The sequence below is a fragment of the Echeneis naucrates genome, chromosome 21, assembly GCF_900963305.1.
Source record: "Echeneis naucrates chromosome 21, fEcheNa1.1, whole genome shotgun sequence".
Taxonomy (NCBI): Eukaryota; Metazoa; Chordata; class Actinopteri; order Carangiformes; family Echeneidae; genus Echeneis; species Echeneis naucrates.
In genome coordinates this window covers 5,417,661-5,706,018 of record NC_042531.1, presented here as the reverse complement: position 1 = coordinate 5,706,018, position 288,358 = coordinate 5,417,661, and the positions used below count along the sequence as shown (strand labels likewise).

General features: G+C 41.1%; 5 protein-coding genes across 11 annotated transcripts; 2 read left to right on the top strand and 3 right to left on the bottom strand.

Annotated features, from left to right (window-relative positions):
• The first annotated feature begins 91,035 nt into the window (after positions 1 to 91,035).
• On the top strand, positions 91,036 to 210,705 carry il1rapl1a (interleukin 1 receptor accessory protein-like 1a). The gene is made up of 11 exons (XM_029530297.1): positions 91,036 to 91,126; positions 131,720 to 132,005; positions 136,976 to 137,162; positions 138,373 to 138,526; positions 165,827 to 165,901; positions 199,827 to 199,959; positions 203,742 to 203,887; positions 206,625 to 206,771; positions 208,443 to 208,613; positions 209,412 to 209,456; positions 209,984 to 210,705. The coding sequence occupies exons 1-11, from the start codon at positions 91,045 to 91,047 to the stop codon at positions 210,703 to 210,705; spliced, it is 2,148 nt and encodes a 715-aa protein (XP_029386157.1). The 5' UTR covers positions 91,036 to 91,044.
• Positions 210,706 to 216,743: 6,038 nt separating this feature from the next.
• Positions 216,744 to 218,381, bottom strand: nr0b1 (nuclear receptor subfamily 0, group B, member 1). The gene is made up of 2 exons (XM_029530298.1): positions 217,608 to 218,381; positions 216,744 to 217,224 (listed from the first exon to the last, which is right to left on the bottom strand). The coding sequence occupies exons 1-2, from the start codon at positions 218,287 to 218,289 to the stop codon at positions 216,983 to 216,985; spliced, it is 924 nt and encodes a 307-aa protein (XP_029386158.1). The 5' UTR covers positions 218,290 to 218,381; the 3' UTR covers positions 216,744 to 216,982.
• A 13,666-nt stretch (positions 218,382 to 232,047) lies between these two features.
• Positions 232,048 to 234,581, bottom strand: LOC115062142 (uncharacterized protein CXorf21 homolog). Of its 6 annotated transcripts, XM_029530765.1 has the most exons (4): positions 234,491 to 234,513; positions 234,218 to 234,285; positions 233,607 to 233,692; positions 232,048 to 233,177 (listed from the first exon to the last, which is right to left on the bottom strand). In XM_029530765.1, the coding sequence occupies exon 4, from the start codon at positions 233,174 to 233,176 to the stop codon at positions 232,235 to 232,237; it is 942 nt and encodes a 313-aa protein (XP_029386625.1). In that variant the 5' UTR covers position 233,177; positions 233,607 to 233,692; positions 234,218 to 234,285; positions 234,491 to 234,513; the 3' UTR covers positions 232,048 to 232,234. The 6 variants fall into 6 exon arrangements, with proteins under 6 accessions (XP_029386625.1, XP_029386621.1, XP_029386622.1 ...); XM_029530761.1 differs by lacking the exon at positions 233,607 to 233,692 and having other exon boundaries at positions 234,218 to 234,321; positions 234,465 to 234,562; XM_029530762.1 differs by having other exon boundaries at positions 232,048 to 233,692.
• Positions 234,582 to 235,533: 952 nt separating this feature from the next.
• On the top strand, positions 235,534 to 238,684 carry c9h13orf42 (chromosome 9 C13orf42 homolog). Its single transcript, XM_029492881.1, has 4 exons — positions 235,534 to 235,629; positions 235,724 to 236,188; positions 236,279 to 236,423; positions 238,099 to 238,684. Exons 2-4 carry the CDS (start codon positions 235,805 to 235,807, stop codon positions 238,341 to 238,343), a joined length of 774 nt encoding a protein of 257 aa, XP_029348741.1. The 5' UTR covers positions 235,534 to 235,629; positions 235,724 to 235,804; the 3' UTR covers positions 238,344 to 238,684.
• A 607-nt stretch (positions 238,685 to 239,291) lies between these two features.
• Positions 239,292 to 243,061, bottom strand: rnaseh2b (ribonuclease H2, subunit B). 2 transcript variants are annotated; one of them, XM_029530648.1, is made up of 11 exons: positions 242,859 to 243,061; positions 242,572 to 242,640; positions 241,958 to 242,065; positions 241,579 to 241,655; positions 241,190 to 241,304; positions 241,044 to 241,108; positions 240,844 to 240,949; positions 240,470 to 240,551; positions 240,338 to 240,383; positions 240,027 to 240,104; positions 239,292 to 239,688 (listed from the first exon to the last, which is right to left on the bottom strand). In XM_029530648.1, the coding sequence occupies exons 1-11, from the start codon at positions 242,920 to 242,922 to the stop codon at positions 239,578 to 239,580; spliced, it is 921 nt and encodes a 306-aa protein (XP_029386508.1). In that variant the 5' UTR covers positions 242,923 to 243,061; the 3' UTR covers positions 239,292 to 239,577. The 2 variants fall into 2 exon arrangements, with proteins under 2 accessions (XP_029386508.1, XP_029386509.1); XM_029530649.1 differs by lacking the exon at positions 240,027 to 240,104.
• Between the last annotated feature and the right edge of the window lie 45,297 nt (positions 243,062 to 288,358).

Here is a 288,358-nt window from a genome sequence, read left to right as displayed (position 1 = left end):
TCATCGACAATCTCTCGCTGCGCCGACAGCTCATTTTCTAACTGTGCTAGAAAGTAGGTTATATTCATGCCGCCTCTATTACAGGACATCATACCAGCAAGATTAAGACAGATCATGTCTGAGATGGGCAAAATCAAATCTGGGGGGCGGCGTCTCAATTCCTTCTTCCCTGCTAAATTGAGAGAATCTACCACATTGTCGTGTTTACAATACTTAACATTCATTGCCGATCATTAACATATGATATTGGGGGGGGTTTGGATTATTGGATGGGTTGTAACCCCCCCTCATCACAAAAGCCAGCTCTGTGATTGGCATTTACCCGACTCACTGAAGCTGAACTAAAAACAGGTATACAAAGTTTGGACACACTTTCCTATTCATTTGAATGAAAAGGTGCGTGCTGTGTTGAACAACCTAAAAAGCTCTGACAGTGAACGCCTTGTGGTGCGGCTCATTTGCTCCAGCAGCAGTACAGATATTTTCATTTACATTTAGTTGTTGCTTCAATCCTTTGCTATAGATCATGATTCCAATGCTTTTCATTTATCCATTCATTTTATTCTACTCTCTGTATTGTTTTACACGAGTTTGGTGGCAGAAATTTTGCCCTTTTAGGGGATTAATAGTTATTTTCTCTCTCCAATTGAGTCTATATCTGTTTCAATATAAATTAGTTTCTTTAATTATTAGAACACAAACAAACAAAACTAATGCTACTATTAATAATAAAAAACTTAAACACTGGTTTTGCAGGTGTCGGTGATGATGATGTCGTTAAGGTCAGGGCAGGTTACTCCGATGGTAACCATGGCAGCAGTAGCAGTAGGCGTTGGCTCTGTACTCCAGGTCCCTGACGGGTGGTGTTTACATGAGAGGAAGCTGACATTGGTTGGAAAACATGGAGCTTCTGTGTCATTGTGTCTCTCCGGCAGGTGTGCGATGAGCTTCTGATGGTACAGGTGCGTGTGATTAATGGAAGAATATGAATGTGCCATTTACCTGCGACACGCTGTGGCAGATACTTTTTTAATATTGGCACAGGAAATGATTGTTGCCATCATGTGGCAGAAATCCAGTGTGGTTGATTATATCTACAGGTGTTGTTGTCAGCCTTCAGGTTTTGATCATAAGATGTTGCCTCTCCATGTAAATCATGTATGAGCTGCAGGTGTTTGTAGGGAGTACAATTCAAAACCTGGATCTTGTTAGTATGAGCCTGGCGGTTTTCATCAGATGCAATTTGAAGTGTGTAAAGTTGACGATTGTATTTTATTTATTTTTTTTTCATTGACCATCTTTCTATGGCAAGTGTTTGATCAGCTTGATGATGATGATGATGGATATGTCTTCCTCATCAGCGCGTCAGATAATCCCAGTTATGAGTCCCTCATTGCCAGCTGTTCACAAAGTTTTTACCATGAACCTCGCTTTCTTCAAAGGTCTCCTTTTCAAGTGGAGCAGGTGATCGAAACCAGTAAAATCATAGAAAAGGGGGTTGCTGGCTGAGGCACCACTGTTTGCAGCAGCTTATTTCTCTGACAATCAGGAAGTTTAAACTTAGAATGAAATTATCCTGAAGTCTCCTTCTCTCCAGACCAAACAGACCCAGTGATAACATTTAGGAAACACACTGAACGAAAACAGTTTAATTTAAAAAAAATGTTCTTTTGACACTGTTAGTCATACACATATGAACTGGTTGGACTGCGATCTCAACTTGCATTAGCATTTGCTTGATGTAGTTGAAACTGGTTAAAATCTAAAAAGAGAAATGTAAAAATGACACTTAGGAGTGGATTAAGCCAGTTTGATTTTGACCTCCTCGAGCAGGCATCCACAACACTTATCCTAAATTCGAGTGAAATTTTGTTGTAAGTTAGTGTTTGAATTCTTGAACTACAGAGAGTGATAGTGACTTTTAGCAATTGACCACCAAACTCTAGTCAGCTTGTCCTTGTGTCCAAATGAATGTCTGTACTAAATTTGAAGAAAATCCATCAAGGCATTCCTGAGGTCACAATTAAAGCCCAAACACATAAAGCCCACAGCCATGACGGCTGCTGAGACTGACGCACAAAAACTCATCTATCTAAATGAAGTCTTGCTGCAACTCATGGCCAAACATAATGCCTCCTGCGCTGATGTCTTCTCTTTCTCCTCAAAGATTCTTTTTTTCCGTCTCTTCCACTGTTGAACTCAGAAGTAGACTTCTACATGGTTTAATTAGTGGCATTCACTTCTATAGTCTATGATTTCTTGTGCTGAGGTCGTGCAAAATGCCAACAGATGATATTCTTTCCACATCCCCTACATAAACACACACTGTCTGTCTCATCGTCTCCTCGTTTCTCTTTCTCTCAACTTGTCTTTTTGTCTTGAGTGGTGTGAGGGATCAGATACTGCTCCGGGGGTCCACCCACACATTACCCCCCCCCCCCCAGGCAGCGATCAGTAAAGTAGTAATAGACAGTTTGCTGTTTGTGTATAAATGTGAGTGTGTTTATGTGTGAGTCTGTCTGAGTGACCCTTTGCATGGGACTGGATGAAAATAACTGTGCTAGACGTTGCACACACTGTGTACAGCAGATGAATTTTGCACATAGTTTTCTCTCTCTGCCATTTCCCAAGATATTTCATGGTGAAAAGTTAGAAGTTATAGAATAATAATTATTTTTTTTTTAGGCTTACGCGATTTACATTATTCATGTATTAATTTTTAAATATACATTTTGGGGCTTTTTTTTTATGTCTTTATTTCAACATGGAGGAGGTTGGGGGTGGTCCCAGGCAGGAACCAAACCCAGGACACAGTGACATGCGCACTAACCACTCAACCAGCCGTGCTGCCTAGGCTTACATTTTAAAACATGCAGTGAGAGCGAACAGGAGGATGAGATGAAGAGCAGACAGACGGTATTAGTGGATATTCAGTGATTCAAGAAATAATACGGATGCTCTCTCCTTCCTTTTGAATTACACAGCTGCGTTGTGGTTGTGACTGTGACAGCACTCATAAACCTCAGGCATCTTTGTACTTTTCAATTTGGACAATGTTGTTTGGAAGAAGGCGCTGTGCAGCTGTAGTGTCAGATGGTGAGAGCGTAGCGCATGAGCATCAAGAACGCACGGATAATAATAATTTGTATGCACAAGCATTGTGTTATTGAGCTGTGTCGCTTTCAGAGGTTAAATGTAACTTGCAATAAACAGATGAGGGAGATGATGACTGGAGGCCATTATACAGAAAGTGATCCCTGGAAGAGATCCTGATCAAGACTTCAGTGTGTCAGTAATTCCTTCCAAATAGGGCAGCGCTTTTTGTGTTGAGGAGTGTGTTGTAGATAGAGTATAGCAAGGCATTTACTCTGGCAGAAACGACTGATTAGTTTATGAAATCTTTGCATTATGTCCACACATACACACATGCAAATGCAAGTTTGTGAATGTCAGAATGTCTGAAACTGAAGTAAATATTCTATTCCACTGCGTTCTCCATCTACAGTATGGATCACCTCTAACATTTTGTGTGGGTGGTGAAAAAGCACCCACACTCTGCTGCGCAACTCGTCTGGAGGCTTGAGAGTATCAGGAAACTGAATCCACATGTTGTAAATATAACACAAGTATCTAAAATAAAACTAAGCCCGAAGATTTAAACAACATGCAACTCTGCTGCCTCGAGATAAAGATTTCCAAACTGTTGTTTTAAGAGAAACTTTAGTTGTTGTTGACTCATTGAAATGAATTTGTGTTTACCTTGGGGTGTCTGTCAGATCACAGAGGATGCATTTCTTAACAACTGTTAACAACCACGACACAGTAACGTTTGTAAGAAGAACAAAATGTAAAAATCTGTGCGATGATAAAATGTTGAGCTGATATTATTTATAAGTTGAACTTTAGCATTTGTGAGCTTATGTATAATTAAAAACAAACAAAGACTGGGTAGGTGACATTTAAAATATGGGTCCTAAAGCACAAATTGCAATGTAACAAAAGTTCACCTGAATTCCATTTGATCCTAATTGTTTGAACAAGGTTGTAATATACCTGCAAACACCATAGCTTCCTCATTTTAAGACTGAGTTGTTCCTAATGCAATGTGACTCCATATGGTGAGGGAATACCTGAAGTATGAAACCAGATTGTAAGACTTTATTAAGAAAAAGAGGCTGCAAAAGGCATCAGCAGGACACTAAACATAAGGTGAAACAGAGCTGCAGTGGTAGTTAGGAGGTATAGTAGCAGCCATGCACCGAAGAAGGAGACAACAGAAGGCACAGTGGCCGCTCTGGAAAAATGACTCCACACAGAAAGGTAAGGTAAGGTAAGGTAAGGCACACAGATTATCTGTTGAATTTGATGTTTCAGTGATCAGAGAATGTAAAGGACAAATCATGAACTCAGCCTCCACGGAGATGCAAAACATCACTTACAAAACTGCAATATTATCAATAATGAGCAGAGTACAGTAGAAAGAAGCCCGATGAGTTCAGAACTACATTTGTTTGGATCAGAAACAGTGTTCTAGCATCATAATGATAAACATACTGAAAACGTCACGCACCGTTTTAGGAAAAAAATGGTAAACTGGCCTCTGACTTGAATCCAGTAGAAAACCTTTGGATCGTTTTAACAAATAACGGCAGAATCTCCCTCCAAGAAGATCCCTGTTGCTCAAATTAAGCAGTTTTATATCTTTTAGGATTAAAACCAAACAGGGTTTACTTGCTATTATTTATAGCAAACTGATTTCAAAAATTTCAAAACATCATTGAAACATTTTGTTACTGTTGTGATAATAATAACTGCGATACTTTTTTTTTTGTCATTATTTCATTTGGTACAAATTAATATTACTTGGATAGGGTTAAACATGGACTGTACACAGTCCTCCATATTCAATGTAGCACGTAGAGCTGCATTGCAGTGTAGATGCCTGCCTCCTTATTCTATTGCAATTAATTATTAGTGGATCTGGGTCCTTTGGGCGAACAACACTATCAATACTGCATCTACTTGCTGCGATCAATGAACAAGTTATTTAGGGAATTGGCCACCCCCTCCTCATACACTAACTCTTTCATGCTCACACAAGGTTTAAGTTTCCCTTCATCACAGTCTCCTCATTTATAAAGCGCATGCACTGCTGTACCACTTTCTATTCTTAACTCTTCATGGCTTATTGTCTAAGTAGTGTGTACTGATGCCCCCCCCCCTCTTCCCATCACCATTGCAATGAGCAGTCCATTAGCAAATGCCAATAAGCCCTTTGTAGCGTGACAGCATGTTCTCAAACAAATTAGAGCCCTAAAGACAACAGGAATATTATTATTTTCAATTCTCCATCATGTGTTCATTAATCTTCATTTAGGCTTGATGAGTGTGGCAATCAAATGAAATTATATCCCTGTTTTGGCCTCTTGTGGATACCCCCTCACATGTACTCCTATCTAACGCATTCCCGCAAGCTATTGGTATGCAACAAAATTTCCAAACGACTTTAGATTAATTTTGTCTGATTAGCAGCTAAATATATCACCAACCTCTTTCAAAGTCATTACCAGCGACAACAGCGGCAGCAGAAGCAAACACATCGCTGAGCAAATGCACTATCACGCACAAGCAGAATAGAGACCTTTAAATATTGAAAGATAAACATCATACAGCAGCCTTTGTTTGACTATGCAAACATGCCAAATCCGTCGTTCCCACTCTGAGATCTGAGATTGTGCCTGGTAATTAGAAGGTGTATGCTCAGGGCCTGGCTCCAATGCTTTAAATCACTGTAATTGGCCCTGATCTCCTCTTAAAACATCACTATTCATTCCCCCATAATTACCGGCACATCTGCAGGAGCACACGTGCCCCAGTGCTCTCTGACATCACTTCACTATCTGCTTGGCCAGCGTGCTACTGTCTGTTGGTGGGCTGACTGGTGCAGGGCAGCGTTATGTGTAATTGTGAAGTCTGAATCTTTTTATGACATTTATATACATTTTCAAGGCTCCTGAATTTCACTTTACACCAGACTCCCTGCGTATTTCCACTTTACAGATCAGCAGTGGTGGTTTCTTTTCAGGGCAGCTCAGGGCCCTTTTGCTTTGTGTCTGCAGGGAAATATCATAGCACTATTTTACTGTATAAAATGTGATCAAACATATAGCAAGAGCATAGACGGTGTTTCTCTTTGTCAGTGTGGTCCTTGAATTACAGCAACAAGGTAAGTGTTAAGTGCTTCGTAATTACATCTTTTGAAGGTATTGAGTCATTAAATGATTGGAGCCTGATGGTCATGCTAAATGAGAAGTGAAGGGATCCTCAAAGTGAGTACAGTTCATCCTGATAGTGACACAAATGGCTGCCAAATTGCATAGGAATCCATCTAATAAACCATCCATTGTTCACGCTATAGAAGCTCAAACTTTAGGGTCATTGATTCAGATGAAGCTGGGGAGAGCCTGGGAGACCCTTCATATAGATACAGCCATCGGCTCTCACATAGGCATTTCAGTCACAAATTCACCTAACTTGCATGTCTTTGGGCTGTGTGATGAAACCTGATTCTCTGTGCAAACTCCAAACAAAAAAGCCCCTGGCCAGCAGGTTCAAACCCAGTGTCGTGTCGGTGTGAGGTGACGGAACTTCCCACTGTGCCACTGTGCCAAATTTCATATTCCAGAAGCTACGATATTACAGCCTCTTCCAAAGCTCTACACAAACAGACTAACATTGCCATCCCTGCAGCTGCGCAGCAAGCATGCCTAAAAATGTCAAAAAAAGAATCAAACATTGAATATACAGTGGAAAGTTATGGTTTTATATCGTATACACCAGATGCAGACGGCAGTAAATTGACTGTTACTTTAAATAACTGTAATCACCTTTGAGGCTGGCCTACTGCCAGGCTATTGATTAAAATAGTGAGAAAGCAGAGCGCATTATGCAGGGCAGCTGTCTTTTATGATGGTCTCACCTTGACACTTGGCTGGACATTTGCATCCATTCTGCTGACTCATTGTTGACAAACTCAGGTACTTCAGAGAGAGACAGTCATGAGGAAACTTAGAGGTACCGCCCATGTGGTCCTAGGGCAGCAGAAATCACGTGTGACCCAATTCTTAGCTGTCCTAGATATAAACACTTGGCTTCCAGTAGATTACTGTCCTCCTCAGCTCGTGATCAAAGCGCTAGAAACAAACGACAGCAGTGCGAGAGATGGAGAGACGCTGAGGGAGGAATGTCAGATGAGGAAGAGGATGTGTTAATAAGCAAGGATTTAGATGTGAGCACAGGATGATGCAGATGTACATGTGCAAAGGGGAGATAATCACATTTGTGCATTTGCAGGATCTGTTAAAGGACATTCCAAAGTGTATCCTCCCTTCTAGTCCCCGTTTCTTATCTCGTTGATATCAATAGTTGCCCATTGAAATCAATGGGAAAGGTATTGCTTGCGGTGATAAACTACAGAGATTAGTCCTCATAATTGAGTGTTGAAGACCGAAAGAGCTACATGTTCACCTCAGCTGTTGGTGGAGAACGAAAACAGATAAAATGAGAGTTAACGTTGGGCTTATATTTGCCAGTTTGTGGTTACTTAAATGCATTATTTGAAATTAAAATTAAACTATTTTGACAGAACCAAACAGTTAATCATCCACACCCTGATCCTCTGCCCCTGACAATTTTTGTCTCATCTGACTAAAGAATCTTTTTCCCTCGTGTTTTCAGATGTCTTTAAAAATGGGTGTACAGAAACCTCTGTCTAGCCTCTTCACCATAAAGGCCTGATTGATGCGGTGTTGTTAAACTGGTTGCCCTTCTGGCAGGTTTTCTCATCTCTGCAGAGGACTTCTGAGGCTCTGTTAAGAGTGACCAATGGGTTCTTATTCACCTCCCCGAGCAACGGCCCCTTTTGCACAGTTATTCAGTTCAGCTGGACAGCCAACTGTAAGAGGAGACTTGGCGGTTCCAAACTTCTTCAATTTCACAATTGCTGAGGCCACTGTGTGTCTTGTGTTCCCACGCAAAGCTTCAGCAAAGATTTTCTACCCTTGCCTCTGATCTGTTTCAGCACAGTTTATCGCAGATATCTACAGAGAATCCTTTGGACTTCTTGACTTGGTTTTTGTTGTGGCATATAGTGTGAGTTTGTGGGACCTTATATGATACCCTTATAACTATTTCCAATGAGTCCAATTTGCCACAGGTGCACTGTGGTGCTGTCAGCGTGGGCGGCAGCAAAAAGCTTATGGAGGAGGAGGCACAGAACTCGTTCCAGCAGCCACATTCTCTTCTTACTGCGTTAAGACATCAGTACTTAAATTTAAGCTGTTGCATTTCGTTTTTGATGTGGCATAAAAGCCATGGAGAGTATTCTGTGTAGTATAAAAATGATCCATAGACACCCCTCCACTATGAGCACTTGGCATTTAGTCCTGATCCGAGGAGGGGGGGGCTGGACAACACAGGTGCTATTTCCCCATTTATTGTATATTCACTCTCTGCTGCAACCTATGGCTGCAGGGTTTACTAGTTCCAGTCCTGTCCTGTTCCTGTCTCTCTGTTTCACTCAGGATCATGCAGAGGCAATATTAAACATCTTTAACTCCCTCTGTGCACAAAATGCTGTAATGACAATAAAACACACTCTGATGCTCATTCACTAAAGCTAAATTTATCAATAACTGTAGCTGATTTATTTAAGCAATAATCAGCACAGAGCCTGCAGAGCTTTGCAGTCAAATCTGAATTGTCTCTGTTATGCTTTTATATTACTGAGAAGGCAAACTATGCATTTACATTTGTGTTTATAGTTTATTGTTAACTGGGAGGCTCCATCTTTTCTTCAGCAAAGCTTAATGTTGTTTGAAGTTATTTGTACATTTCAGGTACAGATTAAATGTACAATTAGAACATCTATGAGAGAAAAGTAAAAAAAAAAAACTTCAGTTCTAATCAAGTAGTGGATCTTGAGGAAATAAATTAGTCACTCTGTACAGTTCCTACTTCTCAGTTGCATAGATGATCTCAGGGGGCATTAATAGGTTCAGTCTTGGGGTATTTTCTTTTTCCTTTAGACATCAGTCAGTATCAGGCCAACATTAACATTTTCAATTAGTTTATTTCTTTTAGTTCAAGAGAAAAATGTATTAATGAAACTTTTCTGTATGATAGTATCAGAGGACAGTCAGGGCAGATGTCATTTTAGCTTTAGTAATGTTGGGGTTTACAGAGCTAGAGCAGCAGCTGTTATAATTTTTTTTTTTTTTTTATGGGGACCAAAAACTGCTCATACGAGAACACAGTTCCTAAGTTGCACTATGAGTAGTCTGTTGGGAAATACATGGGCTTTGTATTTACATTTCTATCAACAGCATATTAGAAAAAAGGATTTTGATAGCATCTGGGGACTAAATATATTTGCATGAGGGCCCATTGGAAGATGTTTTTGTTCCACAGTGCTATTGGGTTTATGCTTTCGAAGAGGGGTAATTCTCCAAATCATCGATTTGATTACATTTTTGATTTTAAGGTTGGAATTTGATTTGATTCACTTTCTTTTTGGTAGTGGTGGTGAGGTCGGGGGATTTTAGCGTAGATGGCTATAGCATTTTAGACTTCTCTAGTGTAATCTGGTCTATTGTTATTGATTTCTTTCCTGCAAAGATAACTCTCAATAACACTCATTACAATTTTGTAATTCTTGTTTCATAAAATAGTCTGCATGGTGTTATGATTGATAATAATCTCCATTAGTTGTTGATTTAGATGTTTGCAATTTCCCATACTAAGCCTTTATTGTGAAATTTGAATACTTACTACTAACCATTTAATGTAACAATAACTTGTTTCATCAGTAAACTGGAACAATCTTGTAGCAACGCTGAGGGGCAGACTGTAATGGTAAGATGCGCCCTGCTTGACATTTCAAAGTACGGTTCCAGTACACGCCTGATGCTACAAATCCCCCGATAGTCATTTCTTTTAGTGGGAGTTTAGCTCTCATTGAAGACAGAAGAGGTGACTGTGTTAGTGGTGTTGTTTTCATGGTTAAATCTTCTTCTTAATAATGCCTGTGGAGATGTCCTGCCATGTTTGTTTGCTGCCTGTGGAGTACGAAAGCTTATAAACTGCAGATTTGTTGTCAGAAGTGTAAACGTTGTTGACATAACTCTGGGAAATTAAAAAATATTTCCACGTTGGTGATTTCAGTGAAAGAGGAGGCGGTTTGAGTTTGGTTAATGTATTTCTATATCAGCAGTTGCCATGGTGTCTTTTAACTGGCTGTAGATCCAATTTAGAGGTCATTTGGACTCGCTGCTCTTAAACACGTGTTGTTTTTTGTTGTTTTGTGGAATTTGGGGGCATGGCTACATCCTTTCCATGTCGGATTTCCAAGGTTCCATTGATTGATGTCCGACTTACAATTGAAATTGTGATAGCTCTACTTTCTGGCAATTAACACAGCAATTAAATAGAAAATTAAAAGATTCATTAGCAAATTCCTCAATTTTGAAAACATTCAGAAACAGAGGTAATCACAAAGCGCTGTCATTCACTGTATACAGAATGAGCTATTACACATAAAATATTGCTGTTGTGTGACGTATTCATCTGTAGTTAGTGTACAACCTGCAGTAGATTCAGATCACTAGGTTCTCAATTTGGCGAAGCCGCAGGGGCACCAGCACAGGAGCTGAGTGATCTGCTGGTGTGGGTGGAGCCACGAGCAAAAAGCTATTGTAGCCACTTCAAAAATGCACATTGAAAAACAACAATTCGAAGATTAGTTTGAATGTATGCTACAGTTGAAACATTTCCCCCCTTTATGTGTGAACAGAACTACCATATTCTTTTGCACAAGCGCAGCTGAGTCGCACAATGAAAACTTAAACTGATAGAAATGTAGGAGCACAACAACACTGCTGTGCTCCTGCTGATTTGAATCTCCTGCAGGTTTTATGCTGAGTGTAGATGGGCACCTCGTGTCAAATAACCCCGACTCTCACATTTAGGCAGATTTTGAAGGCACGTCTGTCATCATGCATCACAGTTGCAGTCACACCCGGAAGAGGTGAATCAACTCATCAACACAGCACATGCAATCGTACTAACAGCAAGTGCTGGTGATAGCATTTGTTCCCTGCCTGCCTGCACCTCTGTAGTTGGGGATTCAACTGGAGAGCAATATCTTGTACTTGGGTGGCAATAAGGTAAAGACATAGCAGCTGGATCTTAAATCACATGGCCAAAAATGATGCAACATTATCTATGGTCCATTTCAGCTCAAAGGCTCACTTTCCCACGGCGATTTCCAAATTTTCTCCAAATGTGATTTAACAGTGCGCTAGCACAAAGGAACATTCCTATGGTGCATCTGCCACAGAAGAATAGAACAAATCAGATTGTGTGAGTTCCCTGATGAAACAGAGGAGTATTTCTGCTTGGTGTCATCATACTCATTATGAGACACCCATTTATAGATCTGAGAAGGTGCTCTCGCATCCTTAGAATAGCCATGAGGTCAAATTGAGAAGAGCTTTACTTTAAACAGACTGAAGTGTGCCAGGCACAAGTCTGAAATATGTAGCACTTGCATAGTATCCTCCGTCTTCCTTGTAATGCATTGACATTTGTGCCTAGAAAAACAAATTAATTCACCATCCTACTACACGCTGGCTGTTCCTCACTAGCTGAAACTTTTTGAAGGTGCTTCTCTTTATGTTTCCCAGGGCTGCTATGAAAACCTGCCTTGCACTGCATTAGACAAACAATAAGGTTTATTATTATTGCACAGCTGAAAAGATTAGACAATTGATCCACTGGTGGACATTCAGGAACCTAATCAGCAACCGTTTTAAGAATTGATTAATCAGTTAAATCCTTTTAACAAGTGAAGATTTTAATTAATGTTCAGTAGAACTGTCTAAAACGTTGTTTCAAATGGAATATGAGGTGATATTCTGGGAATAATGAGTAGTTGCACCCCTACAATTTATTAGTGATAAGTAGTCCTCAGATGATGCATGCAATTGTTTTTTTATTAAAAAGTTAAGTTCATTCTTTGATGAAACTGCTAGTGAGTCAGACATCTAATACATGAAAATGCTCCTCAGAAGACATTGCCTTTTTTAAAATGCAATTGATAGTATTAAAAGTTGTATAATCTTTGAAATGTGTTCTCAAAGCGTATCTTATTTTTTATGTGAAATCTTCAGTGTGAAAGGTAAATACTGACTTTTTCTGTCACATAAATATAGTTGAAAAGGGAAGTAAAATGTTTGCCTTCTGAAATTATTGCTGAAATAATGTTGGACTGGCTTGTGTGAAAAATTGAAAAATTTATATTGTGCCTTATCACTCAGTGTGCCTGTACAGAGGCCGTGTCAACTCTAAGCAGCTGCATTAGTCTCCAGACTCGGTGCAGAGTTTCATTGGTGGTTTTAATTCATATGAGTGGTAAAATATTGATTGCTGCTGAGTGAATATATAAAACAACAGCTTTGTCTTAACCACAAAGACAACTTAATGGTAAAGCTGAGCATGAAAAAGATTGCGTGGCGAAACAAAGAGTTTCCTCCCTCTGCTGGAGCGTCTGGATATCTGCCATGAGAATAATAAGACACCACATACAAGCACGGCCGAAGCACCGCTGTAACAATACATGTTTGAAATAACTATTAGAGGGACCATCCACACAATCTTTGGTTAATCACCTAACTGCCTTCTCCTGTTCTGTGTCCTTTTCTCTCCTACCGCCTGCTCAATACACCTCCACATAGCCCAGGAATCTCATTCATCACTGCCCGTCCAGAGTGGATATTAGTAACCCTGCAACAGCGGGTGAGAGTGTATTATCTTTCCACCGCTTGTCTCCTTACTTCATCAGAGACTTGCCCATGTAATGGAGTAATTTCCGGAAAGGCTGCTTTAAAGCTTTGCTGTTTGACTAGCCACGCTTGCTCATGAGCCATTGCGTGCGTTCACACTGACCTTTCTGTATTTTTTTTTCTCCTTGCATTAGCTCTGCTGTGGCCTTCTGTATATAAGTATTGTCCTCTCACTAAACCCAAGAACTGGCACACAAGCAGAAAACTGTCGTATCAGTGGTGGAATTTAAGGAAGTTCATTTACTACTGTTTGGTGATTGAAAATGTTTTTATGGCTATGCTAAAACTAACCAAAGTGTCATCAGAAACAGAGCTTTAATTATTTACACTTTACACTAATTAGGGCAATAGAAATGGCATTTTATGGCCTGTTGACTTTCCTCTCACTCACTCTTCGCTGAGTCTAATAAGGTTTCCTCAGTTTCATCCATTGTCTATGAGCTGTAGCAGTTCTTCCAAATTTCCTCTTAAGCTTCTTAGTTTTTTATGTACAAACGTGTTTCAGCTATCCATTTTTTAACAACGTAAGTGAAAAGATTAAAAAAATGAAAAACTTTGTGGGCAGATTGCGTGCTTTCACTTTTGATACGTACATTTTGCTGAGGATACTTTTACTTTTACTTTTACTCAGGATTTTGAATGAAGGACTTTCATTTGCAATAGAGTAGTTGATTGTGTTAGTATTTTTTTTTTTTTTTTTTACTTGAGGAGCTGAGTATTGAGCAACTGGTACACACACCACTGAACAAAAAACAAGTTAATTTTAAGGGGAAAAAGAACAATAAGGATGCATTAAAATTCATGTTGTGCACATGCTCAAAGTAGGCTAAAAAGATAAAAGTTCTGAGATGCGTGTCCATTCTGTGAGTATCATCCTGATGATGGCTTACGGTAAAGAGTACAGGTGTTAAAGGGCTAACTGAGCATATGGCAACTCTCAGAAGACTTCCTTTGAAATCGCTTCCCTCCGTTTTCCCCCTCAACTCACAGAAATATCACCTACTTTATATTCTCACTGCAGAGTCACATGCATCTCCCGGAGCCCTGGGTCTATGGGTGGCATTATAGACTCAGCAGGGTGATCAGTAGGGGTCAAAGCTAGCATTTAACCCTTTGCTGCCCCAGCAGCCTCTCTCCATCCTGGACACCTGGTCTTCTTTTGCATGGGGAGGGGGGGCACTGACTCACAGGTGAGACTGGTGATAAGGTTCAAAGGTTGAGATGTTTCTAAAAGAGAAGTGAATGAGGGATATAAATCACATCTTTGATTGAGTTAGTTAAGACGACCCTTTATCTAAGATTCAGATCAGTCAGGAAAACACAATGGAGGCTGCTGCTGTCTCTTTGTCCTCCCACCGTCCTCTTTCCGCGGACGAGCACGGATCTTCTTTACGGATGGAGTTTCAGATACTGTTTTAGTTTTAACAGGGACTTCTGCCTGGAGAGATGTCTAAAATGTTCATTGAATTTTGCAAGTTGCAAGCATATGCATTTCTCAACAAACTGATTTCGTTAAAAAAAGATTCTAACTGTATGTATGAGGTCCCAATCCCTTGCCAGAAAGACAGACTGAGAGAAAACAGAAGTAGAGGAGCCAAGAGGGAGGGGTTCACAGAGAATTTGGGTCATAGATTGCCAAGAGGGATCGTATTATGTGACTGCGTGCATGCGTCTGCATGTTTACGTGGTAATTTTTCTGTGTAGTGTCATGTGTGTTTGTATCAGTTACACAACAGATTTTCTGATTATAACCCATTACTGTTTAATATTGTCTTTCATATGGAGAGTGGCTCTTTTTTGGAGAAGATAAAAGTAATCGGACGGAACAGCAAAGGTACTCTGCAACAAATTAATATGAGTTTAAAAAGGGTATAAAATGTATCTCTCTCTGTAGAAATGGCAGCACGATGGGCCTGGGGATGGCACTGACCTTGGGTTTAGGGATCAGCTGGTACACCACTTTTGTCAAGACTGAAATGTTTCAGCAACTATTGATGGGTTTCCATGAAATTTTATACAGTCATTTTCAGTCCCCAGAAGATGAAGGCTCAACTTAGTGAGCCTTTGAATTTTCTTTGGTTGGCATTTCTGTCTGTAAGGGAAACAGCTCATAAACCACTGTATAAACTGCCACGGAGTTTTGTCCGATGACAGTTACTGTCCCTGACCATGCTCCTCTTGCTGTTTCTTGTTTTTTTCCCTTGCAGGCTGCCTGCAGGTAGAGATTCATAGACTTACCTAACCTGATGGCTTTGGCTTTCACCTAGATAAACTGAGCATGGCTCCTTATTCTGTCTCTCTCTCAAAGCTTTGATGGATACTTCACGGTCAACAGCTGCCGACTCACAAATGACAGATTCATCGATTATATGCTTTTTGAAACAAAGTTTAGCTTGAAGAAATTAAAATCCACTCTGATCTCTCTCAGTGAAGGCAGCTCACTGAGCTTGGGCTTTATTAAAAACATTTGTGTCCCACAAAATCTGCTCCTGAATTTGAGCAATACTTTAGTTTTTGGTTGATTCTGTTTCATATGAAATTAATCTTGGTGGAAAATATGTTCTAGCTAGTCTAAATACTCTTTAGGGAAATTGATCTTTTCATCATTATCATCAACCCCTGTAAGACACACACGCATGTCTGTATCCTTCACTGCAGTGTCACAGAATAGTGGGTCATCCAAAAACCACCCTGTCTGGGGCACTGATCTGTAGCTGTTAAGGACCTCGCACAAAGGCATGCTTTTGGCAGAGATGTAAGGCGCTATGGGTGAAATGCCAGCCTGTCTCTAAGCGCTGGCCTGCATCCAACGAACACTCTCCCAAGAGGTTGAGGGTGATTGGACCGCTGACCTCCAGAGCGATGATCAGCCCGTTGCACAGCAAGGATAATAGGACATCATCTATTTGTCAATAATTTGAATATAGTCACTGTGCTGATTTAAAAACTCTCAAAAGCAGCTCAGCTCTGAAGAATCTTGCTTTATGCGTTTGATGAAGTGTTTAATGTTCAGCACCAGTATTGTGCTCTTATTTTGTAGCTGTGGTAGGCAGCCATGGGTGCAGGGTTAATCCAGTGACTGCAGCCTCTGCCTGTCATTCACTCCAGTGAGTAGCGGGATTCATTGTGAACGTCTTTTGTTTACTCAGCTCATGGGTCGGGGTGTGGAGGTGACGACCCACTACACTGGACTGTCATCACATGACCCCACAAGTGACATAGCGCTGGGAGATGCCCAGTGGACTCAGCATATCTGCACTCATCTACTGTCAGTCATATCAACTTGGAGGGAATACGACGGTCAGAGGTGATGCTTAAATTTTTTTCTTCACTTCACTCTGTCAACATTGTCTGAAATGGTTGTAAATATTGTTCTGACACGAGAAAAGACCATCTTCATGGTTTGGTATAGGAGCTGACTCATTCTACATTTGTTTGCATTTTATTGGGGAAAGACAGATTACAGCTTGTGGAAGGCATGTCACCGAAGCATACTCAGCATAAGTATTCATGAGCTTTCAGATGAGCTTTTTTTTTTTGTTCTGAACGAAAAGGCAGTAGCAGAGACCTTTGGTCTGCAGTTTGTAAATTCAAATGCATTGATTATTAGATTTCTGTTACATGAATATTAAAAATAAAGAAGAAAAAGTATTTTGAAGCTTGGAAGAAAGCTGTATCAAAGGTAATGGGTAGACGGATTAATTTATCGTCTGAAATTTGTGGATTACTTGCATGTAATTGTTAAATTGGTAGAATCTGGAGTGAAGCTTGATGACCAGGCTCCACAAAGATCAGTGTTATTCAGGAACTTCACGGACAGAGATTTGTTTAAGGACTTGCGTTGGCTGGAAGTACATCATAAGAGCCTGGGATCAAATTTTGGGATTAAGTATGGAGTCAAAACTCTGTGGGAGGAGCTTAAGAAAGTTGCTGAACTTCCTTACTGCTGAACTGTGGTTTTGTCACTGGCCTTATTTTATTATGCTCACACACAAGCATAATAAACACACACACACAGAGATATGGACACACAAGTCATTGAAAAGTCATATGCATTTCAAATGTAGTGCAGCTTTCACATTTTCATTTAACATATTAATTTACAATACGCAGCAGATTTGCCACTGTCTCTGGTTACTGTTTTGGCCTTGAGATGCTCTGATACAGCTTTAACTTGCACTTGTGCCATGCACACAAATGTCATGGCTGCGCATCGACATCTGTGAGTGCTGCGATAGTTTAGGCTAATGTTTTAATTGGTTCCTAAGAACAGAGGGCAAACCAAATTGGTTTAGTGTCCCAGAGGCTTTCTCTCTTAATGAGATATTCTCCCCTCTCAGGATCAGAGGGGTCCTGACCCATGTGTCGTCACCAGGATATTATTGTAGCACATTCCCCTCTCTCTGATGAAGCGCACTGAGAGGTTAATGAAAGCAGAAGTCAAGGGGATGGCTGTTCACGCAAAGGAAAGTGCTACTTTCAGGGACAATCTACTGTAGAAGATACTTCAGATACAGACATTCATGCATTAATTTACTTTCATTCAGTCCAGCCCACCTGTAGCCACATGTTACCTGCTATGGGAGTCTCGATCCTGCAAAAAAAAAAAAAAAAATTAATTAATTATATTCATAAAACTACTGTGTGTCTAAATCTGAAACCCCAAAAAATGTCCATCCTCTCCTTTCATCAGGTGATTAAAAGTAAGGAGGGAAAAAAAGGAGACAAGACAGACCAGAGAAGCTGACGTCCTTCACCTGTGGTCACCTGCGACAAAGGTTCTTTAAAGAGGAACAGATAAATGAGAAAAGATTAAAATCTGTGGGGGCTGTTGGTGCGGAGTGGCTACGTTTCCTGTCTTCTCTTCACCTTGACAACCAAGAAGAAAGAAATGAAAAAGGAATGAGGGGAAAAGAAACCAGTTCAATGGCCACTCTCGCCCACAGGCCATTTTTTTCTTTATTGTTCAAAGGGCCTTTTGTTTATACTGATGATAAAACAAAGATATCAGAGATAAGTGAAGCAGTCCTACTCTGCTGATAACAGCATGTATGACACCGACCCCTTTCCTGCCAGGGAAGGAGAGATGTATCAGATACCTTGAATTGAGATCTTACTCTTTCTGCCGCAGGCCCCACAGCGCCTCTTTTTGTGCTTAGTCCTCTGTAAGCAGCTAAATTGATCTGATACACATCATTTAAAACCCCCCAAGGGTCTATAGGATTAGTAATCCGCTGACAATTTCAACATACAACCCATTCAATCTTAAAGCCTGATGATAACCTCGTGTCATACAACAAAACAAGGAAAACACGTTATTTACAGGAACAACCAGGTGAACATTATGCAAATAAAAACATCAAGCTGCTCCGAAGTTGGTTTGACATTCATAATGGTTTTATTCATAAATGTAAAATGTAAAATTATAATTGTATAGTAATAGTAATTTAAACTTCTCACACACCAATCCATATGAATGCAATGGCATTGAAGTGGAAAGCAGAAATATCACTGTCTTCCTGAAGTCATTGCAATTTCTGCAAATGATTGGCTTAGTTAAAACAATATTAGCGATAACGACCGGTGGATGAATCCTTTCTGCTTCAGTAACTGATGCACCTGTTGTGTGGCTGTTTCTCCTGCTGTAGCCTTTCTGCAGGGGAATGCTCACTAACGGTGCCCGAGCAGGGGCAGGTAGTCACTTTGACTGACAGGCTGATTTGCTGCGTTTGCCGTTGCTGTTCCTCTCCACCAAGCTGAGAAAATTAGATCCACAGTCGCCGTGCTAATGTCAATCAATGCTTCTGTTGCTGCTATTATACTCCAGCAGCTGCTTTAGTGTTTGTGTCAAGTCTTTGCCATGTGTTTTTATGCCAGCATATGCTCGTGAATTAAATGGGTGCGTGTTTTAGTCCTGTGCCTACAAAAATGAGTGCAGTGACCTGCAAAGGCAAAGTTGTACAAGACATGCTTTCTCATAATGCGGGGTGTTTGCTAGCTTAGCGTGCTGCTAATCTAATAGAGGCTGACGTATGGTTGGGAGGTGAAACTTGGTGGGGGGGGGGGGGGGGGTCGTTGGGTTTGGAGGAAGGGTGAGGTTGGCATAGTAGCTACTCTGCATATTCATCCAGTGGTACATTAAAGGAAGCAAATGGTGCAAGCGAGGGATTGGGGCCAGATTTTCACCGCAGGAACAGTCTGCCTAGTCACCATCTTATAACCCGATATGGCTTTTCGCCTCATTGACTTCGTATCACAGCATATCATGACAACGGCTGAGCATGTGTGCCAGTGCGTGTGCACGTATGTGTGAAGGAGTATTTTAATTCTGATTGCTGTTTGCGTATTACAGTAGACTGGGATGTGGGACGCTCTGCGAGGGAGCGTCGTCTCATAGCCTTTCCAGATACAGTCATTACAGTGTGCAGCACATAGCCACAGAAAAACACTGCAAAACAGAGCTCTGACCCAGATCCCAAACGAAGAAGGGTTTCATCTTCTCTCTCTCTCTCTCTCTCTCACTCTTTCTCTTTTTTAGAACAAAGGCTCATCTAGCCCTCAGATATGTCCCTCCATACCCCTCATCTCTGTATTTCCACCGGTTTCCAGTTTCTGTGTTTGGGGTTTTTCAGATAAAATCACTCAGGTTGGAGTGGATGCTCTCTGGAGTTTAATTGATGAAAGAGTGCGATCCGGTTTTAGCATGCTGCCCAATTGGGATGGAAAAAAGTACAAGTCAGAACCAAAGAGAAAAAATAAGTATGCGTATTGGGTATCCACATGAACGTGTGTTTAGAACCGCCTCAGTTGTCACGAACTTCCTCATCACTCTTTAATGAAACTGCACCCTCTACCTCTTCTTTGCTTTGCTCTGTTTTTTGCAAGGTTGCATCGTGCTGCCATTTCAAAAAAACATTTCAAATCACAGCAAATCGTATAGTCCTTTACCAACGGCCTGTACTTCTTGACGCGCCATTCTCCCAAGATTCTTCTAATTTCATGGAAAATTAAATTAACATAAAATCAATTAATGCATTAATTAGTCTTCTTTAATTACAGTAACTGGAGTATAGTTTTTGCTTTCAATTATTTATTCCATAATTAATAGGCTGTAATTAGTATGGCTGATATCAATATTAAACACCATGATAATCCCACTGAGTGAAGTGGACATCTGAAGCTCATTAACAAGTTACCAGAACCAGTAGGAGGTCTGGTGCCTCCCTGAGCAGCCAATGGTACAATAGAAAGATCTGCTTTGAACTGCTAATCAGGGAGATGGCCTCTCCTTTTGCATGGAGTCTGCTGTGTATTGATTCGTAACAGGTTAATTACGTGATGATTTTTCCCTCCGGCATGACGACAAAGCTTGTCCAATTTTTTTAAGCAACCCAAGCTAATTGTCAGCAGTCACACAAATAACTATCAATATTGTTAACAGTCACACTGCGAGAATGGGGTTTTGGATTCAGTGTAGCATCAAATATATTACAGAAAATGCTCAAATGCAGCTCCCATTTGCTCTCATTGCTTTCAAATTTAAACGTAGTTTTTTGTCTATTTTAAAGGGTAATTAAAATGATGATATAATATTTTCTCAAAGACAACCCTAAAACACAGTTTTTCTTTGTAGACAATAAACTTTTGGCCAAACCTGAAATTCTGATTAATAATATAATAAGAGGAGTGTGTTGAATTTGTTGTTAATCTTTATGGGGTATTATTACATCTTCAGATTCAGGTTTTTAAAAGCTAAGAAAAAATATGTGTGATGGTTGTTTGATTTAAGATCCTGACAGAAACTGAGCGTTTTGTTTTTTTCTTTTCTGTTTTCTTTTCCTTATTCTCACTGACTCTCTATCTTTCTTATCTAGCTGTTGGGACTGCAGCTCAAGGTGATACGGCAGCTAATTAGCAGAATTATCAGTGACCCCGTTAACAAGCCCGTCATTTAAACCTGTTCTTCTCCTCTGAGAGATCAACATGTCTGCCTGGAGCCCAGAGAGACAGCGGGAGGAGGGAGAAGTGAAAGAGCAAATAACAGAGACACCTAAAGATGGATAGAGATGGAGGGAAGAGAGACAGAATGACAACCAGCAGGACATAGACAGTGAGAGATGTGAAATAAGCACATGCATAAAAATGTGCTTGATGGCATTGAGAGGACGGGAAAATATGAATAGGGCACTGTGAAAAAACTGCGGCCTTGAATTGACTTTTGAGAGGTTGAATACCACACAAAGAAGACAGAGAAGTGGCAGAGGGCTGCAGAGGAAATAGAGCAGTTTGGAGTTGATGGCTTAATCTGGGAGAACATTTTCTAGGGAAAAGAGCAGAGGAGTAATGAAAAAAGAGGATGAATAGGCCAAAGTAATGATTTGAGTGTAAATGAGGATGGACAGCCGTGCTCCTCCTGCGTTGTCCTCACCCCTGAGTCTTTGACAGCCCACAGCATACAGATGGCACTGCTAATTACATAGTGCAAAGGGAGAGGGGCAGCTCCTGTCTTCTCATACTGCACAGTCAAAATTTTGATGATGTGATGGGTCTGTGTCTCTGTGTCTTTTTGTGCAGTTTCCTAAACTGTCTTGCTGACACGTGTCTTTTCAGCCGCTAAAATAGTTTCCCTTGCATCTCCATGTTGAAGGAGGCACCTTTTAAGATGGCTGCCACAGCTGAACACCTCATTAGTGAGAGTTACAAACACCCACATTAATGCATGTAGTCATTTGGTGTTTAGGTGCATAAGCTCTGCGTGCTTCACTTAAGTAACAGATAATCCGCTCAGTCTTTGTTTATTTTTGCAACACTTGTGGTCATTTGTAGTAACGGAAAGTCCATGTTGATAATTGAATAAACAAACCTGAATTACTGGTTTGACAAAAGGACAACAGAGGAAGGGAGCTGCAGCTTTAAATGTTTACAAAGCAGCCAAAGAAACCCATGTAGTTTCAATTAAAGTCAGTCAATAAAGTTTGGACTCACAATCTTCCAGAGTTAGAGGTGTGCTGCCTGCAGCTTTTTACCTCACACCTGCTTCTTCTGCTACCCTTCCATATGCAACACATGCTGATGACTTGTTTTTCTGAAGCAGTTTTTCAAAAATGATTATTGCCAGTATTAAAGTTATAATATGATATAATAAGTGATAAATACAGTTTCTTGTGACTAGTGCACGGTAGAAAAGTCCTACATCTCCCCAATTTACTGTCCAATGCCACAGAAGAAGAAAATGATCAGTTTGCATATTGCAGTAAATCGAAACAGCGCCGATAAGGCCGTCGAAGAGTGAATTTTAAAAGCAGAGGCATTGTTGCTCAAAATAATAGAATCAGTCTGTGATACACAGCCCTACTCTTTCTGCGTGTCATCCTTTGACCACTGAACACACAATCATCTTGTCTTAAAGAGCAGTTTTTTTTAATGTTTGCAGTCAATCTCTGACCAAAGTGCATGCTAGCAACAAGAATAAACCCTCTTACAGTAGTAAGAACATTACTTACAAAAAGAGTGAGACTGAGGGAATAGCAGAAAGAAAACTTAAAGCATGAGGGCTGGGTATCACACACAAATTATTCATGTACCAGTAACCCATTTAGTTGTGTAACACCAATGATTATGTATGCATAATTGCGCTTGTCAGAGCTGAGAGAAATTGGAAATATTGACTGTGAGAGGACTGATGCTGGGTGAAAGGACATCTTCTACTGCTTTCCATTTCCGCGTTACTGGAGCCAATCCCAGCTCACAGTGGATGAGGGCAGGGTACGCCCTTGCACAGGTCACCAGTCCATCACAGACCTGGAGGAAACCCATGCAACCACAGGGAAACCATGCAAACTCTGCACAGAGAGGCGCCAGGCCCGGGAACCGAACCCATGACCTTCTTATTGATCAGCACTTAAGAATTGATAACGAAGGGCTAAAATCTATCATCATTATTCAGCAGGGGTGCTGCTATTTGTCCCATTTGTCCTGTTTTCAGTGACCACAGAAACTGCAGGAGTTTTTAAGCTGTCTCTCAAACTTCTACTAGTTCAGGAGAAACTTACAGGCAATTTTCTGTCTCTCTCTCAATATATATGTATCTATATCTATATCTATATATATTTATATTTTAAAGAAAGAGTCATTGAGTGCTGGTCTGAGTCAGGATATACTTTTATCCATAAGTTTGTCTCGTTCCATTTTTTCCTATCCACTAAGTGAATAGTCCTTTTTTTTTCATTGCATTGGTGGCAGACTCTCCATTCCCTACTTGCATATTTTAGCTTAATAATATTATCAGTTGCCTTAAAAGAACCAAAACAGATAACGTAGAGGGGGAAAAAAAATTTATATCCATGGTATTATGAATTATTTTGGCCATGATAATTGTACTGCCTCCAAATTTTGAACTGTAGTTTATATCTTCAACTAAGACGGCTGTTAACAACACTAAACCTATTTGAATCGCTGAAAGCGGAGATGAAGAACACTTGGTTAAATTTACAGATTTACAACGGGGCCAATCACCAGAGACATGGATGTACATTCTTGCCTGATGCTGAAGTGGATGTGATGAATTGCCAGCGTTATATGGGGACCTGGTGCTGTAGAAGATGAGGCTCAGTGGAGAAGAGGTGTTCATAATGATAATGGGAATAGCATTTGGGAAATGGGGTATTGGGAGAAATTGGGACCTGTAGTGTAGCTACATGGACACTTGAAACTGGGATGTTCAGTGGTTATAATGAAGGCTAGGGTGTGTGTGTGTGTGTGTGTGTGTGTGTGTGTGTGTGTGAGAGGGAGGAAGTGCTCACAACCTCGAAGGGAGAGCTGTCACAGGTGAGTCGGAGCCGCGCTTCATCAGTCAACACCACCACTAGCTGCACGGCTCATGGAAGTAGTCCACCCTGGGAAATTAGACCCACACTTCATTTCTTCTGCTGCCCTGGTGAAGTTTTCACTTTTTTGCTTGTTCCCCTACATTTCCCTTTTCTGTGTCTGCGAGAGTTTGAATGTGTTTAGAGACAGCGGAGCCATAAGGAGTTGACTCAGGATGCTGTTGTTGTAGACACTTTGTGAATATGGTAAATAGCATTGTATGGGGAGCAGAAGCAACAATTTAAGTTCACCAAGAGTTTTTCTGCTTGTGGAAGTAGTCATCCGGTGACATTTAATACAAAAAATGCCAATCATTGTCAGAAAACCACACAGTAATAATAGTCTGAATACCGTTTTTAAGAAGATGCCAAATAACATCACCCCTGAAATGTGCGCTCTGCTATATCTGGTACGTCACATTATCATACAATCAAAACAAACACAACTGCAGGTCATTGCTCGGTCTGCATGCAATTTGTGACTCCTACATATGGATTGGGTCACAATGTAGTATGAAAGTTGTCCGTCCTAGAGGAACAAACGTTAGAAAATCTGAATCTGCAGCTCTACTCTCCTTTTTGGAGCTTAACAGGTATGGAGCTGGACAGATAAACAATGACTTTCTGCTAAATGTATTGTACACTTTCAAATTCAAATGAACGGTCCAAACTTTTGATTGGTTGTGTGTGTGTGTGTGTGTGTGTGTGTGTGTGTGTGTGTGTGTGTGTGTGTGTGTGTTAGCATGTTTTGTCGTTTGTTGCAGTACTTTTTTCCCCTTCTTCTTCCACATCATGATTGCCACGTCCCTCTAAGGCAAAAACACTTGCAACGTTCTGGCAAGTGTCGGGCCTCTAAGTGTTATCAAAGGCATAATAATAGGGATTTGTTTATATAGCGCCCACAGTCGATAAGCTAAAGTAGAGAATGGGCTCCTGTCCCTTCCATCTGAAGGCTTCAGATAAAGATGTGGATGCTTCCAATTTTCCTTGAGTGTTGGATCAAACAACAAAATGTGGTATGTTTATCTCTGCTGAGCTGATACACACTATATGGCTGCACCATGTGACGGTGTGTTTTCCCTGCATGGAAACCGCATTACTTCACTGTCAATATTTAGCGACCAAAACGTTGCAGTTTGTCATGACACTGCAAAATCAACCAAGCTTTACACATACATTTCTACACACACAATCAACATTAACGTGCAGCTGGCGCCCCTTGTTCGCCCCTTGTTCTATGATGTGTGTATCTGTGCAAATACAGGAACGTATCGCTTAGTATATCACCTCAAGTTACATTTTGATTCACTAATAGCACCAGTCATAATTTCCTACCTCTGTGAAAATACCACAAAGTTGCTTCAGATGTTTGCCACTACTTTGGGGCCTTTTAATGATAAACCAGACAAACCGCTGGGAGGATGTTATTACTGTTGGGCAAAGCACTGCAGCAGCTTTATCTACACCACAAGTAACAGGGAAGTGATAATTTTCTTTATTTGAGGAATAATGTTACTGCATCTGTTAATTCACAGAGCGTTTTGTTTTATTTTGTGCTGGGAAATATTAGACTTTTGATCAACGATTGGTCACACTCCAAACACGCACACCCGAAGTGACATACAAAGGAAGCAGGAGGTTGTTCAGCTGTTTCTTTAAATTGAGGGGATTATGCCTGTGAAGCATCTCTGTCCAGTACAATATACTGCGGATTGATAGGGCTTGGTTCTCATTCGCAGTTTGATTTTGGACCAATTCGTATTAATAGTCATTGGCCCGGACTTGAGGCCTCACAAAGGGGCACATGTAAGGTACAAATGTGGAAAATAAAATCCTTATTTCTCATATTAAGTAACAACATTTCTGGGGGCTGCTGAAAACAAAGAAAATAACAATGCCCCCCTCATCCCACAGCTATTTAATTTTTTATTCCATTTTTATTATTATTTTTATTTATTAATTTGCACGTGCGACTGTTTCTCTTTCTGTTCCCCATAGTTATAGATTCGGAAGTTATCCTAACCCCCGGTTCTTTAAGAATGATTGACTTATTCAGTTGCATAATCAAGGAGAAAATTGAGTATATATTGTCGTCACTGTTTTGTAATTTTAAAATGAAGACTTAATTGGAACATATACAGTTGTAGAACACAAATATTAGCGTAAAAATATTTGACTTTTTACGCTTGAACACAGCCTGAAACTATCAATACTCAAAGAGTCTGTGTAAAGTTGCAGACCTTTAGCATTTAAGATTAGTAGCAATTAAAGTTTTCACTGGTCTGCCCAAAGAATCTACAAGAGTATAATTCGCAACCATTAATATTCAAGCTTAATGCCCTTTTACTTTTTGTTATTTAATTGTTCCAATGATTATTTGTTAGCTCAGGTTTCAGTTGCCTGCTGCAAACTTGAGCTCCTTCAAATTGTGAGTAAATTCAAACACCATAAAGTGCAGCAAGATGTTTCATTATTCAAAGAAACTGAATTAGTTACTTGTCAGTCCATGTGAGTCTGGATCTTTTGTAATAAATAGTTCAAAAGTGACAAAGGGTTAGAAAAGTTTCCGTGGTAGCAGGGGTTCTCTTTATCATGATCACTGTCCCATCTTTGAGCAAAGTCAGTCAAGTTATTACAGTTCCCTGTTTGTGCCAGTTTTCATGGCAGCTCATTTAGTTGTATATAAATGAACTATAGGTATATAAATCTTATTCTCAGGGACAGGATGACATAGAGATGCGAGTCCTCAAACCATTTTATGATCTCAACTGTGTACATTCATGACCATTTGTTGTGTGACTGCACATGTGTATAGCTTTAGGTTTGCGTGTGTGCCTTCCCTTGTCTGACTATTAGAAGTAGTTTACTGCACTGCTGCACCACCACAGATGGCCATTATCATACTGTAACAAACTCGACACAAGGCAGGGACCTCTCTCATTTTCAGCAAACCTCAGTCACATCATAACGCTATAATATCTGCGCTCTCCCTAACATCCATAATGAAATACTGTAAACACTCGGCCCTTAAAAGTAAAAAGATACGTTTATAGGGCTGCGCTTTTTATGAGACTTTGCAAGAGTGATTTCAGGCCCAGTTCCTCACCAAAACACTTCCTCAGCCTCACAGCTGCCTGAAAAATGTATTCCTGAAATGGGATTGAAAGGACTGAGCCATTTTACAAGTGCTCAAATTTATCTCTGATAGGGACAGTTTGGTGAAACTGATGCTTGTCTCACGCTTCGGGATTTGCTGGTGTACAACAAAGAGAGAAAAAGGAGGCCTAGAACAATATGATGAGAATGGGAGCTTCTTAAACAGCTTAAATGCTGGATGGTTTTGACACCGAAGCTATTTCCAGACTCTTGTCATTTCAAAAACATTGCTGCGAAAGTCCAATAAGGTATCTGTTTTATGATCTACGTGTCTGCTTCTGTGATTCTCAACCTGCCCCCTAACAATCTTTCTCAAGGAAACCATTGGCATGAAAAAAAAAAACTCTGGGCAGGTGACCAGGCCACAGATGGTGGTGTGCAAGCTAGCAAGCAAGGACACACACACACACACACGCCCAAAATGCATTCTAACTGCCTGAAGGACAAATACTGCAGGCACCATATGACTCACTTTAAACTCACCCCACCATCCTTAAACCGCCAAACGATTGAAAAGACAACACTATGAGCACTCAACTCTGTAATTCAAACGCATCATATTTTCACCTGACTAAGCCTGAGTGAGCGATTGGTAATTCACCATGTGCAGCCCATTTCTATTATTATTTGAAACATGAGTTAAGATTTACTTAATCCTCTCTGTATATAATTTCTTCCCCATAATTTCCTTTAATATCTTGGAGAATTATTTATTTTCTTCTCGCCTAGAGTTAGAGAGGATTGATTAAACATTTGTGTCTGTGCTTTAATACATCGAATGGGAGTTTGTGGTCTCGCCATTGATCACCTACAGTTGTATCTATCACCCAGTATGTCTGCATGCAGCCTCATTGGGATGACTATTATTCACCTGGATGTAACAACCTCCAATAAAACCATCATTACTTATTTAAAGCAGGTGACAGCTTAGTGCAGCATTATAGTCATCATGCTAAACCAGGCTGGCGGCCTTCTTCTTCTTCTGTGTTGTCTAACATCGATTTTTAAGGTCTCAAATTGTTTTCATGTTAACAAACAAAACTTGCTTCAATGTTTACAATAAACTCTGGGTCTGTATCCACAAGAAGCATTCTGGTTTTTAGTGGGTAAAACTGGTTTTAGTAATATTTGAAATTGCTATGTTTACACATCGTGGACTAACACCAATAGTCAGTCTTTAAACAGGATGACAAAAATATTATTTTCGTAAATGCCATGGCTTTTATCGCAATTTTCTTCTTTTTCTTCAAAAAAAAAAAAAAAAAAGAGCGAGAAAACAAGAAAACCCACAGCTACAACACAGCTCCACTGTGACTTCTGCTTCTACTACACTGTTTTTTATTTTCTTTGAATGAAACAGAATAGTATGGTCTGGCCAGAGTGATAACTGATTCGAAACTGCCAGTCAGTGTCAATATAATTGAATTTTTGTTTAGGATGTGTGGTCAACAAGGGGCCTACAGTATATGGCCACACACAAATTTCCACTGAGTTCTTTGTGTGCTGGCCTGTCAGGGTTCTGAGTGGCTTTGTGCTGGAAAGTGCCATCGACTCTGATTTGGCCATACAGAGGTCAGGTTGAGCATGAGCACTGTGTTGTGAGGCGTCTCAGCATCATGATGATACGGAGACAAAGTCCAAGTACCTGCTCCCCTCATCTCTTTAACAGATGGAGTAGGACTGTGGACCATCATGAACCTCCCAGTGTGTGGATTTCACTCATTTATAAACAGAATACCGTGCCAAATTAATCGAAGTTTAACACAGTTTTATGCATCTCCTTTGAAGACTATGAAATAAAGCAGCTGAAATGCCATTTGCAGTTCTTTTAAAATTAAATTTCAGTAGCAAAAAAAAAAAAAAAAAAATGCAAATGCAATCAAGCAATCATTATCTAAGAGGAAAATATCAGGAAAGAAAATACACTCACAGCTGTTTAATGTAATAATGCACACAGTGAGCTGCACGCCGCCAAGTGTGGCAGCCTAATTTGTGTAGGTTGATTGTTCGTAATTCAAACATTCTCTGGAAATGTCATAAATTGCAACTGGACTTGCCTGTGTGTCTGAATTCAAGTCTGTGTCTGTGCGTGCGCTTGCAAGTGTGCTTGTGATCACGAAGCCCTGTGTGCATTTGTGTAATCTGTTTGTACTCGTATGTTTTTGTGTGTGCAAGTGGATGTGACTTGAAGGGAGATGAAGTGTGAAATGAAGTCACTGGCGCTAAGTTGAACTTGAGCACGGAATAAAACAGAGAGGTTACCACTGAGTCACCTTGGGGCCGCTGCAGTGCCTTTCAACCTCCATCTGTAGCACGTGAGAATTAGCCTCAAATTAGAGAAATGAAATTAAGCATTAGTAATCGACTGCCATGATACAATGTGACAGCACCAGTAGGCTGATGAGAGACAGAAGAGAGAGACGGAAACTATCACTGAGAAGCCTCAGCGGCACATAAACTGGCGTCAGAAAATTTTTGTACTGCCCGCAAGTTGCTCCTGAGCTGGTAGAGGTTTGAAAACCACCTATTTCATCAGTTTGTCGTCCACTGTTTGGCAGCCGGCTGTAATCCATCTGTCAGGAAGAAGCTCATCACAAGAGAACTGACTGTTAGCAAAGTTATTGTACTGCCTCCCGGTTTCTCCCTCTCCGAGCTTCCCTTTCTGCCTTACATGGTGCTTTACTGTTCTTTTCTGGGTCTCATAAGACCTTGTGCTATGTAAAACTTTTCCAGAGAGGTTTTCCTATTTCTAGGTACTGTATACTTCAGATCATTTGCTTTATAATATCCTCACAGCTGACTATCAGTAGATCACACGTTGGCTTTGGCAGTGAATGCTCGTCGGTAATCAATAATTAAAGCTTATAGGGTCTCTGTGAGTTAATATTCAGGTCTGTATCTTCTGCGGTCCTCATACATCTGACTTCCTCTATTCACACTCCCTCACCCTGTGTTTCTGTTTGTACCCATATCTTTGTTAGTAACTTCATAAGCTCTGCTTCTCAAGTTTCTCTCACTACATGCTTTCGCAGGCATGCTAACACAAAGGTGAACCCACATATGTGTTAACATGTGCCAATATGCATACTCGCTTACAATCAACGCCTGATGTCCCTCTCTCTCTCTCCACATCACGCTCTGCCTCATATCTCCCCTCGCTGCAGAGGATAAGTGGCAGCCTAAATATGGAGATCAGAAAATATATCTGTTCCTGTTTCTACTGTACCCTACTTTCTTAATACTTCAGAAAAGCCAAATTGCTAATGAGGGCGCGTTTCACATTGGATAAATACTCATTCATCTGATCAAAAGCCAAGGTTGTCCCTGCATTCAGAGTGCAGGACCGAAGACCACGTCATTGTACAAGATCTGATGGTCAAGGTAATAAATCCCAAACTGCTTCTCTTTTATGATAAACCAAATCAACTTGTGACCACTCATGCTCTTGCAATTGATATTTTATAGTGCTGCTAATATTTTCCCACTTGAATTTTATAATCTTGTGCTTACCATGGACAGAATATTGCAAACAACATTCAGTATAATGCAATCTAATGCAATACCAGCACACACTAGACAGTTGAGTTGGATCAATGCTTCTCTGACGCAGTCAAGAAAAACTGAATGTGATTAACTTTATGAAGGGAGGGATGCAATGAAGGGCTGTTGCAGGAGATAGCGTTACATGATAATAGCATATAGTGCCAAGTGCAGGCTGGGACATTGTGAAAAACACTGAGTGTTTTTGGCATCTTTGAGGCAGCAGAAGACCTAAGGGAAATATCTGGCTCTTAAACTGCTAAACACTCCAATATGTGCTCTCGCTAGTTGCTAACTTTCTCACATGTTTAATGCTGGGCAGGAAGGTTAAAATGAGCTAGTTATTCTTTTTTTTGCAATAATCTTCCCACTTTATCTGAAAACGACACCAACATTTCTGGAACCAAGAGTTGAATGACGTCAAAACGCTATGCACAGCTGAGTGGAAAGGCAAAAAAGAGTGACTATTTAGAGTATTCCCCTTTACAATACACACAAACACAAGAGGTGCAAGGAAACGAAATACATAGGCAGAACAAATAAATGCAAAACAAACAGAGAGAGAGAGACACAATTTCAGCACAGAACCAAAAGGACCGAAAAGAGACAAATGAGCAGGCCATCAGCGGTTGTTTTAACTCATTTACAGTCAGGATTGAAAATAAATCTTTTTATCTTCCTAACTCACATGATAATTGAACAAAATTTTGACTTGCTATGAGAATGTTGATTAGTCTTTCTAAGGAAGCTGTCTCCAGTGGGTTAATGCAAAGGGCTTATCTGATAGTTACATGTTGTTCACTGTGTTCAGCGAGTCTCTCTCAAATATGATCCCCTCAAGGGATCCTTTTTACAAATGGCTCCTACTCTTCACACTTTTGAAGTGTCTCTTTTTCTCTATCGCTCTCTGTTTTCACATCTCCACCCTAAATAATTTGCGTGTAGTGCTTTCTATGGTGATGAAGTCTCTTGCAACCCAATGCTATAATTACACCTCATTTTGCCCGCACTGTCATCCACTGTAGTCTGATAAACAGGCTGCTTGAGTTTTGAGTTGTTATTTTAATGAACAGTCTCGGAGGAGTGGTGAAGTGATGTTAAAGTGACTTTGCGGTGCTTGAAAGTGAACGCCGCACAATTCCTCCACAGTTAATATTACTCACAAACACAAGAGGCAGCTGAACAACACCTACACTGGCATTTGTTTTTGGTCACGTGTCTTCCACTAAAGATGTGTCTTTTGTTTTCAAAATAAAAGCTGCCCTGAGCAAAATCTTTAATTGGAATGGCTATTATCAGTGACTTAAAGGACTCGTGGTTTCGTAAAGGTTGCCTTTGGCTCTGATTCTCAGAATCAACCCCTGTTGTAGATCTACACAGCTTTGGGCATCTCAATGTTTTTTGTTTTACTGGACTGACAAAACCCAAACAATGACACGTGGGCTGTGGCTATCCATATTATTTTCATTACGTAGGCTGTGAATACGCTTGGGAATCAGTCTCGTTGTAAAAATACAGCTTAATGCAGTTTTAAGACGGGCATTCAAGCTGGGCCAAAAGTATTTTGTCCTGAGGAAGGCTGTTTGCCAAATGTTTGCCAATGAGAGGACAAAGTTAAGAAAGAAACGATACAATTACAATCAAGCTGTGTGAAAACTGTGTGGAAATGAGACAACATGTAAACCTTTTCAACTTCAGCACTCTCTGGAAGAACATCAAGGCACATCCACAGACAAGATTTTACACTTTACAAGAAGTTGTGATTATGCTCAGATTTGTGTATTGTTAATCTATATATGTGAAACAATAGGAACATTTCATATTGTGATTGTCCTTGTTCAAAATAATTGCAATTCATCATACTTTCTTTTATTTCGATCCATGTCACGACATAATTACAGTAATCATGATTCAGTATGATTTAAACTATTTAAATGGCTCTGAAAAATACCAACATTTCGGTAAGAAGAAAATGATTCTATTGCATCAGAGATCAAACCCATCTTTTTTAGTGATACACAACCACACAACTATACAGCTAAAGTGATAAAAAAGAAAATTTCACATATAAGATCACATCATGCATAGTTGATGAATAGCAGTTAGCGAACGAGCCTACAGATTCATGTCAAAGGGAAGGTAATGCTGCCAGCCTTATCTGGAGCTGAGGTCCTCTGATGCATGCCTGAGGTTTTATTGGATGGCTGCTGTTTGCTCCAGCCAATGTGGGGCTGGCTCTATCTTTGTCAAAGCTCCGAGGCCTCTCTCAGTGACTTGATATTCAAGCCTGTGTGTTGTCAGTTCCCCTGGGCTTCTTGTGCATTCTTGCTTTCCCCCCTTTATCCGCCTGCCTCTGTGTTGTGGTGTGACCCTGTCCTCTCCCTCACATGTCAACACTCTGCGTCAGCTTCGGCTTCTTTTGTCATCACCGACACAGAACAGCTTCCAGTGCAAGCATTTCAGTCACAGCAAGAGAAAACAGTGAACTTCTGATGTTAACACACGCACTTGTACGGTCTGTCTCTCGCTCACCCACTAATTCTCTGGGATGGTGGTTTGTTGCGGCAGAAAGAATGGTGACAGTTTCTGCGAAGCCAACAGCAACAAATCTGAAACTGTGGAGCTTATCAGAAATAATGAGCTACTTGTGTGCCTGTACAAGTACACTCATGGTCGTTATTGCTAAAATATACAGTAATTACAAATCCTCTACATGATGATACAATTTTATTTATTTTTAGCTAAATCCCAAATAAAGTGATGCCAATTAATTGAAAAAACTAAACAAAAATGTTTGGCTAATTAAACTGTAGCCAACTGAAACAAAAGGCAGTGCAGTCCTCATAAATTAGATTTTTTTTATATATGATTATTACTTTTAATATCTTGTAATTTTAGCTTTTGTTTTTAATGACAGGGCAGGAAGACACCAATCTTGCACAGATCTGTGTGGAGATGTCTTTCTTTTTAGTTGCTCTTTTGCTAGAGCAGTTTTTTTTAAGAAATATTCTGAAGCTACTCTGTTGGTTTAAAATGAAGTGACTGGCCATAACGCTCACAATTGTCCCCTTTATGGACATAATCATTTCTGCAGTCTTTTTGGAATCATTGCAGATCCTGTTGGACAATTTCAACATTATATTGAGACTAGGAGATATGCTTGCATTTATCATTTGGATACAGTACACAAACTTGCATCCATAGTTTTATCTATAAATGCCATCTCCCCTATACCTTTTGCACTCCTTTAGTCTCATATCAGCACTGTTCCAGCTCCACGTTTAACGGATGGCAATATGCTGTCACTTGCCAGGTTCATCTCAAACATGCTGGACCCCATCTGATACCAAAAAAATAAATAAATAAATTCTTTGACTAATGTGCTGGCAACTTCCAGGCTTCTTTTCGTGCTCTTGGCCAAAGTTTGTTCTTACAGTTTTGTGAGTAGTATTTTTTTTTTTTTCTTGAACACCGTCCCACAATCTGATGCCATGCATTTGGTTTTGCATTGTTAATCGGTGAAAAAATCAACTTCAGGAGGTAACTGTTGTGTAAAGTCAGAAGTACTTACCTGTCTGTTTTTCAGTGCAAGGCCTTCTTTTATTGGCAGCATGGCCTATCCTTCCTAACTGCTGCTACAACGACGTTTCAGATGATGCTCAGCATCCTACTGTACTGTTGTACTCTTCTCATCATTATGAATGATACAAGCTTGTCTCTTACTTATTCAGTTGTTTTAGAAGCAATTTGTGCCACATGATCCATCCCTGCATGAGGTTTGGCGCAAATCACTTTTATTTTATTTTATTTTATTTTTTTATTTAAACTTTTGTGTTTGTGTAATCCATCTGACAAACAAACCAGAAGGGCACACAGAGAGTGCAAACGCTTGCTAAGGTTATTGTCAAACAATGTGGACCAAGTTTTAGAGAAAAAAAAAAGTTTTGGGTCATGATCCAGATTTGCCCTGCAGTGGGGGATTTTCAGACTCATAACTCAACACAGCAAATCGGTTGAGTACTTTTTTCATGAGTGTGCTGTCAAACAAAATGAAAATATAAACGTGTTCACGGTTATACAGTACAGGCCAACAGTTTGGACACACTTTGCTATTCATTTGAATGAGAAGGTGTGTTCAAACTGTTGGCCTGTACTGTATAGTGGATATATTAGTCCAGTTGCACTCGATTAAATTCACTTTGTATTGAATCGATATACTATATTGGCAAATGAAAGAAAAATATTGGCAGGGATAGAATTAGGATACTACTCAAATAATGATTTAACTGACCCAAGTGAAAATAACCCCTGAGTTTACTGTGAGGTTTAACAAAAGGTTTGGATTCACGACTGCATTTTCATTGTAGCTTATGATGAGGCTTTCTATCACATGTTTGGCTCGGAGCTTTTGATTTCTCCACCCTCGCCTGTTTGATTTTGTATCACAGTGGGAAGACAGGCTCCGTAGGCAGTGTGTCAGTTATGATTAGGTGTTGCAGCATATTCATGTTTTCAAAGAATAGCATGAGTTTTTTACTCTCACATAAAAGCTAAGGTGCATGTGGAATACATGCTGTTCAAAGCTTACACAGGTTTTTATGTAGATTAGATCCTGATTAATTTAATGTAAATCCATCAAGCAGAACAAATAAAACATATTCATTTTACAATTATGTAAGTTTTTGTTTTTATACAACTATCAGTATGCCTCGTACAATCTGACAAATGGGACTGCACGTGCAGGTGAATGGGTGGCAGTGTAACTTCTACATATGTTGGTTTTTGCTGAATGACACCTGTTTTTTGCTGTGAAGGCCTTTTTTTTTTTTTTATCTTTAGGTAGGTGGTACGAGGCAGATTTGCATGACGGAGAACAGGTAGTGCAGTTTAAGAAGGATGTTGCTGAGGGACTGGATAGAATAGACAAATCAGGACTTCCAGAAAAGTTGATGCTGTGGTGTTTGCAGTTTGGATTATTTCCCAGGTTGATGTGGCCACTGTCAGTATGTGAGATTCTGATATCTGCTGCAGAGAAAATGGAAAGGCATGTAAGCTTTTACATTAGGAAGTGGCTAGGTGTTCTGAGATGTTTAAGCACTGTGGCACTGTATGGGAAAGGACAGAGCTCCTGTTATCTGGGAGTAAAGATGTGGTAGTTAGTAAGGTGGTTCCAAACCCAACCAAGGGGAGAAAATGGAATCCAAGAATGGCAGTGCAGAAGTGAAAGCAACTCTTGGGCATACGGAGATTGTGCTTAGCTTAGTTGGAAAGAGCTGTAGTATGGAGGAAGGTAGTATTAGATTTTTGATAGGGTCAACATATGATGTATTGCCAACTCCCCAGAACCTAAAACTAAATCTAAACTGGGTAAATGGAGACCCGCTATGTTCATTGTGTTCAGGTGCTGCAACTCTAAAGCACATCTTGTCAGGTTGTAAGGTTAGTCTGTCACAAGGAAGGTATACGTGGCGACATAACCAAGTTTTAAAGTTTTTTCAGGCATTGCAGATATATACGGAGGCTGGCAAATGTATAAGACAAAGAGAGTGGCAATTCAGTTTGCTCAAGAAGGAGGGAAAGTTAATAAGATAACAAAGAGGCAAGGCAGCTTAGAGGATGCTAGTGACTGGGAAATGCAGGTGGATTTGGGAGGAAAGCTTGTTGTTCCCCAGGGGAGGATTCAATTTCAGAAGCAAATGAAAGGAAAAAGCTCAGGTATGCAGATCTAGGTAAGGATGCTGAGCAGCGAGGGTGGAAGGTCAGGATTTGTCCAGTGGAAGTAGGCTGTAGAGGGTTTGTAGTCAGATCTGTTGCTGCTTTGTTGAGGGAGTTGGGAGGAAGGGGACAGATGGTGATGGAAAACAGTGAAGGAAGTGTCGGATGAGGCTGTAAGATCCAGTCATTGGATTTGGACTAGAAGAAGTTATAGTAGCTGGGGGCCCAGCAGGGGGAGCTCTTAAGACAGACAGACTCTGGGGAGAAGCAGAGGAAGAAATCCAGGAAGAGGAAGTGTATTTAAGTGGAGGGTGTGGCCTGTTCCAGCCTCTTTGAGACCAGGCAGTTGTTCCAGGTGAGTTGGCCTGTATTGGTTTGATTTGCTTTGAGTGCAGGACTGTTCAGGTGAGTTTGTTTATGGAATCTGCTAGTGTAGCACACTCTACACTTTAATGCCCCCTAATCAAACCAGGGTCTGTATCCCCACCCCGCAGTTGGTGAGAGGTCAGAGTAGTTGATGGTAGTGCTGTTTGAGATAGTTGTCTTTGTGTGAGGAGCGCTGACTCTGGGATGCCAGTGATCAATGTCTAGTCTGCTGGAGGTGTCGTGGGCCTAACTAGACCGAACACCGCTGAAGGGAGGTTCCCACCTGATGACTCCAAGGACATATTATCTGTAGGGCACATAAGGCAGGATGAAAGTTTGTTGTTAAGGAGTTAGTCAATGATTCTGGTCCATTTTTTTGGTCGCACAAGTTTCTTGTGTTTACTCTAGATAGGACTAGAATCACCAAATGCACCATTTCTCTTCTCATGGTGACTCTGCCCTTATTACAGTTTATTCTGTAACCTCTACTGTACAAAGTCTATCTTGGAATGGAATAATGGATTTCCTTTTGGGAGGAGCTATGGCGTTCTTTGATGACTGCATGCATCTCAAAAAGGGCAATTTGATAGGTCATAACATGTAAGTGTATGACTGGAAAGCTCACGGCTGGCATCACACCACATCCATGTATCTAAAGAGACTTGTATGCTTACAATGAATCCTGTACAGGCTGTTAGGTAGGTATGTAAGTCTAAACTGCATTTTTTTCCTCATCTAACCAGTTCATTTGCGGCTTTTCATACCTTCAGTGGCATTCATTGCAATATAACAGAAATTCAAATGCTAAGAAAAGATGATTTTCTGTGAAACAGGGATTGAGAATCCCGTTAACGCCAGTTTTATTTACATTTACTCATTTTTATCCAAAGCAACACACACAAGCTTGAGTACACTAGGAGACCTTCATGTAACTACATCTGTTCAACAAGTGCAAGGAGAGCAGGTAGAGAGGTGCACCTGAAAGCATGCAGCAACTATAGAAATCTTAGGAGAGGAGGTGTTCTATGAAAAGATGAATTTTCAAGAGCTTATTGAAGGTAGAGGGAGGTCTCTGCTCTGTTAGCATTTGATAGCTTGTACCCCAGGAGAACATTCTGGACTGTCACTGCCTTGACTGTGGGGATGTCCTTGCCTGATTAAGTCATCCTTCATTGCAACTGCTTCTTAATATAAGCTTTGCAATGACTTGGTGGTAGGATGATCTCCATAAGAGAGCCTGGTCGCAGCGGGTGTGAAGACAGTCAGACTCCTGTCTGTCTTGTTGTTCATATAAGCGACGTATTGAAGATATCAGCTTTTGTTTGAGTGGTGCTTAAAGTGTGTGCAGATTCATAACATTCATAACATAAAAAGAACTGAAAATGTATAATTTTGAGATTAAAACTATTATTATTTTTAAGTTTTTATACAGGTGAATATTTGTTAATAGATGTCTTTATTATTTTTCATGTATAAATAGATTAAACAGTGCAGCACGGTGGCGTAGTGGTTAGTGCTGTCACAGTTCCCGGCCTGGGGCCTTTCTGTGTGGAGTTTGCATGTCCTCCCCGTGCCTGTGTGGACTTCCTCCCTCCGTCCAAAGACATGCATTTTGGAGTTAATTGGTGACTCTAAATTGTCCATAGGTCTGAGTGTGAGTGGTTGTGTGTCTCTGTCTCTGTGTGTCAGCCCTGTGATGGAGCGGTGACCTGTCCGGGGTGACCCCTGCTCTCGGCCAGAGTGAGCTGGAAGTCGTAGAAGATGGATGGATGGATGGATGGATGGATGAAATAGATAAATGAATGGCAAAATAGTCACTAACAACCGCGCTGCTCGCCACTCTCTCTCCTGCTCTTTCACAGATAGCCTGAGTGCTCACACAAATAGCTGTTAATGACTTTCTCTGTCTATGTTATGTGTTCTCTCGGTTGATCTACTCAGCACCTACATACAACAAGCTTTAGTCATGCCCAGCTGGTCAGAGTGTGAGTGTGTGTTCACGTTGGTGTTGCAAGCACTTGAAACCCCAAGGTTCAGCAATATAATAAAAAAATAGTAAAAGTTATCTTTGTTGACAAATGATGAATAAACTAAAATTAAAATTGACCTATAAAACAAATGCAAAAGGGAAAAAAAAACCCATCAAATCATCAGAGGAAGGCAGCTAACAAAAAAAGTAGTTGATTTGTTCAGTTGATACATGAATTAATTCCTCTATGAAACTTTGATCATAGCTTTGTTTCTATGCGCAGAAATTTCTGTTGGAATTATTTCTACCCGTATCATAATTAGATCTGAGCTGTGTTCAGAGCAATACCTGTGGTTATGACAAGACAGCAGGTGTTTGGAGAAATGATGACGCACCACAAAAGGACAAACATTGTCCTGACAACGGCGAGCAGCTGTTAAGGAGTGTGACACCTGTGCGCCTGCCCAGCATTATGTCGGCCCGTGTCGGCACAAAACTTCGGTCAGCGTTCGACAGCTGAACCTAAAACACTAACAGCATCTGTCACAAATCACTGTGCTGATGAGAGATGATAAAGCATGAAACTCAGAAGGCAGTATGGGCTGGGGGGGAAAAAAAAAAAAAGATAATGTACAGTATCTGCACATCCGTCCTCTTCCTTCATTGTGCAAGGTAAACTGCTCAATCAGAGGCATCCATTTTACAGTACAGTTTACTGTGCAGTTTCACTGACTCAGCATGAAGAGGCGAAACTTTTGTGGGCAAAAGACAAGCATTGTTAGACGATGCTCAGCAGATGGTACAGTAAAGTCAAAATGCCAGAGAAAACACAAATCATCCATAGTCATTAGTAAATCAAATCTGTTACCCATGTATGTATGTGTATAAAAATAAATACAAATCCTTCATTGATTGATCAAAGTAAACATAATTCTTAAGCTTGAGCAAAGTTACAAAGGGCTTTATCCTAATTTAAGATACTTTTAATGTATATAAAATAATGTGAACGGGTTCTTGACATCCAAGGAGCATACTGAGTGGTTGCTTAGTTATTGTGAGGATTATCAGGTAGCTCAGTAGCTCACAAGTAAAGTTTCCTAGCAACAGAAAGTGTGTAGGAGTAAATGGGAATTGATTATTTAAAATCACAAATGCTGTTGGAGCTGTTTGTAGCCAGCAGATTTAGAACACAATTTATCTGCTGTAATTTTAGTCTACACTGCAGCAAAGAATTTCTTGCATTGTTTCATTGTGCACTCTTCAGTACACTGAAAGACTGGGAGGTTGTCATTTTTATTCCACAACTGTTATGTTTGACCAAAAAAGTGTAAGATCATTTTGATGCCAAGCTTTCTGCTAGACAGACGAGAACCTGCTGGTTAGCGTTAACACCAGCTGGTTACACTTCATCAATACACCCATTCAAACTTAATTTAATCGTGAATTGACACAGATTGTTCAAACAAGCAGGATTTTCATGCAGATTAGATACCGATTTTGACAATCTGCTGTTTATTTAAGTTTATTATTTTTATTATTTGTCATGTGAAGTTTTTAAAGAAAACACTTTTGGCCCAAACTCAGCCTGAGTCTGAAATTGATTCCTGTCTGACATTCAGTTTATTGTACATTACAAAGCTTTCATGGTGATTGTAAGAGACTCGTCCTGTTTTTATGAGATGTGGTCAGGTTTTATTGTTGAGTGACCTCTGATGGCCATAATAATGCTGATGGGAGCAAAGGAGGACATTAGGTGGTGCGTATATACAATATACATATGTATAATGTCAAAGTGTGTGTTAGGAGGAGGTGCTGAATGTACCAAACGCTGCTCTTTCAGATAAGAGACTGCTGCCTAGTTCCCTGTTCTCAAGACTGCAAAAAAATCTGTAAAATGTCTCTTTTTCTTGCTTAAAAAAAAAGAGAGAGAGAGAGCGAGATAAGTGGCACCGAGCAAAACAAACAAGAATTAAAAACTAGATTTTGCATTTTATGATTTTTAGACAGGGAAATCAAAACTGATGTATATGACAGCCCAGAACAACCAGTACTCTGAAGTAGGTATTTTTCATCTAAGTGGCATATTTATTGACCAGGTTTAAGTGGGATCAAACCTTTCAAGTTGTGGTACACTGCTGTCTATGGACAATGGGACGTGTTGTGTTTGAAGGATGCCTTGAAGAGGTTGAATATAAGGATTAAGGGATATTCACTTTCTGTGGTTCAGAGGAAGCACACAGTTTAAAAGACAGAGAGGAAGGTAATAAAAACGAAAACACTGGAGAGATAAGGCACTCAGTAGATACTAACAAACACCCACTCACCTAGAGTGCTGCCTTAGAAACATTCCTCAGCAGGCTCTTCAACTCCTCCTGTGAGGCTGTCAACTCATCACTGCAGACTCTTTCCCTTAGTTCCTCCTTAAAGACTCCTTATTTTTCATGTGAGTGGCATAATTTTGGGTGTGAGGGATAGGGCTCACATGCTCATATTATTATGGGTCAAAATTTGAAAGAAGATAATGACGGTTGATGGAGATACTGCTGATAGACGTTCTTAGTTCATAATAGTGTGTGTGTGTGTGTGTGTGTGTGTGTGTGTGTGTGTATATGTATGTATGTGTGTATATATATATATATATATATATATATATATATATATATATATAGGTTGGCAGTGATTGATTGTTTTTAAGGGAATAATGAAAGAGGTCATTCATCAATTGCAGTTTAACGGTTCAAAACTATTTCCTCTTAGTAATATCTCACTGAAGAGTGGTAGGGAGCATTGAATTCATTGCGTTTTCTTATATTACCAACAGTTCTGGTCCTTTTCCTTTCCAGCTGTCCATATCGTCCTCCCTTTCTCAACACCATCCAGCCAGAGCTGAAAAGCTCTGTTCAGTTCTGTGGGATTACCAGTGACTGTGGTGAATTCCTTCATTTTCCCCCAAGCCAACTCCATCTCCTGAGCCTTGCTGTGTGTTATAGGACGATACCTCATGCTTTGAACACGCAAACATCCGTCGTTATTTGGTTTTGAGTATGTCCATCTGGCTGTAAGAAAGCAATTGACGGCGGAGACAGTGTGAGCAGTGGCAAAGACAGCAGATAGGAAGCAGCAAATAAACACCGGAGAGGGTGAACGGTTAGAGAAGTTGAAGAGGAGATGTCCTTGTGCCAAATACAGAAGTAATGTATTAAAAATTTTCATTTTGGTCTACCTACTGGGCTCAGATGTGTATTAAATAAGATCCTAATTTTGACACATTCATAAATATTACCAAAGGAGCAGAAAGACCTGCTCTACTGAACCAACAAAAAACAATGGCATTTTAGAAAGGACAAGGTATTTTTAGCAACACAAGCCAGTGAACAATTTAGAGGGAAGGCACAGTTGGGAGGCGTGATAGAGGACTTATGAACGGGAAAGATTCTGAGGTTTTCTCAGCTCCTTGGCCTTTGGGTCCTGAATCTCACTGTTCTTTCTCCGGATTTTTTTTTAATTTTATTTTCTTTTTTTTGAGAAATCGGTGCGTTGAAAATACTTTCTGCACATATCCAGCTGTTTTAATTTGAGGTGCAACAGTTAGTCTGTTTTGCCGCTCAACAAGTGTATTTCACACTGTGCAGATTTTAATTGCACACCTATCCACAGCTGCTACTTGGTTTTAATTCATGTTTGTTGGAGGTGGCATGACGCTGGGAGTATCACTTTTTTAAAAAATATTTTTTCAAAGAAAGAAAATCATGAACAGATGGTACAGTATGAAGCATTTCACAGGTGCACATTGAGTCTCTTTTTATGTTGCTTTGCCAATTTTGAATTTGTACTTTTGAAATCCTGTATGCAAACACTGAAGTGAAAATAGTTGCTTGTATTTTATGAGAGTTTGTTGTGGTTTTTACAATTTTGGTGTTTTTTTTTTTTTACATTTTCTTTCCATTTTCTTCCCCCATGTTGTGTGTGGCCCACTGTAGTATTTGTGATGTGCATCCAGCATTGGTGGGTCAATTCAGCCCTTGCCAGTAGCTGTGTAAATCCAAGTAGCAGTATAAATACAGTCTTAGGTTTATTCAACTACAGATTTGCAAATGCTCTTTTTGTAACAACCTATGTGTTATTTCTTCATATGCATATTCAGAATGCTTTTGCCAGTCAGCAGTCGCTCAGTGGTGCCTTTTGTGTTTGACTCTAACTTCTAAGAGAAGATTTAAGGCAATGATGAGCCGTGCATTTGTTTGTATTTGTGTGGACTACTTGTTCGAAGTTGGCTTGGTGTGTCAGGACCATTTATTTTGTGGTCTGGGAATTGTGGGTATCACAAATTTCACAGCACCTGGAAGAAGAAATGTATCGGTGTAATCCGGATTACAGTTCATGCTGGTGAAATTCAGTGTGTCCTGAGGCATGTTATGAGCGAGTTACGTTAAAGCAACCTCAATTGTCCAAAGTAGGTCTCCAGGTTCTCCTGCAAGTCATGCTTTTTAAACATGTTAGATACAACATTATTGAACTGTACTAATGTTCCTGGTGGCAACAACATTCTTCTACCTTTTGTAACTAGAAAGGTAATTTTATATTGATAGACTTTACAATGAGAAGATTTCAACTCGCTCTTGACTCTGAGAAAGTGCACACACAGTTGATGTTCATGCTTTGGGGAGATGTCATAATTGAGCTTGTTTGCAGTTGGAGGTCCTGTCTTACGGTTTTAGGATGCCTATTTTATAGTCTATTTTATAATGGTCACCTTCACTATGAGCAAAAACAAACATGGGACAAATTGGCAGCAAGGCTTAATCGCTGTACGGTGTCCAGCTCTCTTCATTCCTTCAACACCCTTAACGCTAAAGGCCCATTATGTCATAAACCGCCATCAGCAGCTGTAAAATTTTCCTGCTCTTTGATCATAAACAACCTTTGGGAATGGCTCTGAAAAAAGTTGGTCATATTTCCCACTAAGTGTGAACACACCTGTTCAACGTGAAAAGTATATTTGCAACTTCCTGATCAGCTAGCTCACGCTGGTATTCTTCTTTTTTGCTGTTTGCCCGCCCGCAATGAATTCAGAGAAGGTCAAGGGGTTAGTAGTGTTGGGTCAGTGTATGGCCGCTGTATTTATGGCCTCCCGACACTGCCTGCTTTAATATGTCATCACAAACAAGCCAGGAGTGAGTGTCTGATGACAAGGAGCATTTTTCACTGCTCCCTCTGCTTCCCTTCTGCTCTGCTGTTCAAGGTCCAAACGCTCCTTTCTGGCCTGTGAAGGAATCCATCAAGGACACACAGGTGCCTCCCTACAAACCCTTTGAGACTCTTTGAGCAGGGTTCGTTGTAAAAGGCAAACTGAGGATAAGTGGATGACATGATTGCCAAACTAAGAGATGCTCAATCTTTCATCAGCATTGGGACTGACTTTTCATTAATGAAGTCCTACAGAGTTTCAGCACCCAATTACCAGACTAAACGTCTCAGTGGAATATTAATAATCCCAACTCAGAGGATGCTGCCTATCCATTTCTTACCATGCCTGTTTAAAAAAAAAAAAAAAAAAAGTCGGATATGTACAGTTGACCATTCACCTGCATGTTTGAGTTGTTTGTCAGTGTTTAGGCTTTGCAGACCATTTCATCTTCCCTCCAGCTGTCCCCATAGAGGTTATTCCTTACCAGTTAACCTTGGTTTGCTCCATTCAGATCTCGTTAAAATATTTTGACCGAGTCATATTTGGAAAAGGTAAAATCATTCTTTCTTTGCTCACATGCATTACTCCTGCCGCTGAAATTTAGAATAAACTCCTCAGCTTTCACTGGACATTTTTCTGCCCTTGGCTATTTGTTTGATAAGACAGGGACCGGCCTTTTATTCAGCTCCATGCTTTTGGCCACCTTCTGGACTTTTTATTTTCTCTTCAGCTCTTTGCATGAGATCCTGTATTACAGGCGCTACTGGTAGTTTGATAATTGGAGGAAATGACTTGACCTGGTGATAAAAGTGAGAGCAATGTAGAGGGTAAATGCCAGCATCGTCTCCTTGGTGTGAGTTAATGAAAGACTCAATACCTATAGATTTATCAATTTATGAACCATAAACTAATGAAGTCAAGTGTGGTTTCATAGTGCGAAACAGGTTATCTGGTCACCCTTAATGACATGTGCTTAGAGGCACGCACTTTAGGGAGATTGCTAGATTTCCCCAAGAGTGTGTTCGGACTGCTGATGTAACAATGGCAGATGAGTGGGTGGATATAGGCAGAAATCACTGTGCGTTTCCAGCGACTGCTCCAAATTATAAGTCGATGAATGGCCAAAATGAATCACCAGGTGAAACCCTTGAATATTCGATTTTACTCAACAGTGTGTCACACACATTAAAATAATCTGTCATTTCATGAGAAATAATGGCAGTCAGTGTAGGGAGAATTTTTCTTTGAGTGGCAGAAGAATCATTGAGGATACAAGATTTAGATGGGGTGTTTGGACATTTACTGTCTTGTGCTGAGGTTTGGTGCTCTTGGCTGATGAAGACCCTTGTTGTTTTACTCACTGATGGTTCAAGGATTGATATTTGTGGCCATCTGGGTACAAAGCCCCGTATGAATATAGACGTACTATCAAATGCTTGTGCACATTTTTTAACCACCTTGTAATATATAAGATGGGAACCTTTTATGTGGCAAAGAGTCGGTGTTTTTAGTACCAGTATGCGCTTTCAAGATAAGTCTTGAGATGGGGAGGACATTGATCTGTGGTGGAAGCCCTGTGGTCACCCCTCTCTCTGTATCCACTCCCCACCCCCTCCCACTGTGCCTTTTCTGATTGGAGATGGTAAAAATTGACTTTCTGCCTCATCATAATATGATCCCTGCACGTTCAGTGCATTAGGTTTTACATCACCGCGGTGCCGGGCAGATTTAGCATTTCAAACCTCTCTTGACCTAAATCTGTAGTAATTGCTGCTCTTAAAAAGAAAGGCAGGAGTGTAGGCTGCTGCAAAATACTTAGGCCTGATGGGTAGTAAATGGCGAATGACTCAGTATCATTTGATAGCTCAATTTCTTTCACTGCAACTTTATTTTGTCTATTACAAAAGCATACCTTATTGTTATGCTAAACAAAGCTATGCTGAAAACAGGGCTCTTTTGTCTGTTGGCTTTTTGGATTACAGAATTTGTATCTGTTTATCTAAATATGAAAATTATGTTTTTTGGAGCTCCTGTGTCTTTTGTGGATCTTTTTGCACATCTGTCCATGTTCAAGAAGTAACTCAAATCTAGCAGTTATTTTTTTTTTTTTACTTTTAATTGTTAACTACTGTCCTGTCCTCACCCTAACCCCAGCATTATCCATAATGTCAGGGTAGTATTTTGAATTACTGCATCCTGTACAGGCACACTGCGGGGCAAAAAGAAAGAAACATAAATCCTTGGTTGTGGGCCCAATGGAACTGATGGTAAATGAGGTTCTCTATATCTGTGCGCAAGCTTTTATCGTTGACCAGCAGTACAGCACGTATGATCAGTGCTTAGCATGTTAGTGCCACATTAACACTATGTGAACTGAAGCAGATCTGGAAAAAACCTAAGGGGCATTTCACAATTATGCACGGGGTGAATGGTTTCCCAATGTTCTGCACTCATGCAGGTTTGGTGCAGCTCAATGCTTAAAAATGTGATCACTGTTGGCTCAGTGTGCCAGCAAACACACAGACCAGGATTGTTCCTTGTTGTGATCTGTCTCAGGAGCTTCAGGGGCGAGCGACCCATTAAAATGGTACTGAGATTTACTCAGCTCTTAGAGCCAAACTGTAGGTCAGTGCTCTGATTGCTTTTGGAGTGTATGACCAAGCGTAGACCCGCAGCAGCATGCTGTACCTTTTTCAGGATTCATGCTTTACAGACAAGAAAAGGTCAAATACTCAGACTGAGGAGGCAGAGCAGAGATCGAGGATGGCTGAGAGCAAAGGTGTAGGCAGCAGGCTACCTCTTCATCTCGCTTGTCCTAGCCCCATCATGCATCACTTTGTGTATCAGTAAAGGTGGTAGGATGCTGATTCACGTTGGCAGAAATGGACCAAGCTGAAGGGAGGTAGAAAGAGAGAAGGCCCTAAAATGACTCTGAATGTGTGAAAAAGCACTCTGCCAATACTGGCTGTAAAACTTAAGTGACAGCAAGCACAAATCCATGAATCAGAGTTTGACAGGATTGTGGAGTTCGGTGTGGCAGGGACAGATTCCAATCAAACCAATACTTTTCCTTCAGTGTGACTGGCAAAACAAGGTCCATTGAGCAGGAAATGAGACCAGGGAATTGATGATTGTACAGAAGAGCTTTAAGGAAAACTTTAAACTCCTATAAAAGGAAACAGAGCAATTGTAAACCCCAAGCTAGTTAAAGAAAACACTCTCAGATGGATGTTACTGAAGAATTCTATCTACAGTATAAAGTGCATTAGGGGTTGTCTTACAGGTAGTGTCAAAACACAATTTCAGATCGGCTATCACAGTATTTTTAGTCTTTCTGTATCTGACTGTGGAGTGTGTCTCCTATTGGAAGCACCACCACAGGTAATTTGATGAGGTGCATATAGATTAATGTTGCTGTTGATGGAGCACCCAGTGGGAGTGTGATTGTGAGGTGTTTCCAACAGCTTGGCTTCGCATCTAAATCTTCTGAAACCTCCTACAAGCCCAAAGGGAGACGGGAATATACAGCCTGCCAGAAGAAGACAATAGAGAACGGCCAGAAGAGTATCGTCTCATCAATCTTTGGCTCACTTTGTGGTTTCTGAAACGGAAGCATATTCTTTTTTGCTCTCTAAATCATCGAGTTATCTGGCTCCACCAGTTCTCATTAGTCTATAGTTACAGAGGCTAAGAGTATGTACTGAGGGCTCTTCAAAATTGTAGCAATGCAATAATCATGTTCATTGAATTAATTCAATATTTTTGAAATGACTGATTAAATTTTTATGTGTAAATCTTCTGGATGTGGGGGGGGGGGGGGGGATTCATTGAATTCATTGTGGCAACAATACAACCATGCATGACATTAAAACAACAATGTTCTTTAATGCTGGCTTATTTTCAAAGGCAAGTACTCCAGTACTTTAACTTAAGTAAAAATTAATGGTCCTTTGCACTTTGTCCAACACCAGCTATACTAACGTTTATATAAGTATGTGAGCTTGCCAGAATACTTAGCTTACTTAGTACTGATGTGCTTGAGTACAATCTTGCAAAGCTGTGCTTGAATTGCCTGTTTTCACCACTTCTACGCCAGACTTACTAACCCTACAACAACCCTACTTTGTGGTCATTTTGCCACCTTTTCTTCCTGTGACCAGGTCACAGTGAAGTAAAGTCAATGCAAAGTAGACTGTCAACAGCGTAACAGGGAGGAGGAGAGAGAGGGGATGACGTGCAGCGACTGGCAGGGGGTCAGAGTCGAACCAGGACTGCTGCGGTAATACAAAGGCTTGATGGTATGTGCTCTACCAGGAGCCAGCAGGCACCCCACTGACCTGGTGCTTTTGAACTTCCTCACATCAGATCAAATCTACAGGAGTTGCTGTTGAGGATGGAATTTAACTGAATGCTAATTATGTATACATGTCCTTAAACCCGACTGCCTGACTCATTTAACAAAGGAGAGGGGCACACAGAGAGCGGACGAGTCCGTGAGCAAGAGGGAATTCATGTTTGGAGAGAAACTGAGAGGACTCTCTGTCAAACTTAAATAACACTAAAGACCCTGAATAGAACTGCTGTATGTTTCAATTTGGAGGACGATATCTCAGATTAAGTTAATTAAAAGTCTTGTATTCGAAGTATAATATACAGACACATTTCGTTTGAACAACACACCTCTACACAACTTTGTGCATGTATTTATCAAACTTAGCCTTGGAAGAGCATGAACGATCTCAAGCTCAGACAAATGGCTGATTGCACGCTTTTGCCTAAATTATCATCCCATGCCTTGTGTCTATTGCCAAATCTCACCATTGCCTTTTATGAGTGTGTGGCACCCAAACCCTGCTGTTAAATCATATGTCAGCATATCTAGTGACCTTAATGTCTCACTCACTCAATCTTTGCTCTCAAAAACAAAAAAAAAAAAAACAAACAAATTGCTCGTGCTCTCTTGTAGTCCTGCTGTGGCCTGCTGAGCGTAGCACTGATGCATCTAATGAGAAAATGTGCAGCAGGACTAAGACAGCAGGAATTACAACTTGCTGGCCTAGATTAGAAATCTATAAACATTCCCTCAAGAAGCAGCGATACTTCCTGTTTTCCTGACACCAAAGCCGGTCTTACCCTTGAAAAGTGAACAGGAGGAATGAAGCAATTTATTCACAAAGTTATTTTCTATTCCTCTCTCCTTCCTCAGCCTGCCTCTATTGACTTAGAAATTACCTTGAATTGCAAACATTGTGTGTTAATATAGCGTATAATGTGACACTAAATATGCAGATCTGTACAGCACAACACCTGATTTCACATCTGAATGTCAAAGTGCCATCTGTGGGGTCACCTGCTGGCCCTGGTCTGGTGTCATGGCGAGTGCCAGGCAAAAACAAGCAAAAGGAAGGAGAGGGAAACAAGAGTGAAAGAAACTGTGAAAGAGAGAGCGCAGCGAGGGAGGTCAAAACACTGATTGGTTGATTTGTTTTTAGTTAGCAAAATAGAGCTCAACTTTTTCAAACGCATGATATTTCACAGAAAGACAAATGTAAGAAAAAATTGGAAATGGGTGGGTGGGTGGGTGGAGATGGTGAGCTTTTTTTAATTGGAAAGCTGAGGATTTAAGGCGAACCTATCAATAAAACATCAGAAAAAGAAATGTATCACACTTTCTACAGTTATCAGCAGCCCATTAGCTTGAAGTGAGTATTTGCAGTCCAACATAGGAAAATTGACCCGACCATCCAGTAAACTATTACCAAGGCTCTGTGGTGCCTCCAGTGAACCCCCATTTATCACCACCGTTTCAATACTCAGGATGCCCGTATATTGTTCAGCTGCACGACGCATCTTAGAGTCTCGAATATTTTTGTGAAAGCTACTAACTGAAAAAGATGCCTCCGTCTGAATATGCAGTCTGCTTCACTGCACTTCTGTTAAGAAATGTGTCAGAAATTAAGACTGAGAGAATGATGGAACAGGAAAGGAAGAGTGAGAGGAGGAAAGCATTATGAGAGGGCACATCTGTACGTGTGTGTGTGTGTGTGTGTGCGCGCGCAGGGAGGTGTTTGTGAGAAACTGGATGACAGAACGTTTGTCACTGTGGTCGCACTTCGCTGCTCTGGAGTGGCACTGCAGATGGATGTCTCTCAAATGCTTCAGTGACTGTGCCAATTCACCAACTCATACAGATGCTGAGCGCAGATATAAGCTGTAACTGCTGTTTGTCTAACTTTGTTGATTGAGGAGCAGCTTCCTTCAGGCTTTCTCAAAGGAAGAACTCTCATATGGGGGGAAAAAAAAAAAACCCAAAACAACAAAATAGACCTCATCAAGGGCGACATTAACATGGCTCAAAGGGTGGCAGCAGCGGGCTGTTGGTCCAGAAGGAAATATCTAAACAGGCTGCCCGCTAATACATTTTGTATTTTGTTGTTTGTGTATACCTGAAGATGAGTATAAAATATGCGAGTGATGTGTTGGTTCTATCAGCTGCCATAAAATAACCATTTACCTGTGCACACAAACTGCACAGTAGTAATTTGGATAAAAGCTATAATACCCTGCAACAGTGTTTTTTGTTTTTTGTTTTTTTGGGGCATGTTTTACAGTTTGAGTATAAAACAATACGCAAGGAAATTAAATATAGTTAAAAGTTTTTATGAGTGTCTGAGACAGGAAGAGGAAATGGCATAATAAAGGCTATATTTATGTCATGCTCCCACTCAAAGGGATGTTGCTGCAGCCTCAGTAGATTTAGAAGAGAAAAATTCATTCAATGAAAATTGCCTTTTGAGATGGCTGTGATGTGCAGTATTACAAGTGCACTCCCTATTCTGCAACTGTGTAATGTTCTGTGTAATATATTTGCGGAAAGGCACTAGATGGAAATGCATTCATTCACAAATTTTCTGAAATTTTCCTGTAAAACATTTTAAAGGACCATCCAGGGGATAATGTATCACTATTCAGTCTTGGTTACCTGAAGAGATTTTACCCTCATCTCCTGCCGCGTATGTGACAAAATACGATCAGGGAGTCATTCACAAGTAAGTAGAGATCTGTTTCATTTTTTTCAGTGTTTTGCCAGTGATTTGGAAATACTTCTAATATAAAGCAAGCGCAAAAAGCATAAAAAGGCTCTGTGACGCCTCCAAACATATTCACTGACAAATGTCTTCTCCTGAGCAGCCATGGGGTGTTTTACATTTGCATGCTCCAAGCAGGCAGGGCTCCAGTGCTGGCTGTGGCCACACTGGAACAGATGTCACACCTGGTTTGTGTGATGTCTGTTGTTGGGGTGACCTCTTGGTCTCTAAGCAACACGCTTCTCTTATAGCTGATGGCCCCTGCAGATCCAGTACCGTGTGTGTGTGTGTGTGAATGAATGCAAGGCTTCAGGTCTTGTGGATTTACACTCTTACATTTGTGACTCATGTATCTGTGTGCACTGGTGTCCGCTTTTCTTTGCACACTGAAAGTACGCTGGTATAGTCGACTGGGCAGAAGCAGAGCAGTCAAACCCGACCTCTGAACATGATCAGGCTGTATATACGAGTAACATTGCACAGTTTGATAGAGGCAATATGAAATGGGCAAAGTCACATTAACTACAAATGAAGCATCACTCTGCTTCTCCGCATTCCCCTCAAGCCCCTCTAGATAATGATGGTTTTTCTGGTTGTTGTCTTACTGTTACTATGAAAGCCTTGGAAATCCTTTCTCCTGGGTCTGCACCCCCAAAGACACACACATACCAAGTGATACAACACTAATCTCCCTCTCACAGTCTCTAATGGAAAGGATTCAGCTCAGTAGCTGCAGAGAGGGGAAAAAAAAAAAGAGTGGAATGTGAAGTGAGAGAGAATAGAGAAGGAAAATGGGATATTCAGAGAGCAAGGACACAAAGGGAAGAATAAATAAATGAGTTTGTATATCAAAAGAACATACAGGCGTAAGAAAAGGAAGCTGAGGGAAGGGGGGAACTTTAAGACAGCACAGAAAAAAAAGAAAAAAGGAAAAGCGCATCTCCAGAAATGGCTTACCAGTTTCATTTCACCCCACACTTAAAGCTGATCAGAAAAACACTTTCTGAAACTTATCCACACCTACACAATCAGGGATTACGCCCTCGCACAAAATGTCGACTATGATGAGGCTCTGCCAGGCTGGCTCAGCAGTGATAACATATACATGGAACATGCAACACATTTGGTCGTACACAGGAAAGGAGCACAGACAGACTCACACAGATGCAGGTCCATCCTCTGAAGTACGCTGTAAAACGAGGGACTGTAAGCTCTATGAAAGTGATTAGTGCTGCTTTGACAAATGAGCAGAAAATGGCTGTCTTGATGTACAGCATCAGCATGTGTGTGCACAATCGCATTTTCCTGAAAACACCAGTCTGTTCTTGTATGCATGCATACTCTAGAGTGAAACTTAAGCACTTCCCCTTCTTCTCTCCTCTGCTCTTTTCCTACGTACGTGTGGACACAGCACCCTGTATTTAGGAGTGCGTGGGATTAGAGAGGGCAGGAAAGGTCACTGGGAAAATGCAAATGAGTTGAATGAATCAGCCGATCCAAATGTAGGATGTGCATTAAGTTATATAAAGGCCGTGTTCCAGCATGAGAAGCTACACCATGATATGGATCTTTCTGCCATGGGGTGACGGAGAGAGCTCGCTGTTTTATGCCACTGGCTAACCAGTTTTTTCAACAGACAAAGTACAAAAATTACAATTCCTCTTCTTTGTAATGGCCCTTGCTTGGCCTGCTAATAATACTGAATACAATGAGTAAAGCTAAATGTTTTAACTACTGGACTCAAAACATTGTTTTTTCGAATTCAATCCTTTTAGAAATTTCACAGGCTTCCCCATTTCCATTTCGGGTTTTTCTCTACACAACATAAACGGGGGACTCTCCTGAATAATGTAAACATCATATGTTTGTCATTTCCTCAAGTTTTAATTATTTATTTCTCAAAATTCGTTTTGTTTGTTAAAATTATAAACTTAGAACTTTAACATGACAAACAGCTCTAAATGCCACAACACACACGAGTGCAAAGTCAAAATGTTACATCTCTCCTCACCAAAAGGTTAAGAACCCAACAGTTTTTTTTTTTTTTTTTTTTTTAACTAAATAATGTAAATAATTTGTCTAATAATTTGTAAATAATTTGTCACAACAGACAAAAATGTCTAGCAGATTGATGATGCTGTAAGTGTTGAAGTGTCTCTGCAGTCCATGTGAATATTCACAGCACTGTACATTGGTGGTATAACTGGAGCTCATTGATGAGTTTCGTCTTTTATTATCGTGCAGGATAGCATGAGCACCTGGAGTGTGCCTGCTCATATCGATGCTGCGCTGGTTATTTCTCTGTTTGGTTTTTCTGCCTTCCTCACTGCTCTTTAAGGACAGAAATGAAAGCAATAGATGGTGACTACTGCCTATGTTACTAATGCAAGTCGAAGCTACGAGAAGCTCAAGATAACACTTGTTTACATTGGAAGCTTTGTGATTTCCTCCATTTTTGTCCATTTGTGCATTTTATCCTGCTGTGCCAATAAGCTGAGGGCCTTCAGTGCCTCTGTATAACAGATACCAGTGTCTCTGCAGGTGGTCTAACACAATATGATTTACTCTGTTTGGCTCAGTTGTACTGCATTACACACACATATAAACATGAACACACACACAATGAAATATATGGAGACTAAAGCGTCGCAACTAAACAAGTTAATTATTTACAGTTATTTTATTGCACATTAAGGCAGATATTTTTTGCTGTTGTAATTATTATTTTTGAGAGTGCAAATGAACATACAGACAAACCATGATCGCAAGAGGAGTGGGATGTTGATCAGTGAGAACATTTAGGGCAGACCTACGACCACAGCAGGACAACAGGGAATAAAAAGGAAAGATTCCAAACTCTTACATGGTTGTTTTCAATCTAAATCTCCTCCGTTATTGAATTTTGCCCATAACAATGCAATTAATTGCGAATAGAAATTGTAGTCGCTGCCCAGCGCTAATGAAGACGCATGCACATGCATGCAGCTGTATTGATTGCTTGCCATTGGCTCTATGCATCTCAGGGTGGGGAAAATCTCTGCGACAGTAAGTACAGCCTGCATATGAAAGGCTCTATGCAGATAGTGAGTGATATTACCAGTAAACAGCACGCAGTCTTACCAGTTATTACATCAGCCACACTCTCAAAACATGATACAAGTTATGGCGATTACATGTCAGCTGCTTCACTTTAAACATGCTGTGCAGATTCTCGGGAGCTACAGAGAGGTACTGCACATACATTAATACTGAAACATGTTATTGTGTTTGTGACAGTCCTCAACATGTCGGAAAGGCACCCGCCACGTACAGACGACGCACGAGGGGTTGCTGTGATTGAAACTAAGCCGTGTTCCTCATCACATTGATCTTTCACCCTTGTCTCAAAGCTGTTCTCCTGTTCTTAGGAAACTGTTCCTCATCCTCCCTGTTTTGGGTAAAATAACTTTATTTTGTCCCTTGGTATTCTTGTGTTTATCTGTTCCTTCCCCATCTCCTCTCTCTGTCTGCCTGTCTCCCTTCAAAGACACACTATTCTCTACCTGTATCGGTCTCCAGTTGGTCTCTTCCTCGCACGCACACAGTCACATGCTGTATGCACACACACAGGTAGCCTGCAACAGGAGTAGCCCCGGGGAGTCAGAACAAAGCAGATGCAATTGAACCTGTGGTGGGGGAAGGGGTTGCCGAGGGTGAAAATGGGGGAGTGATTGCGGATGGTACCATTTAGTTGCCACATTTTTTTTATTCTTCTGGATTAATGGATCGACCTAAGTGGAGTTTTCATGTTTGTCAGCTCTTAGAAGTATTTTATTTTGTGTGTATCATCCTTCATCTCAGTGTATATATACAAGAGTATGTGGCTTTTAAAATACTCTTTTATTCCAAGATTAAGGGCCAAAAATATTAAGTGCACCACATCCACAGTGGTGTGCGTTTTAATGCAAAATTTAGGTCAGCAATCTTTTCCAGTTGGTTGTTTAAAAAAAAAAAAAAAAAAAAAAAGTGGCACAGATCCAGTTCAAAGCTTTATTAAATTAAAAAAGGAAACAAAAACAACACACATACTCACACATGTGCATACTATATTATAATGCATGAAAACTTAAAGTGTTTATACCCCCCCCCCCCCCCCCCCCCCAGAATATCAGTAAAGTTAAAAACAGCCGAAGAGCTGAAATGCTGATAGTACACAGAATTATAAACATGCAGTTATTAAAAGAACATACAATAATAATCACTTGTCAATATAGTATTTGCATGTTAATGTTTGTCAGAACATGAAGTTTTCCTTCATCCCTGTCAAGATGATGTCAAGTTTCAAGGTTCAGATTAATGTTGTTCAGAACATTTTGAAATTTTTTTACCCAGGTCCAACAGCAAACGACTTTAGTAGATAATTAAATTCTAAAAGAAGAAAACATAAAACAAAAATAGCCCTGTAATAACGGAATGAAACACATATCAAGACCACAAACTCAAGTATCAGCAATTAAGATCGGTTTACAAATGTGGGCCAATATTTGCAACTGTAATACAACAGTGTATTCACTGGCTTCATGTTGTTATGACCATATTCATGAATTCTTGGTGGTTCGTGGTTTTAAATCACAGATATTACCGTTAGATGTATTGTGTTGCACTCTTCCAGCTGTGTCTTATGATTTTAGAAATGGTGAAGATGTGGTGCATTACATGGCCTAGTGGAGCGTAGCCCATAGGTAACTGTCACAGACAACAAATGTTCAGTGCCTTTCCTTTTTGCACTGCTGATAATCCTTCAATATTTTCAAACACCACATTTTACATAATCTATTTTATATTCGCGCATTAAAATTTTAGGTCTTCAAACAAGCAGACGCGTCTCAGCTGAGTTTGTATTCTGAAACACAAGAGTGCATCATTCACAAGGTTCCTAATAAATAATCCAATTACACAAGAACATTAAATATGATATGAGGTTGCCTTTACTCATTGTCTTTATATGGTGACTTTGATTTTTAACCAGTGTTCATCGAATATCACAATAGTGAAGATGGCTATGGTTGCATGACTGCAGTTCTAGCCAGTTTTGCCTTTTTATTCTCATCTTGATCTTAACTTTAGGAGATCAAAATTGAACCCTTTTTTCTTTTTTCTTTTTTTTTTTTTGGTGCGCAGAAACGTCTACATCCAAACAGATCTGGGACACAGCAGCTGGTTGACCTTGAAGCAACTTGAGCTTCAAAACTTCAAAAGTTGCTTCACTTACATTCAACATATCAATTAAGATTACCCAGCAGCAAGGGCATCACTTTTGGTGGTTAAAGAAATTGGTGGAGTTTGAGACTCGGGGTGTCACAATGCGTTCGTATATCAGATGTTGATAGTCAACAGACGTCATGTTGCTCAGGAAATCAATACAAAAAGGTTGAAAGTTTCAGATGATCTTTTCTCCATGGTAATAAGCTTGTCTTTTACAGCATCTCCACTGTGTTTGTCCAAAAACAAACAATGGCATTATCACCAACTATGGCTACAATTAGTGTATAAGCCTTATTTGATGAAAGGACAAGAAAACAAATGACAATGCAAGAGGTAGTGGATCATCAAACCTAACCCTCGTGTGGTATTGATGACAGCACTGCCTTTGTTGAGGTCCTTCAAAAGCCCGTAAAAACCCTTCACCTCCATGATCCTGTTAGCTCTCAGCAGGAGTCATGATCACTTGTGAGCCACGGCTGATACTGTATCATTACTGCAAATGAAAAAAAGAAAAAAAAGTTTGGCATAGCCAAACAGATGGCTTAACCTACCACTGACCATCAGTACCTTCTGATTAAATACCTGCAGTATCATCTTTAGGCACATGATAATATTTCCTGTATAAAATTATCATCAGCTTTTACTACTGAGCACATCTTGTGTTGAAATTGCTGCATATGGATTCTTTGTGTACTGTATATCTGAGTGAGAGTGAGGGAGTATATTTTATGTAACATTGCGGAGTAGATCAGAGAGCAGAGCATGACCTATTTTTAGGGCTCTGTGGAGACACTGTTTTTGTTCTATACAATGGAAACAATGACTCCTGCTCTTCATAACCACTTTACACAACTTATGTTTGTTACATTACGTTTTGAGGACTGACAACTCACCACTCACTCAGCTAAATTAACTCCTGTACAGTGAAAGCCATAAAACTTGTGTGTGTGTGACGCTGTTGTTGTAGAGGAACGTTTTTCTTTGTTTGGTGTGCAGTAAGTGTTGAGCTTGGTGGTGTTTGAGCTCCGTCACAGTCCTCATAGACCTTTGATAAACTACTTATGAAAGACAGAATGATAGATTGTTTAGATTGTTCTCACAGGTGAAATGGGCATATTATTATGCCACATTTTAATTCTTTGCTGCAGACAGGTTTTACAGTACTGTTGCCTGGTCAAGAATCAAGAATTATCCTTGGTTCCAGTGCAGAAATCACTTTATCTCAGAGAAATGTCACAATTATGGTAGAGGGGTTTAGAGCCCCTCTCCCAAGACCAGACATAGAGCAATTCAACGGTCTTGGTGAAATGGAAAGCAGACCATTATTCCAATCTTCTAATCAATCAAACAATTAACTGGTTTGAAACAAACTCTCAGTTGCTGCTTGCGTAAAAAGCTGCTGTAAAAGATTGCTGTAGAACATACTTACAAGGATGTATTAAAGATTCTGTGGAATAATATTAGTCATAAAAGTAGTGTTCATAATTGAGTAAACCCTCCACTGAACATTTGTCAACATGGCTTCGGTTGATTTAATCACATTTATCTTTTTCCCCTTACATAAGGCTTTCTCAGTGTATTCTTTTACTTGTATTCAGTTTTTACATTTTAGCTGAGTTTCCTTCGACGTGTGTGTGTGTGTGTGTGTGTGTGTGTGTGTGTGTGTGTGTGTGTGTGTGTGTGTGTGTGTGTGTGTGTGTGTATAATATACAATTCCTGACAAAAGTGGGAAAATACTTTGTTTTGATTACACAAACACGTTACAATAACATCAGAACATAAAGTCGTGGTGCCTTGGGGAAAAAGTCTTCGCTTTCAGGAGCTTTGATGTGGAGGCTGAAGTATGAGAGGGAGCGCCATCCTGCCGAGGAATTTGCCCTCTCTTGTGGTAATGGGCAGCAAGAATTCCTTGATACTTCAGGCTGTTGATGTTGCCATCCACTCTGCAGCTCTCTCACACAGCCCCACACTGGAAGTAACCCCAGAGCATGAGCTGTGTGCCCCGGCAAATACAGTACGATTTATTTATTTATTTTGTTTTTGTTGTTGTCTTCTGTTTGATTCTGGTATGCGAGCACTAATTCGGCCATGGCGACCGCTGTGTCTGTGGTTGAATCTTTGGCATGTTGTCAGAGGTCAGGTGTGGTGGGATTGTTTTTAAACACACCTGGGAATGTGTTCATTAGAGCATTTGTCTTAAGGGGAGCTCTGATCTGTGATTGGTTGAATCGTTTAAAGAGACAACAAGACTTTTTACCAAACAAAATCGACACTTCTGTCCTAATTAAATGATAAAACTCAATGAATGATGCACAACTTTATTTTGGTATAACAAGCATAATCTAGAGGTTTGCCTTTCATATAAGCCTGATTCTTCTGATTCCAACTGATCAACTACAACTGAAGTTACTATTTGTTGTTCTTCCAACTTGGAAAAGCAACAAAAGACTTTTGTCAGGGACTGCAGTTTGATTTTCATATTCTTTCAGACAAAGGCCCATTTGTTAACCGTGTTTCAGCTTTAGAGGTCACAGTGAACCTATCGGAAGCCACATACACACTGCTGCTCCTCAGCATGTCCCCCTAACACACAAACCCACAAACCCACAGACCCACACACACACACGCACACAGACATGGACAAGCACAGATTTGACCTCACTTCACCCACAGTGGGATCATTAAAAGAGTTTGATAAGTAAGTAGAGAGTGCATGAGAAGAAAAGTTTATCTCTTCAGGCAGAGAGTCGCCTGGCATTTAGCCCAACCCTAATACCCCGAACACCAGGACCTGTGTGTGTGTGTGTGTGTGTGTGCATGTGTGCAAGCGTGATTTTTCTCAAATAACATTTTCTATCTCTGGAAATGAGACCCAGTGACTTCATAAATCCTCAGCTCATCTCTGGAGGACATGTATTGCGTACTTTCGAGGAGGAGATGTATGTTTTACTATTGGTAACATCTAACGCTCAAATCCATATCAGTGCACCTTACTTCCCAGAGGGTTTGCCAGCATTTGCCATCCAGTTGGTCAGATTTTGTTGTCTTTTGGTGGATAAAATTTTCCATCAATATTTCTTTTTGGTGACAAAATCCCATTAAGAAGAGCTGCAGCTTTAGATTTTTAACTTGTGCCATTAAGCTGTTATTAGATTTGAGTGACATTGAGCATTTGAACAATAAACACTGGTACCATCCTGCTGCTTTAATAGTCCACCAAATACATTTTAAACCATTGAAGAAGTCAGTCTTAATATAATTTTGTGTCTATTGGCTAAAAAAGCGTAGTACCCAGCTGTTTTAGAACAGGCCAAGGCTTTAATAATTAAAAGATGAAGGATAATCATATCATGTTAAATGGAGAAAAGTGAAACTGGATGTTATTATTCATTGTTTTCTATATATGTCTCTCTTCTCTATGACTCCATCTTTTTCTCTTCCTACCTCTCCCTTTGCCACCTCTCAGTTTCTCTTTCTCTCATTGCCTCTTTTCTTCTCCAACTCTGGTTACATAAAATGGTGTGAAGGCCTGGCTGTGTGGGCTGCAGAGTGGAGGAGGGCCTCACCACTTTCTGAACTTTCATTCACTAAGAAGCTTCCAAGTTCAGCAGCCTTGCAAACCTCCTCAGCCAGCTCAGTGTGTCAGAGTACAAGACTATTTATGAACCCACCCCCATCGCCGGGCATGTTAACGTCCCGACACCCTCTGCTGCTTAAATATTATGGTCCCTCCGGAACTATAACGTGCACATTTTGAGGTAATGGATGCCACGTTGTTTTGTCTTGGGTTATGACAGCATTGTTTGGTTGCTGTGTTTCTCTGTTTTTGTCATTGCATGACTTTGGTTTGATCTGTTTTTATTATCAATTAATTTAATGATAAATCTAAGCATTCAATTACGAGGGAAGTTGATGTCTCTAGAATTTATATCATTTTATTTTAGCTGGTTAATAGGCCAAAAGCACTTACAATGATAACCCTTGCATTGGAAAGAGTGTAAATGTCTGAATCTATTGACTTAGTGTTTCTTTGCTTCAATATGCTCTCCTCTCTTACCCAATGTGTCAAAGTAGGGAAAAATCAAAAAATAAGACTTCATAACTCATCGTTTTAACGTGGCAGTAAACTCAATTTAAAATTGCTATTTACCACTTTCCTATGCCACCGATGATGGCTTCTTGCTGGGTGCTTGTGGTGATTGTGACTTGACATGTTGTGCATTTATAAGACAAGAAGACATTATGTGTCCTCGATGCAGCATTACCTTTGCAGGGAAGCTTGGAGGTCATGGTGGTTGCAATTTGAAAATGAATACCAGGGCTAGCTGGTAGCATGCTAAGGAAGTAGGATGTTGAACTTGCTAAGTGAAATGTGGTAGTTGTGTTCTAAAAGAAAAATGTAGAAATGGCTCCTTTACAAACACATCCATCGTGTGTCAAGTTACACTTTTTTTCAGTTACGGCCTGGCAGCCAACCAAAATCACACATTTTCAGTGGCCGTGGAAAAATAAGTGCTGCTAGTTTTCTAGTTTCTGCTGCTGTCTGCTTTAAAGGTGCTTACATTTGCCACAATAAGCCTGTGTACACAGCAGATCAAGGAAGTAAGCCTGTGCCTTTTATCCTGTGCAAGGATACTTTCAAAATGTCCCCTTTCAAGGGAAAAATAAAAAGGCCTCTTTTTTCCCTTTCAGTGTTGACCGTGTTGTTGTTGACATGACCTCCATTTAAACCCAATACTCCAAAACAAAACACACTTTTCTCACAGATTGAATGACATGATTGCTCAATGAAGCAGCAGGTTCTGGTTTTAATTTCCGTCAGTGGTGATCTTGAAGATGTTGTCCAGGCCGTATGAAGACAGCGTGTCACTTCATAACGCGGACAGATGAGGTTAGCATCAGCACTTAACAAATGAAGAACATCCTTCATACTAATCCTTTGGCTGTCAGACACAAGCAAGGCAGGGGGAGACTACTTCTCCCTTAGTCCAGATCAGCTTACTGTTAATGACACACCCACTCCAGCTTTCCATCCCACCATAATTAACACAACAATCACAGTGTGAGTAGTCAGATATGCCTATAATATTGACAAAATATCTAATATGTTTTCATATTAAAAGGATATTTGTTCTAACTGTGAATAGAGGCGCTGTCTTCATGAAGAAAATGAACAAAAATACACAAGCAACAAAACTGCTTTCACCTCTATAAGAAAGTCATCCTCTTCATTTTCTTTTGAGTTTTCTACTCCAAGTTCACTAACTAATTACAATCTTTTGGCTTCAGAGAAAATCCATCATGGTGTATCATGAATCATCTCACAAATTCATGCAAAATCATTCACAGCAAAATGATAAAGTGAGCAAGCGTCTAATACTCCTCCTTCTGTCACTCTAGGCTAATAGTGCTCTCCCTCTGTCCTTCTCGCTCTCTCTGTCTTATGACCTTCAGTAACTTGCTGCCTTCCGCTGCCACTCCACAGTTTCTGCTTGTCCTTTGTGTGTATTGTTGCAGTTGGCCGAATTGCAATTTCCTCCAACTTTTCACTACACTGCCACAGCCTGAGTCTTGGATCTTCTCCTGCTTACAGTAATGAGGGAGAGAGGGGGAACCACACAAACTATTTGGATTCAGGGCTGCGTTTGTGTTGACAATCAACACGAAAGTATGCTTGGTAAACGTAGTTTAGTGCACTTAAAAACAAATGATGTGCAGTGGTGTGGTGTAGACTTTCCCCACCGAGCGTCAGTCTGTCACTCAGCTGAGCCTGATTGTGTTTTGTCTGAGTCTTAATTGGAAATAACACACACACACACACGCACGCACTGAGCGACAAAAAACCTGGATGTTTGTTGTCTCAACCACGTCTGTAACTTCTTTCCTTCCAAACAAACGGGACAATGACAGTAACATGTGGAATGTGTCACTGACAAAGAGGAGTGCCATCAACCACTTTCCACTGTAATTATTGAAATTGTAGCTGGCAGCCGGGGTGCTCCGACGTTGTATCTTTGCCTGTCTCTCTCAGCCATTTTCCCAGGATGAACCAGAAACACTCGATGCGTGAGTGACACCGTGCAAGCAGATGTTCCAACAGCTGTCTTAAGATGCTCTGTCACTAACAGAAAAACTGCAAGCTTTCACAGTGCTGTTTCATGCTATCGGACACAGTCAAGATATTTTCTTTTTCGAAAAATTGTGTTTCTTGTGCAGCTGAAAGTTCAGACCAAGCCTAATGCTGTGCGTATCCTGCTAATTCTGGTGAATGGGACTGAGACAGAGAGAACACAAGCCAAAAGCACAAAGGGCTTGAACGAAAACAGTGGGCTTCTAGGAAAAAAAAAAAAAAAAAAATCTGAACATGGTTCAACATTGTTGATTGCAATGTGATATCATCCCATATGGCGCTGCATCGGATGAACAAATATATCTAATCATATGATCTTGCTAGATTGCTTTGTAATGGCAAATGTCTGAATGCTTACTTAAAGAAAAATATTTTCTGTCAAATTAAATTGAGACCAGGAACTCGGAACGAAATTAAGAGACCATGGTATCCAATGAGGCTCCTTACTGGAGTAGAACCAGGACAATTAGGCTACAAATGCACTTCCTCAGAATGAAATAACGTCCCTTCTACATACCATATTTCGAGCCACACTATAATGATATTAACTCCTACATAAATATCACAAATATAATAATTGTACTCGGTTTTATAGGCTGTAACCAGACCCAGAGTCTCCTAGAAAGAGAACTCACTGGGGTCAAACCCTCTCTTTGTCGTTTATACAATCGTGGCATCATGTCATAGTTGTTTAGCTATTGGAGTATAGAGTGGGTGGATTTGATGGTCCAGTTCATAGCTGTGTGACTTCTCCTGCTTTGTCAGTGACTTTTCAATATTTTTCTGCTGCCGTTCTTTGTTACGACAACCGTCCCCTTCACAAAAAGACTGTACATGACAAGTTGGTCAGCAAAGCCAGGCTGTTCATCTGCTTCTCTTAAATGGAGAGACAAGACATTCAGACTTCACCTGCTTAAATAAGAGCCACTTGAAGACAAGTTGCCTTATTACAAGCCTGGATGCTGCTAATAACGGTGTAGTATTCTGCCCAAGTCTGAGTCAGATATTGAAGTGCAGATTTAGCATGCCTCTACCCCCTGCCTCTGATACAATGGCTCTTAAAACAATGAATAAATCATCTCTGCTGCACTTAAAAGTACCCCCTCTGTCCTTCAAACCATTCAGTGCTTTGCTGTTACTGCTGTTTAATGTAAGGGAGCAAAAGTCAGAGAGATCTAGTAGAGGGAGAAGGTTGTCAGAGGAACTCTTGTTTATTATTCCCCCATCTGACCCAAATTGGGCCTGAAATGGCAGCTAAACGCTAAAGTAGCCTATCGGAGGGCAGTCACTGCTTAGATCTGTTGCTTTGAGCCTTCAGCAGGTAAGCCAACTTAACATCGCCATCTCAGTAGGTCATTAGCTAGGACGTTCTGCTCATATAAATGATGGAACTGTCTCTGTGTTCCAGACATAATGTTTAAATATCCATTGTCATTTGAGAGGCGCAAATGTTCTCTCTCATATGGACACAAAGTGTGAGGCTGTTAGAGGAAAGGAGACCAGGAGTCAGCTTTCATCCCGCTTTTTCCTATGTAAAAATCTGTAATTGTTTTACACTGAGTGCTGACGTCCTGCGGGCTTCTCTGGGAATGAGATGGATTTTATTTCCATTTTCAGTTCTATGTGGATGAGTCCTGGGCTGCACGACTAATAAGCAGATCCGCCACACTTTAAGGACTAGCTTAATTACTGATTCTTGGCTGACCTTGCTGTCTGAACTTTGCTTTACAGCATCAATTGTGGCTCATCAATTTCTATGTTAATGAACACTAGAGGCAATAGGGAGGGACAGGGATAATTGACAATTGTTTTCAGACAAAGTTGATGTTCCGAAGAGGAGTTATGGCATTAAAAGACTGTTAAGTAACCTTGTGTTAAGAGAGAGAGAAATTAAAGACATACGAATTCAAATGTCCTGAATGCTTCACTTTTATTGCTGCATTTTTGCGTGATTTCACATCTCTTGTTGAGAAAAGTGGGACAGCTTGTCCTGCCTTTATTCTCATAATTGTTCAAGTATAGCGAACCTTTACAGTTTCTTAAGTAGAGCACAATCGAAAGACAGCTGAGAGGAAAAAAATTACCAGTGACAGACTCTAAAACGTTAAGTCTTCAATACCACTTACTGTTCCTTTGCTTCTTCTCTAACCTTCTATTCTTCATTTGTATTAAAGCTGGATCTTCCCTGTAATCCCCTCAAAGCTCTTTTTGTAAAAAGAGGTGGTCAAAGAGCCTACTTTTTCACATTTTGCTATTTGACATCTTTGATATCGTTTTGCCCAAGATGTCCCACCTCACACATGTCAAGCGCTGTGGCTCTGCAGATCAAATATAGACAGATCAAAGAGTGGCTAACCCTTTGACGCTGAAGGCTCCTATTGTCCACCTGGACTTGTTGCTTTTTTTTTAACCATGAATGGGCCAGTAAGTGCTTTTGCTCACTTTTCCAGAACACTTAGAACCTTCGATATCCATCAATTGACAGCATGCCAAAAGAATGTATTAATGGTTACCAACCACTCCCACTCACACTCAGACCTACGGAGCTTTTGGAGTCACCAGTTAACCCAAACATGATGTCTTTGGACGGCGGGAGGAAACCCACGCAGGCACGGGGAGGACATAGGGTGCATGTAGGTCGAACAACTAGAAGCTTTACGTTGTTTCATCTGTGGGATTCACCCTTTCTCCCCTCGTTCTCCCAGTTGTTCTGTCTTCTCTTCCTACCTTTCCCTATATCCCATTGGATGGAAAATGTGGATTCTGCTCCGGCCTTCTGATTAAGAGGAAAATCCTCAACTGGGAATCGTCAGAAATGATCCCATGACAGCTTCACGTGCAGGCTTTGGATTGACTGCTTGATGTATAATTCAGGTTAGATGGGAGACCTTAATGAGACTGACTAATGATGTTCAAAAATGTCAGTGTTGGCACTGACACTCAAAACATTTCAAAAAGCTGTCATGAACATTTGAACCAAGAATGCACAACTTTGAGATACATCATCGTAGTGAAACTGATGGCTGTGAGGAATGATATTTGGGTATAATATTGTTGTAGTATTTGTTTAAAAACATTTTTAAACTCTCCCTTTTTGTGTTGCATACAACATATATCTGTGCAACTGTCACTTTCTTCATTACGCCTTGTTTTGTATCCCATTTGAATTGTTGCTGCTTGATATATTTATTACCTTGGATCGCCACACAGCTTGTCACATTATTGGTAACCTCATATAAAGATTTTCTTTTGACACTGATCCAACAATCACACCATTGTTTATCCAAATGAATTTGCTGTTATAAGTCGGTGTGTGTGTCTTACTGTTCTGAATTGTCTTCCAGTTGCCTTGCACCTACATGTGATATACATACAACTGTGCGACTTCCAAGTGTCTCCGATTTTCTCTCCACCGGCACTCACACACATTTTCAAAGCAGTGCTGTTCACCGAGTGCTCTCCCCCTCTCTTCCCCACTGTTTTGAAGAGATTTTGCTTTCACTGGTTTTTATTTCTTGTGATAATTTCTGAGGGTTGGAGATGGTTTGTTGATGAGGCTGCAGAGGGAGAAAATCTAGCTCCCTGTTGAAATATTTAGCAGTGCTCAGCATGCGGAAAGATGCTACTGTAAGCGGTACAATGGCATGAATGTTACTCTAGTTTCTCATAAACTCTTAGTGCAGAGTGAAAAAACGAGACCGTGAGAGAGGTTGGACCAACACACCGGTTATTTCTACAAGGTCTTGTTTGAAAAACAAACAATTTTGCTCCTTCAAAGAAAAGTAGTGTGTCTCTTTTGCCAAAGAAGAACATGCCATTTTATTTTCAGGTATACTAGGCTCCTTGTGCACAAGGAAAAAATAAAGCATTTATTGTGTTTGGGTTGTATTAGCATTCTTAAACATGTAAGCTGCATTTGAATATATTGCCATAACATCGAAGTGCCGTTATAGCTGTGACATAATGAGCGGTTTTATATTGTGAACATTCAGCAGTGGGTGGTGAATTCTCGTAAAAAGCCCAGACAGGCGAGCTGTTCCAAATCTGCGGCTTCTGTGTGTCCTACACTTCTGCCTCCCCTCAGGTCCCTCCTCTCTTGTTCTGAGTTTCAAAATGAGGGTTCACTTTCTCTCCAACTGAGCAGCTGATCAGGCCAATTTGATGCTCATGGCCTTTCACACCACAGCATCAGACAGCTGCACTGGACTGAGGATAGCGGCAGTGATATGACAAGATGCTAGTCTGATTAGGGAAACTGTATACCAGCTGTCAGGGGTGGAGATCACGCATCGTCAATTGGTCAAAAAAGATAAATAATCAAGAACAAGAAAATGCCTCCCAATATCCCAGGACGCTCTCAGTTTTCTGTTTTTATGTTTTAAAGGTCAGAGATTTACGTGTTGGCAATATCAGTACTGAAAGAGCACAAGGGCATAAATGGAAGGTTTTAAAAAAGAAAGTAACATTTAACAAAGCAAACCTCTGTGGGGGTGAAGCAGAGTAAGCTGCTCCTCATCATCAAGTGTGGATTTTTGTGTGCTGCTGGTGCGCTCTGACTGTCAGTGGTTTTGTGTTGGCACAGATGTGCATACCAGATGAGCAGGGGAGATGGCATCATCTCTACAATTACAGGAAGGTCACGACCCGCTGTCACAGCAACTGCTTGGCATCCGTTTGGAAACTGCTTGGCACCCGCAACCTGCGGATTTCATAAACCTGCAATTAGGCAATGGGCATGTATCAGTCAGCACTCTGCCTGAAACATCTGCTTTTGTGTGTGTGTGTGTGTGTGTGTGTGTGTGTGTGTGTGTGTGTGCCACAGTAGGATAGACATTCAGAGATTGATGGGCAGAAATTAAAGGAAAAAAGAAAACACATTCATGAGAGACACAATCCTTATGTTTAACTGAGATGCAAAATGATTATCTTTATATCACAAAGCTGACTGGCTGGGTTCGTTCAAAGCGAAACTGCATTTTTATTTGTTTTTAAATATAATCTTTTCGTAGATTCTGTTTAGTTTACAAGTTTTGAATGCCCCTTCCTGCTGCAGTATAATCCTTTACCTGCTCCACAAAGAATCGAGCCTCTAGTTCAGCGTCTATGAGGGGCTTCATTCAGAGTCCAGTCTCCTCATTTGTACATGTGCACGTGTGTACTGTTACCAACCATTTATCATTCCCATCGATCCGGTAAATTGAAACGACTGTTACATTAATAATAGATGAAAAGACATTCTGTAACGTGACAATCCCACAGAAAATTATTATGCTGCTCTGCAGTTCCTTTTAGCGCCGTGTAAAGTTTGAGCATCTTTCAGCTCATCGATTTGGTTTCACAGCCTGAACTTAACTGCTTCGGTTTTGTTTCATTGCTCACATCAGCTTCGTTTCCAGTCACAGCAGGCAGCTGTTTTCAGCAAAGCTCCGGCAACAAACACCAGACAAACATGGTTAGCAGCTAGCTGGTGTACAAACTGGTGCATTTCAAGGGACTTGTACCTGTCAGGAGAAAAGTAGCCCACAGGGGTCGACACACATACACAAGCCACAATGGATTTGTGTTTGTGAATACCAACTAATTAGATGCTGAACTCAAAATGTTTGCTCTAAACTGGCAGTTAGCAGTTGTTACTACTAATCCTTACAAAATCTCTCCCTTACCAGATAGATCTAAATGTCTCAGCATTAGCGTCATCATATATGCAGCACATTTCATCAGCTTTCCGTGACTTGAATATGTTAAAACACAACCATTGTGGTGAGGAGAAAAAAAAGTGTTTATCAACTATTATCACATCAAAAAAATGTTCAAGAGGACAGGAACAGATTGAGGACAGATTGACTGTAAAGTAATTTGTCTGTGTGAGGTCTAGCTTTGTATTACCTGCACATTTCCCAAGCCATGGCTTCATCTGTTCTGCCGTATCACATGTTCCAGTGAGAATTGACATTATTCTCTCTTTTTTTTTTTTTTTTTCAATTTTAACCCCAGAATTAATTGTTTCTTTATCTGATTGCATTTTAATGCAAAGTCTATTTTCATCCTTGTGGGAAAGTGGGACATGATGCTAATTCAAGATATTGCTTTTTAAAGCAAAGTTTGTCCCCCCCCCCCCCTTTTTTTTTTTTTTCCCAAACCTTTTTGAGAGCTTTTTATATGAAGCCTTTACTGCACTGCCAAAGAAGCTGCGGTGCAGAGCCATTTACTTGAAGGAAACAAGACAATACAGCAGTAAGAGAAAAAAAAAAGAAGTGTAGGAGTGAAATATGATGGGGCCCTGTGATCTCCTAGCAGTTTCTATGGCATCACTCATACACCATTTATCAACTGAATATTCAGTGTGAGTGAGTGAGTGAGGGTTTTTTTTTTAAGGAGAATGAAGAGGAGGATTTATTGCATATCAGTCAGCCTCTATATTTTCTACATGATGGAAAACGGTCAGGTACCTACTCATACTCTTAAAGGAAAAACTGTGTAGGCAGTTGAGTCTGTGACTAGTTTCCCAAGCCCAGGGCAAGTGCAGTTATACAAGACGGTCCTCTTTTTCCCATCTAGTATAGGGAGCCATAGATCCGGATGAGATATGATAAAAGGGAGCGTTTATCCTCACATTGAAATGTGTCTGAACATTTTCAGGGTGTCTGTGTGCCGCTAGACTTATGCTAGCATTCATTTATTTTGTGTTCCATTTCCAGTCTTTTTTTCGTTACCTCATTGCCACTGTGGATGTTTGGTGTTAATTTACTTATGATGGATAACATGCTAATCTACAGGAGATCACTGCTATTTGGTAGTTAACCAAGAGTTGGTGTAATATTAAGTGACTGACAGCTACTTGATGACAAAGTATTTTCATTGAACTAACAGGCCATCTGTGTAGAAAACACTAACAGATAAAAGCGTTGGAAAGAAATTAACTGTTACAAAAATCATTTCCAGTAAGAAGGAATTTGAGTCTTCAGGGGAACAAATTTCAAGCCCTAACAAAAAATAAAGGTTTGGCTATGAGCTCATTAACCTATAAGACGCTATACACTTGCTCAGTTCTGGTGTCCTTACATTGGTTCAAACCTCCTAAATAATCATTTACATTTTTTGCACATCCAAACAATAGTAAGAGAGAAACAAAGAAAATCATTTTTCAGGCTGCAGTGACATCCATTAGAGTAGTGTCTACCTCAGCCAAAGAGAAATATCGACAAAAATGCTGACAAATCCAGGACGTATTACAATGTTGTTGAAAGTGATAAAGGTTCTTGGATCTGCCCTTTTAAGTGTGCCAGTACCAAAATTTAATGGGTTCTTTGCCCGGCTCCCATTCCTTCACATTGTGTGGGGCAAAACGGTCGAGCACTTTATGTATCATCCCACTGGCAAAGAAATAGACATGGGCGAACACTTTTTTTGGTGGAGGCAACAGTGCATCTGCTCATCGTATCATGGATGGCGTACAGGATGCTGTTCGTACTGTCTAAACAGCTGCATGAAACTAACAGTTGAGCCAATGAGATGTCAATCAAGCACAGAACAGGAAGCGGACCAATCAGCTGAAATATTTAAATCACCCATGTGTCTTCACCATGTGTTTGCAGAGCCTTTAAAATCCAACTGAAATCACTTTTAGTCGTCAACTTTTATTTACGTAACCCAATATTAAAATCACAAATTGGACTCAAGGGGCTTCACAATCTGTAGAACATAAGCCTTTGATTTCTTCCAGAGCAGATGGACTGAAGTACCAAAATCACACTATGGAAAATCACGACGGCAATATCAAAGATTGACATGTGTAAAAAGTCACAAAATTATGTTTTCATTTGAATGATTAATGATTTAATCCAGTTAAACGTAAGAAAGTAGGTCTGTGAATATCAGAGGGAAAAACATGGCTGGTAGATAGCAGCTGGTTAACAGTACTCGAACCAACAATGCCGTCACTAGTTCTGCTACAGGAGTGATGAAGCAACTGCCACTAGCTAATGGCAGGACTTAAAAGGACATGGACGTGGGACACTGTGTATTTAGACGAAGACAGCTATACAGTGTCAAGACAAACAAGACAAACAATGCACTGTAATTGATATCTGGCACAGCTGAGAGCAGGCCTGTTCGTCGCCATATTAACATGATATAATGTGTAAGGGCTGTTTCTGCTTCAGTGTCTCATGAAAAAAAATCTGCGGCCTGAACCGGACATTTTTCGAGGTGCGATTATTTACAAATGTCTCTTTGTTTTTTCAAGGCTGTTGATAACGTGAAAGTTACCGTTCGGCTCAGTGGTGCATAAATTCCCCCTCTGAGTGGCTTGTCCAAGTATGTTTTCAAGAGCGGCGTCTTCTTTGCCTTGTTCTCGTGCATCTGGCTTTGATGAGCCCCTTGAGTCTGTGGTACTGGGCGCTTGATGAGCACCGCTGTTTTCCTTTCATGCAGACTGCCACAAGAGGCGACAATGAGCCAACGAGCCACTTAGAATACAAATGGAGACAAGAAGGACAAAGGTTAGACGTTAGTCTTCTGGAAGTTTCTAACCGCTGTCCACACAGCAGATGAACGGGTCAGTTTTTGTTAAATGTAATATTAACTTCAATTCCTCATTCTGACCTTCTGACAGGCAGTAGCCAAACTACCAATACAGGCAGTGGCCCAGAAACCCCAGAATTACCTGAAAATAAATTAAAAAAAGCTGATCCTTGATGTGGAGATTCAACCTGAACACTCTCCCATCCAATCCTTAAAATAACCACTCACTAAAACTGAACTCAACTAAATGTGTAACAGTGTTTTGTCTTATTTTGTCTGGACAGGATGGTGATGCAGTACAACCACTGCTGTAGTGAAATAAAATGAAAATGAAAGGGATGTTTCTGCTTTGGTCACATTTCGTCTCAGCCCTCTTAACTGGGCTGACGTGATAACATTAAGCTGCATTTCTGCATTTCTCTTTAAATCATCGACCTCTGTTTTACTTTATGGCACAGATGTAGCCTAGAGCCTTCAATACACTGTCCCGCTTTTGTTCCTCTGGTCTTGTTTTCACAACCGCAGCAGTGAAACAATTTAAAATGGAAAAATTGAGGACTATTTGAACTTGTCTCAAACCGAATCATTTCATTTGCACGGACGTTTGACATGAATGAAAGTTTCTTTGATTTCAGTCTATTTGAAGCCTTTCTCTCTTATCCCTGTTCACCACAAACAGCCACACGCACGCACGCACACACACACACACACACACACACACACACACACACACACACACACACACACACACCCTCCTCCAACAAGTCAGGAGCATTTCTTCTCCTCCGGCTCTGTTCAGAGCTGAAGCTTTGAGCTGAGTTATGGCTGTCTGCTGGAATCCCCCCCCCCCCTCCACCATTCATTTCACCGACTGATCGATGAAGATGACAGAGTGCAGGTGCAGCCTCGGCGTGTGTTAGCTCCAGCAGGGGGACGGCGTGTGGTGCACTAGGACCGGGGAGAGATCCTTCCCGTCGTGTGCATCGCAACTACCGAGCGGAGCTGTGGAGGAAACCCCCCCATCGGATCTGGCCATTATATCCATACATTCTTCCCCCCCCATCTCCACCGCGACGCCGCTGAGTGCCGAGGATCGCACCGAGCAGTGAGCCTGGGTTGGTCAAGGCCCCCCAGGAGAGGATAAGTCATTAGGACCGATTTGCCCAAAAGTCAGCTGTCAGATTTTTTTTCTTCCTTTTTTTTTTTTTTTTTGTTGTTTGGAGGAGGAGGGGGGTGATCATTTCTCAGCTTCGCCCCCATTCGTTTTGATACATATATATATTTTTATTGGTTGTGGTAGTGTTGATTTCTTCTTCTTCTTCTTCTTCTTTCATTTCTACCCATCATCGTTTTATTTCAGGCGCGCAAAGTCACATCTGCGTAGGAGAGCGCTTGGCGCACTTCTTCCCCAAAAGACGGAGACAAGATCTCCATTATTCTGTTTGGATTTAAACCGGACGATTGGCTGAATGGGTGACCTCACTGAAACACAGACTATCACTGGCGTGCACCCATTTTATGGAAACGTGTTTTCTCGATTGACTTGGAGTTGTGATGTCCAGAGCTTTCTTCGCTGACTGACAAACGGCGTTGTACCATTTTGGAATCGAGTTGAAGGTAGGCCAGTTTTCCTCTTGGCTTGCCGACCTGATACGTTTTTTTTTTTTTCTCCCTCCTCCTCTGATCATTTGTTAAAGTTGGCAGACCTCAATTTCACCGGTTATTAGATTATTGCGGCAGTGGATCGATGGCCTGGGAGTCTGGGCTTTTGTCGGACACTTGCAGCAGTTAATCTATGAAAAAACGCCGGTGGTAAAGATTTAATAGTCATCAGTTAATAATAATAATAATAATAATAATAATTATTATTATTATGATAATAATAATAGTAATAGTAAAGGGGGGGCAGTTCGATGCTTTAAGGAGAAGTTCAGCACCTGCCACTGTTGCAGCACTGAGATCGGGTCGAGTCCGGATCACAAACACGAAGTTAAAGAAATATTTCTCAGTGTGAGACAGAAATCAGCTCAGTGTGTGTATTTTTATTCTGAGTAGTGTGTGTGTGTGTGTGTGTGTCGGTCACGGTGGAGCCGGAGAAGCTCTCTGCAGTGCAGTCTCACACACCGGCCCGCCGGGCTCACTGGAGCTCAATAAGGAGCGGATTTAGATAAAGGTGTAAACGAAGCGGCAGCTCTGCCTGAAGGCGGGCTGCCAGTAAGCCTTATTATAAGCACAATCCCGGCTTTGTGCGGCGGCTACAGGCTGCTGGTGGCACCCGGGCGACGATTTAACAAGAAAATAGACCCCCAAAATAACTTATCATGCTCGCTCTATATCGCCCGTCGCTCGTGTTTGTTGTGTGTGTGTGTGTGTGTGTCACGTGCACGCACACGTTCACAGTGATTGAGTTCGGAGTGATCTCGTGTGACAGAGTGCGTCACTGTAGTTGGAGTCTAAACGGGAGACACGGGCTGCAGGAGATTTAAAAACAAAACAAAACAAAACAAAAAAACACGCTGTCGTGAATTAAATGTTGTTTTCTTGTAAAGCGTCTTCCGGTGATTTCAGTGTACCGGAGTCTCGGTACTGACCCGGGCTGTCAACGACACTTCCACGGGGACAAACGTCGCGGTCCCTCGGGTGGCGAATACCGACGCATGACGCAGGTAGCTGAGCGGTGATTGAGGAGGATCTTGTTTCTGGAGGTCCGCCGGAATCAGAGATCCCAGAACACTTTGAGCTTTTTTTGTGGGGATCCTCTTTGTGTGTGTGTGTGTGTGTGTGTGTGTGTGTGTGTGTGTGTGTGTGTGTGTGTGTGTTCGGTCGATTCGGCTAAAACTCGTTTTGAAGAAGGAGTGGTGTCGGTCTGTCCGTCCCTCCGTGGTGGAGCATGTGTGCTTTGAGTGCATGTTTATGTCAGGGGAGCCCCCCCCCCCCTTTCTTTTTCTGTCTCCCTCTCCCCGATTTTCTCGCCTAAGCAATACAGACTGTCCAAGTTGTGTAAAACTCAATTCAACTAAGCCAGCGTCTCCAAGACTCCAAGCCCGAACCTGTGTAGCGTTAATCAGAGCAGACAGCTGTTTTGTTTTCGTTTGTTTGTTTGTTTTTATTTAAAGTTTGTCAGCTGATCTGTATCTGTGTGTGTGTGCTGGCAGAGACGACATGCCAGAGGCCGTTTGGAGGTGAGCCACGTCTCCGGTTCACGTTGTTAACCGGCAGAGATGCTGTAAAAGAAGACGGATTTTTGTTTTTTTGTTTTTTGTCGTGTATATTTATGAGCAAGGGGTCTGGCATTCATGAATTGGTGAAGTCGGTTGTGTGATGTTCCAACGTGCAGCAGATAAAAGTCGCTGCTGATTTCAGCACCTCATCACAGGGAGGGCGACAGGAACTGTCTGTGGTTCTGAAACAGACAGCTCCTTTGTTCAACTCTTGGCCGATTTTTGTCATCTCAAATGTTCAGAGATGGGAATGGATTTCATTTTATGTTTCAATATTTGAGCAACTTATTGAAGCCCCCCCCTCCCCTCCCTTCTCCCCTGCATGTGGCAGCATGTCTCTGAGCCTGTCACACATTAAGGTATGAGTATATTAATGAGAAAGTACTGAATCTCCAGGATGATGCTTTAATCAATTCATTTCCAAGGTGGTTATGTTTTTATGATTTTTATGGGATTCATCTGAACGCCATGTGAATTAGGCTGAAGGCTTTTTTTTGTATCGCATGTTACTTATCTTAATCAACACATTATGTCCGATTGTTGTGCTTCTCACGACACACTGGCACATTGTGTCATGCATCCTGTGCCTTGTGTTTTTCCTTGTTTTGACCATGCACAGTATATTTTAAATGGCATCGCCATTGGTGCTGAGTGGTGTTAAAATCTATTAGCTGATCATCATTTAGTGTTGCTCAGCTTGGCCCTGGAGGATTCAATTTTGAGAAAATGGGACAAATCAACACCATGAAAAAGGTACTATTACAAATAGATTAGTAATATCTTGAGGAGCACTTATGTTTCCCCAATGCTTCTCAGTTATATAATATTTATTTGAAAAGAAAAAAAAGTTTCTTCATCTTTCATGCTAATAATGAAAGCAAATCCAATCATAGAATTCGGAATTTTCTGCTCTTGGTGTGTGTCAAACATGTTGGGGCGTGCAAAAAGCCTTTGAGGCCAGTGTTAAAAATGTTGTCTATATTTCAGCGATTGATTTCTCTCACTGTAGCTTTTCCATTATTCACAAAACATCTGCAGGATTCACTGGGACGTATCATCAGTATTTTGACCCGGGGTCATTAGGTGTTTCAGGTCTTACAACATGCACCCTCGCCCAGGCGACCCAGCCAGGAGTGATGTTGTGCTGTGCTATTTACACAGACTTGATATGCTGCGGATTGTGTTCAAAGGCCCCGTTCCCCTGCTGCTGTTTCTGTTTGGATTCCAAAGGGTTAAACACCCTTTGAGCTCTTGTAACGCTCAGCATGCGCGCTATGCCTGTGATAAAGATAGTTAGGGAAGAAATATACAGCACAGGTTCAAATCAAATTAACCCTGAGGAAGTCATGGCACTGACTGCATGCCAAGTAATTGTTTGTTTTGTGGCGCTGTATACCTTTGTATGTATGTAAAAGGAATACCCTGTCATCACGCTGCACTTGTAACCAGCGCCAGATTCACTCAGCTGCTCGTTACCCTGTCAAACAAAAGCAAGGCAATTTGTTTGTGTGTTAAAGGTCGTTTGGTAAAAAGAAAGAGTTGCTAGACGCTTCCTGCGCCTTCATGGACTACTTCTGTGTTAGTGATGAATGATGTGTGTGTTTTCCCCTAACGCTGATTGAATTAGGCCACCCTGCAGACCCATTGCTTTCCCAAGGAGCACTCGAAGGCGATCCTGCGGTGAAGTGTATCAATAAGCGGGTGGATGGAGTGTAAGTGGTGGTGGTGTTGCCGCGGGCAGACAGCCGGTGATGAGGAGGGGGAAACACACTTAGGGAGAGTCCTGCTGATAACACAGCAGATTGGGAGCCCTTGGTGCTGGCGTCTGTCGGTCCCTGCAGTGGGGGGGGAGCGAGGGGTGGAGCAACACAGAGCTGACCCAGAACCGCACACTGGGCCAATTCCAGCTCAGTTAAGTCGTTATTTTCTGTGTGTTATCAGTAGATTTTCACATCATCCTGTGATAGTCCATCACAAGCTTTTGCTTTTCAGTTATTTCAAGATTTCTAGCAGAAATTTTATCCGGTTACAGAGATTGTTGTCTCGAGACAAAATATCAAGTGAGCTCGACGCTTTGATGGCTTTGTTTTGAAGGCTGGTTGCTTTGACGTGGACCCCCATGAGACCAATGGCAGCTGAGCTCCCACTGTGGCAGATTGATATTTGTAATTTAAGGGAAGCTGTCACGCAGCATCCTCCAGATGGAGAGTGGCACGCAGTCGATTAAACACGGTTTGTTTAGAAATAATCATTTTGATATGGGAGCTGAGGATTCATTTAAGGCATATTGGCTCAAAGGTTCAAAATGTTCAATTACGCACAGACGCACACAATCACATAATAGTACCACACAGATGTGAAATGCATAGTGGTGTCGGGGGAGAAAAGCTTTTAGTCTGTTAGTCATTCAATGAAGCCCCCCAGATCACAGCAGAGAGGACAGGTCAGTGATTTGTGTCCCTGCTGAAGAAACGGTTGAGGATTGGTTGTGCCTGATAGCAAGTTCATTAATTCAGCCACTCGAGCATATACACACACTTGCATGCACGTTGTTTTCATCCCTGAACTACTGGAATTGATATTTGGAAGAGGGTCATTTTTTAAAAGAACATCTCCTCCCTGTCACATTGATTGACAATAAAAGAACAATAAACAGCACAGGAAGAATACTACTTGATTAACTGCCTCTCAGAAGAACCAAACATATGCAATAAATCAGGTTTCCATCTCACAAATTAGAATGATGGCTGTTAGATGCTGCTTTGAAGACCCTCAAGCTTGAACCTTCAAGGCATTTGTGCTTATACGGTGAGTGTAAGTGATTATTAAGCCCCCTGATGGTGCAGTAGGGAAGGGAAAGGTTCCCTACCATTTTTTGCACTGTGGTGTGGTAGATAAACAGTTTTTGATCTGAAGGGGGTTGGGGGGTAAAATATGCTGGACATTTTATCAAATGTCCTCATCATACATTTCCATCTGAAGGTGAGACATTTCAAGGAAGTGAAGAATAGTTGGTATTTTGACAAGTGAAACATAAATTTTTTTCACCCTCTGTTAATTGAACCAATAAAAAGCAATAGCTTCTTTTTCTAGCTTGAAATATCAGCCCAATAAGTTGTTCTTTGTCACAAAGGAAGACGGCAGTACTGTCAGAGAAAACAACTCGAAAAGTGAAATCGGGGGAATCAATGATGTAAAGACTTGTAAAGAGAAGGTGAAGAAAGGAGACCACAGGATATTTGACAGTGGATACGTGAACTCAGCTCTACTGATAACCTGTCTGACACTACTGCTCACTGATCCAGCTCCACTGATGCTCTTCACCTTCCTCTTTCTTTCATACTCATCATCTTCCCTGGGGACCTTTCTTCAAAAGCCTCACTCCTCTCTCCAGCTATACCTTGACAGCTGTTGACGAGGTAAACAAAGTAAGACCTGTCAAAGTTTCTTTCATAAACCCCGGCCTTTTAATTCACTCCCTCCAAATAGTGCCCTGTCATTTGTTTTTTTTTTTTTTAAAGGTAGAAATTACTTTACTCAATGGTAACAATGCACTTTATGTGTAGTCAGAAAGGCTGAATTTTTCTGCAACGTAACCAGTGTATCAAAATCAACGAGTGAGGGAGATGGACAAGGTTTGCGAAAAGAGAGGAAGAAAGCAAGTAAAAGAAGTGTAGGATCGGAAGGAGGTGGGCTGGGCAGAGTGTAGTGAGAGAGAAAGGCAGAGATGATGGGATTAGGAAATATAATAAACTGAGAGAAGCTTGTTTTCATTTGCTGTACAGCTGGAGCTCTTATTTGCTCCACTGGCTTTGAGTCAGCCTTTTCAAAAGGCAAGAGAAATATTTTAAGGGAAAGACACTGGCACATATGTTTGAGGGGAATCCTCTATTAAAATTAGACTACGTGTGTGAGAAGTTGACTGCTATAAACCCAATGAATCTCCTCCAAAGACAAATAGAACCTGTTGTCAGAATACATACAAGGTAAAGTATGTTTCCATTCAACCAGTGAAGAGATTTACTGCCCACAATAATTATGACTCTGGCCTGTCTGCAGCAAAGAAGGAAGTAGAGTGAATTCGATGTAGGATTACCGAATCTGAAGAAGGTATGAGATGGAAACGAAAGATTGATAAATAAATGTGACATCCTTTATTCCTGAGGGGTTTATTTTAACCATTGCAGCAGTCGTTCCAACCTGGGACGATCCAAGTAGTTTTTTTTTTTAACCCAGATTGTAATGTTTTCTAACCTTTTAGAGATTTAAAAAAAAATATTTATTGAAATCTAGTTAGCCTGTATATGTGTGTCATCATGGTGGACATATATGTCCTGAAGACAATTTCAGTGGTTCAGCAGGTGTCTATATATGTCTGACTCCCTGTGGATTGATTTTGTCCGAGACATTCCATTAAAAACTGCACCTGATGGTCACAAAACTTTACAGGTGTGTAATTCAGATCAATATGAAGGCAGAGTTGGAAAATGACTGCGGTCCAGACAGGGTGGTTAACGCAGTGGGGAAAGGAACCATTGGCCTTCCAATTTATGTAGCTGTCATAACTCGCCACTGATCACATTTGATTCATTGCTATTCACCGTATGGAATCAATAGTCATAACTAAATTATTGCTGGAAACTCATAGGTTGTACCACACCCATATTCAAGTGCTGATATTTTTCATGTTTAGCTCGATTACACACCTGTAAAGTTTCATGGCTGTGGCTTGAACAGTTGTTAAACCAACATATTTCCAAAAACGTTCAGAGATCTAAAGACATATAAACACCTGTCAGAGTCAGCATTCACACACACACACACACATTGAGAGAGAGAGAGAGAGAGAGAGAGAGAGTGAGCTCCCAGTCAAAGTGAAGGTGATAACCAAGTCCGTTAAGAGAGAAAGCATCCGGGACAGTGTTGATTATTTCTCACATGATCATAAATGATAAGGCAAGAAGCTTGAGTAGAATGGACTTGTGACCACATGCTGCCATCGGCCTTTTCATAAAACACTGAGGCTGGACCACACCAGCAGTAATAGAATCATTGTCTCAGCTGTCACTTTACATTGGTTCTGTGAAAGTCTTGCCAGTGTCCCATGGGCGAGTGTGTAAGAAATGAGATATGCACAGTCTCTCTACATATGCTCATTCAGAACACAAAAATGGAAACGAGTCGAGGCCTGCAAAACCGAAAAGACACATTTATCCTCTCGGCCTTTCTGTCTGACACTCAAACACTTAAACACACAAGATTAGTCCTGGATAACTGCCCTGTCTTACAGAATGAAAACTGTACTTTAAAGGTCTCCTTGAATTGCTATTTTCTTTTTCCAAAATCGGTGTGGAAAGTGAATTACCATTGTGTCATTCCTCTGAGACACCGATGTTGAAAGTCTCAGAACTGCCTGTTTCTTGCAAAGGAAGTTGTCAGAATTTTCAAGATCAGATTTGCCCACAACAGTGAAATTGTAAGCCCTGATCTCTCAGTGGACTGTACCACAAAAAAAGAGAGAAATGGTTAGAGAGAGAGGGGGGAGTGACTTTATCTCAGCTTTCTGTTGCTCGGCTTGCCAACTTGTCTATGAAATCCACTCAGATGGCCTCAGCTCAGAGCTATAAAGGAAGAAAGACAAAAACACAGTCGAGGTCATGCGAAAATTGCCAAGGGAGAGAGAGGAGGATAGATAGAGAGACATAGAGACACTGAGAAGGGAGGAAGTGGAGAATGAGGGGTGTTTCTTTTGTTTCCGAAGGCTGAAACACTCTGCCCTGTTATTTTGTCAGCTGCAGCGTTTTGTGCGATGGTGCAATGAGTCTCCGGGGAGCGGGGACTGAAATATTGTCCTGCATCTCTGATGTGGGCGCACACTGTGTTCAGGATGATAGCTGTTAGTGCTACTGGTCAGTAATGAGCAGGTACGAGTCTCAGCCAAATGTTAAGTCTTTAAACATTCATCCACTCGAGTTCGGAGAGAAGTGCGCGCGAACACACACACACACACACACTCACACTCACATGGCAAGAACTTGAGAACAGCAGATGGCTTCCTTGTTAGGGGATGAGCTAAAATCTGATATTCTTGGATATGGAGAGCTCATAATAAACAAGCTCAAACATTTTAACGTGTGTGTATAAATGCTGCTGGATCTGTAAAAGACGAACATGGCTTGTTAGCGTCTCAGTTTGTTGGACTTGTGACATTGCTGTGTGTTTTGTCGAAGGTCAGTGACATCTATGTGTCTGCTCATCTTGCATGTGTGTGTGTGTGCGCACTAATCTGACACGCAGGCCCAGTCAGTCCTGTTCTTGGCTCCAGCAGTGATCTGGCACTTTTCCTAGTCCTGCAGCCCCTGCCATGCCTCCCCTTTCCCCCTCTTTTTCTCTGTCCGTCTCTCCTGCTGCCTCTCCTCCTACTCCTCCCTCCTCCAATCCGTCCTTTCTCCCTCCATCCACACACCAGTGCAGATCAGCCTGCCCAGGCATTGCAGGGTATCAGTTAAAAAAAAAAAAAAAAAGCCAACAGCGAGAGATGGAGATAGTGAGGTGACTAGACTTACACTTTGGCCCTCACGACACACCTCTTCGTTTCTGCCTCTGGTTTTGTTACGCTTTGCTATCATATGACAGTAACATTGTAGTATTGTGTACCAAATTATAATATGCCACACAAAAGATACTGAACACATGCACTATGATGAGATATGGCTATTCACAGGGCAGGATAGCAATCACCAATGTCCTTTTCACATTCCTCAGACAAAACCGTGGATATCCTCACAATAGGGATACACATACACATATATGCACACACATGCACGCACGCACACACACACACACAAACACAATTCAGCCTTACAGTTCTGTTTCTGTTCACACAAATCCACTAATAAGATTCTATCTGAGATAACTGGACTGTTCCCTGCAGGGCATTTTCTTGCCTGAGACCCACAGCAGCTGCACTGTAGAATGGATACAGGTCTGCGAACAATCAATGATCTCGAGTGTGTCTGTATACTCTGGGTTTTAAATAAAATTTCTGAATTGACAGTCGTTTTGGTCCCTAAACTATTAAAGTTTAAACAGCCTCCCTGAATTTAGATGATCCCAAATAGTCTAGTTGGAAAAAAAAAAACAAACAAACAAACAAACCTCGAAACAAAACAGATTGCGTCAGCATATATAAAACTACAGATATGAAAACTGGATTTTCAGTGTCAGGCTACCACTGTTCCTTGACGTCATCTGTGCGAAGAAGAAATCTATACACGTCTATTGTCTATTGTAATGGAGCTGAGTCCTCTGGCGCTTTATTTGTAGGCATCAAGTCCCACCGTGTCACAAACACAAGTGGTTGCTTTAGACAAACAGGTGAGGTTGTCAGGTTTAAACACAGGAGACATCTGAAGGTCGTGGAGATGTACAGGAAGTGCACGGGAGTGAGACGGAGGGTAGGTGTAAATAAGAGCAACAGATAATGAGGAGAGCACATGTTGAATTAAACATCCTCTGATTCCCCCCCTCCCTGCACTCACCCCCTCTTCCCCAGCTAGTGTGTGATATCATCCACTCAATAGGACCTCATCTGTGTAGTAGGGCCTTTATATACCACCCATTGCGTCCTTTGTTTGTGTGTGTGCGTGTGTGTGTGTGTGTGTGTGTGTGCGCGCGCGCCTGTGACTTTTGGTTGGCTGTAGTTATTGTTGTGCAACACCCACAACTTTCTCTCATTGGTTCAGTAGCTGATGGAGCTCATATATCTTTCTCTGCCAAAATTGACAGACTCTCAGGCTCTTTGTAGGCAGCAAACTGTAGCAGGAAGACGTGTCCATCTCCGTGAGAGTGTGTGATACACTGCCGGGTGTGGCCTCGGTTTGGTAAGTTGCTGCTGTGTGTTTGTGGTGACTGTATATCTGGCATGAAAGAAGTAAGTTCTTGCTACCTTTCGGTGCAGCTGAAGTTCTTAGGGACTACAGGTTATTAGATCATTTCACAATGATTCAGTTCCACGCAATTTTACGCACTTAAGTGTGTGAGGTAGGCTAACTTTGTTCAGTGCATTTTTTTTTTTTTTTTGAAGATTTATTAATTTGGTGGAAATAATTCATCATTGAGAGTGAATTAACAGTGACTTTTGGTGAAGTTCAAGTCAGCCATTTGCATTTTTGTGCAACCTTCACAAACACTGCACAGGTGAGGTGAGGTGGAGTTTAAACTCCGCTTTTTGTTTTATTGATTTCAGTGCATTCACACCAAAATGAAAGCTTCAGCAAATAGTTAACATTCTATGTTGTTACCTTAAGACCTGCCCACACTGGCAACAAACAGTCCAGAGCAAGGTGCTGCAATCCAGACAATTGTTTTTATTTTCAGAATAACCTGTGTGGGAAGTGCAATAATGAATCATACGCTACGTGTCAACACCAATGGTTGTATGCCCATTGTAATGTGTTGAATTTGTGTATGACAAAAGATTGTTTTAATGATGATTATTTTAAGATCCACAATCATTACAATAAAAGAATATTGAGAAAAAAAAAAACATATTGGGCTGCAGCCTGATGAAAGAGCTTTATCTTGATACTGTTATAAATGACATGTCTATTTTTGATACACTGGTACCATCAATGCCTGATAATTGAACACTTGCATGCCTTTTTCTCTGCTCTTCATTACTATCTTCTGCAACCATTCTCGCCCTCCTCTTATTTCCACCACTTTCTTCTCTATTTCTCCAGTTCTCTCCACTCCTAACCTGTCCCTAGTCAACCATAGAATCGATTTTTAAACAGGCACGGCTCTGGGGACGGGGCAGAGAACCATTATTGGCCTCATTTAGGCTCCGTTGCAACCATGATGGCTCCTCTAGACAATAGGATGGATTCTGACAGACCAATGCGTAAATGCACATTCCAGCTGAAAACAGCTCAGGCCAGCATTTCTTGTCTTCAGGGAGCTGTGGTTAAAAAAGAAACGCTGTTAGTTCAAGAGGATGGACTTTCCTGCATTTCTATAAACCGGTTACATTGACGCAACCAGCACATTTCACTGCCACAGGCTAGGTAAGAGGGGGATATAGAAAATGCATGGGCTTTTTTCCATGCCATTTACTGCGTGCCCCCTTTACTTTTTCATTGCTTCTGTATTTTTTTTTTTTTTTTTTGCTGTCTGCAACATATGGCAATTTGCTCCCACTGCAAACAGCGGCTGCCGATTTCTCATCAGTGGCATGTGCTCCTCTATAGCAGCTGTGTGTCTGTCAGAAACTTCAGGCGACGTGCACAGCCAATCACAACACTTTTACTCAATCTAGGATTGAAAGGCTTCAGGCAAGCTTCTGCGCTTTATCCCACATATGAGTGCATTATGTGGTGATCAAACGGTACTGATGAAACTTTTGGACTGTGTTATAGAAACCCCAGGACCCACATGTTTCCCTTCAGGCTTACAAATTGTTTTTAATCATGTACTGATGGAGAAACAAAAACTCCAATTTGGAAGTTGACGTTATCCTGAAACACATCTTCAGAGCTGTGTGTTTTGTGGCGTGAGATGGAAAGCTGTGTGACGCAGCAGAGTGCAGAGCCGTAGGAGTGTTACCTTCATTGCTTCAAATCAAAACAGCAACACTTGGCACAGATGAACGGGTTTGTTAAGCTACCACCACTTAGTCTTGTTTCGGTCTCACAAAATGGAAGGTGATTTGAATTAACATGCAAAGATGGAGACATGTTGTGTTGCGTGCAGAAACACTTCCGCAATGAAAGAAGTCTGCAGCCATTACACTGAATACTTGGATGCCCTCTAACAGCAGCTGTCAATACCACACTGCAATTTGGCAAATGAAGGACATTATGTTGTATGTCTGATAAAATAGAAATCAATTTAAACAAATCAATGAGCATTTGTTGCTATTTTTCCTTCACTTAAGTTGATAGAAAATCTGCAACAATACGCCCTTTTGTTGCATGGATACATATTCACGACAAAAGGGCACACAGTCCTCAGTCCTCCACATTTGGGTTGTGGAACCATTTCAAGCTGCTTAAAGGCTGAAAAAGAAAAGCTATCAATACACCATATATGCTTTCATAGACTTGGCCAGTGGTGTCTATATCACTACTGCTGACACTATTAGAAGTAACATTAAAGGTAATCGTATTACATTTACATTGTATCTCCCTTAAACAATATTTTAAAAAAGATTTACAATTTGCATCTTGTCATGAGCTAAATGTAACACAAGCTATCCAAAATCCAAAGCTACACTTCATTAAGATTATTTACCAACCCGGACCATTTTGTATCGCACAGAGTCACGCGTTGTATTGCAGTTTTTCAATAATAATGCAAATAACAATCTGCATTTGCCTTGCTGAAATCATTTACGTTACCATACATTTGGTTCACAGTAAAACAATGTGAATGTGATTGTGATTCAAGTTTAATATATTTGCTGTATTTGTTCAAGTTTAATTGTGTTGTAATGACAGTAGTATATATGTAGCTGTGATATAACTATAGCTTTTATCTATGTTTTGTCATTAAAATCATACATAATACTCTTGTATCAACTTCAACAACCATCAGTTATTATACTGTAGGACTTGGTGTTTTATATATATATTTTTTTCCTATTTATTGTTGTTATAATGTTACTGTTGTCTCGAGTGCCTCTCGCTGTTATGTGGAGCTGCTAAAAACTGAGTTCCACAGTCAGTGTTGGTGACAATGTTGACAGTGACAGTAAAGGATTCTAATTCTAATCAGGCAAACAATAACAAATTATATCCCAATATAATCTGCAAAATGTACGCAAATTATCACTAAATACAAATGTGCTAAACTGCCTCTTACCCTTTAAGGATGATGGTAAGAGCAGCTTAGCTACAAATGTATATGAAAGTGTTTCTGGGTCTGCGGGTGCTCATGTCTGACAGTGTTCTTAGTCTGTCTGTGTGTCAGTAGTGGTCCGGCTGCCCCCAGTGGGGTGTGTACACTAAATGGGCAAGGAGAGCGTTGGTCACTGCTCTCCATCAAAGGCAGCATTGACTAGAAGCATGAGAGCGTCTCTGCAGCCAGTCATCCTTGGACAGCTGACAGTGGGCTTGGGCACGGGGGACATGGCTGAAAGCGTTCAACAACAACTGGAGGAAAATGCTTCGCTGCCGGTGGAATGTGCCTGAGCCTGGATCTCGCTCACAACAACCCACAAGCTCTGCTCTTCACTGATCTCGAATGGCTTGAGCCTCCGTTCAAGCTCTCTCTGATTAATTATGTACACAGCGTTGCATTTTTATGTGGTCAAATGTGCTCTTCAAGCACACGGACAGTTTCTGTGCATCAGTGTTCTAGGTTAGCAGAGCAACAGGAGTGAGGATTGGTTTAGAACCGTGTGGTAATTAATCTCACTCAGTGAAGAGGGGCATGTTGGGACTGAGGCAGGGCATAGCTCACCGCGCCTTGCTCGTTAACTCTAACCACCTATGGCTGGCCTCTGGAGATTAATGAGGACTGCCCATGTTCAAAAGCGGTCAAATGTGCTTTAAAGAATGCTCACTCGGCCGACCACCAAGCTTATGGTGTTTTACTCTACGGGGGGATTCTCTTGGTACGGCTGCAGCATAATATTCATGGAACCTGACTCAAACTGTGACACATCTGGCAAACACAAGAATGCACACGCATACGCAGATAGCATAGTTGCAGCGTGCCGTGCCGTTTACTAGTAATCCCAGCGTGAATCTCTTTGACACAGTGACACACAGAAACAACTATGACTCACTAGTGTGTGTTCATCTGCGTGTCCGTGCTTTTGGTTTTGTGTTTATGTTACTTTTTTTCATCTATGTCTGCATACTCCCCTGCACATTAGCATAGCTGCAGTTACAGATGGAGGATCAACTACAGTGAAAGTGAAAGAGATGCAGTCGCCTTAATATTTTTGACTGCTTCTCTAATTGCAGTGTTTGACTCCAGCGTACAACATGCACAATGTTATTATTTAGGTCATGCGTCTCTCAGGGGATAGTTTCAAAGGTTAGCTTACTTTGTACAGGCACCGGCTTCTTGAGCATATAAATAATGTATTGGTTCTTGGAATGGAGGATGGCATACATATACTGTACATAAATATTCTCATTTTATGACAGTAGGGCTATAATCTGAATTTAGCTGTAGAATATTCTTCCACCTGCTGAATTCTCATTTAATATTCAGCAGTTATTACTCATGCAACATTGATCAAAAACCACTACGGCTCTTGTCATGTGCGTGTGAGAGAAAGTTTAATTTGTTGGATTTACAGCTGTGTACATGGAGGGTACAGTTGTGGCCTAGTTCTGTGACCCTACTTTGACTCCATCTTCCTTCTTCCACTCTAGCAGGAACAGTGAAGGTACAGATATTTTCTCTGAGCACTCTTAGGAAACATCATCTTTTGATGAATGAAAACTGCATGCAAATAGTGTTGGAGTAATTTAGGTAGGCAGGCTTTTTTTTTTTTTCCCAAAGAAGAGAGTGTTTTACATGTAATGCTGCACTCCACGTTTCAGATGAACTCCTTTTTAAATGCGCATTTCACCGTTGACGTCTCTGGTACTGTCACAGCAGAAAGCTACGAGTGGTAAATGAATGTTGTGCACAAGGTACCTTAAAATTGGATTAAAACCCTAAATAATATGATCAATCATACACAGCTTGCCATGCCAAGATGGCGGAGCTTTCTTTGCGTTTTAAGGTGGCACAACTGCATACTGCAGAGCAAGCAGCCTGTTCTGTAGAGTGACAGAGCTGCAAAGCCAGTGTTTTCAGTGGGGGGTTCTGCTTGTAATTTGTGAATCTGTGTGTCTGCCCACGGAGCAGAGGGAGTGTGCTTGGAACAAATAAAGTGGGGTGATAATTAAATTTTGGAAACATTAGGGGAAGACGGGAAGAGATACAGTCCCATAACAATAGCAGCAGACAGTAAATTCCTCTGCCCCTTTGTCGGGGCGAGCCAGCGGGAAGTGCTGGGCCGTGCCCCTCATTTTGTGGTTAAAAAGCAGCAGGCAAATGGCATGTGTGCTACTGTGATGTGTGCAAGCTTCATGCATCGCTGAAGCGTGGGTATCACGCCATGCTTCTATGTGTGCCTCCTCAGACACACCTGCTCCTGATGCCTCGGAGAAAAAAAACCTTGGCTGTAGTTAATCGCACAAGCAAATCCAGAATGTTGGATCATAATAAGAAGATATGAATGCACTTCTCCCAACAGTTATAGCCCCACATCCTTCTTTTATTCAGTCAGGTTGGCACAGTTTTTGCCATGCCGCCCCTGTAAGGATGTAATGTATTGGTTGTGATCGGATCACAAAGTACTCAATTGTACAGACGGAGATTAGCCTTGAAAGGTTTAAATAGATTCACCAAACCTTTGGTTGGTTTGACTTGGCCTTCGGGAGAAGTGAATCTTAAAGGTGACTACTACATTATTCCAGCACATTGACAAAATGGTGAAGAAATGGAGTGATGGAGATTAGAAAAACAATTTGACTCTCCATTTATCTGTTGCAAATTTGTAACTTCATCTTTTACAAGAACTAAACTGAGGAAGCAGAAAATCCTGCTTCACTGAGCCCACAGACTGATATGTCCATCCGCAAGCAACCTGTTCTGTCGAGTAAACATGGAAGTTATTCTGACCTGCCAGCTCGTCTGACTGTAGCTCTTAGAAGTTGCTTGTTTGAGCTTTGTGTGTGTGTGTGTGTGTGTGTGTGTGCAAAAGGTATATTGTGATTCCCCTCTTCAATATAGTTTCTGTTTCAGTTGAAATGATCACATTTGCATCACCCAGATTTCAAATTTCTCTTAAATCTGAAACACAATGCACACCGATGTTTTGACCTCAAACAAAGGGGGGGCAAATAAATGAATAAACAAACAAACAAACAAACAAAAAAAAAGGCTGGAAACAGAGTACATTCATTTTTTTAAGCTTCAGTGATATGGATAGGGCACTCTAACATATAGATAGTTTTTGTACTGGGAGAACGGAGGGAGCGGAGAGGGGGACGGGGTGTGTTGGTTGCTTGTGGGGGGTCATGTGGAGCGCACAATGCCCCATTGTGAGTTAGGGATGGCAAGCTAGTGATGTCATGACAGGCGGGACCCAAAAGCCACTGAGCTAGCGAAGGCATTGCATGATTGGGACACAGGGAAGGGTCACTGACATTGTTGTATGGAATCAGACTGTGACGGAGACAGCTCTCCGTCCTGCAGCTCCAGAAACACAACCTGCCAATCATCCAGTTATTTTGAGTTAATCATCTCGTGTTGTGTTGTGGCAGAAAGAGGAATCTTTTTTTTTTTTTTTTTTTTTCAGAGCAGCCCTACGAACAATGTAGTCAGACAAAATCCCCCATTATAGAACATGACATACCTTTTCATACTGAAGTCTAACCCTATGTGTGTGTGGACAGGCTTCATCCTGTTTACCAGACCTCTTTGGCAATCTCAGCTTCCACGGAAGGGGGGATACATTTCTCAGATTCTCAGATCTTGAAGTTTTGCCGCGTTGGTTACACAACCCTATGTATGTGTGTGTATTGGTGCACTTCTCTCTTACTCAAAATTCTGGATGTTTCCTTACTTGGGCACTCCAAAATGAAATAATCTTGAGTTTGACACATTTAGTGACACATTTATTTATTTAGGCACAAAACAAAAAAAACAAGACAGTCCATTTTTGTGCGCTGGTCAGAGGAATTGAGGATGCTGATCGAACTTGGGACAAAAGAGGTTTTTTGAATGTTTCCATTTGCCAAAGGAGCTCTGTAGGTCGAATGCAGTTTGTGATATTGGGCACCAAGATTCAATGTCAGGACAAATGCCAACTTTAACCAAAGTCAGCAGAATATTAACAACAGCTGACGTAGATGTTGTTCAGTAGCATCTTCTAAATGTATCGTGTAAACAATATTGTGACGTGAAACTGACATTTTGCTGTGACCTAAATCCATTACAGCCTACTTCTTCTACGGTGTTGTTTAAAGCTATTCAGGTTGGTGTCTGGCTGCAAAGTAATCTCGACAATCTGACGGAAACTATTCTTAAAGCCAGCCTAACATTTGACGGTGTTGTCATTCATAGCCGGCCACTGCAGGAACAGCGATTATAACCTTTGAAATGAGCTGCAGCTCTCCCCCTTACAAACCCACCCTCCAACCCCCCCGGGGCTGATATTGCCGCCACTGAAATAAATCCAAGGGGAAAGGATGTGTTGGATGTTTTTGCCCAAAGACAGGTATGGTTATTGAGATGAGGACTACTCTGACCTTTAAAGCATTTGGACAATTGAGAGCTTTTTTTGTTGGTGATTCATTTATGTGTACCACTAAAATAAACTGACCAAGGGGTAACAGGAACAGCTAAAACACACATTTAGAACTGACCAGATAATCTGCAAATGCCATTCAGATGAACAAAGAGGTGCTAGTCCTTCATCTGTGGCATTTGGGAGAATGTTATTGGCAGAGCGGTGTTTATCGACTGAACGCCGTTTCCAAGTAGAATGTGATTGAAGAGTAGAGAAAGACTTCTTTTGAGAGCGGGCCTCGTGAGTGTCGTGTAAACACACTGAGAGAGGCTCCTTTCATTAGCTATGCTAATCTGGGATGCACGTGACTTGCTGCAGACTCCAGAGTCCCTTTTGGCCCTGACTCGCCTAGTTTCTGCCTCATAAGGCTAAGGTCCTGTCTCACTCTTTCGGGTTCATTGGCTTCATTTCTGTGTGTTATGTTCCTCGTTTCTTATATGTCTGACAATTGATGATCCCGCTCCATTTCCCCTGTTATCTTATATTTTTGGTTGGGTGTCTGGTTCCTCCCACACACACAACAACTTCAGTAGACCTGTGACTTTGACTGTGTCTTCTCATCACATGGAAATGGATCTCTACCAAACTCAGAGAAAAAATGTGACTGGAGAGAAATGTAAAGGTCGATGCCATACTATCAGCGCTAGTGCTCACTAATTAACATGTTACGTCTCCCCTGTTTAATTTGATTAAAACTGATTTGTAAAAATTCCAGTCAGCCATTTTATAAGTGTTCTTCTAATAAACTACTTGCTGGAAGAACATGCTAGGCGACCAGTGCAGCGTGCAGGAGCTGACCAAGAAACTGCCATTTGAATTTGTGAGCTCCTGAGGTGTTGGTAGACGGATTCTCTTGAACAGTGCCAGGTTAGTCGGTTCCAGTCTTTATGTTAAGCTAAGCTAAACAGCCGCTGGCAGTGTTTTCCATGAGAGTGATGCTGATGCTCTGATCCAGCTCCCGGCAAGAAAGTCATTTCCCAAAATCGTGAAATTTTCCTGCTTAGCTGGCAATCATTTCAAACTTTTACCAATTTAGATTTGTTTCTTGTTTCGTGTGTCAAGCTTCTAATACAGGTTGATGTATTTTGATAGAGTATTGTTTTTTTTTTGGGTGTTTTTTTTTTTTTTTGTGTTTTCATTTAACATTAAATTATGGAGCGGCACTGGCTCTATTTCAAAAGCTGGATATTAGGAGGTAATTACTACATGTTAGATTATGTGATTTACTCTGAGAAAATGAGGAGTAGAAAATGAGTCACCTCTATCAATTAATTTGATATATGAGCCGATAAGGGATATGGGTGGGATATTTGCTACATCTCTGTGAGTCACCAGGTCATTTAAATTCCCTTCAAGGTCTTTTTTTTTTTTTTTTTTGATGAAGCTGCCGATTAAAAGTGGTGTTTCTTACACATGCAATTATTTCTTTATTGATTTGTCAGCATCTTAGGGAATGGTTTCTCATGAAATACATCCCACTATGATAACTCCTCTCAATTGCAATCATGAGAGGAAATCATTACACGAAAGATCCCCCAGGGGAATATAGAATATTATGTAAGTGTCAAAGTGTGTGTGTGCTCGTACGCTGTAGTGTTTGTGCCGTTACAAAACATTCCTCCCCGCTGACACTTACTCTTGTCTTGTAGAAACGAGGAGGTACTTGATCTCATGTACAAGCAGTGACTGATCGGCCTCTTTTTTTTTTTTCTCTCTTCTGCCATCCCTCCTCTCAATCTCTCTCCTTTATCTTTTCAGGCTGTGAGGACGGGGGGGAAGATGAGACCTCCCAGCCCTCTTCTGATCCTGCTGTACATCACGCTGTCCAAGAGTGTGAAGGTGGTCTCGAAGCGAGGCTCAGGTATTTCATGCACTGCACCCTCCCACTTCTTCAGTGGATTCGAGCCTAAAGCTTGTATAGGCTGCATGCCCATCAGCGACTCTCTTTTATACACTTGTCAGTGTGTTTTAGTGAGTTCCCTTCTGAACACAGTAGCTCCCACCAACAGCTGCTGTTGTTCTTCATGTTATTTAAGGTCTTCTGGTGAATTTTACTCACACTGTTTAATTGTTTTCATGCCGTTTTTTTGTGAACTTATGTTGGCCCTAAAAGTTAATCGACTTGAACTTATGATGCCGCCGTTGTCATCACTGGATTGTGTTTAGCTAATGAGAAATCTTTAATTATCCTGTAGGCCTCTGGTGCTACTGGAGAACATTGGTTGGTATACCTGTGTCTGCGTTAGAGTGTGTGCTTTAAAAAATGTTGACACAGATGATAGGTAGCTGCAAAGAATGATGCCACTCGAGAATCACTAACAGAGAAAAATAGAAGCACCGCTTGGCAATTAAGCTCTAAGTGTGAGAGAGAAGAGAAATTGAATTGTTGAAAAGATATACAACGTACTTCTTGGAATTAGCTAGACCTGCCTCATTCTAGAGAGAGTGACAGCTACCAAATGATCCAGTTTCTCAGTGAATGGCTCACTAAGGGTTAATGTGAATCTCATTTTGGTTCTAAATGCCAGAAAATTGAACACCAATTGTGAACGAATACAAAGGTCAAGAGATAAAATGGAGAGGAAAAAAATTGAAGGTAGAAACTCTTCATGACAGGAATACAGAGAGATTCAAGGAAGGAGTTCAAACATTGAGGACAAACTGCCATTACAGTGAATAAACAGTATATTTCTATTTTATTTCTATTTTATTTAATATTCACAGATTAGCTGAATGGCCTGTTTGAAAAAGTCACTTTGCTGGTAAAATCATGCAGTATAATACAGTATAATTTTTCAATTTCCATTGATATTTACACAAATCATCTGCCAGTCATAAGACATTGACTCTAATACACTTTTCTTACATATTATTTGCTCAAATATAGGTAAAAAAATGCATAGCAATGGAATGTAACAATAATTCCAAGGTTTGTAATTTATAAATTAACCTTTCTAAACCTATAAAATAAGAAATTCAAATGCATGAGGAAAATCTAAATCTCTGAGCCAATGAAATCATTGGCGAAGTAACACAAAGACATTGTTAACATCTGTTTACAGGCACAAAATAAAAACTGCGTTAAAAAAGTCCAAGCCAACACGAGCCAGCCAGATAAGCATTAGTCCCCCAATATTGTAATATATTCTCTGTACTGAGCAATTCTTCCAATTTCTTTGTGGGACTTTATCATTTCATCCCTTAAAAACATGGCACAGTAAGTTCACAAAGTATATTTGTACCCTCAACTCATGTCTCATAACTGTCTGTAAACCCGTTCCTCTTTTGTGGAACGTTTTTTATCTGTGGAGAATTAATATTCTGATAATGAGAGTTAAATAAAACTGGTTGATGCAACCTTCATAAGTAGAACTGATAACATCCTCCATTTTGTCTCCTTGTTCTCTCAAAGCCTGCTGTGACAGCTTGCTTTAGGCCAGTTTGGCAAATCTGTGCGTTTAAGCTGAGCTGGACATGGGAAATAAAAAAATCCAAAAATCTACTGGTTATTATATTATTTTAGTTACAATTATGTGTGAAAAATGATGTGGGAAAATGGGTCGGTTTTAATGTTAGTGAGAACGGGCTCTTTTCAGAAGGCCATGTGAATGTTTACTCCACTCATTTGTTCTGGTGGAAGGTGTCAGTAAACATAAAAAGAAGGCCCTGTGTTCTAGGTTAGTGTCTAAACATTGCCAATAAGGACAACACTAATTAATATATCAGGCATGCGGTGAGAGCAAACACTGAATATACTACAGTACACTGCTACACACATTCAAATGGCTGAGTGGAAGAAGAGTGTGATGTATTAGTGAGTGTGGTTGTTTCTTTTGTTTTTTGTTTTGGGCTGCTTGTGGACGTCCATATTGAGTCTACCTGAGGGCTGGTTGGTGACTGAATAACTGATCATTCTGCATGAATTATGCATCACATCGAAACAGCTGAGGTGGGAACAATATAGACAGTTTCTTGGTATGTAAATTAACGTCATGGCATTGTGCCTTGCCCCAGCAGAACGGGACAGCACTCAGATGTTTTACAAGTTGTGGTCAACAGTTTTTGATGATGAAGGTCCTGGCAGATTTTTTTTTTGTTCTGCTGTGGTTGAGACTTTGGAGCGGATGCACTGCTGCTCATTCCAGATCACCACAGCTCTGCATTGCTTATTGGTGACCTGTAAAGAAAGGTGTCTGGACACCTCAGAGTCTGATGCATTATCTCAACCTGAGACGATGAGATGGCACTTATGAACTGGACGGCAGGGGTGCTGTTTGTTAGTGAGACGGAGATGTCATGAGTGATGACTCAATCTTTTATTTCACTTCTGACTGTGCTGGCTCATATTCTGTTAAACATCCACTCAACGGTTGATTGCTGTGGCTTTCACAGGTGCTGCCTGACCGCGAGCGTCAAGCTATTTCCAAATTGTAAAAATTCTGATTTGTGACAGTTTGCTGCATTGGTGTTGGAGCTTTGTTTTCTAAGTGAGTGGTTACATGAGCTGTTGACGTGGGTCGGGACATGGGTGGTACAGTCTGCTGTGCCAGAGAATCGGCCACAGTGAAGCTGGATGAATACAGGGGGATAATTGCGTGTTCTGCTCTTGTAAAGCAAACAAAACAATCACTAAACTATTTTTGGCCTTGTGTTTCTTAGCCTCTTTCATAGAAAGGGCAGCCTTTCCCTAATTCCTTGCTGCTTGCGTTCTGTAGATCATCACAGGATGAGAAATGCTCCGAGCTGTAAAGTTGGCTGACTTGCTTTTTATTTTGTGTCTGTTGTTGGACGTTCCTCTGTACAGAAAAAACAGCTTTCTGAACATCACTAATTATCTGTCAATTACTGATGAAGGAAGCAGAAGTTAAAGTTCAAGGTTAAGGCCACCAATAAAATCAGTATTCAGTGAAAATCCTTTTAATCAGTTAAAGGTGAAAAAATATATAATTACGAAATGAATACCATGATAATGAAATAAAAGCTGTTTAGATAGATAAAACATGAATGCATAACAATAATAAAAATAATAATAAGAAGAAGAAATCCAAGAATCCAACGCAAGGTCAAACTCATGTCAGTAAAATCAGTTGTCTACTTTGATCAGGCCCTTGAGATGATTTTTGAAAAGTCAGTTGAACATAATTGATTGAGCAAATTGTGCATTGTGAAAATTTATTGAATCATTCTTACACAACTAAATTACAGAAAATCGAAACAACAATCGAAGCAGCCCTAAAATAAACAATTAGAGAGTTGATTTCTTTTTCAGTTCTTGTATTCTTTATATGTAAATTACTCCACATGTGTGTCTCAGTAGCGGTTCTACGCTCTGGTCTGTGGAGGATTTATATATCGATCAAAGCCAGGAGAGCACATCAGATCAATCAAGGGGCTCCTTTGGGTTTTTCAGTCAAATATCAATAGGAGTAAAGTCAATATTACCCCCCAACAGTGGGGTCAAAAGTGACATAGTGCCACTAGATAGTTTAGCCATTTAATGCCACTTTGAAAGGCTCCTTTGTCTTCGGGTTCCCTGAAAGATTATAAAAGGAGGCATGTGCTGCAATATCAGAGAAGCTTGCAGTCATGCTGGCACCCACTCTGTTTATACAATCCCGTTGTACCTGTTAAGTCCCATGGCATATATTGCTTCTTGCCCCCGCACTAGTTTCTGAGAAAATTGAACAAAATGAAGGTAAGGTGGCTGCATTAATGTGTTAATGATGAAATGTAGTAGTAATGAAAATTAATTGAGTGATAAAGCTGCTGCTGGGTGATTATTTCCAGTTCAAAGGTTTGGAGCATTTATCTTTGTGTTTTTGGGCGATGAAAAAGTTGCTGGTTCCCATGAAATTAACTTCAAATGACCACCTCTGGCGTCTAAGATTGGCCTATGCCACTGTAATCTGTATAGGGTTACTGTTATTGTGGAGTCCAAACCAAGTCAACGGAAGACAAGAAACTTTGAGAAGAAGCAAGAGACCTTTGTTTTGTTCACTGTTGTCACTGGGGCGTTCAGTATCAGATGGGAATACTCTATTGTTTGCGTTGGATTGTGGGAAGAGTAGGGAATTTAAATCCACAACCTTGAGTAGTTACGGTTGAGGGATCAGCTATGAGGGCCTGATTAGGCCTCAAGAGACACTGGATAAAGCAGCTATTCAATTGATTTTCCCTCCCAATGTCCAGACAGCATTCCCAGAGTTTGTAGCACTCCAAAATCCTATAATTATTCAATGAGGAATCAGGCTGGACCTGTGTTATTCACACTAATGAGTTTCCCAAAGGTGTAAGGGCTGTATGTTTCTCCTATTCCTTCATCGTTGGCACTTTTTAATGACCAGTCAAGCCCTGCAGAGTTTGATATTAGTTGGGGTAGATTGTCCTTGGTTTGTCATTGTTGTGTATGTACCCCTCGTATACTTAGACAGTTTCTTTTTTCAAAATGTCGCCGCCTTTAATGTAGGATGAAGTTGTACTATGGTGCTGCAAAATTCTTCAACAAGAAAATGCTGAGGTCTTTCGGAAATGGATTTATCACCCTCTTCATTGCCACATAAGCAGAGACGGGCAGCCACTCATTGATTTAGTCATCAAGTTTACCAAGTTGAGGGGAATCAGTGAGTGTTGCTGGCGACTTAGAAATCTCCTTACAGCCTCCCAGTGGCCTTGTGAGGAGCGTAATGATGAGATGTTTGACGCCTTTAATGCTTAATGGAGGAGACAAACGGACAGTGGGGAAGATGAGCTAATCTGGATGAACTAAAAAATAAGGCATATTGCATGTGGTTGCATTCAAAAACAATTGGTGCAGGTATTTTGAGGCCTCCTACATAGCTGGCACTTTGCTTTGTGCTCTACTCTGTCAATGCAAATCCTGCAGCATTCACCAGCCATCACTGGCATTAACAGAGTTTCTCACTTTGCTTCGCTGCTGTAAGTACAATGATTCCATGCTGTTACATTCAAGAGACAAATATTGAGCATTTCAAAAATATCTAGGCTAAATATAATTTTGAGCCAAGGCCACATAAGGATGGTACATCAGAATAATGAGGTTTTAGATCTTGTACAGTGGACAATAGAATTGACAACTTTTATCTTTTTTAATACATCTTATCAAGGCTGCTTCAAATAAACTGTGCAGATTTTTAATATTGGCACCAAATGGAACTGAAAATGTTTATTTGTCGTGTTTATTTTAACCAGAGACAAAAATCCATCTCCCTGTCCTGCTGGAAACGAAGACAAAAAGACACGTCCCTCTGTGGATTTTTTTTTTTTTTTTTTTTCCAAACTCCTTGTCACAGCTCTGTCCACTGGCCTGGATCAGAGTCTCAGCAGAGATCAGTCAAGAAATGATCACTGTGGGAAGTTTGGGATGAAGTGGCAGTTGTAGACAGTCAACCGAATAAATCACATCTTCTCTATAGATTCGAGCCCTGCGCAGGCAACATTCCCCTCAGTGTTCTCAGACACACCTGCTTTCATCCTAAAGAATATCCCCCACTCAGCTGCACACTTTTTGGGTTGACTCCTGACTGTCTTGCCCAGACAAAGTGTTTGAAAAAGCACTCGGGATCCAATCCATCAGGCTTTGAAAAGTGGACACTTGTGTGTTAAAACCCTGACAGGATGTGTACTAAGTTGGAATGAGAAATAAAGAAGAACTTGCTAGGAGACGACAAGGGACAGAGAATTTCCCAGTAGCCTTGAGTCAAATCTAGTGTCAAAAAGAAGCATGATTGATCTGGATGCTTTCTAAACTGAGGTATCAGACCACCTGTGTATTTAAATGAAACATGCATCTGTGTTTTGTGTTTTTTTGTTGATTCGCTGCATATTTAAATATCAAATAAATGGCATAATATTGTCGGTTTTGACACATATAAAAGTATTTAGTGTTTTAAAAGTGTTTCCAATGTTTTGGGGTGTTTTGGACCATGAACACATCGCGCCCCCTTCACTTCAGGCTGGTGCCAGCGTCTTATATCACCTCTTCTTCCCAGAGGCTTGGCCTCGACTCGCTCTCTTGATTCCTGTTGTTATAACCAGTATTTATTGGTCATTTTGTGCAATTTCATTGTCAACTTAATTGCATGCTACCCCAGCGGGCCACTTGTTGTGTAATTTGGGCCAAATGTGGAAGCATTATGTTCCTCCATAGACCTGGTCAGATCAGAATTTGGCAGAATCTGATTCCTGTCTGATCTTGTTATTATCTGAGGTACCACATTGGAGCTCATTACCACAGTAAGCTGCATTAGCCCAGCACACTCAGTGTCTGACCAAATAGATTCAAATACACCTAGAAACAGTTTTCACTGACTTATACTATCCGCATTCCTGACGTCTCACCTCAGAATCGAGCAGTGATGCAGTTATGCATTTTATAAAATCCACAGAGCTTGGTCGGAAAGCTACACAGTTCCTTGAGTGCTCACCCTTTGCAGAGGGCGAACGCTGTGCCGGGGCGTTCTCTACCTGCCCATCAATCAGTGTCATCTGGTCAGAGGTTGAGTTCAGTGTTTCATCATGAGAATGATCACAGCACCGAGTGAGTGCATTGCCTCTTGGCCCAAACTCACTGCTAGGACATAAACAAACAAACAGCCCTGATTATGAATGGCTCACAGCTGTGCCTCTGCAGCGTCATGGCCTTCACTGCCTCTGCTGTCCCATAAAGAAGCAAAAATTAAAACGCTGCATGAACACTTTGTCCATTTACACGCTCAAAATGTCATGAGAGAGCCAGACAATAGACATTACTAAACACGTCCAAGGCCCGCTGACTGGTCTGTTAGCTGGAATAATGTCTTCTAAACACAGCCTGCAGGGATGAGTGAGCATGCTGCAGTGGAAAAAAAATATTCTGCACTCAGCTCCAATGTGAGAATGGGAGTCCCGCTAGGTCTCACACTCAGCTAAGCAAAGTCACTATCTTAGAGTAAATATAGAGATGCTAAATATTTGAGATGCTTCGATTACCTGTTGGTTATTGACTCTGTATTAAGAGAACAATGTAAAAAAAAAAAAAAAAAAAAAGGAAAGGGTCTCTGCACCAAATGTGAACCTACTTAAACTCTGAAAGCTGACTCTTAACAAAACAAAAAAAAAACTCCAACTTTTTTAATTCTATTTTTTTTTTTTTTTACTGATAACTCAAACTGCACAGCATTATACATGTATGTAAATTCCCCTTTAAGTGGCCCAAAATCATATGCAGTCAGCTCGCTGTCTACATACTGTGATTATGGTACAGTACAGCTCCCCTGTGACCTCAGCAGGAGATGTCAGAAATGTGTGTTGTCTCTCCTTGCAGTATGTGGCTTTGCGACATCCCAACCACGGCCTCTTGCTGTTTCTCTGGGATGAAAAAAATAAATAAATAAATAAATAAAAAATGATACAACCGGCATTCTGGATGACTCTGCAAAGTCCCGCTCCAAATTCCTGATAAGGGCCCGTCATGGATAACTGTAAATCTGACATGGCCTCAAGGCAGCGTGGGGGGATGAGGTCCGTGCCGCTGACGCCTGAATAAGCTCACGATAAGTCTGAGAGCAGGAACACAAAATCCAGCCAGTCAGTCAGTCAGTCAGTCAGGCAGTCAGTTAATTTATTTGTCAAGGCACTCTCCTTTCATTTCACAAATCATATTGCTGCAGTTTCTCTGGCACTCGAAAACTGAAATGTGCCTGCCTATACATTTCCTCTGTCAAGCAGATTGGCTAAATGACATACACAAATAAGATGTAGTGAGACCTTGTCTCTACTTGTCATGCTCGTCGCATACCCTCAAGGCTTCCTAGATGTTTGTATTGAACATTCATTCCTTTCATTTCTAGGGGAGGAATAGAAAGTAATAGATTATTGACAGATCAGCTGCCCACACTGACAACGATACACACTAATGTACGACGGCAGCTAGTCTCAAGTTAAAGCACCGATCGCCCTGAACCTTTCATTTCAGCAGTCTAAAATGATGCTACATGTTCAATAGTAGTCTCAGCCTGCGTCTGCTCCCTCTCTTCAGCTAAACCAGATCCATGTAATGCTCTTTCACAATGATCTGCTTGTCTTTTGTGTCTGTTTTCTTAATGTGAGCCATTAAGCAGGGGTGTCTAACAAAGAATGTATCCATAATAAATAGACATTATGGCTGTCCATATCGGCCCACAAGACATCAATATGGATTCAGGCCAGCTCACAGGAAAACATTTGAACAAAAACAGATTTGTTAGACTGCTTCTTTTTTCTTTTTTTTTTTACCTCTCCAATATACACCCATCACTTTCAATAAGCATATGTGCATGAGGATACATTTACAAAAACACAATGGAGACAAAGGAAATTGATGTATTTTATATGCTGGGCAATTTTGTTCATTCTTTGCTGTTGGCCCACAACATTCAAATGTACTACAGAGGCTGTCCTGGCTTGGTCAATACCTCTCTCTCTAAATGATGAGGAATAGCCTGTGCTGCAGTAACACTGTGCTGGGAGATTGATCACATGCAGACTACTGGAGATTAAATGGCTTTCTAGGGGAGAGCCAGACTGGCCCTGGATGGTGAATTGTGTAGCTATGTAGCCTGTTTTCTTTGCTTGGTTCTTGATGGCTGCAGAGCTTCAGAGAGGGCCAACAAGCCACGATACACTGATTGTTATAGGACTGGATTATATCTGACTGCCTCGTTATTTTACATGCTAAAATTGATTGTGTTATCAGTCCTAAATTGCAATTATTGTAATTATTGGTTTGAAAGCCATAACTGTATAAAAGGGAGACCTTCAGTATTGATATGTGAAGTAAGTGTAAATGTTTTCAGTGATCAACACTGGCCAGGTTCCACCACATCACAGGAAGCATTTCTTTTTCATACAGGACGTCTTAAATAGCCTTTAATGATTTCAGTTTAAAGCCCATCACAGCCTGGGCAGTTACTGCCTCTTGTTAATGTACGTTCAAAGCAATGACTTGTATGAAGATATAATACCATACGTGTAACTTGTGTGTGAGTTTGTGTGTGAGGGTTGCGGTGCGTAGAGGTTGATGGGAGTGATCAGACTATTAGAGGGACATGTGGTCGGATATGTGTGCGCTGGCCTTCACTGATAATGACACAATTATGGCAGGGAAAATATTTATGTATGTGGCAGGAGTGAATAAAATGTAATATTCAGCATTTGCACATCTGTGAATGCCTTGTCTGAGTGGGTGAATATTGTATATATAACAGAAAAACATTATTGGGTAATTAAATGTTGGTAAATGAGCAGAAGTGGCCGTACAGTATGTATTTAGACCTCAAGGCAATTTATCCCACATTAGCTGGTTGTGATTTAGTGGCAGAGCGTCTGCGGTGATTTCCTAGAGGTGTGTAATTGGTATTAATGTTCACTGATGAGTGAGTGAAATTTTCCTGCTGGATTTCGATGTATTTTAAGTAAAAATGCAAAAATTCCAGTCTGGTATTTTCAGAAACTCCAAAGTCTTTTCTACCATAGTATCGTTGTTATTTTTGCATTAGTGTGTGAAAATATTGTAATATTGGCCAGGTAGAGCTTTTTCTGTACCATATAATGTTCTTCTTATTAGTGATACTTCATATTTTGTCAGCTGTAAAATCTGAGAATTTTCCAATATCTATCTATGTTGGAGTAAAAAAAAAAAAAAAAATGTCAAGTTTCATTCTGAAATGTAAATGTCTGAAAGTAAAGTAGAAGTAAAAGTTTCAAAGTAAAAGTCTGGCTACATTCACCCAGTATATAGATGATGTTTATTTATTGGGATGAATGAAGGAATGTTGTTTATTTTAGGCATTTGGTGTACTAAGGTGTGTTTGATCGTTAGACAGTCATTAAATCAGATGTCTTCTCAGACAGAAGAAGAAAACCTAAAAAGACCATCCTCATAACCCCTTCAGGCCGTTTAAACTACAATTATCCACATTCCTCTGTCATTTCCCTCTGTCGCTGTGAGATGCACTCAGATGAAGTTGTTAGACCTTCAGAGCAGCACAAGTGTAACACATTGGAGCCAACACTCGCGTTACATCCCCAGTGTTTGTGTGTATCTATCTACCATTCCTCATTAAGCAAAAACTTACAAAAAAGTGAGCTCCATGCTGAGATGTGGGGGAGGAATCTGAGTACATCTCCAAATGCTAATGAGAGGAGCCTGTTTCAACAGACTGCTTTGTCTTTGTGTGCTCATCTGAGCATGATTGTGTGTGTATGTGTGTTAGCATTTTTTTTTTCCAAAGGTAGGGCGATATCTAAGCAGTTATTTTTACATATCATTAGTAGCCCAGTGCAGCCCCATCACCCTGACAACTACATCCCTTCGTTTTCTTTCTGCTTATCACCATAACAACTAATCTACCGTAAATAGTGCTGTCTCCCTCTCTGCCCAAGTCCTTTCTCTGCTTCTCGCTGTCATCTCTTTATTTCCCTTCTTCTTTTTCGGCATTTTTCTCTGTGCCACATCACCTCCTTTGTCCTTCACTGCTCTTCTTCTACTTCTGCCTAGTGGTTCTGCTTTCAGAGTTCATTTTTTCTGTGCCACTGCAGATGTGGGTGGTTCTGGTGACTGCACAATAACCTTTCTACTGCTCTACGTTGTCAAGGGCCTGAGCTCAGATGGCGATCAATAAAAAAGGCAGCTGTAACAAGTTATCCAGTAAAATTCCTGATCCTATATTGATTTTATATTAAATCTATAAGTGTATATGCGTATATAAAACAGATTTTAAAGGCATATGCTTCTTTGCACATCAATACATACCCTGACTTTGTGATATTTAGAGCTGATTGGTTGAAGGTATGTCTTCAAAGGATCGAGCCTTTGTGTTTGACCTAAACGTGTTATTGACGGTGAGCCTGCCCTGACAACTTGATTGGCCTACTACGCTCCAGGATTAACTCGCCAACCTGGCAGGCTTTTACAATCAAAGATCAAGCCAGTGTTCTGTTTGGCTGAGTAGCTCTGGAATGGACTTAACAGCCTGATGTGCTAAAGCAGAGTTAGTGAGTTATCCCAAGGTTGAGGGGCGTAGCAAGGACACACATGCAGTTTTGCAGGCTATGTAGATCCACAATCTATAAAGTAGCCTGGGACATTTTGAAAGGTGACATCCTGGACTTATCTGGGCTGAGAAAGTGCTCCTGAAACAAAAGCAGAATCTTTTTCAATTCAATACATTTTGGCATTTTAATTATATTTGCGTCCTCTATTGTTTTCCTTTGCCCGACTCCATCTCTTATAATCGGTGTTTCAAATCACTAATTATTCCGCTTTATTCTGTTTCCTTCCCCCTCCCCCTCCTTTCTTCTCTGACTTAATCTTTTCATCAGCCGCACATGAGAGGTCACCTTTGTGCACCTCTGCCCCATTTCCTGTCCTGTTCTCTGTTCACATACTCCATGTTTGTCTCCTTTGCTCTTTTCTTTCACTTTCTATCCAAAGCTCAAGGGAAGCCCTCCTTGATCCCCTCTTACATAACTGCCTCCCCCTCACTCTCCTGGATAACTGCATGCGTATAAAACAATGTGAGCATTTGAAGCAGAGGGAATATTGATATTATCACCGCTCACTAAATATTAGGGTTTTCCCTCTAATGGACAGCTGTGCCAGAGTGAGGCAGAAAACAGAAAGCCTGATTAACATCTTGTAAGATTACACTCCAAGACTGTTCCCTCGAGATCGACTGGCAACCATTGGAGAAGCCTGAAAAGATAAACAAGAGGGAGTGACACATGCATGGTGTTCGGAGTATACCAGTCGAAATGTCACTTGAAAGGATATTCTTTCAGGCTGTACGTGATGGCAGCTCTTAAAGCACATTGTGAATTCTTTTAGCGTTCTCTTCTCTAGCTGGTTCCCATACACATGCTTCAGTGGCTTGCTGTATATGATATTGTAGCGTGTGACGTCGGGACTCTTTTGAAGCTAAATGCTCTCCCTCTCTGTTGCTCGCCCCCTTTCTCTCTCTTTCTGCCTCTGCCTTCATTAAGAGGTTTTCTTAAGCTACCCAGCTTAACGCTATTTACATTTTCATTATTCTACCGTTACCGGGAAGAAATGGCATAAAATCCAACAGTGTTCAGGACATTAGACAAGCTTCATTCTCACAGCAAATGGATTTACATAAATAAGGAGGTTGATACATGGAAGCAGAGAGAAAAGAGAAAGCAAAGCAGAAATGAGATGAGGCAACAAAAGATCGGGGGGGTGGAACAGAAGGGCAAAAGGAAGGAGCACCTCTGAAATGGATCAAGAGGACAAGTTGTGATGCAAAGGCAGGAGGGGGTGAGAGAGGGAGAGAGATGTAAAGAGGTAAATGAGAGGGGATTGTGTCAGGCTCTCTGGCTGTATAAAGTGGGCTCTGAGGGACTGACAGAGGTCCTGTGATCCACTGTACGTGATCAATAATGCTCTGGGTTCCCTCATTACTGGAACTGACCTCACTGTGTTTACTGTCCAGGACATGGACAATAGGAAGCTCCGTTACTGTGTCTGTGTTAACCAGCGTGTGCTTGTGCATATTTCAGCCCTACATGATTTACATCTTCTGTTAAGACAATTTAGTGTTTTTGTGTGTGTGTGTGTGTATATGTATATATATATATATATATATATATATATATATATTCACAGTTCATCATTTCAGACTGCCAGTCTGAAATGATTAACCTTTGGGTTTAGTTGATTGAAATGAGCAGTGAATTATTTGCATTTAGTTTCTCAATTCATTGTTTACTTTGTAGCATCAGGAAAGAGTAAATCATGTCCCAATAAATTCAGTCTGGCATATTTTAATGTATTGATTTGTCCAAAACCCAACTAAAACATTTGAGAATCAGGAACTATTTAATTTGACATTTTTTTTAAACCTTAAATAGTTTCATTGCAGCTTTAAATTGAATAAATTACTGCTCTGTGGACTCACCCAGGGTTTAATGGTTGGCATTTATTCAAATGCCTGTTTTTGTAAGCATTGTTTTAGCACAAACCTTGCCCACATTTGTGTATGCTTGGGTTTTGTTTTGTTTTTTGTTTTTTTTTGTTGTTGTTGTTGTTGGGTTTTTTTTTTGTTTTTTTTTTAACAAAACATTCAAAATGTGTCAATCAGGCTAATGTTAGCGTCAGTGTGTGAGTGTTTGTGTCTCTGTACAAGTCCCAGTAGTTCCTTTTGCATGCTAATGATAGATTAGCCTCAGACGTTTCCTCAAGCCTCACCAATTTTCCTCTGGGGATCTCAGCCAATCACGGGCGGCTTTTTCTTCCTTTCAGCTCTCTCAGCACACATTCCCGACCACTCTGACCCCAAGACACTCTCTTCAAACCCGGAATAAAGACAGAACAATAACAGGAAAGAACTTCAGTTTCCCACTTTTCTTCCCCTCAGTGTTATTTTCATTTAAATTTTCTCAGGAATTTTTTTTAATTTGAAACCTTCTGAATCCCCGTCTCACTCTGGGGTGAACTCATCACCCACTGACTCGGGCCCCCTCAGTCGTCCAGAGTGAACTGGGAGCAACAGGAAGAGGAAAATGCTCAAAAGAAACAAAGACGCAGTGAACACATCAAAAACAGCTAATTTCCCTGAACACTGCTCATTTCAGCCAGCTGCTCCATGCTGCTGTCTGAGCGTAGCATATGTTGTATAATGACAGAAAGAGCGGCGTAAATAATAATATAATATATTACTAGATTGTGTTTTCTTCTCTTGCTTGGAAACAAGAAACTGCCACATACTGTACCCTCAAAATGATTTTCTTTTTCCAGGAATAAACTACATGACATCAGAGTTTCCCAGTCCTTCAGTTTGTCTAAATCAGATCTGACATTATGTCTTTTTAAATCTGAAGGGGGAGGAGTAAAATTCGATGAAAACAGAATACCACTGCAACCTGAGGGCTTCAACTGTAATAGACACATCTCATAGTCTAATGGAAGGTAAACAACATGAACACACAGACAGGAGATGGACGATGTATGCTTAAGAGCTGAGCACACAGTCTATGCATCCACTCTCCAAACCTTGTTCTGTTTGAGAATTGGGGGGGGGTCAAAGGTCTCCCTCTGCACACACTGGAAGATTGAGATGAAAGTTTGTGTTATCGCAAGGACTGTTGGGTGTCTGTTTTCTTAGGCTGATTTTAAAATAAGAGATCAGCAGCCTCGTGATTTCATAACCAACAATAATGATAAGTCTGTTTTAAAAGCTGGAATTTTATCGGCCAGTCCTGTTTGGGTTTGATTTTAGCCGCAGCGCACACTGGCCCTTAACGGAGCTGTTCAAATTCTGTTGTAGCTTATAGATATATGCATCTTTGCCAGCAAGCGCACTTCGCACACACAGACACACACAAATTGCTTCTATAAGAGGATCAGTTTCATCTGAAGCTCATTGTGCTGGTGTGTGTGTGTGCATTTGTGTTTGTGTGTGGAGTGTAATGTTGAAGGTGACAAGGTGAAGGATACCTCTCCACACATGCATACCATCTCACCATAAAGAGCCCTCACATCTTGTATTCAGTCCACTTCTCCGTCCCTCTCCACCCACTGCTCTTACACTGTGGGTTTTAATAATTGAACCCACAGATCAGCCAAATTAAGTGAATTATTTTTGAAGTAGCTGAATGCCTGCTTTTCACTAATGGGGTGATGCTTTCAGGCAGATGGTTTGCTGAAAAGGAGGAGGTTTTAATTCACTTTAAATATTTGATAAGTGTTGTTATACTTTGATTATAGGCGAAAACGATTCTCCTCCTCTGATGGATAGGGAAGAGCTGCTGGAACAAACAGAGTTTAAATCCAATTTTTGCTTCTCACAAAATGAAAAAAATTCATTTCATTTCAGGACGGTGTTTAAGAGATGAATGCTGACTTTCTCCTGATTTTTCTTTTTTTCATTCTGCGTGTTTTATTCATTTAAACATGCAAATGTCATTTTAGAGCCACAACCTCCATCTTATCTCATCCTAAGCACTCTTTGCACAAATACCTTCAGGTTTTCTTTCTCTGACCTGCTGCCCCTGACCATTCTGTTAGGCCATCATTGCATGTAACCTTTCGCCCCTCCTGTCCTGCAGTCTTTACCATATCTCAAATCCTCCTCCCTTTTCTGCGCTGTCCATTTTAGCTTCCGGTTCTCCAACCGCAGGCCTGATTGCTTTGTGTCTGTGATCCCCGGTGCACCACTGGCATGAGTGAGCAAAGCACAGCTGTTTCAGAGCAGGGCAGAGCGGGTATGGGCTTCTGTCCAGCCTTGCCAGCAGCTGGATTAGCAGTGCATCCATTAGCATCTGAACTCCTGTAATGTGACAATATGACAGAGATTATGCCATCTGAGGGCAAGTGGCAGAAGCTGTGAAGGAGAGAGGGACAGCTAGGAAGTGGAGTAGAATGCAGAATTGGGAAGCGGGCAGGTGGATAGGTATGTTTACTGCAGGATTATTGGATGCTGAGTAGAGAAAAGCGCGCACAGCCTGAAGTTGCAAAGTGGACAGAAAAATGAGGGATTATGCAGAACAAAGAAGTATCCTGAATTAATGAAAGAAAACAGTAGAATTTTTGCACATGTAAGAAGAAAATGAATTGATGATGTACTCACAAAGATTTTACTTTTAAATACTTCGCTGGCATTAACTCCATCATGTTCTGAAAGAGGAAGGCACCATGCCTGTGTATTGTAGATGTAGAAATGTAAGAAATGTAAATGTAAGTTCATATAAGACTGCAATTATTTATTATGTTCACTGTTGACTTCCCAATCGTTTCATTGATTATTTAGTAGATGAGTAAAGCAGCTAAATATCAATCACAGTTTCTTTCTTTCCAATTAACGTCATCAAACAAAAGACCACCTGTTAAAGATGTCTGGTTTACTAAATTTGTGAAGACAAAAGTAAGGAGAAGGAACATTCCAACTATGACACTGCATGGACTTTGAAAAGTAAAGTATGAAAGCATGTACACATCATCATGGCCTTCATACCTTCTGTTATGTGCCGGTGAACAGCTCTGAAGGTGAACTATTATCTATTTCTGCAGTACAGGATCACATAACGAAATTCACTTGCAGTAGGTTATATGTGTTTACACATACGCACTGATCAGCTGCACCGCTGATAACTCACTTAAATGTTGCAGCTAATTTTTGTAGTTTACTTAATGCAGACAGTCTAAATAATAATTATTCATGAACACAAAGTACACAAATATGGCTGATCCACATAAAACACAAAAGTTGTACATCGGTATGATCTCTAAAAGAACCCAGCTAATAAAATATTTAAAACATTGTTAATCACTAAATACCAATAATCCAGTGAAGTAAAATGGCACCGTGGGAACTATTTATGATTCAGTGAAGAGCAATTTACTTTCCAAGGAAATAAAAACTCCTTTAACTTGGTCTGATTTATGTAATTATGCAAACAGTGAGCAGCAAAATTCTTCTGGCAGGGTGTTCAATATAAAGAGCATACATACTGAAAGTACACAGAGACACACACATCTTAGTTGTAGTCCAGGGGAAACTAAAAGGTCAAGTTATCTGTACATAGTTATGTTATATGTTTGCTGAAGGTATTTCAAAAGGGAGTTCTTTGCATATGTTGAATATGCACATGCACAATCAGGGTTACTATTTATTTTCATGTCAGCAGGAGAGAGAAAGGAAGCAAGAATCTTCTGTGTATGCAAAACGGTGACATATACATTTTGACCTCAGTGCGATTTGAATGTGTAATATATTTATTGTGTCATGTTCTTGGAAGGAAGGAACAATTAAGAGCACAGAAACAACAGGAAGAAACAAAGAGTTATGATATGAAAGAGAGAGAAGAGGTGCCGGTTATGTACCTGGAGAGAAAGAAGAGACTCCTGTGCAGCAGAGATAGAGAATGAAGGGCTTGCAGAGGCAGTTGTACTCTGGCTGATCCTGAGCCTCCACTGCCTCTTCAACATCATCTCCCTTGAAGCGAACCGATAGCTGCTGACCCCTCCGACAGAACTGGTCTCTAGTTGCTGTGGTAACCAAATCTGCTGTTGGCCTCCTCGACCCCAGTCAAGTGGCACAGATGGACTTTGGACTAAAAATGGCCCACGGAGGTGCTGCACTAGAATCAGTATGTGATCAGAAAACAGGTGCAGGCTCCCAGTTGAAGTTCCCAACATGCCCAGGAGATGAAGGATGAGATGAGGGGTTACTTATTCAATTCTAGCTCCCAGGTTATATCAGCAGACACAATAAGTATACAGCGGTTCAGTTTACTCGTTGATATGGGGCAAATCCTTATGAGTGAAGAGTTGAAAGGACTTAGCAAGACAGGGCACTCACCAAAATGGAGCACTAAACTAATTACTGCTGTCAATCACTTTGCGTTTGCTTTGAGTAATTAAAAACAGTGCTGATTAAATAAGGATTGACTATTGGCAGCTCACTGGTTATTTTAGCACTGGTGTATCTGGGGGCCAAACATTAGTCTTCTGTCTTTTACTGCTAATTCTCTCCAACACTTGTAAGAGTGTTTTTGTGCTCACCCTGTGAAGAGAACTACAGTCTGCTGTCCTTTGTCCACGGTCAGATTTTCACATAAGACTGGGCTGGTTGAATTTTAGCTGCCATGATGGAAAAGCTGATGTTCAACATTTTGAGAAAACTTGATTTATTTTCAAAAAAATCAGATGAAAGAATGCAAGATCGAAATCTCTCTCAAGTCCCTTTGGCAAATAATGCAAAGCCAAAGAACGACCAAAGAGCGAGAGAGGATGCCCAGTCACCCAATCTCTCTCTCTCTCTCTCTCTCTCTCTCTCTCTCTCTCTCTCTCTCTCTCGCCCTCTCTCCACCCCACCATCCCTCTCACCCTCTGTCTGCCACCCTCAGTGATGGCAGTTGAATGACAAATACATTTTATGGCTGTTGAAACTAAATTAAGTTGTCATCACAAACAAAGCATTATTTATTTATGCTTAGTAATTGGAGAATTCCCAACGATCACTCAAAATCAGAAAGTAGAGCTGTGCAGAAACAACTCGTTTCACTCTGTCTGTCTCTGTCTCTCACTATCTGGTTGCCTCTTCCTTCTCTTCCCTCTAAGATCAGAAGGTTCATCTTAACAACCACGAAGAACAAGCAGACTGAACTAAATGACATATTCTGTCTCTTGCTGTCCTTCACTGTGATTAATCACAACTCAGCACCTACACTCCACTCTTCAGCCTCAGTGAGCTGGTGTGTCGATGTCTGTGTGTGCATTTGTGCACGTTGGTGTTGCAAGAGCTGATGCCGACGTGAAACTAAAGGGAAAGCGACATTTTATCTTCACTTAATCCTACAAACAATGATAATGCATGTATTGACAATGCATTAACAAGAAATTGATACCTTCTCGACTTTCAGCTCAAACCTACCCTGGATGTGGTTCAGGTACCCGGCAGGTTAACGGGAGGTTTCTGTCCCTGGTGATATAAATTACAGAAATAATTTTTTTTTCCCAAAATATTTACTCCACTAAGCCCCGACATGTCCATTGGATCACACATTTATTCAGTTTAACATCTCAGTCTCAGGTCAATATAAGCAACATTGAGTAACTTTAACAAAAGTACCACTACTGCAGTGTTATTAGGTTGGTCATGATTGAATTTCCATGAGAGGCGCAAAATTAAACGCAGTCAAAATGTAAATGTTGCAACAATTCAAAGTAAAACATCCCAAATGTCTTTTTCTCTTTTTCTCCACATTAAGGGTGTCAGATGTCAGAGCGCATCAGTGTCGAATACATTTTTTTTTTTCCATCATGGTGCAGGAAAGAGGTTAAAACGAAACTGTATATCTCCAGTTATTGGACCATCTGTCCTCGTCTTGTATTTGCAGCTTTTGTTCATGCCAACTGCGTGGTTGATATTATGACTGTCCAGCATAACGCTGTGGATTCAGCAGGTTACCAAACAGGGGTTTTATCACTCAAGCTTTAGCACTGAAGACCTTGGACAGGCAGCAGAAGTCTCTAATATGTGATGATATTAATGGTGTATTTTATAAGCCGGGTTCTTTGTGAGAGTCAGGTCAAGTGTTCAACGCACTTCAGCAGCAAAATAAGTTAGAAAGACTATCAGTGATGTGGCCGAGGAGGGAACTGAACAGTCATCAGTGGCATTCCCTCTTAGGCTGTAGCTCCTCTGTTCTTTCTTGTCTGAATGAAGCCATAAAGAACATTTCGATAATCAACATAATGGACACCTGTGTGGAATTATAAAAAGCCGTTAGTTCAACAGCTCAGTGAAGTCAGCATTGTTATGTATTCCATGCCTGAAAAAACGCTCCATGTTATACAATTTCTTCATGAAAGGTATGTGTGTGAGGTTAGGTCCAAGACCAGGATACCCACCTGCCCAATCATTTGTTTGTCTCCTTACTCACTACCCCCCAGTGAACCCAGCAGGAGCTCACAACCACTGGCCTGCTTCTCTGGTCCCCCCCCCCAGGCTAAAGTGCTTGTCACATGCAGAGCTGCATTTAGATACAATGCTCCATTACATCAATAATAGATAAGAGGATGAGGGAGAAAGACCAAATCGGATGGGACAGCTCATTCAACAGGAGATGACAAGTTGCAAATATGGAGGAAAAGTGTGAGTGTGTGATTGTGCGCACGCAGAGCACGCAAATGTGTGTGCTCGGGGTTGCACATATCACATGAACTCGAGGTCCATGTGAGAGGTAGAATGACAGGAGAGCGAGGGACTGTGGGATACTGAAGGATATTGACTTAGTGGGTTTCTGCTACGATGGCACCATTTAGGATCAGAGTGACCCAGTTTCCACAGAGCCCATACATTTTAGATAATCCCTGAGGAAACTGGGTTTGCACAGTGTGCCTCTCCTGCATGGTTTTACATGGTAGCATACAGCAGGTAGAGGCAGGGACACAAAATGAAGCACTTAAACGGACATGCTGAATCATGCACGGTTGTGTTAAAGAGAGGATATTCATTTCCCTCCCTCTATAAACCACCTTCCTCTGCTCGTTCCTCCTCCTCCTCCTTCTCTTCGCCCTCTCTCTCCGTTTTCCTTTTGCACCAGCTGAGGGGGTTATGCAGCTTTATGCGGAAGCCATTTAAATCGTTACCTTTCCCACATTGATCCATCCAGAAGGTAATTGACTCAATCAAGAGAATTAAAAGCCCAGGTAAGATTGAATAATTCAGCTCACAGATCAAAAGAGGAGGGGAAGACGAGAGAAAGGGGGTGGGGGGAGGGGAATCTGAGGAATGCCGATATTAACACAGTGGATGAGAAAGTGAACAGTGCAAGTGAAGGGGAGGGCAAAAAGGAATGAAAATAAGAATATTAGCATATGAATGACACCAAAGAGGATGCTAAGTGAAAGAGAAAATAGAGCGAGAATGTTACAATATTATGATACATAAAATGGAAGAGGGAGCACTGTGATTGCACAGAGAGAGAGAGGCTGAGGTAAATAGTGAAGTGGAGGTATCCATTTTAAAGGCTTCACAGGATGCATTTTCACTTTTGTTTCTCAAATACATCACTTACTCTGCTCTTACCCTCGGCCCCCGCTTCTCTCTGATTTAGTGCAGACGCGCGCTCTGAGTTTATCCCAGGGTTACAATGGTTTTTTTTAATGGTGACACATTGAAGAACATTTCTATGATTTCTTTCTTTCGTTCAGTGTTCTTACTTGCTGTCTTCTGTCTGAAGAGAAGGCCAGCAGCACCAATTTCCATGCATAAAACTGAGGCTGTGATGCCAGCAGGCCTTACCTTGTTTAATCCTCCGATTAGGGAGCAGACGGTGGTGATAAGAGTGTTACAGAGGCTACAGGAGGCGTTAATTTCTATCTGCTGTCGATGAATCACCCACCTGCTCGATTTGAGAAAGCAATGCAGTGATTTGTGTGTGCAACCTTTGTTCCAGAAAACTGTTTTGGCAAGTTTGATAACATCAACGTTTGGTATCTTGTAGCTATCGGATCAACCACAGCCTAAGATGAGAGGTTCATCAGTACTGACGCCATCTTTAGACAAATTTGTCTACTGGAGAGCAGTTCTACATGATGTGATGTATGTGGTGAGGAAAATATTTATGTTGTGTAACGTGCTTTACAACAGTAGAGGCTCACTAACAACAAAAGCCTTCACAGCTACACTTGCTTACAATCCCAAACGATAAATCTGATAAGCATTTTACTTCCCCAGCTCATCAGCAGGGGAAGTGAGGATGTGTTTCTACCACCACAAATCCCACATTTTAAGCGTTTTCTCACTAAAAAGAGATCTGACTGTGTGGATGATGATGTTAATAAGGGCGACCATCTAAATGAACTGAGCCTTTGCTTGGTATTGAAGTCTTAACGTTTTGTCTCAGGTGGTGTTTGGCACATCCAGCTGTGGCACATGTCCAAACATACTGACATCTGTTTAAAATGCTTTTATTTGAGAACGATAAATTGAAACCAGGGGGACACTAGCATTATTCCATAACAGTTACACTGACCAGGGTGTCACTTTTGTCATTCTTATCATCAGCGTATTCATCAGCTTCATCAGTGAGATTAGAACAGCTCAGCTGCATGATGATACGATATGGCTGGTTTCGGAGGAGCTCATTATTTAGCCACCTTATCTGGGAGACATTATTGGCACCTATTTTCATTAGAATGATCCACTGAGATCAAGCACTGGCTACAACCCTTTTGTTTAAAAAAAAAAAAAAAAAAAAAATGGAATGAGGCCAATCCACAAGCCTGAAACAGTTCAGGGGAACTAATAAGGCAAGGTCATCCAGCAGAAAAGTTTATCTTTGCTGTGTCGATTCATTACAGGATCAGGCAACAGCTGCAGTAATTTAGTGTCTTACTAAATCCACTGGCAATAACAGCAGACAGTTGGAATGAAGTTGTCGTGTTAAAAATCCCTCATTGGAATATTGTTTGGAGCTATTATTCGTCTTAACAAGCATAAATGTTCTTTTACTATTCATAAGATTTATTCATAGTCATGTTAGGAGCGGGATTTTATGTCCTTCAGGTCATCACACTCACATTTCATCACTTGCATTTAGTTATATTGCCTAATGTCTGCTTGAAATGAACATTATAAAGAGAACTGTTAGTTAAGCAACGTACCGGTGTTAAATAAAGCGAGATACTATACGTATCTAAAACATTTAAAGCTTTTTCATAACCAACATATAAAATCAACAAGCGATCAAAACCTAGAAGTCTCTAAAGTGTCCTGGAGGAGAGAACACTATTTGGCCAAAATACGTTCAACAATTCAAAGTAAAACATCCCAAATGTCTTTTTCTCTTTTTCTATTACGTTGGTTTTTGATGATGATGTTGGCCGCTGTCTAAGACTGTCTTTCAAAAGGCATCTGACAGCAAAGACCATATTTAAATAATTTTCATAGTCATCAAACCATCTGGTGAAACCTTGCGTCCTGTTGATGGGGGTGGTGCTGTCCTGAAAGCGACCACTCCCATCGATAGAAGTCATGGGATGAAGGTGATCACTTAGAAAAACAGTGGTTTGATTTGCAGTAACCTTCCGCTCTGAGGAAAAGCTGACCCAAACCAGAACAGCAAAAAGGCCCCGATGCCCTCACAGTAGGGGTCGAGAATTAAAGGCTGCTGCTGCCGCACATGGATTCACCCCCTCGTGGTGAGTAGGGCCATGTGGATGACTCATAATTTTTTTCCATGCCACTATTGACTAAGACCTTGTGAAGTTTCATCCCCTAAACTCTCAAATGTGGATTCACATCTGTAATGATGGGTATATACACTGAAACCCAACTGTAATATCCCTCCCTCTGTGACTGTCCACTGAGTGTGATGACAGTCGGAACGCATCCTGCATTCACGTTCCTTTTCTTTCCTCTTTACACTAATCTACACTGTGACCACAATACAGACCCAAATATCTTTCCCACAAATTTAAACACACACATCCCTGAAGTACAATCCACCTGAGGGCTCCTTCTGCGTCCCAACAATGAACACTCCTTCGAATCTGCTTATTTTTTTTTTTTTTTTCCTCTTGCCATCTTAAGATAAGATCAGAATTGGGCCTGGAGTGTTTTTATACCTGCCACAGAGCATGAATGGATGTTGATTGCTTAATTGTACCGTGGAGTGCATCTGTGTGGAAGCATCTGTATTCCTTATGTCTCTCTCCCTGTTTCTGTCTGACTTCTGTGAGTGTACAGTATTTGAGTTGGATTGCTGATCCCAGCAGTGTCCATGCTCCGAATGACAGATTAGTAAACCTGACACAGGCATCGTCCCCGGGCTGGTTAGGAAGACGGCATGCAGTGGAAAAAAGGGAGCGTGTGGGATGGCAATGACGAGTTCACTACAAGACAATTAATGATGCTGAAAACAAAAAAGAACAGTAGGAGCATCACTATCTTGTATACCGAAGTGTTACCGCACTGTTAAGTCCTTGTTTTGTTGTGAAGCTGGAATCCATTTTTTAACTGGGCACATGCTTTCATTTAATACAGCTCCACTTCCTCCAAATATATTTCTTAGCAGCTTCATGGGAGTCTTCCTGTGGACTTAACTGCAGTCCCGGTTGTGTATGCCAACCTGTCACTTTCCTGCCTCCTTCTCACCAGTAGTACAGTCACATGAGCCCGATCCCCCTACTGCGTTCAGCTGACTGCTGTGCACCCTGTTACAGAAGAACTCAAGAGGGGATGTCTGCACCTTGAAAGCACCATCCAGCCAGGCTGAAAGAGGGAACACAATAGATAGATGAATATGTAGCACGCATAACATATGCTAATCCACGCGGGCCATGTGAGCCTTGATAAGTGTGTGGGTATAAGCAGCTAATTGTAGAGCTAAACATGGCACACGCAGGCCTGTTTGTGGATGGGTTTAATTAATGTATGTAATTACCTTGAGAGTAAATGTAAATCATCCACATAAGAATGTTTTCATTGAAGCTTTTCGTGTAGGGTTTTTGAGACAAGCGCAGTCTCCCGGTCTGTCATGGACACTCAGACGCTGTATGACATCATCTGAACAAGACAGCACAGTAATGTCGTGGAAATATGAAACCAGACAGGTTGAATATGTCAGGAAGATAAACAGGCAGGCTGGAGCATTGGAGTCATCTTTGTTAAATATTTAATGCAGCACTCAACACTCCTTCTCTTCCGCTTCTGACTGTATTGTACACAGACACTATACACACAAAATGACAGCTCACTGTTCATCTCCTTTTATGCGTTTAGCCAACGCTAACTGGACTAAGAAGGCTAATATCAGCATAAACTTGTGTTCAGAAATAAGTGTAACTTGTCAATGTTAATGATGCGTAAATCGTGGACATGGTTCATACATCACCCGTATGTTCACACTGTACCATGCACAAAATTTGCATAGAAGATTAGTGAAAGCTGCTTGACCTCTAACCAAGGGCATGATGGGTGGTGGAAGAATGTGATGTGGGAGATGAAGCACTAAAATACGAGTCAATTTCCTGCGGGGCTTATCAGAGCTGTTTGACTGGCGTGTGAGCAGCGTGCAGCCATCAGTTGTCAGGATTTAAACTTAGGGAGGAAATGAGACATTGGGGTATGCTCTGAATATCCTACAATGATGGGATAAGATGAGCAAGAGAGAGGGGAGTTGTGGGGGGGGGGGGGGAGAGGAAGAGAGTGCAGGAAAACCATATACCAAATACTTTATATCGCTGTAGAAAGGAATGCATGCTTCGGTGGTACGGTTAGTATTTACAAATCATCTAAATAGAATTGGAGAGCTAATCTGTATTTCCTCTCAGCTGGAGCCGTATTAGTGCAAAGCTTTCCCTGGTCTGTTTTGAATAGCTCCAGTACTTTACTGGTTGTGGCTGAATCAGACTGTCTGGATGACAGACACATCTTCCTTCCTTCATTAATCTCCATTTAGTTCTGCGCTGGAGAGGAGAGAGGGAGGAAGGGAGGGCAGCGATGGAGCGTTGGACACGGGAAAAGGGGAGAAAGCAAGATTAAAGATATGGCCGGCCATGACATCGAAAAGGAGATGGAGGATGGGCGGGGGATGGGGAGGGGGCAGACGGAGGGGGGTAGATGGAGAGAAAGAGAATGAGGGGATCTAGAAATGAATATTAAAAGGGAAGGCAGAGTAGCCCAGAAGATGAAGAGGAAAGTGAGGAAATAGAGAGAAAGGTGAGCACACAGACGAGCTGAGGAATGTATGTAGAAATTGGAGGAAAATTGTGGCAGGAGGAGAGGAAAGAGAGCCTGCTGTTTGATCCTTAACAGGATTATTTCTCCCTGCTGTCATTTTATTTATTTGAGTTTTCTTGATATTTATTCATATATAAATGCTGGCTGTGTGCCAGTGAAAAACCATATGGGAGTCGGCCCTGTGACTGCAAATCACTGATCCACGTATATGGCCATACTCTGTAAACCTAAAGGGATTTCTGCTGATGTCTGTATTCCTGCCATAAGCTTGGACACAGGTGGGGCGAGACTTCAGTAGCTATGAACTCACTACAAACTGATTTTTTTTTTTTTTTTTTTTTTTAAGGAGTGTTACGTTTTAACAATTTGACCTTTAAAAAAAAAATTGTGTTTTACTTTTGTGACCATCTGTTTGTTTGCTCTCTCCATCTTTGGAGGGAAATTCTGGTCGGACAGCCACTCTTCACACTTTCCATCAGCCCATATTGAAAGACACAAAAACAAAGCCAAGGCGGGCCTGTATCCCGACGATTATTTTGATTCTCGTATTAAAACGCAAAGGCTTGGGATTTGTCTGATGTAGTGGCGACGGGGGTTGGTAGAGCTTTTCCAGGCTCATTTTTGAGTGGGTTTAACCCTCATCTGAGTGTAGTAGATATTGATTTGGCCTTTCTCTCAGATTATGCAAGTCTGGCTCTGTTGATTTTCGGTATGGTCATCATTGGAGGACAATACTTAATCTCTGTGGCATGTTTCGCAAACAGGATTTATTTATCTCTTCTCTATGTTTGTGTTAGTTATTGACAGTGAATGGTTAATATTTTTAGGATGCATAGATCCCATTTGATGTTCAATCACACTAATCTTATTTTGCATCACGTTGACATCTTATGTAAGTTTAGTCTATTATAGCATAGTTTTTGGATGGATGTGTACGTATGTGTGCTAATGCTTAACCTCAAAACCCTCTCATGTGGGATGTAAAAGGCCATTCCAGTCAATAAGCAGAGGCAGAAAGGGAGCAGTCGGTCCTCTGTGACATGGCTGTATGCTTCACAGACTCTGTCAGGGAGTCAGTATATTCTTCCTCTGTTTAATACGCAAACAGATCACATACATGCACAGAAGCAGACACTGCTCCATGACCTATAGACCTATATGAGAGCGTGCTTGTGTGATGTGTGATAGTTACACAGATGCTGATTCCATAAACTAGACTGTGAGGTAGGCATGCGTGTGTGTGTGTGTGTGTGTTTGTGCGCACCCTCCAACATGCACCAGGGAGCATAGCCATTAGAGCAGTATTGCAGATTGTCTGGTAGGGTGCTCAGGGCCAAAAAATGCAATTAGATTCCGGTATAAAATATTTATTTCCACAACACCTACTGTGCACCAGAGAAGCGCCTTTACCCACAGCGTACTTAAATATGAAAATAGTACATAAAGCACATGCCTGAGAGAGCAGCAGAAACAATTTCTCAGTGTGAGCTTGTGTGCTCACTCTGCGCCTCTGTTGGCACAGATGAGTCCATACACATACATATAAGGGCAGGCTATGCTAATGAAGGACTACTGGATTTATTACTTTCTCAGATATTTTAATGAAACACATGATATTATGCTTTAAACTACTGGGGCCAAGTTAGAAGAGACTTTTGCGATACATTTTTCTGTCTACCTGGATTGGGTTTCTTCTTCTGTGACTTCAGTAGGTCTACTTTCGGCCCGTTATACATGTATTTCTGTATCAGTTTATTTCATTATTTCTGGCAGCTGTGTGCTGTGGCATAATGCTGTCATACTGTATTACAAGTTGTATAAGTTCAGCTACGCCTCGGCTCTGGTGAGGCTGCTTAATGTAACCAATGAAAGGCACAAGATGAACATTTCAGAGCTACAATGTTTAAACCCTGAAGTTAACCAAAGTCAATACCAGCTTGACCTTTTCGTCGTTAACACTAGCCGTAGGGTCAGTTTATGTAAGGATAGTTGGACATTTAAGCTCAAAAGAACATATGAGGAATTCAGTGCGTCAGCGTGGAATACTAATTTTGTCTCTCAGCCCCTCAAGGAGCAGGGCTTAATTGACTGTGGGTTTTGCTCCGCTAAAGCTTCCGTTCTCTTCGCTGTGAACTCAACAAGGACCTTTTTTCACCTCTCCAGTTTAGGCTGAAGTGCTTCCCAACCTTGGCTGACCAAGTTCGCCTCGCAGTGATCTTTTGCGCAGGACTGACGATAGATTTGGAAATATGTGGGATACAGAGACAGATGAAGCCTGACCATGAAACACACGCAAGAGATGGCCAGCGAGCTGCGAGCGACTCTGCGCTGTCTCAGAAATTGTGGGTCTGCAAGTGTGTGTGGGTGGATGAGTGGGTGGAGGCCAAATGTTAGGGAAAGGCAGTTAGGACCGTTACCAGTATAAGGAACCAAACAGGGTAACATAATTATTCTAATCATATTCACAAGAGACAAGATTAGGTATCGAACCCTAATCTTATTCTGATTGATTTGGAGAATTTTAAAGTCATAAGTTCTCCTGCTCATGTCTGGATGGAGGTGCCTGCTTTTTTTGTGATACATTTCTTTCTTGTTATATTTTTGGGTCGGAGATAATAAGCATCAATATAAAATGCTATATTCTACATGCATTTTTGTATGTGCACTGTTTATATGTGTATATGTGTGCCTCACTGGCTTGCACTGGGAGGATTATTGTAGATTTACAAAGCCCCGTAACAATGACCAGACCCACCCGAGGGACTCATACTCAATCACTATCACAATGAAATGCTGCTAATTCCTATTTAAAGCTGCCGCACAAGCTCTGCCCTCCCTGCTCTCCAGGCTGAGGGAAGAACATGAGAAGGAGGTCGTGTTATATTAGTCAGTATAATTTCTGTTCATTTCTGTCACAGAGTTCATCTTGTAAATCACTCCTCTTCTATCCGTTCACGGTTGTTTATGAGGTAGCTTCATGAGACGAAGGTGCTCGCCACTGGAAAGCAGTGGATGTGCGCATATGTGTCATTTGTCTTAGAGTTCCCCACCCAAAGGCCCTATCCTTTTTAGCACCACTCTATATTGGTGAGCTGCTGAATAATTCAGCACTTTCAGATGTAAAGGAAATTGCTTTAATTCCAGGCTGGCAAGTGAATGTCAGGAATTGCATTGCATTATACACAAGCTGTAATTTATAATGTCAACAGAAGCATGGTATAATCTTCTGTTGTTAGAATGTATTCAAAAAGTGTTTTTCTGTTTATTTAGCATGAATATTCCATATTTATATTAAAATTCGGACTGTATATTGCTGCGACATGTGACTATCATGATTTGGAACCTGTGAGGCTTTCTGAAACAAAGACTGTAAGACTGATTTGCTGTATTGCAGCGTTGTGATTGCTTTTGCAGACGGCTGCTGTTTCCTATCCTGGATCCTGGCTCTTGGCTCCTGCACAAGCACATTCATTTAGAGAGGAGCTTTAATTGGACTCAGAATCAGGGACAGAAATCTCCCGCTACATAAATATTTTAGAGGAGCGCATCGGACAAGCCTGCCTATCTGACTGCACTCCGTCTTTTTCATCTCTTTTGTTTCTCTCCTCCTGCCTGTTTCACTGCATGCATGAAGGTGCACCTAAGCATGCACTCCCTGTGTGCACATGAGAAGCCGTGCGGCTTTTTTCCTGTGGGCATTAAAGAGGATGGATTATTGGCATCAAATCACTTGAGGAATCTGTTTCACATGCACACAAGACACAGACTTTCAAGCAAAAGCTGGAAGGGAAACACACATGCTCATATGCAGTGTCTTTAAACTGGGGCGCTATCGTAATGGGGTAATGATTCTTGAATTATTAATGAATCAGGCTTCATGCGTCTCTTAATTGAAAATGTTCTTTCATCTTCAGTACTTACTCATTTATCCTCTCCCTTAACATAAATGGTGTCATACATATACTGCAGATAGCACATATTCATTTATATTACCTACACACAACCTAAACATATAAGCACGTATACAAGCAAACGAAATGCTTAGCATATCTTCTTTCTCTATTTTTAAATCTTTCTTTGGCTTGTCTAACTCAAGAGTTCTCACTAGTTCTTATTGGTTCTTGCTGGTCAGCTTTTGTCTGCTTAGAATAATCACTAACTACCACCACTTATTGGAACAGACTTGACCGGATGAGTTGACCTGGCAGATGGGATCAATTGAGAGACAAACATAAGATAATAAACAAAAGGTTGATTGACAAGCAATGGTCGGTATAAGCTTGAAGGGCAAGCAACCCAGGGACAGTTATAGGGGAGGCCGCATATCTGGCAGGCATCATTGTGTCATCAGCGTCGTCATTAACCATGCAGCTCCCACGACGAGAGAGAGGCGAGGAAGCAGATAAAAGGATAATATGCCTCCAGTTATCAAATCAACATCAATCTCTCAGTGCTCTGATGCACGTGTTTGTGAATGTGTGTGTTGCAAGTCTCTGCGTTTTATGTTCTTACTTAAGTGGTCACTTTCTGTAAACCTCTGACCTTCTTAATGCGGGGTAGCACCTTTAATGGCAATAATAAACCAGCGAAGAAGATGACCAGAGAAAACTGAGAGAGAACATGAAAATGGACGAAAAATGCACAAGAGGACATAAAGAGCCTGGAGTGAAACTGGAGAAATCATTCACAACACTTTAGCAGGGTGAAAGATTTGAAATGTTAAAATCTGGTTTTTGATGACCTATTTAACTTTGTGATATCAGTCACTAACAAGCATCAGATGATGCAAGTGTTTACTACTCTTTCATTGAATTTGCTTTCTTTGGGGTCATAGTGATGAAAATTTTTTTTTTTTTTTATGGAAATCACGCGAGCTCTGTGTGTGTGTGTGGTGTGGTGGTTTTTTGTTTTTTTGTTTTTTTTTATGATCATGGGCATGGTGCCCAGGTCTATGCCTAGGGCACTGTGTCATTAACTCCTCTGCCCCCGAGTGCCGGCTATCACTGGAGATGTCTCTGCACTGACTGGATGGATGGATGGGTCATCGCCTCCACTGCTCCCCCGCCCGCTTTCTCGCTGACAATTCTTCTGCTATCACCTTGATTTAATGTCACATTTCCTATTCAACCATGGACATTATTTTATTTATTTCTTTTTTTTTTTTTTTTTTGGAGGGGAGAGTGCAGATTTCGGAGATCATTTTACTGTATATGTCAGTGAAGCAAAGGACCAAATGCCTACAAAGATATTTCCAATAATTCACCATATCCATTATGAAGTGTTTTCACTGTAAAATGACTCAAATTGAACAAACTAACATGGAGTCATACATGCAAATACACCGAAGGTACTGAAGAATCAATCTCAGCGAAAACCATATCATTTCTGTTGTGACATAGTATACATACATTCACCACAGAGATGCTTTATGTCTCCGATGAATAAATCATTCCTATGTATTATGGAACGTGGTAAATCATGTAAAATGTACATTAATGACCAAAGTTACATACCAGATGACACCGACGTGAGGTCAATGCATATAACCATGAATATTGTATTCTGTGCTCTGCATCGGAGAAACTCACGCGTTCCATCTCTGCGAGTTCGGTATCATTGATAGCACCACTGAATACAGTCACAATGGAGCACAGTTCAGAATGAGAAGTCGATCTACTGGGATAAGCACACTAGAACCTAAGTCTCATCCATTAGTGGTAAGGTGTCTACTTGAAACCTTTTTCCCTCTGTGTATACTTGTCCTCAGATTGTGTGTTTTAGCGTTCCCCCCAGGCTGGAAGCTGTACGCCTGGTAATAGAGGTCATGAGAAATGCTCATCCACAACAGTCTGAATACCAAATCCAACGGCCCACTAAACTTTTGAAAGGACTTTACACTTGTAGGATGTTTTTCTCAGTGTAGTGTCAGATTTATGTCATTGCAGTCTGGTTACTGGGTTTTTATCTGTCTAAATCTTTAGCAGAAGGGATCAAGCAACAGCAACTGAATGACAACATCCTTACAAGGTCACAGTCCTATCTGTAGATAATCGTTCATAATGTGAGGAGAGACTGTCCTCCCAAAAAAACAACAACAACAAAAAAAGAAATGCATCAGTCATTTCTGTGAAGGCTTGTATCTTTATGTAAGTGACGAAGCTCTCATTATGATTCCTGTCCACCAGGAGCAAAGGAGGAAGTGCAGAGAAGGGAAAGATGGATGAATGGGCTGACTAAACCTCAGACTGTTAACGACTTCTGACGGGAAACAATGTTGGATTAATTTCACCATGACGGTGGATGTTCTGTAACCTCAATCAAATGGTTGTTTTAACGCAAAGCGCGATAATTTTCCAACCCTGATCGGATCCAGCCATGTCTTCCTGTGAGTAGTGGTGTCATAAAAGTAAAACGTTCCGAGCGTAACTCCGCAGCACCAGAGAGCCATGTTCTCCTCAAACAAAAGAGCCACCAGCTTCACTATCTGGGCTCTTTGTCTAGTTTTTATATTTTATAAACATAAAAACGCTTCAGGGACCTTTTTTTTTTTTTTCCCCCTTTCAAAGATTTGAATTTTTTGTGTAATAAATGAAAATAACAATAATACTTCCAGTTCTAGTCCAGGTGTTTGGATTACCTGATTATTGAGAGCGCAATTTTGCCTCTGCAAGTGGAATTTAATGCCCTTGTTTTGTCTCCTTCATCCTTCCTCCTCCTCTTTATTGTTGTCTCTCAGGCAGAGGAGAGGGAGGAGGGAGAGGAGAATGGGTGATAATGACTTGTCAAATTAGAAGCGATGGAACCTGCAGCGAGTGTAAACACAATTTGGAATGTTCGGATGACATTTTCCAAGCTGTATTTCTACTGGGGGAGATTAGCGGAGTGACAGCTCAGCCTGAATCTCATGGATCACAGCTGCACAATGGAAAGAACACACACACACACACACAGAATGAGAGAGAGAGAGAGAGAGACTAGAAATTTCTGGCATTTCAATGATACAAAGCAGAGTGACACCTGCAAAGACACAGACACACACACACACACACACACACTCACACAGAGTCATGGTCCAGGGGGCTTGTGATCAGCCAGTCAGTCCGTGCATATTCATGTCCATGTAACCCACCCTCATGCCATCAGCATGATGGATGGTGTTCATGCACAGCCTTGACTTTATAACTCACAGGAACTTTATTTGCATGTGTTCCCATTGCCAGTAAAACTCTGGGTGATGTAGGTGACGCGTGGACTTTTTCCGCTGCTGAGATATTAGGGGCCCCTGTTTCTTAGTGTTCTATTTGACGCATGGCCGTTCTCCCGTGCACGGCGGCAGTCATGAGCGCTGCTGTTCATTTCCCAACTTCGCCTATGAAATAAAGAGCCATTTACGAGTAACAATGTCCCAGCCGCCACATCTCCCTCAATCCTGCCCCCACTATTGGAGAGATACTATTGAGAGTCCCGAGTGTATCAATTTGGGCTTCAAATGACTTTCTACAGCTGGCCAATTCCTGCCAAGCTTTCTGTTCTCCTTAAAAAGAAGCCTTTATCATCAAGAGAAAGGAAGAGAGGATGAGCAAGGAGAAAGAAGAGATGCAGGAAGAGAGAGAGAGAGAGAGAGAGAGAGTGAGACGGAGAAAGAGAAAGTCAAAAAGCTAATGTCTCAGTGACACCCTTTCTCACACAACAGGGGAAATTTCTGTTCTATAACGGGTTCTGGTTAATTTGAAGTCAATTGGAGAGTTATTAAAAGGATCTGAGTGAGCTGAACTTGGTCAAGGGCAACAAACCCACCCTGGTTTCCATGTGAAACACGACTGTCACCTTCAAGAACAACTTCAAAGTTTGTCATCCTTAATTTGTAAACTCATCTTAATGCTGTACTGAATATTTAGATGTGCGGACTCTATCCTGATTTGGTTTTTGTAGTTATTGCAGCCACCAATACATTTGCCTTCAGTTTTTCTCTGAACACCTGCTTAGAATAGTGCTTTAAATCTCACCGAGGATTTGCTTCAGTTTTAGGTATTGTTCTTGCTTTACCTCTCAAGGCTCAATCTTGCTTTTGAAATTACTCTGCCAATATGTATGTAAATATCAGCATCTACTGCCAGAAATTAGATTTTCTTCATTTCCCTGTTGTTCCTTTATCCTATTCTGTGGTCCTCAGGTGGAGGTTCAGTGGCTTAATGTAACACTGTGGTGAATTACAGAACAATTTACTGTCTATGCAGTAGAAATCATTTCTGGAGTAAAATATAATATAAGCAAGATGTTGGTGCAAGTAGAAGCTCTGATTTAATTTGCATACAGTAAGATATGATGAGTGTATTGTGCTAATGTGGACACACACATGCACACACAAGTATGGCCAGGATATGTTTTCCAAGCAAAAGCTAATGGGGAAAATGGCTTCAAGGAAAATATAGGTGATAAGCTATCCATTGGCTTTGTTGTGATCATTTAAGTTGCATTTTCCACTTATCTCCCAAACACCACAGACACAATAGCATCAAAGTGGATCAACCTAGACAAAAATGAAATCTGAATAAATAAACATCAGAGGACAAAAAGAAAGTAGCTATGAAATGCAGCCAACAATGCATATATGAAGGCACAAAATACGTGAAGAAAATTAGTTTTGTTACATTTGTTCATATAGTCTTAGGCCAGGTCATGTTTAAACTTGAAATGACACGTAGTGTTCCCAAAAAAATGACAGTTTCTCTGTGACTAAATCTGAAATGAGACGATATAGGAGATTTAACAGTAGCAATAAATCCAGAAAACAGAAAGATTTGTTACTCAGACAGAAGGCAGAAGAGTCTGGATCATAATTATAGTTGTCGCACCGGTAAATCAGCCAGAGTGGAACAAGTATGTTTCAAAAAGATTGAAGTGAAGGCACCACTTGAAAAAACACGAAAGTGAATGTTACCAGTGTTTTATCAGAGCAAAAAATGAGTAGTTACAGTCAGAGGTCAAATTGGTCTTATAATTCCCATTAACCATCCATCCATTATCTGTAGCACATATCTGTCAGAGGCGGGGGGGCTAGAGACAATCCCAGCTGACATTGCAAAGGGGGTTCACTCCGGACAGGTTACCAGTCTAGAGCAGGGCCAACATATACAGACCTATTGTTATTGTTGTTATTATTATTACTAGCAGTAGTGTTATTTATTGCTTTAATTCTGGAGGATAAAACTCTTCACGTTAGAACTCCAGTTACTTTTATTAGGTAGCTCAGTTGTTGAAGTCGTATCCAAATCTCATGGTTTTGCGTCTGTATTTTTTCCACATCGTGACAGCCTAGCCATTAAAATATATCAAAGAATGTATGGTATAAAATATATCTGGAGGGGGGGTTATGCAATATAGCTGCATGTCAGGGAATTTTTTATTTTTTTTTCCCTGAAACTGGACGTGCTTGAATGCAGATGAGACAACACTCACAAGCGTGAACAGTCCTGAAATATCAGGCTGCCGCTGCTTGACATCCACCTGCTGTCGGGAGACAAACAGATGAAAAAAAAAAAAAGTGGCATTACAATCAGAAGATTGAAAATCTGTTGAAAGTAGATAAGAGGGATAAAATATTTACCCTTTTCTCATGTTGTTTAGGAAATACTTCATTTATAGCAGTCGTAAGAGAAAAAGAATCACGTAGTTGCAGAAGGTCTCAGTTGAACAGGAAGATTTTTTTTTTTCTGTTGTCGATCCATAGTCAACAAGAACGGATAACACAGAAGATTGTGTGAAGATTTCAAAGGCCTCAGTCTGTAATTGGGCTTAAATACTTTTTTCCTCTCTGAACTGAATCACTTGACAATTAACACAGAAGTATAAACGGATCTCCATGTTGTCTTTCTAAGTTTCGTGGTTTGAACTCAGAAGGATAATTTCCTTGACAACACATTTTTCTTGAACAAGGTCAGAAGTAGAGCAAACATAGGACAGGACAACATTGATGGAGTATTAAGCCTAGCTCAGGCAGAGCACTGATTAGCATTAAATGTTTCATTCATTATTCAAAGTCACTGGCTCCGTCACAGCTGTGACTATCAGCTGACTGGTAATGTCCAATCTCACACAGGCAAGCCGAACTAATGTCAAACTGAATACAATTTATCGAGTCATGTAGGACAAATCTGGCTACATGGTAAGGCCCCTAACACCAGCCTCTTTGAGTGCTGCATCCATACAAATGTAGCACAGAAAATGTGAACGTTCTCACTAATTTGACTTTGATTTTGCTTCAGAGGGTGCAAGGAAAGGAGCACAAGTCAAACCTCAAACACCAGGAAAAGATGGAAAACAGCATTGAAGCATGGCATTTATGTTTGTTTCATGTATTTACTTTAGGATTCCCAGTCTACACAGAGGAGCCACTTTTCTCTTTGTAGGAGAGCAAAAGCTTGATCAATATTTAAGTCACATGCTTTGTGCAACTCATGCCTTATTCCCTTTGTCACATTAGGTTTGGTCGATCTTTTTTTTTCCTCCTCAGAATCAGTCCTCTTTAATTTTGGTGTTTGTAAACAAATGCTGATATTGGTGTAATGTCTTTTTAAATGTAGAATAAGATAAGATATAGACAGAACCCCCTAAATAGCTTTCAATGGAATTTAATAGAAAAGAAAAGAGATATTTATATGATATACAGTAGTAAATATGGCCCAGTGTGGCCCGTGTAAAATCAAGTGTTTCACAAACTATGGATTCAACATTCAAACATTTATTTATTTATTTATTTATTTATTTATTTATTGCCATAATATTAAGAAAACATTTCATGTGAAACTTGGAAACCTGTGTATACACTTTAAGTTACATAGCACCTTAAATGTTTTAAACACCTACCGATGCCAATAAGCCTGGAAGGAAGACTCACAGTCGGGGCACAGACAAGGACACACTGTGGAACTGTTGGCTGAAAACACAAAGCCAGTGATTTACAGAGACAGCTGTGATTCTGCCGCTACAGGCTAAGACTCATGTTGTGGTTAACAGTGTTGATCCCTCATTAATTAGTCTAGAAGCTGAGGTAGAGAGGAGCAGACACAGCCTGAAAGACAATGAGCTCAGCAGAGAGGCCAGTACCTGAGCTGATTTTGAATACCTGGACTCACCTTTTGCTCAGAATGTCCAGTTATCACACCCTATCTCATTGCTGTGGACTTAACAGCAGTAACATGTGTAGCACAGGAGAGCCATATGTAATTGGCTGAAAGATCGGTAGGGATGATGGGGCTTACTGGTGCGGTGAACCATACACTACAGATTCTGCAAGATTTTCTTGAGTGGTTCGAACAGCTCTTACCTGCACTTGTGGGGCCACAAAATCAGGGAGATCTGTAGTGTGTAATTAGCCTTTACCTCGAACACATTGGTTGAATTCCATAGTGGACAATGTTGCTAATTTCATCACCTCCAATGTTGCTGGTTATGCAAGATGTTTGCTCTGTAACATGATAATTTGTTTCACACGCAAGTAAATTCTACAGAACAATAAAAACCTTTGTTCAAGAAATCAGTTAGAAAACACAAAATGGGCCATGGAGGAGGATAATCATCAACCAGGCCAAGTTAGATGGATTGAGTCAGCTGGATAGAGAGATAATGACGGAGTCACGTATGCAGAGTGGGTGTCTACTAAAGAGGAGAGGAAGAGAATGATAGAGACAGAAAATTATTAAGAGTCCTTATCCACGTATAGATCATTGAATGTCTTCATGGCCTGTGAGAACCCTGCCGCCCACCTAACATCTGATAATTACACTTCATTAGGAGAGCAGGTAGTGATGAGAGAGGAGAGGCCGACCGCTGAGAGCGTCACGAGAGAGTGAGGGACGTGCAAGTAGGAGAGCAGGGCACAATGGAGTGATATACTGTTGTGAAAGCATAATGGGGATTTGATTATGAAGGAAACAAAAGCAGTAGCCCAGTCTGAGTGTGTGTGTGTATGTGTGTGTGTGTGTGTGTGATGTATGGGGAGAGGGGGTTGGGTTGTTGCATGTGTGCTTTTCCTGGTTTGTGTGATTCAACGAGTGTTTATGCATGAATGTGGGTAAATGTATTCTAGCTCAGGGGTCTGTATTTATTGCCTTGGTTTAGTGTCACAGTAAGACGGACAGGTCTGCCGTGATGCAGAAAGTAATGAGGTTTCTATGAGAGACACACACACACACGCACACATACACACACATCACAGTCTGACATTCTCTCCTTGCTGCTTCCTTGCACCAGCCATACACATACCCTACTTGTTATGTGATGTAGCAGTGTTAGGGCATCAGCAGTAGAGCAGCAGCGAGCAGCGGAGGAGGGCTGCAGCTTACAGTGCTGCAGTAAGATTCAGTGGAGCAGAGGTCAGTTTCCTCCAGTCTGACAGCCATTGGGGAGCATGTCCATATGGAAAACATCCTTTACAGCATGAGCTTGTCTAAGAGTGGCCGAACAAAATCGCTACAAAGGTGTGATGTCCCAGAGGTGCAAGTAAAGATGAGATGAGAAGAGAAAGAAATGTGGTGTGTGTGTGTGTGTGTGTGTGTGTGTGTGTGTGTGTGTGTGTGTGTGTGTGTGTGTGTGTGTGTGTGTGTGTGAATCTCTTGTCAGCAGGGAGAGTGAAAGGTGGGGACTGCAGTATTCCTCCAGCTGGAAACATTGATTTTCCACCCCAGTGTGGGGATGAGGGAAATGTCAGCCTCTAATTGAGTTGATAAAACCATTTTAAGTTTCAGACGTAAATATGGTTTTCTCTCCTCAAAAGGCCACCATACCAGATAACTCCCTGTTGGGGGGGGGGGGGCTGTTAGGAATGAGAGGTGTCCATACCCCACGAACAGGTCGCTTGTCCCCGACCTGAGATACGCAGTCTGAGACGAAACTCGTCATTATCACAGATGATAAAAGCACAATAACAGGTTGGCTCAGTTTTAGGCACAAAGAGGCTCCCTCTTCACTCCACCCATCATCGCCACGGCCACTAGAGGTCACTCAACAAAAATCGTCATGAGGCGCTAGCACAGATGACCTGCAGGCTCATTTCTTACAGGAGGCCAGTCCCCCACTGAATGAAGTGATTTTCGTCGGGAATAAAGATACAAGCTCATTATAATAAAGAGTTTTTGTTGTAGCAGAGAGGGAGGAGAAATAGAGCATTTGAGAGGCAGAGGCAGAGGTCATATCCATTAGTGGCGTAGAGGGTGAATAAAGAAGAGCCCGAATGAAGCCTCCACTGTCCCTGTTGATTAGCTAATTGATATGCAGAAGGGCCACAGGAGTTACCTGCTGCCTCAGATGGAAATTTCCCCTGATGTTAGGGAGGAGGCAGTCATTCATCTTGCTTTATCTCTTGCTTAATGCTTAAATATTAACAGAAAATAAATGCCGAAAATATTGGGTTGAGCTTTATTTCTGAAATAATAATGGAAAAATCTTTCTTTCTCTTCTTGTTCTGAAAGATATATCTCTATTGACAGAAAAGACTAATCTGCTTACCTTTGATTTTTAATTGTGTTCATCAGTAAGATGCTTAACAGTTGATCGATAAAGTTTAAAGTTGGGAGGAGAGCACGTGAACATGAGGGCACCAGCATGCTGTTTGCACCTATGGGGGCTCTTCTCTAATTATTAGGAGTGATAATTAGACAGGCTTTCACACATTTCACCCCCCCCACCCCACCCCAACACACACAAACACACCAGTGTGTTTCTCTCAGCCGTATGTAAGCACACACACGTATTTATGGATAAGCCTACCAATAATTAACAGACATAATTAGGAGCACAGCACAGCGTATAGGGAAGGCACATTCATGCAACCACATGCGCACACACACATGCAGAAAGACACACATTACTTCCCTGGTAATTAAGAGTATTAATTACAAGCATAGCTGTCCCCATTAGGCTCTGTATCACTCACAGATTGGCACGCAGCAGGGTTCTTATTACTTTATCTTACCAACCCATCACTACCTCTCTCTCTCTGAGGCTCTGTGGTTACACATGTACCCCCCCGTACTCCCTAATATACACCTGCTGGATAAACAAATGCTACTTAATTAGTCAGAGACTGATAGCCGGCCATGGGTTAACTCCTGGAAGTTTTGGAAATGAGAGGCATCTCCTCGCTGAAACCAGAGCAGAGAAATATGCCTGAGGGCTGCGCCAGCGATTGTTTTTTTTTGTCAAAGGTCCTTTCAACCACTTTTTTTCTGCTCTGTACTTGTCCATACCGCAGTAGTTAAAACAGATTGTGCAAATTAGACTGAGAAATGCTGTCTCCATTTCTACTGCATGGGCCATCTTGTGATGTTACCTATAAAATGAGCTACTTTACTTTCATTGTCATGAACACACTCACGTGTTTGGATATATTGGCCAATCTATCTCAGTTCAGTCACGGTAGAGTAACATGACTATATTTAAATTGCTAGCTCTTGGAGGAAAATATGAGAGATGAGAAATCTGGATGCCATGTTTGAGGAGCTTTAGAAGTATTCCCAGTTAATGAACGAGCCTTGCACTCTGTGGCACCGATGCTGTCCTGCATCCTCAGCACTTGCAGGAGCCTGACATCATTTATGGAGATATTTTACAGTTCATTCCCGAATGTCACAGCGGCTGTATGTCGGGATACGGCAGGAGCGCGTCTAGGCTGGCTCTGCAGAGGCAAAGGTGGCTCACATGCCCTGAATGTGTGAGCAGTGTTAAGATAGCAAGAGAGGGGAGGTAAAGCCGCACTCCTCCAAACGCTCACATACATTAAAACTCACAAAATGTGAAGCAGAAAAAGCTGAACTACATTAATATCCACACGTTCCATCTCCATGCAATGTTCTACTTAGTTGGATACTATAAAGAGCTTAGTGTCTCATTACTAATAAAGCTATTTTAGGCAGTGTTTTCTAAGAAATGAGAAGAGGATTATTGTGCGTGGTTTATTACCTGGTAATCTTCATCCCTCTCATGTTCTTGTAAAATAACTGGAGAATGTATAATATTACTGTATTGTTTTGCTGTAAATTTTACATTTCTTTGTATATGATGTAATCAAACAGTAACCAATGCTGCATGCGCTCATTCATGTTTTTATTTTTATTTTTTTTTGGTTTACTGTCAATCTTTAAATTTTTCTCTCACAACATTGTAATGTTTTGTTGAATGTGCCTCTTTCTCTCTGGGTTCCTCTGCAGCGGACGGCTGTACAGACTGGTCCGTGGACTACCTAAAGTACCGGGTGCTGCAGGGCGAACCAGTCCGCCTGAAGTGTGCTCTGTTCTACGGTTACATCCGGGCCAACTACAGCCAGGCACAAAGTGTGGGCCTCAGCCTCATGTGGTACCGCAGCTCTGGCCTCGGCCACAGCGACTTCGAGGAGCCCATCTCTTTTGACGGCGTGCGCATGAGCAAGGAGGAGGATGCCATCTGGTTCAGACCTGCTGACCTCCAGGATGTGGGCCTCTACTCCTGTGTTTTACGGTATGAGGAGGGAAAAGTACAAAATGCAAGAGATGGCAGATTACAAATCAGTTTTAACAATTAAAATCCTGATTTCCGATTACAGTACTTATCTGAGGAGTTGAAAAACACCTCAAACACTGTCTGGTGAACAAGGTGTAACACCATTAAATCTGTACACAAAAATATAAACTGACAATTTGCAGTTTTGCTAGTTTTCTGTGTCTACCAACCAAATAATTACAGCAGAGACCACCCCATGAAATTTCTGCTTCTCTCTCTCTGTATATTTACATCAATTTGGAGAGTGTGCACCCGAAGAGCAGAGCCAGAAGGAAATCAGGAAATCATTTTACAATTTTTCTTATGAAATCCGTAAGAAAAGGTTGAAACTTCAACATGTTCTGACTGAGGTGTTTACTTGCAGGATATTGATGTATTTTGTTTGTTTTTTAATTGCTGTAATCAGAATATTATGCTCCCTGTAAACACCTGTAAATTGTGAAATGGCAACGGTAGGTGAAAGAACTCAGTGAGACAATTGAATACAAGCTCAAGCGAAATACAAACACCCACACGCACATACGCACTCCTCAGTGGACCATTGCAAAGAGACTGCTCCTAATACAAGATGCATAATTATGTGGCGGAAACTTATTAACCTTTACAGTGGAGAACATCCCTCAATGAACGGCTCATTGCTGCTCTTCATTTCAGAGAGTTTTTTAATAAACCCAGTTAAAGGCCTTTTAAAGACCCAGAGATGTTCAAAGGATACATTTATTGTGCCTGAGGGGGAGTGAGCTTGTATACAGCAATATCCCAGACTATACATTTCATTAATACACTTTTCGGGTCTATTTTGGCACAAATACTTGCACAGTCTCGCTGTAAATTCAGCTTGGCTTCGATTATTGACAATTTCTCCCAACAAGGCCGTGCTCCTATTCAAGTGTCGTGTTTGAAATTCAGAGCAGGCTGTAATTCTGTAGAGCCCTACAATTGTAAAAAGTGCCCCCAGGTCTATGTTTCTCAGCCTGCTCGTGTTGAGCTTGAGGAATTTCAGCCCGCTCCGACTCCCTAATCAGAACACTCCGAGAGATTTGCCTCTGTGCTGAAATCAATTCTCTTTTTGTTGGAGAATAAGCTTTTGAGTCACACATTTTAGCACATATGACCCAACCACTCTCCCCTGAAACTCCCTGCAGGCAAAGAGAAGAAAAATATGCCTTCATCTTCTCTTAGCCTAAGTTGGATTTCATACAGTACATGCAGCAGAACTTCATTTATGCAACCATTAGACATCTGAATTACACCTAATATTATAACCACCATAACGACATTACTAATCATGGACAAACATTACACAGCGACATGACTACAGCCTTAAATCAACACCTCTCAAACATAATTACATTTATAAACTTTTGAATGGTCGGCGTGATTATAGAGCTGCTGTATTGGTGTGCTGTTTGATTTACTTAATATATCCCTAATAAACTGCAGCTCAGTGGGCAGAACAATCCAAAAACATAATGAGTTACCGGTGGTAAGAATTTCCTCATTATTTCATGCAATTTAAAGCACATTAAGTGCCTCTGCTACTGTGGTTCTTGTCCCTATTTCCTAATATAACCTGTGAGGAAATAAGAAGGCACCCGAGTGGCGGCAGACCTTCTTGATGGTTACAATTATCAACATGCAGCATACAGTCACAGTTAGAACCTGCCAAGGCTGGATACATCGACGTTTTGGCCACGTTGATAGTATCATTGTTGACCCATCAGCTGCATGAAGGATGTACAACAGAACTTAGGTGGCAGTGATGGCAATAATTTATTCAGGCGATGTAATGACCACAGGTTTTACATCAATGACTTTATTTTATAACGTTGAAGCTAATCTTTGTGTAAACACTCAAAGATTAAATTAGAGCTGAATTAGAGTGAAATTAGAGCTGCACTTATCAGTCATAAGGACAGTTTTATTTATGTGCTGATGCACATACAGCTGACACACTGCTCCAGTACCCTCTGACAGCACAGTATATATGGAGGTATAGTTTCCAGTAGCATGTTGCATAAAGACTATAAATGTTGTTACTTCCCTTTGTGTTAAGTTCAACGTTCGACTGAAGTCCCCCAGATGGTCTTCTCACAAAAAAACAAAAACAAAGTGATATGGAAGCAGACCAATTCACCCAACTGTGTGTCTTTTTGAGTTCCACATCAGTGTATTTATCATGCGCATTCATGGGAATACTTATCTATGTCCTTCTCTGTTTGTAAATTTAAGTCTAATCTCACGTTTTCATGTGAAGGTGACTTCATTTACACATCAAGACTTGTGTACTTTCTTTGCCTTTCTCCTTTTCCCTTTCCCTCCCATCTCACATGAAATTTGGGGTCTTTCTGCACTACTCCATGCACACACACATTTATGTGCACAAAGACTTGCTTATTCCCTCTATGCTTCACCTACTGAATTATTTGGGCATGATTCTAGTAATCAGTCTGTGTTCTGCAGTGGGTGAGACCATGTGTTTTTCATTCCCATGATTACATTATCCAACATGTGGGATAATAATGTGTGGAGGAATACTGCTAACATGAGCTGCAGACTAATACCCGCAACTAATATTAAGCTACACTCAAATAGAAAGTGACAGACGTGAAAGCCACCGCAGGACTGAGCACTGACCCCCCGGATGTCCATCAATCAAGCACCTCCGCTGACACCTTCCCACAATGCCACAGGGTGTCTGCGGTGAATATTTCGCGATTAGAGATGCCTCCTATCTGCTCCCTGGGGACTTCACTGGCTCAGGTGCACGACTGGGAGCGGTCATTTCTGATCATCTCCCCATTATGTCATCAAGCAGGTTGTGCTTTGCGAGGCTGATTCTGAAGCAAGGGAATTTTCCCACATGTGCATGTGTGGTTTCACATTTATGTTGGTGACCGCGTGCTTCCATACTGTAATGGTACTTTTTTTTTCTTAAACTAAATATATTGTCCAAGTGTACTTTGTGAGCCTACAGCATAACAACTTCCCACTCTGTTCCCTCCAGATACGAGGCATTTAGTCAATAATGTTAGATTTCAGTACCACAAGGGCATAACTCTGTTGCAATATCTTGTATCGTACTTTTGCTACCTACTGCATTTTCCAGATGCCCTGTTAGTCATCTTCTATGTAGTAGAAGAATATAGCATCTTTTTATCTCATACCCAGTTGCTCTTCTCCTCCATCTCCTCTCGTTTTTATCTTCACAGTCTTTCACAGCTGCACACAGCCACATTTGCCTCTTTAGCATGTGTATGTGCACGCACATGTGTGACTACATCTGTGTTTTATGGCCCCCGGGGGTCAGAGGTGTTTATACGGGAGAGGGTGTCTCCCTTATTGCTTCTATAACCTGAGTAGATCATATGAAAGCCTGTCATTTACAGTGAATGGGAGCATCTGGCAAGCTATAAATGTAATGTAATGAAATGAAATGAAACCCTGTATGGCTGTCCGTACCAGTCCCATTTTCACCACCCGACAGGCTGACCCAGTACGACCACAGCCAGTCTAAGTCAGGCGGCAGAGATTAAAAACACAGAAAGTCTGGGGCTGTTTCTCGTGGTTTGGACAAAGCCTCTCACTCCCAATTAAGGGGAACTATGTAGCTATTTCTACACAGCTAGTGTGAACACGAAGAGCTGTTTACTTTTCAGTTGTTGCAAGTTCAGCATCAAACTTCATTTCTTTGCTTGTCAAAAGCTGTCTCCTGCCTCCAGTCTGCCCTGAAGACGGAGCACTGCCCACACTGTGTATTATCAACTTTTTCTTGTAAACACAATGATGACTGAAGCTCTTGTCAAGCACCAATCACCGCCACCCATTTCCAGCAAGAAACCACACTCAGCAGCAGAGAAATCTTACAAATAGCCCCTTTAATGGCACACCTAACATAACAATTTGCAAACAGCCCTTTCCTGTTTCAGCCTGACAACGTCCCCACGGTCTGAGTGAGGTCCGTAAGGAAATCGTTTTGCTTAGTTTGACAACTTAACTGACCTGCATAGAGCCCTGACCTCAATACAGCCGAGGTGGAAGCGTGGGCTAAGCTGCAACACCAGCTTCAAGCCAGGACATCAATGTCCACTGTCTGTTATGCTTTTGAGGCTTAATATGGGCAAATTCTAACAGCCAGTCTCCACAACTCAGTGAAAACATTCCCAAAATAGTGGAGGGTGTCAAAGCAGCAATGGTGTCAGCATACTGTGTGTGTTGATCCTTGGACTTTTGGTAACGTTGTGTAATTTTGGAAATGAACATGTCACTTTTTAGGGAGGTGAGTCACATGGGGTGGCATTGTGTCAGTGTTGACAGGGCCTGAAATGATGGCTGATAGTGGTTAATGATGTTGATTATGACAACATTAAAAACAGAGAGAGAGGCCTCCTTCACCTCTGCCAGCTTGTGTGCATCAGAGGTGAAGTGTGCTCATGGTTGCCTGGAGACCGGAGGGGGGGGGGGGGGGGGGGACGGTGCTGCAGGGACCAAGTCCTTGTGATGACCAAGCAGCTTTCCCATCCTTCATGTCGTGAGGCCCTCTCAGCGCTCGTCTCTTCTCTGATTAGCATTCCCAGGCCTGGCTGACTCCCCCCATAAATCCAATAATGGTCGTGAGTGTGAGTCATTGACTCGGTAAAGCTGCTGAACACGTCATTATTGCTAACCCCACAAACATGGAAGGAGGAGGAGGGAGACTGGATTGAAGAGGACAAAAATAACTAAAAAGCTATCAAAGAGAGAAAATATAAAATGCCATTTGTCTGAGTGCGCGTAGTGAGAGTATTATTGTTTTTTGTTTGCGTGAATGAACATGATTGGGGAAGACTTTTTTCTGCTTTCTGTTACAGTGTATCAGCACTGTTTAATGATGCTTTCTCAATGAACTCCCATTCTCAGACAAGTAAAGTGTTGCTCTCTGCCTACAGGAACTCGACATACTGCATGAAGGTATCTATGTCTCTGACCGTAGCGGAGAATGACACAAACCTGTGCTACAACTCCAACATGAGAAGAACCGAGAAGGCCGAGCTCAGCAAGAGTAAAGACATTCTCTGTCCTGACATAGATGACTATGTTGAACCTGGGAAAGACCCCGACATCACCTGGTACAAGGTAGGTTGGCTGTTTGACTGAGCATGGTTTTAATTCATATCTATCCTTTTGATTTGTGTATCATTTGTATACTTGTGTTTTTTGTGTGCCTTGAATACTCATCTTCGCTATGTGCCAGGCAAAAGGAAAAGGGAGTGCGTCTGTCTTTGTGATTATGCAACTGAGAAATATTCTTCAATGCTTCATTGGTTTGTTTTCATCCTATTTCTTGGCTGATTATGTTTAAAAGCCTTGTTGGAAACTCGGTTCCAAATCACTTAGGCAGATTATGTATGGATGCAAATGATGACAATGAATTGCGTAAGCTATGTCTGCTGTGTCCACTGTCAGAGGCTCTTGAGGAGAAGAAGGACTGAGCAGAGGTCAGTCCCAGAGATGGTTCTCATAATCAACACAGAACTTGTATGAAGAGAAACCCGTGCAATGCCACTCTGCCCAGAGAAATTAGCAGCTGTCCTCCAAATGTTTCTCGTCCTTGATCTTTATTCAGAATACACCCTCTCCTCCCTCACCTGCGTTCTTGCCTTTCCCGGGTCAGGAACGGCCTGCAGACAACATAGTGCACCAGGAGAAGGGCCCAGACCCAAACTATTCACAGGCAGATCAGCAGTACATTAGCTGGCCGGGCTCGACCTCTAGGTTTTTCCAAAATTCAATTACAGCCCGGGTAATGACTGGGAGTCCTGGAACCCAGAGTTATTTGGATGACTGTGGAACCACGGTGATTGAATTTGAAGGTTGCCGAGAGCAGTAGTGGAATAGAATCCACAGAGTCAACGTCGTCCCTACCGGAGCACCAAGGGGGCTGGAGAGGGGATCAGGTCGTTGCTACACGCACTTATGCTCACACACGTACATGCACACACAGACAGAGCACAAACACACTTACTCTGTCAGCAGAGACCGCTGTAAATAACATTCTCTGTCCTCTCTGGATATACTGGAGTATTGCATGGCGAAGATTGAGTTCAGAGCAATAAATCTTGATCAGATAAGTAGGATAATGGCTGAGCCTTATCATTTTACCATATGGAGCTTTTATGCCAGTACCAAGCTATGCATCGCAAGCACTTTATCCGCTTTCTTAATGCTCAGTGACGTTTGAAGCATTTTGCCAGCTCAAAGCATTTGAAATGTTGTGGATGTAATTCATAATGAATTTTTGGTTGATGTTTTGAATTTGACTTATGCGTCCTTCTCTAATGCACAGGAGTGCCGTCCTAAGCAGTGGCGTGCCAGCATCATCCAAAAGAGAGACATTCTGTCTATCCAGGAAGTGAAGGAAGATGACATTGGGAACTATACCTGCGAAATCCAGTTTGGCGGCTTTGTGGTCAGGAGGACGACTGAACTGACAGTCACTGGTAAGTTTTTAAACTATGATTAATACTTGCAGAAACAACACACACACATACAGTACGGACACACTATGCTGCTGCAGCAGTGTCCTGCTGATCTGTTCATTTCTGGGGGAGGTAGAATACTGTGGCCTGGCCTCCATCCTTTCTTCTAACTCAGCACTTTGCCACCAAGCGGTGTTGAAATATTTAAGGCTATGGGCTAAACCCCTTCACACAGAGCGCTAAAGAGCCAGGTCCAAGGTCAGGAGATTTACAGTACACTTATTCTGCGTTCTATTTCTATCCATCCCTCCTTTCTGACTCAGTCTTTGCCGTGCACACCTGCAAGGTGAGCACATAAATAAATACCTTTGTGTGTTCTTTATTAGAGCGACTGCTCTACCAGGTCAACTGCTTTGATTAGGGTTGATAAAAAGGTCAGGTCCAGTTATTCTCTCTGCTTTTCTATCTCTTAAGCCAATTTCAGTGGTCCCATTCTTATTCTAGTGTGTTCATCTCTTTGTGTGTTTGTTTGTTTGTTTGTTTTTTTATTCCAGTTTGGAATAATCATGTGACAGCCATCAATATGAAAAAAGTTTGCGGAAAGGTTCGGATGTCAGGTCAATGTTGGTTGTACATCTTTGGGATTGATGGATTAAAGGTGGTGAAGTCCACATTGATTTTCAGTGGATTCACCCTTCATCACATCCCCGGTCACTAGGTCATTTCTTCATCCTGTGTGTGTGTGATTTTGTGTTGTGTATGTGTTGTGTTACTCCTCCCAGGAATAGTGTTAGCATTTGATTAGTATCTTGTGCGACGTTTATTTTCGTGGCTGGTCATTGTGCGACATGAGGATGATGCAGTGATGTTTGGTACAAAGGCTGTGTGCTATCTAACGAAGATCGCACAGGAAGACGCACACCTTCCCATGAGCAGATTTCTCTTGGATAAGGTGAGGTGAGGTGTGGCTTTGAGACTGGTTGATCTTGTGATTCACGGATCAAGACTTTGTCCACAGAGTGGTTCAGTAAGTATGGAACACGTAGGAGGGAGATACACAAGATTTAATTTTATCACTATTACCATTACAGTAGAATATGACGGTGCTCAGCATTTCCCTGTGAGGACCCTAAAACAGAGAAACTCCCGTGAGGAAAATATAAAGTATTGTGTGAGAGGCCACCAGTAGCTGGTCCATTGACTCCTGAACCATTTTCAGGCTGTGCTACAGTTTAAAGGGTCACTTCACACATTTCAGAGGAAGCATCATTTCCTCTCTAACTCTTATGGAATGTAGCCATGAAGATTTTTCTGTGTCTCTTTCTTATGTTTTGAGAACTTTACTATATTATTGAGGCTGCGAAAGTCTACCAAACACTATAGACATCAATTTTGTTTGTTGGTTCCCCCAGCAGAGAAAAATGTAAAGAACTCAGGAGCAGCACACCTTCCCAGAGTTCTTCACAAGCTCAGCTGTGCACCACTTTACCAGGATGATGTGTATATATAAGGACTCTTGACTGTCGTGATAACGATGAAATCCCTTTCACCTCTAAGTAGCTTGGAGAACCTATTTTTAATGTGAAAAAAAGTTTGTGTGCGACGCAGTTTTAATGTTTTGGTAAGTGACTACCACGTTGACTTCGTGCTGTATGTACTTTGGCTCCGTCCTCGTATGTCTGTTTGCCCGTCAACATGACCTGGATGTTCTTTAATCACAGTGGTCATAAAAACTTTATTGGGCTATAAATATACAGAGTCAACATTAATGATACGGACAGGGGGAGTGGAAAAGGGTGAGAAATCCACAGAAACACAGATCAAGCCAAAGACTTTTCTTTGTCTGTGCAAACCCTCCACATTACCTGAATGCAGCACGAGTTACCAATATACAATAAGCTTGGCTGAACAATGGGAGAGAGGAAAAAATAGGTAATTTTACGTTTGATTGTCTCTGTCTGAACTTATTCTCGATTATTCTGTGCTCTTACCATTCTACCTGAACCACGCATCGTGTCTTGTCTGCGCTGCCGTCATGCTGCATACGCACACGTATTGAGCCACAGGGAAACAACCACACACTGCCTAAAATTCCTTGATGCATGTTTCACATAATGAAATGTCTATAAGTCATCAAAATGGAGGAAGTAATTTTATTTGAGACACAAGGAGCAATGTTCTGTAGCTTTAATGCGGCTGGTTGATGTTGCAATCCCACGATTGTTTCTCCTCTCCAAGTACATGAAATAATTTACATGGAGCACAGTTTCCACAATGAACACAGTGCTCAATGCCCCGCTTGTAAACCAACTGAATGTGACTGACCCAGTGTCCCATATTTATGGGACACTGGGTATTTTTATTTAATTTACTGCTGGTAGCAGTTTTCAATATGTGCCCGTCTCAGTCACCAGTTCAGTTATCCTACTTCTGCTATAAAAACACCGCAGCATTCCACAGCGTTTAGCCTTATTACCATACCAGTAGGGTACCTCCTTTTTAGTGCTGTAGTTTCCTGCTAGAATTAGATTACCTCACCCTCACCATAGGCTCATTTCCTTTAATAAACCTACACCATCATCCCCTCAAGTGGGCGTGAGATTACCCACACTTTATCACATCCTGTTAAAAACCTGGACGGCAAGCATAAAAGGCCAATACCTGTCTGAGACCTGAGGGTTCACGATTGACTTTATTTGTTAGGCAAAAAGGATGAAGGAGGCCATTAAGTTTAACTGATCTTAAGTATAGTGCAATGGAAACTGGCCATAGCTTTGACCCTGGATTGCTACAAATAGTGTGTGCATTTACATGGTTGGGTGTGGGCACGTGTGTGTGTGTGTGTGTGTGTGAGTGCGTTTGTTGTGAACCTGGTGTACTGTGTAACAGCCTCAATTTGAAGCAGTAGAGGAGCCAGTATCTGGACCAAGTTCAGTCTTGTAATAGAGGTTAACTATGGGCATAAATACAGACTCAGCCAGAACATCCTGATCCACGAGCACCTTAATCAAGCATGGATGCTCCTCAGGTTAACAGAGATGCAAACGAAACAGCATCTCTTTAAACTTTTTTTTTTTTTTTTTCATGTGTTCTTTCCCATTTATGTCAGTCAACATTTAAACATTCTTATCTAGTTCCGAGCACATGAACATGAGGACGTAGAGCCGGCGATGGGCTGCGTAGTGAGAATAAAAACACCATTAACAACAGATGGAAGGATTTAGTTTTCTCTTTCTCTCCGCAGACCTTCACCTCAACCCCCCATCTGTAAAGAGAGTGCCTTTTTGTGTACTCTTATAATTGATTCATGGGGAGCAGCAGGTTTGCTATTTCCTCGTTCCTCTGAGGAATACAGAGCACGGTCAGATTAGTCTACGCTGGTGTTTACCCCCTTTCTACTATCAGACATGAGAAGCAATGCATCAGCTGCAAACACAACCCAACTAGGACAAACTGATACATCCATGTACAGCTCAGGCCACTCCGTCTGAGTGCTTGGTGTGTTGGTCCTCCAAAAGTTATATATGCATACCCACAAGTGTCTGCTGTGATATGTCTCTTTTTTAATAGCACATCTGAATAATTTCTCTTGCATTTTTATGGTTCCCCCAAGCCTCATTTCAACACTGTGATGGTAATGCTACTATACTGTAACACCAGATAAAAGCTCTGTTCAGCTGATGTATGCAGCTCCTCCTGCGTTCTGTAGGAAGCAAAATATTATACAGAGAGCTGAAAAGGATAAAGAGAACAAGGGAGCCAAAGTGACTGATAACAGCGGAAGAGAGAGAGAGGAAAAGATAGAGCAGTTGCTACTCCTGTATCTTATCTGTATTCTTCACCAGTGTTTCTCGGCAGAAACAGTGTGTCCAGCACTATAAACAGACTATCATCCTTGTGTTTATCACAGCGCACATTACCGTTTGCCTCTGTCGGACTTACTGTAATGGAGTCGTTTGGTTTGATGGATGCCTCGGGCGTGGGTTTCTATCTATTGCTCCCATTATACCTCTGTCTGCGTCCCCTTATTGCAGAAATGTCTGTCTGCACATTCAGCATAGCCTGCAAGCACGATGATTGAGGTTATGGCCAATGTAAATGTTCCGTTTGGCGCAGTGAATTGGAGATGCAGAGGGCAAGCGGAAATCAAAGGGAGGAGAGGAATCATCTGCTTTACATTACCTCGGTAGTGGCAGAGGGAGATGCTTGGGAGACTTAATTTATGTACTGTGGATAACTATGCACTGTATATATGAAAAAATGTAATATCTGACTGTGTTTGGTTTATTTGCATGTGGTGTTTGCCTTATTCCCTGCTCGCTGTACCGCGATGTATTCCCCTGCAGGCACCAAACGCTTAAGATTCATCCCATCAGGGTTCGCAGTAACCTGATTGCCCTTGCCTCTCCGGGGCTGGATCTCACATTTGAGACAGGACAACATGCACAGTGTGTGTATGTTCGTGTAATGAAGAGCTGACTTGTGGGGAGGTGATCCAGGACATCGTCTCATTGCAGTAAAAGGTTCCTTCCGGTTCTTCTACTGCAGGGTCACCTTCAGAGGAACGAGCACTTCACAACCATATAAAATGTAATTGCTCATGTGTGATTTATTTATTTATGTATTTACTATGGCGATAGCCCGACTTTTACCTGGCCAGCTGGGTGTAATCTCGCACCATCAGACTTTGAAACTGCAGGCAGCGTTGGAAGCAGAAATGGCGCCCACACCTCCTCCGTCTGTCAGTCTGAAGGTGGACAGATGGGTGGAGAGGCAGCGATTAGTGCTGATATTATCCAAGAGAGAGGGGAGAAGAGGAATGAGTGGGGCGAGATAAGCGGACTGGGGTGAGAAAATAAGATGGGTTTGCTCTCAACCGAAACCTTCTCCATCCCTCTATATGCCAAAGCCCAGTGTGAGCGTGCTGCCTGCAACGTGCCGACCTGTCATGACCACACTAAAGACTTGGGTCTCAGCTTCATGTCCTTGGGGAGAAGATGATAAAATCACACCTGAGATAAGTGTTACACCAGTGCTTGAATTTCCCTGACTCCACCTACACACGTTTGTACATGAGCGCACACATGAACATCAATCGCACCTCTAAGGGCCAGTGCCACAAGTACAACCCACCAACTGGTGTGTAGAGAGTCCAGTGTGAGGATTTCTATAGGACACACGGAACCGCACGTTTTTAAGAGGCGATTAATTTAATGAGCGGCTGAGTTGCTCATGAAACCTGTGTCACCATCCTAGGGTGGAGAAAAATGACTCATTAATTTAAGGTCAACTATCACGCTCATCAGGAACTAATCTTGCTCTCTTTCCTTGTCTCCCTCCCTCACCCCCTAACCTCCCCTCTTCTCTCCCGTCTCTAAAGTGTCCTTCATCTCACTTCGTCTCTATTCAACAGCTGTCCTCGTAGATTCCGAGGCAGGCCAGGGTTCATGTTATTTTAATTCAATTAAAATTAACACCAATCTGCATGTGACGAATGAAATTTACATCCTCCACAATTAATCTTGCCTGACCTACCCCCATCCCACCCACACACCCACATCCTCCCACACACCAAGTCTCAGTCTCTGGTTATTATTATTATCTAAGCATAAAGGGCAGAGCGAAATTACAATTATTCTTCTGTCTTATGCTGTCTTTTGAAGTCTAGGTCACTACTCACTCTTTCTCTGCAGCTTGTAATGCACATCTGAAAGAAACAGAAGATACTGATGCCTATAATTTATAGACCAGCAAAACGCCTCTGTCATTAAAAAGCATCATCACATCTGAGATATTTATTACCACAGTGAAATTTCTTGAGGGGTAGCTGACATTACTTATCATAAAAATGCATATGATAAACAATTCTACTTATATCTATCTCCTGATAACAATTGCATTAAGGCTCTCTGTTCAACTGCTGTGTAGAGTGTCTTTAGAAAGCGAAATTCTGCTTTATGGTGAAAACGCTCGCTGGCTGAGTGTGAAACTAAGAAATACGATGCTTTCTTTCCACAGCCAACATGATCACTACGTCCATAGAATAGTTCCCGTCTGCATGCATCTTGATTAGGACCACATCGCTGGTTTTTAAAGAACCCAATTGGCCACCTGTTCATTGCAGAAGTGACTGAGGCTCTGCGCCTAGCCTATAAAGCTTGTAATACTCAGGCCCCAGTCTGGGGATCAGACATTACAGTTTTTCAGTCTGACATAATTCTCAGGTCACAGGAAAAGCTGTCTCCATGAAGTTCAGTCAAAGGACACAGCAGTTTGAATTATTTTTGCATGACATTGTCTTCTACAAATTAACTTCAATTTGAATTTTAATAATGATGTAAGACCACATAAGTCAAGAGAGCCATTACTTTCAGCCTAGAAACAGTCTGAAAGACTTTGGTTTTTGTAGATATTAAACGTGCGCTTTAGCAGTATGACTAGAATTTCCTGCTGTGCTTTCACCGTAAGGTGGAACCAGACTTCTTGTTTTGCTTCCAGTTATATTGCTAAGCTATCAAAACTGTCACCTGGTTCCAGCTTCGTATTGATTGCACATATATGTAATGGTGTCAGTCTTCTCACCTGACTCTCGACAAGAAGGTGAATTAGATTTCTCCTTTAATCATGGCACTACATTCTTCATAGCATGCTTCTACTTTTTTATACTCAATACCTGGAATTGACTCAATCAGTATAGTTTTAAAATTCATTTTGAGTGTCATTGTGCCAATGATTGAATTTGAACTTGGATGATGGAATGAAAGATTTTTTTTAAATATTTTAAATATTAAATGTCTCAGTGTTCTTAAATTTTTAGCTATTTTCCGTTAATATGAACAAAACTACCTTACTATTATGAGTATTTCAAAATGTTAGCTGCCTGCTGACACACTTCAGGTGTTGGCCTGTGGCTCGCTGGTGTAGTATATTCAGTGTGAGAGGTTTGCTGAGATATATTGTCCCCCCAGCACAAATCAGACCAAGTTTTATTTTCAATCCTCCATCATTGAAGAAGAAAAAAAATTCTCCCTGTCACTTCTCTCTCTCCCTCATCCTCTAAGTACGCAGCTCATTAACTGAATATGTATGCTCAAACAGCTTCTCTACAGCAGTAATTTTACTTCAATTTTAGGCCCAGTTTCTGGTCTGAAAGATCTGATGTTTTGAGCTGTGCACTGAGATAATGATGCACATGAAGTTCAAAGCCAACATGTAACACCATACTGTCAAATTTTGTTCTTTAAACCGGCGTCAGAGCTGCTCCTGCATGTCTCATTTTTGACCACAGTTGTAGGTGCTTATACAAGCCCCCCCCCCTCCCAACTCTTTCTTCTCCCCCTCTGTGCATGCAGCCCATTACCTTAGCACACCTTTTCTAGCAACTTCCATTACGCTGTAATTCTTCCCTTTCATTTTGTGTCCCACTCCAAAGACAAATTGTTGTGAGCAAAGCACAACAATGGTGTACACAAAGTTTAAAGGCTTCATGTGTGCACTGTCCAATTCTCTACCCTAAAGTAAGGATAGGAGTCATTTTTAACACAGCAGCATCTGCAGTCCGCTAATGACCTCAGTGTGAGGTTGTTTGAATTGAACGATGAGCGGGGAGCTTCTGTGACTGAGCATGTTACTCACAGAAAAACTTACATTTGTGTTTTCTTCTCTGCCTCCTGTCTCCCTCCCTTTAATGTGTTCACAAAAGTAGTTACAATGCGATGTTGACACTGATCATGCTCTGGCCTTAGTCACTGACGTCTAATCCCTCTTCTCCTTTCCATGAGTCCAGCAGTAATTGGCTCACTACATCCTGACTCAGTTCTCCCTGCAGTCATTTTCCCTCTCCTTCTGAAACGGGCTCGTGTAGGACCCGAATGCAGCACAACGGCAAGAGATAATTTGTAATGGCCTTTATTGACTCACTCACAGCAAGCGATATGGCAGATGAGAAGGAGTGAATGAGTCCGGGGTTCTGGAGGAGAGTCTGTGGCGGGGAGCACGGTTACAAAGTTCCTGGGTGCAGGTGAATGGGAAAAGCAGGCAGGAGACCGGAATGGATTGTGGCACTTTCCTTCCCTTCCCTTGAATGGCTTTGAACCCCAAGCTTTCTCTAGCTGCTGTCTCTATGGAACAAATTTGCAGAGTTCTGTTATAATGACACTTCTAGCTGCAGTACAATTTTCTGACAGGATATGAAAAGGCTAAAGGTCAATTAGAGGACCCTAACTAACCCTCTTATTATCAAGTGTCCTTAAGAAAAGAACACTAGAAAAAGAAAAACTCCCTCAAATTAAAAGATAAGAATATGAACAACCACAGAGGAGGGTGGCAATAAATAGACAGATATTCACACATGACCTGAGTCACAAAGTAACCGTGGACATTCTCTTCAGCAATTCCTATAAGGTCGAGATTACTAAAGAGCAACGATAGACCTATTTACATGGACCCTTAGGCATGTGCTTACCCGTGCAATATGAATGCAATAGCTTCCTGTATACATAAAGAGAGGAATGTTTTACCTTTCAACATTGTGAAAACCCAAAACAAACCACCTATGAGTTTCAATATATCATCTGCCTCTTTCTCCCCCTAAATTTCTCCCTTCATTACGCTGATGCAGCCCTCATCCGTTACCTGTCACTCACTTCTCCAGATCATGCCCATAGTCTGCAGTCAATGCCTCGGCCCTGAGGAGGAGGCACAAAGAGATCTCTGCAGAAGAACCCTCACCGTGCCCACTCTCTTCAGGTGCATTGAATGGCACACAGTGTGCATGTCCCCCTCCACCATAGTTATTTCTGACCCAGTTTCTCTGAGGATGTATGTTGTGTAGAAATGAGGGGGGAGGGGAGTTGTTTTTTCAGTTCCTTCCAGTAAGTCCATGACTAAACGCCTTAACTGTCATTACTATTTTGTGTTGCCACCACTTGGTACACAATGGAAATGTTGTCTTTACAGCTGCATAGCTGCTGCTCTTGCTCTCTCATTCTCCCCCTCCTCCGGCTGTCCAAGAAGCCAGTCTCAGCATCTATAATTTGCTTTCAGTGCCTGTGTGTGTGTGTGTGTGTGTGTTTACTGTACATACACATCCATACAGGCCTGCTCACCTGTGATAAGGGCAGATTTTCCTCCTCCACTTGTCCCTGAGAACAGTGGCCACTCTGTGCACACAGGTGTAAGCCCCATGTTTCCTCCCGTCTATAGAAGAGCCAGTTCCTCCCAGGCAGTGGTTTCTGTTCAAAGTTGAACTCACCAGCAGTTCAGCTCCATCTATGAACCTTTAAAGTACAATGATGACCAGTAAACTGTGCAAGCTAAGGAAATAAGGAAACAAAACATTTTATATGTCATTAAAAAAAAAAAAAGTTACCTGCAGTTACCTGCAACAGTTGAAGTACATGAAGTCTGGAAGGTTAATGCCAACCTTTTAAACGGCATTCCCATTTTTGTCGGTACAAAGACAATATTGGAACAGGCACTGTTCCTACATCTGATGCGTTATAAGAGCAAAACTGCTCTGCAAGTAGGAGTTAATGCTTTTTATTGCTGCGAAAAAGGAGGACAGACTGCTTGGTCACAGGTTCATCCCACAGCAAGATAATGACCCAAAACATTAGAAGAAAAGAACCAGATGAGGCTTCACATGATGGAAGAGCAAGGCAGTCTCTGCACTCCACACACACGCAATTTACAAGTTCAACAAATTCATGAATACCTCTGCAGGATAAACAATGTCTCGTGTATTTAAATTATTTATTTGCTTTGTGGTTGGATTTCAGAAACACAGAGACATCATATGTTAATTTGAGCGGCAAAGTTTTGACAGGAAGTGTTCGTGTCAGCAGCATCCATAAAGCACTTCACGGGCACAGCGGTTAGGTGAAGTCACACAAATCTTGTTGATGAATCCCTCTAATTTCTCCATGCAGCATACTGAAATTACATATTGTTGTTTCTAACAAGCAAGTCTGATGTTGCGCAAGAGGAGATGCTGACTCTGTAACCACGTTTGTCTAAGGTAAGATCCGATACCTACACTACCTTAATCATAGGTGTGGAGAACAAATAGAAAGGTTAAATGTATGTTGCTTCAGAAGCTTGAGACGGCCGTTGTTATTGACTACCCGGCTTTCTGATTTTTGAATGGAGTGTGTCAGGAATGTCGTACTGCTTTTCCTCTTCCTTTGCAAGCTCACAAACGTCCTTTCTTTTCTCTGCTGTCCTTCAGATAGTGTCTCTCGCACTCTCACCTGTCTCCACTTTTCTCTCCAAACTTCTTTTGTTGTCGCTCAAAAAGACAGGCGGTAGAGACAGGTAATTACTGTGGGCAAGGGCCATCTCCCCGTCCTCTCATTTTCTTTATATTCTCTCCCACAAATCCCTTTACCTCTCTCTGTCTCTCTCTCTCTCTCTCTTTCCCTCTCTCTTTATCGCCATATTTCTCTCTTTCCAATTGTCTCTGTAGTTATTTTTAAATCCATCCTCATTATCGGTTTTAGGGAATAAAGAGAAACTAGCAGGTATTGAATTTTGGAACATTATTCTATTTTGTTTTTTTTCTTCATAAATGATCTTCAACTGGGTCTGAATCTCAGTGTGGCGCAGTGGAAGGGTTGGGTCCGTTCCTGCAGTTGTTGTTTAGCGGTGCAGTAGAGCAGGCTTTATGCTGATTAACTGCATCACATCTGATGGATTCCCAGCGACCTCTCCACCCCTCAGTATAGCTCTGGGAGCCTTTCAGGGGGAAAAGGCTTCCCTTTTTAATTAGACAAGAATAGGAAATCTATTAGAGAATGCAGAGAAGACTCGGCGCTGAATGAGGGATTGCTGAGTTCTGTTCATGTTGAACTAACTACAGTTATACCCCTGCTATTACAGCATTCACAAGGAAACAAGTGATGTGCTCGCTGTCTCTCTCACACACCTATTAGAGGAAAAAAATTAGGTCTCTGATTAGCGTAATGCAATAAAAGCACAGCTTGTGGGATACAGTTCATAGAGGGGTCAGTACCTGTATTTACAGAATTTCATGCTCTTTTGTAGAGTAATTGTGATCCGACATCCAGCTCCGGCTATGAATGTGCCTTTTTCACAAGCTCAGGCTTTAGTAATAATAATGGCTATTTTCTTCTGTTCAAGTGTTTCAAAAAGCATTAACAGCAACCAAATATACACAACACCAAGATCCTGAAACTGAAGCAGCTAAATGGAATTCAGCCGCTGTGGTATAATGTTTTTCAGAAATCTTATAAAAAGGCCCGTGGCAGCAACGCACTCCATCGTTATACAGCTTTTTCCTGACAGGTCCCGACTGCTGTGCTGTTTGTCTTTCAAACATTCATAAAATATATGAAGAATGAAGAGCAGGATGCACTTACGGAGTCCTGGATCAGGTCTGGTCCCAGAGATAAACTAGCCTCCTCAGAGTGAAGCGAAGACTCTAGGAAGCATAAAAACATTCAATACTGTCAAATCTCAGAGATATCAAAACCAACAGAGAAGTATTTTATGTCTTTTCTTAATTTCCATTATTATCAGACAACGCGGCAGTGGGAGTAATTATTTGAGAGTTTATCTTTGAAAATCTCTTAAAACATCTGAGATTGAAATTGCTCACCACTGCACCAAATGGGTCATCTACGGCTGACAGTAGCCAGATACTAATGGATTATATCTGTTGTTCAAGTAGCAATTTCTTAAAGCTGACAACTGAAAGTCTTCAGTGGATCGAACAGCACGAGCTCCTGGTTTCACCGCCGGCTGTCTTGACTCTATGCTGCTCGTCATTCCCATTTTCTCTGTCCCATTTCCTGTCACCCTTCTCCCATCCAATGATCAAGACATAAAATGGCCAAAAGATTATTCTGTATGAAACAAAATTGGCTCAGAGCTGAATGCCCACAGACAGAGAGCAGAATTCAGAAACTATTGTTTAGAGGGAGCAGTGCACTGTTGTGTTCGGTCTTCTGTTGAGAATAATAATAAAAATCACAAAAAGACAGCCGTAGCTTTTGATTGAAGTGTCATGTACGCACGCACATACACAAAGCGCTATATGCTGAAACACCTACACACATTCTACACACTCGTGTGTAAAAAGATGGCACTGTGCACGTGCACACACACAAACACATCTCTAACCTCTCATACCCCGCTCCGGTGCCCATGCATTGTAATGTTGCACTCTATAAGGCTCCATGACTTTGATAAATAAAAGAGCAGAGAAGTCTTCTTCATAATCATGCTATATTTATGCTGAGGAACAGAGCGGGGGGGAGAAGACAGCACTCACCCCCGGCCCAACCACTCCGCGCCTGCAGACACAGCCCAGCTTCGGGAGCCCAGGAAAAGAAGTCTGTTCAATTTTTAATGCAGGACCTTTACTCCAACTAGGAAAAGTTTGTTGAATGATTACCTCCATGTGCCTTCTTTGTAAAGCTGAATATTGGCTTAACAATCATCTGCGGTTCATCTGAGTGCAGCCTTATTTCAGAAAAGTGCAAACTCCTCAGCGTTTATACTGATCTGACTGAATGCTTCTTAATTTGGGAAAGGTTTTTTGTTTGTTTTGGTTTTTTTTTTTTTTTTTTGCTCTGTGACTTGTGACTTGTGAGTGAATTTGGGAAGCAGCTCCAGACTGTGAGACACAGACTCACAATGTCTCTCTAAATGCTTTGCTTTGCGGCTTTGCGATTCTGCACACTGTTACACGCCTTCATCTCATGGCATCTGGAGTGTCTCACTGGGATAACAGGTTACATAATTAGCACCAAATTAACACTCAATTAGGCAACCCGTGTTGAGAGGGTGGGGACAGATCGTCTTCGGAGGCTTTGGAAATCACATCAGAGCCTCATCCACCACCTGGTTTACTGAGAACATATTGTATATTGTACTTTATACCTTCCATATAAAGTTACATTTCATGCCTCTGTCCAGAATGTCTTACATCATTAATGTCTAGAAACGGTTCAAACTGACCATCTGTTTCCCGTCTTGCCTTCTATATGGGAACGAGTTGATGTGCTCCAGTAAGACCTGTTTTCTGTCATTTCAGCAAAAAGCGTTGATTTATTAACTGAGCCGCTGCAAAGCTGGGTAGCTTATGAAACTTCTCTTGAGAGTAAACAGACAAGGCAAAACAAGAGTTTTGATGAAATTCATTGTGCTGGTGTATGCATATATATTCTGGATGTATTGTGATTTAAAATGTGACAGGCAGGTTTTTTTCTGGTAACTTGCTCGTGAGCAAAATACCTTTTAGTGTCAGTCCAATATGTTGTGCAGTAAAGTGGATGTCTGTTTTTCCCCCAGATTCCCTGACGCTAAAGTTCACAAAGAGGTAGTTAACATTTAATCAGCATGGCTGGAAAGTCCTTGTTGTCCCAAATGATTCTTTTACTTTGCAGTCATGCAGTGATAAACAGAACAATACAGCTGAACCTCAAAGGCACAGTATTTCTTTTTCTTTCCACTGAAAAGCCATACAGGGGCACGAACACAAACTTTTTTCCCCTTCACTCTTACATTCTGTCTCAAGCTTTTCTTTCTTGGTAAACTCACCCATGTCTTTCCCTCCTCACTTCTCTAACTTCTTTTGCCTTTCCTTTCTCTCTCTCACACACACACACACACACACACACACACATTCACACCTCTGGTGGGGTGGGGTTCTTTATTTCATTAACAGCCACTTGCACGCCAGACTTCATTATGCCAACTTTCTGTTCTCGCGCACCCAAGCATGCCAGCTAACGTGCGGAACAAATTTCTCTCCCCCTTCTTTTCACCCTTCCTCCCTCACTCTCCTCCCCCACTCCTGCTAATAAGTATGTTCAGGATGTGATTCACCTGCATCAAAGGCTCCCTGTGAAGAGGCCCGCTTTGTATTGCTGAGCCATGATTAGTCATTACTGTCAAACACTCAAATAGTGTTTCCCTCTGATGCTTTGAAGCAAAAAGGTGGCGTTATCCAAAATTCAAATAACGCTTATACATTGTTGCGTTCTTCTCTCTCTTGGCTCTGTGAATTTGATAGTACAGTGCTGACGGTGCTTCTTCTCTTAGACATAACTGTATAGGGTGGGCCTGCGTGACGTCTGCTGTTTTACTCCCTTTTAGCTGAGCCGGACCACATTTCTGTGCCTGTGACATTTATTTCACATGGATTTTTGTTTGAATTATAAATGCACAGAAGGACGTTAAGATGTCAATCATTAGCTTCTTGGCCGATCATCTCTTCTCTCCTCTCTTCTGCTCTCCGGTTTTCCTGCTAAAATCTGATTTGTGGTATGCAACACTACATTTTTTTTTTTTCACACAGACAAATACAATATGATGATGTGATTGAAAACTATTGACAAGGTGTTCAGGAGAATTTCTTGAGACATTTTTAAGTGAAAAGCTAAATCCCAAAAAACAATAGTCACATTATTGCTGCGGTCGGTGTCTAGTTATCCATACTATAGATATTACTGAAGTAATAGCTATTAAAATAACAAAACAAAGAAGCCACTGATGCCACACATTTTGAGATTAAACATGAAAAGATGAATATATTTTTCTACCATCTGAATCTTGAGTGAACAGCCACCTCCACAGACTCTGTCCAGAAGAACTGCCCACTCCACTCCTTGCCACATTTGCCAATGCCACCATCACAGTTGCCATGGAAATTGATGGGCTGGCAAACTTAGGTTCAGCTTTGTTGTGACAAGTTACTCCAAGTGAAATAAAAATGGGTTTTGTCTTGAAAGAAAGCAGTGACTTAGGCGGGCTTCCAGCCCTCTGGGGACGTACCTTATTTATGAGACACCAGTGAACATGCTGCCGTAGAATAAAACCGCCCAACATGACCGCCACTCAGACTTTACGTCTCCAGTGCTTTCCCTTGCCAATTGATGTATTTGGGTGGAGAAATATAAATCATTTTTTTGTCCATTGCTGTTCTTCACTTTCAATATCCCAGATACAGTCTGAATTGAACGTTGTGATTCGCACAGTAACTGTGTTTTTTGGGTGTTCCAACTTAGACCAGAAGAGATGTTACCATCAAATTTAAGGGGACAAGATGATTAATAGTTTTTAGTTGGATAATCAACTCTCCGTGCTTGCCTGGCTTCTCTTTTGTTCATCTGTTCGTCAGGACTCTTTTTTTCCTCATTTTTCTCTCTGGTTTTGCCCTCTGCCTCTTACTACTTTTTCTGATATTCTACTTTGCCTTTTTCACAAATATATTGCCCTGACTTTTTGTTTCAGATCCACACCATACCCCTGGTCAAGGAGTTCTCTCATTGCGTGTGTGTTGGTTTCTGTAAGCTTGTAATTGCCAGTTGATTTGTGGTCAGAGAGGGTCAGACATCCTGCAGGGAACATGTCAGGCTTTTAAAAGCAGAGAGAAAGAGCCCAGCCATGCACCCGTTTAACCTCAACCACCCCGAGAGATGTCAAAGTACTCAATCAGCTCTACCACTTTTACGAGCTGAGGATTCAATGTAGTTGACACGAGGGTGGCTGATGGCCGAATCTTACCCTATTTATTCTGTACACTATTGTAAATAATGAAGATCACCATATGCAATGAATACCTTCACCAACCTCATTAATCCTAACACATTGCTCCTCATGTACAATGTGCACATATCTGTGTGTAAACATACACCTGAATCTGAATGGAGCACCACAACTTTTATTTGGTGTTAGCATGAAGTGAAGTATATTATCGCAACTAATTAAAGTCCAAGAACAACATTCCTGTGAAGCAATTTACCAGAACAGCAAGTAGCTGAATGTGACAGATGTTCTTTCACTGCCACGACACAGCAGTAACCTCAGGTCAGCGCTATAAACATTATCATCAGCTGCCACAGAACCTACACCAGCACATTAAAATCAGCTTGAACATCATTTGATCCAATGATTTTGTATGGCTGGCAATGTGCTTTCCCCCCTCAAAGATAGTGCACTTTCAAGAAGAACTGTGCTCATAACGATCACAAAGAAAATTGTCAGCTTTAGTGTGTAGATGATATAAGCGCTTTATTATTTTCCACTTTCACTTCAGTTAAACCTGTAAAAAAAAAAAAACCTTTAATAACATATTAGTCATGACAAACAGAAAACTAAGAGAAGGTGGTTTTGACAGTCTGCTCATCAGCTCCTGGCTAGATCGCCCCCTCCTGTAGCCGGTCCCACGACCACAGTGTCATAATGAGAAATTAGGAGCCTGGGCTGCGACGGAAGTGTACAACTAAGTGATGGATTCGGTCCAGATGGTCATCAGTGCAGTGAGGACAGCAGACGCTCTGTTAACACCATGCAACGCCGTGTGCCATCTATTTATCCACGTCTCCTATACCACCAATGACTGAGGTTAGTTAGCAAATAATAGATTCTTTATGCCTTTGGCATATTTGTGATTTGCAAGGTAATGGCTGCTTAAACTTTTTGGCAGCTGCTTTGGCTGTGAAGTTGCTCATTAAAATTAGTTTAGACGTTTAAAAACGAAACAAAACGCAGAACACGTTTGTTGTGGAATGATACATCCGGTATTTGTCTGAAGAACGTCTGCTTCCCATGTTTCTATGTCAAGGGGGAGACGAATGCAGTGATGGAGGCCTTACCGTTCACTCCAGGATCAGCAGAGTCTAATGGCTTCTCATCAATTCCTCCTGTCTTGGGAAGTGTGTGTCATGACTCCTGTAACTACTTCTGACAAGAATGATGAAGCACTTGTTAAAGTTGTAAGATTCTGCTGGAGTTTAAAACCTTTAGATATAAATCTGTGTAGTGGGAGACGGACAGAGACAGTGAGCGAGGGCCAAAGCATGGAGGAGATGAGTGAGAAGGAAAGACAAAGAGCACCTATGGTTTAGACATGACAGACAGAGAGAGAGAGAGAGAGAGAGAGAGAGAGAGAGAGAGCAAAAGGAGGAGAGGGGGGAGTGATGCAAGCTAATGATCTCCATCTGTCTTCGGAGGCTGGGAGAGAGGAGCATCGTTAGGCTTTTGGGATAAGGGGAAGCAAACAAACACATGATTCGCAGATCTCACCCTGGCACTGTGTTATGTGTCTGGCTTCGTTTGAGTCAGCTGGTGAAATGTAGCTTAGAGACAGTTTAGACCATCAGTTGTGTCATGCTGATGATCGCTGCTCTCCAGTGACTCCAGTAAGAGTGTGTTTGTTTACTGTGTGCATGCCAGTGCCTATTTTGGGTTTTTGGCTGTGTGTGTGTGTGTGTGTGTGTGTGTGTCTGTGTGTTAATTTGTGGCTATGTTAACGTATAAACACGTTGAATGTGCGTGTATGTGCACATCTTATTCTTATGTTCACAAGTGAGCCTCTTGAATCCCTAACGAGAGTTTGGCATGGACTAGAATAAGCTCTTCAGTGGCTTGAGCATAAAGGTGAGAATGTGTGCGGTAGAGGTGGGTCTGCTCACAGTATGTGTATGGATAAGAGCGTAGAATCTCTGTTTAAGTCCAATAAGTCATCCATATTAAACAACAGCATATGTTGTTTGTTCATGTCCTCCACAGCTACACACACAGGGGCATCATTTGTCTCTGCCTTCCAAAATAAAAGCTGTTCTGTACCCTGACAGTGCTTGAGTTAAAGCTTGGTTAGCCAAACCCAAAAGGCCAAAAACCACTTGGGGAGGCCTAGAGGACATTGTGTGGTTTAGAGTAAGGATCAAACATTATGCAAACTTTGCCGTCATGGTAATATTAATAAGACCGTATTTAAAGTTTGGCTTAAAAACACAATGGTGAATGGAAATGTGGAAAAAACTGCGCAAGAAACAGAACAGAACAGAAACGAGACAGATTTGTTGCGTGAGAAAAAAAACGTGTTTTTTATTTTGGTTCCACTTATATATTGTACCTCAAGTATTGCTGTGTGTTTTTCTCTTTTGAGCTCAGAGCAGATTGACAGAATAGACAGAACCTGGAAACTCACTTCCTCCCTTTGCCGCTCGCCTGTGGTTAGTGGTGTCCTCATCAGCTTGTCTGACATCACCACCTGTTTTGCCAGACTAAAATCCATTTTATGCCCTATCGAGAAAAAAAAAAAAAAACCAACATGGTGCCAATTACTGGTTAATTTGCTCTGAGGGAGATATAGAAATCATTTGGTGTGCTGAGGGAATGATCTCTAATGAACAATTCTCACTGAATAAGAACACATTCTCTTTGTTCATTTATTGAAGTTTCTGACCTTTAAAATAGCTATTTGGTTATATTTTTAATATTCCAGCCAAAATAACAGTTATCTAGAAACAGTAGAGAAAGTACTGTAAGCTACTGCATTAAATGTTATTGAAAGAAAAGCTGCGTGATGCAGTTTAAACTTTTTTCATTCAAACTCACTTAGGAAGGGAACATTAAAATGCTTTCTAAATCCAATTAAATATTGATCATAAGCCTGGATAACATTATCGATGAAGTAGAATTGAATTATTTAAATTTTTTATACAATTTTTAATAACCACAAAAAATAATACTTTTCAAGACATACCTGGCAAAGTATGGCCCTAAAACACTCAATAAACACTTATTATTAAAACAGACTCCGACAGGCAATATCCAGTGAAATCTGCAATTCCTTTTTTTGATTTCATTTAGTTAATAATTCCTTAAAGTTTCTTTACCAATACAACAGTGGACTAGAAAAACTTACAGAACTAAACACTAAATGACAGTTTCAGAAAGACATTATCATCCACTTTCACTCACTCACTCGCTCATCTTCTGCCACTTATCCATTTCCGGGTCACAGGTGGTGCTGGAGCCAATCCCAGCTCACACTGGGTGAGGGCGGGGTCGCCCTGGAGAGGTCGCCGGTCCATCACAGGGCCGACACACAGAGACACACAACCACTCACACTCAGACCTACAGACCATTTAGACTCACCGGTTAACCCAAACATGATGTCTTTGGACGGTGGGAGGAGACCCACGCAGGCACAGGGAGGACATGCAGACTGTGCAGAAAGGCCCCAGGCATGGGAATCAAGCCCGTGACCTTCTTGTTGTGGGGGCAACAGTGCTAACCACTACACCGCCGTGCTGCCCACTTATTCAGCTTCCATTATTAAAATAATCCTGTATTGCAAGTACAGGTCTTTTTATTTTTCAACACATCAGTTCAGTGCGCAACCAACTTAATACATTTTTTATGACAAATGTGCGAAGCTGAGGTTTTGTGGACTTCAGAGCTGACACGTATGTTCTTGTGTAATGATTGTGAAACTTTGCAGTTACCCTGTCTCACTATGCTTCCATTTCATTTACTTAGCGATTTCTTTGTTGTTGGTTGTTGGTTGGGGCTGTCTGGTCACAGAGTCATGATGCACAGATGAGGGGGAGCAGTTGATTCTGGGATGGGCCGAGGTTGCTGTGGCGATGGGTCAAAAGGAGCTGATGGAGCAGATGGCAGTGAGGTGACCCTGCAGGCTGCCTGTCTGTTCCACGGTTACTTCTTGTAGCCCGATATGTGTCACCTCAGGCTCCTTAGCGGCCCGCCAGTGTGTTTACACATCTGGATGGACCTGAGGCTGGTATAGAGCACGGTCCACACGCAGACACACACACCTTTCCAGTGGGATTATACGCTGTGCATGCTGATTGTAATGTGCCAAGACTGTGTTAATCCTGTCCCTCAGGTGCGTGTCCACCTGCTCTGGCTCTCCCCTGCAGTGGATTGGGTTAGTCTTGTCCTCCTGCTCTGACAGAGCAACAGAATGGACACCAGGCCACCAGGGCTTCCCTTTGAATTGCCCACAGAGATCGACTCTGATTGGAGAGCTAATCCTCCGTCATTGCCGACTCTCGGACTTGCTACTGGATGTTTTGTCGGTCAATATCTTGTCTCGCCTGAAAATGTTGTCTGTATTTTCAGGTCTCCCATGTCCAGTCCCCCATCTGCCTATCTGCATAAGCTCCACACAGGTGTATTTATTGTACATTTTATTCTTTTATTTAGCAGGAATTACTTCGTTATCACTGCCCCACCACTGGGCTCTGTTATCTGAGGCTGACAGAAAAGTGTGTGTAGTGTGTGAGAGTGTGTTGTGCACGCTTGTTAGATTGTGAGGATGCTTGCAAGGATCAGCAGCCTACATATGCAACAGACGCACGTGCAAATGCTTCTATACGTTTGTGTGTGAGTGTGACCGTAAGTGTGTGTGTTTTTGTACACAACCAAGCAGCCAGGGTTGATGCTGATTTTGCACACTGGCAGACGCTAAGCACCGCCCTGCATTATTGAATGTGGACATGCTGTTTGTGAGCTGAGCCCTAATGGAAGAACAGTGTAGTGTACACTCCACCCATTGGGCAACATTAAAGTTCACAGCGATATTATCCAAAATACACTGCACAGGCACACCCATACAAGCTGTCTGGGAGAGGCAGGAGCATAAGCTGGGGCTGGACTGAGAACTAGTGAGATTTACTGAAAAGGTAAAAAAAAAAAAATAATAAACACTGGTTGGGCCAATTCTGGGACAGTGACATAAGGATGACAAGATGGCAGAAGGGAGACAGAGCCACACTTCTAAGTGAGACAGAATAAATCACTTTGTGCTCCAGTGAAAGAGGTTAAGAGACTGAGAGAGATGAAAGGAGTGTGTCAGTGTGCTCAGAGGGCTCAAACCGGAGTGTGCTAAGCCACACCTACATAGATTGTTCATGTTCAGCAGATGAAATTCAGGCTGATGATGGAGTCCTGCTGCTTTTCTTTGCTGTTTATTTATATATATAATTTTACCAGAAGCATCTCAGGCTTTGCTACGACGGCAAGTAGTTTGTTGCAGAGCGTCTGGAAACTGTAAAGTCACATCTCATACTGTATCAAGACAGACTGCAGCTCACCATATGTGTCACAGAGCCCTGTGGACTGGAAAGAGGGATGATTGGGCGACTTGTTTGTGCGAGCGTTGCAGTGAGCCCCAGAGCTGCGTATGCATACTGCCAGGTTTGCCTCGTTACCTGCTTTATCAGTATAATTACTTTCATCTAATTTTATTAAAACCGAGAGACAGTCACTTCATTTTGATGACGTCCATTATCAGTGATCGTAATCTTACTTTATTTCTTTATTCACAGTCCATGAATTTTAGAATGAAGTATTGTTTTTGTATTTGTGGACATGCATGTAAGCATACAAGTGTAATACCAGACGCCATTAAATCTTGAGGACATCTCCGAGTGTCTCTCTGTTCAGTAAACAACAGATCCATAAAATTTGCTTCATTCATTTCAAACACTCTTTTCATTCCCTCGCTGCTTAATTGAATGTCGTGCTGGAAACACAGTGCATGTTATTCTATCAACCTGCAGAAAACATAATCCTCGTTGAGAGTCTGAAAAAAATGAAGACGATTTAATTAGGTTGCTTTTAAGTAGAGTATAATACATTATTATATTGTGTGGCGGCACATAATTCCTGAGTATTTTAGCAGCCACTTGAAGCCTGATTCAAGAACATGCTTTAGTTAATTCACGTGGCATTAGAATAAAATGGCTGTAAACCATAAGAAGAGTGCAAGAGTAAGAGAAGTCAGGACACCAGTAAAGCTATTTAATCAAGCGTTAATAATATCTGTAGTCGCACAAACACACAGAGGAATTAGCAGTACACACACCTGCTGAGAGGGCTGATCGTGGTAAACCTCCAATCAATAACACGTTTTCTCAGTCTGTTCCTTTTGCTCTTCTTTCATTTCGTCGTCTTTCATTTTTCTCAGTTTTTTCCCCTTTTAATGAAATTCACTCCTAATTGGTTTCCATGTAGTGCTCATTAGGTAATGAATTGTTATATATACTTTCTCTTGGCTGGCAAACATATTCAGCAAATGAGGTCCTGGTTTTTAATGTCCTCTTTCATATTATTTCACAAAGATGTGGATTTTTGAAGCCTCACAGCGGGAGGCCTCCTGTGGGCTTCGTTATCACTGCCACGCTTCATTATCTGAAGGTCTCCTATACGGTGGCTTTGTCAGAAAAGATTTACTGACCACTAGGCCAAAGAGGCCGCTCGTTCCCACTATCGGTGGTGGCAGCCAGTTACCGGTGCATGTGGCTATGATGCAGGAACCTGTCTTGAGATATTTGCATAACAGAACACACGCTCCTGTTGCTTTCATGTAGTTTGGCTTTGCCAAAGGCAGAACTCTAAGAGAGCCCAACAGCGGGGCCCAGCGGAGAGGCGTGATGTGGTTGAGGATGAATATAATTGCTTTTTATTACCATACTCCAGATGACACCATTCCAGTACCCTGCTCAGCTCCTCCCATGTGGGGAAACGGTCAGGTCTGGTATTGAATTCCATATATTCAGAGGTGACTTTATAAGGGAATCATACGGGATGGTTATTGCGCCATCAAAAAAGGAATGAAACTGGCTCAAAGGTGACAATGGTTCAGAGGAAGGTCACAGTTAATATATGATAATCTCCTGTAGTACGGTATGGGAGTTTACCAGCCATAGAGGAGAACTGAGCTTTTTCTAGTCGAACTTCCTGGTCATGGGAGACTCACAAAGCTTTGTATTTGCCAAAATCTCCTTCAGTTTTTTTTTTTTTTTTTTTTTTTTTTTCTGCCTTTTGTGTGAGTGCCTTTGTTGGTAAAATGCTGAAAAACCTTTGGGAGCCAATTTTCTGAGACCAAAGGACGCAGGCCTCTGTTCTCAACTTGCACTTTGTGTTTGTCCATGTGTGAGAGGGCACGTGTGTGAATGTACATAACAGTGACTAGCTAAGTGCCATTTCCATTTGTTTACTTTTACGGGGAGTAAATAAGTGCTTACGTCTCTCAATACTTCACGTGGCAGTTATTCATATTTGATCTGTTCTCACTTTCCCCTTTGTCACCAATTAGTTGACAGCATACTTGTCTCTTTGAACTCCCCCCACACTGAAGCCCCAAATAAGAGATGACTAATAGAAAAAGCCCAGTGATCCAAGTATCTCAGCTCCATCTTTAATTCATTAATTTGCTCCTTTCCTACAGTCAGTCACCCAGAATAATCCATCTGGAAAGTCCAGTGAGCTTTTCCACCACCAAGTAGAAACGGGATTGTGGCTGACTGATCATAAAGCTTATACTGACAGTCACACTCTTTGTTAATGCATCAACATGTGGGCCTGCACACGTGCACACACACACACATACATGCTGTCCACACAAAGCTTAACTTAAACTATTCTCAACAGCACTTAAAACCCACTCACAGTGTAGCTATTTCATACCGACTGTCATGTGTCAAAGAATTTCAGGCTTTGCAAATTATTCACACATCACACGCTGTACGCTGAATTTTCCACACAGTTAGGCCGTAGCAGTCGGTCAGTTATTTTCCATTTCACTTGTCATGCGTCCTGTAACCTCATACATGCGGTGTATGTCCCAAGATAAAGAAATGCAGCAATCTATGTCATGTCGTTGAGGAGCCACAGTATATTCAGTGCCACCTCCTGAATTGAATTCAGCTGTCTTTGCTGCAGAGAAAGAACTCTGTTCTCAGGCTTCAGTGTTCAGTATATTTAGCATGTTTGCACGAGCGCATCAGCCCAGTCCCCTAAAGATAACCATGTGCTGCCTGCACAGTCCCAATGATGAGACACTTGCTCAAACATTTCTGCTAACTTTTCCAAGGTTTGTTGGCAGAGTTGGGGAAGTGATGCTCATGTGCCGTCCCTTTGCCATTTTCTCCCGCAGAGTGATCCAGCCCAACAAGTATCATCATTTGAATAATGTCTCTTTTTTTTGTCCGGCAAAAAGTAGGCAGCTCTACAAATTCTAGCCTTAAAAATATTCAACACAATTATTTCTTTTATAAATAAGATACTTAAAACATCCATTACCGAGTTAACAGCTCACTAGATATATTTGCATGTTTAATTACCTTCTTTTGTCTACGGTTGATTAATTCCAGACTTTGCCTCCAGACTTTGGTAATGGCAAGCAGAGACTATTTCCTTTTGTAAGGGGTTGCTTCCAATCCTCCACATTTTAAATGGTGCCCCCCAATCCGCCCTATCCCCCCCCACCCAACCAAACCGTGGTAATTGATGTCTTTCCCATAAAGGAGTGGTAATTAAGATAATGAGATTTTCAGAAGCAGGCATTGCGTGCAAAAATGGGGGGAAGCATGTTTCTTGACTGGTTCACTTAAGCTTTATAAATTTTGCTTTCTGGCCTGTCTCCTGTTTTATTCTCTCCATTTTACCAGCTCTGCTTTTCAGTCTACTGATTTCAGCATCCTATCTGTTCTCCTTACCACATCTGCTTCCCCTCTCCACTCCCATCCACAGCATGTCCTCATTTGTTTTCCCAGTGCATAATTAGCTATAGGATCACCCATTGTGTAATTATGTATAGCAGTTTCATATGTAATTAAAATTGTATCAGTATCTTGTGTAATTTGTCCTGTGTGATTTCCTATTAACAGTACAAACAGTTGTGCCTAAAAGCCTGTGACCGCCCCTCTCATAGATGTCACGGTGCTCCTCTGTCAGTATTTACATACCAGCAGGTGCTACATCGTCGCGAAGGAACATCATTCAGACCTACGTATACTAAACATTTACAGCGGGGTTTGCATTGACTCACATGAAACCATCTTTCTCACGGCTTGAGCATTTGTTAAATATATTATCACTCTGACTGAAACGCTCTACCAGACCACACACTGGACTTGAAACAAGACCACACACTTTGTGCTGAATGAATTAACGCAGCAGCATCGCACAGCTTCTTCCTCACAGATATAGGCACCAAATCAGAGCAGGGCTTGTTACAAAGGTTTATTTTAGAGTAAAGACTTGAAGAGGGCATGTGAGAACACTGGTAAGGAGATGTTTTAATAAAAGTGCAGCATTACAGACTGGCCTGAACAAGCCACCTTTGCAAATTCACCACGCAACAATTAGATGTGGCCCAAAATGTCTGCTTTTGGGTGTCGCCTCAGTTTTTATAAAGTGCAGAATCAGTGTTATCTCCCTTTGTGCATATAACTGTATGCAGTGTGTGCTTGGCTGTTTGTCTCTGTATAGTTAGCATGCTGCAGCGGTCAAAAGTCATGCCCTCCTTATCTAAGCTTCTGTAAAATACGATGCAGTGTATTCCTTTAAATGAATACGTCCGCTTTACACTGAGATGTACCTGCAGGCCTACACACTCTATATATCTAACCTTTTACTGCAGCAGACCCAAGCTTTGTCTCTGGCCATGGAACAACTGCATTATAATTACAATGGTAAATTCTGCACTCATTTTCATACTGATGAAGAAATTCTAACATCTGCGACGATATCCACGATAACACGTCATGCTCGCGAGCAGTGAAATGTCGGTTATAATGAGCTTAACATGGCCTATTTTTCCTCATGATGTAACGGGGGAGCAACAGAAAAATGTGTTGTAGTGTTGAAACAAACAGTGTTAAACTCTGGAAGGAAAGTTTCCTTTTTCCTTTCATACATATTGGAGAACATATATTATGGAGCAATATCTACAGGTACAGGCCTGACTGGGCCCTTTGGTTCCAGGCCTGCTGGTATTTTTAAGTTGGATACAGTTTAACTGTAAAAAGTCCCTCACACCAAGGTACAAATGTGTGATTTCAAGGTAAGAGGCACTGAAGTGTTCATTAGCCGAGCAGCTACGTTTGTTTGCGCAAACTGACGATGACAAGGAACAGTCCAAAGCGTGTGCGCTAGAATCTGAGGCGGGCATGCAGGCACATTCAGTGAACCAGCAACTCTCCAGCAAGAGAAAACGTAATTTGAAAACTAAGCTCATACATGATCTGGTACAGTTCGTTCACTTTGAGGTAGCACCACCATAAAGCAAATCCTGGTGTGAGCATTTATATCAAAATGATAGGACAAGAGCCTGGAGCTCTTTTGTTTATGAATATTTAATAGTACTGACAATATTTTGATATAGTTTGTTCTTTCACTCTCTACATGTAAAACCTAATGGGGGACACAAGCTGAAAATTAGAAACTCTGTGTAGCACATCAGCTGACTGATTGCTGAACTATGTTAAACTCCCATTAAATAGATAAATAGACTGTACGTGTGCTGCTACGGATGGAGTTCGCCCTTTCCCAATGCATGGCGTTACATCTGCTTCTGTTGAATGTGTGTGTGTGTGGTTGTGTGTGGTATTGACAATGATGTCATGACAGCTTTGTGCATCATTGCTTTAGAAAAAACTATCCACACTGAAAAGAATTACTTGGTGGCGAAAGCTTGGGAAGTCCAGCCGAGTTACATTGATACCACGTTGTGCAAATGCATTATTTTTACGACGCTATTGCCAAAATGTGAGCGACCTCCCAGTTCTTTGTTGGAAGGTGTTTGAACAATGTTAAGAACACCAGCTGATCCAGTCGAACTGCTCAGCGGCCTACAGTTTCAAGCAGGGATGTAATATTTCTGAAAATAAGACCAAAACACGTGTGAGTTTGTGATTTCCTGTCATGATACTGGATACACATGCTGATGGTATAATAATCCTAAAATTGTGCACCCCCTGAGGTCAACATTTTGGCTATTGGCCAAATGGTGCCTGGCGCCTGGTACCTTCCCGTTCCCTGGTATCTCCAGTTTGAAAACGAAAGAAAAAAAATCTTTTTCCAGAAGAATATTTTGTCTTCCTGGGTGAAAGATAAAGTTTTGCATGATCAAAACATTTCATCTTTCAAGTTGACACAGACTCTGCATTTCTCTCTCCCCTTGTGTATCTTCAGTCGTGTACATACAACACCCTCTCTCTGTTTTCCTAACCTGAAAGAGCACAGCCTTTCTTGCAGAACACACAAAAGCTTTCAACAACAATAAAACTGCTGCATTCCCAGAGGAGGGACTTCAGCAGCAGGTCTGACATCCACCGTGTGGATGATTAGCATCATTAGAGCATCAGCTGCTCGTTCTCTCACACACACACACACACACACACACACACACACACCATGATGGCTCCTTAAACACCTAACATTCATGCAAATTAAATGATGGCTTGTTCTTGGCAACTCAGTGATATATTTATGTTTGAATATAGGTCAGATAGTTGGACCTCAAAACAGTAGAGAGAAGGCTTAGTATTTCATTATTTTGAATAGGAGGTAGGAGATAATGACTGCCTGTGCTGCCTTTTGAAATGTTTTCAAATCTTAGAAAAGCAAACTGGGAATGAAGAAAATAAAAAAAATACCAAAATTTGAAATTGTCACTTTTCTTCTCTGACAGTTTGCCTGTATTGTTGGTTTGTTGTGCATTACATTTAAATTGTGTCTTTCCTCCTTTTCAGCTCCTTTGACCGACAAGCCGCCAAAGATCCTGTTTCCCTCGGAAAACAAGATTAGCATTATGGAGCTGCAGCTAGGTAAGAGTTTCACAGGATTTCCTGCAGCTGCAGTCAGTACTATCTGTGCCATTTGCAATTGACTGGAAATGGATGACTTTTCAAATCCTCTCCAACACACCTCCGAGCAATCAACGCAGATTGATGATAGCACTTCTATGTGTGAGGAGGGAAGGAAAAGGAGAGAGAGAGGGGGGAAAAAAAATATTCCAAAAGAGTTTTCAACATCTGCAAATTGTGAGTGTTAATGTCCCCAAGGCTGTTTTGTCAACAAAGGCGAGCCCATATGGTGCCAGAGTTCCATACACTGGCTCGCCACATGGAGAGGCAGCCGCTTTCTGCTGCCGTTGTTTGTCTTCATCGACGTGAGGTCACGTTGGGCCTATCAGTTGCGCATACGTGCATGGGAGACTGTACACATGCAGTTGTGGCTGTTTGTTTTTTCTTTTTTTCCCTGTGACAGCATATTGCTTGATTTCTGGGCACAGCCCGCTGTCCACATGGTGCTTGCCACTCTGTGAATGGCTAATGTGTCTGTCATGATAAAGGCAGTGGGACAAGACTAAGAGGCCTGGAAAGCTGAAAGGATTGGTTGAGTATGACAAAGACATAGAAGATGCAATGAGTCACTGGGCGTTTAACTTGTCTTTAATCCAATGCCATTGGAACCCAGGTAGAGCTCATTTAAAATGCCCCCATGGTTGGCTGATCAAGAGTGAAAAATTGCTGCTGTTGATAAACTGACAAGCACAGCCTTGCATGTCAGCACGCTCACACCCATGCATGAACAGGTTGCACAATACTGGCAGGCCCTTCAGCTATTTGTGTCGTTTGTCTCTATCTTGATTCCACTGAGATTTTGAAGAAAGGGTTGGCTTGTCTTTTGAAACTGTGTCGCAATTATTTAAAGCTTCTGTGTCAGTTAGGAGTGTTTTCATGTGGTGTGTGTGTGTGTGTGTGTTATTACTACTCTACCATAAACTTGGGAGAATCGAAATCCTTCATTATGAAAGAAAGTTTTAAAAAAGAAAGCTCCAAATCAGGCCACCATCAAGGCAGACATCCTTAATTTAACCTGATATATGGGCCAATCTCCCAATACATACATTTTGCATATATTAACATTTCCCATAATTCAATTCAGTAACATCTCTTTGCCTTACATTCACATAGCTTTGGAAGTCTTATGTCCTGTTTGTAATTCCGTGTGTCTCTAAACCCAATCCCAGATAACCCAGGTGACAACACTGGGCTTATTTTATTAGATTTAACAAAATTCGCTGGAGCCACAGAAGACATTGTACAAATGTTTTCGGAGGCTAATTGCTAATCTCTGTGACTTGTGAACTAATCTAGACGTGTAAAACCAGCAAAGCCCCCTCTAATAAAATAGTACACCAGAGATTGGTGCTACTGTCATGAAAGGAGGAGTTGCAGACAAGGGAAAGAGTTGGGGAAAGAAACAGTATGTGATGTCATGTACTCCACAAACTCCCGGCAGAAACTCTAAGGCACAGAGACACTGAGGTAAATATTTTACACCCAGGCTCCATTTTGTGTGCAGAAAAGTTGTCTCTCCTTCAAAATGAGAGTTTCTCTTTTATTTGGCTTTATTTATTTATTCTCCTCTTCCTTAATATTTGTTGAGTCATGCCCTAAGCAGCTTTATGGAGCCACGTAGCAGATTTATAGTAACCAGAACGTGCACAGAGAGAGGCAAGTAGGGAGGAGGAGAAGGGGAGGCAGAGGGTGAGGGCATGTGGGAGATGGGATCCAGGGGATGGGCAGTAAAATCAGAGCTGGTAGCAGAGAGATAAATCTGCTGCACTGCTGGGAAACACAGACCTATTTTATCTCCTCTGCTGCTGCGGCCAGTGGAGGCTTCAGACGGCTTCCATCACAGCAAGCTTCACACAGCAGACATAAATAAAACACAAATGTTGCATAAACTCATCCACAGAACACACGGTCCGGATGTAAAGGAGAAGTCGATGTGGACGATGCTCGGAGAAGAACACAGAAGCCCCTGAAATTGAAAAGCAAAAGAACTGAAGGCATCTGAGGGAACGCAGAAGCAAGAGGGGGTGTCAGAGAAAAGAGGAAAAATGACAGGGATAAAAACAGAGCTGGATCAGAGGGAGTTTGTTTGTCTTCGGAGAGGGGGGGGGGGGCTTGTCAGAACATCCCTTCTTCAGCTCTCCTAAGGTCTACTCACAACTGTCCCTTACTGCTCCAGACCCGAAATCCCACAGCTACACATTATACTGAACTGCCACCTCCATCTCCCCTTGGCAGCGTGTGTGTGTGTGTGTGTGTGTGTGTGTGTTTGTGTGGGTGTGTGCACAGCTCTCATCACAGATCTACAAAGCTTCAGGACCCCAAGACTCCTGGGGGATGTGTGGCTGTGTGGATGCAGGAAACAGGCCTGATATCACCTCTGGACAACTTGACATTTCCTGTATGGTTTCCAAAGGAGACACAGTCAGTGTTGTTTTGGGTTTTTTGTTTTTTTTTTTTTTACTGGCCATCCAGTTTTTCCTCTTTGCCAGATTTACTGCTGTCCCCCAGTGGTGAGTTGGTGCAGCCCACTTCCACTTCTTCCAGACCAAGAGGATGATTCATTTTGCGAAGTTTGAATTCATGTCAATGTAGCAGAGGGGAGATACACACACTTACTTTTTTGTGACATGTTGCACATAGCTCCAGATTTAAAACACACAGACTCACTGCCTGGGTGTTGATTCCCTCGGGGTTATTTGTCATGGATTTGAAGTCCCAGACGCTGGAGAGATTCAACTCACTCTTACACAGGACTCCACTTTGAGCATCTGTCTGTCTCGCGAGCGCTCCCTGTTCATCATGCACGCATGTGAACACGCATAATCATACACCACCAAACACTTTGGAAGGCTAGGTCACAAACATACACTGTGTGTGCTCACTAACCATGAGATAATTGTAACTGATACAGGATTTTACTGTCCCCCAAAGCCAGCAGATGGGTGCACTCTAGCGGAAAGGAATTAGAATCCATTATTTCACAGAGCAGGACCCATCAGCATGTGATGGGCAGCAGGAGAGAGATGACTCTTAAGCCTACTACATTTCAATTTAGAGGCACAAACCCAGCCTTTGCACACAAACAGACGTGCACTCGGTCAACGGTGGCCATCAGTAAGAAAGAAACTGACTCTGAAAGATGCTTACAGCACCGGTTTGGTGTTTTCACAATCTGTTTTTGAAAAATAGGCTGGTAGGCTGTATCCTCAGCCCCCTCCCTCACACTTCCATCAGCTGGGGAGGATTTTGTTTAACTTTAATTGAATCGATGCAGTTAGCAAATTCACTCATTTAGGCAGCCCAAATAAAGCAGGGCTCTCTCTGGGGAGGAACTTTGACCACACAGATTTCATCACAAATCGACTGACGACTGATGAAACACAGATGGTTTAAGATACAAGATGAGCCATGATGCTCCAGCTAATCTCACCTCTAAGCCCGTCTATCTTGGAGTTACTTCTATCGTCTCTTTGCCTTTTTTCTTTTTACTTACATCATTTTACTTCTCTCCTTACAGCCTCCATCTTCTCTTCTATTCTTCATCTTGGACATCTAGCTGTGACACCACTCTTGTCACCTCACAACAGAGAAGGGTGAAATTGAAACTGACATTGCTCTAGAGAGTTACTAAAGGCCAACACAGAGTCACTTCACTAAATTACCCCTGCTCTCTCTCCCTCTCTCTCTCTTGCTCTCTTCCACTCTGTAACACACACTCATTCATTTCCTCCTCACTTGAACGACAGTCACTCTCATTCAATCTGGCCTTGGTGCCTGCCGCATGTCCTTTTTTTCAGCTCAGACATGAAGGTGTGAGTAAGAACATGGCCATAGCAGTGTGCTAATTTGAGTTTAATTGTCAGATAAATAATCCATGATGAAGACCAGATCAAGTGCCTCGCTGATTCGCATTACTCATCTAGGCAAACAAATCTATCGAGAGTAGAACTAAGACGGTATATGTATCTATATCTTTTAAGGGTCGAGAGCCACAAAGGACTTTATCTTTGTGCTGTGTCCTTCGGGCTCTGCCTTTGTGGTTAATTTCTTGTGATAAATTGCGTATTTATATTCCAACACAGAGGGAAAAAAATCAAAGAGAAAACAAGCCCTTAAAGGTCACACTGCAGATACAGAGAATTTTTTTTTTTTTTTTTTTTTTTTTGCATGTGTGTCTGTGTGCGTGTGTGTGTCGTAATTCAGATTGGTTGTAGCCCCACTGTGGCCGAGGGTTAAGTAACCCATGGTGACTGGTATGGTAACTAGCGTGTCAGCGAAACAAAGCAAAATGTTTAAGTGTGTGAATGGTCGTCATAAATCACTGACTCTGAGGCCGAGAGCAGAAGTCTGCAGTATGATAAATGAACTGGGAGGGCATCTACACATGCCCAACAGGAAAGTTAGCAGGGAATGAGAAAACACACCTAGGGAGACACAGAAACAGGACCACATAGCAGGCAATAAAGACTGACACATCACCCTGCTGTGAATCACATAAAGCACCTTGTTTACGGCTGCCTTGACATTACTCACCACTCCCAGTGAGGCTGATAAAAAGAAGAAGAAAAGGATTCTTGATTCCAGATTCCTGTTTTTTTTTTTTTTTTTTTCCTCCATGGCACCAAGCTGACAATGTGTCTTTGAGCAGCTTTAGTTTACCAAGGTTGGTTTTAATGGACTTTATCAGCAGCTGAATCTGCAGCAGAGCCAGTTGGGGAGAAGAAGCTGTCTGACCAGCCACCCAGCTGAGTGAATCACCGATTTTTACCCGTTCATTCGGGTGTCTTTTTTGTTCTTGCCTTTTCCCTTTCCCCAGACAGAAGCACAAAACAGCCATACAACGAAAGCCAAACTTTTACAGACACAGGACTATCAAACATTCACATTTCTGTCCGATTTACACCGCAAAGGAATGTCTCCTATTCCTGATGCTCCATCTAATTAATCCAACTTTCTTAAATTAACCAGAATAAGAGAGGATTATACAACAAAAGCAAAAGCAAAAAGTTTGTTTCAATCAAGAAGTGCTTGGATAGCTGTAGACTTGGACCTGTAGACAGAGTAATGTTGTGGCTCAGGGTTTGCTGCAAATGAGAGTTAACAGGAATGACAGTGTTCAAAATAAGCTTAGCATAATGAAATACAGAGATGTTGGGCTGTAGTGTGGATGACTGAGGTATGAAGGAAAAAACTAATAAAGTCAACCATAAAGTGAAAGCCATGTAGAAGGTGCTCTGACTGCTCCCTCTGCAGCTGCAACTAACCAACTCTGATGGGCCTGGATGGTATTCCTGTGCACAACTGGAGAAAAGTAGAAAGAGAAAAATGCTGACTGAAGCACTCTGGCCAGATCAGGGGCTGGACCTTGTAGTGTCGGCCGGCGTCAGCCCTTCTTCAGTCTGTCTCCTAATGTCTTTGCTCATGTGCAGGATTATAATACAGCTAGTAAAACTGTTGTCATTATGTTTTCTGTTTTTTTTTTTTTGTTGTTTCTTTGGTTGTTTGTTCGTTTTTGTCGGAAAACAGCTAAAGTATGAAATAGTAGCTGAAACAGGTCCATTAACAATGACTCTCCATCTCCAAGTCTGCATCCTACAGCAGGAAAAGAGTGTACACCTTTTACAGCTCATTTCCATTTTTCATACATTACTTTGTGCTTATGGATTGATTGGATATAGAGGCTGGCTGCTCTAGCAGTAGGCAGATAGTTTCAAAGTATATCAGCGTAAAATTGAAACTAAGGATTTAGATGACCTCCCTCTACTGACACCACTTTATCAAATGTCTGCTTCATATCATGTGGTGATAAGAAAAGCCGAGATTTAAACATGAGTTCTGAAGCTGATGAGGTGTGCAGGTAGCTTTTTTCCTATCTCTGTGATGGGGCTTATGGATGGTGCGCTTTATCTCTCTGACAAGAGGGGAATCCTCAATGGTGCTGATTATGTCAGTCAATAGTTCTGTATGAAGCAGAGCAATGACTTAAACTGTGGGGCTCTTCTCTCATAATGCTTATGATGTTTGTTGCCACCAGCATTGGCTTGAGCGCTTGCACAAGCTGTTCCAAGTTTGAGACGTCCGTTTCAGTCAAGAAAATGCATCTGTGATGTTTTTTCCACTTCCAGTGAGAGGATGGAAGAGAGTGGAAGTGTAGAAATAATAATCTTATATGTTGTAATTCAACTTTCTGAAAGTTTTAATGCAAGGGACTCATATCTATATGAAAATACATCTATATTATACTATACTGTCCGAACAAATCAAATAACTACTCGCAGATTCTACCGCTCCTTCTGAGGAACACTGTACAATAAACAACTTACCTTGGGAGATAAGAAGACAGCACAGATGGCAGGCTACTGCTCAAAAAACCAGGAGAGCATGTCATAGACACTGCTCCATTGTCTAACATCTGTTATGAGCTCGTGCTGTGGAAGGTGCAGCATCCCCTGGTTTCCCTTCACTGCACCCGCAACTATAATGCGTCTATGGAAAAAGGTAGAAATCCTCACTTTCGGGGCATCCTGTGACACGAGTTTCAGCATTTGTGCAAAAAATCCAAATGTGTCTGTATCCAGTCGGCACAGCAGCCACAGTTATATTTGATGCGTTGTCAGTCGTGACTACTTGGACTTTTTCAGTAGGATTTCCTTTCCACTATGCCCCTCAGCATCACAACTGCAATGAATGATTAAGCCTTTCACTCACCCAGATAGGAGGCCATATGTTTAGAGTTCCTATAAAGCTCCAGCAAGAGTAGCTCACATAATTCACATAAAGTCTGAATCTCAGAGGCCAGACGTCATCAAGCAAGAGGTTACCCTGACTGCAGCCACAGGCCACGTAAATGCCTTTTACCACAGCAGATAAAACCCATCACGCTCTCCTTCAATGCTTTTTGTCCGCTGAATAAAGATGTCAATTTCAAACAGTTCTTTTAGCAAGTGATCCATAGCTTTGGCACACAATTAAACAAAGCCGAGCCACACTAACCCATAACCCAGGTCTTAAAAAACCAGTGAGGAACGCTGCCTGTTCAGAAAAGCCAGGCTGCACTGGGATAACCAAGAGACAAACCCAAACCAGCCACAATGGGGGACGGCCGTTCCCCTGGCTCTCCACTAGCTGGCTGATTCAACTCTGGTCTTCATGCAACCACAGAGCCAAGTGACTCGGCCAGTCAACCAGCACACTGGCGACCTGCCTAGACAGTCATGGTGTCAGGGTGTATCCTCAGCAGAATTTTCTGGCCGCACAAATGCTCACAGGAAACAAACAACAAACCAAAAGAGACAAACAATGAGTCAAATGGATTTGTTTCCAATGCCGATCAGAAAGGAAGTGACTGTAACTAGGACACCTCTAAGTTCCACACACAGGCTGGTACCACCAGCCTACTATTGTTGCTACAGCTGGCAGCCTGGACCTCCACGCAGAACAGAAAACACTTAAACCACCCTTCCACTGTGTGTGAGACTCTCCCAAATACTAATACTTGCTTTAGGCTACAGCTGCAAAGATACACAGAAAACAATAACACAGCCTCTGCCTCTATATTCACCACAGTAGACAATCCCTGAGGATTTACATAAACTCATAATGGTATACTAAGCACCAGCAGCCGTCAGATACTGTACCAGAGATCCTTTGATCCCAGATGAGCCCCCAGGACGAGACTTATTACAAATGAGAGTCCACGCACTAATGAAAAGTGAAAAAGGTATTTCCTACACTACACATAAAAACTCATAATGCAATATGGGACTGTTAGACATCAGTGCTTGCAGGAGTGGAAAACACAGAAAAGTAAAGTAGCATAAAATTCAAATCATGTGAAAAGGGTTGTGTCATCTCAAAAACAACATTAACAAAATACTTCTGGGCTAAAAGCCCATTTTGTCCATTGGCCCGTGCTTCTACAGGTGCAGCCAACAAACTCTGATGAAGCGCCCCGCATATCTGGCTTCTGGTAGACAGACACATGGAGAGCACTAGAGAGGTACATTAATATGTTAACTGATAAAATAATCTCAATAATATGAGAGAATACGGCTCTCTCAACATCGATTGTTGTGTTTGTCTGAAATGCTTCTTGGAAGAGAAAACCGGCCACCGACTTTGTTATTTAATGTGCATTGTCTTCCAGCTGATCGTCTGCTGTAGTCTTTGTGCTGTTTTTAAGTCCTGCTTAGAATATACAAAGCGACATGCGGTGACACAGTTAGTTTTCGTCAGCACTTTCTGTTTGGTGTGTCATGTCCATGACATCTGGCCTCAACGGGGCAGTGGATCGGCTTTGTCTCTCTGTCCTGAGCTCAACTTTATGCTTTGTGTCAGTGTGTGTATTCAGTTATGTCAGTCATTTATTGTGTAGGCGTGTCTCTGTGTTCCTCTAGTATCCACAGCATAACCATTATTCAAGAGTGGCTGTGTTAAGTCAGCCACCCAGTTTCTTCACCTTTTAAGCCGAGGCATGGCTAAAAGAAAAGATGACTTAGGTAATGGTAGCTTTTACCTTGTCAGGCTAACTGACAGGTAATCAAAGAGGAGGTGCATCCCTCTCATCCCTGCATCACTTTGTATTTGATACAACAGGGGCAGACAGGAGCAAGACGTAGACATAATGAGGCCCGTCTCCTTTCCAGAGGCTCTCTGCTTCCAGAAACTGCCCTTTAATCCTCTTCCTCTGCAGTCACAACTGCCTCTGCTTGGTCAGTGTGGCAACAACAAGGTCAGGGATTTCATCTAGAAGTTCAGCTTGCACGCACAGCCTGCAAATAAAGCCACATGCAGTGGAAATTGGGTAATTGACCCATATGGCAGGATGAGATGGATGGACAGTAATGAGAAAGGATGGATGGAAAGTGAGAAAAGATAGACAAGGATAGATAGAGTGAGAGCGCGAAGGGAAACAGGGAAGGGAGCTGGCACTGGAATGACATGCATGAACAGCAAAGCGAGCAGGGGAAAAGATGGCTTTGCCATTCACTTTGAAGCTTGCTCTACTTCTGTCTGTCTTACGTAACAGAGAATGAAGAAAAACAAGCGCCAAAAAAAAAAAAAAAAAAAAAACTTTGCAGGGTGGGGGGAGGAAAAAATAAGTCATAACTTCCAGACTTCAGAGCTCTGATGTTTTCAGCGAGGCTGTGGCTGTATCTGGACTGTGGAGTTAGACGGCGTGCCATACTGAGCTTCTGTGCTGAGTGAAGGGTAAAAGTCCTCTCAGAAAGATAGGGAGGCAAGAAAGGAGGGCTGAGATGAGGCGGTCGGACCAGGGGAAAGGAAAAGGAGGCAGAGGAGCAAAACGGAGGAGGCGGAAATACAAACAGAAAGCAGAGGAGAGGGACCGCAGTGATCATCTGGACCCCATAGAGCCATCTGCAGTCGCTCTTTATCTTTTTCTGTTACATAAGCCAATATCTGTGTCTTCACTGCTGACGAGTACGTGGGGTCTGACTCAGGTCCTTCACTTTTTCTGCTCCTCATCACCCACAGCTGGAGGCCTGGGCTTCGCCCCGGCAGAGAACTGTTGCACTTTAGCAGAGACCTCAATTACTGTTGCCCTCTTTCTGCTGTAATGTAGATTTTCTTTTTAATGACAATCAATCTTCATGATGTCACCGTTGCCCACGGCAGTGAATGTTGCTATGGAGATCAGTAGATCTGCACCAAACTGCTGCCTTAGGGAGCGTGTACGCAAGCTTACATTAGTGCACATCTTTGCAGTGTGCGTCTGTGCACACTGCTCATCTTTAATTGCCATCTGCAATCTACATCCTGAACACAGTCAGTAATTCAAGAAGCCCAGCATGGGGTAAATAGTTGCAACTCATTTACAAGTGGGTTAATGGACTTTCTCTATCTTTGTCTGTCTTGTTTCTCTTTCACTCCAGCACTCTGTCTTTTTCCCTCCCTCTCCCTGATTCCCCACAGCAGTTTCACATTGCACCGTACACATGAACAGATACTGCAGAGCAGAGTGACAGCAGTATAGAGGTGGTTTATGCATAATCTGCATTTTTTTCATGAATAAACATTCAGTTTTAGGTGGATAATTATCTTCGATTTTGTCGTTACCATGAACATTATTGAATTGACAATGAATGGCTGCTGACTCTGTTCTCCAGAAGAGAAACTGTTCAACCTTGGAGTGATGCTGGAGGGAGGGTACAGCCCGCACAAATCACATGTTGTGTTTGTGTGATATTGGTTGTTATTCTCAATGCTGCTCAGGACAACAGTCGGGATGAAAGAGAAACCGTAGTAAATTTCAAATAAAAAACAGAGCAACTGTTTTTAACTGTAATTCACCCAGGCGAAGGATATGAGAAACCTTCATTTCCTTTTGGCTATTTTAGCCTCTCTTTGCAATTTCTCCTCTGTCTTCTATTCTTTTCTCCACTCTTCTTTCCTTCCTCTCTTAACTACTCTCTTTATCCCCTGAAATGTGTTATTAGTATTAAACAATGGGGAAAATGGGCATTTTAAGCAACAGCTTTACTTTCCTTAATAACTACCTTCAATGGTAATAATTACTCCTTTGAAACCAAAGAGAAAACCCTCCTTGAGTTACTGGTAATAAGCATGCAGCTGAGATTGCGTGTGTGTGTTTTTGTTTTTTGTTTTTTTGTGAGTGGGTGCTCTCTCTGTTGCATATATATAGTTGAACACATGTCATTGAGGACTGCAGACTTTTTTCTCATCAGCTTCAGCTGTTTGTGTTTTCCACCTGACTCACAGCTCATATTTGTTTTATCAAGGCAAATGACCAAACCTTGACCAAAACAATGCATATTAAGCCAATTACACTTCTTTTCTCCTTGAAAGTGAATTTGAGATCTCAAGGCTTCTGCTTGACATTGACAGTAATAGAATATGTGTATACGTTCGTGTTTGTTGCCAACTCACCACACAGCACCGTCTAATTCTAAATTGTCTTGTCAAGTCGTCAGCAGTTCTCTAATGGATATGTTCAGATTTTTCCAAGTCAACTTTAAAACATTAATCACATCCCATTTGTATACTCACGTAGTGTCAAGTCCTTAGTCATCTCTGTCTCGTTCATTGCTACTGTTTGTAAGACGACAAAGATCCGGGCCCGCTGTGGGTTTATCGGCTGTGCTTTACCAGCAAATCAACGGTTAATAGCTGAGATTTTATTGAATGGTGGAATTCTTTCTTTTTGCCATTCGTCCTCTATCGTCTCAGACATGCAGGCACATTAGGAAGGTTTCACTTCAGTGGAAAAATGACAGTAACTGCCTCTCTCTTCATACTCGTTCAGATCGCCAGAGCAGAGGATACCTGCTGAAACCGATCCACCATCAGCGCTCTTTTTCACAAATTTAAAAGGACTATTCGCATTATACAATTTTTATGAACAAGACATGAGGCCAAAGATTACTTTTTGGAAAGCATGAAAACAAAACAAAATATCTTTAGCATTTTGCAAGTAGGTAGGTTTTTTGTCCCACTTTGGGAGCTGAAAAAGTAGAGATATACATGAAACGTGAGGGAAATAAAGTGGTTTAACATTAACTGAGCGCTAACTGAGGCTGTTGTAATTAAACAGTATGTGACTCAAGCAGGGCAGCATGGTGGCATAATGGTTAGCTGTCGCCCGACAACAAGAAGGTCGCAGGTGCCTTTCTGTGCTGAGTTTGTATGTTCTCTCTGTGCCTGCGTGAGTTTCCTCCCACCGTCCAAAGACGACATGCTTGGGTTAATTAGTGACTCTAAGTTGTCCGTAGGTCTGAGTGTGAGTGGTTGCTTGTCTCTGTGTGTTGGCCCTGTGATGGACTGGTGGCCTGTCCAGGCTGTACCCCCCCACCCTGACCCAGTGTGAGCTGGGATTGTCTCCAGCACCCCCCACGACCCGGAAACTAATAAGCGGTAGAAGATGAATGAGTCTCTAAAGCAGAATAGCAGCAAAACACCCCAAACAAACCACCTTCAGGTCTGAATGATCCCAATCCATTAAACAGGGGAAATGTTGATGACAATGTTCATGTCCTGTAGGAAAAGCACTGTCTATTAACTCTTTTAGCCCCTGCCATTGTGGCTTGGTATGGCTGGTGACATGTCACTAAAATACATGCGTGCTGCCATTAATAATCATTTAACTGGTTACATGTCTGATACTGACCTAACATCGATCTTAGGGAATTGTGTGCATGCAGTCTTGGATGGATTGGTTTTGATAAAAAGCGAGTGCTCACAATACTTTGGCTTCCTGCTCTATGTGCTCTTATCTCCGTTTCATGTTTCAGGGGCAAGCGCTGTAACTATCTCTGAAACAAGATATCTTTTGTTTTTATTGCATCTTTTCAACTAAATGAGGTACATCCACAAACTCTACTGAACCGGTCACACTTTTAATAGGGTTAAATTTAAGCTCTACCAATAGCACAGTCCTGTGTTTTGAAACTGGTCTTCACTATCTCAAACCTTCTCCCTCTCAGTTATATCGGATTCATGCACCAGTGCCAACTTCCATCAATGCAGACGTGGACGGACGTGTTTACTTGGCATGTTTACCGCTGTGACATAATCAAGAATCAGCCTCTTTTCAGTATCTTTTTTGTATGTATTTATCCAGCTGTTAAGCTGAAATGAATCATTGTTTCTTGTTAATTCTATCAAGGAAAAAAGGGCTTTATTCCTTTTATGGCTGGTCATAGGATGCTGTAAAGCAGAGCCCGATAGCTCTGTTTTGGCAGCACTGACTGCAATGACTCAATTAAATATGTCAAATTAAACAATTTTCAAATGTAAAACCTGGCTCAATTCGGCATTCAGGCTCAGTAGTAAGCTAAATCTAATGAGCATGTGTATCAATCCAGCTAATAAAGCAACCAGGGAACTGTACTGAAGCTACAACGTCTGCAGCCATATCAGACTTTTCATTCTCACAGTCTGTGAGTTTCAGGAGTGTCACAGTGAAGAGACACTTGTGATGCCAGAATCATCCCAAAACACAAAGTGCTCTATTTAGTACGACAAGCAGACCGATCCATCAAATCAGTTTGTTCAACACAATAAACCAACTCTCCTACAAATTACAGTTATATGCAACAATTATGCAAAAGCAAACACATTTTATATGAACTGTAACTGTGAATGGATAAGATTAATATATATATATATTAACATTATATATAATATAATGAAGCAGTCATTGCAGCATCCACTGCACTGAATATACTGTCATAAATGTTTTTATGGCAGTAGCTGAGACACTAGCAGCACCCAGGTAAGATTAGGGAAAGATCACAATCTGGTTTAATACGGAAAGAAACGAGTTCAGATATTTATTCACATTTAACTCCTGTCTGACAAATTGCTTTTATTATATCAATAATAGATGTTCATGTGACAGTCATGTTTTGTGTTGAGGAATCCACCTCAATCCACCTCGCTTGATTGATTTTAAGAAAAAGAAGGCACATTCCCTCTGTATATAACCAGCCAGCAATTACACTGCCATCGCTATTTAACCGGTGAATTAGTTAAGTCGTGACTGAATATAATTTCAAATAGACAGGTTTGAAAAATCTTCACAACATGCCCAAAAAGTCGGCACTCTTCATTAAAAACAGAATCAATCATTTCATGTTTGGTGGAAAGCCAGAGGAAGAGCCAAGTTTAATGTAAAGTTTCCCAACGGCAGCAGTGGTTGGTCGGAAAGACATTTCTGCGGAAGGTGCATGTATAATTCTGTATGGCACTAATAAGTAAACAGTTTTAAATTTTAAGTCATTTCTTCAGCTGTGATCACATCGGTAAACCTACCTGTCTCCTCTCGTCTCTAGCGCTCACCCCAGGTTGCCGTCACTGTCTATCTCAGTGCTCAGAGGAGGTGTTTTTGAAATTCCTGCAGAGCTCTCACCATCTGTCCAGAGCTGCCTGCTGGCACCACAGCCCGCCTGTTGTGTGGACTCGGTGCGTTCAACGGTCACCAGTTTGTTTGAATTTGACTCATCACAGCTTTGTTTATCTGTTGGCAACGAATGGCTTTAAAAAGAGAGCTTGGGATTAAAAACAATCTAAAAATACAGTTTTCCTTTTTTTTGTTTTACATGTACTTATATTTTTCTCACTCTGAGACACTTTGGTGTACAGTTTGCAGCCTAATTTCTTTCACTGCTTCCTAAAACCATTGTATGTTTTTGGAAATGAGTTAAAATAGCTCTTTTAAAATCAGTAAAACCAAAGTTATGACCTAAAAAACATTTGAATAGTTATAATTTTTCCATTTTCTCTGTCAAAGATGCGAACTGACTAGCGCACAACTTCACTCTTCTGACTTCTGTATAAATCTCTCCTCTTCCTCTCTCATCTCCTTACTTAATTTTCCTTCTATTCAGCGCCTTTTATAATCACATGCACTCCCCTATTAGAGATGACATGACCTTTAGTGTGTTGGCAGTTTCCCGTGTGACCTTTAAGAGAGGAGCAGACTGAGAACAGCTGTGGATCAAGTGGAGCATAATGTTGGGCTAAAGTGGGCTCCATCACCAAGTTCAGCCAAAGAGGACCATTACATCTCTTTGTCCTCAACTGGAAAATGAGAAAATGAGTCACCTTTACGTATGTACAAGTGTAGTCAAGTTTACGAAGACTCATCTGACCTGATCTCTTATTCTCTTTTGTAGCTCGTGGGTCCTCCAGCTCACACTATGTTTCACGTGGAATCTGCAGTGCTTCTTTTTTCACGGAGCTCCCTCTCATCACATTCTTTGCTGCTCATCGGTTTTAGGATTCCTGCCTCGATTTTCTCCAGCTCTATTGCCATTTCAATTTACCGCTTTCTCTCTTTATCTCTCTCGCCTCTTCCCAGAGTAAATATGTAAAAGGAAATTTCACTGAAACAAAGTAGGTAATTCATATATTTTTTTATTTACAGTCCTCATCAGAGGGAAACATTTCCACAGTCATTTTCACTGTGCTGCTGCAAACTTCAGTAGTTAAATTAACTTAAATTGTTCATCTCCATGTTTTCTTTTGTTAGTTTCCTTTGAGAATTCAAAGAAAATTGTTTCATTCTCTCCGTACACCTCCCTCCCAGGGGAGTTATATTTTTATTGAAAGCAATTCAGGAGTAAGCATATTTTTAATATTCCATAGGCCTGGCTTTATGACTGTAGTTAATGTGCGTTGGCTGCTTAGTGGAAGCCGTGATAATGCAGCTTTTTACAGTGTATGTGGGCATTGCAGCAGCCCTGCAAACCCGGTATCAGGCTCCCTGAACTTTTTCATTACCCACATCGCCCATTCTCCACAGGTAGCTGGGCTCACAAGTACACATTGGTGGAAACACAAGGAAACACACACGTGCATACAAACAGACACAAACTGTTATGTCTGGTAACAGTTTTTTGATGGATTATCCATCAGCATTTTTTATCCTCTCCTCAAGATCCGTAGGTATTTGCATGCTAGGCATTGGACATATACTGGTGTGTTTCTGGGCGAGCACCAGAGTCCTTCCTGTTGTTGTGTGTGTTACATCTGAGACATGACAGGGAGCAGGGTTGTTGTCCTACCATGGGTTACCACAGATGTAGAAGTCTGCCCCCTAGCTGCAGCTGATTGGTCTCCGTGACACTCTGGTAAAATCAAAGCTTGTCCTGTCGTGTGCTAATTAGCTACGGCATAATTTAAACAGATAATTTGAGTTGACAGTTGACAAACATGTCCGTAGGGGCCAAAAAAGAGATCCAGCCCCTACATGATGTGACAAAACGGCACAATCTGTGATTTTGAAGTCACCCCATGAGACTGGAATATTTCAGGTGGAAAAAAAGCGTAAATAATGTCTGATCAAAGTTGTTCTCACTTTGAAGTATCATATAAATGCACTGAAAGCCAGATCCCTGGATTTTCCATGGCCACTCAAATGCTGCATGTATTTGTGAATCACCGGGCGCAAATGTGATAGTGAACACAAACTAACTTGACTAATATTTTAGACATTTATACGGACAAATATAATTTATATTTAGAAACTCAGCATACACATTTTTCTCAGAATGAGAAAAATAATATGATTGCTATATACAGCATTCATGTTTTTATGAACACACAAAGGTAAAAGCTATTTCCATGGTTGGATGATACGACATACACATATCAATCAGATTGTTCGAGGTTTTCTGGAATGATGCGGTGGGAATATTAGTGCAGTGCAGTGGAAAAGTACAGAATGCTAATGATATCCTACAGGAGAAGTTCCAGTCGTGCAGCGATAATCATTTCTACAGGATTAAGTCCTGACCCACATCAGCGCGGCATATTAGCATTCAGAGAGAGCACTGCAGCAAGATTCCACACAGACTAACTGCCTGCAGTTGATAGGATGGCTACGAGGAAGGGGAAACAGGAGTGGGAGACAGCGTGAGTGATAGATGTGAAAAAGATTGAATAATGTGCCAAAGAAAGTCAGCTTTCACCACCATTCAGGAATTGTGTGTTTGCTATACAGTATGTGTGTTTTCTTGCATGCCTTCTTTTTTTTTTTTTTTTTTAATATACGAGCCCGCTCTGCCAGTTCTGTTTGGAGCCTCACACTATGGATTCATTTGCATCTGAACTCCTGAACGGCAGCGCTATCTGTGAAATTTCCTGCACCACAGTGACATTGGATGGCTGATATGGAACTTCAGAGGAATTATATTTAGATTTTGCTAGTTTTTTTTTTTTTTTTTTCCCTTCCACTTTTGGGACAAAATAGTTTGTTTTTGTTTTTTTTGGTTGTTTTGCTAGAACAAGATGAATGAATGAATCAGAAAATACAGACAAAGGTTTTATTCTCTCCACTCCATACATTAGAAGGCCTGTGAGTCATTTTTGAACCTCCGTGTAGTATTTACAAAGTTTAAGAAATAGCTTTTTAGGAGGCCTCTGCCTCGAATGTTTAACTCACATTCACATTTATGGTGGGTGTTAGTTTGCAGCAGATGGTTTGTTGGATATATGGAACCACTGGCCCACTCAGAGCTATTATTGAAAATGATCTTTTTTTCACGCTGCATTTTGGTCGTCATTCCTGATAGTTGTGAAAACATGGAGCTGCTTTGGTAAAGTCTTCTAAATGGACTACAAACAGCTTTGCCACAGAATTTACTGGTGTGAATAAGACCAACCTTAGAAATGATGTCCTATATTCTCTTGTTCATGTTCGGCTTTTATGAGCCAGACATTTGGAGCCCCTCAGAGCTCCGAAAACAACCTCGATCGAAGCAGTCTGAGAAGGAAATATCAGCCCCTGATGGAACTGTTGGCGCGTCAAAGACAATTGCAACCCGTGACGAGGGTTTACAAGTCGGTGTCTCAACACTTTGTGTGTCTCCAGGAAACTAGGACCTAAGTGCAGACAGCAGACGAGCACACACGGGCAGTTGGAGGTACGGGTTTAGGTTAAAGAAACAACAACAGAATAAAAACTAAGCAGCAGAGTGGCAGAACAGCAGAGATACAAATACACACTGTGAAAATGGGATAAGAGGTGTGTGAGTGGAGGTGAAGGGGTGTCCAGGGGTGTCGGATGGATGTATAGAGTAGCAGGTAGTGAGAATTCAGAGGATGTGCAGGTGCCTGAGGAGCCGGACATCCCTGGGACATCAGGGCAGATATGGATGAAGGATATCGGTGTCCAAACATAATTAGTTTCTGTAATTCTTAGCCAGTTGAAGGAGACTGTTTCCTCGGTCGGTCAGTCCTAAGCGATTGTTTGGAGAAGTTTGGATAAACCAGCTGGCACTCAGTGGCGGCTTTTACATTTACAACTCTGAATCTCAAATCTTTAAATGCCTTTGGAGAAGAGTAGATAACGTCTTTATGAAGCTTTCTTCCTTGATTATTGGCTTGGTTCATTTCAGATTCCTTCATATCTTAGTCCACCAACAATGAAATAGATAACCGTATTCTGCTTAGTTTTTATGTTCTTTGTTTTTTTTTTTTTTTTTTATGAATCAGCTATAGATTTAAATTTGAGGGAAATATAGTCGTAGGCACAGGCCCAGTCTTTCTCCTCTTCAAACCACCCAGGTCATTGCTCACAACTAAACCTCTAAAACTTTAACTGCGTTTTAGACTCAGGCAGAAATCTGGATATTAACCTTTGCACTGGCAAAAAAAGTATATCACATGCTTGTTACACTGAACTTTATTTTTTATGTTAGTTTTGTCACATCCAAGGTCATTAGACTGTTTATAGATAAGACAATTCACCGGCATTTACCTGAGAATGCCTTGGCTATTATAAGGAAGTCTAAATACGGTATGTGCTTTTGATGAATGGAGGTTGATGAGAGCAGTTTAAAAAACTGATTGGGAAATTAACAAGGAAAGAAGGAAGTTTATTGTTGTCATTGTGGTTATACAAGGAAACATCATTTGGCAGTAGTTGAATATGCTGCAGTGGAGCAGAGAGTACCAAGCCGCAGCAAACGTGCATGTCGCCGCCGCAAGCTGTTAGTTGTTGAGATTAAAGAGAGTTTTCATCAAATATTCAGTCTGAAGGTCATTTAAGATATTATGAATTAAAAGCACTCCGACTGGAAAATTCTGCCTCACCTGAACATACATCTTTTTAAGAACTACAGTAATATGTGTGAGGTGTTGTATGTGCATGCACATATTCTCTCACACACAAAAACATAAGCAAATATAAAAAAAAAAAAAAACACTATTGCTGGCTGCATATTTCTGAATGTACTTCAGAGCTACTTGATAAATCACCATACTGCCTCACTGGTAACACATGACTCTTCATGGAATCAATTAGAGTCCAATGCAGAAGGTCTGCTGTCTCATCCAGAATAATAACTCATCCCTTCTCTGTGCCCAACAGACCATTGAAAAATATACATTATTGTGTTGTTTGGTGATGGAATGGTCCCCTTATATCGTTTAAGACTATAATAGAGGAGAACCTAGCAGCAAACACTGTGGAAAGGGAGCCACACACACATCAGACTGAAACATCTGTCTCTCTTCTGCTCCTCAAATTGTGAATGAGTGTAGCCAATTAAAAACATTTATAACTTATAAATAAATAAATAATCCAGAAAATACCTACGTGATAGGGCAAAGAGAAACAGTAGGATCTTTTTTTTTTATTATTTATTCTCTCACTAAGTCAGAGAAAGTCCCATGAATGTGATCTGTATATCTGAATCTTTTCCTCTGGTGGGACAAAATGGCTAACAACCACTAATATTGGACACCAGTGACATTCGGCTCCAGGTCAAATGATTCTGCAGCAGGTTCAGATATGTATTGGCTCCTGCTCCGATCGGCATAACACAAGTCCAAACACTGTCAACATACCTGTTAGCTGTCCATCACGGTGCCATTACACCAGAAACATGGTGCAACACCCAGCTACACTGAGCGAGGGTTACCGTGTCACTCTGCATCAATTTGTATGGCACTTAGCAGCCCCCTCCGCTGTGCAGTTGTGTGTGTCGGTCAAAACAGAAAGACAAACTCAACCAGCAGTCGAAAAGGGATCGACCTGCTTTTATTAAATGGTTCACTTGTTTAAAGAAAAAACAAAATAAAAAACCTGCCCACACCACCTAAATGGCTGAAGTTTCAAGCACAGTGTTGAAAGAAAGTTAATAATGTGTAACAGCCATGTCAGTACAAAACTGAGAACGCGATGCTTCATGACTCTGAAGGTAAAGAATCATTATACACTCAGACAGTACAAATGAATATCATTTATGACAGTCAGTCCTGACAGTTAAACACATTTGATGATGTGATTGGTGGCGGCCAACTGTGGTGGAATGTGATGTGTAATGTCATTGTATGTGTGCAGCTACTGTAAACCGTGCAGGTCTTTAATCTGTCATGAAACCATTTCTGACTGATTGAGGTTGAGAAGACAAGACACGACATCAAGCTTCCTTGCACAAAACTAAGCATTTCTGTTTTTGTATTACACGCACTTTGTATCTTACACAATTTGTGTGCTAGTAGTAACTAGCATGGACGCAATCTTCATTTTCAGGTGATAATTCAAAGCCTGTTTCTGTCTGTCCGGGGATGAGTAGTCAAGGCAAAGTTTTCTGTTACTATGGTAACCAGATCCCAGTTGTATTCTTATAAAGTAATGATCCGTGGAGACAAAAAGGAAGAAGTGAAAATAAGATATGATGTGATGTGTTTTGAAGTCTTCAGGGGAGAGTCCTGGCATAGTGTGATCAACACGATCCTTGGTTACATTTACACCGGTGATCATATAATGTTGTTACAGTGAGAGGGCAGCGGAGCTTATAGACGAGGTTATGATCAAAGTAACACAAACTGAGTCATCGTAAGAATTTGTGGAGTGCTGTTTATTTGCTCTGATCTGGAGATAAGAAGGCGTCAATTGAAGCTGAGCTCTGTGGTATGATGAAGCATGTATACACAGTTGATAGACACACACACGTAATATACATGCCAATAACACACAGCCATCCTCCCTCTCTCAGGAAATCATTGCCATAATTAACTTCCTTGCGTGCTCCCTCATTGCCACTGATTGGCTGAAAGTCCTCCTAAGAGGCAGGTCTGCACAGTTCCCACAGGTATTTTTGCCACAGCGAAATTATCCCACCGCTTGGTGAGTACCAGGGGACATCATCAGCCTGTGTTAGTGTGTAAACATTTCTGTTTTCCCCCTGGTGCCCCCATCCCAGCGTCTCCAGCCCACTCAGCACACGTCATTTGTCAGCTGTGATTTGGATTTATCAACACATGGCCGTCCTGCATCCAGAACTCAATCAGCACTCCCACTCAAAAGCCCTGAATTTGCTGGATACGCTCCTCGTTGAATTTGGAGGGAAGGTGGACACACAAATTGAGTAAGAGATGTGATGAAGGGCAACAAGAATCAGAAACTGAAACAGAGCAGAGATAGAGATGAAAGGGCGATAAAATGTGAGACAAACAGAAAAAGAGGGGGTCTGGTTACAAAACCTCAGGGGGTGGGAGGCTCGGCAGGACTTATTGGAGATGGTGTGATAAGAAGCTAAAGTGTGGGAGGTGAAGAGGGGGTGTCTTTTGTGTTACAGAAAGGGAGAAGGACGAAGGGAGACAAGTGGGGGCGGGTCAGAAAAGACAAAGACTGGGGCAAAAATAGGACAAGGGGGGTTTGGCTGATCTTCAGAGGATAAGCCAGAGCTTTGGTTGCAGGAAATAGGTGTATGGACACCCAGAAGAAGGGTCGCTACAAAGTGGAGGGCGACATATCTGGAGGATAAACGAGATACAGAGGGTCGCTCTCTTGCTGGTGAAGATATGTGATCTCTTGCATGGAGGCAGGAGATAAAAGAGGAATCGTAAATTAATTCCTTAGATCTACTATTCTCAAGACAGGGAATGAGCGCACGCCAGGGCTGTGCATAAAGCTCCAGAGGGTGTGCAAAAAACTTACAATTTGTGCATAAAATTATTACATTTAGTCAAAATAGCACACGCCTGTTGCTCTTACACCGCAAATTAATTTGATGTATCTTCGTGTTTTTAAATTAGCTGTGAACAACGTTTAGTCCACATTGGTTTGAATGTACCTTTTTGCTATCTGAACGGCGTGCATGTTCCATCAGAAACACACCTCAGCGACTACATGGTTAATAATTGCGATTGATGATAATTTCACTTTTACACAAATCAGCTATGGCTTTCCTTCAACCATATTCAGAGGCAGTGCACACTTTATTGAAGTGATCCTTGTTGACTGAATATACTTCATAGATCTTAAAATTCGGTGTGGAGAATGTTGACTAAATATTCTGCCTTTTAGGAAACTGTTAACACAGCAGCTATGTACGCTGCTGTGTTTTCTGTCCGATGGCAACAACAGACAGTTCTGATTTTGCTTCACGTCTGATTTATGCCTCTAACTGGCTGCATTTCCATAGAAACAGGTTCATGGATATTATAGTGTTCTCCGCTCTATTGATGTAACCCAGCTAGTAACAGAGAAACTAATTCAATGTCTCCAATTATAGAGAATAAGAGAATAGCTTCAATAAGCTGTGAACATGTACGTTTTCAGCTTATTGAAGCTCTATGTGGTTCTATGCGGTTGCTGTTAGTTATAAAATCAGTCCTGTGGAGCTCCAAGTCAGTCAGTCAGCATTGGTCTGTTCATTGTTCTTAAAAAAATCTAATCTAAATATGATGAAACTACTCTTACTTTTAAATCTGAGCAGGAAACTGCTTGTCTGATTGCTTTTAAAATGGTTTGGTACGTTATTCTCTTCTTTTCTTCCTTCAGTTAGTTTAAAAAAATCTCATGTGAAGCAAATGAAGTTATTCTGCATTGCTGTATTTGTGTTCATTTCACCTCAGCAGGAGTTGCTTTATTTTTCAATCAGGGTAGAATATTCACACCTTAATAGTGTCGAAGAAGCTGAATGTGAGATTTTGGCCAATTTATGTTTAGTTCACACATTCATCACTCAAGCAATCTAGGTGTCTCTCCAAATGTCTGTCCAAATTTTGACAGAATCAGCAAAAATATAATTGTTTTGTTTTCATCAGCTTTACTGCAATTATTATTATTATTCAATCTTTTATTTAAAAAATGAAGTCACTCAGATTGTGATCTTTTTTTTTTTTTTTTTTTTTTTTGCCCGTGAAATAAGAAAGAACACACACAGGACAAACTTTTACAATAAGAGCAGCAAATACAAGTGGAATTGCAAATAATGCCTCAAATTAAACTAGAGAATTTCTAGAGTTTTTAGCGTTTGGTGCTGTTAATGTTAAAGTATCCCATGATTGGCACTTGAAGTAGGTGTTGTATAAGTATATGCTGTATAATGCTCAACTCAATAAAGAGACATAGTTTTTAACTAAATTAATCTGTACAATTAATGTCTGTGCACTTTTAGGTGTCCTTGAGAGTAGCATATATTATGTGTAGGGTGCATGAACGTATCAAAAATAAGACATCAAATTAAGAGACTATTCTTTGTCATATAAAGCAGTATCATCGGCAAAACATTTGGAGTTGTATTATCGTTGTATATGCTGAATAATGAGGGCCAACAGCAGATCCTTGCTGAACACCTAACATAATTTAAATAGTGCTTGATGTCACAACATTTAAAATTGCTTTTCTAGTAAACTATTATCATTTGCAGTAATGAATGCTTTACACCTTTCAGCACAGATTTTTAGAGCATGAATTAAAATTTCATCAGTGAAATGAATTCTTTTTAAGTATGTGTTCACTTCATGTAATGATTTAAAAAAACATCATGGTCCTCATAGATTTGCTGTTCAAATCTGCAGCTACGACATTCACTCGTTAACTCTAACCCACTGTCAGCGCAAGAATCATTGTTTCTCCTCTCAGTTTGGAAATGTGGAGCGGCGTGCTGCGGACAGGAGTAAAAAGGGATTTGATAAAGTCCACTGGGATTCTGTTTGCTTAATGGCAGAAGGTCTGTCTTGGTTAGCGAGGTCTGATTTTGATTGAGTTAGTCTGGGCTCAGTTGGTATTCTGGTCAGTGGGTCAGTGCCTGCAGCCACTCCTCTCTTGGGTCATCTGTTAAAGCGATGTTCCTCGTCAAGTGTTCAAATCACACCATTTAATTGGCCTCCAGCCCCCTGGACAAGAGCCAATTACAGTTCCCTCTCTCTAATGCTCTGCACGTCTGCTCGTCTTTAAGCTGTCCTCTTAGAGCCATTCTTTCTCTGTCCACCTTTTTCTTTTCATTTCCAGTAAGTTGTCATTTTCACAGTCATTTGTTTTTAGTATCAATTCTCCTTTTCAAAAACATTTCTTGATGATTGTCAAATCTCAGAGGGGAAAGATTTCCCCGGCTTTCTCGTGTTGCTCGGAAAGCAGAGCACCCAATGTCAGCGAAAGAAAATTCCATTCTCTTATTCTTAGTCTTATTCTGGCCATAAATGGAGATTTCACATGAACCCAGGGCTGTGAAAAAAAAGTGGGGCCCAAACCCTCTGGCATTTTAAGTGAAAGAAGTATAACAAAAGCGGAAAGGATGCTGAGCCTGTAGCAAAAACACAAGCGACAAATATTCTTTTTATGAAAATACGGCAGAGTTCCTTGTAAATGCCTTTAGTGTGGAAAGGTTAGAAAGGCACTGGCACAGCGAGCTGAGGTGTGTTCAGGAATTTTATCTGCATTTGCATGGTGGAGGGGCTGATGCTGTCACTGGATATGAGCAAGGCTGTTTTTATGTTGCTCCCTCAATCAATGTGAAATAGCTTGACAGATAAAAGATAAGGGAGCATTTATTTAGTTAATCATCATATGATCATATAATCCCCCACAATTCCTTTTACAATATAATGGGAGTCTGTCTTCCACTGACTTGGACAGAGCACCTATTATGTCATCAAAAAGGGACGATTAGGAGACAAAAGGGGGAGATGAAAGTGAGGGCACCAACTACCTGTTCACAAAGGCCGTAATTTTTACCGGTAATTAAAGGCTTCCATTTCCGTGACGGATCATCTGGGGCCACAGAACAAATGGGGAGAAGGAACGACAGAGATGAAAAGAAGCAGGATTCTCCTCTGTTAAAAGCTCTCAGGCTTGTAATGGTAATTAAGGCCTTGTCTCTGGAGAGGGGACAATATTAGAACAGAAGGGAGGCTGAGGTGGTGGCGGGGTGGGCCCCATCTCTTTCATGTTCTCATTGCCCTTACTCATTCCTCCACTTACTCTGCTAAAGTCCTCCGATCTGCTGTTTTACTGTATTTCTCATCCCTCATATTGCCCCCCCGTCTCACAGCGACCTGCCCTTTCCCGCAGTGCAGAGTAAAAAAACTTCAGCCCTCCGTCATTGTTCCACATCGGCTCAGTTCAATTCCGTGAGCAAAAGTCCACATCGTGGCCCTACAGTGTGTTCCTACAGTCGATGTTTTCTCCTTCATCAAGTCCATTTAATTTCATTTAGTCTGAATTTTCCTATTCAGGAGACATCTGCTCACAGGTCATTCATATCATTTACTGTTGACCTCCGCTTTCGTGTCTGCTGTGAGGAGAACTGAGCTCACTCTTCTCTTTGAACCACAGAGCATCTGTAACATGCCTCTGGGTCTCCTGAACATTTTTCCATTAGCAAGATTTCCCCCACTACAGTAGGGCTTAGCTGCAGGTGTGGTGGATCTAAAATGTTTTAAAAGCTGCTCAGTAAAACAGGGAAAACTACTTTCTGGTTGCGTTTCATTTTTGCCCTCCTCCAAATTAGAGCTGACTTTGATTGCTGCTTGCCGCTGGCACAAATCCACGTAGGTCCTGATGTGGCACACTACCTGTCTTTACTGTATTTTTTTTACCCCGATGGAGCCCGCAGAGCCGCTCCTACCTAGCACAGTGTTGTCATGGTAACCTGCAGGTAACTGAGGAAAAGCAATGACAGATTTGGATTTTTCTGAGATTAACGCCCCACCGCCAGAAAACGAACACCTCACCTGTCCTCGTGTGGCTCTGTGGAGAACCAGGATCTGATATATTCAGAAATGGGGACTGGAATGAGAATCTCGAAGAATCTCATGGAGTTGTTGTTGATGCTGACTAGCTGTCATTCAGCATCTTTCCTCAAAGCTCAATTTTTGTTATCGCTCGTTCCTTCCTCTTTACTCGTCTCTCTCTCTGCCCTTGACAGGAATGCCTATTTACTGCTTGTCTTGTTTGCTCTCTTATCCTTCCCATGTGCAGAAAACGGATTACACAGAAACATGTGCACTTTTTCATGCTTGTTTCACACCTTGTGGGGGAAGAATCATGACTGACAGGACTTGTATCAGATTCTCCTGCAGCGATATCCCCGGGAAATCTTCACAAACAGTCTCTCTGTCTCTCTGACTGTCTGTCTCTATCAGCCTCTTCCTCTCTCTCTCTTTCGCTCACACATTCATATTATGTGCACACACAAGCACTTTCTACTTGGCCATTTTAATTAAATGCCTAAAATATCCAAACTCTGAAATTAAAGTCTCTGTCAAAAGCTTGGGTGTAGAATAGCACTGTTTTGCATGAAAGCCTTGTACAATAACTCATTTTAGGTGATTTGTCACCTCAGATGAAGGGTTACGTGGCCTTATATGGAATTAGAAGAGCCCTTAAAATCTCACTGGAGAACATCAAGCTCAGAAAAAGACAGCTTTATTCTGTTTCTCTCAACTTGTCAACATCAGCGTGTTTTTACCTTTATAATCTGATCATCTGGACACAACCTTTTCCAGAACACTCCCAACTAAGCCTGCTCTGATTCACTTCACAAAGCGGTTGCGGCCAGGAAAATTTTAGCACAACAAACACAGTCACTGAAGTTTGTTCTGGGCCAAGTGTTTGTCTTTCAACTTCTTGAGCCTTTCACTTTTGAGCGCTGCTCTCATATCTGAGAACAAACAAAAGTGAAGGTCAACAAATGACACTACTGGCAACAAACTGACCAATCGATTAGTCCACTGTATTTGTTTACCCAAAAAATATAATATAATAAAAAATTTTATTGATATTCATCAGCTCTTTTCAGCCCCCGTGGGCCTCAGCCAAGAAAACTCTTCATTAAATCATGTGTTTCTGATGCGTGAGATAAAAAGGTTCACACAAGTGACTCAGTTCTTCTAGTGAAAGAATAGTCGGCACGGAGCAAACAAACAAAAATGTGATATTCAATGTAGTCGGTATTCCTTCAATCATTCATCTTCTACCGCTTATCCGTTTCAAAAGGTCGGGGGGTGCTGGAGCCAATCTCAGCTCACACTGGGTGAGGGCGGGGTCACCCTGGACAGGTCGCCAGTCCATCACAGGGCCAACACACAGACACACAGAGACCAACAACCACTCACACTCAGACCTACAGACAATTTAGAGCGACCAGTTAACCCAAACATGATGTCTTTGGACGGTGGGAGGAAACCCACGCAGGCAAGGGGAGGACATGAACACTAAGCAGAGAAAGGCTCCAGGAACTGAACCCGCAACCTTTCTGTAGAGCAGCAGTGCTAACCACTACACCGCCGTGCTGCCCAATAAAAGACAAATAACGAGGCACGGTTTTATTTAGTTGCATAACAGCGACATAAGGCATGTTCAACTAGAAACATATCACCACAATAAAATGTTGTGAAGTTTTAAAGGCATGACAAAGAGTTTTGAAGTGGTAAGTGTATTAATTCAGTTTGACAAGCAAATGAAAATAATCCATGATTATCCTCTGACATCACAGTCCATTTATTTGCTCATAAGCTTAAACAGATTCTTCACATGTTTATTTCTTTGCATCTTTGACCTTCACTCTACAGATTGAGGAACAGTATGTCAAGAGTTTGTCATTCTGCTGTTTTCACATTCGTCTGCTGTACTGTGATTTTGCAGCATTCACATATGGACAAGTTGTGTGACGTCCTGGCTAGTGTGGCAGCCAACTGCCCACAAATCAAATAACACCAGGATGTAAGTGAAGTGTAGTTCTGCTCTCTCAGACCGAGCCTGAGTGAATGGGTGGAACTTTTGGAGAGGAGCGAGTTAGAAGGTTGTGTCCTTATATCCGCTGTTGTCATTTTTGTCGTCAGAGTTTACTGGACATTTTTTTGTTCCAAAATCTCCTCCAGGCAAATTGAAAGGTGTCACTGTGTGCTGTGTTCGAAGGGGATTGTTATTTTGCTCTGTAACATCATACTGCAGGTAATGATAAAAAAGAAATAGTACTTTTGCCAGACAAGATGTAAGAAGGAGATGATGCATGCAGCTGTTTCCCCTGGTAACCTTGTGTTTTTGGACGGGTACACAGAGAGACTAGTGGGAACAGGCAGTCCTGAGGATGTGATTTGGTGGCAACAGGAGACTGGTTTTCTAATTATAATACTTTTCACTGTCACCTCTGCACACTTTTCTCTGTCCCCAGACTCAAAACGCCTCAGAACTTGGAGGCTTTTGAACTAAACTGGGGAGGTGTGTTTATTTTACGTCAACTTGCATGATTTTATGTAATCTTAGGAAATGTTGTCATTACGTGATTTTTATTTATTTATTTTTTATTTTTTATTTTTTGTAGATGTGTAACTCCAGAGGTTTGTTCTTAGTGTACTTAAATTGAAGCTGCATACTCATTTTCACACTTGTTTCTCTGCCTGGTTTAATTTCTATGTATTTTTGTTTGTGTTTTCTGTAACTGTCATGTTTTGAATGCATCTATTCTTCATATTATTCATCTTTTTTATTATGATTGATACATATTTCCTGGGCACTCATCATGTGTGCTTCTTGATACAATAACAGTTGTGTGCCAAAACTGAGTGGCATTTCAAAGAAAATTAAAGAGATACTTGAGATTATCATTTTATTTTCCGCCATAACAGCAAAATTTCAACTTGCTTGATTTGTATGGTGTTCATTCGGCCTTCCCCTCCTACCTACACCGAGCAGCAAAACCAAGAAACACAAACAAAATGAGCAAAGTTCACTTCAGGGTTAGGAAAGCACTAACATGTGCTAACTATCTTGTGCCAGGCTTCACCCCCGCCTTGAAAATAGAGCACTAAGAGAACACTGGGTTGTACTGAAGAAGTGAAGTGTTATGAAACATCAAACACACAGACTATGACTTATTCAAAAAGCACTCCAGATTGTAGCTTATTCTACAAATAAAACATGGTGGCGGCTGTCACACAAAGAGATGTGCTAACCAACTCTTTTTCAAGCAGTGACATGTGAAAGACAAGGGTCCTATTCAGTGGATTCAAGGAGAACGAGATAAGACAGAAATTCAGAAATGACATTGATGTGCATGTGTGTCTGTTCATTTAAAATCATTTTTGTATGCACGATTTTATTGTTTCTTTTTTCTTTTGTTTTGTTTTTCTGCTTGTCTGTTCATTCATCTGCCCTTCTGTCCGCATATCTGTCAATCTCACTGTGTGTTCTGTGAGTCTGTGCTGAATTTGGACAGCATCTGCAGTGTTTTCTGTGCAAGGTTTGTTTTCCTCTCCTCTGGCTTGGAAAGTATTCCTCTGTCTGAATCTGAGTGCCAGCTCTGTGAAGCCTAATTATCCCAAATACTGTGAAATCAGCTAAGCATGCACCAAGAGTTGATGCAAATCAACTTCACACTCACTCAGTCATTTACCCACCCACTCATTCATCTGGCTATGCAATAAAACCAGAGAGCCAAAGAACTGCCCCATGTCAGCGTTTGATTTGGTTGCTGAATGCGGGTCCTCGTTTTTGATTCATTTGTCTGTATGTCCTTATTTACGACATATGTTGTGTAGTATGATGGGTCACAAAAAGGACCCAGAAAGTATGTTTTTTTGACTCATAGTGAATTGAATAACAAACTAAAAAGTAGCAGTTCAGGTAAAAAATTCCATTAGCAAAAACAAGATTTCAGGTTCTCTTTATTTTAGTTTCACTTTCCTGCCAAGATCTTGGACAACAAGATCAATGAGCTGTATCGCCATCAAGGTGATGACTGCAGAAAGCGGACATGCCCAAAGAAACGAAATGTAATGTGTTAATTAGAGAGCTTTAAAAGAAAAGGGAGTACATTGCTGTACATTCACACTCAGAATGGCATCAGTATTCTCAAACTGGGGAAAAAAAACAAAAAAACCACACAATCATTTTGACTTATTTGTTAACTTTCAACATGAAACAGAGGTAAAAGAAAGGGAGGATCAGAAGTCTCCGTCCCAGCATAACGAGCGCTCTGCTGGGGAGAGGATGTCAATAACTCAGATTACATAGATTTGTTCCACACCCACACGCGTGTGAAGGCAGGAACAACTCACGAAAACTGTGCACATATAAAGAAACACACACTCACGAAAAACACTTAATCATGCTGTTTTGCTGCACAAGACACGCATTCCATCAGCAGGGTATATTTCTCACACCAACTTTTGCCAAATGTTGTAACGGCGCCTTTATTCGTGAACACGACACGGCCGTGGATCTGAATTTTTGAGTGTTTAAGGCAGGGAGCATATGTACCCAGACAGGAACAACAGTTGTCAAATGTAAAGGAGAATTTAGATGGCTGTCTCAATATGAAGACTTATTGCAGGATTATGATGATTAAAAACCATCACAACAATAATGTCACTAGAGAATTGCAATCAAGTCAACTGCAATTAATCTTTGTTTAGATGGTTTTCAATATTAAACTGCCAGTGAAGCTCAGATGCATCACAGTCTTATACTCTTTTCACAATAGTGTAAATGTTAAAGCCCATTTTAAGTAAATCTACAAAGTGTGACCTTGTTCTGGCTTCGTGAATGTGACGGTTTGATGTTTTTCATATGTGATCAGAGACTGAGTGTCTTGAAAGAAGGCATACTAACACACAGATTAGCTGATAATAAAGGCTATGTTTGGGATTTGCTCCCGTAGATCATTACAATGGTGCGACATTGTGAGATTTTTCTTTTCAACAAAAACATATTTTGTGTGTATTTGTGTGTGAGAGACAGCATCAGCACTTTGTTATTCACTAAAAAGGGCAAAATTTTGACAATATGTTGTTGTAATTCCTGAGCTGAATGTTACTTGTTGGAAATGACTTGTGACAGTTATGTTTCCACTCGGCCTTCACTTCCTTTTTAAGTTAGATAAAAGCTCGTTTTCTCAGCTCAGTTTTGTTTGGCAGAAAATGTTTCAGTAGCTCTAAGTTAGTTAAAGGTCCCCGGCACATACTGAATCCAGATTAAAAGCAGATGGGGAAGCTCAGACATATATCAGACTGTTTGCCTGTGTTTGTGTATCTACACACACACATAATTATATATATCCCATCTATGATGTTTAACCCTGCAGCATACAACATTTCTCTTTTAAATGGACCAGTGAGCTTGCAATCACTTCAGGTTTATGTGTTTCTTGTGGCGAAACCCAAGGTGGTCGCACGAAAACACATGCATGTACACAAACACACACTATTCTTGTGAGTTGCCAAGGGTTACAGACTGCTCTGAGAATAATAATAGATTATAATAACAGCGACACTGCTGTGGGATTGGACAGCAGGAGAGAACAGAGGGATTTTGAAAGCTGCTCCTCCTCCTCTGTAACTTGATAGTGTGCAAATGATTCACCTCATTGTTCCAGCCCTCGTTAATAGTTTTCCCACCATCTGCTCAGACTTCAACCGACTTGACATCATAGTAGTTTGCTGGCTCCGAGGCTAATGACGGAGTCATGCCAGCCTTATGTAAAATGGTCTCCTCTTTATTCCTGCCTAATATTTGCACAACTTTTTCAACAGTCTTAGAAACACCGTCATTCATTTGCGCTTCAGCCTGTCACTTGTGCCGATGTGGCTCTATCTGTAACACCAGGAGGAAAAATACCTCATATTGTCTGGACACTGGAATATTCTGGAAATAAAGGAATGGCCTAGGCAAGAGTTGAATTACCTTAAATACAGGAACAGGACATATTGTGATCATTGATAGAGTTGGACATATTGTAGCAGAGTGAATATCCCCGTTGCCCTTCGCAGCACAGCAACAAGAATACTTTCCACCGTAGGCCACCATTATGAAAGACGTATCTGTGAATCTGTTGATACAATTTCTCGAATAGCACGCTGTGCTGAATATGAATAGTTAGGGAAACCTAATATCATATGTTTAATAACATCATTTTGTGAGAGAAGTCTGATTTTTGACCTTGGGATTTGCCACCCTATTTCAGTGTCCATTATGTGTCAGAATCTTTTCATCTGCTCATTTGTTTCAAGTTGATAATTCATCCATCCTTCTTCTTAACGCAGTGATGTGACACTAGTGGAAGACGTAGCAGAGGTGGCTGTGACAGAGTTAGTGAAAGCGTTGCACTTGGATTAGAATGAGACAGCATGAGGCCTTCAACAATTTCCTGTGACCCTCAGGGAGCTCAGTGGAAACTTCCTCTCCAGGCAGTCACTGCTGGCAGTTTGATATTCCTAGTGTGCAATTGATCTGTGCATAAATTAAAAACAAAAATCTGTAAAGGGAGGAAACGGCAAACGAGGGATCACATGGATACGTACGCAGTTGTGATTTTACAGCGAAGTACAACTGTGTCCAAAATGTGTGTGCGTGTGTGTGACACCACATGCAGAAGGGCCCTGTTTTGTAGGTATAGCATGTAGCTTTTGCAGAACCTGGCTGTGCACAAATACCAATCTGAGAGTGGCTGTTGAACTTTGAAAATGTCAGCAAACGCTCCTACAGACAGTAGTATACTGTACATTCATTCCTGGGTGTCCTTCCATCCTCCTTCCCTGAACGTTAGAAAACTTTCGTAGTGCTGAGAGTGACCTACAGAAATCTTTTGAAGCTGTGGCTGGGTGTTGGGCAAAAAATACATGACCTTAGTTCAAACACAGCAGTCTTTCAAAAATAACCTTGCTGGTTTTGCTGTTTGCCAGAGATCACAGTCAGAGCATGTGAGGAAACAGGTGGAGAGTTGTTAGGTGTCTGGGGTTCAAAGATCATTGCACTGATTGGCTTAAGCAATTACAGCCCCTGCAAAGGCTAATGCAGTCTGTTAGAACAGCCCAACATTAAATATACTCATTTATTTTTTATTTTGAACATGTTTTTTTCTCCTCTGTGTAACCGACTGAGGGGAGCTGTCCATGGGGATGCAGCACACTAAGCAGCCTTAATGAATACATACCCCATACCAGGACAGTTTACCTTTGTCCTCCTGTTCACGAAGCCTGCTGTGAAAGGAGCTATCAGTACAACCCCCCCTCCAAATCATCGCTTCATGCCTTTTCCTCTCAGTGCCCCAATCACATGCCCCGGAGCCACTCACGGCTCTGGCTCTCCCAAGAGGATCGCCCCTGCAGTTTACAGTATATGCTACGCAATGAGTCCCCCCCCCCACCGATCTGTGTGTTGCTTACATGTTGCTGTTTGGTTCACTGAGAGGCTGTAGCTCCTGATTGCTGCACCCCAGGCCTTTGAGAATGCCAATTCAGAGGAATCCAAGACAAACATATGCATAGTGCATGACGGCATGCATTATATGGTTTCCAGAGTAATACATGCGTGGTTCATGGAAGCAGACAGTCTCACAAGAGTGCTAAAAAGGGACTCGTTATGCCACTTCCAATCAGCTCCCATCGGGGAAAAATGCAACACCAGCTCCGAGCTCTTCACTAATTTTGAGTCTTTCTCAAATAATAACACAGCAAAGTTAGATTATTTTTTTTTTCTTCCACTGTTAAACTGCTGAGATAATCCATCAAATAATTGGACAAACACCCTGTTGACCCGTCAGGGACAATTGCTTTGTCTCAACATATCAATTTTCAGTAAACTACAGTTGTTGACTCCTGACCTTCCTTCATACCAAACAGCGGCTAAAATAATGTTGGTGTCAGGTGCTTCTTCCCTTTCATGGACAAACAATCTCAGGGGGCATTTTAGGAAGCTCTTGAGTGCCCTCATGTGTTCACTATTATTTAGTTGCTTTCAGATCAGTAGACTGTATGTGTAAGCTGTTGACACGAACAAATCAAAACAAATCCAGAGACGTTCCCCTCGAGTCTCTATGAAAGGAGAGCCTTTCTATTTTAATCTCAGCTGTATATCCCCAAAGAATTGTGCAGGGCACATACACGTGCAACACACAATTACTTTCATGGAACCTTTCATGACATCAATGTGTGTGCATTTGCATTTGTGTACATGTTAGTGTTGTTATAGCATGTGTGTGTAAGATTAACGAAGACCCGCGAATACACAACAACGTAGCTTCAAGGGTTTCTGTTGAAAACCCACACTTACTTCGAAGGAGCTTGGAGGAAATGATAAATTTTTTAGGGCTATGGGCACAATATGCATGTCTTGAAAAAGCCAGCGGGGCAATTTAGCATGACAGCACATTTTCTTCTGTCTTTGCAGGAAGCGCTTTGAACCTGACTTGCCAGGCATTTTTCGGCTACAGCGGCGACGTCAGCCCGCTCATCTACTGGATGAAGGGAGAGAAGTTCATAGAAGACCTGGACGAAGAGAGAGTCCAGGAGAGCGACATCAAGTAAGACACACAATGCTGGAGTTTAAATCATTTCATCAGACTTGACTGTAATGAGGAATTAATAGCATCTGTGGATATATTCACTGGAGAATATTAAAGGACGATGTAGATGGTTTTGCATGTTTTAGTCCATTAACTCCAAATTGCGTTTACTACACCAACCATTTTACAGAGATTTACTCGTTGCCTTTCCAGCAGCTGCTGATCCTCATTTATTTTGCTACAGTATGAACATCATGCAGAGACTCGAAGTTTGTTCTAGACGGTCATTCATTCACAGTGTCACCTCCATTAGGTTTGAATTATTTGACTTTCCACTGAAAATGCACTTATACAGTTGGTAAAAACCAGACTCATCATGTGCTACACTGTGCAGGGAAACAACAGCAAATGAAATGAAGGAAATGAACGAAATACTCTAAAGTAAAAGTATTTAAAAAGTACTTTTTAACCTTGAAGATTAACACTTTATTATAAAGGTCTTTTGGTCTTATAAAGAAAAAAAAAGAGTGGTTGTGTTAATTATTTGTCCCAAGCTTCACTGCATTTATGATAAATGGACACTCGAAAGAAGAAGAAATTTGAAGCCTTTGTGTACAGCTCCGCCCCTGCCTCTGACAACAGAGAATTGAAAATAAAGGTTTTTGAATTGTGCATCACAATAGATTATCCAAAGCAAGTAACTTCAAGTCATGTAGCCGATACAGTTGTCATGTAATATTCAAGTCCTGTCCTTTAAAGAGCTGGCTGTCATTAAGTGCTGTGTGCTCTGTAAACTCTCATGGTCGATGCTCCAGTTCTATCGCTCACCCTTGATATTCAGTTTCTAGGACATTTAATTGGCAGGATGCCTTAATTAAAAATGTGCAGCCTAAGCATAAACAAACAAAAGGTCCTCAACGGAGAAACTGAATCGAAAACTAAAAAATCCCATCAAAGTTATCAAGTGTTGACATTGTATAAAAGATTTGTTTTTGATGGAGTGGGTGTTAGTACCGTACATGATTTAAATATGTTCACACTTTGCAGCTTGTATGAATGTGCTAAATGTTGAACACATCATGTGAGAGCTGTTTCTGTATCTTGTCCTCTGTTACTGTCTCATTTTAGTGAAACATTGTGAAGTTAAACATGTTTCTCCCTCCTACTGGTGTAACACATTTAAACGAGTCCATTCGCCGGTCCACGTACATGTTTCCCATTAGGACTGTTTGGAGAGGCTGCAGCTCTGGGGAGACGGCCCTGTCAGTTGGTTAACAACCGCCATTTTTCACACTGCCGCCACTATCGCTATCTCCCCTGCTGCACCCACCTATAGCAGCATGCAGATGGTCCACAGGGAGCTGAGGGGGAGGAGGGGGGGAAGGAGAGATGGCACAGACAGGAAAATGAAAGAAAGATGATAGGAGTCACCGAAGAGGATAGTGAGAGGGACACATCTATGATAGTGAATTTGCTCGTGCTCAGATACGAACAGGTGACAGAAACAAATTTCATTTTAACCACCACTGCCGCTCTTCTGTTTTTCTTCAGTTCTCTCTTCCTCCATTACTCCCTGACACCAGGAATCCCCCCACTCACTGGCTGAGGGGTTATCTTTTTAATAATTCATCACAATATTTCATGCAGCTGATCAATAATGTATTTGATCATCCACTCTCTGTTCCCGATGCTGTTCCCCCAGCCTTGTTCAGGTCCAGCAAGAGCCTCGCTGTTACTTCCACAGTCAGCCGCCAATGCAGACCAGGCAAGGACACGGAGAAATGGAGCGAGAATGGGAAAAGCTACACACGAACAAATCTGTGCTCTCCCTGCAGCCAAGCCTCCTTTTTAGACAGGACAGGACAGATACAGTGGGCATGTTTATGAGGGTTACCTCCCTTCTTCAGGCTGGCACCCACATACTTTTAGCTTTATTACTAATTCATCAGCAGCCAAGCTTGAGCTCAGAGAAGCACATCTATACGTCAGGCTCACAGTTTCTACAGGCATTTATGTACCCAGCTCGGAGCCTATTGATTTGGAGGAGTTCATTTCTATGGTAACCCAAGCCCATAAATTCTCATTTGTGCCGGCGGGACAGCGTTATTGTTGTTATCATAGCATGGATGACTGTAAATTAGCATAGCATGCAGAGATTAATAAATTAGCAAAACAAATCTGGCTCAGCATAATGAAGGAGATGATCAATATGTTTGCTGACCTACTTCGGTTGGTGTTTTGTAGATTCACATTGAAGTGAATGTATAAAAGGAATGAATAAGTTGCAAATCGATCACTAAATGAGCAAACACAGAAGTTTTGCTAATGAGGAAGAATATTGAAGAATAAGAAAAAGTGCCTGCAGCAGCTACAGTTTGAGAAAGTGTTCAAGATTAACTAATTCTGCCAACTCTGTATCAATAAACCCAGTCATCCCAAAAAAAAGTTTACAACGATTTACATGTAATTCTGTAAAATCTAACTCAGACTCATACAGATTCCCACACGTGCTGTGAATTAGTCTAGATGGTCGCGGTCTGTTGTATTTCAAGTTGACTCCTGAGCCCAGCTGCTTGTGTTTGTGTTCTGAGCTGCCACTCAGCCCTCATCTATAACTTCACCTGCACCTTGTTATCCACCTCCTCTTACTTCAGTTCTTCGTCATTTCCATTTGAGGCTCAGGTTGTGCATCGATGGTCGTTATCCATCAGGTTGTATGGCAGTGAGCTGTGCCAGCTCATACAGTGTGATAATGTGAAATGGGAGGCTTCAAAGTACCTATTACTCCCTGGAGAGACATGAATTATTCCCATGGCTCCTTCCCCCAGCGACTCAACCCCCTCAACCCATTGCACAACAAACTCAGCAGAAACCGCAACCATCATCAGCACTGCCTCAGCCTCTCCATGCAAAGCCCATGATACACTCTCATTTACTGATGCCAAGTCTCCCCAACAAGCTGCCCTTATGCGCAGCTTATCGGCTTGAAAGTGAGAGAGAAGAGAGATGCTTGAGAGTCATTATACCTCTACACACTCAAACACATACACTCTTTCCTTTCTCATCCCACTCCTCCCTCTTAACACGCAGCAGCTATTAACACACAATATAAATGGTGCAAATATGTGTGCACATATTCACACACACACACAGACAAACAGAGGTGATTTTTTTTATAATTTGCCCTTTGTTTTCTCCAAAGTGTCATTTGTGCTGAGGGTGCTGTAAAAGTGGGCTAAGTACTGTGTCTAAGGTACGAGGGAGCATTATCTCCCCATTTCCTCCTCCATCAGGCTCAACCAGCCCACCGGGGGACACTCATTTACTTTATGGAATATTACTTTCTCTCCTTCTCTCCGTTACCATGGCAGCCGCTATAAAAAGATTTTCCTCACATCACCATTATTTGATTTCCCTCCCGCACATGCCAAGGAAGAGTCCTTATTGATTTTCATTTCTCCTATGTTTTGCGTGCAGGGAAAGAAATTAACATACCGTGAAGTATTTACACAAAAGGGGCTTCTTCCAGATACCTTTGTTGTGCAGAGAGTCACTTGTGTTGGGCATTTTTATCACATATGTTTAATTGAATTGTTACACAGTGATTTTGAATATTTGCACTCAGGATCAGGGCTGAACCCCATCACTTAAATGCTGCTTGTCATCACATGCACATGCACAGCCATCTTCTCGGTATAGTTCAGGGGAACTTCAACAACAAGATCCTCAATAAGATATTTCACATATACTTTTTCTGCATATATGAGTTTTTTTTTTATGTTTGTTTATTTGTCTTCCAGGGTGGTTAAAGAGCATCTTGGTGAACAGGAAGTGGCAATTTCTTTGACTATTGACTCTTTGGAGGAAGAAGATCTTGGAAATTATTCCTGTTATGTGGAAAATGGTAATGGCCGTCGCCAAGCTACCATCCAGCTCTTCAGGCGGGGTAAGGGGTCTTTCACGTTTTCTGCTGTGGCCATGATAAATGTTTTTGCATTTTTCTTACTGTAAATGATGAGAAGTTTTGAGGAAAAAAATCTTATTCCTCTCTATCTGACAGGCTCATAAGTATATTCTGTATCAGCTTGTTCCATCTCTTCATTAAAGCCATACGATGAATGAGAGATTAAAAGCCTTGCTGCTCCATTTCATCAAACCCAAATATTCTAGATGTCTTGTATTTTATTTATTATTGTAATTTATTTAGCATTGCTACATTTGGTATTTGTGGAAACTTTGTAAATTGAGCAAACTTTGGCTGCATAGCATGGGTTTCCCACTGATCCACTGTTGTGTCAAAGGTTAAAGATGCAGTTATCAAATATCATCCTATCAGTGTGTAATATGAACGGTGTAGCCTCTAAAGACAGACCTACCTAGTTCTAAATGGGCAGTTTTCCCCAAGTACTGAGCGTGAGCATTTATTTTGTTTCCAGCCCACTTAACTTTATTGTTGTGATTTGTTTGCTGCTCTCATCAGCATCATTTTCAACTTCAGCAGGTAGCTCTTTCCAGACAAAGGCTGTAAAAGTCCACCACCTGGCCAACATCAAAAGACTGACACACACATTTAATGGTGGTAATTAGTAGCTGTTGATTGAAGGTGGAGCACTAGGCTGCCGAAAATTTATAAATTTGCATTTATAGTTTCACCCTAAATTGCCCCTAAAATATTTTTCATTAATGTGATTAATGTTTCAAAGTAAGGCCAATAATATGCCTATTAGAGGGTCAAAACAGCAATACTAGTTTTTGTTAATGGAAAATCTCATCTCATCACCTGCAGTGAAAGGACTAGTTTCCCTCATCTTAGCAACCATCCAGCTTCAATTAGCAAAGAGAGGAAACTGAAAAAGCACTAAATGTTAGACCAAACTAGCCAGCTGATGTAGCTGACATATACTGGTTTGATTATCAATTACCTTATGAAATTATAGACGAAAAAAGCGCAGTGATGTATTTCCCAAAACTGTGGAACTATTCCTTTAACACAGCTGTCACGAGTCTCATATAAGATTTTCAATAAAACCTGTTTGGGGCAAAATAAACATCAGTCATCAAGGCAACAGAAAAAGATGCGACTGAGGGTGCAGACCTTACAGCACTGTAAAGCAGTGTTTCTTGTTGTGTTAATTTTTCATTCCCTCTCCTCTCCACTCATGTGTTAACAATCTGTGCTCCAGCTCCATTTGGCTGTGTTGTTCTTCACTACATGTGCCCCAGCAGCTGTGAAGCTATTTTGGCTCTCTAGCATGACTTGTCTGAAGCTCTTTTCATGCACTGGTTGTCACCCTACAAAGAGAGGTAATTTGAGGCTGTTTAAACAGCAAATTGGTCCTCAGCTTTTCCCAACAGGCCAATAACTTCAGCATACAATTACATTTTAAGTCTTTATCTGTCTGTCTCCCCGCTTTAATCTCTCTCTGTGACCGTCCTTTGTAGAAGACCCAATTCTTTCTGAGTAGTCTTTGTAGACTGTAGACAGCTTCATTTTATTCTCTGTCAAGGCAGCATTTCCAAGGAAAGGGATGCTAAGACTTCAAGAAAGACTGTCTCTTTTTCCCTCTCCCAGTCTGTCTGTCTCAGCCACATTATTCTCATGTTTATTTCATGTTTCCCTCCCAGAATGCATCACTCGTAAGCCCTGCAGCAGGTTCAAGAAGCCCCTTATGGGCTGTATTTCCTTCCATCTCAGAAGAAAAAGAGAAATGGAAAGGAAATGGGCAGAAGGGAAGTGGTGGTCAATGAAACATAAACAACTTAGAGACTGAGGATGATTTTTGTTGATTAGTTGGAAGCATTAATATTACGGAGAAAATGGCTCTTTTGTGGGCCAAAACAGCAGTCCAGTCTTCCTGAGACACAGTGTTTTTATTAATTTATGACAAAAGGAGTAGTTTGACATTTTACAAAATCTATAGAGATTGCACTGCAGTTGCTATGGTAGCTGGGTGGTGTTCCAGCGTGACAGAGATATAAGGTGAACCTGTTCTAGCTGAGCCAACCAGGTAAATGCTGCTTTAATTCACACCATAACTCATCCTTCCCCAAGCTACATCTCTGGGGAGATGGAGAGCAGATATTAGGAGGAGAAATGAATAGAAAGACAGTGAGAGAAAAGGCTGGGATGGAAAGGCCAGATAAAAAAAAAAAAAATCTGAGTTTTCATGGAGAGGAGAGTAAGTGAGATGAATAAACGGAGGCTTCTTGTTTTGAAAATGTCTCCATCCATGTCCGAAATTGTCACAGGTCCCACCCTGGATGACAGCAGAGGTGCAGATCTGTGTCATTGCTGTGCTGCTCCAAAGAAATGAATCCAATTTCTCATAATCCTTTTTTTCCCCTCATGTCTTCCTGCACTGTGCCCTCTCATTTATCCCAAACTCATTATGAACCTCGTGTCTCTTCCCACTTGAAGATTGATGCTGCCTCAGACTGAACTGAGCTCTGAAAATACTGATGATTGTTCAGCATGCCACCAAATGTAAATGTGTCCTTTAAACTGCCTCATTCTTTGAGTTCAACAGTGAACAAACAAACCAACTTTTGAATCCGACCTGCTGCAGAATCGATAACCTCCTTTTTGTGCATTCGAAGCACAGGTAACTGTGAATGAAGTTCAAAAGCCACGACTGTCTCAGCATTTTGAAACATCTTCTGGTTGCGGTGTGTGTTATTCTCAGCAGAGCTCATGTACACGGTAGAACTGGCTGGAGGGCTCGGTGCGATCCTGCTGCTGCTCATCTTTCTCATCTCCCTCTACAAATGCTACAAGATCGAGCTGATGCTCTTCTACAGGCGGCACTTTGGCAGCGAGGATATGGACGGAGGTAAAAAAAAAAAAAAAAAAAGGGGGGGGGGGGGGGACTCTTGACAATTTTTATTCTCTTTGCCGAGCCTGTTTATTTTCATCAGATTTTTTGCATCCAAACATCAATGTTAAGCCAGCATTGATGACTGTACATGTGCTCTTGCGGGTTTGTTTCCCTGACTGAATGTGGTTGTTTGCTTGCTTCTTTCTGCTGTTGGAGCAGCACGTGATATTGTGTGTGTTCATTTCTGCAATGGCTGCATAGGGAGCAGAGGAGACAGATTTTCAATTTGTGGCCCATTTAAAAAGAGATCAGTCTCAATAAGTCATGGAATGATGCCCACTCTCTGCTGTCAAAGGCCAGATTGCGGTACACCAGGACTAGATAGGCTCGAAGCTCGTTCCCGCAGTGACATATAGGAGTGAATGCGGCCTGAAATTAGAGGGCAACTTTTTGTTTTCTTTGCCGAACATAGTTAACTTTACCTTCAGTAACAGATTTGTCTGTTTGTGTCCCAGTATCTTCCTTTTTTTTTTTTGGTTTATATTTTGAGCTCCTCTGCTTCCGGAACGACTGAATTCGTTTTTAAAGCAGTGGATTGTTTTTACAGTAGCATGAATTATCTATTATACAATGTTTTGTTGACTCAAACTTCCACATGATTAAGTAATGCCGTCAGGGACCACTGATACAAGTTGTTTTAGATTTTCCAAGTTTGCTAGGTGGTTAATTTGCAAGGTTGGTTGCTAATTTGAAAGCGTTGTTTGATGTTTCCTTACTGAGTGCAGGCCTGGCCTTTCGCGTGAGTTTCAAAGCTGCATGTGCTCCTCAAAGAGTTTGTGAAAAAGCCCCTCTTCCCTTTTTGGCTGGCCCACATTCCAGTTTCTATGGAGCATAATGACTAGATTTACTGAACGTGTCACCAGGAGAGTTTTTTTCCCCTTCGTCTATCTTTTGCTTCTTCCGTCTGTCCTCTGGGGAATTCGAGGTGGGGAAGACGATATTGAATCACAGTTTGGGTATTTTTGTGTCTACCCCACTTTGTTTCTCGTAGAAACTAAAGGGCCAAATTTTTACAGACATCACTGTCAACATATGTTTTTCTGTTGTTGGCCTTGGCCCACTTTACTGAAGTTAAGGATGCTAAAGAACTGGATTGGTCTGCTCAGAGTCCTGACCTCAGCTCCACCCAACAACTTCCTCATCACCCAGAATCAGCACCTTTCCCCTTTGACTTAGTGGAAACCAATCCCTGCAGCGAGACCAGTGGAGGGATTTTATAATAATATGCAAATTAGATAAAACATTTTTCTGTCTTGATGATAAATAGATTCTGTGAGAACAGAGGTTATATTTATCCATCAATTTCCTCTTTTGTCTTTTATGAACTGCAGTTTGAGGTCAGTCACACAGCTGATTCAGTAAATAAATGTTTTCAAAATCATTTCAAATGCTGACATCTGCATTAATTGTGTCTTCTATAAATGACCACTGAATACTATTATTTTTTATTGATGCCCACAATTGGAGCATCAAGATTTAATTAGGAAAAGCAACGCTTGCATGGTTTTTGGCTGAGAAGCATATAAATTAAATGTGTGACATCAAGGTATCTCCATATTTATATCCATCATCTGAATTCAGTGTCGTTTTTTAAATGAGCCATTCTCTGTTGTTTCTCTCTGCCAGAAAACAAAGACTATGATGCGTATCTGTCCTACACCAAAGTGGACCCAGACCAGTGGAGTCAGGAGACCAGGGAGGAGGAGCGCTTTGCCCTGGAGATCCTCCCTGACGTCCTGGAGAAACATTACGGCTACAAGCTCTTCATCCCAGATCGAGACCTAATTCCAACAGGAAGTAAGCACAGTTGCCAGATATGTATACGTACAAACTGTTACTACTACTGCTGCTTAGAGCTGCTATAGTGCTTAAGGCTGCTTGTTTTGTGTTGTTTGTCCTCAGTGTTATTTCTCACTGTCACTGTCTTCTGTTTCAATGTTGGTTCAAGCTGACTATATTCAGATGCGTAGATCATGAGTCCAGATTTCCAAAAGGAGAAAAAGTCGCAATCAGCTTGAACCTATTAACCAGAGCCTTGTTTCTTATCCCATGAAACCTCTCCAGAAGATCATATTTTTATTCACTGGGTCGTTCCGTGTTAAGTACTACAGATATTGGAACAAAGTGAAGAGTGTGTACGGCGAGCTGATATATTGAACAGATTTATCACCCTGCCTGATTTCCATCTATGACTTAATAAATCCATGAAAATTCTCTCTGAACATATTCTCATGCGTGCTTAGTAGTGCCAGTCTGCCGGCAATACACAGCGTGTGTTTGTACTGACGGTTTCATGTGGAACTGATAAAACACAAACACGTCGTAGACAGAATTAAACATCAGTAGCCAATGTGCAAAGTGCTGAGCTCCCTCCTTTCCTTCAATCAAAAGAAAATAGCTGCGAGCGCCAGTGCCAGCCAAAAATCATTGTAAATGAATATCCAATCAGGGACACAGGGAATGTGATTAATCATATGTGAGATAAGAAAAGATGAGTGAGAGGTAAGATGGCCACATTCTCGACGTTGAGCAGTATGTTTCTGTGTCTGTTCTGTGTTCTGCCTGTTTCCTGAATGTTAAAATGTTTATGTTTAGGTCTCACCAATGAGCATTACCAGGATGACACACGACTTTTTGGAGGTACCTGCCCTCAGTCTTTTCCTCTCCTGTCAGCTGCTGTCATTTACCTGCTCCTAGCAAATTTCAGTTGAGTGGCTCTGTTGCTGTGATCTGAAACATCAGGCCCACTTCAATGGACGGCGACTCCGCTTGATATTACTGATTGCTTATCTTTACCAATAAATAAGCTCCCTCCCCTCCATCTGCAGCCTTTTACAGCAACATGTCTCTCCACCCAGAGTATTGATTCCAATACACAGAATAATAATTTACACTGCTCCAGAGCTAACAACGTAGTCAGCTTCACAAACACCATCCTTTTAGATAAGTCATATACACGCACATTCAAACAGTCCCTGTTTTCACACATAAACTACAGACTAATAAAGAGATATTAGACCCAATAACCATCTGTCATTGTCTTGTGTTTTCGGTTTAAAGTTTTCATCCATCATTGTTCAGTGTCGTGGTCCTGCGCTGATTTAACAGTATCTTTGGCCGAAAACATTTTAAATGTCTATCTTTCACTTTTCTTTTTTTCCCCTCAGCCTACATAGAGGATGTGGCGCGCTGCGTCGACCAGAGCAAGCGCCTCATTATAGTCATGACACCCAACTATGTGGTGCGGCGAGGCTGGAGCATCTTTGAGCTGGAGACGCGGCTGCGAAACATGCTGGTGACCGGCGAGATCAAAGTCATCCTGATTGAGTGCGCCGAGTTGCGCGGCATCATGAACTACCAGGAGGTGGAGGCTCTTAAGCATACCATTAAAACCCTCACCGTCATCAAGTGGCGTGGCCCCAAGAGCAACAAGCTCAACTCCAAGTTCTGGAAGCAGCTGCAGTACGAGATGCCCTTCAGGCGCACGGTGCCCATGCTCACCCACGAGCCAGCGCTGGACGTCAGTGAGCAGGGCCCCTTCGGCGAGCTGCAGACCGTCTCTGCCATCTCCATGGCAGCAGCCACTTCCACCGCCATGGCCACCGCCCACCCTGAGCTGCGCTCCTCTTTCCACAACACCTACCACACCACCATGAGGCAGAAACACTACTACCGCAGCTACGAGTACGACATACCCCCGGGAGGGACCCTGCCACCTCTGTCTTCTCTGGGGAACCAGCACACCTACTGCAACATCCCTCTCACACTGCTGAACGGACAGAGGCCGCCCGGGAAGAGCCGAGAGCACAGCCTGGAGGAGGCGCACGCCAACAACGCCATGCTCCCTCTGCTGCCGAGAGAAACCAGCATCTCCAGCGTCATCTGGTAATGACAAACAGGCCGGACATCAGCTGCAGGAGGATCAGGTTCAGAGGCGGCTGGGCTCAGCCTGGGGGACAGGTGAAAAGTGTTTTGGATCCGTTTGATTCCAACCGTTGTGAACCAACAGCAATTGGTGGAGCTGCAGAAGGTTTCTGGACACTGCTGCCCTTGTTTTGTCAAGAGGACGGCACCTGAGTTACACAGGAAGTTCTTCTATGTGACACTGCTGGAGAGCCACTGAAAACAATGCTTCATCAACTAGGGAGAGACAAACTCGCAAGAACTCCACATTAAAGAACCAATACATGACGGCAGTTGTGCACACACATTCACGCACTCTAACACTCACAAATGTGCATACATACAAACACAAGGAAAACAGGGTCTTGTACATATATTTCGATTTCTTTGTAGCATCAGTGTTTTCCGGTTATGTTGTTTTGTTTGATTTATTCAATCATGTTTGTTGCCTTCTCTACTGTAGGACTTTGCTTTACTTTGCTACACAGAGTTGTATATTTTTTGTTTTTAGTTAGTTTTTTTATTCTTATATCGATGCACTTCTTTAGAAAGCCAGTATGTCCATCTACCTGCCCTGTTTTTTTGTTTCATGTTTTTCAATCTTTGTGTAGTTTAAGAGAACATCTTTTAACACCTTTGGAATTGCCTGGACATTTCAGGAGCTTTGAGGGGCTGAAACTTCTTTTTGTTTACCTGTAGAAGGTGTATCTAGTTTAAAAGGAAACTCTGTTTAAAAAAAAAAAAAAAAAAAACTCATAGAATATGCAAAAAGAAGGAGGAGCTGGTGAAAACACACCGTCATGTGAGAGCAAGAAGGTGGAACGGTTGGCGGACAGTGCTAGTCCTCCCAATCAGATCGACCGACAGACTGGCAGATCTCTCTCTAAAGCTTCATATTTTCTATTGAAACAAACAGCCTTGCTGTTTTAGAGTGATAGTGAAATGCCTCACCTTAAAAAGAAATCTGTAGATTATTTTAAAAAGAATTCTATTTTTATAACAGAAAAGAGTTTGCTTGAGAAGTCATACTTATTTGCATTTCATCGACCATAAGAAGGGGATTTGTGTATACGTGTTATGCTGGTTTTGTATCCTTGCAATGTGATTCCTGGTTTGTTAAGAGATTAAGGTGGCTTTTGAATCCCACAAGAAAAAATATGTCCTCTACTGTTCTAGATTCAAAAGAAAAGCATTTTCAATGTTTTGGTTTTTGAAACACAATATTATTCCCATCTTGATAATTGCTTTGGTTCATATGGATAGTTCATGTTTAAGGAAAGAAAAGAAAACATTTGTGTTTTGAAAGACTTTTTAAATATATTTGAAGGTGTGATTTTTGAGTATGCATAGCAAATAGATATGTATTCTATATATAATATAGATATTTATATAAATATATAAACACAATTTTCACTTGGAAAGAAATGTCTATCTTTATAGAAACACAATCATGATCAGTTGCCCTTACTTTCTCACTGCACATTAAAAACATTGATTTCCTTTTGAAGTTTTTCTTTTTTGTCCAAGTTTGATTGTTTGTTGTCAGTAATTCACAGCACCCATTAGACATGAGATCAGTGTCTCAGCAGACAGATTCATGGCAAATTCAGCCACTCTCCAGCGGCTTTATGATTTCTGTGACGGTCAAGTAATGGGTTGAAATGGGAGTTTGTCAGTGAACCACTGATGCTGCTTGGAAGGACACAATCTAGGAAAATGAAGATGTGTCAATGTCTCCAGATATGGATGAAATTCCTTTCAACAGTGCACGGCAAAATTGCACCTTCAAAGCCAACTGCAGTGGTGCTGGTCAACTCTACAAAACTATAGTATCACTAAACAGCCGGAAAACAGTATGTTTGTACGTACACCTTTTCCCTCCATCTGCCTCCTCTGAGTGTTTTCTTCAATACTCACCAGGTGAATTCCTTTTAATTCAGAAGCTAAAAATAAACCTGGGCAGGGCCGGTTTGAAATGTGCTCTACAAACAATGAAACATGGAACGTCTATGACACTGTACCCAGAGGAAAGTAAAAAGACACTAATGTCCAGATATGTGTTTGGACATTGTGTGTTCCTCCAGTTGTTCCTTCAGTTTCCTGGAACAAATAACACAACACTCCAAGCTTTACAGCAGACATCCAATGCAGTGGGGAAAGGAGAAAAGTCGACCATCACACAGTGTGTAATGATGGGGCTTATGATGACAATCTGCTAAAAATGTGCTGTTAATGCTCTGAGGCCTAATAGGCTTCATACAATTGCGATTTCATTTGGCTCAGTACTGTCTGGGGACGTATATGTATATATATATCCCTCACTCATCCCCCATTTTCCTCATGTGTTTGTCAGTGCTGTCAGATAGCAGCAGGAATCGCACAAAGCATCTTCCTTTTTTTTTTTCTTTTTATAATGCGCTGATATAAGCCCAATTTCTATTTTATTTGGCTTAAAGCCAAGAAATCTCATTTGATTCCTGACTTTTTGCTTGGCAACATAAACACGAGGCAGTTTGAGTGCTGCCAAACAGTGCCATCTCCTGGGGATAAACACTACCTACAAGGGGTAAACAGACAGAAAGCAGATTTAGTGAATCTCTGTGTCATTCCCAGGAGAGAACAGAGAAAACAAGAAACTGGGGCAGAGGAAAAAGACTGGGACACACTGGTAGAATTAAAGGCAGAGGAAGAGATGGAGTGAGAGAAAGACACAGTTTACTCACCATAAAAGTAAGAGCATGGACAGTTTTCTTTGTGCTCGGCTGCGGAGAGGATATCAGATGTTTGCAGACTATACAAACACAAATAATAAAACAGTGGTCAGAGTATCAATGAAAAACAATTGAACCACAAGTTCTGGAAATGACCTTTGTCTGTTTTTTGTTTTTTTTTTTTTTGTTTGTTTGTTTGTTTGTTTGTTTTAAGAAATCATGCCAACTGTTAGAGGCTACTATATCATTTATGTTGTCCCACACAACTCTAGCTGGTGACTATTGCATGTTGGCAGTCTCCAACCAAACAGCTGGAGATTAATTAGCAGACACAAGATTAATAGAGTCTTTATTACCCAGAGTAATTAAGAACTTAATTGGAGAGAAAATAGGCCTGATTGAAAGAGAACACATCAAGAAAGCAGGTAGGAATACAAATATCTACAGAGCAAAGTCTAAAGCATCATATGTGCAAGGATGTGTCTGTGTTTCAGTTCATTACTGCAATGTCTTATTGGACCACCAGGAGGTGTGTAAGAATTATCAGTTATCACAGGAACATCTGTTATTTTCGTATTCAGATGGCCTTGTTTATTTTTGTCTGTACCTCCTTTGTTTCAGTGGCATTCTAGATCCATTGCATGAGGCTATTTTGCAGTGACCTGGAATCATAAAGAGTCCAGGGTCAAAGCTGCTTTGCCTCTTTGCAGCACCGTTGAAAGCCCTGCTGCTCTTTTCAATTATTATTATTATTTTTTTTTTTGAACAATTTTGGGGAATTCTGCTGAAATTTCTGGAAGCGTTTCATCCATTTGTCCGTTTGTGCAATGGCAGATAAACCTACAGCAGTGGTTAATGGAGAAATCACAGAGAAGCTTTATCCAGTCAGTCCTGTTGACCACCTCCCTCAGATACAGTACACTGACACAGTTTTCCTCCACACTGTTGTTCACATTACATCAAAGACGCCAAAATTGTTGTTTTAATGTCCAAACAGAAACCTGAGGCCATCGTGGTGCACTGAGAGGACTCTGTCTGACTCTTTCTCATTGTAGAGAAACAAAGTGCTGAGACTGTGCATCTCCTCTGGTTACATTAAACTTCAACAAATGTCGTCTAACTGAACTCTTCACTCCACTAAATGCTTTTATTTTACCTTGAATAGTTTAATACGCTGTTTGGTTACAGTTCAAGTTCAGATTAATTAAATGAATGAATTTATAAAAAAAAAAAAAAAAAGAAAAAAAAGCATAATTTATAATTATAAGTTAAGGGATGATTAAACACAAATTAACCAGCAGTAACCACATGAATTAAAATTGGAAATTAATTTCTTTAGCAACACTGTTGCTCGCCAATTGAAACCAACGCACCAGGCACACATTACGGCAGCCTAAATGAGACACCAACACCAAGTGACACGCTGTCCATCGTGTCTGTCCTTATTAAAATACACAGTGTTTAAAAAAAATAAACAAAACGAGTTAAAGAGTGAAAGGAGGAAACAGCTCGAAGACAAAGGTCCGTGTCTGGAAACAGCTCAGGGTGAGCGGCTTTTATTTATTATCATGTCCAAATGTTCGTTAGTGTTTGTGAAAAGCGACAACAATGTGGCTGTTTGATGGAACAATACTTCACAAAAAAAACGCTCAAAGATACTGTTGTTAGCTTCTTCTTTTTTTTTGGGGGGGGGGGGGGGGGGGCTAAAACCTAACGTCAGCTTCATTAGGCTAATGTTGGCTTGGTTATGCTAAAGCTAACTCTAGCTTCTTTAGACTGAAGCTAACACTAGCTCCATTAGGCTAAAGCTAACATTAGCTTCCTTTGGATAAAACTAATGTTGCTTTATTTTGGCTAAAGCTAATGTTAGCTTTATGCTAATGTAGCTTGTCGGTCCTCACACCAGCAGAATAAAAGACTAACTAAATGACTCTTTAATGCAAGAAAAATATATTTTGATACTATTTTCTTGTCACCTTATTAGCCAGGGTAAAATTGCACTTTCAGCTGTCTGTTTTTTAAAGAATGTGGTGATTTGTCAGCAGGGGTGACAGCTGCTGTTTGTAGTTATTGTTGGTAATGTTACTGGCTGCCATATTTGTGGCATGGTGACATTAATGAGTGGGCTGCTCTTATTTTTATGTTTTTAAACTATGGCTTTATCTTAAATGCAGGGTTTACACCACAGTGGCTTTATTCTCCAGGCCCGAGTGGGGGACTTGTGTGGGATTATATGGCAAACTGAACAGGACATTTAAAATGTTAAACACTAACCTCTTGGCCAAGTTATGGTGTCAGACTGGGCATGAATAAAGACCCAGGGAGAGACTGCAGGTACAGACCATCTGGCCTCTGAATAGCGACCAGGTATTAAAGCTGCTGGAGGTGAGAATCTGGTGTCCTGAAGCTGCAGTTCATTAAATCATCCGGTCAGACAGTGTGTACTGTAACAGCAGGAAGCCCGTACCTCATTGTCCAAGGTGAATATTTATGTTCTCTGTTAAACTAATGGAACCAAAATGCTACATCATGACCACGATTCGCAGAATCTAACAGCTGGTGCCTTGATGTGCAGCCTGCAGGTCCTTTTCTTCTGCTGGTTTTGGATAGATCGGCCTCCAACCTTTCCCTAGAGCCTTTATGCTGGGGGCATTTTAGTCAGCAAACACAAAATTACATTCTTCAATGACCAAAGTAGGAGGGATGGGTAGAACATTACCTGAGGCGTTTTTTTTTTTTTTTTCTACTACACCATTATTGTGTGTGTGTGTGTGTGTGTGTGTGTGTGTGTGTGTGTGTGTGTGTGTGTGTGTGTGTGTGTGAGAGAGAGAGAGAGAGAGAGAGAGATGGGGAAGGTAATGCATGTGGTATATTGTTGTACGATCATGGTTTAATCTGGCCTTTAACCAGTTTTTTAAAAGACTGATTACAGACCTCCAGCTCATACTCACCTGCTGTATTGGACAGTGAAAAGAATGTGGGAATAACCAAACTGTAGCCTCATCTTAGTGGACGTGGATAAACTCTATATCACCGACTTATATAAACAGAAGCTGACATGAATTGCTTGAAGTCAGATTTTTTCAAGGCGATATATGTCAGATATATGCACTTCAACATTATCTCCTACAGAAGATGTCACACTTGACCAACTGGAAGTTATGTCTGCAATGAGAGCTGATATCACACACAAAAAGGGGAAAGTACAGTATAACAAACTGCTCAGGGAGGATTCTTTTTATTATAGAAAAATAGTATATATAAAAACAAATAAATTAGGAATTCCAGCAGCTGCTTTGTATTTTTCCTCTATTATAACACATCTCTTACCCTCATCACACGCTCTCATTTTCTCTCGCATACACACAGTCTCTTGTCTGTGTTGGTCGTCTCACAGCCTTTGAAGGTCTTCCACACACAGTAGTTGCAAATTCAGTCTCCGTTATCCGCTTCACCTGCCCTCACCCGCTACCCAATAAGAGTTTTGGAGCATTTCAGTCCACCCGGCAGCTGGATCTGCTGAATTCACCTCAGCCCTCATTGGGCTGTGACCTATTTTCCATAGAACATCTCCATGAGCACCTCCTCTATGTTGACGGTCCCTATGACGGGTCTGAAGAAGAGCTGCGCGACCACAGGCGGGCTGATGGCCCTCAGCATGGACAGAGCTATGAGCAGCTTGGCGAAGCGTGTTGTGTCTTCGTGGTGGATCAGCCTGACATGCTCATTCAGAGCCTGGTGCGCTTCCCGACGCAGAGACTGGATGTAGTGGAGACAGCGCAAGCCCTCCAGGTCTGGAGTCAGCAGGAGGACAGGAGAGGAGGGTGAGAGGAAATGCAAAAAGTGGGAATAGTTCAGTATGTTTTCTACACAGAGCGCTTTAGCCGAACTGGATTCAATGTCCCTTGAGTACAAAATATTTATTAACTCTTCAAACTCTGATGTGAAATGATACCTGAGCTGTATATGTATGTGGATTCACGCCACTCAAAACATTTTATTGATGTTTACTGATGACAAAAACATTCTGGATACATGTCACAAATAAGCTTGGTAAATCAATACCAGGCCTGTATTTCCAAACACACTATAGCTCAATATCAGTGGAAGTTATTTTTAGGAAATAGCGTCTGTGGTGCTCTGACAGCGTGTGTTCAGTAAGTTTAATAAGACCTACCTGGGTTGAACAGCACGGCTCCCTTCAGGTAGGCGTACTCCTTGGTACTGATATCCACACTCCAGCACTTCTTGAGAAAAGCTTTGATAGCCTCGATGTCTACGACCGACACCCCGGCTGCTCCTCTGCAGCTCTGGCCGGCCAGAGCGTCGCTTTGCCTGTCCGGTAAACCGGTGAGGATCCGCTGCAGCATGCTGGGCTCCACGGTCTCCGTGGTCTCAAAGTCCACCCGGTCTTGTGCCAGCCCCAGGACGAGCAGCGGCGCCCAGCCGCTCCGGATCAGCATCAGCTGGTCGTCCTCCGGCAACTCGCGAAAGCAGGGCACGTTTTTGACGAACCGCAGCGTCTTCACCAGAACCGCCGAGGCGGCTTTGCACGTCACCTGCGGGGAGCGGAGGACCCCCCGGCGCCGCGTGGAGCCGCAGGAGCACGCCTGCTGCCGGAGCTCCTGCAGCGAAGCCAGGGCGGTGGAGGAGGAGGAGGAGGAGGAGGAGGAGGAGGAAGTCCTGTGGAACAAGTGTTGCATCGTTTGTTGTTGTTGTGGGGGTGGTTGTTGTTGTTGTTGTTGTTGTCGTTGCTCCTCGGCGGTAGCAAGGCTTTCACTTTTCAAAATGCTGTAGAGGATGCTGTTGTTGTTTCGGCCGCTGGCATCCCGACAGCGGCAGCCATCCAGCGTGGCCATGGCCGCTGGAGCTCGGCGCGTCCCGCTGTCTTTGAAGCGCCGGAGGTCAGTGACACAGGTAGCGCTGTTTTCTTAGCCCCTGATAGCCCCGATTGAAGGGCAGCACGTTTATATTAGCTCCCGTCTGTCCCTGTGCTCAAAGCTTGTTCAGACTCTCTGCATGCTCAGCCTCCCCAGGCTCAGGCACCTCCTCCTTCCCCACCTCCTGTTTCCTCCATCTGACACACACACACTCCACTTAACACACACCTTTCAGTGCTCTCACACATTAAACACACAACCATATAAAAGGACATTTTTTGCACAAAACAAAAAAACCGAATATATCTAATATACAGAATACTCCCTCTCATTCGCTCACATGTTAAAGGTTAAGAGGCTCAAATGAAATATTAAACACCTGACAATTTAAGCCTGATGGGATGGTGTAACCCACCATACAATGCTGAGGTGAACAGAAATAATGAACAGACTGTGCTAATTAAACTTATGAGGAAGGGAAGAAGGTAGAGAGAGCACAGACAGACGGGGAGTCAGAGCTCAGTTCTATTCTCAGCATTGCCTTGACTCTCTGGCAGCACTGTTTGTCAGGAAGGAGCTGGTAAAAAATATAGGCCAGCGACAGATCTGAAGGCTTAATTATTTTAGGGACAATTTATATGATTTTCTATGAGAAACAAGTAGGAAGAGCTGAGCTGTGAAGGCCAGCCTCCAACCTTGACTCGGACACACTGATATTGATTTAACCGTGAAAACAGGAGCTGGTGAATTATGATGTCATGATTCAATGCTCTCCTTGCCTCTGTCACTGAAGGAGGATGGGGAAGCAGAGGGGAGGAGGAAGGGAGGCATGGGCTTAAGGAAGAGGAGGAGTGGAGGTCAGTGAAAGAGAGACTTGAGAAAGACAGGTCGGGATAAAGCAGATGAATTAGAGGTTTATCTTAATTGCTCCTAAGAGGGATCACAGGTTAGGGTTGACTGCTACCTGAGAAAGCAAGAGCGGGAGGATGGGACTTTGGGGAAATCTGGAGTGATTACAGAGGAGTTTAACAAGAAAGAAAGTATCGGAATGGGGAAAAATGTGCTAGAGTAAAGGAAAAGTTTTAAGAAAGCCTGACTTAAGGTGCAGAGATTCAGGCGTATCTAGTGTGTGGCTATCGAATAAATACCGTCACACCGTGACACAAAGGTCTCCGCAGAAGGTTGATTTTAGAGTAAAGAAAGGATGACATTGAGTGCATGGCAACATTAATGCAATAGCGGTGAGCAGGACATCAGTGTCCCCTGCTGTCTCTCACTGAAGGACAGAACTATGAATGGAGGCAGGATGAAAAACATTTGCAGTTGTGTTACAATATTGTTCAGAGGCCAAATGTCTTTGTATTGATTTAGCTGAGAGAGAAAACAGAGATTTTTCACATGTTTATATCAAGGACAGCGTGGGATAAACAGCCTTCACTCAGCCTGTCTCTTCTTCTGCTCAAGGCCCAGCCAGGGCAGGTTATAAAAATCCTTCCGTCTCAAGGAGAGATTACATTATGTCTTGTTGCAGAAACACAGACTGCCGTGTCGCTCTTTGTCTTGTTCATGGGCCCTCCTTTTCTTCCTTTGTTTAGCAAATTTGTGCAAAGTCTTCTTAAGTAGATCACTACTGTCTTTCTTTTGACCGATTTTTAAATAAAATAAATCCTGAATTATTTGTTCAAATTCTCGGACACCAGCGCCCAGCTCTTGATCTGCAGCAACATATTGGTCGAACCAACAAAACAATGCTTCATTTTTGTAAATATTAAAAATGATCCAAACATGGTTCACTCTCTCAGGAGATACTTTGTCAAATATACAACAGAAGAACAACATCATAGCATCCACAGAAACTGCAACTGTGTTATGATGTGCTCTTCTGTAGAAAAGCCCATAGGTCATCTGTACAAGATTCTTCTTATGAGCCACCATTGCTTTTAGTGCCAGGTGACCTCTAGTAGTCTAAGCTTTAACAACAGGAGCAAAAGATGAAGTCAGGTGAAAGTAAAAAAAAAAAAAACATATCAAGACCAGGAGAAAGAGAGGAGGAGGGTTGAGTGATGGGTAGGCATGCTATTGAAACTAATAGTTATCCATATCAGCCTTACACAAAAAGCAAGTGTTTATCGTTGTAACTATGACAACAAAGTTCTTCTACCATTAAGGAAGTGCTTTTTGAAGTACAGTGAAGAAGACAATCAACTTGTAATTATTTAGATTGGAGGACTTGGGTACTGCAAGACATTTTCCACACAAGAGGCCAGAAAAATCTAAGTGTAGACATACAATTCTCCAATTTTCTGCAGTTAACAATAAAATGTTGATATAGAAAGGTACTTGTAGAAAACTTTGAATGGCTATGACAAAAGTAACACAACTAATTTAAACTTAAGAAAATTAAAGGTTAAAACTGGATAAAAGTTTAGCTTTGACATCAAAAACATGCTGCTTACTGGACTCTGCCAAAATAAAATAAAAAAAAGTTTCTTTCCAAAAGCTATAACAAATCAAATAAAGTAGTCAGAGTCATGATATCAGCTTTAAAAGTCAGGTTCATTGTCAATTTTTTGTGATACGGAGCAGATGTTTTCTTTGGCCCATTGCCTGCTGGTCCCAGTCCCAGTTTAAAAATGCTCTGCACGGGGAGGTCCTTTCACAGCCTTATTATGTAACCTTAGGGATATGTCTGTTTCTAGTAAACCACTGTATTGCAGCATTGTCTATTTACCTTGCTCATTTCTAACGTTACCACAATATCATGCACCAAAAGCCAAACCAAAAGGTTTTTATTTTAAAAAAGGTTAGTTTAAATGGAAATTAGTTGCAGGCCTATTCCTTGGTGGCCACACATACATATACTCATCTGATTTGCACTTTTAAAACAAAATGCTGTGACACGCAGACAATTCAAATCAGACTGCATCAGCTGTGCTGCGCTTTGTCACTGAAATTCATAGCAAGGTCAGAAGTGAGAGGAATGTGAGCGCTACGTGAAGGAACTGAAGCGGGAATGAGACAAAATGAACTCGTCAGTTTTAGCAGAAGAAATTCTCTCAATCGATTTTCAAAGATTTTTTTAGCCTCTCACTTGAGTTACGTTTCTACTTTCCACTCTGCAACCCATTACTTTAAAAGTCTGAACTTCTTCAATTGGTGGAGATTGCTCAAGTAAATACACAGTGTTTTCAATAAGCGAGGATTGTTATGTGATGTACTTTTGCAACAGTGAGCATTTCCTGAAGGCTGATCACACAAATGAATCTCTGAGGTTACCGTGACCCAAGAAGACAGCGCTTTGGCAAATTCAGCTGAGGTGTCCTTGAAACAGAAGTGTGAAGAAAAACCCTAACCCCCTACCAAACACTCAGAGCTTAGATACCCACAGACACTCCAAGACAGGTCTCAGAAACTTAAGAGGACAACTTTGTATGATTCAAGGCTTTGCATTAAATGTTTCCCCTGGAAAAGTCTTGTACTGCATTGTTTGTTGATTTGTTGGGCACTCTTCTGGCGGTTGCTATAGTGACTGCCTCCATTTTCTCTCTGTGGCTGCTCACATAAAGGACTGTGTCCTTGTCTCCATAATAGTTACAAATTGAATACTGCACTTTCCAAGGACTCATGTCACCAACTTACAGCAGAGTGAAAGTCTATGAGTGTGTGTGTTTGTGTGTTAGGAAGGAAGAAAGAAGACGAGTTTGCTTTCGACGTGCTAGATAAGTGATGAAAGGCATGTTTTTCTTCAAATTTGTCTTTATTTATTATCGGAAACAGAAAAAATGTATTAATGCAGTTATTGAAACAGAGTAAACACTGCAAAAAAATAAATGCAGAAAGATGAATCACAGCTCAACAAATAAGAGTAATGATCATTGTTCAATAGAGGTAAACATAATTGTGCTGGCAATGCAGTGCTGCCAAATATAATTTTTAGATTATAGGAAAGTGAATTGGGAATTTTAATTTTAACATGGCCACATATTTGTTTTAACATGGAAACCATAATAATTGTATTATTATTATGTACTATACGTAGCCCTGTGGTGCCTTTGTTACCCTCACAGCCAGATCCAAGATAAAAGTATTAAATGATGGACACATGATGATGCAGGCAAAGTGTGAGCGAGACAGGCCATTGCACAATCACTCCAAACATCTGTATTGATTAGAGATGAAGTATTGCCAATTCTGTCAGATTTAATTATATCTGTTTAAATTCCCTTAAAGCCTCAGAGACGAATACGTGATTTGCGGAATTAGGTCAAGTTCAGCTGACTCAGTTTTTAGACAACCCTTAAAATGTTTAATGTTGCTGTAATCACAAAGAGCAATAGACAACAATCCAATCTCCATTATGTTTTCCTAGAGATACGTTTGCTGTTGCAAATGAGCTGTTTATAAATGTACTTCCTTCGCGACATGACCATGGTGACATGGACGTAGCATAATGATCTTCAGATCGTCCGAGCAGTGAACCATGATACTAGAGATCATATCAGGTGGAGGGTGGGGAACATCTGTCTCTTTTCAAAGAGATCTTTGGGATCAGAATCACATTTGTGTCGTAGATTTAATTTGGTAACGGCAACAGCTTGGAGATAAGGAGAGCCTCTTTTTAGTGAGCAATGATCACTGTTTGCATCAGCTGTGAACATCTCACTGAATGTGGGTAAACATGCGCACACACGTAACACACGCCTGTGATATGATCGTCCATAGTCTGTTTATCTCTCCTCGTGTAACATTTTTTAAGGTCAAGGTAACCTAGTTCACAACAAACCAAGCAGCAGATATGTTAGCTTCAAAGCCAAGTTTTAGGTAATGCAGATACTGTTGAGTGGTGTTTTTTATTGTGTCATGTTGCATTGCAGTGTATTGTATTAATGTGACAGCAGTGCTTCATATTTTTAAACCTGCAAGAGAGCAGTTAGAGGAAAACCACCTTCATTATCAATTTATCACAAAAAATGTTCTCCATTGAAATTCAAATGAGGATTATCAAAATCACTTTTCTTCCAATTAGATGAAATCTCTCTGTTTAAAACTTTAAAACTGAATCCCATAAGCAACCGATACACAAAGAAAAGGATTCTGCAAAGGTGGCCAGTACATCAGTACAGTCACTCATCTAGACAAAGTGATGCTTCGGGGTATTTGACGTAGAGTTGTGTAAAGTTGTCATTACCTGAAGATTCGGATCAGTGCTCTGTCATTTAGGAGTCAGCAGGGAACTGGACAAGATGTGCTGAGGCCACCAGAAAAAAAAAAAAGTTTTAGACACTGCCTGCCAAAACAATCCAGTATCCTTTTAAATGTGTGCTGCTTTTAGAATATTTTCAGTGCTTTATCTTCTTGTCTAAGCAGCACTTTTATTTGATACTACAATTTCTAAAATACTCTATTCCCTAGGCAGAAGCACTTCTATGGCAAGCAGCATATTACACCTCAGCTGCACATCAGCAGGGTGACTGAGAAAGAGATAACATTGAAATGCTGCTGACACAGTAACACACTAGTTCCAGTGCTCCATTTTTGTGCAGACCTTTTGTCTGAGGAATAAGTTGTCTTATTTTCGTATGTCAGACTTTAGCATTTGTGTCTTTACATTGTGTCAAATTCTCTCCTGCTGTTGTCTCAAGTGTCCACTCCCATTTCCTCCTTAATCACACTAATTCGAACAAGGCTGCTGTTTCCAGCCATCGTGAATACAGGGCGTGATGAGTCACAGTGACATCCATGTGGGGCATGATGCCCCTCAAACTGCAGCTTCTACACCCGAGCAAGTAGCTGAGATAGTAGACGGCCACACACCAGCTGTTCTCGTGTCTAAGGGCTCATTTGAACATTGACCCTCCAGTGAGGCAGACGGATGCTCAGTGATACAATCTCTCATTTACTTTAAGGTCAGCAATAATAAATTAGGAGTTCAGAGATTTTGTGTATGCTACCCATTTCATGTCAGAAGGTAAGATTAGATTAGTCTAAAAGGCACTTGGAGGATCTAAGAATAAATCTAAGGATGACTCACAATCAATTTTGATGGCAAAGGGTTCTACAGTATAGTATGCAAACTGATGTACATTTACACTGACATTAAGAGAGATTCCCATCTGTTTTAGGGAAATTCTTGTCTCGAAGCTAGGGATGAATGTATAATATGGTGTGCACTGTTTAAATGTGATGGTGCTTTTCTCAAATGGAGAATACAGTAGGATTGATGAGACACAACATCAACACAACACAATATCACTGATATTTGGGCTGCTTTTCAGGAGGTGCAGTGTCAGTTTGACAGTTTTAAAAGCCTTGCTGCTAAACAGCAGAAATTATTTTAGAAATGTGCTGCTGTGCACAGATTATAAACTACAGGCTTCTAAAACACATCTTAGATTTGGTCTATGTCCAATTGTCTATCACAATGCGTCTGAGCTTCCAAAGTTTTATAAGATCATTTTAAATGTAAGAATATTGATTAAAGCGGCTTTGAATGATAACTGCATAAAAAAAAAACACACAACACGTACAAACAGTCAGATTTATGGCATTGAGAATAACTATTTATTGCCTGCACATACACAAATACACGCAACAACACAATCTAAACAACATTAAGGAAGCGAGTGGGAAGCGGTTCAAGAGGCGGAACACTACAGTGTTGTAATGTCCTTGTTGTGGATAAATTATGTGTTGAACATATGCGACTGGGACATGAAATAATTAGCCAAGGTTGAGTGGGACTCTGGAGAGTTGGGGAGGGGGTTAACATGTAGGGAGGAGGAGGAGAGGCTGCCAAGGTCAAACCCACCAGGGTGTATGTGCTGCTGAAGTCACACAGCTCCAGTGCCCCAGTGCCACACCGATGGGTTGACTTCATTCACTCCTCTCACTGTTTAAAGCTATTTTCATTTTGGGAATAATGCATCCTTATTCTAATTCCCTCACTACGTCTGTGTTATCCCAGTAAGTCACACAGGATACACTCGACAGCAGCATCATAAACGCATCTCGGCACAACAGTGATTAAAATGCACATTCTCACCTGAATCCTGTGAGCTTTTTTATTTTATGTACCTGCATCTCTCTCTTCGTCTTGTTTCTTTCCGTCCACCTCTGTTTACCCTTGCTGATCTGTTCACCTTATCCAAATACATGTCACAAAATGACATAATGTCCCTTTTGCATATACAAAGCTGTAACCGGAAACATATGTTAGACATGGGGGAGTCAGTGCCTGTGTGATGTGTTGTATTGCTACTCAGTGAAATATGAAATACTGTAGCTACGGAGGAATAATTTATGTCCCTCCTATCTCATGCTTTGTTGGTCTCACAGTGACTACAGTATGAATATTTTTACTTATGGCATATCGAGGACAGGGTCATGTTTGCATAAGGAGGTAAATTATCCAGTAATCATAATGTTGACTTGCCAAAAGAAAGCATGGGAGGAGATGAGGAGGTGAGGGGTGGAAAGTGGGAAGACAGGTGAAAGGTGAGAGAAAATACATTGCTGGGGGAAAAAAAGGCAATTAAGAGATTTGACATGTATTGAGATATTTCATAGCGATTTCTCGTCTTAAGCGTACAGAGACTTCCTCAGATAATGGATGCTGTCTGGCTTTTTCTTGGCTCTATTATACTTGATTGATTTATGCTGTGAAATTTATCATAATTTAATATATAAAAACAAGTTTGTGGAGTCTGGAGCAGGACAAACACAAACACAGCCAGACTCATAAAGGTCTGTGATGCCAATTGAGCAACAGATGGTTTGACTAAGCTTATAGAAGAAATAAGGAAGTTTCACTACACTCTCATGTTAAATGGGAATTAGACAAAGAATATTTGAAAAATGTGTTTTTTTCAAACTGTCAATGAAAACTGGAGTTAAAAGTTAAGGCTGATATCTAACATCCTTTTTGCTGAGTTTTGGGGACTGTTCTCAGCTGCTATTTTGGTTGTTTTGTGATTTTTGGGGCAGCGCTTGTGTTTAAGTTTAAGCAGAAATATCATTGACATTTTTATTGACATTTTCATGTAACAAGTTAGTTCTGTTTTCATCTTAGTTCATGAAAAAATTGTTTTCAAACTTGTGCAACTCATGGTTCAGTTGAAAATCTCCAAACTGCCGGTGGCTTATTATTGTTAAAACATCTTGGAGAAATTAGGATCAGCTCAGCAAACGGTCAGAAGATTGTTGTTCTGGTCTATATTTATAACTAGAGAAAAGCTGGCACCCTCAGAACTCAAGATATAGAGTTGTGGTTAGACTTGAGGTTAGACAGGAAGTTGTCTGTAAATGGAGGAAATGTAACGCAGGAAGCAGCAGTGTGTGGACAATGTGACCGGCCTTATTTCAATCCTTTACCATTGTGCCTACCTGAGTTCATTGGACCCAGTGTCTGTAAGTACTTACATTTGTTTTAGTTATCTTTGTAACATGAGTGAAATGTGAGAAGATGTGATTTTACTATTTGTGAAAGTTGAGCAGATTGCTGCTGTTTGGTTTGATGTTTTCTGAGTAGCTGGGTTATCTAGTGAAGACAGAGCGATTGTCATATTTCAAGGTAGAAAACATTCAATATCCTGATCGGGGCTGGCTTGAACTGCTAACCTCCCCTGAAAGAAATGAGTTTGTTCCTGTTTTTAAAGAATGGAGTGAACGCTTGTTTGATAGCAGCACTGAGTGAAATGCAGCCGACTTAAAGCTGCCTCCAGCGTGACTTGATCTTTCAATATGTACATGCTTTATTTTCAGACAATGAGTTGGGTGCACATGTGAAACACACCGTGCAGTGTTGGATCAGAGGTCACATTTAGGTTTTTGAGGACCATGTTTGTTGGTCTGTCTTCCTCTCTTCCTGAGAAGAAACGTGGTAAATTTATTTAAAAACCCCTGTCACCTGTCAGAGGTGGGGACGCTTTATTTAAAGTCACATTTCCACCATATCAATCCAATGACAGATTGTTTTATAACCAGAGGTTCTTTCTTATTATGTGTCTTTCCTTTCTGACCTGCCAAGTTCATCCGTTGGCTTTTCTTAACTGGATATATTGCTTTAGCACATCACTCTGTCTCGTCTTCACCATTTATTTGTACCAGCATAATTTCCCTCTCTTTTCAGGGTATTGCTTGACAAATATGTTTGCTTTTGCCAGGGTTAAGACCTCAACTAAACGCCAGTTGAGCTTGATGAACTTCCTGTTTATAGAAGGTACTTTTTTGGCAAGCTACCTTAGCAAGTATTATAGGTCTTCTGTGTGTCTTGGCCGCTAGATTTTCAACAATTTATTTATTTTGATCATTCAAGGTAAATTGTAAGATGAAAACATACCCTATACATCACTACAGAAATTATGAGAAAAGTATTTAGTAGAAATAATGAGGTGAAACAGCCAAGGCTGGATTATATGGCAGGCTGCTGCCCTAGACTTTCAAGGGCCCCAAAGGCTTCAGATTAATTGTGTGGCAATTATTATATGCATATTTCTTTTACTAAAATTTGTGTGATCGTGAAGAGCAGCACAAAGCCCTCAAAGGGAGACCTTAAAATCCAGTTTTTTGCAGAAGGTTTCTAATTTAAAATCCAGCTTTAAGGCTTATGTTATTTCAGCATATTTTCTGTGTCCACATTGTCTAGGCCTAAGTAAATGTAAATTCACAACAAACTTAATAGTAACTACTGACCAAGACAAACACAGTGCAGTGTGTGGGAGAAACAAATCAATAAGGGTAGAGACTCATCTTTGCCGTGGGGCCCCTCAGTGGTTTCATTCACTTCTGGAAAAAATAGGTGAACACTCTTTTACCTTCACCATGTCATTAATTACCTTTTGTGAAAGTTAGTCATCAAAGAGTGATCTTCCCTACATCGTTTCACTCCATATGTGCCTCTATTCATACAGTATGACAGAGAACTCTTCGATATGGACATGGTGAAATTCACTTGCATGTCAGGCAGCGGTTATTTCTAATGTACAGTGTATTGCACATACACAAACATTTTGCATCAAAAGGAGACAACCTGGACATTTTTCCATTTTATTCAAGCACATTAACCTTGAGCTTTCTGTGGAGGTATGAAGTACTAGAATATTTATTAATTTTTTCCCTCAGCTTTTACATGAGGTTGTGAAAGACAGTTTTAAATGGTGTGTAAATATTGTGCACTTGAGTTCAAAACCCCTGAACTTTGAGGAAATGTGATGTTCAATTCTATTTAGTTCCAATGTTTATTGTTGTACAAGAAAAAAAGTTTTCTTGCAGCAAGAAAATGTAGCAAGACAACTGACACTTTAAAGAGTGCTGGCAGCATACATGCAATTTAGACTCCACTAATTGTTCAATGTGATAAAGACAAATACTAAAATAATAACTGTGGGTAAAATAATAAGGTAAAATTATAAGTTGTTGATTGGATGACCAAAAACTGTTTGACTTAATTTCAGAAAGTTATATCTCTGACCAGAGGGTAGGATATAAACTTACTTGAATACAGAATGGTGCAGATTTACATTGACAGATGGAGTTTTTCCATACGATTTAGCAGAAACGTCTGGCCAACAAAGCCGATGCCCACCATAGATCTCCATTAGTGTCGGCAATCTTGTGCGTCAAATTGTAACTCATTGTAATTCTGTTGCACAATAGTCTCTAAATGATTAAATGTAAACTGTACAATAACACCATAAATGTTCTCTCAAACTCAATTAACCTTGACAAAAGAATTAAGTCTAATGCATTCATACTTGTCTGTTAACAGACAGATAGTATGACTACAGTTTGCAATTTATATAATATCAGATAATAAAAATATCAAAGTCCAATTGAACCAACAAGACATAAAAAAATCAAACGTATTACTAATTTGTGGTAATAATCACAACAAATACATAACAAATATATGAAGGAGAATAAACATGAGTAAATAAAACTGTTTTAGCAGCCAGTTGCCATTCACAAGGGTGCTGGGTGTTGTAATATATAGTCGTGCTTTGCCACATTATGTTGCCCAGCCCTTTGAGCACCAGATCCTGCTGCCCTGCTGTCTCTCAGGGTCTTTCTCAGTCTGCTCTAGCTTAGCCAAGGTCACCCACTCTGCTGCAGGCTCCCTGCAACCTTGAGTGGCTAACTGACCGGGAAATGTGTGTTCTCTCGTTCCACCACCTACATGTTTCAGTGTCAATCAGCCGGATTCAGAGCAGGGCTGTCATTAAATGTTCCAGCACGCTGCTGCTTGGACATTAGGTCATTCCAGTAGATATGATCTGAGCAACAAAAAAAAAAAACACATTTGCTCAAGGCTGTCTAAGAAAGTTGCGGTAAGAGCTCAGCCTCTGAACAAATCTTAATTGAATTAAGTGCCTTGATTGTGTGGTGTGTATGTGTGTGTGTGTGTGTGTGTGTGTGTGTGTGTGTGTGTGTGTGTGTGTGTGCGCGTTGCAGTTCTTCAAGTTTTACATAAACATTTTAATGAGGAAAAAAAGTATTCATATATTACAATTCAACGATAGGAAATGTGTGTATGCTTGTGTCTAAGTATGCAAAGACCTCAAAAGATCTTGACTATCAGGAGGCCTTGACAAATTGTGATTGGGATTTTTAAACCACGCAATCAGAAAGTAAGAAAATTTGAAGAAATCGGACAGTTTTAATCAACAAGGCTGCATTCAGCTTGGTCCAAAAGTCTGAGACCACTTTTCCACTTGTAATGTGGTCTCAGACTTGTGGATCCTGTGTGCAAAAAGCCTTTTAAATAAAGGCAAGATAGAGCGCTACAGAGCATTAAAGCCACAATAGTGAGAGTGTATCTAGGACCTTGGCTTTGATATGAAATCTTGTGGCCTTGCGTCTACCGCCCTCCATGTTAAAAGCTCTTTGTGACAAGGAAATTACTTTATGAACCTCTGAAAGACGCTCCAACACTTCACCTTCCCTGTTAGCTTCATAGCTAGACCATCAGAGAGGTGCCCCCCCCCCCATTTTTTTAAATTACTGCAGTTTGCCATACACTTTCTGCTCTAATTTCACATATTCTCCTTCAGTACTTGTCTCACTTTTTCTTAATGATTGAATCTTAATTATAGGAAAGGTAAAAAACCAGCATAGTATCTGTAGTACGGTGAACAAATTTTCACAACCTGAGTGTATGAGACTGCTGTATATCGCTTTACCTTCATCCTTTTAAACATTTCTCATCCTCTGCTGGAACAAGAAGTCTGTTTTTCATTTTTCCAAGGTCTGTGGAAAACAGTTTGTTTGATTATGGTCACACTGCCGGCCCTGGCGATGGCTGAATGATATTTATATGTGAGTGTGTTTTTGTTTAGGTCTTTAAGGACTCAGTTCCCTTAGCATGTACCTGGAATGTTCAGTCCGGATAGAGGCAGAAATACCAAACATGTGTCTCTGCGGCCTTGAGACTTCACAGGGCTCCGACTCAGTGCTCAGCTTGGTAAACACGGTTTCCTCCTGTGACTTTCTGTTTGGACAGGAAACAAGGAAGCTGATCAAACACTGGCTCAGAAGGCCACGGCTGCATTGAGCTGGAATGGAGTCCTGGGACTTTCAAAGTACTTTAAAAAGGGGGAAATGTAAAAAAAAAAAAAAAAAGTTGCATTTAGTGTGCATATCTTCTGGTTTGCAGATCTGTCCAGGGCCTCCTTTGTGCGTTTGCAGTATTTTCTTGAGAGATTTAATGAAGTGTAGATATCCTTATCTCAAATTTGTATTTTGTTTACTAAGTAGAGGAGAGAGTATCACAAATGGTGTCATTTGGCGTTAATGCCCAGCTGCCTGCGTGCTACAGAGTTATAACTCAGTCCTAATGACATCATAGATTTAGAGCAGAAGAGGACAGATAGGAAATGTTGCCTGGGTGGATGGTGAGGAGGAGTGAAGAGGAGTGGAAGGTCTCTGTCAAAGTCACCAGGGTTAATAGGGTTAGTGTTAATGCTTCCCCCTTGTGACTGTTTATTAAACTGCACACGTTGTAGAAAATTAATTAAAAACCTAATTTTCAGGAATAGAGGGATAAAAATGTGTGGTAAAAATCATGTTTTAGCCATTTTAAATAGATGACTTAATGTTGCTTTCTGTACCACCACTATGGTGCATTGGCTTGTAGCGAGCTTCTCAGCAGCAGACAGACAGTGTGAAGGTACAAACCTGCTGAATGATCTCCACGTTTTTATTACTACAGAAATGCTTCTTACTTACTTAGATTAAAACAATCTTTAAATTCTTACTCCTCCTTCATGGAAAAATATAGATTTTGATCCTGTATGTATAGATGTCTCCTTCTTCTGTTCAAACGCTTTTCACACATCAAACTTTGGTAAGATGAATACTATGCCACCCTTTCCTTCCAAACTAGTTGTGATGTGACATCATGTTGTGTACACTATTTAAATTTATGTTTAAGGTTGAGTGCAGAGAACAGATGAATGTGAAAACAGCCCTGAAGTCTCGCATCCATCATTCAACTCACTGAAGGTCAAACATCTAATAAAAACACATTTTTGATTAGATGTGACATTTCCAACTCAAGTTTATTCTGTGGAAATAAAGAATTTGTTTGTTATATTATTTGGATATCAACTAAACATGCACTTAACTACAAGGTGACATTTATAACAGATGGAGATGACAAGTAATGACGAAGTCAGATGTGATATATTCTGTTGTTGATGTGAATGTTATTTGGAAATGAAGGGGAAAATATCAGTTCCCATCTTGAGGTAATGTCTTTATTGTCTTTTTATAGAATGAAAAATGCACATACACACATGCTATTAATGAGCCTCAGATAGACTGCAACTCCTGGTAATTATGATTAAAAAGAGCTTGTTTTTCATCAGTTTTCATCTTATTTTACAGGTGTTGTGTAGAAGTGAGTCATTTTGTCATTTTGTGACCCTGTTTACTCCTTATTCTCTCTCAGCTGCTCCGAGGATGCCTCGTTTGAAATCTGCAGAAAGGGAGTGCTGAGCTCGCTCGACTGCATGTCACCTGCAACCCGCAGCAGGCAGCTCAGGACCATGTCCTTGGCCAGACCGGCATCCAGGTTCCCCTCCTGACTCAGCTTCAGAGTGATCTGGTCCAGGCTGCTCAAGACCAGATCTGAGCCCAGCAGAGGACAAATGGGGTCAGGGTCAGAATCTTCTTTTGCCATGTTTTCCATCATATATTGTTGGTACAGGTCCAAGAGCTTCTGCTCCAGATAGTGATTTAGAAGAGAGTTGGAAAATGGTCCTTCGCGCCCCTGAAACATAAAGCTCCGATCACGACCGCTCCCCTGCCTCCACTGATTGGAGCCTCCCCTCAGAGGAGGCTGAAGCCCACCATGAGGCATCTGCCCTGGCAGAGAGTCATTCACAGCTGAGGGAACATCACAAGACTGAAGAAATGGGCCAGCGGGCTGGGCATCAGTGCAGAGCCTGAGCTCACCATCATTAGCTAAGAGAGGCAGCACCTGGTCCCCTCCAATATGGAGGTCACTGTAGTTTTGGCAGATGCTCTGACAGAAAGTCGGAACTAAGAAAGGGGAAACACCGCCTGAGTGTGCCTGAGCTGAGATCTCTATTTCTGAAGAGATCTGTCTGCCTGAATGGGCTCTCTGAAGATCCAAGGACTGCAGAGGAGAAATGTACAGCTCGCCTGAAACGCTGCTGTCATTCATGCTGCCTGTTGACTCAGGGGAACTGCGTTCAACAGGTGAAGTGTGTCTAGTGGAGCCTGACATCGGGGTGGCAGGTGCTCTTGGCAGCCCGTAAGCACTCTGGAGAGCATCCTGAGGTTGTGGAAAGTCCGTCTCCTCCAATCCAGCGAAGGCCATCCTTAACAGTCTCCCTTCGCAAAGCATGCTGCAACAAAGAGTGCATAATCAAGCTCATCAAGCGCTGAGCAGAGCCATCAACACACACCGTATGTCAGCATGTGGTAAGAGGCAATTTCACCATGAATGTAATGATCTATTCAGGTAATATACACTGCTGGCCCACATATAGTGGTGGCACACAGCATGGACCAATAATATATACAACAGTGTTACAGCCTCAGGTGGTTTTCAATGCCCGTCCCCAGAGAGGCCTTTCTACACATAATCAGAACTCAAAGACAAGTGCAAGATCACTCCTTCAATTCAGTTTAAAGTGATCCTATTTATAGTACATTGAGAAAGGATCCAGGCCAAGCAAAAAAGGAATTTTAGTTTCATTAGTTTCTAGGACATTTTTTCTTACAGCACACCAGGGAGCCAGGGTGACCTTCGGGTTCTTGGCCACCTCTCTTACCAACACCGCTCCTCCAACGGCTTAGTTATACTGAGCAGGCAGCTCCAGGTCTAGGTGTGCTGGCTGTCCTACTCTTCTTTCCTTACCTGTAGTAATAATAAAGGCCACCTTTTTACATGACAGCCTTCAGAGCGGCAGAAATGTTTTTCTGCCTTCTCCAGATCTTTGCCACAGTCAACACAGCCCTTTCTCTGAACTCTGCAGACTGTTCCATTGTCTGCTGAGATATCAGAGGCACCTGATCTAAATTTAAACTATTATAGCAAAGAGTCTGTGTGCTGTTAGTATCAATGGCATATTATAGTTTCTCTTTTTTAATACACATTGTGTTTTGACTTTATCAATACGAACTAATGAGTGTAAGTTAATAAATTAATTAAATTAATAAATTATAGCATGATGGTGGGACTTACCAAAATATGAAGAAAGTGAAGGGTTTCTGAATGCACTATATGGTCTTTTTTTTTTTTTTTTTTCAGTTCTGTTAACTAGCAGGTCAACATAACACAGAAGTCTGTATTAGTCCTAAAGATGATTTCCTTAAGGGCACCTTACTTCATCTTAAAATAGTTCAGATAAATCAAGTTACTCAAAAACAAACATTTTCCTACCTTAGACTGGATTCAGATTCTCTCAGGTTGGTCACTTGACTTCCCACAGCAGAAAAATGTTTGGTAGCCTTCCAAATGTGCATACATTGAGGAGACCAACATGGGCGGGTTGGTTGTTTTGTACCACCCAAAGAGGAAGTGGGAATATCAGATTCTTTGTTTGCAAATGTAATGTTGCAGCTGCTCATCATGAATATATTCCAATTAATCAGCCTGTCAATATTGTATTTTAGTGAAATGGCATCTATTCCACAACCTTACATACAAACTTACCTATTTCTGCATCAGTTTTCCTTCTTTTTAAGGGAAGAGAAATGCCAGATGGTTGGTTTTTTGTTTTTTTTTTGGAAGGTTATGAAGTCTATGAAAGGAACAACCACAGCTATGTTTTTCTGTAAGAGCTCCAGGTGTGTGATCTGGCATCACTCATATCTCAGTGCAAACGGAGTTCTGTAATTGCAGGTTCCTGTTTTCGTTTTCTGATGTCACACCTCAGTTCTATTTCTGAGAGTGCAGTTAAACCTGAACATTTTCAGACTACTCTGCAGCCAAAGCAGAAGTGTGACTTCATGGTCTTCAGTTTATGAAACAGATTTCCTATTTCCTCTTTGAAACTACAGCATGTTACAGTTGAACAGTTTTTCCTCATTTGATCTGAGCTCAGTATGATTTCATTTTGAATCTTTTATGTAACCAAATAGTCATCAGCTGAAAGTGAAGGAAGCCCGCAGACTATATTTATGGCAGGGATTGTTCCCAAATGAAAGCACCTGTCTGTCTGTACGAGCCGCCTCAGTGAAGACCCTTTTGTGGAGACTTCCTCTGCTTGCGCCAGGGACACTCCACAATAGAAGCACATGAAACACGAGATAACATGTTCTGTTATGGATGAGGAGAGGAGACTAGACATGAATCAACACCTCATGAGGTCTACAGTATTTGTTTGAAGTTTTATATATATATATATATATATATATATATATATATAGTTCTCTCTCTAGCTAATATACATATAATTTTATTATGTTGTATATCTACAGGTAAACACAACAGTAGTTCATTTAAACAATTAAAGTTATAATCTCCTTGTCTAGTCAAATATAAACTCTAAAAAGATGTGGACTGTTCCTCAGAAACAGCAAAACCACATGCCAGCGGTCTGTTGGCTTGCTGTCTGATGTGAGTCAGGATATCTGACACAGGTGCTGATGGTTGCAGTGTCGAGTTACCGAGCTGTTGCTATAGCGACATTGCTGTGCAACAAATGATAACAGGAAAGCTGAGATCGGGTTAGACAACACAACACAACACAATACAAAACAACTGCCTCTAGCTTTGTGTCACAACACAGAGGCAGTTGCCGATTTCAGCACTACGGACAGCGCCTCGTCCCAGTGAACAGCTCCAATCAGGTTCAAAGGCCGTTTGTTTATTTGTTTGTTTGTTTGATTGATTTATTGGTTATTTGATTGATTGATTGATTGAACAGTAGTTTTTCTCGAACAGGCGACTATGGACTATGGCCTCACAGACACTAAGGGATCTGAGGACCAGTCTGTGACCCTGAGAGGTTCCGTTTGAAAAGGGATGTTCAGGAAAATCAACAATGTGTTCCGTCCCAACCATCACGGTCACGGGGGGCTGCGGTCCGAGCAGGACTACCACAGCGCCTGCACCGTCAGGCTGGTCCGCAGCACCTCCATGCTGGTGCTGGGAGAGAAAAGTCAAGCGGCCGCGGACTCAACAACTCTAAAGCGCAGCAAAAGCACAGTGAGCATCGAGTCCACCTTGTACTACTACCAGAGACAGGAGGACCGGATTTGGCTGTACTCCCAGAACCAGAACTGCCTGGAGTACCTGGAGGCGCTGGTGGCTCTGAGGCGGCGGTACACGGAGCGGGTGTGTGACACCAAGGCCACGGTGTCCGGCAGGAAGAAGCCTGCGCCCCCGCCGCCGCAGAAGAAGGAGCCCGTAAGTTTGAGCCACTCCTCCAGGAAAACACGGCACACTGCCGCTCCTCCGATTCTGATTTTAATGATTCTACTTTTATTTTCATCTCAGCCACCAAGAGCCAAACCCTGCAACCCCCCAGCGCCCAGCGAGGAGGACACTCTGCAGTTCCTCGACGCGGTCATCGCCAGCTGCGACTCGGAGCATCTGCGGAAACCCTACGTGGACGATGGGCACGAAGACGTGGATTTCATAGGTCAGTTTGAAAATGTCCCGATTGTTTAGATCGTTAGAACGCAGTGCAGAGAGCAAGCTGCCTCATAGTCTTCTGGCCCAACACATATTGTTATATTAAATAATTTCCCCCACCTGGACCTGTCCCCTACTCAAATATCACTTTTAGATGATTAATACAAAAACGTGGTACGTAGTTGGCAGCAGTAGGCTAATTAAAATAAACCCCCTTATTGACCAGCTTGAATTAAAATAATGCTTGTACATCAAAATATCAGTAATTCCAATGATTGTCTAAAATATGAATTTTAAATCACCATTCCACTTTTTGAGTTATTTTAATTTGATCAAGTACATCTTGGTTTTAATATTTATTAATAAATTCTATAATACATAATCTAATCATCCTTTTTCTGAAGCTTTTCCATGTGACGCTATTTTCATTAGTGCATTTTTAACTTTGAGTGATTGAGGACAGAGGTGAAAGTACAGATGTGTACCCCCTACCGACCTCTCTTTTATATCCAAAATTCTTGAGAAAGTTGTATTTAATCAGCTCAACAACTTTTTAAACAAAAGCAGGAATCTTGATCAAAGTGGTAAATGATATTAGGCTGAATACTGATTCTGGTCATGGATCAGTCCTGGTTTTACCAGATCTCAGTGCTGCATTTGACACAGTAGCTCACAGAATCTTGCTGCACAGGTTAGAAAATTGGGTTGGACTTTCTGGAGTTAATTAATGTGAATCTTAATTGGTTCAGATGTTATTTAGAAGGCTGGAGTTATTTTGTCACGATTGGCAGCTATGAAGCTGAACGAGTGGTTATGGCTTGTCATTTCTTGGACCCTTTCTGTTAAATCTGTATATGATCCCTCTGGGTCAAATCTTTATTATCAGTTAATACAATCATACAATTATGCAGATGACACACAACACCTGACGACTGCAGCCCATCAGACTCACTGTGTGAGTCTGGAGCTAAAGCTAACAACTGGATGAGGCAGAATTTTCTTCAATTAAATAAGGATAACACTGAGATCATTCTGTTTGGCAACAACGAGAAGAGGATCAGCATTAGTAAATATCTTGAGTCTCAATCTCTAAAAAAACACAGACCAAGTTTGTAACTGCGGTGTGTTAATTGACTCGGATCTGATTTTCAACAGCCACGTCAAAGCTGCTGACTCAAAAACACCAAAAGGATTAAAAGTTTTGTCACCAAAAACGACCAGAGAAGCTCGTCCACACGTTCTTTTCCAGTAGATTTACACTGGCTCTCAGTCAGTCACAGAAGAGTATTTTAAAACCATTCTGCTAGTTTACAAATCACTGAATGGTTTGGGACCAGAATACATCTTTGATGTTTAGAGAATATAAACCTAGCAGGACACTTCAGGAGCCATTTAGCAGTATTTAGCTTTTATGCTGCAAACAAGTGGAACAAACTTCAAATGGAGGTTAAATCACTTATAAAACAGGTTAAAAACATTTCATTTTTCATGCACTTATGCATGAAACCTGCACTGTACCTCTCCTAACTTATTCAAACAGCTGCATGTTCTTTTAATCATTTTATGATTTTACTTCAGTTTTATGCATATCACTGTTCTTGTCTCGTGTAAAGCACATTAAATTGGCTTTGTGTATGAAATGGGATATATAAATAAACTGGCTTTGCTTTTCTCTCCAACAGTGGCCTCCAGCTCAGCTGAGCATGACCTCCACTCCAACTGGGTCTTGCGGGTTCCTCGAGTCACGGATGACTCCAAGCAGACTGAGGTCAGGAAGTGTGCCAATGAAAGTGTCTCGAAGAAGAAAAACCACAGCGGGTCTACAAGCAGCAGACTGAGACTTCAGAGGAACCCGATCCACCTGCCCAAAGTGGTAGAGAGCGCATTCCAGACTCTGCGCTTCAAGCCCAAATTAAAAAAGCAGTGAAGCTTGATGGACATTTGAAACCTGCAGCGCTGCCTCTCTGCTGACATCAAGCTCAATATCATATCTCTGCAAAAATCTTCCCAGATATTTGGTACTGATATATCTTAAAAAAAGAGTAGTTTTATGATACAAATGATAATAAAACCTCAAATCAGTGTAAAATGAAATTAATTCCACCTGGTCAAAACCAGACCTTTTTCTCTACGGACATTTTGATTTATACTTAGACTTATTGGGAAATTACTAATAACATTAACCATGGCTGTCTGTCCCCTTAAGTCATTATAATGATAGTGACACAGCATGAATATCACAGGGATTTCATTTACAGCTGCTGATTAATATTACAAATGTCCTCCATCAATAACTGATTAGTATTAATTGGGTGCCAGGTTAAATGGGAGGCCATTTCTGTAGCATGGTCTGAGATAAAAATTTTAATTCCTTCCAACATCAAGGTTATTTTAGCTATTTTTTCATACGCTTTTAAATCTTAATTATGAATTAAGAGAAATTTCTATTATTGTGACTGATATTGGAATTTAGGTTGAGTGCAATTTTTGGTTCAGATGTGCAGACAACATTCCACTCATAAAACACAACAATAGCTCTCAACAAGAAAAAGTGCTGAATGAATGACTATTCCAGTCAAAGGAGTCCAAGGACTGGGCTGTGTCAATGGTTAAAAGCCAAGGTAATTCCATTCCCCATTGCTACCATTAAAAAGGTGTTAAAGATTAAGGGTAAAATATCATACAAAACATTACCTGACTTAACCTTTATGGTATGCAGTGCTGACATTTCTCCGTTTGCCAAGGTTTGAAATACCGCTCAGTAAAATTTCTTATACAATGGCACCAAGTAAAATTTTTGTCGGTGCTTTAAAACATTAACATTGAAAAGCTTTAACAAATCATGACCTGTCAGGAGGTGAAGCTACCACTGATGTGAGATTTGAGAAAATCTTTAATTTTGGTATGTTTCAGTAATGGTTATCAGCATTATTCTTCCATATTGAAGGTCAGAGGTTTTGTAGACCTGCTCCCTTCAGTCTCACAGTATTATAGTCCTAGATTCAGAATAATATGTTTTAAACTGATAAAATTACATTTATTTCCATTATCCAGTTTTTGTTGTGTACATCTCATTCAATTTTAAAAAGAAAAGATGTCTCCTTTTCTTTTCTTTATTACAAACATGTCATGTACAAACCAGGAATTCATTATTTTTTACATCATTTTTTTTCTGCTTTGGCCTTGGGGCTGAAGAAAGATGACATAGGTCTCATGCCAGTCTTGTCCACCTTAGCCAGACTTTTCTGAGCAGCAGTCATCTTCTTGGGTGGCTGAAAGAAGGGGAGAAAAAAAAAATCAATATTATAACTCAACAACCTTGCACAGAGACAGCAGGGAATTCATTACATATTGTGAACCTCAATTCAATATGAGAAAAATAACTATTTATACAAGGTAAGCCTCATTGACCCATGTGTAGGAAATTGGTGAAGCTTATCTAGACACAAAAAATCAACAGACAAAGCTTCAAGAAAGCAGTCAACAAACAAGAACTCCACTAAGAAGCATTCAAGGTCTAGAAAAGAAAGCAAACAGCCACTTTAGCTTTTTCTCTTTTGCTGCAGTAATTGCTTGGTCTTTTTTGGCAGACTGCTCCATAAACACTCACTTTCCGTGTAAAGTCTGCACTGTTGAATTTTGTGTAGTCCTCGCCAGCCTCCACTGGTTTGTCTGAAAGTTTCCGCTTCTGCCAAATGAGGAAGTAAAAAAAGCTTTTCATGACAAAGGGCAGCACATCTTTAAGCACTGAAATGCACACCACTAGCTGGAGACAGTAAAAGCCGGGAGGGGGGGGGGGGTGCGTGCAGTAATTTCTCCTAAATAACATGCAAAGCCAGCAATTTAAGAGTGAGGGAAAGGAGTAGTTAACGTTAACGTTCAGAGAGAGGAAGCCGTTGGCCTGATTTCACACCAACATACCTTGGAGGGTGGCTCTGTCTCCTTTGGACTGGTGAGCTCTGGTAACCTGTGAGGGAGAACATGCATGCACTGTAACCAAACCTTAGCACCGACAATATTCATGTTGTCAAAGTGTTGGATGCCTGAACATACTGCAGGTGTTTGAGCAGGGCTTTGCTCAGGTCTTCACTGATGTACTCTGAGATCAGGCCATGGGCATAGCGTAGGTAGTCCTCTGTGTCATTAGGATTAAAGAATAAATTACTAATTACTAATAAAATACTGCTTATTTTAGGTTTTATGTTGGATATTTTCAAAATCAAACTGAAAGATGGGGAAATGGCTCGGTGTTGAACTCAAGACAGAACAATACAGCAATACTGCCATCTATTGGTCGTTATATCAAAGACAATTCAGCATGCTGAAGATGTTGGGAGAATGAGGTAGACATTGTTTTCATAGGAGACAGAGGTGGAAATTTTACACCACTGCAAGACAGTGAGGTAACCTGAAGATGATTGACTTACCCTCACAGCAGTCTGATTCTGATTTCACTCTGACATATGTTGTTGATTTGACTCCTTCACCCACATAAATATTTCTCTTCTTGAGGGCAATGACTATCCTCTCAACCTATAAAAGGAATATTTTTCTACTATATTGTAGTTGCACTGTCCTTGAATCTGCATAGAAGTATTTCACATTACATGGCTTAATGAATATGTACCTTTTTCTTTAACCAGTTCATTGTCTTCTCTTCACTGTATCGATGAAACCTCAGGCTTCCCACCTCTGAGGAATAAAACACAGCAAACACAAAGTAATTAGCATATCATTAAAGTTCAGGTATAAGCTTAAGAAATAAAACATTACCTTTTTCCTCAGCAATGTGGTGCAGAGAGGTCGAGGAACGTGTGCAACTCAGCAGCCTGGAGCAAACTGGGTATTCCTCATCCATGACAACCTGATCCACAGGCTGGAACTTCCCCTGAGCAGCAGATAACATTGAAATGTAAAACAGATCATTGTGACTCTTGTATGTTGGATCTAAATTCAAAATTCTAAATGTTGATTGTCATTCTTCTACCTCCAAATAATGGTTTAGGTACAGTATTGCTGAACTGTATATTTTTCCATTTTAGTCTATAAAATATATTTAAGTCTTCATTTAAACTATGAACGAGATGCATTACACCACAGTGATCAGCATATAAGCATGTCTGAGACATCAGGTGTGACATGATTTGATTCATGTTTCCAACCTCTTTTCCGGCTTTCATCAAATACGGTAAAATGAGATAGAGAGGATCCATCGGTGTTATGAACAAAAGTCTCCCATCTGTTTAAGGAGAGAAACACATGGTCACTAGAAAATAACTATCCCCATACCATCAAATCCATCACTCAAACTCTGAAGTGTTTACTTTTCAGTTTCTATTCTCATGCCAAATTGCATACCACTTTGCAGTGTGGGAAGCTGATAGTTGGCTAGTTTTGTCTTTTGTTGTCTGACCCTGTTCCTTCTTTCCAAACAGCAATCATATTCAGTTACATTACCATTGACCCTTAAGTCTGCATAGATGTGCTGACTGATTTGGGGCTCTATTAGTTGTGTCTATTACGCATGTTAATGGGACTCACCCCTTTGTACAGTCTGTCCAACAAACCAAGAGTGGAAATCTTCATCAAATGCTTTGACCTCATACAACTGTGCATCGCCACTACCCAGCATATACAGAGATGCTGCATCTGCAGGATGAAAAACAGGAACCGTTTTACTTTCACTCCCAATACGGACTTAGACTGCGGTGAAAACTGGAAGTAACATTTTGTTTCATACAGACCTTCAAGTAGATGTTTACTATACTCTGGCTTGCTTTTAATGGGTGTTGGTTGTAAAGACGAGTAATTTTCAACATTTGGCCACCCAAAAAAAAAAGGGGGTTGTTTATTAAGGAAAAAATGTGGATTCTTAAAACTCATTCGTCTTGTTGTGTTATCTTTTGGAGGAAATTCTTCTCCAATGACTATTTGAAGTAACATTCAAAAAAGCCAGATGCTAGTCACCCATTCTTACCAAAATTATTTCCCACATATTCTTACATAATAATAATCTAATAAATATACCACGGCCCTTCCTTGGCTGCTGCTTGGCCAACCAAGAAATATGAAGGAATTTAAATGTTAAATTTATGTGTGGACATGAGTTGTTAGTTGCAGATGTAAATGAATGTAAAAGCACCAAAAAGTTGGACCTGTAGAAGGATTCCTTAGTCTGACAAAAGCTGGATCTTCGTCGGGGCTCTTTGTGTCAATGACAGAGTCTGTGGACGACAAAACAAGACACTTGATGGTCAGTTCCTCTGTGGGGCCGGACGCCATCATGAATAAGTATCCTGTAACTAACATTAACGTTACTTTAGTTAACGTGTAGTGAACCACCCATCGCTGATCTCAATCGGTAACGACTAAATGTAACCCGTGCTAATGTTTGTAGCATCTTAGCTTAGTTAGCCCACACGGACTGTACTGCTCAACGTACCTGCAGCAACGACAACCCAGCTGTCATTTTGTACGTTTGGCGCCCGCTTCTTTTTAGTGGCCATTTTGTATAGTTCAGTCTGTCTGTGTGAGTTTTTGTTAGCGTGGTTTACTACTGATATGAATGTAATCAGTTTTTGGGCTAAAGGCACTTCCGGAACTGGAGAAGTTAGCGAAACAACACGAGCTCAGAAAAGGCGCCTCTGTGCGTCTATCTGCGTTTGTACCACAGCGGGGGGGGGGAGCAGGGGGGTACTGCGTCTTTTATTACCACACCTAAGGTCATTTCTGTCGCGTTTTAAAACAGATCATTCATTAAATATGCTTTTAAAAATACATTTGACATCACGTCACTGATAATATCTTTCGAAAAAGAAGACGCGCAAAAGACATCGTGTTAGACGTCAATTCGCCCTCTTCTTATTGCAGTGGTACAGTCTGTGATGTCATCAACGCGCAGCAGGCTCTCCGTGTGGCCGCTAGAGGTCGCCCAAGACTTTGTATTGAAATGTCGGCGTGTGGAGGTGTGGAGGTTCAGGGCGGATTATTTCCCGGTTACTGATATTTCAGAAATGTGCTCTCGCCCCCAGCAGAGAGCCAAAGGGCCTCTGCTCTCAGGTGCCGCCGGTCCCTTGGCACGCTGGCGGATAACAGATTGGAGGATCCATCTGTGCTGTGGTAAACGAAGGGCCTCTCTCAGTCCTGCTCTCAGGATGTGACTCTGAGTCCCAGTTGGTTTTCAAGTGCGTCACTTGTTTTTCCCTCTCCTGCACTGTCCATGTTCATGTGTAACACTGGATGTGTCTTTTGTTTTTTTGTTTCACTTCTTAAACTGGATGACTGGTGCAGTGTCATTAATTTGTTTAAGTGTCCGGGGCGTCTCTGGTATGTTTGTTATAGGTTTATTTTTTAGCTGTGGATTTCCCTCTCCTCCAAAGACACCCACAGCACTGCACATTAACAGGTTTTTAATTAGCTTGGTTTTGTAATGAGGAAGGGAGGGATTTGTGTGCTGGGTGACGGATGGTTTAAACATTGCTATACAGGGTCCCTGTGGGGAGCGGAGTGATGTAGAGGAAAACTACAGCCTACACTCAGTGGCTTTTGGTTTAACATTTCTCCAGCTTAGTCATTTTTTTTTTAATGTCATCCATTCCTGCGTTTTCGTTTTGTGCATTTTTTGTTCTGTCAATTTAAAACAATATTGCAGTGCGGGCCCTTTTGCGCATGCTTGAGCAACAAATGCTGGAAACCCCTTTGAACACTGATTCAACCCCTCCTAAAAGTAAGTCAGATTTATGTTACTGTAGTCTGCAGCAAAGAAAGAATGGGTGAGATATTGTCCATGAATTACTTGTTTTATGAGTCCCAGGAGTATCATACACAACAGGCTGTGCAGCTAAACAGAATATTCCATGAAAGCTCTCTTTCTGTTTGGACTGCTTGAGGGAACGTCGACTTTTTTTTGACTGCCAGGGAGAACAACAGCAGCTTTTCTGATACGCTGGACCAGACAACCCAGTTCTCTGTCAACAGCGTGCAGACAAGAACAAAGTGGGTCTAAATTTAGGTCCTGATGTGGCTTTGTGGATACAGAGTCCAAGACCCCCACCCCTCCCCATCCTCCCCCAAAACACAACTTCACAATCCTCATCAGTCATACATCCAACAAAGAGAATTTTGACACCACGAAGGCCATTTCTTTCTTTCTCCCCCTCAAGCTCAACTTCCTGGTTCTCTATTTAATTCACTTCTGTGCTCACGAAAAAATAAGATGATTCCAATAAACTCCTGTGTGGTAGTAGGAGTGCATTACTGCCAGCTTTCTGTAGACAGTTGGTCACACTCTACTGAGCTCATTGAACAGCGCATGGTCCAATCTATCTCTGTGGCCTCATTTGTGGTGGTCCAATGCTGGGTGACAGGTTACAGCTTGCATATTGACTCAGCCCTGAGCTGCCATGTCACCACAATGTGCTGTGCATTAACAATTTACCCCATTTACCCTTTTGTCATCTATCTTCACACAATAGAGTGAAAAGATGTGAGAACATACATAGTCACCACGGTGCATTTTAACTGTAGTGGCTGCCAAGAGAAGCAGGTTATAAATAGAAATACAGCGTCACTCAGTGTGCCACTTTTTCTGTATAGATGCAGACTTCAGTTGTTATTTCACACAGCTGTTAAAGCCACATAACCTTGTTGAATTCCCCAAAGATGTAAATGCCATCTTTAGTTCACAGAGGTAAAATACACATTGATACATTCATAATAGACAGCCACACACATACGCGCACATAAAAACAGATGTGGAGAGAATTCCCCTTGGCAGCAGAAGCCTTTGAGTCATCATCTGGGATTCCCTTCCTCTCACTTCCAAATATGGGTGGGATTGTGAGAAAGCACGAGGCAGAGTGTGGAAGTAGAGTGGAACCCCCTTGTGATGTCAGAGCTGTGGAACAGTGAGACTCATGCTGACTGGAAATCCACAGGAAGGAATGTCGGGAATGCAAGGATCACCAAAACACATTTCCCTCACACACATTTGTAAAAATTCGTACTGTAGCACTCATGCCTCATTTTGCACCCACACACATAGGCAGACACAAAATGTTTTTTCGTTGGTCCTCTCACTGGAGAGCTATTCCTTCCCGTAAAGTCTTCTTCCACTCAACCCGTAAGATGGTGACTCCTTATTCCCAGCATCAGTTGCTCTGTGTGAGGCCTGGCCATCGGTGTGGTATTTCCCTTCGCTCTGAGTGAGAATGGTGGGCTTGTGCTTGATGAACCTTGCATTTGTTTTTTCAAAATTTTTAATACTTGTATATTTATTTGTTGCAGTACTACACTTGAATATGTTTTAATATATTTCAAGCAAAACTTTGCTTTTACTTCCTATCCCTGTTTTGCTGTTTTTCTATGAATTTTCTTTCATCAATGTAAAATACTAGACTTTTTACACTTTGATACAAAATAGTTTTTTGAGAATAGAACAAATGCGCTAAAGACTGTATAATTGCTGTATATATTTGCTAAGCAGCAGCAACAGCAGCCTCATTATTGAATGGAGTGTTTTGAGCTGGTGAAGGCTACAGGAACAAAGAAACATGGAAGTGTGTTGTTAAGTGGGGTCAAACGACCACAAACATCTAAATGCACAGCAGTTTTATGTCATTATGAAGTCAGTTTACACTAACCTAACCCAAGCTGCAGTTTGAGCGTTACCTAAGAAGTGAATGTCTCAGTTCACATCATCTTCTTTTACAGTCTCAGGCTACTAGGACGTAGCTCAACTCTCATGACCAGCTAAGTTGCAAATGCAGTCTCAGAGGAAATACTTCACTCTTACTGCTCCAAAGCAGGTAGAGGGCCTGAACTGATGAATTACATGGTTCAATGAAGTGGCTGATTAATGAAAAAAGCAAGAGGGATTCATCTTTCAATAACTAGTTGTTATTGTTATTTTTATTATTAAAGATAACTTGGGATGAAAAACCTAAGTGCACAATATTTTTTAAACAGACACAGATAATCATTGCTCTCAGGCAGCAGAATAACATAATCAACCATTTTAGACAAATAGGACTACACAGCCAAAGAGAGAAGTGCTGGCTTTGGTAAGTTTGGTTCCAAATGTTAGTAAGCCACCACAGACATCAGCAGTTCCTTTAATGGCCGCCGCAGGTAAGTCACGTAAAAGTACGCGTATTTAGGGGGGCGTGGTCAACTCGAGCGTCAGGTGCCTGACGTCACGAGGCTCACCCAAGCCAGAGACATGGACGTGGCATTTGGAGTTGGTTGGTGGATTTTTGGCACGCAGTTATCGGACACGCAATGTGACTTAGTTTACGGATAATTAACCAGCTGAACCCGGGAAAGTCTGCTGTAGTTTGAGGTGAGTCATTTTCCCGTGTTTTATGTTCTGTTATATTCTAATTCGCAGCTATCAGTGTTTGCTTGAGTTGTTAGCTTAGCTCGCTAAACAAACAGCCTTCTAGCAAGCGACGGCTAGTGGTAACCGTGGAAACGAGAGCGCGAGCGCAAAGTCTGCGTCACACCTCTTCCTCTTTGCCCATGTTTGGATTTCCGGAAGTTCTTAAACGACAATGGCAGAACAGCCGGAAGTGGTGTAAACAGGATTGTGTCAGCATTTTGATATGTCATGTGACTCAGACCTCTTATGTTCCCTTTGCGCAGTTTGTAAACAAAACAGCAATATTGGAAAAGGTCTAATGGAACCATATTTCAAATTCATCATCATGCTATCGAAGGGCGCAGAGCCACTTACGGTTATGCCTGTGAATGTTGAATGTTTATACTTGCATTTAAACTTTTTTGTAACATTAACCTCAAGGTTCCAACCTCCTTACATACTTGTTTAACTGTTTTTCGATCTTTTTCCCGCTTTATGGTGGTTGTTAACACTTTTTTTAAACGCTTCTGGGCACTATGAACTATGAGTAATTCCCTCACACTCCAGCCCTCGGACCACTAAAGTGAATAAGGGGTGGACACTGGGATTAGTCCAGAGTTTTAAATACACTCTTCAGACACCTACAGATGAAATCACAAAGGAGGAAGTCTAAATGCATCGGAAACCAAAAGTATTTGTAGTTGTAGTGAAAATCCACACTTGAAGATATGATCTACTTTAAATACAAGAATAACATGTATTTTCAGACAGTCTCCCCAGGAAGACACTCATTGCATAGTTGTTCACATGAATAGAGACAGAGAAAAGAATGGAAAAAAAGATAAGAGATGTTAAACCCTGACTCCTTTCCCACCATCTCCTTTTAAGGACTTGGACCTTTTTTTTTTTTTACATTTTTATGTTGTTCGGTCATATATGATAAACAAAGCAGCCCTTCTTCTTGTCAGGAAGTTTCCATTTTGTTTTCTAGCTTACATGTGTGGACTGTGTCTGCATACACATACCACTAATTGCAGTGTAAACAGAAGTGGATCCATGTTTACTGAGAGTGAGCAGGTGACCAGAAAATGGCACTAAACGGGTGTTTGGAGTCCCTGAGGCTCTGTGGCCCCAGGGCCGTTCTCACATTTTCTCAGTAGTAAAACCTCATACTTAACTATCAAGCCTGTCAAGTTGAAGATACCATGTGTATTATCTGCTCCTGATTTCCCCTTTTTTACCAGAAGGTTATAGGAACCATGCAGTCAGGAATCAGCAAAAGGAGCTATATAAGATATTAGGAACCCCTTTCTCCATTCAAAGACTAAACAACAATTGTCAGTCAGTAAACAACAATTGGAAACTTTTATCACATGAGAAAATCCAGCAAAATGTGATTCTGTTATTCTTTTATTGTTATATAAGTCAGATGAGTTGGTCAATTGAATGGATAAAAGTAGTGCTATGAAGCAGTGTTTTGGTGAGTGGGTTTTGTTTTTACCTCATACAGATTTACTGAGGACACGAATCTCACAGCCTATCCCTGCCAATGGTTTCGCACTCTTCCACTGATTGCGGGTGGCGATAACGTTCCAAGAAAAGTAGCTCTGAGCCAGTAAATTGCAAGGAAGATGGAGAATACATGCTAGGAAGTATAGACATAAACAGTGCAGGTTTCAAAATGTTCAAAAACACCAGTTTACAAGGTTTTTATGAGCAACTTATTAGAGTTCAATAGTGAGAATTACTGAAAATAGAAGAGGAGGACTCTGAGGAAAATCCACATGGTTGTTATAACATTGTTTGTTACTTAAAACTAAAAGCAGTAGTTTTGCACTCAGGTTTTCTAGTTGCAGGAGTCTTTTATAGCATGAATTATTTTGGTATTTAGACACTTGCTGATGTTTAGTAAGAGAAACATAAAGATGCATGAATCTAATGAGAGAAGAAAATAGGAAGTTTGTCAAATTGTAATGATACGACTCTTTTAAGAGTTAATAGTCTCATGGGGAACCTCAATGTGTGGGGTTTGATTAAAAATTTAGACTTTCACCCTTTCATGGGGGCACTGTCTGTCCCAGAGGCTTTCATCTGCCCATGATCTCTGCCTGTCTCCCTTCTCTTTCCCTCTCTTTACTCTGTCCCGCCGCGTTGACGTCCCACAATACACTATCCCCAACCCTAATTATTGTTTACTAGGATCAATCTCTTTCTCTCTCTCTCCCTCCCTCTATCCCTCTCTCTCAGTGTACCAGGGACCAGAGATGATGTGGTAATTACATCTGCTGACTGCTGGTCTGCCACAGACGGCTCCGCAAGTCTCTCTGCTCAGAGAGAAATTAGAGACTGCTCAGCACATGTCAAGGGCTGCAATTAAAATAAGTACTCTCTATATGAAATGTGTTTATTTGTTTATTTATGAGACCCCTGAATTCCAGGGCACTTCTTTTTGCTTCCACTCCCTGAGGATGGGTCACATCAGGGGATGTACACCAAAGTGTCTGTTGCAGAATTATGAGAGAATGGTATTGATAGTAGTTCTTCTCCCACTTTATTGATAGTGTTAGTGTCTGTCTAGACTTGATATCATTTTGCTGTGATCGATATTTTTCCAAAAGTGCAGTTGTATAAACAGAAGCAAATATGAGGCGCTGACATCTTTATTAATTGTATAAAGTTTTTTTTTTTTTTTTTAATTCTCTCTGTTTTCCTGCAGCTTTTCTGGGCTTAGCTGCAGTGGAGGGATTGTAACACAGGAGATTTCTTAATCAAAAACAACCATACATTTGGAAGTTTTGCTGTGACTCATATTGCTGACCTTTAGTATGTCTTTTAAACATTAGATGTTGGTTTCTTTTTTTTTTTTTTCATTATGATTGATTTTGTTACCCCTTTAAGTTTAACTCAGGGTTTTTTACTCCGATTATAGACAGGAGGAATTATTACCATGCTTGATAACTTCTCCAGTACATAATCTCACCTATTCTTCCCCTGTGTGAGTGATATCTGTCCTTCTACACTACTAATCTCTAATCCCTAAGTGTAAAGGTTACACAACATAGTTTTACATTATATGTCAAACTATTTATTGGCCTAAAACTAGAAATGAATTAACTAAAGGGAATAAGAATTTTTTCTAAAAGGTTCAGCTATTTCTTGAATGTCTACCTTTTGTAATTTTTACTGCCACTTTTAGCCAAAGTAGTTGCTGTTTCATATAAATTAAATAGGTTCACATCAGTATAATCTTAATTTATTGCTGTCACTCTCTATATCTCTCATCTCTCATATATCTCTCATATTTCCACTCGTTACTGACGAAACATGTTACATATGTTTTTGTCTTTAAAAGAGTTTCTTTAAGGACATAAAGATGGACAATAAAGGTCATTTATGCTCTCTTTTTCCACTTTCAAGGATCTTAAATTAAATTTTATTTAAATCTGAGTCATGGCATTATAGGTTGCATAGATAGATGTTTTTCAAGACTGGACGAGGAGACATTTCACTGTAATTACACAAAATATCTTCTTTTCTACAAACTACTGTCCACACTATCAGTACAAACACACTGTTTTCCTTGATTTCCATTGCAGCAATGGGATTAAAAAAAAATCACTGACTCTCTCAATCAAAGCAAAGACTATTCCCTGCCTTACCTGATAGATGCATGACTCCTTCATTTTGAAGGGGTTCGGTTTCAGACATAAAATAGTCAAATGGACCCAGGGCTGCCGAGGGGCCTTTCTCCACTCCCAGATTTATGAGCTGTGCAATGAGACAGTCGACAACTCAGGCCATTAAAAGATTATCTAGATTTTTCACAGGCATACTGAGATAATTTGGGAGCAGTTATTATGTTCCTACCATATAAATCTACAAGGTGGAGGGTGACAGTGGGGAAAGAACAGCTTATTACGGTGTACTTGTATGTGTGAATGTGTATGTTGCTGTATGTGCTGTGAAACGTCTGTGGTTAGTTCTTGTTTCCCCCTGAAGGCATATAAATTCTCAGTGATTTTACACCCTTCTTAATGCTTTTCTTTGTTGAAGATTAGGATTTTCATACCAAGCCATTGTTGTCATGTATTGCAAATGATCTTCCATAAAAAAATTATGTAGTCATGAGTGTTTACAAGCAGCTTTTCAATTCATTCACTTTCACTTTTTTTCCCAGCCCTTTCACTCTCCTTGATCTGAGAAGCATTACTGGAAAAGAAAAGCAGGTCCAAATGAGAGCAGAGGGCAGACACATGAAGGTGTTCACTCTGAGGGAGGCACAGCGACTATGACGTGGTGACAGGTACTGGATGGGTGAGAGCCCCATGTGTGGAGCCCTTAGCTTACCTCAGAAGATGGATTGACCAGGCTCCTTCATAAAGTATCAAGTCAGTGTTTTAGTGAAATTGTTCCCATGATGGATCTATGCGTTCACGACAGAACTGCCATTTTTTCCGTCAAAATAGAACAACTTTCATTTCATGTGCGCTGATGGAATTCACATAAAAGCATTGCTAAATTTCTTTACCCAATGCACATAATCAATAAACACATCAACATTTTTAAGACAATCATCTTTAAGTAATGCACAAGATTGTGTAGGTAAGCAAATATTTCTACAGGGTTGTGGATGGATAGGTGGCATGTTAGACCACTGACTTCATTACTCGTGACCAGAAAGACAAAAACGGAATTTGCACAAAGATTTCATCCAACTTTCATGTTATAGGTAATGAATACTTCACTTGCCAATATCATTAACTCAGAGTGTGAACAAGAACCTTAATTTTACCAATAAGCTCCTCTGACCGGACAACAATAGCTGAACCAGACGCTTTCATCTAAGTAGTAAAAGTAGTAATTACTCTCCTGACTGGGCCCAGTCTCACAGAGTCTGCATTTTGTCCTTGGATTTTAAGGGATAAGGGTCTTGGCATGTACTAGCCAAGTGTAATGTAATCGAAAAAGGCAACCATGAATCTGATGGTGTGATGTCATCACTATGAGACACTGTGTGATATCATAATCGTGAGGTAATGGCGGGTGGGGTGTGCAAGTTTATGACTTTGGCACACGCTCAGTTTACCGTCGGCCGACTGCAACAGGGTACTAATGAGAATAGATTGCCTGCCTCAAGCTATCCATGTGTGCCTGTGTGTGTGTGAGGGAGAGAGGCAGAGTGCACATGTTCCTACTATGATAAATTGATGGCTATTGGCTGAATGATGTAGTCAAGAATGGGTTGATGCACATGACATACAGGTACACACCAGGGGACGGACACATGAGAAAAGCATGTGAGGGCTGTGAGTTTTACACAAATGTGATTCATTTTCCATGGACGTGGTTTTTTTAGACAATGTCTAAAGGAACCAGACAAAACAAAGCCACTCACTGGATGAGTATCACTATGACCTTCGTCTGTTAGAATGAGCAAAGGTTGAGTCTATTTCCAAACTGATTTTGTGACCTGAGAAATTGCCACGTCTTCTCACACATCATTCTCTAATGTCTGAATTTTAATGCATTTACTGTCCTGAATTCTAGTTGCTAGTTAGTTTGATTCTAAAACTATGAATGTTTGAACAGTTGCCCTCACTGTTACTCATTCTCAATGTGAGAATATGAATAAATAGTTTTATAAAAATTTTCACTCAGTTTACATAACAATCTTACTGTAATTAGTTATTTTTGTCTTCTTTGTAGACACGTTTGTCTTAAAGGAGGGATCGTTCCTCCGTGGTTTTTTTTTCAAGGTCTTGTCTTGTTTTCCCCTGTAAAATTTTTGTTTGGAGTTTTTTCTGTCCAAACTTATGGTATAAGGAGAAAGATGATATAATCTTTACTGATTATAAAGCCTTTGACACAAATTTGGAATTCTACTCTAAATGTGAAGATGTTTTTATGTAAATCATCTCCTAAAAACAAATGTTGGAAACTAAAATAGTATCATTTACAGATGTAATGATCTCAAGATCAGTCAGTTCATCTTTTTTCTTTTCTGTTAGGAGTTAGGATAAATCCCTTCTTGACTCTGCCTTATTAAATACATGATAAAAGTGAAACAGCATGATGCAGGAGCACAAAGTCTTTCTTGACTCATATTTGGGAACCTGCACCAGTCTACGGTTGAGCCCCACTTTGTTCTTCTTCACATATTAAATATAGGTGGCAAATTATTTTAGTTCTAAATCATTTAATGTGAAAATAATTGTCCTATTGTAAAGCTCAAAGCAAAATTGGCAGGCTAGGAAAACATTTTTCTTACCTCCTTTTATATGAATCCACACATGGAGAAGATTTTAACCTTGGAGTTAAACTTGTATGTAATAACTGTGCTCAAGCTGTGGGCTATATGGTGCACAAAAGCACACAAAGCAAACAGCAAATTCTCACATCGATACAGTATGATAGAATCACATATTTAATCCAGATCCTGTTTATTTATGTGACACTTAAAAGACACAACAAATTAGTCGTACAACAGTGTATATTTTCTGTTTTTAATTAAATTGGTAACATGTTAGTTTTGACTGCCTAATCGGCCACTAAATTTGACATGGCTCAATCTGCAGTGGTGACCTGCTGTTTCATTGTCAATTACTGCGAGTTAGAAGTGAAGGTGTGACCTCACCCAAGCAATCACATGTGCCAAAGTCACCCTGCAGAAATGACATCATGGACAATGATGTCATCCCAGGATTCCAGACCCTCTCCCATTCCCGCTTAAATGCTTTTAGGCTTGGCTGCACACGAACGTGCACACACACTTCAACACACATACACTCAACACCCAAGTGTGTGTCTGTTTACAAGATTGTGCTCATACACACACGCACGCACACACTCGTGGGCAACATGCACGTGCGTACACCCACTCGAAAAAGCCTCTCCCAAGACTGAGTTGTGATATAAACAAGACGAACGTACAACAGATGCAGATAAGGATGTAATTTGGCCTCAGAACAAATAAAACAAGTCTGCAGAACTAAACATGCTTAATAATAAGCTTATAAACCTTCAGTCTTCTGACAAAAGCCAGGCTGCAGTTCCTCATATCCCGCCAGGGAAAAAGCTACTTTAAATCACTCTAAATGTAATCGCATTGAGCTTATTTTGAAAATGCCAAAAATAGTATTGTAGGCCACTGTGTTAATTTATGTAGTTTTTATATAGAGAATTCTTCATTAAGTAAAAAAAAAAAAAAAAAAAAAACCCCAAGAAAAGCAGGATCTTTATCAGAGGGTAAAAAGACTTATGTGTTTAGGAAGAGACTTTTGATGGAGCCTGATTTTTTTTATTTATTTATTTATTTATTTTCTTCTGAGCAGCATCTGTTTGTTCCTTTGGAGTCTGACTATTGAAATTTATATATTTCTGGATTTGTGTCCAACTTGTACACAGAGACATTATCAATTTGTTCAGACGGTTATGCTTCTGTGCATTCATTTAGATAGGCTGAACTAAAATTTGCAGTGTTAATGATGGCAGCCGTAGATTACGATTAAACTAACTTCCTTCTCTCTCTCTCTCTCTCTCTCTCTCTCTCCGTGTCTCTTTCTCTTGCTCTCTCTTTCAAATCTGTGCACAGGCTCCCCCATGGTCTCTGTGCCCAGTACCTGACCTTAGTAAATACGTGGCTAATTTGAAGCATGTGGCGGCAAATTGGAAACATTGAGCTTTTAAAACTGTGGACTTTTCTTTTGCACATGCTAATTCCTCCCAGGAGATCCCATCAGATGAAATGACCCAAAACATGTCAATTTTAGGGGGACGTTTGGGCCTACGGGGTGAAGGGGGGGGGGGGGTGTGGAGGTAGGGGGATTGAAGGGTGGACAAAGAGCAGCTGAAGGGCAGAGGAGTGAGTTAAACGAGGTGTTTTTAAAAGGGGGAAACTCATTCAAGTTATGCGTTTAATAAAACAATACTGCTGCTCTCCTCCCTCTTTTATTATCTCCCTCTTTATCTATCACTCATGTGTACGCACACAAACACACAAACACACACACACACACACACACACACACTTCTCTCCCACGCACAGGTGGAAATTCTTAGTGCTCTACCTCCTGTTCAGGGGAGAGCTGCATGTTCTTTATACGACAACAGGTGCACACAACGCAGGAGTGCACGTGCATGTGTGTGAGTGTATGCGAGTGTATGTTCAATCTCTGATTCTTTATTTTGAGAGCATGTGAGTGTTTGGCTAAGTTCCAGATCTCACTCTGGGTGGACTCTTTACCCAGTCCCCTCAACGCTGCAAAAAATGTCCGATCAGGTTAACATGATTTTCACTTGATGTTTGTCTTCTCTGTACTTAGTTATATACTATAAAGGCACAGCAACGTCATTTGTAGCATTAAAATGCAAAATTTAACTGCTAAACAGCTGTACAAAAAGACTATGCAGTCAGTAAAGCTTGTAATTTCTCATCTGCTTTACATTCACTACAGATAGTCAATAGTGATAAGGCCCAATTAGGAGGCTAAGTGAGAGTCTGTGTCATCATATTCAATGATCTTATCTGGAACAAGTTCCTAATTTTTTAAAATATGTGTGTAAAAGTCTTTCAGATATGAAACAATGTTTCATATTGTGTCGCACTTTACATTCAATTTTTGATGATACAGATCTTGAAATGTGATGAAGGTTCATCCAAAAGTTGTTGAGGTACTTCAGACTGGACAAAGGTGGAGGCCCAGCAGACAGACAGAAGAAGAAATATTTAGAAATTGATTGGAATTGCACTATGAAGGTTTTGAAATTGAATATTTTTTGCAGTTAATTCTCTCCCTCTATGCCTGGCGCAAAGATGATGGCCCCAGTTCTCCAACAATCTGGAGGACCTCTATCCCGCTTCGTTTCCACAGACTAGCTTCCTTGTTGGTCTAAATTTAGCTCTGGTCCCCTCTGGAGGCTGGAGCAGGTGGAGGTGACGGGGGCCTTGGCCTGTACTCTTGGGACAGACGGGTGAACGCCATGACCAAAGCCCCGGACCTCACAGTCCAGTTATAGAAATGATAACGACATCCTCCACCTCAACAAACACACACCTCCAAAATGAGCCCCTTATGGCCTCAAACTGATGGTTATAATCTGTGTCATTCTAGGTTACAGTCCGAAGCTGAAAACAACAGATTTCGCTGGCAGAGTCTGAAACCACGTATCAAAACTCTTCAGCACCACCACATGAAAACCTCCAACCATGCCTCAATATTTTCAGACTTGGAACATGTAATTTAAGACCAGCTTTTGTGGGCACACAGTCTCTAAAGCTCACCATTGTCCCCTCACTAGAAGAAGGAAAAAAAAAAAAAAAAAAAAAGACATGCATGCACCAAAATGCTGGTCTTACCTTTCTGCAATAATGACTCCAGTATCTGCTACTACATATGATGTCTGTCCCCAGTGTTTCTCATTTCAGAAACTTGCTGATCCCCATATTGCTGGGCCATTCACCAGGATGACATCATTGGTTCAGAACGTGCCAACTGTGTTCAATAAAGCCCAGGCGTGTTTCAGTGTGGGAGTGCCTCTGCAGCATTGAGGCTCGTATGAAAGACGTGAGTGAGAAGATCTCCGCGCTAAATTAGTCATGGCAAAACATTTGAGCGTATTTCTTGACACCAGTATTCACTCAGTAATTGTGAAGAAATTGAGTTATTGCAACAGCGTACTCTCCTTTACCTCCAGTGGATATTAGTGCAGAAGGCTCAGTTAGGGGAATTTCTACCTGCCCTTTTATTGAAAAACACTCTGCAGGAGGCTCTGTTAAAATAAAAATAAAGTGTTAATTTGTGAGTTTTAGAAATGCTGGCAGGTGTTTTGATGCTACCTTACCAAGAAAAACATCAGTTCAGTCAGCACCTACAACACCTTTTTTTTTTAACATACAAAAAGAAGGGGGGTGTAAAAGGTGAAGTGAGATGACGTTCTCATACATTGACGAAGTCTGTGTAGGTTAGAAGGCAGAGTTGATGGATGAGTTAGCAAAACATCACACTTTAACAAAAGAGACGACTACTTCATTCCTATCTGCAATTAACAGCTGACAATTCTTTCTTGTAAGGCATGGCCAAGACCATCCCACAGCCTGACCCACATCAGTGTTTCTTCAAACCTAACCAGGCCTGAAGAGTAGCATTATCACCTCATGAAAATTTATCTTTTTATGAACTGTACGTGGTCAGGGAAATACTGTTGTCTTTCTAGTAGGAACATCGGAGCATAAAACATTTCAATGCGTCATTCTGCACTAAAAGGACATTTTTTTCATAATGGCTTTTTCTGAGGTCGTTCACAATCCTAGTGAGACAGGACTAGGACGGCCGATTAGGAATAACAGCCATCGGCAGGTGATCTTACTTTAGAATACATGCTGGAAATTGATAGCCTGGGCCCCCCATGAGGTGGTAACAAAAGTAGCTCTGAAACTCACTAATTAAGACTGTTTTATCATATTTGTATTATTCATGTACAAAGCCAAGTAAAAAAGTTCTTTGTTTTATTGGGAGTTTTGTGCAGGACCATTTCTTAGCTGTGAGCAAACAATGCCCGTAAAACCACAATTTTCCTTTTTACATGTCAGTTTTTGTGCACATTTTACAAACAAGATAAAATACCTTTGTCTGTGTATTTTATAGGTGCTGGCAAATTTTCTTACCACAGGCAGCGACACGACGCTGCTTGCCCATGTATTCTGACTTTACTGCTACTATTGACAAAAAAACAAACAATAAGCATATTCTCAAAATGTGGAATTATTCCTTCAAGTCACCAGACTGTGACATCCTGGATATAATGTTGTTAGCAGCAGACAATACATAATGAAATAAAATACTTATGACATTTTATGGCATTCCTCTGCATACTAGCTTTTATCTTAATGACAGTGTATGCCTAAGCTTTGTGCTGTAATGGTAGCAGCAATATTGTGTAATTAAACTAACTTGCCCTCAGAGCCCATCCCCTCCCCAAGCCCTCCCCACACCTCCACTCTTCTTTGTCTGCCCTCACATCACACCACTACTGCTCTAAAGAATACCTCACCTCCTCCTTCAGCATGTGTGTCTGTGTGTGTGTGTTTTTGTGCCTTCCTGGCAGTCCGTGTCTATCGCCCTCATTCTCCTTGCTCTGGTCTGTGTGAGCACTTGTGCTAGCATGGCAGTTTGGCCGATGGTCTAGGTATAGCGGGTGTGTGTCAAACACCACCTTCCCTCTGAGGAAAGAAGCAGAGGGAGGGCTGCAGGAGGAGGTTGAGTGTGTGTATGTGGGGTGGGGGGTACACACATTCACACACACACACACACACACACACACACACACACAGCACAAACACACATACACTGCATGGTGATGTCATCTGAAATGACATCATCCAATGGAGGGGAGCCAAGGGACATGATGGGTTAGCATCCTCCAGTGAGTTAAAGGGAGAGAACAAATAGGAGAAAAAGAGAGGGACTTGTAAATAAAGAGAAGGAAAAGGAATGGACACTGAGCGAGACAATTCCTGTGATCTGAATTTCCATCCTTTGTTTTCTACATGAATCCGTCTGCTTCTTTTTCAGTCTTTGCAGAGCCATGTGTCTCTGTTTTAGGAATACTTGCTTTATTTCCATTTGCAGGTGTTGTCATCCTGGGGGAAGTATGCATGAGTGCAGCTAAAGTGCAGCTAGAGTGCAAGAGAATCAATACCAGTCAACGAATAGACACTCGCGTATGAACGCACAACCTTAATATCTGCCAGCCATCACACACACGCACACAAGTGGATGTACTACAGTAGTTAGTCGTGTAGCATGGAAGCACATGCTGTATGCACAGTAACATTAGAAGATTTACATGTGGACACACAGACAAAGACTCACAAATAGACACACTCGCACAATTAGTAGGGACACCTGTGTCCCTGCGTGTTTCCATTGTTGTCCACTTGGCTGTGCTGTGCTCCACACTGTGCTCCCAGCATGCCTGCCATCTGAAACCAGACACCTATGGACCAGCATCCTGCTGGAGTGATACACCTCTCCTTCTCTGGAGCCACTGACGATGCTGAGGACATTCCACTTGGCAGACTCCCTGTAGAAAGCTTACTTTGCTCTGTTTATTTGATAGCAACGTTTTGATTATGACCACTTTTCTTTGTAGCAGGGTCATATCTGTTTAACACTTTGATTAACTGCCAGTAACACTCTGTGCTTGCCTTAAAGACAGTGAAGTGATATAAATGAAAGCTGGTGTTTCTAATAGATGATGATTCAATCTTCCTTATCGCTCACTGCTGTCAGTGGCAAACTGACTCAACTGTATAAATAGACAGGCATGTAGTGTGGGACAGAGAAGAGCAGAGATGAGCGATAGGAAGGGAATGAGGGAGGGCTCGTCGTGATGTGAGGGTGTGAGTCCACAAAATGGAGGAAAAATGTGGTCAGGGATAATCAAACTAAATAACCAGCACAAATGAAGCTGAGAAATGTTCTTTTTGCCATGACCAGCATCTATTCTTGGCAGGGTTATTAGTCACAGCCATCAGATGGCCCTGCACTTCTTCAGAGTCTCATCAGATTTGCTCCTTATAACTTTAAACGCTGGCCTCAGTGCTTTACTTCTGCTAGCAAAGTGAGCAACATAGAGTTCTGATAGAAAAGAGGAAGCAGGCCATTTTAGTGATTATTTACCCTTTTAGTTCCTCCTCTTTGTATAGCGTGTTGTTGCAGTGCCTGCTCGTCATGCTGTCCTATCCCTAATTTTGAAATACAATTGTGAGGGAGATAAACACAATGAATTGATCATTCACCACCACAGGCGAGCATTTACTCACATACTGTAGAAGATGTGAGAACACCGATCGTGGGTCAGAGTCACCAAACTGTAATTATTTACTGAAATGAGGCGCAGTTTCACTCCCGCCCACTACACTCTATGGTCTTGTTGGGTGTATCTCTACCTGCTACAGTGATCTACCCGCTCTTTCCTCCCTTTCTTTTCATTGCAGCATTGATATAGCAACACTGGCACAGTCATACTCCTACTCTGTTCCGATCTTAGTCATAGGCCTCACTCGTGATGCACCAGCTCAAACCCTCCAACACTTGATATGTTTGGTCACTTCCGTGAGTTTTCTCCCTGCACCTTTATCAGTCTTGTGCACACAAACACTGTACACATGCAAATGGCGATTATGTCCAACTCCTAACTGAGAATAAAGAGGAAGCAGGAATCAACTTAAAGCAAAACCTCCTTTTTATTTGGTTCAGTTAAGTTAGGTTTGCATGCGTGCGTCCAAGTAATATTGAGCCTTTGTAGTTCAACAAAAAGGGGACGAACTGTATACTTGGGGCCATTGTATTCAGGTTCTCTCTGGAAATATGTTTGGCTCAGGTCTAAATTACCTGTTGATTCCTATTGTGCTGATGGGCTGAGCAGGGTATGAGAGGGAACTTATCAGGCGAACACTTGTTGTCCCTATGGACACCAACACATAAGCGCTCACCACTGAATATAGGTCACCCATTGTGCTTCCAATAGGATGCATGAAGGGTCCTACCTGAGTGTCTCTTCCTGCTGTGTCAGCTTATGCTATCTATATTACATAACCATAGACCAAGGAAATGACAAGAATCAGATGCTGATGATTTTGAAATGCACTTTGCAGGAATTGATTGATGGCACTCTGTGTGTGTGGATTTAATCTCTGAGCACAGGAACTGTTTTTTGTTTTTTTTTTCACAGCTCTATGTAGCTTGTGTCTAAACCATTCTACTTGCAAATGTTTTACTAATTCTTTTAAAAGTGGAGCGGCATGTCGGCCGTAGTTAGGGGACAGGAATTATTCAGGTGACTAATAACTGCTTCAGTGTGTATACAGAGTGATCGGTATTTCTCTAAGACAAACTTTAACATCACTTCTCGCAGTTCACAAGTATCTTTATAGTCTTGTTTTCAAGCCTGTCATGTCACAGTTTGTGTTAATGATTACTCTGCATTTTCAGTATGGTTTTAGTCTTCTTTTTCTTTTTTCTTTTTTTTCCCAGCAAAATACTAACTCATTCCACTTTGTCATACCGTCTTCACTGAAGCTGTGCCGTTAAATACACACACAGCTTTACAGTGAAATTGACCAAGTACTTTTGCACACTGAACATCTATGAATGCAAGTTGTGACAGAGACAAAGACTGGAGGGGGAAAGTGAGACCTTTTAACCTAGACAGGCAACTTGCCATTAAAAAGCGTAATTGGATGGGGTCCCATGAAGGGCTCAACATGCTCAACCCACTCCCAACGAAATGGCCAACGGTTTATTTAAGGGGACAAATAGGTCAAACAGTCTCCAATTATCCCTCAAATCGAAGGCAAGGATTTTCTTCTGCTTTTTTTTTCCCCTCCTTTTCTTTCCTGTGTGTGAGAGCAGCATCGTTCCAACTCACCAACCAGCGGTCTCTGTTGACCTAGTTCTGCTCTGGACACAGGGTGCTTTAGCAGGGACAGGCCTCACCCACTGTCTCCGCCGGGCCTGTAGACAGACAGGCCAGGATGCAAACATATTCACTCAGAGAAAAGCTTTACGCTCTCACATCCATAACCCCTCTGACATTTTATCCATCAGGTTAATTGAGTGAACATCATTGATCTTGGATGCGTCCCCGGCTGACAAGGATACCATTGTCAGAGTGACAGTGATTATGTTTGCGTGCTGGCAGTGCATTTTCAGTCTATATAACGCGGGGAAAAAGTGAGCACTGTCCTGTGCGACTGTCAAGGTCTTACTGTAGGTGTTCAATGGAGTTGAGAAGAAAATACAGAGTGACTGAAGCCACCAGACACAGAGAAGGAAAGTTTATGTTGACTCAGATGATGGCTGCTTTTGACATGAAGGAAATATTGACTCTTTTTCTGTTTAGTTCACAAGTAAACAGATTGTTTGGGAGAAATATTTTCACACATGACATTTCCACTGCCCACTAATAACCTAAAAACCTCTGTGCAGCCTAACAGGCAGAGATGATTTGTTACCAGTGTGTCATGTGCGGGATCAGACGTATACCACACACACACACACACACACACACAGAAGCAGTTGCTGTGTATTTTTGAGTCATATAGATTCCTCCCACACAATATGACCTTTCAGTTGATCATATTCTGAATATCTTAGTTAAACATTTGCGCAAACGCGCTCATTTGGCGCGCTCGGTTCGTGTTTGCCGGCTGAAAACGCGTCTCACAGATAATAGATCACCAAGTTAAGACGTGAACATTTTGAATATTTTTATAAGTTTCAGCTTCATCTTCAGTAGCTTTTCCTCTTTTTTTTTTTTTTTTTATCATAGACTCTTCAGACTGTGCGAAAACATCATTTGACATCCACGGGAGCCCTTTTGGTAACCATCTGACATCCAAATGTTAATAAACACATTTTGCGGTGAAGGCTATTGACTATTGTCCCAAAAGCCGGTTAGTGAGGACTTCAACTTGTCAGCACTGTGATAAAGTTGAGTCCAGTCCTGCTGTAGGAAAGCCTGCAGTTCACCAGAGTTTTAACGATGTCCATTTCTCTGCTGTAAGACCAGAAGAGGAAGAAGAAGAAGGACAGAGAGACATTTAATTTAGGTTAAAAAAATAAGGCTGTTAGATTAATTAGAAGATAAAATCTTTCAAAGACAATTTTGGCGCCATCGTTTCATTTTTCTTCTTTATCGATGACCTTTACAGTAGAACCGCAGCCCATCAGATGATTTTACTACGGTTTCTTCTTTGCATTGTGACTGTGCATCAGCCCACACATCGGGCAAATATTCAAATATGCTGCATAACTGTGAGGCAGACACTCCCAAACACACACACACACCGCAATTAGAAATCAAGCTTCTTGGCAGCTGCTTTTCTTCAACTCAGTCAGTTGATCACAATAATTTACAGACAGATGAGATCTACAACTAAATCGATGTTAACAGGAAAAAAAAAAGTCATTTTAATGTGTTTACAGATTCTTTCTCTTTTAGAGCGTCGCCTTTTAACTAAGTTTAGTTTCTGTGTAGTTTTTAAAGCACAATAGTTAAGTCAAACTCAACAAATAAAATATGTAAAAATCTGCTTATGACAGTCACATATTTGCTGTTTTACCATAAAGTTTGGCGAAACTGGTTGGTGATTGCACGATTTTTCAGTGAGAGGTTCTGTGTTTCCTTCAAAAAAACTCAAACCGGACAGAGCTGAACTTTTACATTCAGTAACTTCACTATTTAATGTCCACATGTACAATAAACTCTGTATAAAACCTATTTCATTTTTGATTTTCCACTCGATTTCCAATCGCAATGTAAAACGAGCTCAACCCCCGTTTTATTTTTCAGTGTATGTTGTTTAATTGTTTAGTCACTTCGCAGCACAGACAGTGCAGACATGTGCAGCTTCTCCTCAGCATGCTGCTGCCTGAGAAGTCAAAGAAACTGGCAGCAGCGGGAAGCTTTTCAACATTTTGAAGTTCATGTTTAAAAAAAAAAAAATAATAATCTGCTCACCTGGTTTTTCAGGAGGTGGTGCTCGGTGTAATGCTGGTGACAGACTGACCCTTTCTCTGCTTTAATCCGTCTCTTTGCACACTTTTTTTTTTTTAAGTGTACATTCACCCATCAACTGTGTCCTCAACCTCCACCAACGTCATTTCTACACCACAATCAGGATCTGTGTTAAAAATCTAAGTCCTGTGACACCAGATGACAGATCAGAACTTGTCCATCGTCTTTAACGCACATCCTGCCTGATGTCTTTCTCCAAACAGGCTCAGCCAGAGAGCCCGGGGACTTTAACCGCGGTGGTCCTGTGGAAGTGATCCCCCGGGGGCTTCCATTTATGTGTCACTGTTAACCAGTAAATTTAACATAGTTTCAAACCAGTTAGTAAACCCAGAATAGGCAGCCTGCAGCAGGCCTGAAACTGCAGGCCGACCGGGACAGCACCAGAGTCAAAGAGCTGTAAAAGCCTTTTATAAGTCCATGCATTGTGATGGAGCTGCCACACACGACAGATGTGCATTTTCCCCTTCCTCTTTTTTTTTTTATTTATTTTTTTTTTCTTTCACCGTCACATACATCCACATTTTTACATTCGCCTCGCCGACAGTGAAATCTGCAGCCTTCTCCTTCCGTCCTGTCAAACCTTTTTGTCACAGCCTCACGCTGTCAGGTCAAAAAATATTTTTCAAGGACATTTAGGAGCTGGGGGGGGGGGGGGGGGGGGCAGCGGCTGCTCTCCGTCTGATGGCTATAGGAGTGATCTGAAGCCCCGGGCCGTCAGGCTGGATGGGGGTGGGGGGGTGGGGGGGGAGAAGGGCGTCTTGGTGGTGACTTCACTGACACCAACAACTTCCTGACGCAACGCTGCTGTAACAGCGGCGGGGAAACAGGGAGCTCACCTTTTTATCCGATGAACCTACATGATCCTATTTCTGCATAGTAAGCCGCTTCGGCTCCCCCCTCCTCCCCTCGGCTCCAACAGGGACGGGCTGTTTATATCAGAGGGTCTGTCTTTTTTTACTGCAGGAGGACAACAAAACAAAAACAAAAAACAAACAAAAAAACAACCCTCGTTTGTTACATTATACTTGTTGCATTGCTCTGCGATCAAAGGAAATCAAATGACCTGCCCTGTAAGTTGTTTTCCATCTCTGTGGCAGATCCAACCTGACCCGGCTCAGAGAAAAGTGAACTTTTCTGCCTCTCATAGCAAATCTACGACAGAGAGCAGTAACCTGCAGAGAAAAGGAGCCGATCGATCTCACAATTACTCAACTTCAGCCCGGCGTTTAGGTGGAGGGGAGGGTTTGTACTGTTTTGCACATGTATGTATGTAGAAATAAGAACTCTTAGGTCGCGACGGGCCCGCTCTTTGCCGGAGAGGCGGCAGTAACGCGTTACTGATCGCGTCGTTACCGCCCTGATACTGTCCGGGAAGCAGCAGAGGTTGAAGCGGAGAGGCGACCAGGCTGCACGCCTTCCCGTCCTCACGACTCCTGCTCGGCGAAGTAACAACAGAAAAGCCTCCGAGCGCCATTTGGAGAAGGAGAAAAGAAAGGACGGCCCCGTGTGCGGCTCAGGATGCAGATCCAAGTTACCGAGCCGGGGCCGTGCAAATGTCCCCCTTCCCTGTACGCGCGCACGGGGCGCACCGATGTGCAGCAGTCCGCCGTCGGACCCGGACACCGTGTGCTTGTCTTGTTACACTTTGAAAGGATGCTGCTCGTCCCAGACACGTGAGCTGAGCCGACGAGGAGACTTTGGTGGATTTAGATGAGGGGGGTTTCTCTGCGTTAATGGCCCAGCGTGCGAAGCCGTGGTGCGCTCAGATGGGCTTTTTTTTTTTTTTTTTTTTTTTTTCCTTCTTCTTCTTTCTCTCTCTCTGTCGCTCTCTGTATCCACCGCTCCGCCTCCCCCTTTTCGCAACATTGACGCAACCAAAAATACTGGAACAAAAGAAACAACTTCCTTGAAGCTTTGCTGAAACTGCACTTAGTCGGAGGATGGACGCTTGTTGTCAACTTGCCTCGGATGGAAATGTCGAGGTGAGGGTGTCACCGGCGGCCGGCTGGCAGCGGGGGAGATGCAGTCGTTGACTCCGAAACGCATCCAGGCGACAGAGTAAGTGCCATTAAACATCCAGTGGAGTAATTTCAACTTTTGGCGTGTGACCTCTCGACTACTTGAGTTTGCCGTGCGGTGCCGAGCGGTGTCTGCAAAAATAAAGTCGTTTTGGTCGATTCTCTGCGACGCTGAGCACAAAGTAAAAGCCCTTTGAGGTAATGCTGTCGAACTGCCGAGCTGGAATATAAGTTAAAGGCCTTTATTCCGTTTTCACAGTGGGGGATGTCGATGTGGGACAAGTTTGGTGTCTCTCTCTCTTTTTTTTTTTTTTTGGACAATTTGACATTTAGAGCCAATTGACAACGAGGCTTTAACTATTCTTCTGTCAACCCAGAAGGCTGAAGCTGGAGGTTCAGTCCGCCTATTGTGAACTAGAAAGCAGTTTCCATCATGTGAATGTGTTGTGTATTGACAGGACTTCGGCGCAGGCTTCTAGTTTATTAGTATTGTTGTTCATGCTGCAGCCTTGGGCAGTCGCCGGTCGCATGAAGATCCCTGCGATCAACAAACATGCCCCCAACGAGAGCGGCAGTGCGATCATTTTGTTCCACACATGTGGTGTCATCGTTTCTGGGCGATGTGTGTAACTTTGCTTCGGGCTCCGGTCCGCAGTTTGGGCGGACGGTCGGTCCGCTTTGTCGCGTCGGTGTTTTTACTGCATGAACAAAGAACTGGATGGAGTAGTCTGCTCGGCACAGAGCGTCGGTGGAGAGCAGGCGGGCTGTTTACAATAATAACACCATCGGCGTGACGTCGCGAGACTGACAGCCGCCTCGGCCAATCAGGAGGCCGCGTCGCCATCAGCAACACGCTATATTTGGAAAGTGGTTACATCATCGAGGTACAACAGCGGCGCGCGGAGGGCGGGACTTCCGGAGGAGGTCTCGGTTTGTAGTCCAGAAACAGGACAATGAATAGAGCAGTTTTGTTCCTGGAGCCCGAAGTTTGATGTTTTCAGAGCTCACGTCCGTGTAAGGAGTCTGCTGACACCTCCATTCAGTCAGGATGCATCAGTGGTGGCTGTCACAGCAGGCTAAAACCGAATACCCCCAGTCTGTCTCAGGACTAACAATATTTGGTTAATGAAGGTTTTTCAGGCACCCCCCAACAATTGTTGTTTCCATACTGTACCATTCCTTTCGATAAGTCAAGAACTGGGTCTTCTTTGGAACCTGTCGGTTTTATCAGGAGTATGTTATTGATTCTAGCTGCAAAGGTTGCAACCATAGGACATGCAGCTGTAGCCACCATGTGTCAAAAAAGAGAGATGAGCCACAGTCCCCAGCTTCTACAATGACCACCTTGATTGTTAATTTAAAGGATTTCAACTTTTAAATGTAGTATACAGGTGAACGCTGAAAAATTTTGGTCAGACATGTTTGAGGGAATCACCTGGCTAATTTTCACTGAGAGATGTTGTTCAGATAGTCCTGAGTTTTGTCTAAAGAAATGTGATCAACCCCAGATGTATTCATCATAATCACAATTAGTAGGAATTCTACAATGTCTGTGTGTAGACAGTATCGTACGTTGCGTGTCTAAATGTAATGGTATATTAACTATATTCTTTGGTTCAGATGTGAGCACTGTGGGTTAGTGCATGTGGCCAACAGTAGGTGTGTGTAGGATGGTTAGATTTTTTTATTTTTTATTTTTTAAATTAACTTCAGATGCAAAGCCCCTTTTATCCATAAAATAGCATTTACATTTTCTACCAATATTAATATCAGTGGCAACTATGTTGATATTATTTGGGTCAAATTCAAATGAAAGGGTAATGTAAGGTATTGCCCGCGTGAGCAAGAATTCAGAAACCTATTGTCGCTCGGCGATCTTTATGATGTACATCTAACAAGTTCAGTCCACCTGTGGAAAACGTGAACAGCCGTTTTTAACAGAAAAATGCACGTAGTGCCTTGACATTAGGTTGGCATCATCTAAACACACACTTTATTTTTCATCCCCACAAATTTTGAACATACAGTGAAAAATTATCCATTTGTAAACTATTATGTATGAAAAATAAGAATACTGGTTTTGATAATTGAGTTTCAGAAAAGTAGATATAAGTGGGTGTAAGAGAATGGGGGAAAAAAAACAACACAAAAACATTGAGCTTCAAACAATGTATGTGTATTGTTTTCAATATCATCTTGATATTCCTGCGGTGACTGTTCATATTCTGTCATAATGTGAGTTTTAGCCATATTGATGCCTTAAATAACTGATTTGTAGAGTTCAAATGTGTGTTTTAGTGTACTAAGTGTGAAAGGGTGGAAATTAGTGTGTGGTGGTTGCTCGCATGTTGTCTGTGGACACTTAGGGCAAGCTTTAAACAAATCTGAAACATATTCTAAATGTTATCTAAACACGAGTATTTATACAATATGAACATTGGAATTCTGTCGCAAACTGATGAAAGTAACTTAGGAAATCTGTTGGAAGAGTCAAGGTTTTTTTCCTTTCTTCTGTGCCTTTAAGTTATGTTTTGGAGAAGCAACTGAAAAACACTATAGAGCTCCGAGAATCCAATAAAATAAACAGTCTTATGGTCCAGTAAATTAGCCTTTTGAATGTCATTAGAGCTGGTAACTAATGTTAAAATGAACGTACACTCATACAGTATATTACCATAGAAATAGTTTGCCGTGCAGGGAGTGATCAGTCCTCTGTGACTCACTGAGGCAATAAATTTTAGGTACATCTATTTGTGACCTTTAACATTCCCTATTGCGTTTCAAATATACACTAACATGCAAATACAGACCATTGACATTATTTATTTATATTATTTCCGTCCAGGTCTCATTCGAGAGTTTTAAATCCTGCGGTGAAGTTGCTGTTCACACTGTACTTGCCTTTATTTTTCTGCCACAGTCATCTACCAATTTAAAGATAAAGCGTGTCATCACAAAACATCCTCAATCACCAGCTTCAGGCAAAAAATAGTGCCGTTAACATTGGCCTTCAAAAAACTTATTCTTCAAGGCCTTTCTGTTACTCTGTTGGCCTAGGATTAGATCTTGCTTGTGTTTAGCCTTCTCTGTAATCCCTCTCAGCAGTATAAAAAAACGAAGGGGTGTGGACAATCCAGTCAAGATAAAAAAAAAAAAAAGTACGACTAGAACAGGAAGCAACATGAATAATGTTTTGTTGGTTGATTTAAAACTGTCCCAAAAAAACCGATAGCATTTTTTTTTTTTTTACGGAAAATGTCTCTCACCAGATTGACAAACCCCCATCCTGAACACTGGGTGTTTGATTCTCCATATAGTAATTCATGTTTCTGAGATTACTGATAAGGGGTGTGGACAATCCAGTCAAGATATATTTTTTAATACGATTCCACATTTCATTAGGGAAAACATTGTTTGAAACAGCATGGAGAGTTGAAATTAGCAGTGTAAAGGTTGTAGAAAACACCTTTGGGGATGATATTGACAAATGTCTCAGTGTCAGTATGCTCTTAACAAGCTACACATCTCCTGCAGCATTTGCATACAGTACAGTCTTTTGGTATAAAACATGTCTCCAGTCTTCTCCTTGTGTCTGTATTACCATCACAGCTGTGCTTTTCCTCTGAAGGCTCCTTAATCTGTAGTTTTTAATGTCATTTGAATTATTCCCACTTAATCTGGTCACTATTTGGGAGAATGTCTGTAAGATTACAGAGAGATTCAATACGAAAGGCTTCTTGTGCTCTAACATATGAAATCGCTGGCCAAGCATGTGATAGTGTTTAGCTGAGCCCTGATGATTAAAGTCTGCTTTTTCACTTTAAGTTGAAAAAATTCATTTGCGATGAGATTAAGTTAAGAGAAAGTTTGTCAAGAAGAAAAATATGACACAATAATTTACCATGTTTTCTGACTACAAATTTCATGGCAATGGTGAATACTTTTAACAGGGGGCTAATGTGACCACCTCACAGCCTTTGTGTTAAAAAGAGGTCAGGGGTCTCTGTTGTGTTTTCAGGGTGACCTGCTAGTGACTATTAGCCATTGATAAATGTGATGTCCCACAAGCGTGCGGGCTGGACCCCTCCAAAGGGGGAGGTTTCACAACACGCCCCACACTAACCTCCCAGCCAACCCCACCTCAACTAGTGCATACACACTCACGCAAACATGCACACTCTGCCCTGCTGACAGGAGCACAAGGGGGCAGCTGCTACAGATGTCTCATAGAGAGAGGGGGAGGGGAACCAAGGAGACATCAATGGAGAGTCTCTCTAGTATGGAGTTCTCAGTGGGGCTTATTGTGTTCTCTAAAGACCAAGATGACGGAATAGGCCACATTAATATAGTAAGCCTATAGACTCTTGTACTTTCTTGCTGGGTGTTGCTCACTTTGACAGTTGGGTTGTTTCATTTGTGTACTGTGATCCTAAGAAATTGTCTCTTGGTGTGCACGGCCTAGTCTCAGTTTACACAGGTTGATATTTACTAAAACACGTTGTTCCCCTGTCACTCTGCTTTGTGGGTTGAAAAATAAAAGGGAACTTTTACTCATTAGGATGTGGTGCCAGATAATGTTGGTCTGATCTGTTCATATTTAAAATGCTTATCATGAAAACTTCCCATCTACGGTAACAAAAGTAAGACCATTTCTCCACAATGTCATTTCAGCCAGCACGCACGACTGAAGGTGATTTCACCAGTTGATATGAAAGTTGCAAACAGTTTGTTTTCTCTTCGTCTTCTGGTGTGTATTCACGGTGTAAATTCACCTCTGACTTGACTGTTTGGGCTGTTTTTGAAGTATCATTAGGTCTTCTGTTGATGTTTTCTTTGGTCTAGTGATGTGGAGGGATTTTCTGAAAGTTAGTGCTTTTGAAAGTTTTTTGAGTGAAGTCCTCTACTTCCCCATCATTTGATGTGATGCAGTACCATGTCTGGTAGTGTGACGGGCTGCCTTTTGATTTGTGTGAGGGGAGAGAGAAAGAGAAAAAAAAAAAAAATCGCAAAACTCCTCTTTGAATAAGAAGCAGCTGAGTGTAACAGCCAACTATGCACGCAATTCATCTGACATGAAATCAAATTACATTGAACTGAAAATGGCAACTTCACAGCCAGGTTAGCCTGCTGTGCCGAACACCATGACACATGACACTGTGGCTCTTGTTCAGCTCGTCTACCAGAAGACAAGGGAGAGACCCGCTCGGTCTCAACCCTTCTAATGAAGAGATGCATTATGATGTGATTTCATTTGGGCCAGCAAAAAAGCTGCTGTGGGTAACAGAGCAGTCTGAGTAGCATGGTTCATTTGTGTAGTGACATGTGACTTGTGTTTTCGTGAGTCATAAGAATCTCCTGCCTAATGGAAGGCAGTGTGTGCTCATGTGACAGTGACACAATGCAGGATGAACTGTATAGTATTCACCAGCACTTAGCTTGGCTACTGTTTGGCGCTGATAATTGGGACCCATGAGCATCTTTTTATCTTGTTAATTTTTGTCATAGTGAAATTGAGGAAACTGCAGTTTCTGCTCATGTCACTGATGGAGTTCGGCTGTACTGGTTGCTAATATTTTGACTCACAGTATGCTAATCTTCAAATCTGCAAGTACTGCATATGTCTATCTGCATAGATTAATGCATGTATCTGCATCTGTGTGTGCGTGTGCACGCGCACCGTCTTTGAGTACTGCATCATGATCTTCCCTATGGTCACAGTGGTGTTTTTGCTGGCTCATCCCTGCTTCTCCACATGCCTGTTTAACAACACAGAGCTCCTCCTTACTGGCTTCCTGTCCAAACCAGTTTATCTGTAAACAAGTATGTTTTTTTCCTCTCCGCCCCATTGTCCACACTACACCAGAATGCATACACAATAGGCGCCCTCTCTCTCCCGGTTGGCTTTTGTACTCCAAAGTGGAAAACATTATGTTTTACTACAACACGCAGCAATGCAAAGAAATGATATTGTTCTTGATGAGGGCTGAACAAATATAAAGTTTAAAATATCATTTACTATGAAATGCTGTGTGTAATCGTACAATACTTTTTCAAGGAAAGTAGAAAAATGTACCCAGTTAAAGTTGTGTTCAAGAGATTGGCCTAGTCACTCACATGCACACCCCAGAACTAATGGCAGGTTGCAGTCAATTCTTTTTCCACTGCACCCTGGTGGAACCAGCTACTGGCATAGCAGGTGAACGTTGTGCATTGTTATTATGTGTGCATTGGGATGAAATGGCTGTCTTTGTTTATCTTGCCTGAGGTACACTATGCTACAGCAGATATGATAACAGCAGGGTTATTGTGGCAGAGCCCAACCTGTCCGTGCTTTGGCCATACACGCAACAATACTGTGTGAGCTCAGCGAATCTTAAATTGAGAAGTATTTATGCCATGGTGTTTACTTTCGGAATTTGGTTCTTGTAAGATATGTACCCAAGCCAATTTGAAAGGTGTGCAAAAGAAATCAGTCAAGGGTAAGAAAAAAATTAAGAAATTGAACAGGAAACTTTGTTAAAATTACAGAGGGCAATACGAGATCACAGCTATTAAGATAAGAAAGCAATGTTCTCATTTAAACTGTGGAAAATAAACTAAGACAGTGTTTTTCAAATCAAAATCCACTATATGATTGAGAGGTGGCTGGAAAGAGAACACAGAAGTTGTGTCTGATTTTACCAGCCTCCTCTACTTCACCGACCTAAACCTTTTGTTGCATTTTGTTCTGTCACGATTTGGTTCACATTTTCTTCGCCTGGAGACTTTGCCCGTTTACCTTATGATACACATATACCAGATGTTATAGTTTGATGTCATCCATAGCTGCAATAAGGTGTTTTATTTGGCTGTCCTTTGATTGTTTTTGCTGCGCCTGTCACTCCAAGACAAGCACTGTTGTACTAACAGCAGATAACCACCCATTCTATAAATAAGGGACACACTGAATATACATTCACAGTACTTGTATCAAGGATGGTTATAAAATTCTTGCAACGTTGCATTCTTGTACACCCACAGACCCGTGCCTTTATATGTGTTTAACATGAAGAATTTTCCTTCTATCTGGGCCTATGATGTGATGTAACAAGCCTTTCCATGTGTAGGCTGCGTGTGAACTACAAAATGTGTGTGTATGTCTGTATATTTCATTGTAAGTCTTTTTAAGGCGCTGACATCAAATGAAATATGTTATTTTCTCTATAGGATAACCCAGTGAGTCACAGCAAACGACTTTTGATCTGGGTCATCTGGGTGAACAACAGCGGTGTTAATACAGGAGGTCAGAGCAGCTCTGTCGTTGATGTTATGTTGTGGGACGCTGTAGAGTCAGATTTTGCATTTGCTTAGTTCTGTCACCACTATGGACATCTATCATGCTGGCAGACAGAGCCTGTGCAGTCATTTTTATTGTGGCCGGGAGACAAATTGACAAATGATCATGTTTGCTGTGACACTGGCTCAGAAATTTGATGTCCATTTGAAGTTTTTCTGTATTTATTTTCATTTTGTGTGAACATAGTGTGCCGATCACACTTAATAACCCCATCAGCTTTTCCTCGCTTTTACTTTTTCTCTCCCCATCTGCTGAGGTGTCACCTTGTGGGCATTCATTTTGAATAAATAACAAACGAAGCTGCGTTCCCCTCTCAGCGCAGCATTGTGTTTTGTACCGTCTCTGATGATGTCGTCGCTGGTTTCATCCCGTAAAAAATCTTCCATTGAAGAAGTTTGGAGGTAAAACTGCCGGAGAAGTCGTTGAGGCACGCGAAGAGTTAACGCGCTCGCGCTCCGCCGAGCACTGCGATGGGCCGCGAGATCATTCGAGAGTGCATTTTCAGCGGCCAATCAGCGCGGCGGAGTCCACTTCGCTCTCAGCCAATGGGAGGCGAGGGAGGCTCTGTCGAATTTGAATGAGGAGTGTATCTTTCGGCGCCATTTTCGAGTGAGCAGCGATCGGCCGAGCAGCTGCGGGGAGAGGATGCTGCGAAAGGAGGGAGCTGCTGCCGAGACGAGAGAGGGGGGACACACCGAGCGCTCAGAATTAAACCACGGTTTTAGAAGAGGGGGGGAAACCGAGAGATTTCAACGGAAACACAGGTAACTACAGCCACGTAGGTAGATTTTTTTTTTTAATATAGTCGGACCGGAGGAGAGCGGTACGTTGGGAGAGAGAGAGAGAGGAGGAGGGAGGAGGAGGAGGAGGAGGAGGAGGAGGAGGGGGGGAGGGAGAGAGGGAGACAGGGAGACAGCGAAGAGACCGACCGTGGCGGGGAGACGTTAGCCATTTGGCCAGCTTTGTCAGTCTACTTCTCCTAGCAGCTAGCCCGCTAGCTTAGCGTGCTAGCACGCAGAGAGAGAGAGAGAGAGAGAGAGAGCGAGAGAGGGGGGAGGGAGGGAGAGGGGAGAGGGATTTCTGACTTTGCTGCGCTGTAACGGTAAAAAAAAAAAAAAAAAAAAAAAGCGCTCACGCAGCCGTCCGTTTTATCCAGAGGTGACGGTTATATTTAAAAAAAAACAAACAAACAACACACTAATATATGGGAGTATCTTTATATGGACGAGGAACTTAACTTAAAGGGTTATGAAATCAAAGTTGAGGTAAAATGGACTGTATTTTTTTTATTTTATTTTTTTTTCGCATTGGAGCCCAGTTTTGAGCGGGAGGTGCAAAAAAAAAAAAAAAAGCAGCCAGGCTCGATCAGAGCAGAAGCACGGCGGCAGTGTCAACAAATGCACACAGCAGCCACACCGGGTTAGGAGGGAAAAATAAAAACGGCACACAGACACAGTCCTTTTGTCGGAACTTCATTTTATCGAGCTTGTTGGCTAATCAGACTTTTTTTTTTTTCCTCCTTCCCCTCCTTTTTCGTCAGAGGTGGGTAAATTGCATAATGGTCTTTTTTTTTGTTTCAAATGTTTTTTGTTTTTTTTTTTATCGTGGGAGTGAAACAGAGTTGGTAAGTTTGAAATGTTATCGGTTTGACCTCAGTCAGTGGATGCCTTCGATAGTAATGACGGAGTTTGTTTTATTTCCCCCTATCTGTGTCGCATAGTGGTGTATTTGCAGTGTTAACGTTACTGTTGACAGCTCTTGCATTAATGTAACTGCGATTAATAATTAACTTTATTTCATCCAGAGCTAAGTTCTTGCTTCATTGTTGAATCTGCAAAAAAAAAATTGTTAGGTGATCAACGTGGCTCTCAGCCAAGTGACAGCACTCATAGGTCGCAACTTCTGATGGTTCAGCTTTAATAGCTGCCTTAAACGTTAGACTAATGATTGTCATAAGCACTAACGATGCAGTAATTTTACGTAAGTTAATAAAAATAAGGATTGTATTGTTAGCTGTGATGCTGTTCCTGGGTCTCTGGTGGGGGTGTGTGGAGGAGGGGGGGGGGGGTCATCGTAGTTTGATGCTGAAGGCTTCTCAGTCATTGCCTTCTGTCTCATTTTGCTTTTTCCACACTCTTGGTAGCCTCGTTCCACTTTCTGTGTGCCCTAGTCTCTGATTAAATTCAACTGCATAGAAGAAAGAAACCCTCTTGTGGTCTAATCGGTTTAGTAAGGAGTGACCAAACGGGCCTAATCATCAGTTTTTGCAGATGTTGTTTGTGTGTGATATTTTCTACTGCCTTATGCTTCTCATCATGAACATGACTACTTGACTATTACAGCATAAGAGGGGAAAAGAGAGGCTCCATATAATTGTGAGTCTAAACCCGCCCCTTCTAAGTAGAGATCGGTTTAATGTGTTACATAATGTGAGGCCTTCCTATCTTTTACAGTGTTAGATTTATTTAAACAAATAAGTGCCTACATTGTCAAATATCATGCTCAAATTCAAAATATTCTTGAATCAGTCCGGACACGTTGAAAATAGAGACAAATTGTAGGTACTTATGTCCATTTTCCCTGGAATCTATTTCTGTGGGTAGTCACATCTGACAGTGTGCTTACTAATAGCATTTTTCCAGGATTTTCATTTTGTCATTCATATTCTGCTGTTGTAAGGGCTTCTATTTTGATAATATATGCATGACCCAAATGAAAATATAAGCAAATACCGTAGTTTTAAGTATAGTTGTAACAGACTTTGCCATAGTGTAATCTTTGTTGCAGAAAGAAAGATCTTGAGTGTTTATTATGGGGGGAATTCAGTTGGAGGAGAATTGGCCAATGTGATAAGACAGAAAGATTTCTCCCAGTCACATACCTAAGTCAAGGGGTGTAGGAGGAAATTATTGTACTATGAGATTTGATGCGTCACTGAGAAGGAAACTCAACTTTGTGGGTGCATGAACCATAATGTCTGTGATGAGTTAAAACGTGAATTGCATTTGATTCTTTTCCGTATATTTGGTAATATTTAAAGTACACCACATGGTGTATCAGAAAATATTTGGCAAAATATTTTTATACTCAGTTCCAATTTTACTCTTAAATTATGTGTGTGTGTTACCTGTCATATTCCAATATCAAATTCACACAAAATGTAGAAAAAGAAGAACTTATATGAATTGATGAGTTGATTTAAGTAGGGGAGGAAACTATTTAGGTCTCAGTAACAGTTGGGGTGTAGTTTGAATTTTGATTTGTTTTAACATTTCCTCAACTAGAGGCTGAAAATGTATGTAATTATTCACAGTTCAAGACCAATTTTTTTAGAGCATGCATCCACAACAATCCGTATATCAGTGCTCTGGTGTATGTATATATTGAAACAATATCCATAATTTAAGTACACCTGCTAGAATATTTCTTGTAAAAAGCTGAACTGGTTTATTTCCCCACTTTGTCATCAAGGGATTTCAGTCAAATTGCTGATAGGAAGTCATATAATAATGTAATGGGACAAAAATATTACAGGAAGCTTGGCTGTTAAAGTGTGGATATTTGAGAATTTTTAATAATTAAGTGTCTGGCTAGTTCTTAAAGTTGTATTTATTTATTTATTTTCCTTTTTTATATAAAAAGGATTTGAATATAAATAATGGCACTTAAAATTTCAGTTTGAGCATCAGTAGTGATGACTAAAATCTGTTCTCATCAAATTTAGTTGATGTAAGCAATGCAGTGTGCTTATTGCTGATATTGTTTTGTTTAAACTACTGATTTTAATTTGTAGATGTAATCTCTAGAAGGTGGGTGGTAGCAGTTTGTCAAAGTGGAATTTTAAGATCAAGAGCCTTAGTAATATATATATCTATATCTATAGATATAGATATATATATAAATAAATGAGATAAATAAGATATATATATATATATATATATATATATATATATATATAAATGTTTACTCATTGGTTGTTTCACTTTAGAGTCTGTATCTGCTGCTCATTCAGGTGAAATAGGTGTAAATATTTTTGGTCATTATTTTGAAGCAGGATTACAATATTGTTGACTCTGTCTCTTTATGGAATTGTCAGATTAGTACTGGTGTATTTTAACAGTTTTTATTCCTGTGGTGCCGCCAGTTAATCTCCTTTTAAATGCTACAGGTCTATGCCTCCCCTTCGTTCTCTGGTATTTGCCTTTTCACTCTTTTGTAGAGCACCGTTGTGCATGACATTCTGTGACTCATCATTCTGTCTTCAGAGACCCCTCCGGCAAAATGGGCTCCCACCCCCATTTCCTGGTGAAACTGTGCCTCACTTCTTGTACTTGCTCACATGTGTTGTAGCCAGGCTGCAAAGAGCCCCCACCCTTCTCTTCCTCCTTTCTGCACCACTCAGCACAAACCTATAGTATTCAAATTTGCAGTGATGGGGACGGATTTTCACAGGTCTTGTTGGTTATTTTCTAGAAGTTGGCCCTGGTTTAAGCTCTATGTCTCAGTAGCATTAAATGGAAGCTGACCTATGGATTCTAAATAACGGCCATTCTTGGTAGACCTTAAGTTCTGATGTGATCTTAAATAAAAATTAATGTCTCTATTTTTTCCTAATGTATTGGATCCTAAAGTTAGGTCTGATAACACAAGTGGCAGCAGTGCAGCATATGAGGGTGCCAGGCTCTTGCATGGTTCTTACAAGCATATGTTTTGCATTGACTTTTATTTTTGCATACTGTGTGTGCTGCATCACTACAGTGAATACTGCTTTACACCTGCTTTCTTAAAATGGTGGAGATTAGAACAGTTTTTAAGGGATCACAGTAACTTCTTAAATAATTGTTGGCTTTCCTCTTAACTGCTTTTATGGCTTTTGTATATTTCCCCACATTTTCAGCAAATCCAGTAAATTGCGGGGGGGGGGGGGGGGGGGGGGGGGGTGGAATTTTGTGGCATGCTAAAGCAAGATCATCTGTTGTGTACACGGTTGTATTTAGACTGGCTAATTAGATGCTCTTAATTGCTAGTTAAATTTTTATAAATGCCAAACACTATTCTTTGGAAGTCATATATTTTGTGGCTGCGGCACTTAAAAGTTACATATTTTCATTTATTTTGTTATTTCTATTTTCTATTTAATTTTTTTATTTATTTATTTTTTAATTATTATTTTTTTGTTGTTTTGTTTTCTTTTTTGTGACTAAAGTCCGTAATAAGTTGGACAGAATTTTTAGAGAGACCATGTCAGCTGTCAGAGTGCTGGTGAATTTCCTGCTTGATAATTAAATTTTAGGTAGTAATATGATAGCCTGCAACATCATTGGCAATAAGATCTGACATAGCAAGAGTGTGTCTCCTGTGGCTAGACACTTGTGGTGTTGTCATTTCTGCTACCTAGCCTTTTTTTTACCTGAGGGGGCTAGATTATCCCCCAGTGTTAACATGCAAATGATAACATTGAAATAATTTCTAACAATCCTAAAATGTTGGTGGCCGATTTTGTATATGATTGTTTTATTCGCCCTAACTTGATGAGTAGGTAGCACCTCACCCTCTGCTGCACAGTCAGGCAGTGTGCTTGGGTGTGCAGAGGCCAGATACTTGCACACACACTGTGACCAATAAAGTCCTGTGTAGTTGGTTTAAGAAGTTTGATTTAAACGACTAATTTGGGATGTTTCCACCAGTAATATTAGCTCTCATAATCTTGTATTTACTGCTTTATTCAATTTTGATCTGGTGGCTTTAAATAATTGTCACACTTTATGTAGTTGTAAGTAGTTAGGTTAAAAGTTCAATGCAAAAATACAAATATTAATTTCTGATAAGGCATGTGATTTAAATTTTATTAAGTAGAATCATGATACTAAATTTATTTATTTTTAAAAAAAGTGTGCATCTGTGTCATTGTGTATTCTCACAAAACCAAAGCTTGAAAGCCTTATGTTTGGAGTTGGATGCACTATATGTTAACCGAACATTTTTACACTGAACCAGATTCAAGCCAGTATCTGAATTCAACATAGGTGTTTGAAGTATGTACAAAAGACAAGAATAGTTTGTGCGACTGGTGTATGGGTGTGCTATTCAGCCCTCATAGTTTACTTCCTCTTTAGCCCCACTTGCTTATGTGTGTATACACCTATAACATGAAGTATACAAGTTAATGGATATTAAATTCGGCTTTACTGATGATTCTGTAAACATTGACTCATCAAAAAAAAAAAAAAAATGTGGCAGTCTTTTTCAAGTTTTTGTAGCTATCAAAACTTAGTTTGTTGAGATTGTCGTAGGCATGCTTTTATTAGTTTAATGGTGTTGGTCAAGTGTAAATCGGGTTATCGTCTTGGAGTTTTGAAATTGCATCACAGTGTGCTGCATTGTCTGCATCCTGTTTATTGCTACTCGTCTTTCGTGGCAGGAGGAGAAAGCCTGAGATAGTTCAGATTAAGTACTAAATAACTGGAGAGATCAGAGATTAATTTTCTGAAGAAGAGTAATATTGAGATGTAATTCATTGTTTATACAGTCCAAGCAGGAAAAGCAATTATGTGTTTGCTTTAAATATTTCACCAGAAACGTTGTGGACACATTTGTATGTTTAGAGGGATGCAACAGACACTGATGTTGGTCTTGGGGGAGCGTTTTAATCTGGTCCATACTTTGGCTTGTATTATTAAATCTTTGAAGATATGCACTTCCCTTTTTGTAAGACAAGAGAGCTAATTCAAAACATCACTGTGAATCATATTATTGGTTACTATGCATGTTAGATAATTATTGTGCTTTCTCCGGTAAATTTCAAACATTGGTTAGTTGTACTTAATTTAAATATTTTTTTCCCCTAATCTACTGTTCTAAATAATTTTATTCATTAGTTTAGCTGTTGTGTACCTCAAGTGTAAAGCATCCTTCTGTCACAGTCACACCTGACCCTAAGTGGAGGGGGTAGTGTATACCTGTGGGGTGCAAATGTGACTCAGAGGTCACTCACACATATTTGCAAGTGTTGTCCTGTGAAATAGGGTTGCTCAGTGGTAGATCCCAGGTATGTCTTTTCCAGAGTTTTCTGTAATTCATTTGACTAGATATAGCTAAAGCTTCCGGGGAATCCCAGTCACTCGTCCTGTGCTCTGCTGGACACATTTTGCTGGATGTGCAAATGTAACAGGTTTTTCTAGGATTAACACGTGCCATTACAGTAGTGTGTATGCAACAGTGCGGTGCTTCATAAGTACCATACCTGTCCCACAATGAACAATAAAACTTTTCACCACCTTCTGGGTTGCTTTTAGGCTTGCACTCCCTCCCAGAGCATTACTGGTGAAAGGTGATATACATTTTTCCAATTATGTACTTGTTGTCATAATCAATTGCGTTGTTTTATTTTAGTATTACATTTTACTTGTGTAGCGATCTCATGCTGTGCACATGTTGTCCCAGTAATTGATTAAACAATTTGTCACATCTAATATGGTGACATGGTGAACATGATTATAGTATGTGCATCTATGTGTTGTCTTGCTGAACTCAGGACAGTGTTAATTTGTGTAACCAAATACCCCTATATATCTGACTGACATTTTACAAATGATGAACTTATAATTGTCTAGGGAAATATTTTTGCAGATTACTGTTACCTTAGCATTCACTGCATCGTATAGTAATGGCTAACTCTGCTCTGAAACTAGCATAAATCTGTAATGTTTGTGAATTGTTATGGGTGTCGAGCTAGATCGCTGTGTTTGCATATATTTAACTTGAAGACAGTTTTGTTATGTGCTCCAATGACCTAGGATGAAAAGCATTATGGACATGATGAAACTCATATTTCAAGGGGATAGATACGATTGCCATTCAGGTTTTTTCCCACAGCTTAGGATGCCACTGCAGATCTCTCTTTGGTTTGTTGTTGTGCAGGCAGAGGACTTTTTAACACAGACTAGAAGAGGCCAGTCCAGACCACTTGATCCGGGGGAGGTGATGGGCTGTCATGTTCATGTCCCTGTACCCGATGGAGTGTAGGAGGTTACTTGACCCTCAACCCCAAGGTCAGGTGACTCTTTGAGACCATTGTATAGGGAGCAAATGTTGTAGGAATGGGTTAAAAAGGCTGAGCAGTGAAGGTGACATGTCCGGGCATGCTTCCTTAAGTAAAGCAAGAAAAATAGGGAGAGGTTAGAGTCATTGATGCAAACAATTCTACTTAGAGCTGTATAGAAATATCCAGTTAAAAGAAAATTGCCCAACTTACCTGTTTGGTTTAATTTCTAACAAGATAAAATGGTTATTACAGGACAGCCTTGGTTTAATTAATACACTATGGACTTGGCTAAAGGAGCTAACAGAACATAAAAATGACATACAAAACTGGGAAATTATATGTGAATTTTTTTTTATGCATGTCCAAATCAGTGCATATTGTATATTTTCAGTATTTTTCCTGATACCATATAGATATGTGCTTTCCACATACCAAAAAAGGGTGGAGGGGGGGGGGCACAGGCTGTTTTCCATAGGAAAATTTATGATCTGCATAAATATTTGTCTTTAACTGTCTTCACCAACAATATATTTTTAAATAAATTAATCTATCCCCCCCCCCCCATTTTTTTTTATTTATTTTTTTTTTTTTAATTGGAGGAACGTTAGAAATGAAAAGGGGTGCTTTTTTTCCCCTACTCCTTCCAAAACCCATTCATGTCTTCATTTTTCTTAACAGCAAAACCAAGTGTTCCACTTTACAAAGTAAAAAATTGAAAACCCAATCTTTGAAAAGCTTAAAGTAGCACATTATACATATATATATATATATATATATATAGCAACCAAAAAAAAAAACCCACCCCCCACACACACAAGCTAAACAGTTGTTTTAAACAGTGTTTAAAAAAAAAAAAATCCACATTATTACACACATGTTTTTTTAACTACTTTCAGTCGTAAGTTTTCCAACTTTTTGCCAGGAGGTATAGTTCTTCACAGGAGATGTGGATCCCATTCGATCAGAACTAATACAAGAAGATTTTGACAGGCCCCAGAGATCCAAGAATAACACCCCCACTGATGTAAAGTTGTGAAGTGAACACAAGTGGCTTCAGTGTCTTCAGTACAATTATTTCACTTTTAGATACCTTGCATTTTAAACTGCCCCCCACCCCTCACCCCACAAAGTGCTGTGCACAAATTTAATGGCATTGGTTATCAAGTACCATAAATGTTAATATTTTTAATATATTATCATTTTTACGTTATGCCCAATTTTTCAAAGGCCTTGCAAGATTTGTGTGAATGATGTATTTTTGAGATGCTTACTATAATTTGCAAAAACTATAATTTTACACTCTTAAGTGTAAAATAAATTTTCTTGAAGAAATGTTTAATTCTGATACTAATTTAGCTTCTACCATGTTCTTCCACACTGTGGTTGTAAGACATTTATTTTTACTTTATTTTATTTATTAATTTTTTTTTTAATTATTATTATTTATTTATTTATTTATTTTTTGTGGTATAAGTGTCATGTGTAATTAATGGTCTGGGCTCCAACTCACCAATTTTAAAAAGCACTGCACTGGTCCTTGCTATTCACACCCTCCTGCAACAGCTAAGTGTGTCTTACTAAACATTAATGCACCTGTTTTCCATTTAAAACACCCAACACCCATCAAAAAAAAAAAAAAAAATAAATCCATGTGATTGTTTTTTTTTTTTTTTTTTTTCCCCCACCAGGAATTGCATTTAATAATCTCTAAATTCAAACGGGGAGACAAGTGCTCCAATATAAATATTACTTGATACACAATATGCACCTTAGAACTGCAAAAACCTACACATTTAATCCTCACCTCTTTCCTGCTCACACGAACATTACAATCAAATTTTATCTGTGTTAATGCAAAGAAACATAGGTAATAGATAACAATCACACTGGAGGTGAAGTTGATACACTTAATTTCAGGAACCACACAGCTAATGTAGGAAGTGCTTAGCATTTTCTAAACGATACCACAGGATTTTTCCTATCTGTTTTTTGTGCAATCAGAACAGTTTTTGTGGCAAATTTCGTTGTTGCATGGTAATGGAATTTAAAGCATTGACCAAAGTTAAAATTACCTTTTGGTGTTTATGGGAAACTGAAATCGAGAGTAAACAAGAAAACAACCCACTTCATATGATCCCCTCCCACTGTTTAACATTCTGATTTTAATTGTCAGTGTGCAGCAAGAGCAGTGTCTTTGTGTGGCTGACCCGAGCATCTTTATGAGGCCTCTTTAAGGAAAAATATATAAAGTCTCTCTGCTTTGCTTCAATACAATAGCAAATGCAATTTGAACAGTGACACAACTTAATGTTACCTTCCTTTTAAACTATAAATGGAAAGTCACATCTTTTTCGTGTCCCCTCCTCATTTGAAAAGGATGTCTGTCGTGAGGTTCGGCTATCCGATCCATTTCGACCCAAGGTCACAATAATTACAGGTCCATTGAGACCTCTAGTGGCAACACAATCATTGAACTCAATCACCTACAGGATTATTATCAGGATTGCGTTTTGAATGCCTTTGCATACAAAGTTTTATCAAAGAAGATCTGGTTTTAAGACGCTCAAATTAGGCTCAGCAGGAAACCCTCATCGTCTCATGACAAAAGTTTACACATCTTGACATACGTGGAAAGGGTTCCTTACATGGCAGTTTATCGATTTCTCTGGACAAATTCTGCATTCCTTATTTTTCCTTTAAGGTATGTGGTCATGTTTCTGTCTGTATTTTCCTTTCTTTTTTTAACATAATTTTAGGGGTTTTTGTAGAGTGAACATTTGAGTACAATAGAGTGATCATTAATTTTTTTTTAACATAAACCTTCTCTGCCATTGAACTACATATTACACTGTCTCTTTGCAACTCTGGTCACATCTGTAAATAGTTCTGTGTTACTAGAAATGAAGATGCCTGAGTATTATAGTGGTACACTGTCTTTAAGAATGGCTGGTTAAATTCTGAGTCATACAGAGTAAAGATGTATGACTTTTTTCTCTCTCTCTCTCTCTCTCTTCTTTGCCAACCACTTGTTTTCATAGTGCTTAGATGACACAAACCAGAGTGATTTTTGCCTCAGTGTTGTAACATTTGTATGCTACTAAACCATTTTTCAAATTGGCGAGTGCAGTAATACCTCCTCAAAGCTGAGGTTTTGCAGCTTTTACTGCTGGAAATGATGGACTAATTTTAAGGATTACATAGTTTTTGTTTATACTAAAATGTATTGTAACATGAAATGTTCATCTGTAGTTCAATTCTGACATAAAGTGTGTGTCTCGGATGTTGTGATTACAAGACAAAGGCTCATATGTACATCGGTTCACATCTGACATGAAAATGTGTGTCAAGTGACCACTTGTACTTAAAACCTGTTCTATATTCAAATAAATCAGAACACTATTTCTGTTGGCAAAGACCAGGCGCATTGTTGTTAGCCAGAGCCAACTATGAAAGACAGGTTTGCTATCAACTTGTGTGTGAAAGGAGCAAGAGAAAGCTGAGCCAGCAGCAAACAGCTCTGCATTGGACTTAATTTTAGCCAGTGTAACACTGTGCTTTGGGTTTTGATGTGAAACTGTGCTGGGACAAACTAGACTGACAGAAAATGTCAGTCAAGTCCTTCACTGTAGCCCAGAACACATTTGTGCTCCCTGTAGTAAGAAAATGTAGCTTATGCACTCTGTCCATATACGTCATACAACATACAAGCTAAGTTATTGTATGTCAAGTGCCCTCTCAGTGGATTTACGGTGCATTCACACCTGAACTCAAAGCTGTCCACTTCTGAATGGGTAACTTAACCAGGGGCTAAATGGGTAAAATGTGAATAACCATAAACTGCTTGGTTTTTCAGGCAAGGGGAGTCTCAATGTTTCAGGATACAATGTCAGCCTGGGCAACTGTGACAGCTTCAAGTGTGATGGGAGGCCCATTACTGTTTGAACATGACAGTGACAATACATAGGTCATAGATTTCTATAAAGAAAGGTTTTTCTGATGTTAGAAGAACGTGGTTGTGGTGCAGAGAGCCCTGACCCAACCCCATCGTAAACTGACATTGAGCCAAGCCTTATCTCCCAACATCAGTCTCCAGCCTCACAGTGCAGCTAGATGGATTTAAATCTCTGCAGTCAGCCTCAAGAATGTTGTGGAAAGTTTTCCTAGTAGAGTGGTGGCTTTTACAGTATCATATTGATGCCCATGGTTTTAAAATGAGATTTTCATCAATCATATTAGTGACACATACTTTTGGGCCTATAGTGCTCTTGTACTCCTAAAATTGTTAATAAGTCAATGATCAATACTGATCGACCGACCTCAGAATTATTTTAATATGTGCTCTCTTTGTGTGTGTGTTTGTGTGTGTCTGTGTCTGTGTCTGTTGCAGACGGAGAGGCTCCTTGCCTGCTTTCAGAGTGGACCAGAGGCTCGGAGCTGCAAAAGATGGCGATGATCATCTGAACGTCCTTTAGGTAGATAAACCGTAGGTCATGATTCTGTGCCCATCTGTGAAAGTGTTGGAAGAGCTTGAAGCCTGGAAGATGAAAAGAGCGCAAACAACACGAGATGAGAAGAGCGGTAAATGGAGGGATCACAAGTGTCGTTCTGGTAATGCTGTAGCAGCACGGAATGGTTTGTGGGTTACACAGAGATACAGGCCATGCTGTGCTGCAGCAGTACATCCTGAATATACAACCTGCAGACACCTGTCAGCTCTTCTACATGTTGCCTCTTTTGAATGCTATAAGTTTGCTTCTTTACTATCACTCCTGCATATTCATTGTCTGATATAATGCCACACGGGGAAATAGTTTTCCTGGTAATAAAGTTATTCTCCTTTGCTGGTTGCTTTACTGTAGCAGCACGTAAATATTGGAGTTAAGACTAGCTGGATCCTCCAGTATTGATCGTGCTGCTGAAGCAAAGCGGACCACTCACAATCCCTCAGTCAACCCCGGTGCTGTCAGACTGCTGAAGAATTACTCACAGGTTTACTGATTTTACACAAACCTTGAACACAACCCTGTTTTGATAGTTAAATTCTGTACAAAATATCCCCCCTCCCCCCTTCCTCCATTTCATGTTATGTCTGCACACTTGGAAAAAAATAAAAATTTAACTTGGGTTACAACTGTAATGTGTTTTGAACAGGTGGACTTTTAAACACGCGGGTTTCTTTTTCACTCACTCGTGTTATTGAACACAATGATTGTGGCTCTAAATGGGACCGCCATCTCAAAACAGGAGATCACGCACGGTGTGGCCTGCGTGGCCTTGATGCGGTGCGACTGGGATGGCCGGCCTGTTCAGCGTGAGCCCGGACAGACAGATTTTCTGCGGATTAAAATCATGTCATCATCTGACATCAGTGTAGACTGCATACATTTATTCTGTACGGTTGAATATATTTTTCCTTTGGATGGTATTTTATTAGGTGGATTTCTCTTGGGCCCGATCACCGTGACGCTCTTTACCATCTGCTCATAACGACACAGTCGCTTTAGATTATTGTATAATGATTCAGTTTGACGCCAACAAAGAACGATCAAATATAATGTTCAGGGTCCAGTGGCTGATTAAATCCTTCATTTTAAGGCCATGTGAACGGCTCTGATGGATCAGGACATCCGACGAGTCCAATGAAAACGGCTACATTCAGGTTTTCCGGGCTTCAGGAATAATGTGGCGACGGTCGTTAAATCTCAGGTTTATATATATTTATATATATATAAACATAAACAAAAGTATAAATCCTTAGATGGACTCTGCGGAAAAAATACTTGGAAATCAGGGATGTGTCCGTCTGCTTCCACCTGTTCAGAGCCGGAGTAATTTTTTTCCCCTTTTGATCAACTTTCTTGCATAATTTCTCTCAAAGGACATTTTACACCCTCATTTTTTTTCTTCTGACATCAGTTTAAGGCCGGGTGATAATTTAGCATTTCTGTGTACAAAAGATGTGTTGCATCGCTTTACTTCCATTTGGCCTTGTGGGCCTTTTTTTTTTATATATAAATGGTCCGGAAATATGGGGTGCGATTTTGTGACTAATATTAATAATAAATCAATAATGGGATTTTGTACTTTTGAGCAGAAAGTGTTTTGTAGTTTTTCAATCGAAAAATAAAATGACGTCAAATATATTTTAACGCTCGAGTGTTTTGTTTTAATTTAAATTAGAACAAATCTGAAAACAGTAATGCGCATTTAGGGTGTTTTAAAACACCAAGGATATAAAGTGGACTTTAATAATACATCTTAAAGTGTGTGTGTGTGTTGAAAGCATCAAAGTACTTCATCAGTTATTTTTCAATTAGTAAATAGTTTTATCCTTTCCTAAAGGCTGTGCTTTTAAATGTGAAGTATATTTGATCATTTCGGATCTTAGAAAAGCTGCCAACTCCGCTCACCACATCAAATTGTGTTGTGGACGAAGTGCTGATGCGAAGTTGGATATTCCACATTTTGTCTTAAATCTGTTCCTGAACTTCTATTTTTTTTTTTACTCGTGTGCCTTTAAGATATTTTACCAGTTCTGTATTCATGCATATTTAAACTACATCTACAATTGTTGATTTAAACAGCTGACACACACACACACAGGATTTGATTGAGCTTGCGCCGTTTGCCACCACATTTTCTAAGCAAATTGAAATACGATTCCTATAGAAAATTCACATAACAAAATTACATAACATTGGATAAAATTGTTGAGCAACATAAATAATGAAACGTCACATGCTCATACCCACCGTGTGTCAGGCTGCATTCAAAGATGTGATTGGACACGGGACAAATGAGCTTTGATCTTAATTGGTTATTAAGTCACCTTCACTGTGTAGATGTTTATTTTAAGTTTATTTTCTTAAAACTCGTTAGAGGCCCAGATCTGGTTTAAGTGTCTGTGCGCTTTGCCTTCAACACATGATTTTTATTTATTTATTTATTTATTTTTTAAGTCTAAGTAATATCTTATTCACCACAGTGCTCCTAATTTAGATTGAGTATGTCAGGCTATATTTAACTTTGCGTGTTGTACTTAGTTCCAATATTAATGTGGTGTGGTACTTCTCTTTTCATCCTATATTTGCCTGGCAACAGAAGGCTATATATATGTACCAACGTATCGTGACGTACATCCTGAATTATGGTCAGTGCTGACATCACAGACTTACTTTGTGGTCTGATCTCAGGATTTTCATTCTTTTACTTTTTGGATAGGTTTAGTGCATCTAATCAAATGAAAGGGGAAATTACTAATGAACATTTCAGTGTTTGTCCTGACATCTAACGAAAAGCACAGTTTGTAATATGCCAAAGATCTCATCGAGATAACCTAATTTTAAAAGAATTTGAATAACTTCCGTTTGTCCGCACAACTGCATTTTGATTTTAGGCTTACGAGTCAGTTTTCTTCAAATTCAGAATAGGCCTCTGCTGTATTTTTAAATTTAACAGCCTGCAGATGTTTGAATTTACAGACCAAACCTTCGCAAATAAATTCTGCACAGCCTGCGTGACAATCCTGCGAGAGGAATTTCACTTTAATTTTATTTAGGTTTCATGAAAATGAGAGCACAGGGCCGTGTTCCCCTCCTGCAGCCTG

Excerpts from the sequence above, each read along its gene's own strand:
- c9h13orf42 (XM_029492881.1), top strand. The coding sequence starts at position 235,805 with ATGTTCAGGAAAATCAACAATGTGTTCCGTCCCAACCATCACGGTCAC. Across the intron at positions 236,189-236,278 it reads CGCCGCAGAAGAAGGAGCCC|CCACCAAGAGCCAAACCCTG; the intron begins GTAAGTTTGAGC and ends TTTTCATCTCAG. Across the intron at positions 236,424-238,098 it reads CGAAGACGTGGATTTCATAG|TGGCCTCCAGCTCAGCTGAG; the intron begins GTCAGTTTGAAA and ends TCTCTCCAACAG.
- nr0b1 (XM_029530298.1), bottom strand. The coding sequence starts at position 218,289 with ATGGCCACGCTGGATGGCTGCCGCTGTCGGGATGCCAGCGGCCGAAAC. Across the intron at positions 217,225-217,607 it reads AGCCGTGCTGTTCAACCCAG|ACCTGGAGGGCTTGCGCTGT; the intron begins GTAGGTCTTATT and ends TGCTGACTCCAG.
- il1rapl1a (XM_029530297.1), top strand. The coding sequence starts at position 91,045 with ATGAGACCTCCCAGCCCTCTTCTGATCCTGCTGTACATCACGCTGTCC. Across the intron at positions 206,772-208,442 it reads CAGCGAGGATATGGACGGAG|AAAACAAAGACTATGATGCG; the intron begins GTAAAAAAAAAA and ends TCTCTCTGCCAG. Across the intron at positions 209,457-209,983 it reads TGACACACGACTTTTTGGAG|CCTACATAGAGGATGTGGCG; the intron begins GTACCTGCCCTC and ends TTTTCCCCTCAG.
- rnaseh2b (XM_029530648.1), bottom strand. The coding sequence starts at position 242,922 with ATGGCCACTAAAAAGAAGCGGGCGCCAAACGTACAAAATGACAGCTGG. Across the intron at positions 241,109-241,189 it reads CCACATTGCTGAGGAAAAAG|AGGTGGGAAGCCTGAGGTTT; the intron begins GTAATGTTTTAT and ends TTTATTCCTCAG. Across the intron at positions 240,384-240,469 it reads GCCCTGCTCAAACACCTGCA|GTTACCAGAGCTCACCAGTC; the intron begins GTATGTTCAGGC and ends TCTCCCTCACAG.
- LOC115062142 (XM_029530760.1), bottom strand. The coding sequence starts at position 234,408 with ATGATGAGCAGCTGCAACATTACATTTGCAAACAAAGAATCTGATATT. Across the intron at positions 233,178-234,217 it reads GAATCTGAATCCAGTCTAAG|CATGCTTTGCGAAGGGAGAC; the intron begins GTAGGAAAATGT and ends TCTTTGTTGCAG.